General features: G+C 44.0%; 7 protein-coding genes and 1 pseudogene across 12 annotated transcripts; 6 read left to right on the plus strand and 2 right to left on the minus strand.

Annotated features, from left to right (window-relative positions):
- Positions 1-17,749: 17,749 nt before the first annotated feature.
- LOC307051968 (mitotic checkpoint protein BUB3-like) lies at positions 17,750-18,728 on the plus strand (the record flags this gene model as incomplete). Its single annotated transcript, XM_079702626.1, is given in 3 exon segments — positions 17,750-18,550; positions 18,554-18,699; positions 18,701-18,728. Coding segments are annotated over 3 exon segments (975 nt in total).
- Positions 18,729-34,067: 15,339 nt separating this feature from the next.
- Positions 34,068-49,685, plus strand: LOC307051203 (large ribosomal subunit protein uL11-like; annotated as a pseudogene). The gene is made up of 2 exons: positions 34,068-34,076; positions 49,166-49,685. The product of its transcript is annotated as a large ribosomal subunit protein uL11-like (transcript).
- An 8,834-nt stretch (positions 49,686-58,519) lies between these two features.
- On the plus strand, positions 58,520-88,006 carry CSF1R (colony stimulating factor 1 receptor; the record flags this gene model as incomplete). Its single annotated transcript, XM_079702720.1, has 22 exons — positions 58,520-58,568; positions 62,520-62,777; positions 63,212-63,496; positions 65,173-65,309; positions 65,977-66,136; positions 70,810-70,996; positions 73,402-73,517; positions 73,669-73,789; positions 73,885-74,072; positions 75,765-75,880; positions 80,279-80,405; positions 80,521-80,625; positions 81,111-81,221; positions 81,908-82,070; positions 84,114-84,205; positions 84,295-84,392; positions 85,039-85,161; positions 85,241-85,352; positions 85,977-86,076; positions 86,952-87,060; positions 87,150-87,282; positions 87,829-88,006. 21 exons carry the CDS (start codon positions 58,520-58,522, stop codon positions 87,276-87,278), a joined length of 2,886 nt encoding a protein of 961 aa, XP_079558846.1. The 3' UTR covers positions 87,279-87,282; positions 87,829-88,006.
- A 182-nt stretch (positions 88,007-88,188) lies between these two features.
- Positions 88,189-152,023, minus strand: HMGXB3 (HMG-box containing 3; the record flags this gene model as incomplete). 4 transcript variants are annotated; one of them, XM_079702718.1, is made up of 20 exons in its annotated part: positions 88,189-89,510; positions 90,487-90,696; positions 92,290-92,406; positions 93,202-93,335; positions 94,578-94,797; positions 98,406-98,590; positions 99,513-99,644; positions 122,367-122,494; positions 122,995-123,296; positions 127,523-127,672; positions 129,222-129,320; positions 131,524-131,621; positions 131,762-131,934; positions 134,422-134,597; positions 134,694-134,840; positions 139,271-139,402; positions 145,528-145,626; positions 146,776-147,273; positions 150,844-151,018; positions 151,887-152,023. In XM_079702718.1, 20 exons carry the CDS (start codon positions 152,021-152,023, stop codon positions 89,043-89,045), a joined length of 3,780 nt encoding a protein of 1,259 aa, XP_079558844.1. In that variant the 3' UTR covers positions 88,189-89,042. The 4 variants fall into 4 exon arrangements, with proteins under 4 accessions (XP_079558844.1, XP_079558843.1, XP_079558842.1 ...); XM_079702717.1 differs by having other exon boundaries at positions 134,422-134,840; XM_079702716.1 differs by having other exon boundaries at positions 131,759-131,934; positions 134,422-134,840.
- Positions 152,024-158,092: 6,069 nt separating this feature from the next.
- TIGD6 (tigger transposable element derived 6) lies at positions 158,093-159,658 on the plus strand (the record flags this gene model as incomplete). Its single annotated transcript, XM_079701540.1, has 1 exon — positions 158,093-159,658. The coding sequence occupies one exon, from the start codon at positions 158,093-158,095 to the stop codon at positions 159,656-159,658; it is 1,566 nt and encodes a 521-aa protein (XP_079557666.1).
- Positions 159,659-171,346: 11,688 nt separating this feature from the next.
- Positions 171,347-175,033, minus strand: SLC26A2 (solute carrier family 26 member 2; the record flags this gene model as incomplete). Its single annotated transcript, XM_079704079.1, has 2 exons — positions 171,347-172,867; positions 174,362-175,033. 2 exons carry the CDS (start codon positions 175,031-175,033, stop codon positions 171,347-171,349), a joined length of 2,193 nt encoding a protein of 730 aa, XP_079560205.1.
- Positions 175,034-183,676: 8,643 nt separating this feature from the next.
- LOC307051942 (cytochrome c oxidase subunit 7B, mitochondrial-like) lies at positions 183,677-184,098 on the plus strand. Its single transcript, XM_079702596.1, has one exon. It carries the CDS (start codon positions 183,731-183,733, stop codon positions 183,971-183,973), a length of 243 nt encoding a protein of 80 aa, XP_079558722.1. The 5' UTR covers positions 183,677-183,730; the 3' UTR covers positions 183,974-184,098.
- A 22,485-nt stretch (positions 184,099-206,583) lies between these two features.
- Positions 206,584-273,358, plus strand: PDE6A (phosphodiesterase 6A; the record flags this gene model as incomplete). 2 transcript variants are annotated; one of them, XM_079704039.1, is made up of 22 exons in its annotated part: positions 206,584-207,057; positions 214,736-214,888; positions 215,514-215,603; positions 216,148-216,288; positions 227,120-227,194; positions 232,083-232,147; positions 239,281-239,347; positions 243,839-243,886; positions 246,441-246,590; positions 247,164-247,307; positions 249,916-249,981; positions 250,197-250,343; positions 251,227-251,334; positions 253,328-253,437; positions 254,987-255,074; positions 255,259-255,359; positions 255,872-255,979; positions 269,858-269,921; positions 270,206-270,280; positions 270,925-271,008; positions 272,727-272,874; positions 273,279-273,358. In XM_079704039.1, 22 exons carry the CDS (start codon positions 206,584-206,586, stop codon positions 273,356-273,358), a joined length of 2,586 nt encoding a protein of 861 aa, XP_079560165.1. The 2 variants fall into 2 exon arrangements, with proteins under 2 accessions (XP_079560165.1, XP_079560166.1); XM_079704040.1 differs by lacking the exons at positions 214,736-214,888; positions 215,514-215,603.
- Positions 273,359-282,282: the final 8,924 nt, after the last annotated feature.

Genomic DNA, 282,282 nt, shown 5'->3' on the forward strand with positions numbered 1-282,282 from the left:
AGCAGGAAAATCTCGACCCCAGAAGAACGTAACCTGTGTCTGGGTTAAAGGAATTTCATACAATTGGACAGTTTGGGTTTTCCTCACTGAGAGTTTTAACCCTCTTTTGCATGAGCCAAACTAGCAGGGAGTTAGCATTGAAATGCCTTTCTGTGTGTGTGTGTGTGTGTGTGTGTGTGTGTGTGTGTATGAAAGTTTGCCAGAGGAACAAGCATTGGTGGTGATGCTAAAGGCCACATGCTCTATGGAGGTCTTGGACGGAATATATTCTACCTGGAAATTTCCCAGGCACTGAGCTGAGCTTGTCTTTGATTTCTGCTGGGGAGGTAAAATGTTTCGATCATCTACCTGGAAGATTAAACCCCAACATGCCCACAAAGGAAGTCAGGGCTTGGGTATTTCAACCTGTATACTCCTGAATTCCTCTCTCAAATTCAGCTCTGAGTCTCAGACAGCCTCCTCACTTTGGTTTCTTCAAGGGGATCCTGTCATGTCCCCCACCTGCCTCCCCATGAGGTAAGTTTATCCAGGTGGTGCGTGAGACAGAGCCTGGGCTCTCCCAGGCCCCTCTGCAACAGGCACGCCTACCCTCAGCGCTCGGGGAGAAACTCTTAGGAGCCTCTGACCACCGTGGCTACAGTCTCGGAACTGCCAGGACAGATTTCTTGGCAGACAGGCAGCACGCGTGATGTTTAGGCTACAGTGCTTGGCAACCATCTTTAATGGAAACCTTTTCAGTGTTTCCTAAGGGAACCTTCAAATCCAAGCTGGTCATCTTTGAGACTCTCCATTCTCCTTTGTGGCTTCTACAGGGAATTCTTTTTTTTCTTTGTAAGTGAAGGGTATTTATGTATTTTTTTGGCTGCGTCGGGTCTTGGTTGCTGCACGGGCGCTCTTTAGTTGCGGCGAGCAGGGCTACTCTTCCTTGTGGTGCGTGGGCTTTTATGGGCGACTGAGGGAAAGTAATTTTTTAGAGATTTGCAGTCCATAGACTGTTCTCAGCTCTTGGGTTTGAAACCTGGGATATTGACTAAGACTTTGACATAGGGGTTGCTGGTTTTCGTGCTCTCTCTCCCCAAACATCCAATCTCGGGGGACCAGCTAACCCCTCAGAGCAGGCACTAAGGTGGAGAGTCCTTGGCAGGACAAGCGGCCTGTGTGCCCAGGTGCTGCCTACAAAGGAACAAAGTGTGTTTGGAGCCACGATTGGCAAGTCCTGGTGCTTTCCTTCATCTCCCGTGAACGCCCAGGTTTCCCAGGTGCAGCCAGTATTGCAGCATTACGCAACCTCGAGTCTCTGATAAGACTGCTGCTTGGTGTGCGGCCTGAACCATAAAGGCTAGGAAGAAGCGGCAGGCGTTTGGTGAAGGTAGTTGTTCCAGCCTCTTCTGGGATTTTGCTGGCTAAGAAGTCAAGTATCTTGAGCACTACAGCGGAGGAACCCCAGTCAGCCAACTGCAGAGCCCAGCTTCACTAAGTGCTTGTTTTCCTTCGAGGAAGGACTCCTGGCTGTGCTACCGTCAGCTCTCTGCCTTGCACTGTGGTTATCAACTTTCCTGAGATCAAGAGTAGGCAGGTATGTCTGACCTCCACTGGTTTTTCTAAGTTATTTTGCAAAATAAGAATTTGTGGAAGAGATTTAAAATTATGGTTCAAGGGAGGACCCTCAATAAAACCTGTTCTGCCTGGGAGATTTTAAGGTGGATTCTTAATCCCGGCGCCACCAGGGAAGCCCTACACAGCCTTTTTAGGAGGGCAGTTTAACAGTGCCTCACATTTTACTGGACCCGCCCTTAGACCCAACAATCCGGAATGGATCCCTCTCAGATGATGGCACATATGCACAATCATTTAGGTGCTCGAATGTGCAACACACAGTTGTTTACAGTGGAGAAAAATCAAGTAACTAAAGTGTTCATACTGTAGAGGAATGGTGAAAAAAATTATGGTACATTCATCTCATGAATACAATGTAGCAATTTAAAAACTGAGGTAAATCTCTATGTATCAACATGGAAAGACTTCTAAGATGTGTGATTAAGTGATAAACCCGAAGCCCCACAGTGCAATAAATAGCATTTACTACTGTTTTTTTAAACCACACAATATGGCTGACGGGATGGATGAATGGATCCATGGATGAGCATATAGCTGTGTGGACAAAGGTCAGGAAGGGTAGAGCATATACATGATTCGTACCAGTGGCTGTTGCTGGGAAAGGGGCTGTGGTTGGGAGCAGGATTTGTGGGGGGGCCTTCCATCCGGGGGGAGAATAGATCCCTCTGTATGTATGACTACCTTGCAGGAAGCACTGTGGGGCAACAGGACTATAGCATGCTGCTGGGAAGGGCTTCCTGGCACTACTGCTCTCTGCCTGGGTTCTGTACCTGCCAGTGGCCAGCTAGCTGCTCTGCTAATGGCCTTTGCTGTTCATTTCTTTCTAAATGCCCTTTCTTCTTTCTTCCCTGCCTCTGCCTGGCAAAACCCAACCTTCCCCAGGCTTGGCATTTATCCCAGACCAATACATTACCAGTTAGCTTCCCTTCTATAGCATTCAAACCAATAAAACCCCACAAATCTACAATCATAATAAAGAAACATTTATTTCTCTCTCATCTACACCTCGGGCGGCTGATCTTGTTGGACTCAGTAGGGTTCACTCATGCGTCTACATGGCGACTGGGGATTCTGCTCGAGGCTGGGCTTAGCAGAGGTACCTTAGCTGGTGCAGCTCCGCCTCACATGTTTCTCATCCTCGCCTTAGGTCCAACAGGCCAGCTCAGTGATGCTAGAAGCATCTTCTTTTCTCTCTCCAGAGATTTGACCATTTTATCTAACTTGTTGAAGTGATGTACCTAGAGCATTTTATAGTATTGCCTTATTATCCTTTTAGTGGCTGTAAACTAAAAGGGTGATGTTGGTGATGATGTCCCCTCTTTGATTCCTGACATTTGTAACTTGTGTCTTTCTTGTTTTGCTTTGTTTTTCTTGAATATTTTATTGATTTTTTTCCCCAGTGAAACGGATTTTGGCTTTACTGATTTTTCTCTGATATTTTCTGGATTTCATTCATTTCTGCTGTTATCCACTTTTATTCCTTATAATTGCTATGGGTTTAATTTGTTCTTTTCTGGTTTCTTAAGGTAGGACTCAGATTATTGATTATATTTTCATTCAATTAAAAACATTTTCTAATTTCCCTTGGGGTTTCTTCTTTGACTCGTGGGTTGTTTATAAGAGTGTTGTTCAGTTTCCATATGTTTGGATTTCCCAGTTATTGTCCTGTTAATGATTTCAAGTTTAATTCTGTTATGGTACAAGAAATACTTTGTATGATTTAGATGTTTAAACTTTTTATGCTTTTAAATTTTTTAAAGGTTTTTCATATGCATAAGAATATGGTACATCTTGGTGAATGTTCCATGTTTCCTTGGGAAGAATTTGTATTCCCTTATTGTTAAGTAGAATATTCTCTAAATATCAGGTCAAGTTGGTTTGTACTTTTGTTCAGGTGTTTTATATTCTTACTTTCTCTGTACTTGTACCATCTGTTCCAGAGAGAGATGTGTCACCAGAGATTTGTCTATCTCTTCTTTTAGTTCTCAGTTCTGTTTCATGTATTTAGAAGCTCTCTTCTAAGGTGCATATACATTTAGGATAGTTGTATTCTTGGATAATTGACTTCTTTGTCATTATGTAATATGCTTCAGTATCCCTAGAAATATTCCTTGTTTTGATGTCTGCTTTGTGTGATATTAATATAGCGCTCTAGTTGGTTTTTTGTGTTTTTTGATTACTGTTTACATGGAATATATTTTCCATCCTTTTACTTTTATCCTACCTATGTCTTTATATTTAAAGTGGTTTCTTTTTTTTCATTGTTATTGAAGTAAAGTTGATTTACAATGTTGTGTTAGTTTCAGGTGTAAAGCAAAGTGATTCAGGTATGTATATACATATATATATTTATATATGTATATATATAATTTAGATTCCTTTCCATTATAAGTTATTACAAGATATTGAATGCAGTTCCCTGTGCTATAAAGTAGGTCCTTGTTGTTTATATATTTTATATATATTAGTGTGAGCTGTTAATCCCAAACTCCTAATTTATCTCCCCCTTCCTCTTTGGTAACCATAAGTTTGTTTGTTATGTCTGTGAATCTGTTCCTCTTTTGTAAATAAGTTCATTTGTATAATTTTATTTTAGATTTCACATATAAGTGCTATATGATATTGTCTTTCTCTGTGTGACTTACTTCACTTAGTATGATAATCTGTAGGTATGTTGCTGCAAATGGCATTAGTTCATTCTTTTTTGTGGCTGAGTGATAGTCCATTATATGTGTTTATATATGTATATATATATATATATATATATATATCTCACATCTTTGTTTTTTTACATGATATCATTTACACGTGGAATCCAAAAAACAGCACAAATGAACTGATTCACAGAACAGAAATAGTCTCACAGATATAGAGAACAAATTTATGATCACCAAAGCGGGGGAAGGGATAAATTAGGAGTATGAGATTAACAGGTGCACACTACCATATATAAAATAAACAACAAGGATTTACTGTTACAGCACCGGGAACTATTTTCAATATCTTACAATAAACTAATTATAAGAAAAGAATTGAAAAAAAAGAATATATGTGTTTAAACAAATCACTTTGCTGTGTACCTGAAACTAACACAATGCTGTAAATCAATTATACTTTAATGACAAAAAGAAAATTATCACTAGAGTATGGACCATGGGGTCACAGGGAGAGATGGGGCTGAAGAGAGGAAAGGGTCTGGGTCACAGAGGGTCTAAGTGGTGAGACTTGTATATTCTGATCATCTCCTGCTAACAGTGGGATCTGCAGAAGTGGGACACAGGGGGCCTGGGGTTCAATCAGCTCTAATACCAACCAGCAAAACTGCAGCAGGTTCATCACTTCTGTTCTCATCTTCTCAATTACCATATTGGTATGATCAAGCTGACCCATGTCCTAGCAGCAAAGGCAGGAACTAAAGCAACCCAGGGCCCCACAGGGCTAAGATGCTGAGGACAAAGCTTGCTGTTCTGCTCTCTCAAGAATAGTCACCTAAACGTCCCTCCCCGAAAGAAGAGGCTGAGCTCTTCCTTCCAGGCTAGTGTGTTTTTAGAAAGTTAAGTTCTCCAGGTGTTGCACATTTCAGATGGGTCAGGGACATGTTGGATGTTGAGAGGCCCTTAACCTCTTGCAAACAGGCTGGGAGAGTCTTAGGTCAGAGCCTGAAGGAGAAGCCTGTAGGATTGTTCATTGGCATCCAAGAGAGATCAAGCTTGTTCCAATAATACTCTCTGCTCTTCGCTCCAAGCTCTGCCAGAATGAAGGATTGTTGGAAAGTGGGAATCCTGACAGGTTCTGGGAAATAACAGGAGTCTATGCCACATCTTCTTTATCCATTCCTCTGTTGATGGACACTTAGATAGCTTCCATGACTTGGTTGTTGTGAATAGTGCTGCTGTGACCATTGGGGAACATGTATCTTTTTGATTATTAGAAATAAAGACAAAATTAGAGTTTTTGTCATTTCCAGTTGTATGCCCTGGAGTGGGATTGCTGGATCATAAGGTAGCTCTATTTTTAGTTTTTCAGGGAACCTCCATACTCTTCTCCACAGTGGCTGCACCAATTTACATTCTAAAGTGGGTTTCCTGTAGAAAGCAAATATTCAGTTTTGCTTTTGTATCCAGTATGACAGTGTCCTTTAACTGGTGCAGAGCTGACCCTTGAACACTGTGGGTGATCATCCACCTATTGCTTATCATCATCCCTCTATATCCAAGGTTCCTTCTCATCCGTGGGGTCAACCAAGGCAAGGCCCTCAAATCTGACTCCTTGGCAGTCACACTCATAATAAAGCTCTTCCTTCTCTCAAAGGCCAGTCTCATAGTCTTGGCTTTTATGCATACTGTGTAGCGAGCCCTTGCTCAGTAACAATTTTGGACTCCATGAAAGGACTCAGTCTTGTGACAGCCTGCCTGAGGCACTGTAGCCCCTGGCAGAGTGTGGGCCCTCACCACAGACCCTGAGTGGCCGCCTAGATCAAATTCATCTAGAGGGTCAGCTGTCAAGTTCCTGCTTCCCCGCTGTGGCCCTCCAGGCCCCTCAGTGCTCCTTTCACTTTTGAGAGAAGAAACGGCTCCTAAATCAGATGTGTTTGGGGGTGAGTAACCTTGTTAAAATGCACCTGTGCCTATATTGTTGAATAATCTCATCAGGATTTTGGGTTAGAGTCCCACCTTAAGAGAGACACTCTAAAAGCTTGTAACGACTGAGGTAATAAAGGATCAATCAGATTAGAACCGCAATCCCTGGGTTAGAGCCCTATTCCATTTTGTTAGCCTATGTCTGACTGTTTCCTTTGTTAGGATTGGCTAATAGGGGTTGTTTCTTGGATGACTATAGCAAAACTTTCTGGAACCTGGATTAATGGGTGGCGGGGATGGTCCTCTGACCCAGGAGGTAAAAGCCATTGCTTCCTGACTAGAGAGCTTGCCTTACAGAGCTGTCTGGAGTTTTCACCTGTGCCTAATATAATTACCTGGCAGTATTGATAAAAAGTATATATTCTTAAACCAGCCCAGATTACCTTGTTCGGGCGAGAGGGTAAAGGGGTAATGAGGGAGCATGAAGCAGGTAAGTCTCGACCCCAGAAGAACGTAACTGGTGTCTGGGTTAAAGGAATTTCATACAATTGGACAATTTGCATTTTCCTCACTGAGAGTTTTAACCCTCTTTTGCATGAGCCAAACTAGCAGGGAGTTAGCATTGAAATGCTTTTCAGCATGTGTGTGTGTGTGTGTGTGTGTGTGTGTGTGTTTATGAAAGTTTGCCAGAGGAACAAGCATTGGTGGTGATGCTAAAGGCCACATGCTCTATGCAGGTCTTGGACGGAATATATTCTACCTGGAAATTTCCCAGGGGCTGAGCTGAGCTTGTCTTTGATTTCTGCTGGGGAGGTAAAATGTTTCGATCATGTACCTGGAAGATGAAACCCCACCATGCCCACAAAGGAAGTCAGGGCTTGGGTATTTCAACCTGTATACTCCTGAATTCCTCTCTCAAATTCAGCTCTGAGTCTCAGACAGCCTCCTCACTTTGGTTTCTACAAGGGGATCCTGTCATGTCCCCCACCTGCCTCCCCATGAGGTAAGTTTATCCAGGTGGTGCGTGAGACAGAGCCTGGGCTCTCCCAGGCCCCTCTGCAATAAAGGAGAGGGTAAAGGGTAAAGGAGAGTACTGGGGAAAACTCTTAGGAGCGCTGACCACCGTGGCTACAGTCTCGGAACTGCCAGGACAGATTTCTTGGCAGACAGGCAGCACGCATGATGTTTAGGCTACAGTGCTTGGCAAGCATATTTAATGGAAACCTTTTCAGTGTTCCCTAAGGGAAGCTTCAAATCCAAGCTGGTCATGTTTGAGACTCTCCATTCTCCTTTGTGGCTTCTCCAGGGAATTCTTTTTTTTTTCTTTGTAAATGAATGGTTTTTTGTTTGTTTGTTTGTTTTGTTTTGGCTGCGTTGATTCTTGGTTGCTGCAGGCGGGCTCTTCTCTAGTTGCAGCGAGCGGGGCTACTCTTCCTTGTGGTGTGTGGGCTTTTATGGGCGACTGAGGGAAAGTAATTTTTTAGAGATTTGCAGTCCATAGACTGTTCTCAGCTCTTGGGTTTGAAACCTGGGATATTGACTAAGACTTTGACTTAGGGGTTGCTTGTTTTCGTGCTCTCTCTCCCCAAACATCCATTCTCAGGGGGGCAAGCTAACCCCTCAGAGCAGGCACTAAGGTGGAGAGTCCTTGGCAGGACAAGCGGCCCGTGTGCCCAGGTGCTGCCTACAAAGGAACAGAGGGTGCTCGGAGCCACAGATTGGCAAATCCTGGTGCTTTCCTTCATCTCCCGTGATCGCCCAGGTTTTCCAGGTGCAGCCACTATTGCAGCATCACGCAGACCTCGAGTCTCTGATAAGACTGCTGCTTGGTGTGCGGTCCCAACCACAAAGGCTGGGAAGAAGTGGCAGGCGTTTGGTGTAGGTAGTTGTTCCAGCCTCTTCTGGGGTTTTGCTGGCTAAGAAGTAAAGTATCTTGAGCACTACAGCGAAGGAAACCCAGTCACCCAACTGCAGAGCCCAGCTTCACTAAGTGCTTGTTTTTCTTCAAGGAAGGACTCCTGGCTGCCCTGCCATCAGCTCTCTGCCTTGCACTGTGGTTATCAACTTTCCTCAGGTCAAGGGTAGACAGGTACGTCTGACCTCCACTGGTTTTTCTACGTTATTTTGCAAAGTAAGAATTTGTGCAAGAGATGTAATTATGGTTCAAGGGAGGACCCTCAATAAAACCTGTTCTCTCTGGCGGATTTTAAGGCGGATTCTTAACCACGGCGCCACCAGGGAAGCCCTACACAGCCTTTTTAGAGGGTAGTTTACCGGTACCTCCACATTTTACGGGACCCACCCTTGGACCCAGCAATCCGGAATGGATCCTGCTCAGATGATGGCACACATGCACAATCATTAGGTGCTCGGATGTGCACCGCAGCATTGTTTAAAGTGGAGGAAAATCAAGTAACTAAAGTGTTCATACAGTAGAGGAATGGTGAATAAAATTATAGTATATTTATCTCATGAATACAATGTAGCAATTTAAAAACTGAGGTAAATCTCTATTTATCTAACTGTTGAAGTGATGTACCTAGAGCATTTTATAGTATTCCCTTCGTATCCTTTTAGTGGCTGTAAACTAAAAGTGTCATGTTGGGGATGATGTCCCCTCTTTGATTCCCGACATTTTTAACTTGTATGTTTCTTGTTTTCTTTCATTTTTCTTGAATGTTTTATTGATTTTTTTTCAATGAAACGGCTTTGGCTTTACTGATTATTCTCTGACATTTTCTGGATTTCATTCATTTCTGCTGTTATCCTCTTTCCTTCCTTATAGTTGCTATGGGTTTAATTTGTTCTTTTCTGGTTTTTTAAAGGTAGAACTCAGATCATTGATTATTTTTTCATTCAATTAAAAACATTGTCTAATTTCCCTTGGGGTTTCTTCTTTGACTTGTGGGTTGTTTATAAGTGTTGTTCAATTTCCATATATTTGGATTTCCCAGTTATTGTCCTGTTAATGATTTCAAGTTTAATTCTGTTATGAAACAAGAAATACTTTGTACAATTTAGAAGTTTAAACTTCTGCTTTTTAAATTTTTAATGGTTTTTCATATAGATAAGAATATGATACATCTTGGTGAATGTTCCATGTGTCCTTGGAAGAATGTGTATTCTCTTATTGTTAAGAGTATTCTCTAAATATCAATTAGCTCAAGTTGGTTTGTACATTTGTTCAGGTCTTTTATATTCTTACTTTCTCTGTACTTGTACCATCTGTTACTGAGAGAGATGCATCACCAGAGATTTGTCTATCTCTTCTTTCTGTTCTCAGTTTTGTTTCATGTATTTAGAAGCTCTCTTCTAAGGTGCATATACATTTAGGATAGTTGTATTCTTGGATAATTGACTTCTTTGTCATTATATAATATTCTTCAGTATCCCTAGAAATATTCCTTGTTCTGATGTCTGCTTTGTGTGATATTAATATAGCACTCTAGTTGGTTTTTTGTGTTTTTTGATTACTGTTTACATGGAATATATTTTCCATCCTTTTACTTTTATCCTACCTATGTCTTTATATTTAAAGTGGTTTCTTTTTTTTCATTGTTATTGAAGTAAAGTTGATTTACAATGTTGTGTTAGTTTCAGGTGTAAAGCAAAGTGATTCAGGTATATATATACATATATATATTTATATATGTATAGATATAATTTAGATTCCTTTCCATTATAAGTTATTACAAGATATTGAATGCAGTTCCCTGTGCTATAAAGTAGGTCCTTGTTGTTTATATATTTTATATATATTAGTGTGAGCTGTTAATCCCAAACTCCTAATTTATCTCCCCCTTCCTCTTTGGTAACCATAAGTTTGTTTGTTATGTCTGTGAATCTGTTCCTCTTTTGTAAATAAGTTCATTTGTATAACTTTATTTTAGATTTCACATATAAGTGCTATATGATATTGTCTTTCTCTGTGTGACTTACTTCACTTAGTATGATAATCTGTAGGTATGTTGCTGCAAATGGCATTAGTTCATTCTTTTTTGTGGCTGAGTGATAGTCCATTATATGTGTTTATATATGTGTATATATATATATCTCACATCTTTGTTTTTTTACATGATATCATTTACACGTGGAATCCAAAAAACAGCACAAATGAACTGATTCACAGAACAGAAATAGTCTCACAGATATAGAGAACAAATTTATGATCACCAAAGCGGGGGAAGGGATAAATTAGGAGTATGAGATTAACAGGTGCACACTACCATATATAAAATAAACAACAAGGATTTACTGTTACAGCACCGGGAACTATTTTCAATATCTTACAATAAACTAATTATAAGAAAAGAATTGAAAAAAAAGAATATATGTGTTTAAACAAATCACTTTGCTGTGTACCTGAAACTAACACAATGCTGTAAATCAATTATACTTTAATGACAAAAAGAAAATTATCACTAGAGTATGGACCATGGGGTCACAGGGAGAGATGGGGCTGAAGAGAGGAAAGGGTCTGGGTCACAGAGGGTCTAAGTGGTGAGACTTGTATATTCTGATCATCTCCTGCTAACAGTGGGATCTGCAGAAGTGGGACACAGGGGGCCTGGGGTTCAATCAGCTCTAATACCAACCAGCAAAACTGCAGCAGGTTCATCACTTCTGTTCTCATCTTCTCAATTACCATATTGGTATGATCAAGCTGACCCATGTCCTAGCAGCAAAGGCAGGAACTAAAGCAACCCAGGGCCCCACAGGGCTAAGATGCTGAGGACAAAGCTTGCTGTTCTGCTCTCTCAAGAATAGTCACCTAAACGTCCCTCCCCGAAAGAAGAGGCTGAGCTCTTCCTTCCAGGCTAGTGTGTTTTTAGAAAGTTAAGTTCTCCAGGTGTTGCACATTTCAGATGGGTCAGGGACATGTTGGATGTTGAGAGGCCCTTAACCTCTTGCAAACAGGCTGGGAGAGTCTTAGGTCAGAGCCTGAAGGAGAAGCCTGTAGGATTGTTCATTGGCATCCAAGAGAGATCAAGCTTGTTCCAATAATACTCTCTGCTCTTCGCTCCAAGCTCTGCCAGAATGAAGGATTGTTGGAAAGTGGGAATCCTGACAGGTTCTGGGAAATAACAGGAGTCTATGCCACATCTTCTTTATCCATTCCTCTGTTGATGGACACTTAGATAGCTTCCATGACTTGGTTGTTGTGAATAGTGCTGCTGTGACCATTGGGGAACATGTATCTTTTTGATTATTAGAAATAAAGACGAAATTAGAGCTTTCATCCTTTCCAGTTGTATGCCCTGGAGTGGGATTGCTGGATCATAAGGTAGCTCTATTTTTAGTTTTTCAGGGAACCTCCATACTCTTCTCCACAGTGGCTGCACCAATTTACATTCTAAAGTGGGTTTCCTGTAGAAAGCAAATATTCAGTTTTGCTTTTGTATCCAGTATGAAAATCTCCTTTAACTGGTGTAGAGCTGACCCTTGAAAAATGTGGGTGTTCATCCACCTATTGCTTATCGTCATCCCTCTGTATCCAAGGTTCCTCCTCATCCGTGGGGTCAACCAAGGCAAGGCCCTCAAATCTGTCTCCTTGGCAGTCAACCTCATAATAAAGCTCTTCCTTCTCTCCAAGGCCAGTCCCACAGTCTTGGCTTTTATGCACGTTGGGTAGCAAGCCCTTGCTCAGTAACAATTTTGGACTCCATAAAGCGACTCAGTCTTGTGACAGCCTGCCCAAGGCACTGTAGACCCTGGCGGAGACCCTGGTGAGGGCGGAGTGTGGGCCCTCACCACAGACCCTGAGTGGCCGCCTAGACCAAATTCATCTAGAGGGTCAGCTGTCGAGTTCCTGCTTCCCTGCTGTGGCCCTCCAAGCCCCTCAGTGCTCCTTTCACTTTTGAGAGAAGAAACAGCTCATAAATCAGATGTCTTTGGGGGTGAGTAAACTTGTTAAAATGCACCAGTGCCTATACTGTCTAATAATCTCATCAGGATTGTGGGTTAGAGTCCCACCTTAAGAGAGACAACATATAAGCTTGTAGCCACTGAGGCACCAAAGGATCAATCAGGTTAGAATCCCAATCACTGGGTTAGAGCCTCATGCCTTTTTGCTTGCCTGTGTCTGACTGTTTCCTTTGTTAGGATTGGCTAATAGGGGTTGGTTCCTGAATCACTATGGCAAAACTTTCTTGAACCTGGATTAATGGTGTGTGTGTGGGGCGGTCCTCTGACCCAGGAGGCAAAAGCCATTGCTCCCTGACTAGAGAGCTTGCCTTACAGAGCTGTCTGGAGTTTTCACCTGTGCCTAATATAATTACCTGGTGGTATTGATAAACGTGTGTATCTTAAACCAGCCCAGATTACCTTGTTCGGGCGAGAGGGTAAAGGAGAAATGAGGGAGCATGAAGCAGGTAAGTCTCGACCTCAGAAGAACGTAACCCGTGTCTGGGTTAAAGGAATTTCATACAACTGGACATTTTCGGTTTTCCTCATTGAGAGTTTTAACCCTCTTTTGCATGAGCCAAACTAGCAGGGAGTTAGCATTGAAATGCCTTTCAGTGTGTGTGTGTGTCTGTGTGTCTCTGTGTGTGTGTGTGTGTGTGTGTGAAAGTTTGCCGGAGGAACAAACATTGGTGGTGATGCTAAAGGCCACATGCTCTATGGAGGTCTTGGACGGAATATATTCTACCTGGAAATTTCCCAGGTGCTGAGCTGAGCTTGTCTTTGATTTCTGCTGGGGAGGTAAAATGTTTCGATCATCTACCTGGAAGATTAAACCCCAACATGCCCACAAAGGAAGTCAGGGCTTGGGTATTTCAACCTGTATACTCCTGAATTCCTCTCTCAAATTCAGCTCTGAGTCTCAGACAGCCTCCTCACTCTGGTTTCTTCAAGGGGATCCTGTCATGTCCCCCACCTGCCTCCCCATGAGGTAAGTTTATCCAGGTGGTGCGTGAGACAGAGCCTGGGCTCTCCCCGGCCCCTCTGCAACAGGCACGCCTGCCCTCAGCACTCGGGGGAAAACTCTTAGGAGCCTCTGACCACCGTGGCTACAGTCTCGCAACTTCCAGGACAGATTTCTTGGCAGACAGGCAGCATGCGTGACGTTTAGGCTACAGTGCTTGGCAACCATCTTTAATGGAAGCCTTTTCACTGTTCCCTAAGGGAATCTTCAAATCCAAGCTGGTCATCTTTGAGACTCTCCATTCTCCTTTGTGGCTTCTCCAGGGAATTCTTTTATTTTCCTTTTAAGAGAATTTTTTTTGTGGGGGGTGCTGCGTTTGGTCTTGGGTGCTGTGCCCAGGCTCTTCTCTAGTTGCAGCGAGCGGGGCTACTCTTTCTTGTGGTGCGTGGGCTTTTATGGGCAACTGAGGGAAGGCTATTTTCTAGAGATTTGCAGTCCATAGACTTTTCTCAGCTCTTGGGTTTGAAACCTGGGATTTTGACTAAGACTTTTATTTATTTATTTATTTATTTATTTATTTATTTATTTATTTATTATTTATTGACTAAGACTTTGACATAGGGGTTGCTTGTTTTCGTGCTTTCTCTCCCAAAACAGCCATTCTCGGGGTGGCCAGCAACCCCTCGGAACAGGCACTAAGGTGGAGAGTAGTTGGCGGGACCAGCGGCCTGTTTGCCCAGGTGCTGCCTACAAAGGAATAAAGGGTGCTCGGAGCCACAGATTGGGAAAACCTGGTGCTTTCCTTCATCTCCCGTGAATGCCCAGATTTTCCAGGTGCAACCAGTATTGCAGCAGCACGCAGACCTCGAGTCTCTGATAAGACTGCTGCTTGGTGTGCGGCCCCAACCACAAAGAGGAAGAAGCGGCAGACGTTTGGTGAAGGTAGTTGTTTCAGCCTCTTGGGTTTTGCTGGCTAAGAAGTCAAGTATCTTGAGCACTACAGCGGAGGAAACCCAGTCAGCCAACTGCAGAGCCTAGCTTCACTAAGTGCTTGTTTTTCTTCAAGGAAGGACTCCTGGCTGTGCTACCGTCAGCTCTCTGCCTTGCACTGTGGTTATCAACTTTCCTCTGATCAAGAGTAGGCAGGTACGTCTGACCTCCAGTGGTTTTTCTAAGTTATTTTGCAAAATAAGTATTTGTGGAAGAGATGTTAAATTATGGTTGGAGGGAGGACCCTCAATAAAACCTGTTCTCCCTGGTGGATTTTAAGGCGGATTCTTAATCATGGCACCACCAGGGAAGCCCTACACAGCCATTTTAGGAGGGCAGTTTAACAGTGCCGCCATATTTTACTGGACCCACCCTTGGACCCAGCAATCCGGAATGGATCCCTCGCAGATGATGGCACACATGCACAATCATTTAAGTGCTCGGATATGCACCACAGCATTGTTTACAGTTGATAAAAGTCAAGTAATTAAAGTGTCCATTCAGTAGAGGAATGGTGAAAAAAATTATGGTACATTCATGTCCTGAATACAATTTAGCAATTTTAAAAATGCAGTAGATCTCTATGTATTGACATGGAAAGACTTCTAAGATGTGTGGTTAAGTGATAAACCCAAAGCCCCACAGTGCAATAAATAGCATTTGCTACTGTTTTTTAAAAGCACACAATATGGCTGAGTGGATGGATGAATGGATCCATGGATGAGCGTATAGCTGTGTGGACAAAGGTCAGGAAGGGTAGAGCATATACATGATTCGTACCAGTGGCTGTTGCTGGGAATGGGGCTGTGGTTGGGAGCAGGTTTTGTGGGGGGCACTTCCATCCGGGGGGAGAATAGATCCCTCTGTATGTATGCCTATCTTGCAGTAAGCACTGTTGGGCCACAGGACTGTAGCGTGCTGCTGGGAAGGGCTTCCTGGCACTACTGCTCTCTGCCTGGGTTCTGTACCTGCCAGTGGCCAGCTAGCTGCTCCACTAATGGCCTTTGCTGTTCATTTCTTTCTAAATGCCCTTTCTTCTTTCTTCCCTGCCTCTGCCTGGCAAAACCTAGCCCTCCCCAGGCTTGGCATTTATCCCAGATCAATACATTAACAGCTTTCCTTCTATAGCATCAAACCAATAAAACCCCACAAATCTACAATAATAATAAAAAAACATTTATTTCTCTCTCATCTACAACTTGGGCAGCTGATCTTGTTGGACTCAGTAGGGTTCACTCATGCATCTACAGGGCGACTGGGCATTCTGCTCGAGGCTGGGCTTAGCAGAGGTACCTTAGCTGGTGCAGCTCCGCCTCACATGTTTCTCATCTTCGCCTTAGGACCAACAGGCCAGCTCAGTGATGCTAGAAGCATCTTCTTGTGTCTCTCCAGAAATTTGACCATTTTATCTAACTTGTTGAAGTGATGTACCTAGAGCATTTTCTACTATTCCCTTTTTATCCTTTTAGTGTCTATACACTAAAACGGTGATATTGGCGATGATGTCCCCTCTTTGATTCCTGACATTTGTAACTTGTGTCTTTCTTGTTTTGTTTTTCTTGAATATTTTATTCATTATTTTTTTCAGTGAAACGGCTTTTCGCTTTACCGATTATTCTCTGACCTTTTCTGGATTTCATTCATTTCTGCTGTTATCCTTTTTCCTCCTTTATAGTTGCTATGGGTTTAATTTGTTCTTTTCTGGTTTCTTAAGGTAGAACTCAGATCATTGATTATTTTTTCATTAAATTAAAAATATTTTCTAATTTCCCTTGGGATTTGTTCTTTGACTCATGGGTTGTTTATAAGAGTGTTATTCAATTTCCATATGTTTGGATTTCCCAGTTATTGTCCTGTTAATGATTTCAAGTTTAATTCTGTTATGGTAAAAGAAATACTTTGTGTGATTTAGATATCTAAACTTTTTATGCTTTTAAAAGTTTTAATGGTTTTTCATATACATAAGTATATGACATCTTGGTGAATGTTCCATGTGTCCTTGGGAAGAATGTGTATTCTCTTACTGTTAAGTAGAGTATTCCCTAAATATCAATTAGGTCAAGTTGGTTTGTACTTTTGTTCAGGTCTTTTATATTCTTACTTTCTCTGTAATTGTACCATCTGTTCCACAGAGAGATGTATCACGAGAGATTTGTCTATCTGTTCTTTCAGTTCTCAGTTTTGTTTCATGTATTTAGAAGGTCTCTTCTAAGGTGCATATACATTTAGGATAGTTGTATTCTTGGATAATTGAGTTTTTTGCATTATGTAATATTCTTCACTATCCCTAGAAATATTCCTTGCTCTGATGTCTGCTTTGTCTGATATTAATACAGCACTCTAGGTGTTTTTTTGGTTTTTTCTGTTTACTGTTTCCATGGAATATCTTTTTCCATCCTTTTACTTTTATCCTACCTATGTCTTTATATTTAAAGTGGTTTCTTTTTTTTCATTGTTATTGGAGTTTAGTTGATTTACAATGTTGTGTCAGTTTCAGGTGTAAAGCAAAGTGATTCATATATATATATATATATATATATATATATAAAATTTAGATTCCTTTCCATTTTAAGATATTACAACATATTGAATGCAGTTCCCTGTGCTATAAAATAGGTCCTTGTTGTTTATATATTTTATATATAGTAGTGTGTAGCTGTTAATCCCAAACTCCTAATTTATCCCCCCCTTCCTCTTTGGTAAGCATAAGTTTGTTTGTTATGTCTGTGAATCTGTTCCTCTTTTGTAAATAAGTTCATTTGTATAACTTTATTTTAGATTTCACATATAAGTGCTATATGATATTGTCTTTCTCTGTGTGACTTACTTCACTTAGTATGATAATCTGTAGGAATTTTGCTGCAAATGGCATAAGTTCATTCTTTTTTATGGCTGAGTCATATTCCATTATATGTGTTATATATGTGTGTATATATATATATATGCCACATCTTTTTTTTTTACCTGATATCATTTACATGTGGAATCCAAAAAACAGCACAAATGAACAGATTTACAAAACAGAAAGAGTCTCACAGATATAGAGAACAAATTTATGGCCACCAAAGCAGGGGAAGGGATAAATTAGGAGTATGAGATTAACAGATGCACACTACCATATATAAAATAAACAACAAGGACTTACTGTTACAGTACAGGGAACTATATTCAATATCTAACAATAAACTAATTATAAGAAAAGAATTGAATAAAAGAATATATGTGTTTAAACCAATTACTTTGCTGTGTACCTGAAACTAACACAATATTGTAAATCAATTATACTTTAATCAAAACAAGAAAATTATCACTAGAGTATGGACCATGGGGTCACAGGGAGAGATGGGGCTGAAGAGAGGAAAGGGTCTGGGTCACAGGGGGTCTAAATGGTGAGACTTGTATATTCTGATCATCTCCTGCTAACAGTGGGATCTGCAGACGTATACACAGGGGGCCTGGGGTTCAATCAGCTCTAATACCAACCAGCCAGGTTCATCACTTCTGTTCTCATCTTCTCAATTACCATATTGGTATGATCAAGCTGACCCATGTCCTAGCAGCAAAGGCAGGAACTAAAGCAACCCAGGGCCCCACAGGGCTAAGATGCTGAGGACAAAGCTTGCTGTTCTGCTCTCTGAAGAATAGCCACCTAGAGCGGCAGCGAGTAGCGGTGAAGTTGCTTCTGAGGGAGCCTAAGATGACTGGTTCTAATGAGTTCAAGCTGGACCAGCCACCCGAGGATGGCATCTCCTCGGTGAAGTTCAGTCCGAACACCTCCCAGTTCCTGTTGGTCTCCTGCTGGGACACGTCCATGCGCCTTTACGATGTGCCGGCCAATTCCATGCGGCTCAAGTACCAGCACACCGGCGCCATCCTGGACTGCGCTTTCTACCATCCAACACATGCCTGGAGTGGGGGATTAGACCATCAATTGAAAATGCATGATTTGAACACTGATCAAGAAAATCTTTTTGGAACCCATGATGCCCCTATCAGATGTGTTGAATACTGTCCAGAAGTGAATGTGATGGTTACTGGGAGTTGGGATCTGACAGTTAAATTGTGGGATCCCAGAACCCCTTGTAATGCTGGGACATTCTCTCAGCCTGAAAAGGTGTATACCCTCTCAGTGTCCGGAGACCGGCTGATTGTGGGCACCGCAGGCCGCAGAGTGTTGGTGTGGGACTTACGGAACATGGGCTACGTGCAGCAGCACCGGGAGTCCAGCCTCAAGTACCAGACTCGCTGCATACGAGCATTTCTAAACAAGCAGGGTTATGTATTAAGCTCTATTGAAGGCCGAGTGGCAGTTGAGTACTTGGACCCAAGCCCTGAGGTACAGAAGAAGAAGTATGCCTTCAAGTGTCACAGACTAAAAGAAAATAATATTGAGCAAATTTACCCAGTCAATGCCATTTCGTTTCACAGCATCCACAATACCTTTGCCACAGGTGGTTCTGATGGATTTGTAAATATTTGGGATCCATTTAACAAAAAGTGACTGTGCCAGTTCCATCGGTACCCCACCAGCATTGCGTCACTCGCCTTCAGTAACGATGGGACTACACTTGCAATAGCATCATCGTATATGTATGAAATGGATGACATGGAACATCCCAAAGATGGTATCTTCATTCGCCAAGTGACATGCAGAAACAAAACCCAAGTCCACCTAATCATCTCGTGAAAGTGGTTTCTCTATGGAAAGCTTTGTTTTGCTTCCTACAATTACATGCTTATCCCGTAAGGGATGCGTTATAGTCATTGTGGACGTGTTATTTAGTATGTGGATTTCTCTGTTTTCTGTCTTGCAAAAAACTTGTCTGTGTGCCCTTTCATACTGACTATGTGTAGGATGAGGAGTCTTTGTGTCCTTTTGCAGTAGTCTGAAGAATTGTTTTCCCCCCAGCAAGCCCAGTTGCTGTGTATGAGCAGCTTGAGCTCTTTTTGTAAAATAACCTAAACCTGTTAATTCCATGCTGTCTAATAAATCAGAGATTCAGAAAAAAAAAAAAAGAATAGTCACCTAAACATCCCTCCCCGAAAGAAGAGGCTGAGCTATTCCTCCCAGGGTAGTGTGTTTTTAGAAAGTTAAGTTCTCCAGGTGTTGCACATTTCAGATGGGTCAGGGACATGTTGGAAGTTGAAAGGCCCTTAGCCTCTGGCAAACAGGCTGGGAGAGTCTTAGGTCAGAGCCCAAAGGAGAAGGCTGTGAGATTGTTCATTGGCATCCAAGAGAGATCAAGCTTATTCCAATAATTCTCTCTGCTTGTAGCTCCAGGCTCTGCCAGAATGCAGGTCTGTTGGAAAGTGGGAATCCTGACAGGTTCTAGGAAACAAGAGGAGTCTATGCCACATCTTCTTTATCCATTCCTCTGTTGATGGGCACTTAGATAGCTTCCATGAGTTGGTTGTTGTGAGTAGTGCTGCTATGAACATTGGGGAACATGTATCTTTTTGCTTATTAGAAATTAAAGACGAAATTAGAGTTTTCATCTTTTCCAGTTATATGCCCTGTAGAGGGATTGCTGAGTCATATGCTAGCTCTATTTTTAGTTTTTTAGGGAACCTCCATACTGTTCTCCATAGTGGCTGCACCAGTTTACATTCTAAAGTGGGTTTCTTGTACAATGAAAATACTTGGTTTTGCTTTTGTATCCAGTATGACAATCTCCTTTAACTGGTGCAGAGCTGACCCTTGAACACTGTGGGTGTTCATCCACCTATTGCTTATTGTCATCCCTCTGTATCCAAGGTTCCTCCTCATCCGTGGGGTCAACCAAGGCAAGGCCCTCAAATCTGTCTCCTTGGTAGCCAACCTCACAAAAAAGCTCTTCCTTTTCTCAAAATCCAGACCCATAGTCTTGGCTTTTATGCATGTTGGGTAGCAAGCCCTTGCTCAGTAACAATTTTGGACTCCATGAAGGGACTCAGTCTTGTGACAGCCTGCCCGAGGCACTGTAGCCCCTGGCGGAGTGTGGGCCCTCACCACAGACCCTGAGTGGCCACCTAGACCAAATTCATCTAGAGGGTCAGCTGTCGAGTTTCTGCTTCCCCGCTGTGGCCCTCCAGGCCCCTCAGTGCTCCTTTCACTTTTGAGAGAAGAAACAGCTCCTAAATCAGATGTCTTCGGGGGCGAGTAACCTTGTTAAAATATACCTGTGCCTATACTGTTGAATAATCTCATCAGGATTGTGGGTTAGAGTCCCACCTTAAGAGTCACAATATAAAAGGTTGCAGCCACTGAGGTACCAAAGGACCAATCAGGTTAGAATCCCAATCCCTGGGTTAGAGCCCCATGCCTTTTTGTTTGCCTATGTCTGACTGTTTCCTTTGTTAGGATTGGCTAATAGTGGTTGGTTCCTGGATGACTATGGCAAAACATTCTTGAACCTGGATTAATGGGGGGCATGGTGGTCCTCTGACCCAGGAGGTAAAAGCCATTGCTCCCTGACTAGAGAGCTTGCCTTACAGAGCTGTCGAGTGTTTTCACCTGTGCCTAATATAATTACCTGGTGATATTGATAAAGGTGTGTATTTTTTTTTTATAGAAGATGTTGGGGGTAGGAGTTTATTAACTTATTTATTTATTTTTGCTGTGTTGGGTCTTCGTTTCTGTGCCATGGCTTTCTCTAGTTGTGGCAAGCGGGGCCAGTCTTCCTCGTGTTGCGCGGGCCTCTCACTATCGTGGCCTCTCTTGTTGCAGAGCACAGGCTCCATACGCGCAGGCTCAGTAGTTGTGGCTCACGGGCCTAGTTGCTCCACGGCATGTGGAATCCTCCCAGACCAGGGCTCAAACCCGTGTTCCCTGCATTCGCAGGCAGATTCTCAACCACTGCGCCACCAGGGAAGCCCAAGCTGTGTATTCTTAAACCAGCCCAGATTACCTTGTTCGGGCGAGAGGGTAAAGGAGAATGAGGGAGCATGAAGCAGGTAAGTCTCGACCTCAGAAGAACATAACCCGTGTGTGGGTTAAAGAAATTTCATACAATGGGACTATTGGGTTTTCCGCACTGAGAGTTTTAACCCTCTTTTGCATGAGCCATACTAGCAGGCAGTTAACATTGAAATGCCTTTCAGCAGGGGGGGGGGGGTGTGTGTGTGTGTGTGTGTGTGTGTGTGTGTGTGTGTGTGTGTGTGTGTGTGTGTGTGTGTGTGTGTGTGTGTGTGTGTGTGTGTGTGTGTGTGTGTGTGTGTGTGTGTGTGTGTGTGTGTGTGTGTGTGTGTGTGTGTGTGTGTGTGTGAAAGTTTGCTGGAGGAACAAGCATTGGTGGTGATGCTAAAGGCCACATGCTCTATGAAGCTCTTGGGCGGAATGTATTCTACCTGGAAATTTCCCAGGCGCTGAGCTGAGCTTGTCTTTGATTTCTGCTGGGGAGGTAAAATGTTTCGATCATGTACCTGGAAGATGAAACCCCAACATGCCCACAAAGGAAGTCAGGGCTTGGGTATTTCAACCTGTATACTCCTGAATTCCTCTCTCAAATTCAGCTCTGAGTCTCAGACAGCCTCCTCACTTTGGTTTCTTCAAGGTGATCCTGTCATTTCCTCCACCTGCCTCCCCATGAGGTAAGTTTATCCAGGTGGTGCGTGAGACAGAGCCTGGGCTCTCCCAGGCCCTTCTGCAATAGGCACGCCTGCCCTCAGCACTCGGGGAGAAACTCTTAGGAGCCTCTGACCACCGTGGCTACAGTCTTGGAACTGCCAGGACAGATTTCTTGGCAGACAGGCAGCACGCGTGACATTTAGGCTACAGTGCTTGGCAACCATCTTTTTTTTTTTTAAAGTATCAGTTTTATTTTTTCCTCATTGATGCATAACATAGCTTACTGTAACATCAAGTCTTAGGGGAAAAAAAGAAAATCAGAGAGCAAAACCAACCCCAAACAAACATAACACACAACCATGACATAATTTGGCAAAAGTCTAGGCTTAGAAGTTTAAGAAGCTTGGAAAACGAATAAATATTCAACTTTTGTTAGTTCTGTCCTTGGACTTAAAAGATTATTTGGTATGAAAACTTTTTGTTTGTAAGTTGATGGCTGTATTATTTCAGGGTACAGGGAGACTCAAAGAGGAGCCTAGCTCATTGAGAGAGAGGTATTATTGATAAAGGGAGAAGAGCTTGTGTACACTTGGCAAGACTAAGGGGTTTTGTCTGAAATCTGTCTGTGTGTGGTGGCTAATGACACATGCTTATTACCTTCACTCATAAAAGTAGAAGCAGTGCTATTATGGTCTTATCTACTCTGTACAACTCATACATTGTGGACATTAGCAGAATGACAAAGGAGCTCCTGGTTGATGAACCCTCCTACTGAGCCATGATTGCACCAGATCTGCTTGGCAACCATCTTTAATGGAAACCTTTTCAGTGTTCCCTAAGGGAACCTTCAAATCCAAGCTGGTCATGTTTGAGACTCTCCATTCTCCTTTGTGGCTTCTCCAGGGAATTCTTTTTTTTCTTTGTAAATGAATGGGGTTTTTTTTGTTGTTGTTGTGTTTTTTTTTTTTTTTTTTTGGCTGCGTTGATTCTTGGTTGCTGCAGGCGGGCTCTTCTCTAGTTGCAGCGAGCAGGGCTACTCTTCCTTGTGGTGCGTGGGCTTTTATGGGCGACTGAGGGAAAGTAATTTTTTAGAGATTTGCAGTCCATAGACTGTTCTCAGCTCTTGGGTTTGAAACCTGGGATATTGACTAAGACTTTGACTTAGGGGTTGCTTGTTTTCGTGCTCTCTCTCCCCAAACATCCATTCTCAGGGGGGGCAAGCTAACCCCTCAGAGCAGGCACTAAGGTGGAGAGTCCTTGGCAGGACAAGCGGCCCGTGTGCCCAGGTGCTGCCTACAAAGGAACAGAGGGTGCTCGGAGCCACAGATTGGCAAGTCCTGGTGCTTTCCTTCATCTCCCGTGAATGCCCAGATTTTCCAGGTGCAGCCACTATTGCAGCATCACGCAGACCTCGAGTCTCTGATAAGACTGCTGCTTGGTGTGCGGCCCCAACCACAAAGGCTGGGAAGAAGCAGCAGGCGTTTGGTGAAGGTAGTTGTTTCAGCCTCTTCTGGGGTTTTGCTGGCTAAGAAGTAAAGTATCTTGAGCACTACAGCGGAGGAAACCCAGTCAGCCAACTGCAGAGCCCAGCTTCACTAAGTGCTTGTTTTTCTTCAAGGAAGGACTCCTGGCTGTGCTACCAACAGCTCTCTGCCTTGCACTGTGGTTATCAACTTTCCTCAGATCAAGAGTAGGCAGGTACGTTTGACCTCCACTGGCTGTCCTGTTATTTTGCAAAGTAAGAATTTGTGGAAGAGATGTGAAATCATGGTTCAAGGGAGGACCCTCTGTAAACCCTGTTCTCCCTGGCAGATTTTAAGGTGGATTCTTAACCACGGCCCCACCAGGGAAGCCCTACACAGCCTTTTTTGGAGGGCAGTTTAACAGTGCCTCCACATTTTACAGTACCACCCTTGGACCTAGCAATCCGGAATGTATCCCTCTCAGATGATGGTACACATGCACAATCAGTTAGGTGCTCGGATGTGCACCACAGCATTGTTTACAGGGAGAAAAATCAAGTAACTAAAGTGTCCATTCAGTAAAGGAATGGTGAAAAAAAATATGGTACATTTATCTCATGAATACGATGTAGCAGTTTAAAAACTGAGGTAATTCTCTATGTATCGACATGAAAAGACTTCTAAGATGTGTGATTAGGTGATAAACCCGAAGCCTCACAGTGCAATAAATAGAATTTACTACTGTTTTTTAAAACCACAATATGGCTGAGTGGATGGATGAATGGATACATGGATGAGCATATAGCTGTGTGGACAAAGGTCAGGAAGGGTAGAGCATATACATGATTCATGCCAGTGGCTGTTGCTGGGAAAGGGGCTGTGGTTGGGAGCAGGATTTGTGGGGGGGCCTTCCATCCGGGGGGAGAATAGATCCCTCTGTATGTATGACTATCTTGCAGGAAGCACTGTGGGGCAAACAGGACTATAGCGTGCTGCTGAGAAGAGCTTCCTGGCACTACTGCTCTGTGCCTGGGTTCTGTACCTGCCAGTGGCCAGCTAGCTGCTCTGCTAATGGCCTTTGCTGTTCATTTCTTTCTAAATGCCCTTTCTTTTTTCTTCCCTGTTTCTGCCTGGCAAAACCCAACCCTCCCCAGGTTGGCATTTATCCCAGATCAATACATTAACAGTTAGCTTCCCTTCTATAGCATTCAAACAAATAAAACCCAACAAATCTAAAATAATAATAAAGAACATTTATTTCTCTCTCATCTACACCTTGGGAGGCTGACCTTGTTGGACTCCGTAGGGTTCACTCATGCATCTACATGGCGACTGGGGATTCTGCTCCAGGCTGGGCTTAGCAGAGGTACCTTAGCTGGTGCAGCTCCGCCTCACATGTTTCTCATCCTCACCTTAGGACCAACAGGCCAGCTCAGTAATGCTAGAAGCATCTTCTTGTGTCTCTCCAGAGATTTGTCCATTTTATCTAACTTGTTGAAGAAATGTACTTAGAGCATTTTATAGTTTTATTATCCTTTTAGTGCTTGTACACTAAAAGGGTGATGTTGGGGATCATGTCCCCTCCTTGATTCCTGACATGTTTAACTTGTATTTTTTTTGTTCTGTTTTGTTTTTCTTGAATATTTTATTGATTTTTTTTTTCAGTGAAACGGCTTTGGCTTTACTGATTATTCTCTGACATATTCTGGATTTCATTCATTTCTGCTGTTATCCTCTTTCCTTCCTTATAGTTTCTATCGGTTTAATTTGTTCTTTTTCTGATTTCTTAAGGTAGAACTCAGATCATTGATTATTTTTTCATTCAATTAAAAACATTTTCTAATTTCCCTTGGGATTTCTTCTTTGACTCGGGGGTTGTTTATAGGAGTGTTGTACAAATTCCATATATTTGGATTTCCCAGTTATTGTCCTGTTAATGATTTCAAGTTTAATTCTGTTATGGTACAAGAAGTACTTTGTATGATTTAGAAGTTTAAACATTTTTGCTTTTTAATTTTTAATGGTTTTTCATATAGATAAGAATATGGTACATCTTGGTGAATGTTCCATGTGTCCTTGGGAAGAATGTGTATTCTCTTATTGTCAAGAAGAGTATTCTCTAAATATCAATTAGGTCAAGTTGGTTTGTACTTTTGTTCAGGACTTTTATATTCTTACTTTCTGTGTACTCATACCATCTGTTCCAGAGAGGGATATGACACCAGAGATTTGTCTATCTCTTCTTTCAGTTCTCAGTTTTGTTTCACATATTTAGAAGCTCTCTTCTAAGGTGTATATACATTTAGGATAGTTGTATTCTTAATAATTGACTTCTTTGTCATTATGTAATATTCTTCACTATCCCTAGAAATATTCCTTGTTCTGATGTGTGCTTTGTCTGATATTAATACAGCACTCTAGCTGGTATTTTGTGTTTTTTTGATTACTGTTTCCATGCAATATCTTTTTCTATCCTTCTACTTTTATCCTACCTACGTCTTTATATTTAAAGTGAGTTTCTTTGTTTTCATTATTATTGAAGTCTATTTGATTTACAATGTTGTGTTAGTTTCAGGTATAAAGCAAAGTGATTCAGATATATATTTATTTATTTATATATATAATTTAGATTCCTTTTCATTATAAGTTATTACAAGATATTGAATGTAGTTCCCTGTGCTATAAAGTAGGTCCTTGTTGTTTATATATTTTATATATAGTAGTCTGTATCTGTTAATCCCAAACTCCTAATTTATCCCTCCTTCCTCTTTGGTAAGCATAAGTTTGTTTGTTATGTCTGTGAACCTGTTCCTCTTTTGTAAATAATTTCATTTGTATAATTTTAGATTTCACATACAAGTGATATATGATATTGTCTTTCTCTGTGTGACTTACTTCACTTAATATGATAATCTGTAGGTATGTTGCTGCAAATGGCATTAGTTCATTCTTTTTTATGGCTGAGTGATATTCCATTATATGTGTTTATATATGTGTATATATATATGCCACATCTTTTTTTTTACATGATATCACTTACATGTGGAATCCAAAAAATAGCAGAAATGAACGGATTTAGAAAACAGAAAGAGTCTCACAGACATAGAGTACAAATTTATGTTCACCAAAGTGGGGGAAGGGATAAATTAGGAGTATGAGATTAACATTTGCACAATACCATATATTAAATAAACAACAAGGATTTACTGTTACAGCACAGGGAACTATATTCAATATCTTACAATAAACTAATTATAAGAAAAGGATTGAAAGAAAAGAATATATGTGTTTAAACCAATCACTTTGCTGTGTACCTGAAACTAATACAATACTGTAAATCAATTATACTTTAATGAAAACAAGAAAATTCTCACTAGAATATGGACCATTGGATCACAGGGAGAGATGGGGCTGAAGAGAGGAAAGGGTCTGGGTCACAGGGGGTCTAAATGGTGAGACTTGTATATTCTGATCATCTCCTGCTAACAGTGGGATCTGCAGATGTGTACACAGGGGGCCTGGGGTTCAATCAGCTCTAATACCAACCAGCAAACCTGCAGCAGGTTCATCACTTCTGTTCTCATCTTCTCAATTACCATATTGGTATGATCAAGCTGACCCATCTCCTAGCAGCAAAGGCAAGAACTAAAGCAACCCAGGGCCCCACAGGGCTAAGATGCTGAGGACAAAGCTTGCTGTTCTGCTCTCTCAAGAATAGTCACCTAAACGTCCCTCCCCGAAAGAAGAGGCTGAGCTCTTCCTTCCAGGCTAGTGTGTTTTTAGAAAGTTAAGTTCTCCAGGTGTTGCACATTTCAGATGGGTCAGGGACATGTTGGAAGTTGAGATGCCCTTAACCTCTTGCAAACAGGTTGGGAGAGTCTTAGGTCAGAGCCCAAAGGAGAAGGCTGTGAGATTGTTCATTGGCATCCAAGCGAGGTCAAGCTTGTTCCAATAATTCTCTCTGGTCTTCGCTCCAGGCTTTGCCAGAATGCAGGAGTGTTGGAAAGTGGGAATCCTGACAGGTTCTGGGAAACAAGAGGAGTCTATGCCACATCTTCTTTATCCATTCCTCTGTTGATGGACACTTAGATATCTTCCATGACTTGGTTATTGTGAATAGCGCTGCTATGAACATTGGGGCACATGTATCTTTTTGATTTTAGAAATTAAAGACAAAATTAGAGTTCCGTTTTTTCCAGATTTTGCCCTGGAGTGGGATTGCTGGGTCATATGGTAGCTCTATTTTTAGTTTTTTAGGGAACCTCCATACTGTTCTCCATAGTGGCTGCACCAGTTTACATTCTAAAGTGGGTTTCTTGTAGAAAGCAAATATTCGGTTTTGCTTTTGTATCCAGTATAAAAATCTCCTTTAACTGGTGCAGAGCTGACCCTTGAACACTGTGGGTGATCATCCACCTATTACTTATCGTCATCCCTCTGTATCCAAGGTTCCTCTTCATCCGTGGGGTCAACCAAGGCAAGGCCCTCAAATCTGTCTCCTTGGCAGTCAACCTCACAATAAAGCTCTTCCTTTTCTCAAAATCCAGACCCATAGTCTTGGCTTTTATGCACGTTGGGTAGCGAGCCCTTGCTCAGTTACATTTTTGGACTCCATGAAGGGACTCAGTCTTGTGATAGCCTGCCTGAGGCACTGTAGCCCCTGGCGGAGTGTGGGCCCTCACCACAGGCCCTGAGTGGCCACCTAGACCAAATTCATCTAGAGGGTCAGCTGTCGAGTTTCTGCTTCCCCGCTGTGGCCCTCCAGGCCCCTCAGTGCTCCTTTCACTTTTGAGAGAAGAAACAGCTCCTAAATCAGATGTATTTGGGAGTGAGTAACCTTGTTTAAATGCACGTGTGCTTATACTGTTGAATAATCTCATCAGGATTGTGGGTTAGAGTCCCACCTTAAGAGAGACACTCAAACGTTGCAGCCACTGAGGTACCAAAGGGTCAATCAGGTTAGAACCCCAATCCCTGGATTAGAGCCCCAAGCCTTTTTGTTTGCCTATGTCTGACTATTTCCTTTGTTAGGATTGGCTAATAGGGGTTGTTTCTTGGATGACTATAGCAACACTTTCCGGAACCTGGATTAATGGGGGAGGGGCGGTCCTCTGCCCCAGGGGGTAAAGCCATTGCTCCCTGACTAGAGAGCTTGCCTTACAGAGCTGTCTGGAGTTTTCACCTGTGCCTAATATAATTACCTGGTGGTATTGATAAAGGTGTGTATCTTAAACCAGCCCAGATTACCTTGTTCGGGTGAGAGGGTAAAGGACAAATGAGGGAGCATGAAGCAGGTAAGTCTCGACCCCAGAAGAACGTAACCCATGTCTGGGTTAAAGGAATTTCATACGATTGGACATTTTGGGTTTTCCTCACTGAGTGTTTTAACCCTGTTTTCATGAGCCAAACTAGCAGGGAGTTAGCATTGAAATGCTTTTCAGCATGTGTGTGTGTGTGTGTGTGTGTGTGTGTGTGTGTGTGTGAGTGAAAGTTTGCCAGAGGAACAAGCATTGGTGGTGATGCTAAAGGCCACATGCTCTATGGAGGTCTTGGGCAGAATGTATTTTACCTGGAAATTTCCCAGGTGCTAAGCTGAGCTTGTCTTTGATTTCTGCTGGGGAGGTAAAATGTTTCGATCATGTACCTGAAAGATGAAACCCCACCATGCACACAAAGGAAGTCCGGGCTTGGGTATTTCAACCTGTATACTCCTGAATTCCTCTCTCAAATTCAGCTCTGAGTCTCAGACAGCCTCCTCACTCTGGTTTCTTCAAGGGGATCCTGTTATTTCCTCCACCTGCCTCCCCATGAGGTAAGTTTATCCAGGTGGTGCGTGAGACAGAGCCTGGGCTCTCCTAGGCCCCTCTGCAATAAAGGAGAGGGAAAAGGGTAAAGGAGAGTACTGGGGAAAAGTCTTAGGAGCGCTGACCACCGTGGCTACAGTCTCGGAACTGCCAGGACAGATTTCTTGGCAGACAGGCAGCACGCATGATGTTTAGGCTACAGTGCTTGGCAACCATCTTTAATGGAAACCTTTTCAGTGTTCCCTAAGGGAACCTTCAAATCCAAGCTTGTCATCTTTGAGACTCTCCATTCCCCTTTGTGGCTTTTCCAGGGAATTCTTTTTTTTTTCTTTTTAGGTGAATGGTATATATATATATATATTTGGCTGCGTTGGGTCTTGGTTGCTGCACGCGGGCTCTTCTCTAGTTGCTGCGAGCGGGGCTACTATTCCTTGTGGTGTGTGGGCTTTTATGGGCAACTGAGGGAAGGCCATTTTCTAGAGATTTGCAATCCATACACTGTTCTCAGTTCTTGGGTTTGAAACCTGGGATATTGACTAAGACTTTGACTTAGGGGTTGCTGGTTTTCTTGCTTTATCTCCCAAAACATTCATCCTTGGGGGGACCGGCTAACCCCTCAGAACAGGCACAAAGCTGGAAAGTCGCTGGCGGGGCAAGCGGCCCCAGTGCCCGGGTGCTGCCGACAAAGGAACAAAGGGTGCTTGGAGCCACTGATTGACAAGTCCTGGTGCTTTCCTTCATCTCCCATGAACGCCCAGGTTTTCCAGGTGCAGCCAGCATTGCAGCATCACGCAGACCTCGAGTCTCTGATAAGACTGCTGCTTGGTGTGCAGCCCCAACCATAAAGGCTGGGAAGAAGCGGCAGGCATTTGGTGAAGGTAGTTGTTCTAACCTCTTCTGGGGTTTTGCTGGCCAAGAAGTAAACTCTCTTGAGCACTACATAGAAGGAAACTCAGTCAGCAAACTGCAGAGCCCAGCTTCACTAAGTGCTTGTTTTTCTTCGAGGAAGCACTCCTGGCTGTGCTACTGTCAGCTCTCCGCCTTGCACTGTGATTATCAACTTTCCTCAGATCAAGAGTAGGCAGGTACGTCTGACCTCCACTGATTTTTCTAAGTATTTTGCAAAATAAGAATTTGTGGAAGAGATGTAAAATTATGGTTCAAGGGAGGATCCTCAATAAAACCTGTACTCCCTGGCGGATTTTAAGGCGGATTCTTAACCACTGCACCACGGGGGAGCCCAACACAGCCTTTTTAGGAAGGCAGTTTAACAGTGCCTCCACTTTTTATGGACCCACCCTTTGACCCAGCAATCCGGAATGGATCCTGCTCAAATGATGGCACACATGCACAATCATTTAGGTTCTCAGAGGTGCACCGCAGCGTTGTTTACAGTGGAGAAGAATCAAGTAAAGGGTCCATTCAGTAGAGGAATGGTGAAAAAAATTATAGTACATTCATCTCATGAATACCATGTACCCAGTTAAAACCTGAGGTAGATCTCTATATATCGACATGGAAAGACTTCTAAGATGTGTGATTAAGTGATAAACCCGAGGCCCCACAGTGCAATAAGTAGCATTTACTACTGCTTTTTAAAACCACAGAGTATGGCTGAGTGGATGGATGAATGGATCCATGGATGAGCATATAGCTGTGTGGACAAAGGTCAGGAAGGGTAGAGCATATACATGATTTGTACCAGTGTCTGTTGCTGGGAAAGGGGCTGTGGTTGGGAGCAGGGTTTGTGGGGGGGCCTTCCATCCGGGGGGAGAATAGATCCCTCTGTATGTATGACTATCTTGCAGTAAGCACTGTTGGGCAAACAGGACTATAGCGTGCTGCTGGGAAGGGCTTCCTGGCACTACTGCTCTGTGCCTGGGTTCTGTACCTGCCAGTGGCCAGCTAGCTGCTCTGCTAATGGCTTTTGCTGTTCATTTCTTTCTAAATGCCCTTTCTTTTTTCTTCCCTGTCTCTGCCTGGCAAAACCCAACCCTCCCCAGCCTTGGCATTTATCCCAGATCAATACATTACCAGTTAGCTTTCCTTCTATAGCATTCAGACCAATAAAACCCCACAAATCTAAAATAATAATAAAAAACATTTATTTCTCTCTCATCTACACCTTGGGCAGCTGACCTTGTTGGACTCCATAGGGTTCACTCATGCATCTACATGGTGACTGGGGATTCTGCTCGAGGCTGGGCTTAGCAGAGGTACCTTAGCTGGTGCAGCTCCACCTCACATGTTTCTCATCCTCGCCTTGGGACCAATAGGCCAGCTCAGTGATGCTAGAAGCATCTTCTTGTGTCTCTCCAGAGACTTGTCCATTTTATCTAACTTGTTGCAGTGATGTACCTAGAGCATTTTATAGTATTATTATCCTTTTAGTGTCTTACACTAAAACGGTGATGTTGGTGATGATGTCCCCTCTTTGATTCCTGACATTTGTAACTTGTGTCTTTCTTGTTTTGTTTTGTTTTTCTTGAATATTTTATTGATTTTTTTCCCCAGTGAAATGGATTTTGGCTTTACTGATTTTTCTCTGACATTTTCTGGATTTCATTCATTTCTGTATCCTCTTTCCTTTCTTATAGTTGCTATGGGTTTAACTTTCTCTTTCTGGTTTCTTAAGGTAGAACTCAGATCATTGATTATTTTTTCATTGAATTAAAAACATTTCCTAATTTCCCTTGGGATTTCTTCTTTGCCTCATGGATTGTTTATAAGAGTGTTTTTCAATTTCCATATATTTGTATTTCCCAGTTGTTTTCCTGTTACTTATTTCAAGTATAATTATGGAACAAGAAATACTTTTTTTAACATCTTTATTGGAGTATAATTGCTTTACAATTGTGTGTTCGTTTCTGCTTTATAACAGAGTGCATCAGTTATACATATACGTATGTTCCTAAATCAAGAAATACTTTGTAAGACTTAGATGTTTAAACTTTTTTTGCTTTTAAAAATTTTAATGGTTTTTCATATAGATAAGGATATGGTACATCTTGGTGAATGTTCCATTTGTCCTTGGGAAGGATGTATATTCTCTTATTGTTAAGTAGGATATTCTCTATCAATTAGGTCAAGTTGGTTTGTACTTTTATTCAGGTCTTTTATATTCTTACTTTCTCTGTACTTGTATCATCTGGTACTGAGAGAGATGCATCACCAGAGATTTGCCTATCTCTTCTTTCAGTTCTCAGTTTTGTTTCATGTATTTGGAAGCTCTCTTCTAAGGTGCATATACACTTAGGATAGTTGTATTCTTGGATAATTGACTTCTTTGTCATTATGTAGTATTCTTCACTATCCCTAGAAATATTCCTTGTTCTGATGTGTGCTTTGTCTGATATTAATACAGCACTCTAGCTGGTTTTTTGTGTTTTTTTTTATTACTGTTTACGTGGAATATCTTTTTCCATCCTTTTACTTTTATCCTACCTATGTCTTTATATTTAAATTGGATTTCTTTTTTTTTCATTCTTATTGAAATATAGTTGATTTACAATGTTGTGTTAGTTTCAGGTATAAAGCAAAGTGATTCAGATATATATATATATTTATATATATAATTTAGATTCCTTTTCATTATAAGTTATTACAAGATATTGAAGGTAGTTCCCAGTGCTATAAAGTAGGTCCTTGTTGTTTATATATTTTACATATAGTAGTGTGTAGCTGTTAATCCCAAACTCCTAATTTATCACCCCTTCCTCTTTGGTAACCATAAGGTTGTTATATCTCTGAATCTGTTCCTCTTTTGTAAATAAGTTCATTTGTATAATTTTATTTTAGATTTCACATACAAGTGATAGATGATATTGTCGTTCCTTGGGTGACTTATTTCACTTAATATGATAATCTGTAGATCATGTTACTGCAAATGGCATTAGTTCATTCTTTTTTATGGCTGAGTGATATTCCATTATATATATGTGTGTGTGTGTGTGTGTGTGTGTGTGTGTGTGTATGCCACATCTTCTTTATTCATTCCTGTGTCGATGGACACTTAGATAGCTTCCATGACTTGGCTGTTGTGAATAGTGCTGCTATATACACTGGAGTACATGTATCTTTTTGAATTAGAGTTTTCATCTTTTCCAGTTATATGCCCTGGAGTGCGATTGCTGGATCATATGGTAGCTCTATTTTTAGTTTTTCAGGGAGCCTCCATACTGTTCTCCACAGTGGCTGCACCAATTTACATTCTAAAGTGGGTTTCTTGTAGAAAGCAAATATTCGGTTTTGCTTTTGTATGCAGTATGACAGTGTCCTTTAACTGGTGTAGAGCTGACCCTTGAACAATGTGGGTGTTCATCCACCTATTGCTTATCATCATCTCTCTGTATCCAAGGTTCCTCCTCATCCGTGGGGTCAACCAAGGCAAGGCCCTCAAATCTGACTCCTTGGCAGTCAACCTCACAATAAATCTCTTCCTTCTCTCAAAAGCCAGTCCCATAGTATTGGCTTTTATGCACGTTGGGTAGCGAGCCCTTGCTCAGTAAGAATTTTGGACTCCATGAAGGGACTCAGTCTTGTGACAGCCAGCCCAAGGCATGGTAGCCTCTGGTGGAGTGTGGGCCCTCACCACAGACCCTGAGTGGCCACCTAGATCAAATTCATCTAGAGGGTCAGCTGTCGAGTTCCTGCTTCCCCGCTGTGGCCCTCCAGGCCCCTCAGTGCTCCTTTCACTTTTGAGAGAAGAAACAGCTCGAAAATCAGATGTCTTTGGGGGTGAATAACCTTGTTAAAATTCACCTGTGCCTATACTGTTGAATAATCTCATCAGGATTGTGGGTTAGAGTCCCACCTTAAGAGAGACATTCTAAAAGTTTCCAGCCACTGAGGTACCAAAGGATGAATCAGGTTAGAACCCCTATCCCTGACTTAGAGCCCCAAGCCTTTTTGTTTGCCTATGTCTGAATGTTTCCTTGGTTAGGATTAGCTAATAGGGGTTGGTTCCTGAATCACTATGGCAAAACTTTCTTGAACCTGGATTAATGGTGTGTGTGGGGGGCGGTCCTCTGACCCAGGAGGCAAAAGCCATTGCTCCCTGACTAGAGAGCTTGCCTTACAGAGCTGTCTGGAGTTTTCACCTGTGCCTAATATAAGTACCTGGTGGTATTGATAAAGGTGTATATTCTTAAACAAGCCCAGATTACCTTGTTTGGGCGAGAGGGTAAAGGAGAATGAGGGAGCATGAAGCAGGTAAGTCTCGACCCCAGAAGAACGTAACCCGTGTCTGGGTTAAAGGAATTTCATACAGTGGGACATTTTGGGTTTTCCTCACTGAGAGTCTTAACCCTTTTTTCATGAGCCAAACTAGCATAGAGTTAGCATTGAAATGCCTTTCAGTGTGTGTGTGTGTGTGTGTCTGTGTGTGTGTGTATAAAAGTTTGCCAGAGGAACAAGCATTGGTGGTGATGCTAAAGGCCACATGCTCTATGGAGCTCTTGGGCGAAATGTATTCTACCTGGAAATATCCCAGGGGCTGAGCTGAGCTTGTCTTTGATTTCTGCTGGGGAGGTAAAATGTGTCGATCATGTACCTGGAAGATGAAACCCCACCATGCCCACAAAGGAAGTTAGGGCTTGGGTATTTCAACCTGTATACTCCTGAATTCCTCTCTCAAGTTCAGCTCTGAGTCTCAGCCTCCTCACTTCGGTTTCTTCAAGGTGATCCTGTCATTTCCTCCACATTCCTCCCCATGAGGTAAGTTTATCCAGGTGGTGCGTGAGACAGAGCCTGGGCTCTCCCAGGCCCCTCTGCAACAGGCACGCCTGCCCTCAGCACTCGGGGGAAAAGTCTTAGGAGCCTCTGACCACCGGGGCTACAGTCTCGGAACTGCCAGGACAGATTTCTTGGCAGACAGGCAGCACGTCGGAGGTTTAGCCTGCAGTGCTTGGCAAACATTTTTAATGGAAACCTTTTCACTGCTCCTTGTGTGAACCTTCAACTCCAAGCCAGTCATCTTTGAGACTCTCCATTCTTCTTTGTGGCTTCTCCAGGGAATTCCTTTTTTTCTTTTTAAGTGAATGGTTTTTTTTTTCTTGGCTGCATTGTGTCTTTATTGCTGCGCGTGGGCTCTTCTCTAGCTGCGGCGAGCGGGGCTACTCTTCCTTGTGGTGCGTGGGTTTTTTTTCTTTTTGTGTCAAAAATATATTTTCTAATGTAGGATGAAATACTATAAAATATCCACAGACAACTCATGATGAAACAGAGGGCTAACAAAGTTGGCCAAATTGGGACTTCCCTGGTGGTCCAGTGGCAAAGAATTTGCCTTGCAATGGAGGGAGTGCCAGTTCAATCCCTAGTCGGGGAGCTAAGAACCCACATACCTGGTGACGCCGCCGTGTGCAGGCTTTTTATGGGCGAGGGAAGGAAGGCCATTTTGTAGAGATTTGCAGTCCATAGACCGTTCTCTGCTCTTGGGATTGAAACCTGGTATATTGACTAAGACTTTGACTTAGCTCTTGGGTTTGAAACCTGGTATATTGACTAAGACTTTGACTTAGGGGTTCCTTGTTTTCGTGCTCTCTCTCCGCAAACAACCATTCTCGGGGTGGCCAGCTAACTCCTGAGAACAGGCACTAAGATGGAGAGTAGTTGGCGGGGCAAGCGGCCCGTGTGCCCAGGTGCTGCCTACAAAGGAACAGAGGGTGCTCGGAGCCACAGATTGGCAAGTCCTGGTGCTTTCCTTCATCTCCAGTGAACGCCCAGGTTTTCCAGGTGCAGCCAGCATTGCAGCATCACGCAGACCTCGAGTCTCTGATAAGACTGCTGCTTGGTGTGCGGCCCCAACCACAAAGGCTGGGAAGAAGCAGCAGGCGTTTGGTGAAGGTAGTTGTTTCAGCCTCTTCTGGGGTTTTGCTGGCTAAGAAGTAAAGTATCTTGAGCACTACAGCGGAGGAAACCCAGTCAGCCAACTGCCGAGCCCAGCTTCACTAAGTGCTTGTTTTCCTTCGAGGAAGGACTCCTGGCTGTGCTACCGTCAGCTCTCTGCCTTGCACTGTGGTTATCAACTTTCCTGAGATCAAGAGTAGGCAGGTACGTCTGACCTCCACTGGTTTTTCTAAGTTATTTTGCAAAATAAGAATTTGTGGAAGAGATTTAAAATTATGGTTCAAGGGAGGACCCACACTAAAACCTGTACTCCCTGGCGGATTTTAAGGTGGATTCTTAACCACGGCGCCACCAGGGAAGCCCTAAACATCGTTTTAGGAGGGCAGTTAAACAGTGCCTCACATTTTACTGGACCCACCCTTGAACCCAGCAGTCCAGAATGGATCCCACTCAGATGATGGCACACATGCACAATCATGTAGGTGCTCGGATGTGCACTGCAGCGTTGTTTACAGTGGAGAAAAATCAAGTAAAATGTCCATTCAGTAGAGGAATGGTGAAAAAAATTACAGTACATTCATCTTCTGAATACAATGTAGCCATTTAAAACCTGTGGTAGATCTCTATGTATTGACATGGAAAGACTTCTAAGGTGTGTGATTAAGTGATAAACCCGAAGCCCCACAGTGCAATAAATAGCATTTACTATTGTTTTATAAAACCACACAGTATGGCTGAGGGGATGGATGAATGGATCCATGGATGAGCATATAGCTGTGTGGACAAAGGTCAGGAAGGGTAGAGCATATACATGATTCGTACCAGTGTCTGTTGCTGGGAAAGGGGCTGTGGTTGGGAGCAGGGTTTGTGGGGGGGCCTTCCATCCGGGAGGAGAATAGATCCTCTGTATGTATGACTATCTTGCAGGAAGCACTGTGGGGCAAACAGGACTATAGCGTGCTGCTGGGAAGGGCTTCCTGGCACTACTGCTCTCTGCCTGGGTTCTGTACCTGCCAGTGGCCAGCTAGCGGATCCGCTAATGGCGTTTGCTGTTCATTTCTTTCTAAATGCCCTTTCTTTTTTCTTCCCTGCCTCTGCCTGGCAAAATCCAACCCTCCCCAGGCTTGGCATTTATCCCAGATCAGTACGTTACCAGTTAGCTTTCCTTCTATAGCATTCAAACCAATAAAACCCCACAAATCTACAATAATAATAAAAGACATTTATTTTTCTCTCATCTACACCTTGGGCAGCTGTTGTTTTTGGACTCAGTAGGGTTCACTCATGCATCTACAGGGCGACTGGGGATTCTGCTCGAGGCTGGGTTTAGCAGAGGTACCTTAGCTGGTGCAGCTCCGCCTCACATGTTTCTCATCCTCGCCTTAGGACCAACAGGCCAGCTCAGTGATGCTAGAAGCATCTTCTTGTGTCTCCCCAGAAATTTGTCCATTCTACCTAACTTGTTGAAGTGATGTACCTAGAGCATTTTCTAGTATTCCTTTATTATCCTTTTAGTGTCTGTACACTAAAACGGTGATGTTGGTGATGATGTCCACTCTTTGATTCCTGACATTTGTAACTTGTGTCTTTCTTGTTTTGTTTTGTCTTTCTTGAATATTTTATTATTTTTTTTCAATGAAACGGTTTTTGGCTTTACTGATTATTCTCTGATCTTTTCTGGATTTCATTCATTTCTGCTGTTATCCTCTTTCCTCCCTTAGAGTTGCTATGGGTTTAATTTGTTCTTTTCTGGTTTCTTAAGGTAGAAATCAGATCATTGATTATTTTTTCATTCAATTAAAACATTTTCTAATTTCCCTTGAGATTTCTTCTTTGACTCATGGGTTGTTTATAAGAGTGTTGTTCAGTTTCCATATGTTTGGATTTCCCAGTTATTGTCTTGTTAATGATTTCAAGTTTAATTCTGTTATGGTAGAAGAAATACTTTGTATGATTTAGATATTTAAACTTTTTATTCTTTTAATATTTTTAATGATTTTTCATATAGATAAGTATATGACATCTTGGTGAATGTTCCATGTGTCCTTGGGAAGAATGTGTATTCTCTTGTTGTTAAGTAGAGTATTCCCTAAATATCAATTAGGTCAAGTTGGTTGTACTTTTGTTCAGGTCCTTTATATTCTTACTTTCTCTGTACTCGTACCATCTGTTCCAGAGAGAGATGTGTCTACAGAGATTTGTCTATCTGTTCTTTCAGTTCTCAGTTTTGTTTCACGTATTTAGAAGCTCTCTTCTAAGGTGTATATACATTTAGGATAGTTGTATTATTGGATAATTGACTTCTTTTTCATTATGTAATATTCCTCACTATCCCTAGAAATATTCCTTGTTCTGATGTCTGCTTTGTCTGATATTAATACAACACTCTAGCTTTCTTTTTGCTTTTTCTGATGACAGTTTCCTTGGAATATCTTTTTCCACCCTTTTACTTTTATCCTACCTATGTCTTTATATTTAATGTTTTTTTCATTATTATTGAAGTATAGTTGATTTACAATGTTGTGTTAGTTTCAGGTATAAAGCAAAGTGATTCATATATATATATATATATATAATTTAGATTCCTTTCCATTATAAGTTATTACAAGATATTGAATGTAGTTCCCTGTGGTATAAAGTAGGTCCTTCTTGTTTATATATTTTATGTATAGTAGTGTGTAGCTGTTAATCCTAATTTATTCCTAATTTATTCCCCCCCTTCCTCTTTGGTAAGCATAAGTTTGTTTCTTATGTCTGTGAATCTGTTCCTCTTTTGTAAATAAGTTCAGTGGTATAATTTTATTTTAGATTTCACATACAAGTGATATATGATATTTCTCTGTGTGACTTACTTCACTTAGTATGATAATCTGTAGGTATGTTGCTGCAAATGGCATAAGTTCATTCTTTTTTATGGCTGAGTGATATTCCATTATATGTGTTTATATATGTATATATATATATATCACATCTTTTTTTTTACATGATATCATTTACATGTGGAATCCAAAAAAGAGCACAAATGAACTGATTTACAAAACAGAAAGAGTCTCACAGATATAGAGAACAAATATATGGTCACCAAAGCGGGGGAAGGGATAAATTAGGAGTATGAGATTAACAGATGCACACTACCATATATAAAATAAACAACAAGGGTATGACAAAGTGAGAGAGAGGCATGGACATATATACAGTACCAAACATAAGGTAGATAGATAGTGGGAAGCAGCCGCATAGCACAGGGAGATCAGCTCGGTGCTTTGTGACCGCCTGGAGGGGTGGGGTAGGGAGGGTGGGAGGGAGGGAGACGCAAGAGGGAAGGGATGTGGGAACAGATGTATATGTATAACTGATTCACTTTGTTATAAAGCAGAAACTAATAATAATAAGATAAATAAATATACAACAAGGATTTACTGTTACAGCACAGGGAGCTATATTCAACATCTTACAATAAACTAATCATAAGAAAAGAACTGAAAATAAAGAATATATGTGTTTAAACAAATCACTTTGCTGTGTACCTGAAACTAACACAATGCTGTAAATCAATCATACTTTAATGACAAAAAGAAAATTATCACTAGAGTATGGACCATGGGGTCACAGGGAGAGATGGGGCTGAAGAGAGGAAAGGGTCTGAGTCACAGAGGGTCTAAGTGGTGAGACTTGTATATTCTGATCATCTCCTGCTAACAGTGGGATCTGCAGAAGTGGGACACAGGGGGCCTGGGGTTCAATCAGCTCTAATACCAACCAGCAAAACTGCAGCAGCTTCTTTACTTCTGTTCTCATCTTCTCAATTACCATATTGGTATGATCAAGCTGACCCATGTCCTAGCAGCAAAGGCAAGAACTAAAGCAACCCAGGGCCCCACAGGGCTAAGATGCTGAGGACAAAGCTTGCTGTTCTGCTCTCTCAAGAATAGTCACCTAAACGTCCCTCCCTGAAAGAAGAGGCTGAGCTCTTCCTTCCAGGCTAGTGTGTTTTTAGAAAGTTAAGTTCTCCAGGTGTTGCACATTTCAGATGGGTCAGGGACATGTTGGATGTTGAGAGGCGTTTAACCTCTTGCAAACAGGCTGGGAGAGTCTTAGGTCAGAGCCCAAAGGAGAAGGCTGTGAGATTGTTCATTGGCATCCAAGAGAGATCAAGCTTGTTCCAATAATTCTCTCTGCTCTTCACTCCAAACTCTGCCAGAATGCAAGAGTGTTGGAAAGTGGGAATCCTGACAGGTTCTGGAAAACAACAGGAGTCTATGCCACATCTTCTTTATCCATTCCTCTGTTGGTGGACACTTAGATAGCTTCCATGACTTGGTTGTTGTGAATAGTGCTGCTATGAACATCGGGGAATATGTATCTTTTTGATTATTAGAAATAAAGACAAAATTAGAGTTTTCGTCCTTTCCAGTTATATACCCTGGAGTGGGATTGTGGATCATATGGTAGCTCTATTTTTAGTTTTTCAGGGAACCTCCATACTGTTCTCCACAGTGGCTGCACCAGTTTACATTCTAAAGTGAGTTTCTTGTAGAAAGCAAATATTCGGTTTTGCTTTTGTATCCAGTATGACAATCTCCTTTACCTGGTGCAGAGCTGACCCTTGAACACTGTGGGTGATCATCCACCTATTGCTTATCGTCATCCCTCTGTATCCAACGTTCCTCCTCGTCCATGGGGTCAACCAAGGCAGGGCCCTCAAGTCTGTCTCCTTGGCAGTCAACCTCATAATAAAGCTCTTCCTTTTCTCAAAGGCCAGTCTCATAATCTTGGCTTTTATGCACGTTGGGTAGCAAGCCCTTGCTCAGTAACAATTTTGGACTCCATGAAAGGACTCAGTCTTGTGACAGCCTGCCTGAGGCACTGTAGCCCCTGGCGGAGTGTGGGCCCTCACCACAGACCCTGAGTGGCCGCCTAGACCAAATTCATCTAGAGGGTCAGCTGTCCAGTTCCTGCTTCTCTACGGTGGCCCTCCAGGCCCCTCAGTGCTTCTTTCACTTTGTTGGGAAGAAAGAGCTCCTAAATCAGATGTGTTTGGGGGTGAGTAACCTTGTTAAAATGCACCTGTGCCTATATTGTTGAATAATCTCATCAGGATTGTGGATTAGAGTCCCACCTTAAGAGTCACAATATAAAAGCTTGCAGCCACTGAGGTACCAAAGAATGGAACAGGTTAGAATCCCAGTCCCTGGGTTAGAGCCCCAAGCCTTTTTGTTTGCCTATGTCTGACTGTTCCCTTTGTTAGCATTGGCTAATAGGGGTTGGTTCCTAGATGACTATAGGAACACTTTCTTGAACCTGGATTAATGGGGGGGGTCCTCTGCCCCAGTGGGTAAAGCCATTGCTCCCTGACTAGAGAGCTTGCCTTACAGAGCTGTCTGGAGTTTTCACGTGTGCCTAATATATTTACCTGGCAGTATTGATAAAGGTGTGTATTCTTAAACCAGCCCAGATTATTTTGTTGGGGTGAGAGGGTAAAGGAGAAATGAAGGAGCATGAAGCAGGAAAATCTCGACCCCAGAAGAACGTAACCCGTGTCTGGGTTAAAGGAATTTCATACAATTGGACATTTTGGGTTTTCCTTAGTGAGAGTTTTAACCCTCTTTTGCATGAGCCAAACTAGGAGGGAGTTAGCATTGAAATGCCTTTCAGTATGGGTGTGTGTGTGTGTGTGTATGTGTGTGTATGAAAGTTTGCCGGAATAACAAGCATTGGTGGTGATGCTAAAGGCCACATGCTCTATGGAGGTCTTGGACGGAATGTATTCTACCTGGAAATTTCCCAGGCGCTGAGCTGAGCTTGTCTTTGATTTCTGTTGGGGAGGTAAAATGTTTCGATCATGTACCTGGAAGATGAAACTCCAACATGCCCACAAAGGAAGTCAGGGCTTGGGTATTTCAACCTGTATACTCCTGAATTCCTCTCTCCAATTCAACTCTGAGTCTCAGACAGCCTCCTCACTTTGGTTTCTTCAAGGGAATCCTGTCATTTCCTCCACCTGCCTCCCCATGAGGTAAGTTTATCCAGGTGGTGCGTGAGACAGAGCCTGGGCTCTCCCAGGCCCCTCTGCAACAGGCACGCCTGCCCTCAGCACTCGGGGAGAAACTCTTAGGAGCCTCTGACCACCGTGGCTACAGTCTCGCAACTGCCAGGACAGATTTCTTGGCAGACAGGCAGCACGCATGACGTTTAGGGTACAGTGCTTGGCAAGCATATTTAATGGAAACCTTTTCAGTGGTCCCTAAGGGAAACTTCAAATCCAAGCTGGTCATCTTTGAGACTCTCCATTCTTCTTTGTGGCTTCTACAGGGAATTCTTTTTTTTTCTTTGTAAATGAATGGTTTTTTTTTTTTTTTTTTTTTTTTTGGCTGCATTTGGTCTTGGTTGCTGCAGGCGGGCTCTTCTCTAGTTGCAGCGAGTGGGACTACTCTTCCTTGTGGTGCACGGGCTTTTATGGGTGACTTAGGCAAGGCCATTTTCTAGAGATTTGCAGTCCATAGACTGTTCTCAGCTCTTGGGTTTGAAACCTGGGAAATTGACTAAGACTTGGACTTAGGGGTTGCTTGTTTTCGTGCTCTCTCTCCCCAAACATCCATTTTCAGGGGGGCAAGATAACCCCTCAGAACAGGCACTAAGTTGGAGAGTAATTGGCAGGGCAAGTGGCCCGTGTGCCCGAGTGCTGCCTACAAAGGAGCAAAGGGTGCTCGGAGCCACAGATTGGCAAGTCCTGGTGCTTTCCTTCATCTCCCGTGAACGCCCAGGTTTTCCAGGTGCAGCCAGCATTGCAGCATCACGCAGACCTCAAGTCTCTGATAAGACTGCTTCTTCGTGTGCGGCCCCAACCATAAAGGCTGGGAAGAAGCGGCAGGCGTTTGGTGAAGGTAGTTGTTCCAGCCCCTTCTGGGGTTTTGCTGGCCAAGCAGTAAAGTATCTTGCACACTACAGTAGAGGAAACCCAGTCAGCCAACTGCAGAGCCCAGCTTCACTAAGTGCTTGTTTTTCTTTGAGGAAGGACTCCTGGCTGTGCTACTGTCAGCTCTCCACCTTGCACTGTGGTTATCAACTTTCCTCAGATCAAGAGTAAGCAGGTACGTCTGACCTCCACTGTTTTTTTAAGTTATTTTGCAAAGTAAGAATTTGTGGAGAAGATGTAAAATTATGGTTCAGTGGAGGATCCTCAGTAAAACCTCTTTGCCTGTGTCAGAGCCAAATGATTTTTATTTGTTATATCTCTCTCCTCCTTGGGTACCCCCTCCACCCCGCTCTTCCCTGTACTCAATTCAGCCCAGGGGCTGCTCTCCCTCAGGGAAGGCAATATCCATTTAGTTAAGTTTCCACAGGTGTAGAGGACCAGGATCAACCAAGGGGATTTACATGTGCGCCGTACTCCGTTTCTACCTCTGAGTTATATAATTGGGGGAAAAAAACATTTAATGCGCAGCTCGCACCAGAGGGCAGACAGCAGAAGCAAGAAGAATTACAGTTCTGCAGCCTGTGGAACGAAAACCACATTTACAGGAAGACAGACAAAATGAAAATTCAGAGGAGTATGTACCAGATGAAGGAACAAGATAAAATGCCAGAAAAACAACTAAATGAAGTGGAGATAGGCAACCTTCCAGAAAAAGAATTCAGAGTAATGATAGTGAAGATGATCCAGGACCTCAGAAAAAGAATGGAGGCAATGATAGGGAAGAAGCAAGCAATGTTTACAAAGACCTAGAAGAATTAACGAACAAACACCTAGAAGAATTAAAGAACAAGCAGAGATGAACAATACAATAACTGAAATGAAAAGTACACTGGAAGGAATCAATAGCAGAATAACTGAGGCAGAAGAACAGATAAGTGACCTGGAAGACAGAATGGTGAAATTCAGAGCTATGGAACAGATAAAAGAGAGAAGAATGAAAAGAGTTGAAGACAGTCTGAGAGACCTCTGGGAAAACATTAAACACAACAACATTCACATTATAAGGGTCCCAGAAAGAGAAGAGAGAGAAAGGACCCGAGAAAATATTTGAAGAGATTATAGTCCAAAACTTCCCTAATATGGGAAAGAAAATGGCCACCCAAGTCCAGGAAGCACAGAGAGTCCCAGGCAGGATAAACCCAAGGAGAAACATGCTGAGACACATAGTAATCAAACTGACGAAAATTAAAGACAAAGAAAAATTATTGAAAGCAACAAGGGAAAAACGACAAATAACATACAAGGGAACTCCTATAAGGTTAACAGCTGATTTCTCAGCAGAAACTCTGCAAGCCAGAAGGGAGTGGCATGATATATTTCAAGTGATGAAAGGGAAGAACCTACAACCAAGATTGCTCTACCCAGCAAGGATCTCATTCAGATTTGGTGGAGAAATCAAAAGCTTTACAGACAAGCAAAAGCTAAGAGAATTCAGCACCACCAAACCAGCTCTACAACAAATGCTAAAGGAATTTCTCTAAGTGGGAAACACAAGAGAAGAAAAGGACCTACAAAAACAAACCCATAACAATTAAGAAAATGGTAATAGGAACATACATATTAATAATTACCTTAAATGTGAATGGATTAAATGCTCCAACCAAAAGACACAGGCTCACTGAATGGATACAAAACCAAGACCAATATATATGCTGTCTACAAAAGACTCACTTCAGACCTAGGGACATATTCAGACTGAAAGTGAGGGGATGGGAAAAGATATTCCATGCAAATGGAAATCAAAAGAAAGCTGGAATAGCAATACTCATATCAGATAAAATAGACCTTAAAATAAAGAATATTACAAGAGACAGGAAGGATACTACATAATGATCAAGGGATCAATCCAAGAAGAAGATATAACAATTATAGATATATATGCACCCAACTTAGGAGCACCTAAGTACATAAGGCAACTGCTAATAGCTTTAAAAGAGGAAATCGACAGTAACACAATAATAGTGGGGGACTTTAACACCTCACTTACACCAATGGACAGATATCATCCAGATAGAAAATTAATAAGGAAACACAAGTTTAAATGACACAATAGACCAGATAGATTTGATTGATATTTATAGGTCATTCCATCCAAAAACAGCAGATTACACTTTCTTCTCAAGTGCACATGGAGCATTCTCCAGGATAGATGGCATCTTGGGTCACAAATCAAGCCTTGGTAAATTTAAGAAAATTGAAATCATATCAAGTATCTTTTCTGACCACAATGCTATGAGATTAGAAATCAATTACAGGGAGAAAAACATAAGAAACACCGACACATGGAGACTAAACAAGACGTTACTAAATAACCAAGAGATCACTGGAGAAATCAAAGAGGAAATCAAAAAATACCTAGAGACAAATTGCAATGAAAACATGATGATCCAAAACCTATGGGATGAAACAAAAGCTGTTCTAAGAGGGAAGTTTATAGCAATACAATCCTACCTCAAGAAACAAAAATCTCAAATTAACAATCTAACCTTACACCTAAAGGAACTACAGAAAGTACAAACAAAACCAAAGTTAGTAGGAGGAAAGAAATCATAAAGATCAGAGCAGAAATAAATGAAATAGAAAAAAAGAAAACAATAACAAAGATCAATAAAACTAAAAGCTGGTTCTTTGAGAAGATAAACAAAATTGATAGGCCTTTAGCCAGACTCATGAAGAAAAACAGGGAGAGGACTCAAATCAGTAAAATTAGAAATGAAAAAGGAGAAGTTAAAATGGACACTGCAGAAATACCAAGCATCCTAAGAGACTACTACAAGCAACTCTATGCCAATAAAATGGACAACCTGGAACATATGGACAAATTCTTACAAAGGTATAACCTTCCAAGACTGAACCTGGAAGAAACAGAAAATATGAGCAGACCAATCACAAGAAATGAAATGGAAACTGTGATTTAAAATCTTCCAGCAAACAAAAGTCCAGGACCAGATGGCTTCACAGGTGAATTCTATCAAACATTTAGAGAAGAGCTAACACTCATCCTTCTCAAACTTCCAAAAAATTGCAGAGGGAGGAACACTCCCAAACTCATTCTATGAGGCCACCATCACCCTGATACCAAAACCAGACAAAGATACTACAAAAAAAGAAAATTACAGACCAATATTACTGATGAATATAGATGCAAAAATCCTCAACAAAATACTAGCAAACAGAATCCAACAACACATTAAAAGGATCATACACCATGATCAAGTGGGGTTTATCCCAGAGATTCAAGGATTCTTCAATATAAGCAAATCAATCAATGTGATACACCATATTAACAAACTGAAGAATAAAAACCATATGATCATCTCAATAGATGCAGAAAAAGCTTTTGACAAATTCAACACCCATTTATGATAAAAACTCTTCAGAAAGTGGGCATAGAGGGAACCTACCTCTACATAATAAAGGCCATATATGACAAACCCACAGCAAATATCATTCTCAATGGTGAAGAACAAAGTATTTCCTCTAAGATCAGGAACAAGACAAAGATGTCCAGTCTCACCACTATTATTCAGCATAGTTTTGGAAATCCTAGCCACGGCAATCAGAGAAGGAAAAGAAATAAAAGGAATCCAAACTGGAAAAGAAGAAGTAAAACTGTCACTGTTTGCAGATGACATGATACTATACATAGAGAATCCTAATGATGCCACGAGAAAACTACTAGAGGTAATCAGTGAATTTGGTAAAGTTGCAGGATACAAAATTAATGCACAGAAATCTCTTTCATTCCTATACACTAACAACAAAAGATCAGAAAGAGAAATTAAGGAAACAATCCCATTCACTATTGCCACAAAAAGAATAAAATACCTAGAAATAAACCTACCTAAGGAGGTAAAAGAGCTGTACTCAGAAAGCTATAAGACACTGATGAAAGAAATCAAAGAAGACACAAACAGATGGAGAGATATACCATGTTCTTGGATTGGAAGAATCAATATTGTGAAAATGACTGTACTACCTAAAGCAATCTACAGATTCAATGAAATCCCTATGAAATTACCAGAGGCATTTTCTACAGAACTAGAACAAAAAATCTTAAAATTTGTATGCAGACACAAAAGACCCCACATAGCCAATGCAGTCTTTAGGGAAAAATGGGGAGCTGGAGGAATCAGACTTCCTGACTTCAGACTATACTACAAAGCTACAGTAATCAAGAAAATATTGTACTGGCACAAAAACAGAAATATAGATCAATGGAACAGGATAGAAAACCCAGAGATAAACCCACGCACTTATGGTCAACTACTAATCTATGACAAAGGAGGCAAGGAAATACAATGGAGAAAGGACAGTCTTTTCAATAAGTGGTGCTGGGAAAACTAGAGAGCTACAAGTAAAAGAAGGAAATTAGAACACTCCCTAACATCATACACAAAAATAAACTCAAAATGGATTAAAGACCTAAGTGTAAGACTGGACACCATAAAACTCTTAGAGGAAAACATAGAAAGAACACTCTTTGACATAAATCAGAGCAAGATCTTTTTTGATCCACCTCTTAGAGTAATGGAAATAAAAACAAAAATACACAAATGGGACCTAATGAAACTTAAAAGCTTTTGCAAAGCAAAGGAAACTGCAAACAAGACAAAAAGACAGGCCTCAGAATGGGAGAAAATATTTGCAAATGAATCAACGGACAAAGGATTAATCTCCAAAATATACAAACAGCTCATGCAGCTCAATATTAAAAAAACAACCCAATCAAAAAAATGGGCAGAAGCCCTAAAGAGATATTTCTCCAAAGAAGACATACAGATGGCCAAGAAGCACATGAAAAGCTGTTCAATATCACTAATTACTAGAGAAATGCAAATCAAAACTACAATGAGGTATCACTGCACACCAGGTAGAATGGGCATCATCAGAAAATCTACAAACAACAAATGCTGGAGGTGTGGAGAAAAAGGAACCCTCCTGCACTGTTGGTGGGAATGTAAATTGATATAGCCATTATGGAGAACAGTATGGATGTTCCTCAAAAATCTAAAAATAGAATTACCATATGACCCAGCAATCCCACTACTGGGTATATACCCAGAGAAAACCATAATTCAAAAAGACACATGCACCCCAATGTTCATTGCAGCACGATTTACAATAGCCAGGTCATGAAAGCAACCTAAATGCCTATCAACAGATGAATGGATAAAGAAGATGTGGTACATATATACAATGGAGTATTACTCAGCCATAAAAAGGAACGAAATTGGGTCATTTGCAGAGACGTGGATGGATCTAGAGACTGTCATACAGAGTGAAGTAAGTCAGAAAGAGAAAAACAAATATCACATATTAACGCATATATGTGGAACCTAGAAAAATGGTACAGGTGAACTGGTTTGCAGGGCAGAAATAGAGACACAGATGTAGAGAACAAACGTATGGACACCAAGGGGTGAAGGGGGGATGAATTGGGAGATTGGGATTGATGTATACACACTAATATGTGTAAAATAGACAACTAATAAGAACCTGCTGTATAAACAATAAAATTAAAAAATTAAAAAACAAAACAAAACACAGCTCTCTGTATATACCTGAATGCCCTATTCCCTTGTTGGGAGGAGATCTACAAACAGAATTAAGTGACTTTCTCACCAGAAAAAGTAGGCCTTAGAGAACTCCCAGATCAAGTGTAGGCCCTGCAAACTGTGCAGGAGACAAGCCTCAACTAGAAGGTCCTGAACAAATTCTACAAAAGGTAAGAGTGGATGTTTGGGCTGATAGGAGGCAGGAAGTGCCAAGAGGGCTGACCCAATAGTGGTAAAATTCTGCCTAGATGCCAAGGCTCCAAATGTAAAGCAATACCCTTTAAAGAGGCATGTGAAGGAAGATACAAAGTATCTGATAACCACCTTTCTTAAGTGACAATCTGACCTTGTCAGATACAAAAAAACTGGTACTGGAAATTATTGTGTTGTACGGGATTTGAGAGTCACTAACCAAGTTGTAGATATGTACATCTGGTACTATCAAATCCTTACACTTTGCTTACAACTTTATTTGGAGACTTTTGCTGGTTTACAGTTCTGGACTTAAAAGATGCCTTTTACTATACTCTGAAGTCCTAAGTCCCAGGAACTGTTTGCCTTTGAATGGGACAATCCAGAGATAATATATAACAACTGTATTGTTGGATGGTACTCCCACAGGATTTAAGAATGCCTCCACCATCTTCAGGGAAGTCTTATCCATGGACTTAAGTGATGTCCCATTAAATGAGGGAGTCTTACGGTGATATACTAATTACTAATAAAAATAAGGGAGCCTCAGACCAAAATACAATCCTCACTTTAAAGTTGCTGGCAGACCGGGGATATAAAGCCTCCAAGGGAAAAGTGCAAATCTCTCAACCAACTGTAAAATACCTAGAATTTGAGTTACCAGAAAGACGAAGACTTTCGGCTTGGAGGGGACCAAGGTGCAACTTATTCAGTCCTCTCGAATCCAGGTTCATCTGACCCCAGCTGCTCCCACCCTGCCGCCTAAGTGGGACCCCAATGATACCAAAGTTGTATACCCGAGGTGTATCAGTGGGGAAGTTTTTGCCACGTCTGCCCTGGCCCCCAAGATCTGCCCCTGGGTCTATCTGCAAAAAAAGGTTGGTGAGGACATCGCCAAGGCAACTGGTGATTGGAAGGGTCTGAGGAGTACAGTGAAACTGACCATTCAGAACAGACAGACCCAGATTGAGGTGGTACCTTCTGCCTCTGCCCTGATCATCAAAGCCCTAAAGGAACCACCAAGAGACGGAAAAAAGCAGAAAAACATTAAGCACAGTGGAAGCATCACTTTTGATTGTCAACATTGCCTGATAGATGCATCATCAATCTTTAGCTAGAGAACTCTCCGGAACCATTAAAGAGATCCTGGGGACTGCCCAGTCTGTGGGCTGCAATGTTGATGGCTGCCACCATCACGACATCATAGATGACATCAGCAGTGATGTGGTGGAATGCACAGCTAGTTAAGAACTGCAAAGAAAAATAATTTAATAAAGGGATATTTGGTAACCATTTAAAAAAAAGAAATTTACTACTGGACCATTAGATAGGGTGACTGTACCCACCATCAGAAGGGAATGGCGGGGATTCTTAGGAATGGCTAGGTTTTGTCCTATTTGGATTCCTAACTTTGGTCTCATGGCCAATTCCTATGTTAAGTTCTCAAAGGAAATGACAGCCATTAAGCTGGACTGTGGAATGCCATATGGAGTTCCATCCCATACAAATAATCAACAAAGTATATTCTAGCAGATTTGACTGATCAGCCTTTAGAAAATTGGGATATGGAAATGTTCATGGACAGCAGCAGCTTCAGGGACCAGGGACTCTGAAAGGCTGGGCATGCAATAATAACTCATCAGGAAGTCCTAGAAGCAGAAGCCCTCCTCCAGGAATGCCTGCCCACAAGGCAGAGCTCAAAGCCCTCACGAGAGCCCTGCACCTTGGAGCAAAGAAAAAGGTAACCATTTATACCATTTCTATACTTTCCCTGTTATACAGGCACATGGGGCCATATGGAAAGAGAGAGGTGTACTATTTCAGGAAGGAAAGAAATTAAACATGCAGAGGAGATACTGGCCTTATGAGATTCTGTTACAATGCCAGAAGAAGTAGCCAAAGTATATTGCCCAGGCCACTGAAAGACTGATAGTTACATAGCTAAGGAAAGGAATTGGGGGCTTTCCTGGTGGCACAATGGTTAAGAATCCGCCTGCCAAGGCAGGGGACACAGGTTCGAGCCCTGGTCTGGGAAGATCCCACATGCCGCACAGCAACTAAGCCCATGAGCCACGGCTTGTATCTGCACTCTAGAGCCCGCCAGCCACAACTACTGAAGCCCAGGCACCTAGAGCCCATGCTCTGCAATAAGAGAAGCCACTGCAATGAGAAGCCCGCGCACCACAACAAAGAGTAACCCCCGCTCGCCGCAGCTAGAGAAAGCCCACGCGCACCAATGAAGACCTAAGGCAGCCAAAAATAAATAAATTTATTTTTTTAAAAAAAGTAATTTGGCTGATCAGGTCACAAAACAGGTGGCCCGAACCAAAAGCCCAGATTCCAAGGCCCTAGCACTCTTTCTGAGTGTGGACCTATCCCTTTTAAGCCTTGGTATTTGGAAATGGATCTAGAGAGTGCAGACGAATGGGGATTTCATGCTGACCCTTGAGACTTAGATGGTGATCAGTACCAAAAAACCAAAGAAGGCTGGATTGATAGTGAACAGAGACTAGTGCTTATACCTGAGCATTTAATGGAAAGGAACCCATTATGGGAGGGACTCAGCCTATCACTGGTTACAAAAGCCTGTTGATCCACAAATGCAAAGGACTATCTAAAAGGTAATATAAAATTGCCTGATCTGTGCCAGAAACAATCCGTAAGCTGGGCCACACCCAGCAATAAATGGGATGCAAACCCAAGGGACAAAACCAGGAGATGACTGTTAAATACTGTTATGCCAAGAGCCATGGGACATAATATATACTTGCTGGTGTTTGTGGACACTTTCACAGGATGGGTCAAAGCTTTTCCAGGCTGGACAGAGAAGGCTTCCAAGAAAACAGTGGCATTACTAAAAGCATTTTTCCCTCATTTTGGTTGTCTCTTTCAATTCAAAGTGACCACAGAGGAGCTTTCATAGCCAGGGTAACTCAAGAGTGTCTGGGCCCCTCAGAACAGAATGGAAGTTACATGCTTCATGGAGACCTCAGTCTGTGGGAAAGACTGAAAAGATGAATCGTACCTAGAAAAAGACAATCGCCAAAATGTCAAGAAACCAACTTAACTTGGGAAAAGGTCTCACCAGTTGCCCTGCTAGGGCTAAGAGTAGCCCTAGAAGCCCAGTCCAGCTGAACCCTATGAAATGTTATATGGGAGACCCTTCCTTAAGACTAAGTGTTATTAATCTTGAAAATGATCATATTGTAAAATAATTAGATACTATAAACTGTGTACAGTCTCTACGTGTTACTGTATCTGCTATACATAAAACGCTTCTAGGTGATGAATGTTTCCCACAGACATTGCCCTGCTCTGCATAAGCCGGGAGATTGGGTCCTCCTCAAGACTTGGAAAAATCAACACCTTGAGGACAACTGCAACCTAAGTGCAATGGAGCCTGCGAAGTTCTTCTGGTTATACATTCTTATCGTGTATTTTTAAAAAGGCCTCCCACACTCGCATGATGGTTGCCCAAGAATTAAGAGTTCAAGGTGGGACTTGCAAATATTTCAATTTCATTCCTCTTATAAAACTCCACGCTCCTAATCAGCAGAGAATAGCTAGATCAGCTCTCCCCCTATTTCCCTCAAAGCTGAGGAATGTACCAGAAAAAAGGGGGGGAATTGAAACAGCACCAAATTAAACTGGTTTGTGTCCTTAAATAGGTTATTGATCAAACCTATTTAAGGAGCTATTTTGCAGGCAGAGATGGGAACCCACACCTACAGGGTAACCCTGAAACCAATAATAATTAGTCTGTGGAACTCAAAGAATAGAAAGGTTGCCACCAGAGTCCTTTACAAAGTGCTAAGTCCTTCGGAAAATCTGGCTTCCAGCAGCACATGTAGCTTGTATGGACTGATTCAAGACTAGCCAATCACCTTCCAAGCTTGAAATTTCCCCAACCCCTTAAATTTTCCCCAATCCTGGAAAGGAGACAGGTTTGAGAGCCTTGCCTCCTGTCTCCTTACCAGTTGACCATGCAATAAAACGCTTTGTTTCTCAGAAGCCAGTGTCATAGTATTGGCTTCTATTCATGTCTGGCACTGAGCCCTTGCTAGTTACACCTAGGAGTGGAATTGCTGGGTCACATGGTAATTCTGTGTAACTTTTTGAAGAACTATCAAGTTGATTACCACAGCAGCTGCTCCACTTTAAACTCTCACGAGTTGTACAAGGGTTGCAGTTTTTCCACATCCTTTCCAACACTTGTTATTTTCTGACTTCTTAAAAAAATTATGGCCAACCTTGTAGGTAGTTCACACTGTAGTTTTGATTTGCATTTCCCTAATGACTAATGATATTGAGCATCTTTTCATGCTCTTGTTGGTCATTTGTATATCTTCCTTAGAGAAATATCTATTCAACTTTTTTGCTCACTTTTAAATTGAGTTGCCTTTGTTGAATTATAGGAGATAACTCTAGAATATATGGGTATATTCTAGGTACTTAACACTTGTCTATATGGTTTGCAAATATTTTTTGCCATGTTGTCTTTTTATTCTCTTGTTGGTATTCTTTGCACCAAAATGTTTAATTTTGATGAAGTACAATTTATTTTTTTCTTTGGTTGCTTGTGCTTTTGGTGACATAGCTATGAAACCATTTTCAAGTCCAGGTCATGAATATCTACCCCCATGCATTCTTCTAAGAGTTTTATACTTTTAGCCTTTGTATTTAGGTCTTTGATCCATTTTGAGTTGTTTTTTTTTTTTGCTGTATGCGGGGCCTCTCACTGCTGTGGTCTCGGTCTCTCCCGTTGTGGAGCTCAGGCTCTGGACGCGCAGGCTCAGCGGCCATGGCTCACGGGCCCAGCCGCTCCGTGGCATGTGGGATCTTCCCGGACTGGGGCACGAACCCGTGTCCCCTGCATCGGCAGGCGGACTCTCAACCACTGCGCCACCAGGGAAGCCCTTGAGTTAATTTTTGTATATGGTATGAAGTAAGGGTTCGACTTCATTCCTTTGTATGTGGATATCCAGTTCTCTTAACACCATTTGCTGAAAAGACTTCTTGCTGTTGAAAGGTCTTGGCACCCTTGTTGAAAATCAATTGACTGTTGATGTGAAGGTTTATTTCTGAACTCTCAAGTTTATTCTAAGAATAAATCTCTGTATCTATTCTTAGTCCAATAACACACTGTTTTCATTTCTTTAGCTTTGTAGTAAGTTGTGAAATTCAGAAGTGGGACTCCAGCTTTGTTTTTTTTCCAAGATTGATTTGGCTACTTGGAATCTTTTGAAATTCCATGTGAATTTGAGAATCAGCTTCTCCATTTCTGCAATTAAGTCCACTGGGATTTTGAAAGGGACTATATTGAATCTATTGATCACTTTGGGGAGTGTTGTCATCTTAACAACATTAAATCTTCCAATCTATGAATAAAAATCTTCCCATTCATTTAGTCATCTTAATTTCTTTCAGCAGTGTGTTGTGGTTTTCAGTATTTATGTCTTGCATCTCTTTGGTTACACTGGTTCCCAAGTATTTTACTCATTTTGATGCTATTTATTTCAAATAAAATCAGTTTTTAAATTTCTTTTTTGGGTTGTTCACTGCTGGCATATAGAAATACACGTGAGTTCTGTGTGTTGATCTTGTATCCTGTAACTTTGCTGAATACATTTTTTAGCTCTAATAGATTTTTTGAGGGGTTTTGTAGATTCTTTAGGATTTTTCTGTATATAGGATTCTGTCATCTGTGAATAGAGATAGTTTTAATTCTTGCTTTTAATTTGGATGCCTTTTATTTCTTTTTCTTCATGATTGCTCTGACTAGAACCTCCAGTACAATGTTGAATAGAAGTGTTGAGAGCCGCTGTCCTTGCCTTGTTCCTGATCTAAGGTCAGGGAGGGGGGCGGGGCAGGCAGGGACCTTTCAGTCTTTTATCATTGAGTTAGCTGTGAATTTTTTATATATGCCGTTAATCATGTTGAGGATGTTTGTTTTAATTCCTACTCTTTGGGGTGTTTTATCATGAAAGCATGTTAGATTTTGTCAAAGGCTTTTTCTGCATCAATTGAGTTAATCACGTGAGATTCTGTTCTTGTCCTGTTGATGTGGTGTATTAGATTGATTTTCATGTGTTGAACTTCTTTGCATTTCTGGGATAAATACCACTTGGTCATGGTATATGATCATGTTAATATGCTGTAAGGTTTGGTTTGCTAGTATTTTGTTGAGTACGTTTGCATCTATGTTCTTAAGGGATATTGGTCTGTATTTTTCTTGTGATGTCCTTGTCTGTTGTTGGTATCAAGGTAATACTGGCCTCATAGAATGAATTGAGAGGTGTTCCCTCATCTTCTATTTTCTGAATGAGTTTGAGCAGGATTGGGGTTAATTCCTTAAATGTTTGGTACAACTCACCAGAGAAACTATCTGGTCCTGGGCTTTTCTTTCTTGGGAGGTTTCTGATGATTGATTCCATCTCTTTGCAAGTTAGAGGTCTGCTCAGAGTTTCAATTTCATCCTGACTCAGTTTTGGTTGGTATTCATGATTACTAAAGGTTCAAAACACTTTGCTAAAACACAAATGTATTTATAAAATTTATATATCTAAGTAGATGGAAATAATGTCCAGAAATAACAGGGCAAACAGCTTCCTCTGATCTCAGGGATGGAGACAGGTTTTGCTGAGGTGGCCTAGGCCACCCCTCGGGGTCACTGTGACCTCCACACCCCTGGGTAGCCACATCCCTTCTCCACCTCAACACCCACCACCAGGGAGGGGTCCTGCCAGCCCGGATCAGGGACTTTGTGAGAATTGTATGGAAGCTAAGCACCCTATCCTGAGACCAGACAGAAACTTCACCTACATCTTAGAGATTCTCAGCTTTCCTCAAGGCCATGCACGTGCTTTCGAGGGCAGTGGTCTCAGCCATAAGTAAGCAACAGAATCTCCTAGAGAGCCAGTTTCCTGTGCAGGTTCCCACCCCAGGCCTGGGATGGCCCTGGAATCTGCATTTCAACAGGTACCCCTGTGATTCTGAGGTTGGAGTTCCTGGATTGTACTTGGAGGTACCCACCTCTGCAGGCTCCCATGAAGAACTCTGGGCTTATAGGATAAAGCCTAAGCTCCCAGCCACCAAAATCTTTAATTTTGATGAAGTTCAATTTATCTTTTTTTTTCCTTTGGTTGCTTGTGGGTTTGGTGACAAAGCTATGAAACCATTTTCAAGCCCAGGTTATGAATATTTACCCCCGTGCTTTCTTGTAAGAGTTTTATACTTTTAGCCTTTGTATTTAGGTCTTTGATCCATTTTGAGTTAATTTTTGTATATGGTATGAAGTAAGGGTCCGACTTCATTCTTTTATATGTGGATACGCAGTTCTCTTAACACCATTTGTTGAAAAGAATGTTTTTCCCCGTTGAATGATCTTGGCATTCTTGTTGAAAAACAATTGACCATAGATGTGAAGGTTTATTTCTGAACACTCAAGTTTATTCTATTGATCTCTATCTATTCTTAGTCCAATACCACACTGCTTTCATTTCTTTAGCTTTGTAGTAAGTTGTGAATTGGGAGGTAGGGACTCCAGTTTTTTTTTTTTTTTTTTTTCCTAAGATTGATTTGGCTGTTTGGCATCTCTTAAAGCTTTTCCATTTCTGTAATAAAGGCCATTGGGATTTTGATAGGGACTGAATCTGTAGCTCACTTTGGGGAGTATTGTCATCTTTTTTTTTTTTTTTTTTTTGCTGTACACGGGCCTCTCACTGTTGTGGCCCCTCCCGCTGCGGAGCACAGGCTCCGGACGCGCAGGCTCAGCGGCCATGGCTCACGGGCCCAGCCGCTCCGCGGCATGTGGGATCTTCCCGGACTGGGGCACGAACCCGTGTCCCCTGCATCGGCAGGTGGAGTCTCAACCACTGCACCACCAGGGAAGCCTGAGTATTGTCATCTTAACAACATTAAATCTTCCAATCTATGAATCCAAATGTCTTTCCATTTATTTAGTCTTCTTAATTTCTTTCAGCAGCGTGTTGTGGTTTTCAGTGTTTATGTCTTGCATCTCTTTGATTAAATTGGTTCTCAAGTATTTTATCCATTTTGATGCTATCGCAAATAAAATTATTTTTTAAATTTCCTTTTTGGGTTGTTCACTGCTGGCATATAGAAATACACGTGAGTTTTGTGTGTTGATCTTGTATCCTGTAACTTTACTGAATACATTTCTTAGCTCTAATAGATTTTGGGGGTGTTTGTAGATCTTTAGGATTTTTCTGTATATAGGATTATGTCATCTGTGAATACAGATAGTTTTACTTCTTCCTTTTAATTTGGATGCCTTTTATTTCATGATTGCTCTGACTAGAACCTCCAGTACAGTGTTGAATAGAAGTGGTGAGAGCCGGTGTCCTTGCCTTGTTCTTGGTCTAAGGTGGTGAGGGTGGGGAGTGGGGGAGAGGAGCTTTCAGTCTTTTATCATTGAGTTAGCTGTGAATCTTTAATATGTGCCCTTAATCATGTTGAGGATGCTTGTTTTAATTCTTTTGGGTGTTTTATCATGAAAGCATGTTAGGTTTTGTCAAAGGCTTTTTTCTGCATCAGTTGATGTGGTATATTAGATTGATTTTCATGTGTTGAAACATCTTTGCATTTCTGGGATAAATCCCACTTGGTTATGGTGCCTAATCATGTTAATATGATTTGGTTAATAATCTATGCATGATCTAACATAATATGATCACATTAATAATCTATGCTGTAAGGTTTGGTTTGCTAGTATTTTGCTGAGTACGTTTGCATCTATGTTCTTAAGGGATACTGGTCTCTAGTTTTCTTGTGATGTCCTTGTCTGTTGTTGGTATCAAGGTAATGCTGGCCTCATAGAATGAACTGAGAGGTGTTCCGTCATCTTCTATTTTCTGAATGAGTTTGAGCAGGATTGGGGTTAATTCCTTAAATGTTTGGTACAACTCACCAGAGAAACTATCTGGTCCTGGGCTTTTCTTTCTTGGGAGGTTTCTGATGATTGATTCCATCTCTTTGCAAGTTAGAGGTCTGCTCAGAGTTTCAATTTCATCCTGACTCAGTTTTGGTTGGTATTCATGATTACTAAAGGTTCAAAACACTTTGCTAAAACACAAATGTATTTACAATATTTATATATCTAAGTAGATGGAAAGAATGATCATCTTCCTGGATCAGTGTTATATGGGTTTTTTTGTTTGTTTTGTTTTGTTTTTTAGTTTCAAGAAGTAACTTTATAACCATGTGAATCAAAATAAGAAGGAAAATACTAAGAGAATCAACTAAAAGGGGTAAACACAATTGCCTCCAGGAAAGGAGGGGGCAGAGAACCTAATCTTCTTAAGAAATACAGCAGCACAATTAGGCTCTTTGTAAAAAATAAACTTAATTAATCCACAAAAAATGTTCTTCAGCCAGGCCGCCTGGATTCAAATTCCACCTCTACCATTTGGTAGCTATGTGACCTTGCGCAAGTTTACAGTGTTGGATCTCCATGAACCTCAGTTTCCCATCTGCGAAATGGGAATGATAACAGTACCTACTCTATAAAATTTTTGTGGGAACCAAAGGAGACAGTGGAATGTAAAGGGCTTGGCTAGTAAGTGTCCTGTAAATGGAAGCTTCTTGATGCTATTTATTATCAGGCTTGTCCAGACCAACCTAACTTCTCTTTCAGCTTAGCAAGAGCCACCTGGTCACTCTGGAGACCCCCATTTGTGCAATTGACTGCCTGTCTGACACTGGGCATGTTTCTTCTCCCAGGGACCCTCGGAGGTGGCTTCAGAAGGGCCTCAAATTTAGCCAGTCCTGCCCCAGACTCTAACCCCTCCCCCTGGGGGTCATGGCTCTGTTTTTTTTTTGGTTTTTTTTTTTTTCTTTTTAAACAAAGATTTCCAAACTCTGTGGTTGCCTTGCCTAGCTAAAAGGGGAAGAGGGGGATCAGCCCAAGAAGAAGGAGGAAGAGGAAAACAAGACAAACAGCCAGTGCAGTGGAGAGGAACTCATGTCCAGTTGTCCTGGTCCCTGCAGAGCTAGTGTCCAGGAATCTAGCTCCCTGCCCACCCCCAAGCCCTGCATTGGTCTGCCGCCTTCCCCCTGAGGCCATGGGCCCAGGGACTCTGCTGATCCTGTTGGTGGCCACAGCTTGGCACGGTAAGAGCACACCTGGAGCCCTGGGGAATTGTGGGGGGTGAAGGAGATGTGACAGAGAGGGCTCCTGTGGAGGGACTCTCTAAACCCCTGCCCCTCACTGGGTGTCCCCACTTCGTGCTTCCATCTCCCCAGCCCTGGGCTGCAGGTATGTGGGTGTCTGCTTTGGAGAGGCAGTGGGGGGTAAAGAGGGTACGAATGGCGTGGAACCAGCCTGACCAAGGCTGTGGATCCATCCCAGCTCAGGTGTTGACTGTCCATGTGTCCTGAACATGTCCCTGATGCTCTCAGGGCTCTTCAGTGTCCACTAAATAGTCAATAGCAGGTTGTTGGGGGCGGTGATGGAGTAGACTAAATGCTTTTCAAACCTCACCGTGCATCCAAATTCCCCGGGGATCTTGTTACGGTGCAGATTCTGACTCATAGGTCTCAGATGTGACTTGAGATTCTGCATCACTATCAAGTTCCTAGGAGATGCCAATGCCCCTGGTCCAGACCTACACTGAGTAGGGAGGCCCCAGAGAACCCCTGATGGCTCTGCTGGTTCTGCCATCCTGTGAATCACTAGGCAGACTAGGCAGGATCTGACTGGGAGAGGCCTGAGAGGCAATGGTCCTTCCTTGGGTGGCTTGGGCAAGAGGTCAGAAGGAGACATAAGAGGCTAGCCTCTCTGGCCCAGGGCTCAGAAGAGGTAAATTTGGGAGGAGAGAGTACAAGGCAAGACGCTTGTCCGGGGGGAGGACAGCGAGGGTCTCCTGGGCTAGAACTTTCCCAAACACAGGCTGCTGGGGCTCAGGATGGAGAGCTGTGGGGCAGACCCCAACCTAACTCCATCCCTCTGGCAGCAGCAGTGATGCAGGATCTCCGTCTAGGAGGGTGCCTCACTGGAGGTGAGTGGCTGGGTGCTTGGCTTGTATCTACAGCTGGCCCAACAAACACATTAAATTTTATTGCTTATTTGGAAGGAGCTCAGGGAAGGATGGGGACTGTGGGTGGGGTGGGAAGGCAGGCTCAGCTCTGGCCTCCCCACCGTCCTGGGGCTGCAGGACTCTGGGGAGTAGGTGCGTCTGGTCCCTGATGAGGAGACGGCCCACTGAAGGTCTTTTTCTGGCCCAGTCCATCCCGCTGGGCTTGCAAGTCTGTTCTCTTTTGTTGAGATGTAATTTACACACGGTAGAAAGCACAGATTCTTAAATGTACATTCGATGAGATGTGACAAGGGTACACACTTGTGTCCCCACCAACTCAGTTAAGATAGAGACTATTCCTCTCACCCTAAAAAGCTCCATGGGTTTTATTTCACTGCTTTGTCCTGTCCTCCTGCCCAGAACCTGCCTGTGGGGGACTGTTGGAAGGTGGAGGGGCTATCCAGCATCTAGCCTCAAAGGAAAGAAGAGATGGGGACAGCAGGGTGGAAACCTAAGCTTTCAAACCAGTAGACCAGTGGCGGGGTGGGGGGCAGGGGGCTGCTGTGAGAAAGCTGGGGGACAGGATCAGAGCACGCTAGCGACCGGGAGAGGCTCGCCAGGACCCTGGGCTGAGGAGGGAGCTCTGCCCCAGACCTTGGTGTGTGCTGTGTGTGCGTGTTTCGGGGGAGAGGAGAGGAAGTTGGGGCATATCCTGGGAGCTGATGATGGAGAGGGGTCTCCCAGGCAAGTGGGAGGGGGTGGGGAGGTTTGGGGAGATGAGACGGTGGGGTGAAGGGGCAGAAGGGGTCCGGCCCCAGCCCAGGGAAGACGGCCCTGAGCAGGCTTTTTCCTCCTGTCAGCCAAGCCAGCAGTGGGGAGCTGGGGCGGAAATGGAGGGTGTCAGCCCTGGGCTGCGTGAATATTTGAGATGACAGGACGAAACAAGAGAGATGCCTCTCTGACTACATTTCCGGGAGGCCGAGGCCAGAGCTAGAGGCCAGAGCAGGGGAGGGGAAGGGAGAAGGCACCTGTGAGACCAGGCGGGGGGCAGACGCAGAACACAGAATCACAGAGTCTGAGACCAGGGGATGTTACAGGCATAGGCTGTGACCTTGGAAAGTTAAAAACTTCAGCTATCAGAGTGTCAGGACCAGAGGGAAGGTTAGAAGTATAGCAGTTGAAGCCAGTAACCCAGGGCAGGAGAGCTGACTGAGCCAGAGGCTGCGTATCACCTCACTGAATCCTCCTAAGACCTCTCAGCGGTGGGAATTGGGATTCTTCTCATTGGATGGAAGAGTAGCCTGAGGGTCAGAGGTTAAGCAACCTACCCAGTTAGCAGGGGAAAACCAAGTTTTAGACCCAGGTTGGTGTGACCCCCACGATCCAAGCTCTTTCCTATGATACAACCCTGCCTGGGGCCCTGCATGGCTGCAGCAGTAATAAACCAGCACCCAGTCTGTTGGGACTTGCCAACATCCTTCCAGAAATGATGCTTGTCCCCATCCCTGGTGGTCCGCAGCACAGGAGTGCTGGCTACAACCCCCAGGTGTTGGCTTTGGCAGTATTCACTCAATCCTTTATGCTGATCAGAAGCTCAGGCAGAGAGGCTGCGCACCTCTGATGGGTACAAAATGAATACATAAGCCATCCTGATATCATTTGACAGAGAGGATCTTTCCAATTCTGGGGTCTATGGTGAGGGCAGGGGGGCGGGGCAGTGGGATGGAAAGACCTATTTAAGAAGCTTTTGTGCAGGACGACGGAGAGTCCCTGAATTTACCTGGTGCCCTCAGGGCTAGCGTGTCCATGGCCCCATCGCTGGGACGGAAGGTTTAGACTCACTAGGGGTACCTAGTGGGTCAGTGGAAGAGCCAGGTCCCACAGCCTGAGACATGCCAATGCCCAGCAGGTGGTACCCCCTGTCCTGGGAGTGAGGGGGTCTCTCCCCGTGGCCAGGAAGCAGAAGTGAGAGCATCTCTGGGAGAAGGGCTGCAGGCTGAGCGGAAACCGGGGCTGGGCCGGGTGCCAGCAATGTGTTTCCGCCTACACAGGCTGGAGGGCGCCTGGCAGCCCCTCCAAGGCCTTGAATCAGCTCTCACTTCCCTCCGCTGCCCTTATTTTAGGCCCTGGAAAAATGCTGACACTGTAGAGGCGACGGGCCTTCTTCCCGGAGGGCCTGAGATGAGTTTCAAGTTCTCTTTTCTCCTTCAAGAAAATTTTCCTTAAAAGAGATTGTCTCCCTAGTAAATGCAGCAGTGCTGGGATGTCAGGGTGGGCTGCTGGGGGTGGACTAGATAACAAACATAAGGGCTAACCTTACTGAGTATTTATATTTGGTGACAGGTGACGTTCTAAAGGTTTTCCATGCGTTTAAATCTCCTGATATCTATCCCAATAAATGGGTACAATTATGGTCCCCATTTTATAAGTGAGGAAACTGAGACACAGAGCCTCTGAACCATCTCACTGTGCTATAGACCAGACGTCCAGTGATGGGAGTGGGCACAACAGAAGACTTCTGAACCTTTCTAACTCTCCTGGGCTAAGATCCTACACCGCTTTTCTTCTTCCCCATGTAAATTAACTCAGAGAACTTTGCCATGAACATTCCATTCATTTGTTTCCTCCTTTGCTTGTTTGAAGCCCCTTCTTTGAGCTAGGTGCTGGGCTTAGCAGCAGGGATGCAGCCCACTTTGTACATGAGGCTGAAGGAGTCCACTCCTGGGGAGAATGATGCAGTCATTGCCAGTGAGACTGAGGCCAGAAGCTGGGGGAGCCCCCATGGGACAGCGGCTGGGTTGGAGGCTGAGAAATCTCCCACTACCCTTCTCTCAGAGACATCAGTCCATCACAGCAGGTTTGGGCTGGGGGCCTGAGCAAGTGACCAGAGAGGGGCAGGAACTTGTTCAAGGTGATCCTGCAAGTCACAGCTGAACCCCAGAACCAGCATCACCCCTACCAGGGCAGCACCCATCTCAGAGGCAGGGTATGGCCAAGGGGGTGTCACCTCAGGCCTCAATTCTGTTTGCCACCCCCCCATCACCAGGTCAGGGGGTCCCGGTGATAGAGCCCAGTGGCCCTGAGCTGGTCGTGGAGCCAGGCACAACCGTGACCTTGAGATGTGTGAGCAACGGCAGCGTGGAATGGGATGGCCCCATTTCCGCCTACTGGACTCTGGACGCTGACGCCCCCAGCAGCATCCTCACCACGGACAACGCCACCTTCCTAAACACGGGAACCTACCGCTGCACTGAGCGTGGAGACCCCCTGGGGGGCAGCGCCACCATCCACCTCTATGTCAAAGGTGAGGACTGTGAGCCCACTCCCAAGAGGACTAGCCAAGCAGGTCCGACCATGAATGGGCAGGAGGGCTGGGCCTTAATATTAACAATCACAATAAGCCAGCTCCACATTTGCTGAGTACCTGCCACGAACAAGGACCTGTGGCAGTGCTTCTAATTTAATGTTGTCCTCACAACAACCCTGTGAGGTGGTTCTGTGATTCTGCCCACTTTCCAAAGGCTCAGAGGGGTTGAGTCATTTGCCCAAGGTCACACAGCATTAAATAGAGGGGCTGGACCTGGCTTCAGAGCCCCAAGCATCAGCTGAGCTTCCCTGGTATAGTGTGACCTCAGGCAAATGATCAGCATCTCTGAGCTTTCCTGTCACCAATGTCCAGGGACCTCTTGGCTTGGTAGAGGGAAGGCAGTTGTAACCCCGTATCCCCACGTTCCCCAGACCCTGTTCGGCCCTGGAGGGTCCTGGTCGAGGAAGTGACGGTGATGGAGGGTCAGGACGCGCTGCTGCCCTGCCTGCTCACGGACCCAGCACTGGGGGCAGACGTCTCGCTGGTGCGGGTGCGTGGCCGACCTGTCTTGCGCCAAACCAACTACTCCTTCTTGCCCTCGCACGGCTTCATCATCCACAAGGCCAAGTTCATTGAGAGCCAGGACTACGAGTGCAGTGCTCGGGTGGACGGCAGGATGGTGAAGTCCCTCAGCATCCGGCTTAAAGTTCAGAAAGGTGTGTGGGCCGGGAGGGACAGAGAGCTGGCGCCTGGACTGAGGGGAGGTAACGAGGGATGGGGGGGCTTTGTTTCATCTCTTCCTTTCAATCGCGACAGAGTGACCTATGGGGCATCTACTGGGGCAAGACAGTAAGGTGTCGGGCACAGAAAGAGCACACATAAGCCAATAACTCAGTGGGCAAGGTGGTCTCAGATTGTGGGACAGGCTATGAAAATCATTGAACAGGGAGATGGAATAGTGTGTGTGGGAGTGGGGGTGTGGCTCATGGAGAGAGTGACATTTTATTTGAGCTGAAATGTGAATTATGAGAAGGTGGAAACAGCAGGTACATAGTCATGAGCTGGGAACAGGCTTCGAATATTCCAGGAACGGAAGGAGGGCCCGAAGCTCTCCCACACTCTCAGACGTGGATTTCCCACTCAGTGCTGGTCTGGTGCTGGGTGCTGGGCACAGGAAGTGGGGTAATGAGCCAGGCAATGGGGCATTGTGGTGGCGGGTGCATGGGACACCTCTCTCTGGGGGGTAAAAATGCTGGTGAAGTCTCACTCCTATTCCCCCTTGTCTCTTCTGGGCTGGTGGACAGGATTCTGGTTTCCGGAAGGATTGGTATGCATCAGCAGGACCCCAGGCTCAGAACCTGGGCTTGAGACAGGAATCAGATGCCTGTAATGAGGCCAGGGTCAGAGCGGCATGGCTGACCCAAGGCCCTGTGCTCTGAGGCCACAAAACTGTCCAGGAAGTCAAAGGACCCCACCCTGTGGGCAGAGGGAGCCATGAAGGCCCTTTCCCTGCACTTTGCAGAGAGAGCCCTGGGCTCTAGTTCAGCCATGGCCCTCTCAGTGACCACGGGTATGTCCCTTAGTGTCTGGACTTTGAGGAAGTGAATTAGATTATCTTTCAACAACAGCAACAGCTAGAAATATTCATGCAATTCCCACTATGTTTTAGGCACTGGGCTAGCTGTGAGGGATAGCGCCTTCATGGATCTGACATTTACTGGGGAGACAGGCAGGAGAGAATGTCAGTAAATACCAATTGTGATGATCAAGAAATCAAGCTGAAGAAATATGGGGTGGGTGGGGGGATGAGGCTAATTCAGCGAAATTGTGACAGGAGGCCTCTCCAAAGAATGTCTGAGCTAAAGATCTGAAGGATGAGAAGAGGCAACCAGTCAAAGCGTGGGAGAAGGCATTCCTGGAAGGAAGAGCAAGTGTAGAGTCTCTGGGTGGGAAAGACTGTGTGGTGGGAAAGGCAGCTGGGGGAGTGGAGGGTGGCAGGTGTCCACAGGTCGGGACCAGGGCCTGGGGAGGTGGGAGGGACTTCGGCTTTTATTCTGAGAGTGATGATGAGAAGCCACTGAATATTGTCACGAGAGAGAGGCATGATCCAATTTTCATTGCAAAGAGCTCCCTTTGGCTGCTGCGAGGAAGGAGGGAGGCCTCCCAGGTGCCTGAAGGGGTCCAGAGCAGAGAATGAGGGTGAGACTGGGGAGAGGCACTGGTGATGGAGCAAAGGGGACTTTTCAAGGTCTATTTAGGAGATAGGACTTGTCGTGGGGAAAACAGGTGTCAGGGCTGCCTCCCAGGATTTGGGATGGCAGCCTGGCCCATGGCAGGAAGCAGAGTGACAGCTCTGGCCTGGATGTTCATGGGTCCCTTGCCCTGACCTCAGTCATCCCAGGACCCCCGACCTTGACACTGAAGCCTACAGAGCTGGTGCGGATTCAAGGAGAGGCTGCCCAGATCGTATGCTCAGCCAGCGACGTTGATGTCAACTTTGATGTCTTCCTCCAACACGGAGACACCAAGGTCAGTCTCTGGGGAGTCTGTCCATCCTTCTGACATGCCAGGCCCTGCAAGATGCAGCCCCCGGCCCCACCTCAAGCTGGCTCTCTGAGGGCATGGCCCAGGCCCAGAGAGGGGAGTGGACTCACCCAAGATCTCACAGCCAGTCAGTAGCTGATCCAGAAGCAGGACTCGGGCTCGTGCCGCTAAATCTTGTGGGGGTTGGTGGGAGGAGGCAGTACTCCACCCCATTGACCCATGACCTTTGCCCCAGCCTGTAGACAAGAGCCACATGTCAGCTCACTTCTGACTTAGCAAGGGGTTCCTAGGCCACCTCTGAAGCCCAGGAATGTAAGGGTCCTTTCAGAAAAACTCTGGAGAGGGGACGGAAGAGGGGCTTTTCTCAGGAGGAAATGGCATTCGGCTGCTTCTAAGTACACCCTTCCTCCTTGTGCCTACCATGTGCCAGGCTAGCCCCGTGCCATTTGACTGCCTTTCTCACTTACTCTACAACCCTAAGAGCATGGGGCCAGTGTCAGTCCCATTTTGCAGATGAAGAAACTGAGGCTCAGAGTTCAGTCCCTGCCCAAGGAGAGGCAGATAGTAGTCCTTAAGGGCTGAGAATTAGAAACCAGATCTTTCTAATTCCTAAACAACCTCAGTATACCATTTCCATTCCTTCTGGCTGCAGCTCACCATCTCTCAACAATCCGACTTCCATGACAACCGTTATCAAAAAGTCCTGACCCTCGACCTCGATCACGTAGGCTTCCAAGATGCTGGCAACTATACCTGCATAGCCACCAATGCCCGGGGCAGCCACTCCACCTCCATGGTCTTCTGGGTGGTAGGTAAGCATCAGGGTGGTGGGGAAGTGTCAGCGGGCATCCTGGGGTGAGGGGATTGAGAGAGAGGGAGCCGATGGCAGGGGAGGAGGAGACATTGTTAGAACAGCTCGCTAGAATCCGCTTTTTCTGGGCCTGGTTAAGGAGCCACGACACTGACAGCCCTCCCAGGTCCCCCGCCCCCTGCCCCAGAATCCCTCCCTCCCACCTTAGAGGTCCCACAGTGCATGGCTGCATCTCATTCCAGCATCATTAGTTCTGTTTGGGGATTGGTGTCCAGTAGCTCCCTCCTGGGCCTCACTGTTCACTCATTCCTTCCTTCCTTCCTTCATGCCTGGGAAACTCACGTCACAGGGACACATGAACAGACAATGATCACCCAGTGCGGTCACGGGGGAAGCGTGGGGTATCCTGGGAACACCAAGGGAGACCCCCAAGCAAGGCTTGGACAAAGTGGCTTCTAAGCTGGGACCAGAAGAATGGAGGTGGGTTAGCCAGGCAGAGGGGTGGAAAAGGAAGGGGAACAGCACTGCTGGCAGAGGGAACAGCATATGCAAGGCTCAAAGGCAAAGAGAGCAAGAGCATCTGAGACATCCAAAGAAGCTGCCAACAGCAGGGACATGAAGGGGAGGCAGGGGTGGTCTCAGGAAAGCAGTGCCGAAGGTAGTATCTGATGGCAAATTGGGTGGGGAGTTTGCATCGTATCCGGTGGAGGTCGTTAAATGTTTTAAGAGGAGAGGTATGAGATCAGATTGCACAGAGGATCCACTGTGTGGTGGTCAGGAACCTGCACTCCTGGGGCACATTCCAACCTGGCTCCACCAATGACTTAGGCAGGTTACTTAATCTCTGTTTCCCCATCTGCAAAATGGGGCTGCTAACAGTAACTGTCTCATGGGATTGCTGTGAGAATTAAATGAATATATGAATATATATATATTTGAAGTACCTAGAATAGGACCTGGCATACAGTAAATGCTAAATGTGCTTGAGGAGATGTTATGTGAGAAGGCTCAGCCCTATGCCTTGTGGATTGGATGGGAGACTAGAGGCTGGAGACCCACGAGGGCAGTTAATGCAGTGGTCCAGGCTAGAGATTGCGAAGGGTGCTGGACCGCGGCAGGGGCCCAGGAGAGTCTGTCATCCAGAACGATTTCAGAGGGATAATGGACCAGACTTGGTGACTCCTGGGATGAAGGGGTGAAAGATAAAGGAGCCAAGATGACTCCCGGGTCTTTGGACAGAGTGATTGGGTGAGAGGCAGCAATAGCCACTGGGCTGAGAATCCAGAGCCAAGGGGAGTTTCTTCAAGGTGGGGACAGGCTCTGAGTCATTTCAGTCTGGCCACACCTCGTGTGTTAAAAGTTATGGGAGCCTGAGGGGAGGCGGGGAGGCGGGGCATGAGAATCGCTACCCTCACAGCACAAACAACGCATTAGGCTTACAGAAGCACCTAAGCTCTGCAGTGGACCCATCCTACGGCGGGAGCTTTGAGGGCTAAGGCAGGAGAGGAGAACATTGAACTGTCTCCCAGTTTGGGATTCTAATCCTATCTGTTTTCCAGTGCAGACATACAGTAGTCACTCAATAGATGTTTGTTTTCCTTCACACATCTGGCCGGATACTTCTCAATGCTGAGGATACAGCTACAAATGAAAGAGATAGAAAAAACCCTGCCCACTTGGAGTTTGTACTCTTGTTGGGAGAAGACAGCAATAAGCAAAATAAATTATAAAAAAGCAAATCAGTTTGATAGTGTTTTCAGTTTAAAATAGGGTGATCATCAAGGAAGATCTTACTGGGAAGCTGACATTTGAGCAAAGACTTGAAGTGGGTGAAGGACCAAGCCATGTAGAATCTTGGAGAAGAGAGCTTCCGGCAGAGGGCAAGCAATGTTGTTAAGTCAGGTCCATGCTCACCACATGCAAGGAGCAAGTCAGCCTGTGTGGCTGGGCTGGAGCTCGAGAGGAAGAGCAGTACAAGATGAGGTCAGAGGTGAAGGGGAAGATAGGCCAAGGTGAGGACTTGGGCTTTTCCTCTTGAGAGAGATGGGGTGCCATTGGAGGCTCTGAACAAAAGAGTGACATCATCTGACTTGGAGGTAACAAGATGTAACATGGCTTTCTGGTGCTCTGTTGAGGACTGTCTATAGGGAGATGAGGGTAGAAGCAGGGAGACAGTTAGGAGGCTACTGCTAGTCTGAGCTAGAGGTGATGGTGGCTTGATTAGGGTGGTAATGGTGGAGGTGGTGGGAAGTGGCTGGAGTTTGGATGGCTGGATGGCTGGATGGCTGGATGGCTGGATGGCTGGATGGCTAAGGGGAGAAGAGAGAAGAAAACAGCCTTGCCCTAAAAGCTCACAAACTCAGAGAGAGAAGACAGCTATCTAAAGGAGGAACCAGATACATGAAGTAGTGTGGATGTGGGGCCTAATGAATGTGTCATCTCAAAGGGCAGCAGAGGGTACCATGCTAAGTAAAATAAGTCAGAGAAAGACAAATATTGTATGGTATCACTTATATGTGGAATCTAAAAAAATACTACAAACTAATGAATATAACAAAAAAGAAGCAGTCTCACAGATATAGAGAACAAACTAGTGGTTACCAGTGGGGAGAGAGAAGATGGGAGAGGCAACATAGGGGTAGAGGATTAAGAGGCACAAACTACTATGTATAAAATAAATAAGCTACATATGTTGTACAACACAAGGAATATGGCTAATAACTTATAATAACTATAAATGGAGTAAAACTTTTAAAAATTGTGAAGTACTCTGTTGTAGACCTGAAACTTATCAAATATTGTACATCAACTATACCTCAATTAAAAAAAAAAAGCAACAGCTAGAGTCTGTCATACAGAGTGAAGTAAGTCAGAAAGAGAAAGACAAATACCGTATGCTAACACATATATATGGAATTTAAAAAAAAAAAAATGTCATGAAGAACCTAGGGGTAAAACTGGAATAAAGACACAGACCTACTTGAGAACGGACTTGAGGATATGGGGAGGGTGAAGGGTAAGCTGTGACAAAGCGAAAGAGAGGCATGGACATATATACACTACCAAACGTAAGGTAGATAGATAGTGGGAAGCAGCCGCAGAGCACAGGGAGATCAGCTCGGTGCTTTGTGACCGCCTGGAGGGGTGGGATAGGGAGGGTGGGAGGGAGGGAGACGCAATAGGGAAGGGATGTGGGAACAGATGTGTATGTATGACTGATTCACTTTGTTATAAAGCAGAAACTAATAAAAAAAAAAAAAAAAGCAACAGGAATCCAGAGGAAGGAGAGCTCCCTTTAGCCTGGAGTGATGGGTGGAGTCTCCCTAATGGGTACAAGTCTTGGAGAATGAGAAGGATCTAAGTAGAAGAGAGGAAGAATATGGGGTTCCTGGTGCAGGAAATGACTTGAGCACAACATCCAAGGTTGGAATGACTGTGGTGTGTTCAGGGGACATGAGAACATCGAGATGAGTGGAGAATTGTGTGTGTGTGTGTGTGTGTGTGTGTGTGTGTGTGTGTGTGAGTGAGAGAGAGAGAGAGAGAGAGAAGTGGGGACATGGCTAGATGGGCATAGGGAGACTTGAATGAGAAGAGCCTTGAAGGACAAGCTGAATAGTGGAGGTGATGGGGAATCACAGGGAGCTTTTTGAGCAGGAAAAACACAGGGTAGAAGAGTGAATTTTAGATTTCATAGAATTGAGTAAGAAGAGGAGCCCTGAGAGATCATCTAGTCTTTTTGCAAAGCCTTGGGATTTTAAGAGGATATTAGAGTAGCTTCCATGAGAGGCAAAGAGAGGCTGAATGGATGGGAGTTTTTGCATCTCTCCTTTGCCTACAATTCGATCAGAGCAGCTTGATTTTAATTCATGCAACATTTACTTAGAAGAAACCAGCCAAGACTCTTTCAGTTATAGGTACTAGAAATCAGCTCAAACTGGCCTAATGAAAAGAGGACTTATAGCTAAAAACCCCATGGATATGAGCTTCTGGTTTAGTTAGATTTAGGTGTTCAGGTGTGGACAAGAATCTGTTGCTTCCCAACTCTTGGCTCTTTATTTTTCTTGCGGGGCAGCACCAAGTTTGGAAACCCCAGTGGAATGAGAGCTTCTCTTTCCCTCGAGTTCCAACAAAAATCATGGAAATTAGAGTCATGGACTCACATGCCTAGCCCAAAAACCAGTCACTGGTCCCAAGGGGACAGATTACCCTGATTGGCTGGCCTGGATCACGTGCCCACTTTAGAGCTGGATATGGAAGCTGCATTGACTATACTACTACTGAAAAAAGGGGAAATGGGTGAGAGCGTGTGGAAAAAAAAAAAGCAGACTTTTTTTAACTGCTAGAAAAATGTCCATGAAGTTATAGCAACATAGATATATTCAATCTCTTCATTATATAAATAAAGATGTAGAGGTGCCAAGGAGGATAGGAATTTGCCCAAGTTGTCCCAGGAACTCAGTGAAGCAGAGAAGAGTTTGGAGCCCTGGGGGTGGTGGGAAAAGAGATGAGAGAGGGCAAGTCTGGGTTATGGGCGGGGTCTGTGTGCCTGGCACATGGTAGGTGCTCAGGGAGGGTCCAGCTGAAAGGCTGGCTCAATGGGTGGATTACTAAATGAACACACAGACTGGGGTATCTTCCCACTAATGCCAGATCTCTGTGCATTCTGCTTTCCAGACAGTGCCTACTTAAACTTGACCTCTGAGCAGAACCTCCTCCAGGAGGTAACCGTGGGTGAGAAGATCGAACTCAAAGTCAAGGTGGAGGCCTACCCAAGCCTGCAAAGTTTTAACTGGACCTATCGGGGACCCTTCCTTGGCCACCAGCCCAAGCTCAATTTTGTAACCAACAAGGGCACATACAGGTATCACCTATTAGCTCGCATGTGCATAGCCCACAGCCAGATGGAGCACTTCAGCCGGGAGTCAGGACACTTGGGTCCTATCTCAACCTTGCTGCGTGACCTGGAGCGAGTCCTTTCCTGTTTCTAGGTCTCATTTTTCTTGACTATGTAGAACCTCGATATCAGTCATCAGTGTCTGAGATGTAGAGCAAATTAGTGTATCCCTCTGTCCTATATCCTTGGAAAATCCAATGTCCTCTTTAAGAATTCTACCATTTCTTGGGGGCGTGCATTCTGATGGTCACCCAAGGTCTCTCGATCTTATGCCTCCTCTTTTGTGACTAATCCAAATGCAGAAGACAACCCCCCATGATGTCCACTCATAGTCACACTCTTAATAGCGATCGCACGAGGTATCTGCCACATACACAGGTTTGAGGAATAGAGGGAATTAACATCTCTCAGTCACAGATACATCAGAAGTTCTTTAAAAGCCTGTGGTCACCCACCCCTGAGAATTTCTCACCAGCTGTGCCCTTCTCCACAGGCTCCGAGCTCTTCTTATAGAGTGCCGTGTGACTCTGCATTCTCACGTCTCTCCACTCCCAGAATCCTGCTTATCCCACATGCACAACATTTTAGAAATCTCTTTTTCTTGTCTCCTGTGGACTCTGTCCTCAGGGTCTTACTTCCTCATCCAAAGTGACCTAACCAGGTAGTTTTCTAAACAAGAGAGTTTCTTCCCCAAGGAGGAACACTGATACCAAGTGTGAAAATAATAATTTCTTTACCCTGTTCTATTTGAATGAGAGAGTACAGCTCCATCAAGGACAGCAAATATGTGGTGTGCGTGTGATAACTTCTCCTCCCACACTCGTGACAGAGACCCCTAATTCTTTTTTTTTTTTTTTTTTTTTGTGGTACGCGGGCCTCTCATTGCTGCGGCCTCTCCCGTTGCGGAGCGCAGGCTCAGCGGCCATGGCTCACGGGCCCAGCCGCTCCACGGCATGTGGGATCCTCCCGGATCAGGGCATGAACTCGTGTCCTCTGCATCGGCAGGTGGACGCTCAACCACTGCGCCTCCAGGGAAGCCCCCTAATTCATTTTTGAACCCTTTCCTAATTCATTTTTGAACCCATCCTGCCAGACGCAGCCTCAGAATCCTTCTCAACACAGTCTCTAGGCTATATTTCCATTGTAACTGGCTCATGAGAGGAGACCTGTTTGTCATCCCTGGGCTAGACAATCCCTAGACATCTTCCAACTCCCAAATTCTCTGGAGTTCTCTTTCTAGCTCCAGAAGCCCAAACCTCTTTGATTCCTGGATTCTTGTGTTGTCGATCATCAGAATCAACAAGGATGTTCCCTTGTCCTTATCTTCCTCTTCCCAGTTCCCTTCTTGTCCTTTCCGGCCAGGATTTCTAGCTTCCCCTCGTCTAAAGCAGAAGTTCTGAATCTGGAGTCTGCAGACCCCTGCAAGGAGGCTGGTCCATGGATAGGTTTCACGGGTCTGTAAGCAACAGGGACACTGTGGAAAGGAACCAGGGAGATGCCCTCAAACATAGTAATCTGGGGCCATTCAGCACAGGGCAGATAAGCGTGGGCACCAAGCAGCCCACGTGATAGATGTGTTCATAATGGTGATTCTGACTCATGCAAAAAGTTAAATTCTTTCAGTTTAAGAAGGAGATGTTAGTTATCTCAAGAACTGACACACATAGAGGGGTTCTGTACACCCAAGTCCTGGCTGAGTGAGATTGCTCTTTGAATATACCATGGGGTTTAGTAATGGCTGCAGATATTTTCCAATAAAGAGACAAGTGCCTACAATGAGTCAGGCACTCTATCAGGCACTCTGAATACATATCCCTTTAGTCCTTAGGTTGAGTGTGTGGATTAATTACTGTAAGTGTCACCCTTACAGAAAAGGAAGCAAAGGATCAGAGAGGTTAAGTACTTGTCTAAGGTCACACAGCTAGGAAATGGCAACATTAGGACTTGAGCCCTGTTCTCTGGAGCCCATGGCTACGTCCTGCCTCTCTCCCCTCTCAAAGCCCCTCTTGGCAGGGTTGGCGCTTTAGGGATGCAAGCTGACCTGGGTGCTGGCGTCTTCAGCAAGGATTTTTTTAGCCCAGTGATGGTGGTGAAAGTAGGTACATTCATTGGGGCCTGTGATGTGCCTCCCAGTGTTGGCACTTCACAGACATCACATCTACTAAACCTCAGAACAAAAGCACTTTACGGATGAAAGAAGCAATTAAGGGAATCAGGTTGGGGGTTTTTGCATGTCTCAGGGGCACCCAGCCTGGGTACTTGGCTCAGCCAAGGCCTTTGTGCCCCAGACACTTTACCAAAAATAAATCCCTTATAAGGTGGTTGTCTGAGCCCACTGTCCTCACCCCAGACGGCCTGCTCCTCTCATGCAGGTACACCTCCACCCTCACCCTGCTTCGCCTGAAGCCCTTCGAGGCCGGCCACTACTCCTTCCAGGCCAGAAATGCCAGAGGCGAGGAGGCCCTGACCTTTGAACTCACCCTTCTATGTGAGTGCTGGAGTGGGGCTGGGGACATGGGGTTCCTGAGGCTGCCGGGATGGCTGGGCTGGGGGTGAGAAGGCTCAGTGTCGGGTGGTCAAGCCAGGAGACGGGCCTCTGGGGCTGACTCCTCCCTTCTCTGCCCCTCCCTCTACCTCAGACCCTCCAGAGGTAGAGGTCACGTGGACCCTCATCAACGGCTCTAAAACCCTGCTCTGTGAAGCCTCAGGGTACCCCCAGCCCAATGTGACGTGGGTGCAGTGCAGGGGCCACACGAACAGGTAAGCTGGCTCTGGTTGCCTTCCTCACCTGGGCGCAGGGGCTGGGGCAGGGGCCGGGCACCCTGAAACTCTGAGCCACATTCTGTTCTTCCCAGATGTGATACGACCCAAGTGATGGTCCTGGACGACCCAAACCCTGAGGTCCTGAGCCAAAAGCCCTTCCACAAGGTGACCGTCCAGAGCCTGCTGGCCACTGGGACCTTGGAACACAACAGGACGTACGAGTGCAGGGCCTACAACAGCGTGGGGAACAGCTCCCAGGCCTTCGGGCCTGTCTCTGTAGGTGAGCCTTTGACCCGCCTGCTCCCAGACCAAGATGGGAAGGGGGCCCAGGAAACTGCCCCACAGCCCCACCCCTGAACCAAGGGCCAGAGTTCCAGTGCCAAGCAGATCCCAGCCATACTGGGTTCTAGCTCTCTGCGTGTGACTCCAGGGCCCCTCCTGACCAAAGCTCTCCTGAAGTGGCGAGATGGGGGAGTCTAGAACCCGTGGGGCTGGAAGTGGTGGGGAGAAGTGCAGAGGGGACGCAGACGTGAGATCCAGAGAGAAAGCAGCCTGAAGCAGCCACAGCCTTATCTGGCCCCTCTCCTCATATTCCTGCACTTGAACTGGCTCATTAGTTCCTAAGTGTGTATTTGGGACTCACTTCGTGCAGGGAGCAGTGCCTCCCCAGAGCTTAGTCTGGTGATGTAAGCAGGCGACAAACAAACAGTCCCCTCCCCCACTCCCCCAATCCCAGGGCCAGCCTTGACGGCCTTCTCCATCCCTCCCAGATTCCCTTCCTGCCAGAGACGCAGTCCTATCCATTCAGGGCCACTGTCCAGGGTGGGGGTCACTTACGCAGCTGCATCATCCGTCTAGAGGAAGAGGCGTCTTTCTCTGCATTGCCCAAAGGCTGCATGTGGGTTAGTCCTCTGATTCTGAGAGGCCCAAGGCTGCACAGGCCCACAGAACCCTCAGGCCTCTAAAAAGCAGATTCAGCACCCACTGTGTGCCAGGCCCTGCTGAGGCTCTCTGGGTCCAGAGAGGACAGAGTGGGAGCCTCTGCCTGGCTCACAGGGCGCCCGCAGGTGCCCCAGCTGCTGGCCTTGGAGCAAGTGGGGCTGGGGCCCGATTCCACATGCCGCTGCCTTGGCTGCTCTGTCTTGCAGCTGGTGGTCGTATATTACAAATAATAAAGCCAACGTTTTATTGAAGGCTTACACCGTGCCAGGCATCATGCTAAGCCCTTTACAGGCATTATTTCAATGAACTCGCTCACCCCTAGGAGGTTAGTACAGTCTTCCTTCCCCCTTGGGGCATGATGAACCTGAGGCTTAAGGAGAAGTCACAGGGTCACTGTCACCTCCTAAGTGACAGAGGTGAGGCTGGGCCTCACACTCATGTTGCTGATCTGGGCCAGGGGGTGGAAATTATGTCCTTCCAAACACATCAAGGGAACTAGGGCTGTTGATCTGGGAAGAGGAGACCCCGGGTCCATGAACCTGGCTTTCAGACTCCCAGAAGGGCTGTGTGGTCCTAAAGGGCACTCGGGGAAGCTGCAGGGAAACGCTGGGGAGGCAGATTTCAGTCTAACCTCTAGAAGGTCTTTCCATCCGAGCTGGCCAGAGGTGTAGGTGGTAAGCCTCCACACTGAGGGAGTGTGCAAGTCATGGCTGAGCCCCAGGCCAGGCTGCTGCAGAGGCTCCTTGCATGGGCAGTGGGTGGCCTGCGTGACCTGAGGGGCTCCGCTGGCCACAGAGGCTGCGAGTCTGGGCGGGGTTTGGAGCTGGTCATGAGCAGAGCTAGAGAGGTGGTCCTCCCTGCCCCCGGCTGGGGGAGGGTCTACAGGCTTCCCGCTGAGAGGATGCCTTGTTCAGTCAGTAAGAATTTATTGGGCACCTACTGAGTTCCAGGCAACTGGCCTGTTCCAGGGGGGAGCAGGGGGTCTCAGAGGCCCCTTCTGCTGCTCACTCCTCTGCCCCACCCTTTCCAGGAGCCTACACGCAGCCCCTTGATGAGCCCCTCTTCACGCCGGTGCTGGTGGCCTGCATGTCCATCATGGCCTTGCTGCTGCTGCTGCTGCTGCTGCTTTTGTACAAGTACAAGCAGGTGAGCCTGGGCAGGGCGGGGGGCGGCCAGGCACCCAAGTGAGCCAGACCCTGGGGCAGTGCCACCAGGCTGTGTTGATCCACCCTTCAGCCCCTGTGAATACGAATTCGTCTGTCAGCTAGTCACTGAACCACAGCTCTTTAGAGGGTGCCTGCTGTATGCCAGTGTCAGTGGCTGGGGGAGCCAAGACTCGGAGCCTCTGAGGTTTTGCCCTCGTAGAAGTCTCTGTCTAGTGAGGTAGACGGTTGCTAATCAAACAGCCACAGAAGTGAGGGCGTGGATCACAGAGCGAGAGATGCTACGGGGAGAGCCGTGGCCGTTGGGGAGAGCATGAACATGGGAACTTGTCCCAGCTGGGGGCTTCCAGGGACACAGAGAGGGTATCATGGGGCCAGGCATGTGTCTCTGTCAGGTGGCAGGTAAGTTAGTGGAGGGGAAGGCCTGACCATCATCGTCCTCGTCATTATTTAATACGATTATGAATCAAGTCTGCCGGTAATTGCACGTTGACGTTTAGTGCACTGCCTGTCACTCTGAGTGCTCAGTCAGTGATGGCGATTTTAGGGGCATTGTTATGAAGCATGTTACCTACATCCCCTCATTTACTGACCTCAACAACCGTGGCATGTGGGTAGTATCACTACCCCATTTTACAGAGTTGGAAGCTGAGGTTCTGAGAGGTTGTAGACTAGTTGCCCTAGTCTACAGCCGGTCAGTGGCAGAGGCTGGTTTTTTAAAAGCCATTTTGTAAACCCATGGTTGGGTTGGGCCCAACCTCAGACAGCCCTCCAATCCCAAGATGCATGAGCTATCTTGAGTTCCCCAGCCAACTTCCTCCTGGGTCCAGGGTGTGCAGCATCCATTCGGAGCACTGGCTGTGCCCACCACCCTGCTAAGTCCTCTACACGTCGTCACCTCGGTGAATCTTCAGCACAGCCTGGTGCGGGGGCTGCCATTATCAACACCATTTCACAGATGGAGAGACAGAGGCTTCAAGACACCAATTTTCCTAGAGTCCTAGAGCCTGGCAAGGCGGGATTCAGATCCATCCAACTCCGCCCACCTCCAGGGACAGGACTTCACCCACTGTTGTGGCCTCCCGTTCCTTCTCTGAGCAGCTCTGTTGCAAAGTTCTTCCTTATATGGAGCTGAAAACAGCCTCTCCGTCCCCACAGAGCCGCCTCCGCAGCCCTGCAGAGATTCTAGAGAAGGGCCCAGTTCCCTTCCAGCCCTTTCTGCTTTGGGCCGCCCAGCCCCCTTGGCCAGCCGTGGTTTGGGGACACCTTTACGCTCTCTTCACGGAACCATTTTTGGAACATGTACTCCAGTCACCTCTTATCCCATTTAAGAAACTGACCTGGCCCCTGAGCCGACCCAAGGCCAAGAGAAGGAGGGCATCCCAGGGGTCAAGGTGGCCAAGCCCTGCCGCAGGGCTTGTTGTCCAAGTGTCCTCTGCTTTGCTCCACGGGGTTCTGAGTCTTGCCCCTTCACTGGGGACTCAGCCTGGCTTGTCCTCACTACTCGGGCCTGAGGGGAGGGGTGGCCCCGCTTGGGGGAAGGGTTGCTTCTGTCTCAGGGCTGAGTCATCGCCTTTCTGGCCCCCAGAAAGACCACAAGGGGGGCCAAGGGGGAAGAGAAAAGGGCAGGAGTCAGCAGGCTGGAAGGAGGAAGGACATGCGGAAGAAAGGATGTTGGTAATGGGGAGGACCGAAGGAGACGGGGAAGCCACTGGAGAGGCTGGAATTCTGGGGGTTGGAACTGAGCTCTGGGGATGGGGAGGTATATGGGGGATGCACAGGAGGGTCCCCAAGATTTCCAATGGAAACTGTTCAGATCTCCCCCTTCCTGAGATAGAAAACATCCGCCCACCCAAAACAGCAGGCCTGGATGGGGGAGTTGTGGGGACTTTGATGATTCCATGCCTACCTCGGTCACCAAGGGGAAGTGGCCTGGGCCTGTTGTGAGGATTAAGTGAAATGACGCACGTTGAGTGTGGAGCCCAGCGCCCACTCACAGGAAGTGCTCAGGAGGCGCTCACTGATAGCATTATATTCCGAGGCTGCCCATCCTGGCCTCCCCATTAGGGCTCTCCTTCAGAGGAGAGGCCCCTCTGGGTAGAAGCCCCCGGGAGTTACACAGGAGCCCTGTCTAGGGATAGCAGAGGCTGAGCAGAGCTAGTGTCTGCTTCCCAGGAAGAGGGGTGGGGATGCCTGAGGCAGGCGTGGGAGAGCTGCGTCGTCCTCCAGGTATCAGGTCTGGGGTTCAGAGAGAGAGCTGAGGTTCCAGCCAGATAGCCCTGCCCTCCCTTTCCCCAATATCCCATGCCCAGCTCGCGGTGGGCTGGCGAGGGGCTGACTCAGGCCCAGCTGCGGGGGCCAGAGGAAGAAGTGGCAGGGGGGAAGAAACAGCCTTCACCACAGTGGCTCCTGGAGATGGAAGTGGCCAGGCAAGGTCAAGGAATCCCTCCTGGTTCTGTGTCCATCCTTTGTGTTGGGAAGGCACCCACACACAGGGTTTGAATCCTCTGACACTCAGGAAGTCCTCTTCCTGTCCCGTTTCAGACTATCTGCTGAAACTGTAATATGGATGTCCTTAAGTTCACCGCTAGTCTCTCGTCCTGAATCAGAACCTGGAAATTCTTCCTTATGTCTAACTGCAGTCTTTCCCCCCGAACTACCATCTGGAAGTTCTTCCCTATGGCTATCTGGAGTCTTTTCCCTTAACCTGGTGAGACATGTCACCCTCCTCCCCAGCACCCACTTTAGCTCCCCCTGCCCGAGTTGGGTGCCCCATGTAGGAGCCCAGCTGCTAAGCACAGCCCAGCTGGTCCCTGTCCCCCACGACTGACCGGAAAGAGAGTTGGACTGCTGATCCGAGGCCTCAGTGTCCTCCACCGCCCCAGCCCAGCTTCCACTTTCCACCTAAACTCTGTCTGCCATCAGCACTTCTCATGGGCACCCCTGGCATGATGCCCCCATGCAGCTGCCACCCGGGGCAGGAAAGAGAGAGGCAGCCACTCCTCCTCAGCTTAGGCTCTGCCGCCAGCTGGCTGGTTGGAACAGCATGGAGAGCCTGAGAGGAATGCGGGTCCTCCAGATGCTCGCTGTCTTGTACGTGGGGTCTCTCTCTCTGTTGGTCCTTTAGCAATGTAGAGTCGGATGCATCACTCGCCTGCATCGGGCCTCAAAGGGTTCACCTTGCACTTAGAGAACTCACTTGCTGATTGCAGCCCTCAAGTCCTCCTGCCTCCAGAACCGCCCCCGCTCCCCTCCAGCCACACGGCACCTTCCCGTCCCTTAGACTCGCCAAGACCTTTCCCACCCCCAGGCCTCCAAACCTCTGTTCCCTGCACCCGCGAAGTGCTTCCTCTGACGCTCACGTGGCCAGCTCCCTCTCACCTCCTCAGGGGCCCTCCCTGACTTGTCTTCAGTTGTCCCCGGCGCTCTCTGTCCTATTACTTTGCTTTCTTTTCTCCATAGCACTATTCGAAAATTTCCTACATATGTATCTGAGTTGATTGTCTGTCTTAGCAACTAGAATGCAAACTCCAGGGGACAGGGACTCTTGTTTTGTCAAACTCTGAATCAACGATGCCTGAAACAAATAGGTACTCGGTGAAATATTTGGATGGGAATAATATTCAGCCTTAAAAAGGAAGGAAATGCTGACATAGGCAACAACATGGATGAACCTTGAAGACATCATGCTAAGTGAGATAAGCCAGTCACAAAGGGACAGATCCTGCATGATTCCAGTTAAATAAGGTACCCGGAACAGTCAGATGCATGAGATAAGTGGCTGGGGGCTCGGGGGAGGGGGAACAGGGAGTTGCTGTTTAGTGAGTACAGACTTCCAGCTTTTCAAGATGAAAAGAGTTCTGGAGGTTGGTTGCACAACAGTGTGACTGTATATAACACTACTGAACGGTATACTCAAAAATGGTTGGGATGGTAAATTTTGTTCTTATCACAAGTGAAAAAAAAACAAACAAGTAATAATTGGATGGGAGGATGGATGGATGGAAGGATGGATGGATGGATGGATGGAAGGATGGATGGATCTACAGTTCTACCCTCCCTCCTGGCTCAGGAATTACCAAATTATCAGAGCTGTCAAAACCCTCAGAGGTGGTTGTATCCAAATCTTTCAATACACAGGTAGGGAAACTGAGGCTTGGAGAATGGACGGTCCCATGGTAAGGCCAAGCCAGGCAGGGACGGGGCTCTCGGTGCCATGGGCGTGAGATGACACAGCCCCTCTCACCACGTCGCAGGCCACACTGACCTCCTCCCGCTGTGTGGTGGGACTGCCCAGCCCCTGTCCTCCCGGGTCGGGATGATGTCCAAGATCCACCTGCCAGGCCCAGCTGACCCGTGCCTCCTCCCTCTCCCTCTGCAGAAGCCCAAGTACCAGGTGCGCTGGAAGATCATCGAGAGCTACGGGGGCAACAGCTACACCTTCATCGACCCAACCCAGCTGCCCTACAACGAGAAGTGGGAGTTCCCCCGGAACAACCTGCAGTTTGGTGAGCCAGGGTCTCAGCACCCAACACGCCCTCCTGTCACAGGGCCAGCGTGGGTGGCAGGGAGCCTGTGGGCACTTAGGTGCCCCGGGACCTAAGCAGGCTTTGTGTGTGGCAGGTAAAACCCTTGGAGCAGGCGCCTTTGGGAAGGTGGTAGAGGCCACGGCCTTTGGTCTGGGCAAGGAAGATGCTGTTCTGAAGGTGGCTGTGAAGATGCTGAAGAGTGAGTGCAGGAGGCAGGTTTGGGGGGAGCAGGTAGGAGGTGGTATATGCCAGGGGAGGGTCTGTTCTGTTGTCACAAGGGCATCACCCACATTTTCGGCCTGTCAGGGCCTGTGGAACAGAGCCTGGGATCGGGGGTGAGGACTCTCGGCTTCCTTTGTGAGCTCCCGGCTCCCTCAAACTCCTGGGTGTGGAAGGGCTTCTGCCTGAGCCTCGAAGGGGCTGAGGTGCACAGAGCCCATCCTGGCCTATGGCCTGGCCACAGCTTGGCCTCCTGCTACCCCAAATCCGCTCAGTAACAGGCCATCTCTCCTCTCTCTCTCCCCATAACTCCCATCGTGTGTCCTCATTTCTCCTGCCTCTTTCGGCTTCTGATTGCTTTGGGGCTCTGGGTCCCCTCTGCTTTGCTCCCCTGGGCGTCTGTGTGCATGGCTCTCCATGTCCTGCCCTTTCTCTGTCTGTGGGACCTGTGGCCCCATCTCCCAGCCACGGCTCACGCTGACGAGAAGGAGGCCCTCATGTCGGAACTGAAGATCATGAGCCACCTGGGCCAGCACGAGAACATAGTCAACCTTCTGGGAGCCTGTACCCATGGAGGTAAGGGGCCCTGGCAGGCATGGGGACCCATGGTGGTGGGGCCTCTTGGGTGTCTGAGGGTCCCAGGGCTACCTCACTCCATCTTCCCCTTCCCGTCTCCACAAAGTGAAGGTGGGATCCCTGTCTCAGCAACCCTTGAATTCCTAGGCCAGGTGCCTGGACTGGTCAGAAGCTGCTTATGGATGACAGGCAGTTCTGTGAGATCTGATCAGTGGCTCTCAGAGTCACCTGGAAAAGGACAAAAGAGTGCAGATGCCTGGGCCCTGCTCCAGGGAGTCTGATGATATGGGTCTGGAGTGAAGCCCTTCAAATCTACCTTTTACGAAGCCCCCACTCAAAGAGGCTTGGACACTCACCGCAGGGCCCACAGAAGTGCCCCAGGGCCTGTTGGGACTCTCAGTCCGCTCCAATCTCTTCTCCTACAGCAGCTTTGACTTATGTGGAACTGTCATAGATTTCCTTCGAAGAAAAAATGATTCAGCTACAGTTTTTTGGAGGTTCCTCTGCTTTAGACAGTTGGGTCACTGAGGTCACCCAGAAAGCAGAGAGGGCTGCTTATAGACAGGCAGGATTAGAACCCAGGGCTCCTGAGTTCCAGTACAGGTTCTTATTGCCCCTGCCCCATGTTCCTGTCCACATGGGGTGGTGTGTTAGGGGTGCACTGACCCCACTCTTGGCTGCTCTAGGCCCTGTCCTGGTCATCACTGAGTACTGCTGCTATGGTGACCTGCTCAACTTTCTGCGAAGGAAGGCTGAGGCCATGCTGGGACCCAGCCTGAGTCCAGGCCAGGACCCCAAGGCAGGCACTGGCTACAAGAACATCCACTTGGAAAAGAAATACATCCGCAGGTAGTATCCTGGTGAAAGACGGGAAGGAGGCCAGGACTGGGAGGTGGGGCCCCCATGTCTGTCCCCGAAGTCAGCTCAGGGTTGGGTGGCTTGCGTGGCCCTCACCTTCCCGTTTGTGCTGTGGGGAGTAGCCACCCATATTATATGGGCAGCTCAGTTTTCCTCCTACTTATTCCCATCATCCAACAAATATTTGAGCCCCTACTATGTTCTGGGAGTATTGAGGGCAAAGATGGGCCGCTCACAGTCTGGTGGAGATAGGCATTAATGAAATCATTATTTTATCATACGTAAAAGATTAACCAAGATCCATTTGGGGCCTTCGCTAGCGATGGGCAAATCTTGGGGATAATGGCCCTGTTTCTCCCATAGCGTGTGCTGTCGGGGGCTGGGGGGCACCCATTCCACTTTGGAGTAGCCATGGAGAAGTGGGATAGAGTCTTTCAGGCGTTGAATGAGCAGGGGCAAAACAGCATAGCTGTGGCCAGGTCCCTGGTCCACTTGGGCCTCAGTTTCCCCAGCAAGCCATCAGGGGTTGAACCCCTCAGCATCTCTCTGCTCTTGTTCTGTAATGCTGTGATTCCTGGAAGCCACCCTGAGGCAGATGGACAGAGCCACATTGGGGAACCTGAGAGAAAGTGGCCTTTGTGTCACACGTGAGTCAAGGGCAGAGGCGGAGCCTGGCTGGATTCAGCTCTGTTGACTCCTCGTCCAGTGCTCATCTGAGCTACACTGATGTCCTGGGAGCCTTGGACTCGGGGCTTGTGAGGCTTCAGGGCCAGGCTGCTGGGTCAGAACAACAAGGGTATATACACTGGGCTCCTATCCTGCCAATGTCAGCTACCAAGCCGGGGGAGGCAAAAGGGGAAGGAGGCCATTTCACTCCATCCAGTGACCTCGAGTATGGGGGCTGGCGGGATTTTCTCTGATTTTCTGACACCCTTTTGAGAGGGTGGCTCACGCTGGGCCTCAGCGGGCTGGAAACTCAGGCCAGAGCAACTCAAAATGAGAACTGAAGTCAAGTATTAGCTTCCATCTTCAAATCTACAGATGGGGAAAGGATTCCGAGTTGGGTGATTTCAAGGGGAAATGGCATGTGAACCAGTCCTACTAATGGGATCCCAGGCTACATTAATAGAAGTACACTTTCTAGACCAAGGGAGTGGATAGTTTAATGGTCAAACCATAAATAAAGCACTAGGTTGTTTTTCTGGGAACACGAGAGTAAGGACACCGTCAAGGTGCACAGCTGTATCAGAGGGAGCAGGAGGTGAGAGGTCCAGACTCCTATGTGGTTGAAATAATCAGAAGCAGTGGTGGCTATTCAATGTGGAGCTGTGCTTCTCAACCTGAACAGCCACCCGAAGCACAGGCTCATAAGCTTCTGAGAGCTGTTAGGAATGTACAATCTCAGGCTTACCCAAACCTGCTGACTCAGAATCTGCATTTAAATAAGATTCCCCAGGTGATTCATATGCACATGGGTAAGTTTAAGAAGTACTGCTCTAGACCAGTCCTCAACTCTGGCTGCACACAGGAATTGCCTGGATTAATGTGTAAGTGGGAATGACTGGGCTTTACCCCTAGAGTTTCTGAAGTCTTGGGTTTGATGGTCTGAGTATCTGGAACTCCCTGGGTGATTTTAATGTGCAGCCAGAAGGGAGAGCTGTGATGTAGACAAGAGGGCTCAAAGAAGGGGCCCTGGAATATGCTCGAAGCCCTGCTGGGCTGTTCCAGAGAAGAGCGAGATGCTTCTGGAGGGCAGAGCGAGGACCAGGAGGAGGAATAGCCCGGGGGCAGATTAGCATTAGGAACAGCAGAGAACTTTCTAACAGGCAGAGCTGCCCAAAGAGAGAACAGGTTGTAAGCTCCCTCACTGGATGGCCAAGCAGAGGTCACTGATCACTCAAAGGAGGTGTCAGAAAGGAAAGTTCAAGTTGACCCTGAGGTCTCTTCCTTTCTCTGCTGAGTGGCTGGGAGAGGCCTGAGCTGGGCAGTGCAGTGACAGGCACTGACCAGCCCCCGGCCCCCGCTCCTATGCAGGGACAGCGGCTTCTCCAGCCAGGGTGTGGACACCTATGTGGAGATGAGGCCCGTCTCCACTTCTTCATCAAATGATTCATTCTCTGAGCAAGGTGCGGAGGAGGTACCAGGGCTGAGGGAGACGAGAGGGGCTGCTTGGGTTGAGGTGGGGGGGCCGCCCTGACACCTCTCCCCACACCAGACCTGGACAAGGAGGATGGGCGGCTGCTGGAGCTGCGTGACCTGCTCCACTTTTCCAGCCAGGTGGCCCAGGGCATGGCATTCCTCGCTTCCAAGAACGTGAGTCAGAAAACAGGTCCCCATGATGTGGGGGGCAGGGGCGGGGGCAGCCAACCCCCCGTGAGGCTGGATGGGTGAGGACAAGGGGGAGAAAAGGGAGTGTGTGAAGGGGGCCGTCCTCCTTACAACACAGGCCTGGGAGTCTAGAGCCTGAATGCTGGCTCTGCCACTTGCTGTGTGGCTTTGAGCAACTGCTGAACCTCTCTGAGCCTAGGTTTCTACACCTATAGAAACAGGCACAATCATAGAATGGCATGAAGGTAGAATTGGGTTACAATGTGTGCAGATGTTTAGAGAAGGGCCTGGAACGGCAGGGCCCTGAGGGTGGCAGCTCCTGCTCCTGTTAGGAGCCCCAGGGCTCACTGCTCCTGGGCCCGTGCAGACCTAGCTCTGAGGCAGCTCCTGCCACGCAGGGCCAGAGGGCCGGAGTCATGGTGGTTTCTCAACACTGACTGTATGCCCACATTAAATTTTCCCAGACCTGGGTCTTGGTAGAAGGTAGGGACAGGACCCAGGGTACAGGACCAAAACTGATGCCCACTTCCTCGAGGAGGACCCCAAGCCTTCTGGGCCCTGGCTGTTCCTCCTGCACCTTGGGCTCAGGTAGGGGAGGGATCAGGACTAACCCTACAGTGCTCTCCCTCAGTGCATCCACCGGGACGTGGCAGCCAGAAACGTGCTGCTGACCAGTGGCCATGTGGCCAAGATTGGGGACTTTGGTCTGGCTAGGGACATCATGAATGACTCCAACTACATCGTCAAGGGCAACGTGAGTGCTGGGAGGGCTGGGCCAGGCTGGGGAGGGGTGGTGACCCGGGGTGCAAGGTGACTGGGGTCTGCTGTGCCAGGCCCGCCTGCCCGTGAAGTGGATGGCCCCAGAGAGCATCTTCGACTGCGTCTACACAGTTCAGAGCGACGTCTGGTCCTATGGCATCCTCCTCTGGGAGATCTTCTCACTCGGTAAGCCGCTGGCCCAGTGCAGGCTCAGCATGGGGCTGACTGGTGCTTGGTTGCCCACAGTGTCCTACGCCTCGTGGAGCATGCTAGTCCAGGACCCTTGGTGGTCAGGGCAAAGCAAGGGCTGCTAAGAGTGCAGGGATGGGCGAAGCATCTGAAAACCAAGCGTTGCAGCTCCGGAGTGGGCAGGGCAGACCCTCTCCCTCGACAGGCACTCCCTCCAGGCTGTTTCCTCACCTGTCTGCTTGTGCAGTTGCTGTTTCCTAGAATGCTGTTTGCCCTCACTCTCTGAAACATGCACGTCCTTGAAGATACAGCTCCCATTTCTGGAGCACTAGGCACAGGAAGTTGGGCTAAGCCCTTCAATGTACTCCTCTACCAACCTCTTATCCCAAAGCCTGTGCTGGAATTTTGTGGATGTGATGAAGCCTGGGGGAAGACTTTCAACGTCCTAGAAGCCTAAGCCTTTTGCAGTGCCCGGCATATAGTAAACACTTGTTAAGGGGAGCTGCTGTTCTATTACTGCAGTCCAGCTGGGACCCTTCACACCCAGCCCTACCAAGATGTGTGGGGGAAGGTGACGGTGAGCACTGAATATGGTCTTTTCCATAATCTTGTCCTTTGCAGGGCTGAACCCCTACCCTGGCATCCTGGTGAACAGCAAGTTCTATAAACTGGTGAAGGACGGATACCAAATGGCCCAGCCTGCGTTTGCCCCAACGAACATGTAAGTGAAGAACCCCAGGGAGGAAAAATACCCCAGGATTTGTTGGAAGTGGATGGGAAGGTGTGTGGCCTTTCTTGTCCACAACGTTCCAGGGTCAGGCTTCCACTTGCCCACAGTGGACTAAGACAGACCCCTTTTATCAAGTTCAGGGTTTCCACTGGTTTCCCAGGTAGCACGGGGGACATTCTCAAAGAGGGCTCTCAACTGCGGCTAGCCCTAAGACGGATGATGAATGTTTAACTCAGACTCTGTTGCTATGACCTCAAGAAGGCTCTCTCTTTTCTTCCCTGTCCTGGAGCTCTGTGGCGGCGGCCAGCCTCTCACTCAGCATAGCCAGCCAGCCGCTGCAGCCTCTTAGCCGCCTCACGCCAGCCGGCCCACCCCAGGCTCCTCACTGGCTCCCTGCCCTCACCACAGCCTTCCCCCACACTCGCTGGCCCATCTCACCCACCGCATCTTTCTCCAGCCACTGTCTCTCCACGGCTGCTCCCTATGCCACCCAGGCGCTTACCGCCAAGGTGGATGCACCCAGCCAGCTAGCTCCTCTGCCACTTTAGTCCTACCATCGACTGGCCTCTTAAACCTACCTGCAGGCAGCAAGAGTGCCCCTTCTTCATCCTGGGAGCTTGGGCAAAATAGCATCTCTGAGCTTTTTTTCTCCTCAGTTACCACGCCCGTTTTGACAAAAAGCCCTTTTCCCCGGGGTTACTGGAAACATTAGATAACGCACACCAGGGACTTCGCACTGGCCTTGTGCAAAGCTCACCTCTGACTTGGTTGTGGGACCTCTGCAGGGCAGAACCCTGTAGTGTGTGTGCATGAGTGCACAGACATGATAAGTCCCAGGCCCACAAGTAGCTTCTGTCCTGCCTCAGATACAGCATCATGCAGGCCTGCTGGGCCCTGGAGCCGACCCGCAGACCCACCTTCCAGCAAATCTGCTCCCTCCTTCAGGAGCAGGTTCAAGTGGATAGAAGAGAGCAGGTGAGTGGTGCCAGGCTCAGGGTGGGTGGCTGGTTAAAGCTGGGCCTGACTCATCAGTTCTGACCATCCCCTGACATCCCCCCACCCAGGACTACAGCAACCTGCCAAGCAGCAGCAGCGAGCCGGAGGAGGAGAGCTCCAGCGAGCACCTGGGCTGCTGTGAGCAGGGGGACATTGCCCAGCCCCTGCTGCAACCCAACAACTACCAGTTCTGCTGAGGAGGTGATCACAGGGATGTACTCTCTCTCCCCTCCTCCAAGCTCTCAACTCCTCCATGGATGGGGCACCATGGGGAGAACACAGACTGTGCCCTTGGTCATTTCCCTCAACAGCCTGGCCCAGCTCTGAAACTCGGGAATGTGGGATCTACAGGAGGTTGGAGAGAACCCCACTCCCAGGGCCTGGGCCATCACTGCCAGTCAGGGGCTGGGGCTCCGCCCCGCCCCCGCCAGTTCTCAATGCTGTGGCCTCGTGTGCTATGCCGACTGGGAGAATACCCAGCTCACTCTTAGCCGGTTCCCACTTCCTCCCCTCCTTCCCTCCTGTTTCAATGGAAATGGACTGGTTTGGGGACTCAAGTCCCCAGGAGCTGCCCAAACCTTGAGGAAAAAACAAGGCTCCCTGGCCCTTGGCAGAATGGAAGAACACCTGCTGAGTGGATCCAGGAGAGCAGGCCGGTGCTCAGGGCTGCACTTGGAGCAGGGTGGCTCCTCTGGAAGAACCTAATTGTCCCTCTCTGCCTTCTCTCCACGGCCCCACCCACCCTAGGTCTGGTATTGCTGCAATGAGCCAGGTGGCAGCTAAAGGTTGAGGTGCTCTGTCCGGCCCCCCCGCCCGCCATTCTGAGCTGGAAGGCAGGGGCCCCGTGTGGCTGGCCACACCAAGCAAGCAGCACACACTCCAGGTTGACTCATCATAACTAACAAACAGTCACGCTGTGGAATTGTCTCTGTCAGCATTAAACTAACAGCATTAACACAGCTGGCCTCTGGTCTTTGTGCCATGCAGACGCCCGGGGACCTCCTTCCATCCTCCCGCAGTGAGTGACCAACCCCAGCACCTCTGGGGCCCAACCACACTGAGCTGCATACAATGAGGCTGGAATTGACTCCTGTTGCACCCAAACCATATAATTTAATAAACTTTATTCTGGTCGGGGAAGAGGGAGGGGAAAAAAGCCACCTATTCCACTCCTCTCAATAAATTAAATAACACGGCCAATTCCCGTGCCCTAAGCAAACTCTGGGCACTTGAGCCAGTCCTGCTGTTTCCTTACCGCCCAGTCTGCTTACCCTTCACAGAAGGGAGTTTTTCCTACTGCCCCCAGGTTATGTCATGCTCACGGGCCACATCCCCTCTGTGATGAGGGTCCAGAGAGGAGGCAGGCTGCAGCAGCAGTGACCAGGAAGGGGATCCTCTTCCTCAAAGCTTGGGGCAGGGAGGCTAGGCCTGGAAGAGAGTTGTGGCTCACGCTTTCTCAGCTGCCCCCAGATGTGGGTGCAGGAAGAATAGGAGGGGAATGCATTCCTCCTCTGGGAGAATCAAGAGCCCAAAGGGGCCCCTGGAGCTCATGAAGCCCCCAAGGCCCCGAGTCAAAGGCAATAGGCCACAGGGGCTGGAAACGGTGTCCCTGGGTGGGAAGGGAAACCTCAGCAGCCTTGGCCCACCCAGGACCTCCACCCCGACCCACAGGCGCCCCTGGGAAGCCAGCAGCTACTTGCCTTCTCTCAGCCTCCCTGCCCCTTTATTGAACATATGGTGCCACCCAAGTGCTCTTTTGGGGCTAGTAAAGAGTGTCCTGGTGCCTCTCCCGACCCCCAGAAGGTTGAGAACCAAGGACCCTGGGCTCCACCGTGCTCAGGAAATGGAAGCTCTTTGGTCAGTCCCAGCATCAGAGGCTGGTCCCCTGGATGGATCTGCCTCGGGCAAGGGCTTTACTATGGCTTGAGAGAGATGGTGCGGTCCCTGCACAAGAGCCCGGCTTACTCTGCAGCTGTGGCCACCTCCTCTTCCTCAGCGTCCTCCTCCGTCTCCGTCTTGATCTGAGCAACCCCGAGGCGGTAGAGGGTGTCTCGGATGACCACCTCGCCAGGCTGGCAGCTCTGCACAATGTCATGGATCTGCCGGTTGACAATCTCGCGACTGGTAAGGAAGTCCATGAGGCGGTTGTAGAGGTAATAGTGGGTGGCATTGTCAAAGGCAATGGGCCGCTGGCGGACGCTGTTTGGTTTGCTGTCTGCAAAGGAGGACAGGATGGCTGCGTAGGGCGCCAACTCAGGACACAGGGCCAAGGAGTGGTGCCCAGCACTGGGGTCGCCAGGACTGGGCTGTGTGCCTGCATGGACGATGCGCCGTGTGGCAGTCTTGGTGACCGGGTGCTGGACAGAGTGCTCAGTCTCCGTCATGTCCACCGTATAATGCTGGTCCAAGAGTTCTGGGCAGGACACGCTCTACAAGGGAGATAAGCCACTGTGACGTGAGGGAAGATTAAGGTCCAAGCTGTATGATGGGTGAGAGTGAAGGCTGTGGGTGAGCCAGCTCTGTTTAAATCCTACCGTCACCACGTAACACGTTTACTGGGGCAAGTCCCCCTTTCCTCCTCCCCTGTGCCTCCGTTTCCTCATGTGAGAATGGGGACAGTAACAGTGGCCACCTCCCAGAGCAGATGCGGGATTACCTGAGCTATTATTTATATCTGCCTAACCAATTCAGACTGGGGCTGCGGGGGAACAGGAAGGAAGTGGTTCCCACGGAGGCTCAGATGCCCTTCTGCAGTGCCTCACACCAACCTTACAAACCCAGTGAGCCCCACAGACTAAGGAAAAGGCAAGTGATGACAATGATGGCCCCTTCCTATTACCAGTCCTAATGTCTCTTCTAGCCAAGGGCATGTGCCCGTGCTAAGAACCACAGCCTGATACAGTGCACCAAGACAAAGAGACCAGGGCTCTGCCATTAATCTGCTGTGTGACACTCAACAGGTCCATTTTCACCTCGGGGCCTTACTTTCCCCTTTTAATTAGAGGAAAGGGGTTGATACAGTTAGCATTTTCTAAGCCACTGTGCCTCTAGATCACAACACAAGGAATGCCATGCAGCATATTCAGTCAAAGCCAAAACAGGGCTGGTCTGAGCCTTTTGTATGTCAGCATGCACAGTGTCCTCAAAGGTGGCAATTTTCTAGGCTTAACTGCAAGGTGACCCCTTTGACCCCAAGATACCTGGGGTCACCCCTGGCACCCTAAGTGACATGCTGTGGCCTCACACACACACATAGGGGTTGGTCAGTAAAAATTTGTGGAGTAAATGCTGGTTCCAGAGCACTGAGACAAAACACTGGTGGAGAAAAAAGGTGGTGGATGGTTCGCAGAAGGTCTTCCCAACGAACCAGGGGGATGTGTCCCAGTTCCTCAGAAGGGAACTCACCACAGGCGGCTCCGTGGGGCTAGAGAAACAGCCCTGATTCCTCCCCCACATCTGGCTGGTCAGCTCTGGGTAGCAGAGGTCAGCACACAGGGCCACTGGTGTGGCCATGTCGACCACATACACAGGAGGCCAGTGGCGGGAGGAGACGAGCAGATCCACGTGGTCGAGGGCACTCTCGCCCCGCACGAGATACTTGGAGCCGCACACCACCTGGTGGGGAGATGGAGTACAGCACAGGGTGAAGAAGCCAATCTGCAGACAGACCGAGTCAGGTCCACTCGCTTCCTCCCGGGAAGATGGACAATCAGGTTTTATGACTGAGGTCACGCCATCCTGCCAGAGCCCATGACATTCTGCTTCCCTCCTACTTCTGTCCCTAAATGAAGTCACCAGCTCACTGCAGCCTGGGAGAAGAGCTGGGAGCATCCGAGCCTCAAATGAGGCTGAGATCCCCCCATCCCCACCCACCAAGGCATCACCTCCAAACCCCACCCTCCACATCACCCCACCAAACACCATCTAGTCCAGTGGTTCCCAGGCTGCATGGCACCAGCAGCTAAGAGGAAGTTCCTGGGTCCCACTCCAAATCTACAGAATTAGCCACTGAAGGTGGAGTCTAAGCATCTGTATTTTTTTTTTTTTTGTGGTACGCGGGCCTCTCACTGTTGTGGCCTCTCCCGTTGCGGAGCACAGGCTCTGGACGCGCAGGCTCAGCGGCCATGTAAGCATCTGTATTTTGAGCAGACCCTGATGGTGCTGTCCAGATGAGAACCCCAGATGAAGGTAGAGCCTTCATCAGATCCCCCAAATACCACTCCACTGCTGGGCAGCTGTGTGTCCACTGGAGAATTCTGCCTCTACCTCCCTACCTTCACACCTACCAGTCCTGGCTATCGCCTCCAGGTAATACCACTGGCCCACCACAGCCCCGAGATCTATAGCTCTCACATCCCTGTGCTGTCAAGTGCTTCTCCTGAGATGAACCCCAGTCACATGAACACAAGGCTCTGAGCAGGCTCTGACCTGCCAGGGGCTGTTAAAGGAGTTGATGACCTGACTCTCTTCCGACAGCTAGTCGCCCTGCCCACTCAGTAAAAGGGAGGCTCTGCAAAGCCATCTTCCCCATTTAGCACTGTTCAGGGGGTTTTCTACCCTGGCATCTTCTTGGATTGGGACGACTGTGTCACACAGGGCACAACCTTCCCAGTGCTATCCTGGCGCCTACCCTGTGCATGCTCTCTACGGGCCTAAGGAGTGATCTTCTTAGAACCCAAATCAGACCGTTTCCCATTCAAACCATCCAACGGGCCCCTCTCATCACTCTCAGAAGAAAACCCAAACTGTTACTCTTGCCTACAAAGCTCTACATGAACTGGCTTCTGGGGACCCCTCCCCGCTCAGGACATAGTGGTCACATCCCTTCCCAAGCTTACATGGGGCTCTCAGCCTCCTCTGGCTGCCCCACAGACAGCAGGTCCCTCTCCGCTACTTTGTATCTCTGGTCCTTGTCTAGTTCCTGCAGAGCTGGTGCCACAAGCCAAGGTGACTTTATTTCTCAATATGAGGTCACCGAGGGAGGAATGACATCTTCGTTGCTCACCTTTGTACCCTCAACAGCTGACGCAGGGGCCAGCACACAGTAGGGTGCCTAATACTCACTGGTGATGACCCATAAGGGGCTATTCCATAGCTGCCCAGTGACCTAAGTGCCAGCTCCAGGATGAGCTGGATCAATCAGATCCTCTGTGTGGGCAAACTGACATGAACAAATTCACCCTGAGTTCCTCCTCGTTATCCTCTTACCTGATGGGGGCACATCTTGTAGATTTTACCCCCTGTGAGATGAGGTGGGGGCTGTCGAGCTCTGGCTCCATTCTGAACAGATTCGTAGAGGGCCAACAAGGAGAAGCAGAGCTGGTCCTAGAGCACAAGGACCAGGTTAAACACAGCAGTGAATGCTGAGCGACCAGGCTTGGTACACAGCACCAAATGCTCACTTCAAATGCTCACTCAAAGCAAATGAATAAACTGTTAAGGCCAGATTGGGCCTTGGAGCCTCACCAGCCCAATGTCCTTTAGGTACATATGGGGATGCTGAGGCCCTGTAAGGACCAGGTCACAGACAGAGCCAGCCAGAATGATCAAGCTGCCAGACTCTGAGGCCTGGGTTCTCTCTATTTTTTTTTACAGGGCTGGGAAAGTGTCAAAGAGGAGCCAACATTTGAGTCTGAACTTGAAGCATTAGATTTTCAAGAGCACATTAGTATGAAGGGAAGTACATAATGTATGGATTAAATACACACATCCCTCCACCTCCTTCTCTATGGATGCCGTGGTGCTTGTTTTCTAAGAGCCTGGATAGGTGATAACTAGACACTGCAAACTTCATGAGGTTGGTATTTTGGTTATTTCCACTTTGCAAATGAGGCTCAGATGTGTAAGGCAGCTTATCCAAGGCCACACACAGTTAGCAGGAGAGCCTGGATTCCTGAACCTGCGTCTGGACCCACTACCTCAACAGAGGAACTGCCTGGATGGGAAGGCCTTGCGTGCATGTAACAATCTGGCTGCTGGCTATCTCCCAGGCCTCTCTGCCCACCAGCACCCTGTGTCCAACGCAAGTGCCCAGTCGTGGGTATTCATATCCCTGCCCAGAAAAATGGCCCACCAGTCTGCTCCCAAAGTCCCTACCCCCAGCACTGCCCTGAGACTCACCCTGGAGTCTTCTGCCCCGAAGGGGATGCCACACTGTCTCAGCAGGCAGTGCAGCTCCTCCTTGCTGTAGGAGCCGATCTCCTCAAGCTTGCAGGCGCCCTCCTGGAGCAGCCGTACCAAGGCACCGCCATTGCCTGCAAGAGACGTCGTGTTAATGGGAGGGTGCTACTGCCAGCCACCTGAGGTCCTGCGGAGTCCCTCATGCACGAGGATGGGAACAAGGGGGCCTGGTCCACAGTCGAGCAGGCTGTGCCCCGAGCACTGCCCTGGGGGCTGGGAGAGGTGGACTCAAGGCAGGTTTTAAGCTTCTACAGATATCCGAAGTCTCTGAGAGCCAGCTTTCTGCCTTCGAACATCTAGGGGAGATATCCTGCAGAGCGCCCATGCAAAGAACCCTGAAATGGGTCAGCTTTTAACCTTTTAAGTTTTTCCAGAACCATGATCTCAGATTCTTAACACAACTGCAGCAACATGAGGAACAGTAATAGCTCTCATTTTAAAAATGCTCTTTATACACTAGGTTCCTGAACCTTATCAACAGAACTGTGCAGGGGCCTTACTTATAAAATCAATTTAGCAGGTCATATCCAGGATTTTAAAAATGAAATAGAATAGAAAATCAAGTATGTTGCACTTGGTAAGGGAAAGTACTGTTTTATGAAAGTTGTTTTAGTTACAGATATACACAGACGTGTTACTTATATGACCAGCACGCTGAGTCACGATGTAGAACCTATTGCTTACTCTGAGTTGCAGTTAAAAAAAAGCAGGCCGTCACTCTAACTGTATTAGCTCACTTAATCTTCACAACAACCTAGGTGGTGGGTAGCAATGTCATGCCCTCTTTGTAAATGAAGCAACAGAGGCTCGGGGCAATGAAGGGATTTGGTGGAGGTCACATGGTCACTGAGGGGCATAGCTGGGAATCAAACCCAAGTTGTCAGAAACCGATGCCCTCAAAAGAGCTAGCCCAGGGCTTCTCAACGTGTAAGCACAGAGCATCTAAAAAACCATCTGAAAGACCTGTTTAGAAGGCAGACTCCCTGCCTCCCCCTACATCTCTCAGTGAGAATCTTTGGGGTTGGAGCCCTATCATCAGCATTTTTCAGAGGGTTCCCACTATTCAGTGTAGTGCATCCCAGAAGGCTGACAGTGGGCTATGTGGGTCAGTCCTATACAATGTGGCTGGTAGCTCTTCAAAACTCTGCACATGACTTTAATCTCCAGGGGATTTTGTCACAGGTTGTCATTATCTTTCCAGAAAGAGCCCTCCAGGTGGGTCTGGCACCTTCTCAACCACACATGCTGTCTTGCCACGGACAATGTTCCAGACGCGATGGGACCCTTCCCTGACCCCAGCTGCCAGGTGGCCTTACCAGGTACTGGCTGCACATCCAGGTTTTTGTCTTTCTCAGTGTTGACGACCACAGCTCCTCTCATGAGTGGTGGGAAGAAGGGGGCTATAACAGAGGCATCAAACTTGGTGATAGGGATGCTGGCGGGAAAGGCCACCTGCTCAATCACTTCTGTCTCCATCGTGGCCCAAAAGTCCTCCACATTTACCTCACTAGAGGCCAAGAAGTCAGGCCAGGTGAACTAAAAGGTCAGGACAAAAAAGGTCAAACTGTAGGAGCCACAGAACAGCAGCAATACAACAGCCTACCTTCTCCATACAGGCTGAGCAGGGGGAAGGAGTCAGACAGCCACACACTGCCGGGACACCCCCGAATCTAACATCTTAGTGCCAAACTGTTCCTTGGCCTCATTCCTTTCTCCCACACCATAGCACTCCCCAAGACCTAAGTCCCTTCTGCGTCTATGCCTTTATTCATGTCCTCTTCCCTGCCTCGCCAGGAGAGGGCAGCTACCACTGCCTGTCATGTGCCAGACACTGACTAATTAACTACTACTATACAAGCCTGAGGGTGCCTGAGGTGAGAGCACTGGAGCGAGGGGAAGTCTGAACGAGAATGTGAACAAAGATCTAGTTCCAAAGCCCAAGCCCTTAATCCCTATGCCTGGCTGGCAGGAATCATCAGAATAAAACTTAGTGGCACTCCACCCACTTGCAAGGCCCTGTTGATCCCTCACCTCCTCCCGAAGGTCCTCCCAGACCATGCCAGCACACGGCTATCTCCTCTACGTGCAGCATGTACTTACCTACTGTAGACATCTAGCACTGTGCTACTCAACTTTTCTTCTTGTAAGCCCTCTTATGCAGCCCTCAAAGTGAGACCCTGATCCTATTACCTCATCAGAACCATTTGCGTTACTCAGCAATGCTGATATCCGGGCTGCACCTCAATCTGCATGAACTAAACCCCTAAGGCTGCATTTTTAAAAGATTCCCTAGGTGAGTGGTTCTCGAAGCGTGGACCAGTGGCATGAGCACCACCTGGGAACTTGTTAGAAATGCAAATGCTCAGCCCACTCCAGATCCACTGAATCAGAAACCCTGGGGGTGAGGCCCAGCAAGCCTCTCACACTAAAGTTTGCAAATCATTGCCCAATGTAATATTTATGCCCACAAAGTCTAAGAACTATTGCTCCACATAGAGATGTCTCTTATCAGTCCAGAGGGTCCTCCTCTACCAGTCCCTGAGGGGAGGGGCCAACCCTACAATCTCCTCGTGGACGTTTGTTTTGTTCAATACCTTTCTATTTCACTGACTTTAGAACACCCCCAGCCTGCTCTCCTCGAACGCACTACCCAACTCTGCACTCCACACACAAAAGGGAGAAAACAAAGTCCTGGTCTCTAGAAAGAAACACCCAGAAACAAAGAAGAGAAGAGACACGCATACAGAAAGTGAAGGGAATGCTACTCCATTCTGTGAGGAGCGAGCCTTGATCGGAACAAGGCGGGTGCCAGGCAGGACTAGGATATGTGAGTTTTTGCAGGGAGGCGGGCTTCTGTCTATTCTAGAGAGCAAAAAGCCAAAAAGCCTGTGACCAGATGTGTTTAAAAAACCAGAGCCCAGGGGCTTCCCTTGTGGTGCAGTGGTTGAGAGTCTGCCTGCCGATGCAGGAGACATGGGTTCGTGCCCCGGTCCGGGAAGATCCCACATGCCGTGGAGCGGCTGGGCCCGTGAGCCATGGCCGCTGAGCCTGCGCGTCCAGAGCCTGTGCTCCGCAGGGGGAGAGGCCACAACAGTGAGAGGCCCGCGTACCGCAAAAAAAAAAAAAAAACAACAAAAAAAACCACCAGAGCTCAGGGTCCCAGGAGGTACTGGTGAGCATGGTGCTGCTTATGAGTTCAGATTCTGGAGTCAGGGAGCCAGACCAAGGTCAAATCCCAGCTCCACCCCTTCCTGACTGGATGAGCTTGGGCAAGCCCCCTTCATCTACAAAAATATCACAGGTTTGAGAAGTCAGCCAGAAAGTAATGCACTGAGTACAGAGTAAGAACTTGGTATATGTAATAAAATGCTCAATAAATCATAGCTGCACTACTATTAATATTTCCATTAGACAAGCAGATTTGAATGAGTCTAGAAACAGCCTCTTTGTGAGATAACACACAAAAGCAAATTTTTTTTACAGTTCATTTTACCTACAGGGAACACTTAGAAGGCTCCAGTAGCATTATGCTTGTTTTCATATATCTCATTATACACCACCACCCTCATAATGGAACTATTTGATCAGCGTATGTACTTATTTTTTTAATTGGGAAGAGAAAGAGGAATATGCATTAAATCCCTAATATACTCAGCTGGCCGTGTCAAAATACACCAGAACTTTTCTCCAGAGGTCCTGTACCACTCCCGGTGGCAAACAAGTGAGCTGCAGGTCCAGTGCTTAAGAGTCACTGTGGTAGAGTTCAGACATGGAAAAGCTTGCACCCACCGTGACTGCTAGCATGCTCACGGGGCACTCCACACCTATGCAGGCAGACCAGACCTCTCAGCATGATGATGGGAAAGAGTTCACCTATGGAATTTTTGAAAAATTCCCTGTACCAGGTTAAATAATTTCCCCTATTAGTCTTAGTTTGTGAAGAGTTTTATCATAATGGGCGCTGAATTAAAAAAAAAAAGTCTTTTTTAGACATCCAGTGAAATAATCATATGGGTTTTCTCCTTTAAACTGTCAAGTACTGAATTACATTAGTATATTTTCTAATGTTGAAACAATCTTACCTTCCTGGGATAAGCTTAGTCATGATTTTATTTTACTCACTGTTAGATTTGTTCTGCAATTATCTTATTCAGAACTCTGACATCTATATTCATGAGTACTATCAGCCCAAATTTTCATCTTGTATTAAATGTTTGGTTTTGCTTTCAGTTATATGGCCTTACACAATGACTTATATCCGCTTTTGCTATTCTTCTACGACTGGAATCTTATTTCTTGGATATTTGTTAGAATTAATGTATAAAGCCATCTGAGTTTGGTGTTATCTTTGTGTGAACATTTTTTAGTTAAGAACCTAAGTCAGATCAGTCCACTCTTCCTCAAAACCCTTCACTGGCTCTCCATCTCACTCAGTGGAAGTCCTTACAATGGCCCGGGCCACCCACAGCCTCTTGAACCTCACACATCCGACCACTCTATACCCTGCTCACAGAGAGCCAGCCACATCGGCCACCTTTCTGTTCCTCAACCATGCCCAGCAAACCCTCTTCAGATCCCATTCTTGCTGCTCCCTCTGCCTGGAATGTTCCTCCCACTGAAAACTACATGGGCTTCAGAAGGCTCTACTCAAATGCCCTTGTGTCAGACAGGACTTCCCCGACTACCCTCTATAAAGCAGGAGCCCCTTCTTCCCACAATACTGGTCTCTTCCTTACCCTGCCTTACTGTCATTATGTTACTTTAAATTAATGTATTACATATAATATATATTAATAGTATTTTAATATAATATACACAATTATTAATGTTTGTCTCCTGTCTCCCCAAATCAGAAAGTGAGCTCCATGAGCTCAAAAACTCCGTGGGTTTAACTGCCATTTCCCAAATGCCTAAAAAGTGCACCTATAGTTCATGTTTAATAAATCTGTTGAATAAGTAACAAGTGCCTCCATTTCCACCTGGTCTGCCTTAGATGAAAACCTGGGAAGTGGCAAGAAAAAGCTACTCACCTCACCCAGGAGAGAACTAGAGCCATCTGCTCCTGGACACACCATGTAGGAAGGTGGCTGCCAAAGTGGGCAGACATTTCTAAAGGTCACCTGTGGTGACCACGAGGCACTTACCTCCACACTCTTTAGTGCCAGCACGTTTTCTTCACTCCTCTGGGCAACTTCCACTTTGGGGGCCACACCACAGATGCCACAGATCATGTCATTGTAGTCTCGGACAGTGAGGCACTCAAAAGCCCAATACCCACTGCACAGCAGCTCCTGCAGCTGGCTCAGCTCCTCTGCGGTAAGAGTCTTCTCTAGAAGGAGAGCAAGAGCTCTGAGAAGTTCACAGAAGAAGACCTGGAGGCCACAGGGGATGAGCAATGGCCAGCAAGAACAGCAATTCTGCAAGACTGCTTCTCTCCTAAGAACACCCAAGAGTACTAACCACCAAAAGGTCAAGAACCCTAGCCATTAGGTGTTCGGGTAGCAACTCAAAGGGCAATTCCAATGAGAGTTATAGCTGCCCTGTACTCAGCACCCACTAGGACCTAGATGCTATGCTGACAGCTTTGAATACATTCTCTCATTTAACTCTCACATCTTTATGAGCCAAGAGTATTGTTATCCTCACTGAATAACTGGAAAAACTGAGGCACAGAGAATAAAGTACTCAAAACCACACTGCCACTAAGTGGTAGAGTGCAGACTCAGACACAAGCCTGTCCGACCCTAGAACCTTTCCGCTACTCCATCTGACCTCAGAGCAGGGAAGGGGCACGGGGCCTGGATTCTGTAGGAAGGGATGGGAAAAGCATAAACAGAAAGAAATGAGGAAAGCAAAGGGGAAAATAACTTCTAATAATAAGGAGGGTGGTGCCCACCTTCATGTCTCAGCATGAGCCTTGGAAATGGGAGCAGACCTCCAGAAGCTGTGTATTCAGAATGAGTCTGCTTAGTATGTAGTAACGCCAAGTCTACCTATGACCAAAGGATGAGCTTCTATGAAATCTGTTTAATACTGTGTTGAAGGTCTCTGGATACATGGAAAGACTCATGCTTTCCAAAGTTTGGCATTTGTAAAATTCAAGAGGAGGAGTGTGTTAGGAAGTCAAGAATGTCTTCTTTTCAAAATATCAGACTCTCCTCCGAGGTAATTATGTTAACGAAAGCCCATCACTGAAAATCCCCAGGGAGCTTAGAACTAACCTTGGGGAAACGGAGGAAGCCAACCTTTACCTGTCTGATCCTGCACTGACTTCAGAAGAGTGCTGATGGATACTCTGGGGTCCTCTCCCAGCTTGATCTGGTTTCGGATTGCAAAAAGCAAGTCCAGGCTCACTAGCAGCTTGTTTCCCACATTAAAGAGACCTGCAGGTTAAAAAATGGCAACAGAGACATTCACTGTTAACAACATCCACAACAGCAAAAAACAGGAGACTAACTAAATGCCCACCAATGGGGGAATATTAAAAAATAAATTGTGGTACATTCATAAAATACAAAACTAGAGGTCACCTGCTAGTTGGTAACCTACAAGCAGCTGTGAAGGAAACTGTTTAATTGGATCCCATTGTACCCAGAGCAGCCTTTTCAGCATGCAGGGGCTGCTCAGAAACCTTGCCTAGAAGATGGCAGAAGAGAAGGACATGAGCTCATCTCTTCTTACGAAAACACCAAAATCACAACTGCTGGAACAACCATCAACAAAAAAACCCACTGGAACCTACCCCAAAAAAGATATCCTACATCCAAAGAAAATGTAGAACCCACAACAAGATGGTAGGAGGGGAGCAATGACAATAAAATTAAATCCCACACCTGCCAAATGGGCGACCCACAAACTGGAAAATAATTATATCATAGAGGTTCTCCCACAGGAGTGAAAGTTCTGAGCCTCACGTTAGGCTCCCCAGCCTGGGGGTCTGGCAATGAGAGGAGGAGCTCCCAGAGCACCTGGCTTTGAAGGCCAGAGGGGACTGATTGCAGGAATTCAACAGGACAGAGGGAAACAAACTCTAATCTCAGAGGGTGCACACAAGGTCTTGTGCGCACCACGACCCAGGAGAAAAAGCGGTGACCTCATAAGACCCTGAGCCAGACCTACCTGCTGGTATTAGAGGGTCTCCTGTGGAGGCAAGGTCGGCTGTGGCTCACTGCGGGGACAGACACTGGTGGCAGTAATTCTGGGGAGTACTAATTGGCATGAACCCTCCTGGAGGCTGCCATTTTCTCACCAAAACCTGGCCCCACCCAAAAACCTGCAGGATACAGGGCTGGGATGCCTCAGGACAAACCACCAACAGATCAGGAACACAGCCCCACCCATCAGCAGGCAGACTGCCTAAAATCTTCCTGAGCACACAGCTGCCTGCTAAACACACCCCTTGACACAGCCCTGCCCACCAGAGGGACAAGACCCAGCTAAACCAACCAATGTGCAGGAACCAGTCCCTCCTACCAGGAAGCCTGAAAACTGGCCTCATCCACCAGGAGGCAACAGCAAAAGCAAGAAGAACTACAACCCTGCAGCCTGTGGAATGGAAACCACACTCACAGAAAGTTAGACAAAAATGAGACAGCAGAGGAATATGTCCCAGATGAAGGAACAAGATATAACCCCAGAACAACTAAGTGAAGTGGAGATAGGAAATCTACCCAAAAAAGAATTCAGAGTAATGATAGTAAAGTTGATCCAAGATCTCAGAAAAAGAATGGAGGCACAGGTGGAGAAGATAAAAGAAATGTTTAACAAAGACCTAGAAGAACTAAAGAACAAACAAACAGAGATGAACAATATAATAACTGAAATAAAAAATACACTAGAAGGAATCTATAGGAGAATAAGCGAGGCAGAAGAATGGATAAGTGAGCTGGAAGACAGAATGGTGGAAATCACTGCTGCGGAACAGAATAAACAATAAAAAGAAATGAGGACAGTCTAAGAAACCTCTGGGACAACACTAAATGCACCAACATTTGCATTATAGTGGTCGCAGAAGGAGAAGAGAGAGAGAAAGAACCTGAGAAAATATCTGAAGAGATATAGCTGAAAACGTCCCTAACATGAGAAAGGAAACAGTCACCCAAGTCCAGGAAGCAGAGAGTGCCATACAGGATAAACCCAAGGAGGAACATGCCGAGACGCATAGTAACCAAACTGACAAAAATTAAAGGCAAAGAGAAAATATTTAAAGCAACAAATAAAATACAAGGGAATTGTCATAAGATTATTACCTGATTTTTCAGCAGAAACTCTGCAGGCCATGAGGGAATGGCACGATATATTTAAAGCGATGGAAGGGAAAAAACAACCAAGAATACTCTACCCAGCAAGGCTCTCATTCAGATTTGAGGGAGAAATCAAAAGCTTTACAGACAAGCAAAAGCTAAGAAAATTCAGTACTAACAGACCAGCTTTGTAACAAATGTTAAAGAACCTTCTCTAGGTGGAAAAGAAAAGACCACAACTAGAAACAAGAAAATTACAGGAGCCGGAGGAAGATGGCGGAAGAGTAAGACGCGGAGATCACCTTCCTCCCCACAGATACATCAGAAATTCATCTACACGTGGAACAACTCCAACAGAACACCTACTGAACGCTGACAGAAGACCTCAGACCCCCCAAAAGGCAAGAAACTCCCCACATACCTGGGTAGGTCAAAAGAAAAAAAGAATAAACAGAGACAATAGGATATGGACGGGACCTGCACCAGTGGGAGGGAGCCGTGAAGGAGGGAAGGTTTCTACACACTACAAGCCCCTTCGAGGGCGGAGACTGCAGGTGGCGGAGGGGGAAAGCTTCGGAGTAGCGGAGGAGAGCACAGCAACAGGGGTGTGGAGGGCAAAGCAGAGAGATTTTGGCACAGAGGATTGGTGCCCTCAGGCACACACCAGCCCGAGAGACTTGTCTGCTCGGCCGCCAGGGCGGGCGGGGCTGGGAGCTGAGGCTCGGGTATCGGCTTTCAGTCGGAGCGCAGGGAGAGGTCTGGGGCTGGCGGCAGGAAGAGACCCTGAAGGGGTTAGTGCTAGCCCGGAGGGAGTCCGGGGAAAGGGTCTGGAGCTACCGGAGAGGCAAGAGACTTTTTTCCCTTTTGTTGCCTGGTGCGCGAGGAGAGGGCATTCCCCTCCCTCCCCTCTGCCTGAGTGAGCCAGAGCCCCCGAATCAGCGGCTCCTTTAAACCCGTCCTGTCTGAGCGAAGAACGGACGCCCTCCGGCGACCTACGCGCAGAGGCGGGGCCAGGTCCAAGGCTGAGACCCGGGAGCTGTGAGAGCAGAGACAGGGAAATCTCTCTGTGCAGCCTCCGAGGCAGCGGATTAAAGCTCCACGGTCCATTTGATGTGCCCTGCGTCTGTGGAGTGCATGAATGGACAGCGAATCATCCCAAATTGAGGAAGTGGACCTTGAGGACAAGATTTAAGACTTCCCCCCCCCCTTTTTTTTTTTTTCCTCTTTTTACAACGAATTATCTCAAATTAAGGAGGTGGACTTAGCAAGATTTCAGACTTTTCGCCCTTTTCCTCTTTTTACAACGAATTATCCCAAATCGAGGAGGTGGACTTGGAGAGCAAGATTTTTGATTTTTCCCCCTGCTCTCTTTTTGTGAATGTGTATGTGTAATCTTCTGTGTAAGATTCTCTCTGTATAGCTTTGCTTCCACCATATGTCCCAGGGTTCTTTCGGTCCGTGTTTTTTTTCAATAATTACTTTTTAATTTTAATAACGCTACTATATTTCATACTTTATTCTATTTTATTTTACCTGCTCTTTCTTTTTTTCCTCCCTTCCCTTCCTCCCTCCCTCCCTCCGCTCCTCCTTTCCTTCTTTCTTTTTCTTTCCTCCATCCCTCCCTCCCTCCCACCCTTCTTCTTTCCACTTTCTTTTTCTTTCCTTCCTCCCTCCCTCCCTCCCTCCTGTCTTTCTTTCTTTCCTTCCTCCCTCCCTCCCTCTCTTCTTCCATTCACTCTTCCTTTTGCTTTCATTCCTCCCTCCCTCCCTCCTTTCTTTCCTTTCTTTCCATCCTTCCTCCCTCCCTCCTTTCTTTCTTTCTTCCTTCCTTCCTTACTTCCCTTCTTCCTTTCTTTCAATCTCTCTTTCTTTCTTCTACTAATTATTTCTTTCTACTTTTTCTCACTGTTATTCTGAGCCGGGTGGATGAAAGGCTCTTGGTGCTGCAGCCAGGAGTCAGTGCTGTGCCTCTGAAGTGGGAGAGCCAACTTCAGGACACGGGTCCACAAGAGACTTCCCAGCTCCACATAATATCAAGCAGCGAAAATCTCCCAGGGATCTCCATCTCAACACCAGCACCCAGCTTCAGCCAACGACCAGCAAGCTACAGTGCTGGTCACCCTATGCCAAGCAACTAGCAAGGCAGGAACACAACCCCACCCATTAGCAGAGAGGATACCTAAAAACATAATAAGGCCACAGGCACCCCAAAACACACCACCAGACGTGGACCTGTCCACCAGAAAGACAAGATCGAGCTTCAACCACCAGAACACAGGCATTAGTCCCCCCCACCAGGAAGCCTACACAACCTACTGAAACAACCTTAGCCACGGGGGACAGACAACAAAAACAACGGGAACTACGAATCTGCAGCCTGCAAAAAGGAGACCCCAAACACAGTAACATAAGCAAAATGAGAAAGCAGAAAAACACACAGCAGGTGAAGGAGCAAGATAAAAACCTACCAGACCTAACAAATGAAGAGGTAATAGGCAGTCTACCTGAAAAAGAATTCAGAATAATGATAGTAAAGCTGATCCAAGATTCTATTTCCCAGATCCAAAATCTTGGAAATAGAATAGACAATATGCAAGAAACAGTTAACAAGGACCTAGAAGAACTAAAGATGAATCAAGCATCGATTAAAAACACAATAAATGAAATGAAAAATACTCTAGATGGGATCAATAGCAGAATAACTGAGGCAGAAGAGCGGATAAGTGAGGTGGAAGATAAAATAGTGGAAATAACTGATGCAGAGAAAAATAAAGAAAAAAGAATGAAAAGAACAGAGGACAGTCTCAGAGACCTCTGGGACAACATTAAACGCACCAACATTCGAATTATAGGGGTTCCAGAAGAAGAAGAGAAAAAGAAAGGGACTGAGAAAATATTTGAAGAGATTATAGTTGAAAACTTCCCTAATATGGGAAAGGAAATAGTTAATCAAGTCCAGGAGGCACAGAGAGTCCCATACAGAATAAATCCAAGAAGAAATACGCCAAGACACATATTAATCAAACTGTCAAAAATTAAACACAAAGAAATCATATTAAAAGCAGCAAGGGAAAAACAACAAATAACACACAAGGGAATCCCCATCAGGTTAACAGCTGATCTCTCAGCAGAAACTCTACAAGCCAGAAGGGAGTGGCAGGACATAATTAAAGTGATGAAGGAGAGAAACCTGCAACCAAGATTACTCTACCCAGCAAGGATCTCATTCAGATTTGATGGAGAAATTAAAACCTTTACAGACAAGCAAAAGCTGAGAGAGTTCAGCACCACCAAACCAGCTTTACAACAAATGCTAAAGGAACTTCTCTAGGCAAGAAACACAACAGAAGGACTATACCTACAATAACGAACCCAAAGCCATTAAGGAAATGGGAATAGGAACATACATATCAATAATTACCTTAAATGTAAATGGACTAAATGCTCCCACCAAAAGACACAGAGTGGCTGAATGGATACAAAAACAAGACCCATATATATGCTGTCTACAAGAGACCCACTTCAGACCTAGAGACACATACAGATTGAAAGTAAGGGGATGGAAAAAGATATTCCATGCAAATGGAAATCAAAAGAAAGCTGGAGTAGCAATTCTTATATCAGACAAAATAGTCTTTAAAATAAAGACTATTAGAAGAGACAAAGAAGGACACTACATAACGATAAAGGGATCGATCCAAGAAGAAGATATAACAATTGTAAATATTTATGCACCCAACATAGGAGCACCTCAATACATAAGGCAAATACTAACAGCCATAAAAGGGGAAATCGACAGTAACACAATCATAGTAGGGGACTTTAACACCCCACTTTCACCAATGGACAGATCATCCAAAATGAAAATAAATAAGGAAACACAAGCTTTAAATGATACTTTAAACAAGATGGACTTAATTGATATTTATAGGACATTCCACCCAAAAACAACAGAATACACATTTTTCTCAAGTGCTCATGGAACATTCTCCAGGATAGATCATATCTTGGGTCACAAATCAAGCCTTGGTAAATTTAAGAAAATTGAAATTGTATCAAGTATCTTTTCTGACCACAATGCTATGAGACTAGACATCAATTACAGGAAAAGATCTGTAAAAAATACAAACACATGGAGGCTAAACAATACACTACTCAATAATGAAGTGATCACTGAAGAAATCAAAGAGGAAATTAAGAAATACTTAGAAACAAATGACAATGGAGACACGACGACCCAAAACCTATGGGACGCAGCAAAAGCAGTTCTAAGGGGGAAGTTTATAGCAATACAATCCCACCTTAAGAAACAGGAAACATTTCGAGTAAACAACCTGACCCTGCACCTAAAGCAATTAGAGAAAGAAGAACAAAAAACCCCCAAAGTTAGCAGAAGGAAAGAAATCATAAAGATCAGATCAGAAATAAATGAAAAAGAAATGAAGGAAACGATAGCAAAGATCAACCAAACTAAAAGCTGGTTCTTTGAGAAGATAAACAAAATTGACAAACCATTAGCCAGACTCATCAAGAAAAGAAGGGAGAAGACTCAAATCAGTAGAATTAGAAATGAAAAAGGAGAAGTAACAACTGACACTGCAGAAATACAAAAGATCATGAGAGATTACTATAAGCAACTCTATGCCAATAAAATGGACAACCTGGAAGAAATGGACAAATTCTTAGAAATGCACAACCTACCAAGACTGACTCAGGAAGAAATAGAAAATATGAATAGACCAATCACAAGCACTGAAATTGAAACTGTGATTAAAAATCTTCCATCAAACAAAAGCCCAGGACCAGATGGCTTCACAGGCGAATTCTATCAAACATTTAGAGAAGAGCTAACACCCATCCTTCTCAAACTCTTCCAAACAATATCAGAGGAAGGAACACTCCCAAACTCATTCTACGAGGCCACCATCACCTTGATACCAAAACCAGGCAAGGATGTCACAAAGAAAGAAAACTACAGGCCAATATCACTGATGAACATAGATGCAAAAATCCTCAACAAAATACTAGCAAACAGAATCCAACAGCACATTAAAAGGATCATACACCATGATCAAGTGGGGTTTATTCCAGGAATGCAAGGATTCTTCAATATACGCAAATCAATCAATGTGATACACCATATTAACAAGTTGAAGGAGAAAAACCATATGATCATCTCAACAGATGCAGAGAAAGCTTTCGACAAAATTCAACACCCATTTATGATAAAAACCATGCAGAAAGTAGGCATAGAGGGAACTTTCCTCAACATAATAAAGGCCATATATGACAAACCCACAGCCAACATTGTCCTCAATGGTGAAAAACTGAAACCATTTCCACTAAGATCAGGAACAAGACAAGGCTGCCCACTCTCACCACTCTTATTCAACCTAGTTTTGGAAGTTTTATCCACAGCAATCAGAGAAGAAAAGGAAATAAAAGGAATCCAAATTGGAAAAGAAGAAGTAAAGCTGTCACTGTTTGCAGATGACATGATACTATACATAGAGAATCCTAAAGATGCTACCGAAAAACTACTAGAGCTAATCAATGAATTTGGTAAAGTAGCAGGATACAAAATTAATGCACAGAAATCTCTGGCATTCCTGTACACTAATGATGAAAAATCTGAAAATGAAATCAAGAAAACACTCCCATTTACCATTGCAACAAAAAGAATAAAATATCTAGGAATAAACCTACCTAAGGAGACAAAAGACCTGTATGCAGAAAATTATAAGACACTGATGAAAGAAATTAAAGATGATATAAATAGATGGAGAGATATACCATGCTCCTGGATTGGAAGAATCAATATTGTGAAAATGACTCTACTACCCAAAGCAATCTACAGATTCAATGCAATCCCTATCAAACTACCACTGGCATTTTTCACAGAACTAGAACAAAAAATTTCAAAATTTGTTTGGAAAAACAAAAGACCCCGAATAGCCAAAGCAATCTTGAGAACGAAAAACGGAGCTGGAGGAATCAGGCTCCCTGACTTCAGACTATACTACAAAGCTACAGTAATTAAGACAGTGTGGTACTGGCATAAAAACAGAAAGATAGATCAGTGGATCAGGATAGAAAGCCCAGAGATAAACCCACGCACATATGGCCAACTTATCTTTGATAAAGGAGGCAGGAATGTACAGTGGAGAAAGGACAGCCTCTTCAATAAGTGGTGCTGGGAAAACTGGACAGGGACATGTAAAAGTATGAGATTAGATCATTCCCTAACACCATACACAAAAATAAGCTCAAAATGGATTAAAGACCTAAATGTAAGGCCAGAAACTATCAAACTCTTAGAGGAAAACATAGGTAGAACACTCTATGACATAAATCACAGCAAGATCCTTTTGGACCCACCTCCTAGAGAAATGGAAATAAAAACAAAGATAAACAAATGGGACCTAATGAAACTTCAAAGCTTTTGCACAGCAAAGGAAACCATAAACAAGACCAAAAGACAACCCACAGAATGGGAGAAAATATTTGCAAATGAAGCAACTGACAAAGGATTAATCTCCAAAATTTATAAACAGCTCATGCAGCTCAATAGCAAAAAAACAAACAACCCAATCCAAAAATGGGCAGAAGACTTAAATAGGCATTTCTCCAAAGAAGATATACAGACTGCCAACAAACACATGAAAGAATGCTCAACATCATTAATCATTAGAGAAATGCAAATCAAAACTACAATGAGATATCATCTCACACCAGTCAGAATGGCCATCATCAAGAAATCTAGAAACAATAAATGCTGGAGAGGGTGTGGAGAAAAGGGAACACTCTTGCACTGCTGGTGGGAATGTGAATTGGTACAGCCACTATGGAGAACAGTATGGAGGTTCCTTAAAAAACTAAAAATAGAACTACCATATGACCCAGCAATCCCACTACTAGGCATATACCCTGAGAAAACCATAATTCAAAAAGAGACATGTACCAAAATGTTCATTGCAGCTCTATTCACAATAGCCCGGAGCTGGAAACAACCTAAGTGTCCATCATCGGATGAATGGATAAAGAAGATGTGGCACATATATACAATGGAATATTACTCAGCCATAAAAAGAAACGAAACTGAGCTATTTGTAATGAGGTGGATAGACCTAGAGTCTGTCATACAGAGTGAAGTAAGTCAGAAAGAGAAAGACAAATACCGTATGCTAACACATATATATGGAATTTAAAAAAAAAAAAAAAATGTCATGAAGAACCTAGGGGTAAAACGGGAATAAAGACACAGACCTACTTGAGAATGGACTTGAGGATATGGGGAAGGGGAAGGGTAAGCTGTGACAAAGGGAAAGAGAGGCATGGACACATATACACTACCAAACGTAAGGTAGATAGATAGTGGGAAGCAGCCGCAGAGCACAGGGAGATCAGCTCGGTGCTTTGTGACCGCCTGGAGGGGTGGGATGGGGAGGGTGGGAGGGAGGGAGATGCATGAGGGAGGGGATGTGGGAACAGATGTATATGTATGACTGATTCACTTTGTTATAAAGCAGAAACTAATAAAAAAAAAAAAAAAAAAAAGAAAATTACAAATGGGAAAGCTCTCTGGTAAGGGTAAACATACAGTAAAGGTGGGAAATAATCCACACACAAATATGATATCAAAACAAGCAATCATGAGAAGTGTACAAATGCAGGATATTGGAAATGCATTTGAAATTAAAAGACCAGGAAGTTAAAACAATCTTGTTTATATATAGACTGCTATATCAAAACCACATGGTATCAGCAAACCAAAAGTATACAGCAGATACACACACAAAAAAGAAAAAGGAATCCAAACATAACACTAAAGTTAGTCATCAAATCACAAGAAGAGAACAAAAGAGGAAGGGAAGAAAAAAGACCTACAAAAACAAATCTAAGACAATTAACAAAATGGCAATAAGAACACAGATATTAACAATTACCTTAAAAGTAAATGGATTAGGGCTTCCCTGGTGGCGCAGTGGTTGAGAATCTGCCTGCTAGTGCAGGGGACATGGGTTCGAGCCCTGGTCTGGGAGGATCCCACATGCCGCGGAGCAACTAGGCCCGTGAGCCACAACTACTGAGCCTGCGCGTCTGGAGCCTGTGCTCCGCAATAGGAAAGGCCGCGACAGTGAGAGGCCCGCGCACCGCGATGAAGAGTGGCCCCCGCTTGCCACAACTAGAGAAAGCCCTCGCACAGAAACGAAGACTCAACACAGCAAAAATAAATTAATTAATTAATAAACTCCTACCCCCAACATCTTCTAAAAAAAAAAAAAAAAAAAACCCAACTTCTTAAAAAAAAAAAAAAAAGTAAATGGATTAAATGCTCCAACCAACAGACACAGGCTCACTGAATGGATACAAAAACAAGACCCATATATATGCTGTCTACAATAGACACACTTCAGTTCTAGGGACACATAACAGACTGAAAGTGAGGGGATGGAAAAAGGTATTCTATGAAAATGGAAATCAAAAGAAAGCTGGAGTACCAATACTCATATCAGACAAAACAGACTTTAAAATAAAGACTATTACAAGAGACAAAGATGGACACTACATAAGGATCAAGGGATCAATCCAAAAAGAAGATATAAGAATTGTAAATATATATGCACCCAACATAGAAGCACCTCAATATATAAGGCGAATGCTAACAGCTGTAAAAGGAGAAATCGATGTAACACAATGTAATAGTGGGGACTTTAACACCCCACTTACATCAATGGACAGATCATCCAGATGGAAAATCAATAAGGAAACACAGGCCTTAAATGACACATTAGACCAGATGGACTTAATTGATATTCATAGAGCACTCCATCCAAAAGTAGCAAAATACACATTCTTTTCAAGTACACATGGAACATTCTCCAGGATGGATCACATGCTGGGTGACAAAGCAAGCCTCAGTAAATTTAAGAAAACTGAAATCATATCAAGCATCTTTTCCAACCACAATGCTATGATTAGAAATCGATCGCAAGAAAAAAAACTAAAAAAACACAAACGTATGGAGGCTAAACAATATGCTACTAAACAACCAATGGATCACTGAAGTAATCAAAGAGGAAATCAAAAAATACCTAGAGACAAACGCAAATGAAAGCACGATGATCCAAAACCTATGGGACGCAGAAAAAACAGTTCTAAGAGGGAAGTTTATAGCAATACAATCTTACCTCAGGAAACAAGAAAAATCTCAAATAAACAAGCTAACCTTACATACCTAAAGCAACTAGAGAAAGAAAAACAATCAAAACCCAAAGTTAGTAGAAGGAAGGAAATCATAAAGATTAGAGCAGAAATAAATGAAATAGAGACAAAGAAAACAACAGAAAAGAACAATGAAACTAAAAACTTGCTCTTTGAGAAGATAAACAAAACTGATAAACCTTTAGCCAGATGCATCAAGAAAAAAAGGGAGAGGACTCAAGACAATAAAATTAGAAATGAAAAAGGAGAAGTTACAACTCACACCAAGAAACACAAAGGATCATAAGAGACTACTACAAGCAACTATATTCCAATAAAATGGATAACTTAGAAGAAATGGACAAAGACTTAGAAAGGTACAATCTCCCAAGACTAAACCAGGAAGAAATAGAAAATATGAACAGACCACTCGCAAGTACTGACATTGAAACTATGATTTAAAAACTCCCAACAAAGTCCAGGACCAAATGGCTTCACAGGCAAATTCTATCAAACATTTAGAGATGAGTTAACACCTATCCTTCTGAAACTATTCCAAAACATTGCAGAGGAAGGAACACTCCCAAACTCATTCTGAGGCCACCATCACCCTGATACCAAAACCAAAGATACCACAGAACAAAAAAACAAAAAGCAAACAAAAAAAACCACAGGCCAATATCACTGATGAACACAGATGCATAAATCCTCAACAAAATACTGGGTTGGCCTAAAAGTTCCTTCAGTTTTTAAGAAAAAATAAAAGACACAGTTTTCACTTTCACCAAGAACTTTCTTGAACAATATATTCAGCCTTTCATTCCACTACCTTCTGCCATTTTTCAGGCAACTTCATAATTCCATCCTTCCAAAACTTTTTACCTTTTTGAGCAAAGAACTGTTCCAGGTACCTTTTACAGTCTTCCAGGAAATTGAAATTTTTTCCATTAAGAGAATTTTGTAAAGACCTAAATCAATGGAAATCCGAAGGTGCAATGTCTGGTGAATACAGTGGATGAATGAGAACTTCCCAGCCAAGCTCTAACATTTTTTGCCTGGTCATCAAACATGTGGTCATGCATTATCCTGATGGAAGATTATGCGTTTTCTGTTGACTAATTCTGGACACTTTTTGTCGATGATGCTTTCAGTTGGTCTAACTGGAGCAGTACTTGTTTGAATTAATCGTTTGGTTTTCAGGAAGGAGCTAATAGAGGGCTCCCTTTCAATCCCACCATACACACGTCACCTTCTTTGGATGAAGACTGGCTTTTGGTGGTATTGGTGGTGGTTGCCCCACGATCTCTTTCGTTCCACATTATCGTACAGTATCCAGTTTTCATTGCCTGTCACAATTTGTTTTAAAAACTGGAACGTTTTTACTGTTTAAATAGAGAACTGCATGTGGAAATACGGTCAAGAAGGTGTTTTTTGCTTAGCTTATGTGGAACCCAAACATCAAAGTGATTAACATAACCAAGCTGGTACAAATGATTTTCAATGCTTGATTTGGATATTTTGAGTATGTTGGCTATCTCCCACATGGTATAACGTTGATTGTTCGCAATTAATGTCTCAATTTGATCTCTATCAACTTCAACTGTCTACCCGACCATGGAGCATCGTCCAGCGAGACATCTCTAGCACAAAACTTCGCAAACCACTTCTGACACATTTGATCAGTCACAGCACCTTCTTCATACACTGCACAAATTTTTTGTGTTTCAGTTGCGTTTTTACCTTTCTTGAAATAATAAAGCATAATACGCCAAAAATGTTGTTTTTCTTCCATCTTCAATATTAAAATGTCTACGCAAAAATTCAACAATCCTGATAAGTTTTTGTTTAAATGAACGCTAATATGACAGCTGTTGCGATACAATCTAACGAAATTGTTTTGAATGAAGTTAAAGACAACTAAGGGCTACTAGAGCCATCTTACGGAAAAACACAAATGAGCATTTTGGCCAACCCAATACTAGCAAACTGACTTCAACAAAAGGATCATACACCATGATTAAGGGGGATTTATTTATCCCTGGGATGCAAGGATTTTTCAATATCCGCAAATCAATCAGTGTGATACACAACATTAACTAAAGAATAAAAACCATATGATCATCTCAATAGATGCAAAAAAAAAAAAGCTTTTGACAAAATTCAACATCTATTTATGATAAAAACTCTCCAGAAAGTGGGCCTAGAGGGAACATACCTCAACATAATAAAGGCCATATATGACAAACCTACAGCTAACATACTCAACAGTGAAAAACTGAAAACATTTCCTCTAAGATCAGGAACAAAACAAGGAGGTCCACTCTTGTCACTTTTAGTCAACAAAGTTTTGGAAGTTCTAGCCATGGCAATCAGAGAAGAGAAAGAAATAAAAGCAATCCAAATTGGAAATGAAGTAAAACTGTCATTGTTTGGAGATGACATGATATTATATATAGAAAATCCTAAAGATGCTACCAGGAAACTACTAGAGCTCATCGATGAATTCAGTCAAGTTTCAGGATACAAAATTAATACACAGAAATCTCTTGTATTCCTATATACTAACAACAAAAGATCAGAAAGAGAAATTAAAGAAACAATCCCATTTACCATCACATCAAAAAGAACAAAATGTCTAGGAATAAACCTACTTAAGGAGGCAAAGGACCTTTACTCTGAAAACTATAAGACACTGTCAAAAGAAATCGAAGGTGACACAAAAGATAGAAAGATATACCATGTTCTTGGATGGGAAGAATCAATACTGTCAAAATAACTATATTACCCAAGGCAATCTACAGATTCAATATGCAATCCTTATCAAATTACCAGCAGCATTTTTTACAGAACCAGAACAAAAGATTTTTAAATTTGTATGGAGACACAAAATACTCCGAACAGAGAGTTAATCACAAGGGAACCCCCATAAGGCTATCAGCTGATTTCTCTACAGAAACATTGCAGGCCAGAAGGGAATGGCAAAATATATTCAGTCTTGAAAGGGAAAAATTTGCAACCTAGAATACTCTACCCAGCAAGATTATCATTTAGAATAGGAGGAGAAATAAAGAATTTCTCAGACAAGCAAAAACTAAAAGAATACAGCGATACTAAACCTACCCTAAAAGAAATACTGAAAGGTCTTCTCTAAATAAAAAAGCAAGAAGATATAGGAAAAAGGAAATCACAGTTGGAAAGTAAATCACTTAAATAAGCCAATATACAGATAAAAAAGAAATAATATCTATTTGTGAAAGTGACAATAAACACAAGGAACAGTGAAAGGATAAGCATAAAGATGTAAAAGGGACATCAAAATCATAAAATCTGGGGGACAAGAGTAAAAAAATTTAGATTCTTTTTTTTAAGAATGTGTTTGACCCTATATGTCTACAGCAAGTGGATATAAGGGGTTAACGTACTTGAAAAAGAGGGTAACCACGAATCAAAAACATACAATAGATTCACAAAAAAACCAAAAAGAACACAAGCATAAAATAAAAGGAAATCATCAAATGACAAAAAAGTAAAACAAAAAGAAAGGAACAAAAAAGAAAAATAGAGCCAGGAGGAAAACAAGGTTTAAAATGGCAATAAATACATATTTATCAATAATTACCTTAAATGTCAATGAATTAACTGTTCCAATCAAAAGACAGAGTGGCAGACTGGACTGAAAAACAAGAGCCTACAATATGCTACCTATGAGACCCACTTTAGGGCACAGGACACACATAGATTGAAAGTGAGGAGATGGAAAAAGATATTTCATGCAAATGGAAATGACAAGAAAGCAGGGGTCGCAATACTCATTATCACACAAAATAGACTTTAAAACAAAGGCCATAAAGAAGATAAAGAAGGACATTATATAACGATAAAGGGATCAATACAAGAGGATATTACACTCATTAACATATATGCACCCTATATAGGAGCACCTAAATACATAGAATATTAATAGACATAAAGGGAGAAATTGATAGGACTACGATAATAGTAGGAGCCTTTTAACACCCCACTCATAGTAATGGACAGATCTTCTAGACAGAAAATCAGTAAGGCAACAGATTCAAAATGATACAACAGAACAGTTAGACTTGATTATTTCAGGACATTACATCCAAAAAACCCAGAATACACATTCTTTTCAAGTGTACATGGAACATTCTCTAGGACTGACCACATACTAGGGCACAAAACTAATGAACAAATTTAAGAGTATAGAAATTATTGCAAGCATCTTCTCTGACCACAACGGCATGAAAGTAGAAATTAGCCACAGGAAAAGAAATGAGAAAAAAACGATTACATGAAGACTAAACTACATGTTACTAAAAAACCAATGGGTCAATGAGGAAATCAAAAAGGAACTTTAGGGCTTCCCTGGTGGCGCAGCGGTTGAGAGTCCGCCTGCCAATGCAGAGGACACGGGTTCGTACCCTGATCCAGGAAGATCCCACATGCTGCGGAGCGGCTGGGCCCGTGAGCCATGGCCACTGAGCCTGCGCGTCCGGAGCCTGTGCCCCGCAACGGGAGAGGCCACAACAGTGAGAGGCCCGCGTACCGCAAAAAAAAAAAAAAAAAAAAAGGAACTTTAAAAATGCCTTGAGGCAAATGACAATGAAAACACAACCATACAAAATCTATGGGATGCAGCAAAAGCAGTTCTTAGAGGGAAGCTCACAGCTATACAAGCCTTCCTCAAAAAACAAGAAAAATCTCAAACAACCTAATCTACCACCTAAAAGACTTAGAAAAATAAGAACAAACAAAACCTAGTCAGCAGAAGGAAGGAAATAATAGAGATGAGAGAAGAAATAAAATAGAGATTAAAAAAAACAAATAAAACCAAGAGCTGGTTCTTTGAAAGGGTAATAAACAAAATGGACAAACCTCTGGCCATTCTCACCAAGATGAAAAGAGAACCCAAATAAACAAAATAAGAAACGGAAAAGGAGAAATCTCAACTGATACCGCAGAAATACAAAAAAACCACAAAAGAATACTATGAACAATCATATGCCGACAAATTCAACAACCAAGAAGAAATGGACAACTTTCTAGAAACATAGAGTCCACCAAAATTGAATCAAGAACAGATAATTTGAACAGATCAATCACTAGAACTGAAACAGAATATGTAATTTAAAAAACTATCTACAAACAAAAGTCCAGGGCCAGATGGCTTCACAGGCAAATTCTACCATACATACAAAGAAAAACTTTTACTGATCAAACTCTTCCAAAAGACTGAAGAGGAGGGAACACTCCCAAAGATATTCTATGAAGCCACCATCACCCTGATACCAAAACCAGACAAAGATACCACCAAAAAAGAAAACTACAGGCCAATATCTTTGATGAACATAGATGCAAAAATTCTTAACAAAACACTAGCAAACCAAATACAACGCATAAAAAAGATCATACACCACAACCAAGTGGAATTCATCCCAAGTTACAAGGATGAACCAACATGTACAAAATCAATGTGCTATATACCACGTTAGCAAAAGAAAAGACAAAAACCACATGATCATCTCAATAGACACAGAAAAAGCATTTGACTAAATTCAACATCCATTCATGACAAAAACTCTTACCAAGATGGGTATAGAGGGAACATATCTCAACATAATAAAAGCTATTTATGACAAGCCTTCCCCCTAAAATCTGGAATAAGACAAGGATGTCCACTCTCACCACTTCTATTCAACATAGTACTGGAAGTCCTAGCTACAGCAATCAGACAAGAAAAAGAAATAAAAGGTAAACAAACTGGAAGGGAAGAGGTAAAACTGTCACTATATGCACATGACATGATGCTATACATAGAAAACGCTGAAGACTCCACACAGAAACTAATAGAACTGATAAATGAATTTAGCAAGGCAGCAGGATACAAGATTAACGTACAGAAAGAGACTGCATTTCTTTACAACAACAATGAAATAGCAGAAAGGGAATGTGAAAAAAACAATACCTTTTAAAATCACACCCCCAAAAAACCCAAAAAACAAAAAACAAAACTTAGGAATAAACCTGACCAAGGAAGTGAATGACTTATATGCGGAGAATTAAAAAAACATTAGTAAAGGAAACTGAAGATGATTCAAAGAAATGGAAAGATATCCCATGCTCTTGGACTGGAAGAATTAATATTGTTAAAATGGCAACTACCCAAAGCAATCTACAGATTTAATGCAATCTCTATCAAATTACCCAGGACATTTTTCACAGAATTATAACAAATAATCCTAAAATTTATATGGAATCACAAAAGACACAGAATTGCTAAAACAATCCTGAGGAAAAGGAACAAATTAGGAGGCATAACCCTTCCAGACTTCAGACAACACTTCAAAGCTACAGTAATCAAAACAGTGTGGTACTGGCACAAAAACAAACAGATCAACAGAACAGAATAGAGCCCAGAAATAAACCCACAACCCTATGGCCAATTAATCTTCAACAAAGGAAGCAAGAATATACAATGGGAAAAAGAAAGTCTCTTCATCAAGTGGTGCTGGGAAAGTTGGACAGCTGCCTGTAAATCAATGAAGTTAGAACACACCCTCACACCATGCACAAAAATAAACTCAAAATGGCTTAAAGACTTAAATATAAGACAAGACCCCATAAAATTCCTAGAAGAGATTGTAGACAAAACATTCTGATAGAAACTGTAGCAAAAAAAAAAAAAAAAAAAGTACCAATGTTTTCTTAGGTCTCCCAAGGCAACAGAAGATAAACAAAATAAAAACAAAAACAAACAAATGGGAGTCTGCCTGCCGATGCAGGGGACATGGGTTCGTGCCCCGGTCCGGGAGGATCCCACATGCCGTGGAGCGGCTGGGCCCGTGAGCCATGGCCACTGAGCCTGCGCATCCGGAGCCTGTGCTCCGCAATGGGAGAGGCCACAACAGTGAGAGGCCCGCGTACCGCAAAAAATAAATAAATAAATAAACAAACAAATGGGACCTAATCAAACTTACAAGCTTTTGCACAGCAAAGGAAACCATAAACAAAATGAAAAGACAACTTATGGAATGGGAAAAAATATTTGCGAACAATGTGACCAACAAGAGCTTAATTTCCAAAATATACAAACAGTTCATACAACTCAACAACAACAACAAAAAAACCAAACAGCCAAATCAAAAAGTGGCTAGAAGACCTAAAAAGACATTTATCCAAAGAAGACATATAGATGGTCAATAGGCACAGGAAACGATGTTCAACATCACTAATTATTAGAGAAATGCAAATCAAAACTACAATGAGGTACCACCAACTCACACCAGTCAGAATGGCCATCATTAAAAAGTCTATACACAATAAATGCTGGAGAGGGTGTGGAGAAAAGGGAACCCTCCTTCACTGTTGGTGGGAATGCAAGTTAGTGCAGCCACTATGGAAAACTAAAAAGATATTACCATGTGATCCCACTCCTGGGCATATATCCAGAAAAAGACGTAGTTCAAAAGGATACATGTGGGCTTCCCTGGTGGCGCAGTGGTTCAGAGTCCACCTGCCGATGCAGGGGACACAGGTTTGTGCCCCAGTCCGGGAAGATCCCACATGCTGCGGAGCGGCTAGGCCCGTGAGCCATGGCCGCTGAGCCTACGCGTCCAGAGCCTGTGCTCCGCAACGGGAGAGGCCACAACAGTGAGAGGCCCGCATAACGCAAAAAAAAAAAAAAAAAAAAAAAAAAGGATACATGTACCCCCATGTTCACTGTAGCACTACTCACAATAGCCAAGACATGGGAACAACCTAAATATCCATCGACAGATGAATGGATAAAGAAGATGTGGTGCATATATACAATGGAATACTACTCAGCCATAAAAAAAATAATGGCACATGCAGCAACATGAATGCAACTAAAGATTACCATACCAAGTGAAGTAAGTCCAAAAGAGAAAGACAAATACTGTACGATATCACTTATATGTGGAATCTAAAATAGGGCACAAATGAACCTATCTATGAAACAGAAACAGACTCAGACATAGAGAACAGATTTGTGTTGCCAAGGTGGAAGAGAGGTGGGGGAGGGATGGACTGGGAGTTTGGGGTTAGTACATATTACATATAGACTGGATTAGCAACAAGGTACTACTGTATAGCACAGGGAACTATATTCAATATCCTGGGATAAACCATAATGGAAAAGAATATTTAAAAAGGATGTATATATGTGTACAACTGAGTCACTCTGCTGTACAGCAGAAATTAACACAACATTGTAAATCAACTATACTTCAATAAAAAATAAATTTAAAAAAAAGAAGTGATATTTGTTTTTACCTATCAAATTGACAAAATTTTAAAAATTATAATACTAATCTACAAAAAGTTCCTAAAGTTAATAAATGAGTTTTGCAAGGTCACCGAATAAAATCAATAGACAAAACCCAATTGTATTTCTATACTAGCACTGAACAGTTAGAAATTGAACCATGTCATTTAGTATAATCTAACAAAATATGTACAGGAACTATATGCTGAAAACAACAAAACACTGATGAGAAAAACAAAAGAAAACGTAATAAAATGGAGAGACAGACCATGTTCGTGGATTGGAAGACGCAGTATCTTTAAGCATGTCAAACTTCCCCAAACCGATCTACAGATTTAACACAATCTCAATTAAAATTCTAGCAGGATTCTGTAGACACTAACAAGCTGATTCTAAAATTTATAGGGGAATGCAAGAAACTAAACAGTTAAAACAATTCAGGAAAAACAAGGTTGGAGAATTCACACTACCTGACTATAAGACTTACTACAAAGCTGCAGTAATCAAGACAACGTGCGGTATTTGCTAAAGGATAGACAGCATAAACCAGTAGAACAGGATGCAGAAATAGACCCACACATACATGATCAATTGATTTCCAATAAAGGAGCAAAGGCAATTCAAAGGAGAAAGGACTACTTTTCAACAAATGGTGGAAGAAATGGATGTCCAAATGGAAAAAAAACCCTTCAATCTGGGCCTCATACTTTATTTATTTATTTATTTATTTATTTATTTATTTATTTAGCAATATGCGGGCCTCTCGCTGTTGTGGCCTCTCCCGTTGGGGAGCACAGGCTCCGGACGCGCAAGCTCAGCGGCCATGGCTCACGGGCCCAGCCGCTCCGCGGCATCTGGGATCTTCCCGGACCAGGGCACGAACCCGTGTCCCCTGCATCTGTAGGCGGACTCTCAACCACTGCGCCACCAGGGAAGCCCTGGGCCTCATACTTTATATAAAAATCAATTAAAAATGGATTATAGACTTAAGTATAAACCATAAATTATAAAACTTTTAGCAGAAAACATGGGAAAAATACTTATGATCTCCACCTAGGTAAAGACATCTTTGCAATAACATCAAAAACAATCTCTAAAAGAAAAAATTGATGAATTGGTCTTTAATTAAGAACTTTTGCTCTGTGGAAGATTGTGTTAAGAGAATGAGAATACAAGCCACAGACCATAATAAAGTATAAAGTATCAGCAAATCACTTATCTGACAAAGGACGTGTATCCAGACTATATAAAGAACATTTAAAACTCAACAGCAAGAAAACAACCCAGTTCAATGGGCCAAAGATGGAACAGGTACTTCACCAAAGAAATACAGATGGCAAATAAACCCATGAAAAGATGCTCAACATCATCAGTCATTGAGGAAACAGAAATTGAAACCACAATGAGTTACTACTACACACACCTATTAGAATGGCTAAAACGCACACAAAAAACTAGACACTACCAAGTGCTGACAAATGAAGCAAACTAGAACTCTCACCCATTGTTAGAGGGAATGCAAAATGGCAGCAACATTTAGGTAAATGGTTTGGTGATTTCTTATAAAATTAACTACACACTTACCACATGGCACAGCAATCTAACTCCTAGGGTACTTACCCAAAAGAAATGAAAAGTTTTGTTTACACAAAAGCCTATACATGAACAGATGTAGAGAACAAACATATGGATACCAAGGGGGAATGGGGGGGCGGGGTGTGGAATGAGTTGGGAGATTGGTATTGCCATATATACACTATTGATACTATGTATAAAAGAGATAACTAATGAGAACCTACTGTATAGCACAGGGAACTCTACTCAGTGCTCTGTGGTGACCTAAATGGGAAGGAAATCCAAAAAAGAGGGGATATATGTATACGTATAGCTGATTCACTTTGCTGTATAGCAGAAACTAACACAACATTGTAAAGCAACTGTACTCCAATTAAAAAAAAAAAGCCTATACATGAATGTTTACAGCAACTCTATTCATAACTGCCAAAAACTGGTAAAATCCCAAACATCCTTCAAGGAGTGAACAGATAAATCAAGTGTGGTGCTCCACACAATGGAAAGCTACTCAACAATAAAAAGGAACAATCTACTGATACAAAAAACAATATGGATGAATTTCAAAGGCATTACACTTAGTGAAAGAAGCCAAACTCAAAATGGTGCTATGGATTTATATGATGTTCTGGAAAGATAGAACTATACGGAATGAAGAAAATATCAAATGGTTGCTAGAGGTTAGGGGTGAGGGGTGGTTTTGATTACAATAGGACAGAAAAAGAATGTTTTGAGGTGATGGAACTGTTCTATATACTGATTGTGATGGCAGTTACACAACTCAGTGCATTTGTCAGAACTCACAGAACTGCACAACAGCAAAGCAAATTTTACTGCATGTAAATTTAAAGTTAAAATTTTAAAAAAATATATAAACCCTAGGTATTACAGGCTGAGACAGACTGCAGGGAAATGGCATTCTCATTAACTGCTGACAAGAGCATAAAGTAGTACAAACTCAATCTGGCAAAACAAGACATTAAAAGCATGAATTCAAAATAAGGCACCATAAGGTTCTGAAAACAAGGAGAATAATAAATACTCTTTAGTCTTCAGCACTCCATTCTACATCTAAAACCCAAGATTCAAATTTTCAGAGTGGTTGGTACATGGTCAGTGTTCAATGAATGATGCTGATGAATGAATGGAAGGAAAGGGTGAATATGCAGCAATTCCACTTTTGGGCATTTGCCCAAAGGAAATAATTAAGGCTGTACAAAAGACTTAATTATTAAGAGGACTATAAAACGCAACATCACACACTCCTTAAAAATGGTCATGTATTTCTCCACTTGCTGGCATAGGAAGATGTCCATGATACATCGCTGTATTTAAAAAGAACACACCAAAACAACATCCAGCACAGCCCCACTTTTGTTCAAAGAAAAACTATAGATCTATAAATCATATATCTTCTTTTATTCTGCAGGGATGAATAACACATCTGAAAGACTACAGAGCACAATATTAAGTGTTCATCTCATGGCAGTAGGATTACTAGTGATTTTTAGTTTCTTTTTCCTTGTCAGCATTTTCTGTTTTTTCCACAACGAAGATCTGTTATTTTAAAATTAACTTTGTTTAAAGAGCACTGATAAGAGAGTCCTAACAGTTCTGAGATAAATGGAATCTTCTGGGGCTGAGATATCCAGGAGGAAAAACGCCCTCTTCCTCAGAAGCCCTATCTGAGAAAAGATCCAGTCTCAAAGGACTAGAGGTCTGACTCACAGAGGCTGTTCTCAAACATGCCCTCTGAGGGAAAAAAGGCTGGCACCCACCTGTATAGATGTCCATGAAGCTGTGCAGGGCCAAACAATGGGGATTCAGACACATCTTCACCTGGGCAGTCACCACCTGCAGCCAGCTGGCTGTCAGCAGCCAGCACTCCTGGGGCCCGGCCAGGGAGCTAGTACCAAGAACATCAACAAAAAACAGTAGGGAAATCAACTTAATGCAGTTCCTGGGCTCAATGATCAATGGCAAAAATCCTCAAGACTTTAAACATAGTAGGCAAATGAAGGTGTTGGACCTTGCGTTCCAAGGATTTTCTAGGTGGGTGTTCCCACTTCCCTGGAATCTGGCCTATAGAATCACCCCTAAAGTTAATATAATTCTGAACTTATTACCCAATTTAACCAATCCCAATGAATTCCCAAATCCAAGCATTATGCCAGGCAGTCCAGAAGTAAACTAAATCCTAAGTTGGTGATAGTAACATTTCAATAGAAATGATGGATAATCACTATTATTATTTTATTTCTGACAATTGGAAAAGTAAAGGAAACCTAAGAAAAGCTGAGAAGAACATCTTCAAAGGTTATAGCCTTAAAGGTATTTGAAGAGAGGCAATACAGGCCATGTAAGATGGGGCAGCTAGGGAAGGGTAAATCTGAAAGAGGTGCTTACTTTTGTCCCCCTTTGAACAATGGGCTGCTACAGAGAAGGCACTGCGTGGATGGAGACTCATAATAATTCGACCAAGAAGTTTGCTCGATGGTGACTGTCTCCTCACTCACGTTGGACAGGACGAGTCGAGAGCTATTGAGTTCATGAATCAAGGCGAAGACCTCAGCCAGCTCTGACTCATTCTCAGGAATCTGCAGGATTTTGCGCAGCAGCTGCAGCGTTGACTGGCGCTGGATCTCCCTCTGGGCTGCGCTCAGGGGCTCTGTGGCGCTCAGCACATCCGAGAGTGGTGAGCTCGCCTCCTGAAGAGTGGATTGATCAGTATGCGCCCAGGGCACAAAGAGCCAGCGTGAGGCCAAAACCATGAGTGGCAGAGGGATGGGCCCACGACTGAGAGGTGGGAAGCCTAGGTTCCTAACCAGCTCAGCTAATAACTCACTGTGTGACTCACGGCAGGTGCTTTCTCTCTCTAGCGCTGTTTCTCTACCAGTAGAATGAGAGGATTATACACACCTCTTGGTAATGGTTTTAAGAGTCAGCTCCCATTCACCGGGTATTGGGTTTGGAGGATAACAGTCCAGGGGTTCAATTCTGGTTAAGCCACTGAACAGCTGTATACATGGGTGACCCACAGCAATTTACTTAATCTTTCTGAGCCTCAATTTCCTCACCTACGAAATGAAGGATCAAAATACTAATAATCTCCTAGAGCTGTTGTACAGTAAATGAGATAGTATTGCAACAAAAATTCTATGAATGGTAATTCTGATTTATAAACAAGTACCTGTCCAGCTTAAAGCATTTATCTTTAATAGTGTGTGGCTTCTTGGTACAAGGGAACTTTATAACACCAGTCAGAGGCTTCCAGGAAACAAGGTTCTGAAACACTCACTGAAACAGGTCCTTCTGAGGCAGGTCCCTTTTCAATGGAGGTCCCTCCCTGATCCCTTGTGCAAATGCAGTGTGAAACCAAGCCCTCCTTCTTGCTCCCAGAGTCCACTTCTTTACTGCAGATTTCATTTTCTCACAGTTGGTAAACCAGTCCCTTGCCCTGCTTATTTACTGATTCCCAATACCACCATGAGGGCACACAAAAGATGCTAATTCATATTTGCTGGACACATTATTTTGTTTTATAGAAGTTAACTGCTTAGTAACAACTTATTACTCAGTATAACTATGACAACTCGTCTCACTATCTGTAAGTCTGGTTACCTATCTTTCCCCCCAGCTAGACTGTAAGCTCCTAGAGGGAAGTGGCCATGTCTTATTCATCTTTGTAGCCCCAAAAGCCTGACCAATAATAGACATTCAATACATGCTTGCTGAAAGAAAGAATGAATGAATGGCTGTAGAAGAGCTGAGTGACACTAGAATGAGTTGCCCCAGGAGGCTGTGTGTTCCCAGTCATGACGATGTTGAATCATGGGCTGGAAGATAGGTTGGAAAGCATACTATCCTTTGGCTCTGAGCCACAGATGAAAGATGGAAAGCAATGAAGATCATTCCAGCCCAGAGATGTTGTGGTCTTAATTACAGCCACTGGCAGCAAACTGCACAGGAAATGTACGGTCACCAGGGGACTCCAAAGAGAAGGTACACAAAGGACCTTGGGTTTCTGACCAGTGTTTTATTTTGTGGAAAACAATAATTATATTTTGCTTCTCCGAAATTTAGAGAATTAGAAGGTGAGGGAATGTCTGAAGATGAGGGTCATGGTGGTAAGCGGCTACCAGTTAGCCCAAGATAGAAGAATATAATAAGAGTGGGATTTGAAACCAATTGGCAAAAGGTGCCTAGATAACTCCTGTCTAACCTGGAAAGTTAAGTCACCTCATCATTCCAGATCTAGAGACCAACATCCATTTTCACACTGCAAGTCACATCAACAGCTACAATGAAACAGGAAAAAGGAATGTTCAGAGCCATCTACCTATGGAATTCCATTCCATTCCATAATCATGGACTGACACATTATATATGCAAGCTCCAGCATTAGAAGTATGGGGGCTGGGAACTCCCTGGGCGGTCCAGTGGTTAGAGCTCCTCACTCTCACAGCTGAGGGCTCGGGTTCAATCCCTGGTTTGGGAACTAAGATCCCACAAACCACGCGGCCAGTGGGGGAAATAAAAAGAAGTAGTATGGGGGCAATAGACACACCTGTCCTACAAGTAATCACGGTCTCACAGGGAGCTAACAGGGAGTCAAGACAGGGTGTGGTCAATATTTTCTATTTCTCTATGCTTCCTTAGAATCTTTATATCCACATTTCTACAGAGTTCTAATTAGGGTACCCATACCATCTAAATTTTTTTCACTTATTAGATCATAAACCATTTCCATTTTGCAGACTAATCTTTATATTTATCTTTTTATGCATCTTAATATTTAGTTATAAAGATATGTTATAATTTATTTTATTTCAATGGTAGACACAGGTTATTTCTAATTTTATCTCTTGTAATTACAGAATGTATGATGTTCTAGATGGGCTTTAGTTCAGATATTTTGTTTAATTCTGTCTAGAAATATGTATTCTCATATTTGTCAAAAACATGTGTTCTGAATTTGATTCTCAACACCTATCAAGAACCATGAAAATGTGTGTTGTGTGTGTGCACCAACAGTTTTACTCTGGGAAATTGACTTAAGGAAATAGTTCAAACAAACAAAAGATGTCTGAGTAATACAATGTTATAATGTTTCTTCATACTTTATTTAAATTCTGGGAATGGTAGCATAACTTTATTTTTTGTAACTAATGCTTTACTTTTTTTTTCTTTTTGCATTTCTATAACCAAATAATTGACATGGAGTTCATTTGGGGTATAAGTTGTGGATCTAAATCAGTTTTCTTTAAATTGCACTACAATCATCTCTATTTATCAAATAACATTCACTTTCTTGAAGGAAAAAAAAAAGACAGGGTGTGGTCAATGCTTTTAACGTGAAGCGGTGCACATTAAACACATGGAGAAACCAAAAGGAAAGCTCACTGCCAGCAGAGGGCACCGTGTGGAACAACAGAATATGATGGAAGGTATGGAACCATTTTACATGCAATTTCAAGGGTTTACAGACTCCTTTAAGCTCAATTCTGAGTCTTCTCTAGGGCTCATGGCCCTGAGACTAAAATGCCCAGATCTAATCCACCTTGCCTGCCTTGTTTTACTGATGGGGAAACAAAAATTCAGGAGAGGGAAAGCGAGCAGCTTAGGGTCACTCCCAGGCAGGTATCTCAATTCCTAGTCTCAGTGTTTTTTTCTTTTAGTTCCACTTCCCTTTCTCACAAAGATAATAACCTCAGAACACCACCTCCACAGACCTGAAGATCAGGGGGGTGATATTCCTCTGCCAGAAAGCCCCTCCCCTCTGTATGCATAGAAAAGTTAGCTTGAGGCAGTCCCCGCCCCCACTTAGTCCTGTCCACTCCCAAACCCCCTGACCTCCTGACATAACCTTCTGGGTCTCTCCCTGACTCAAGGACATTCAGTGTGACCCCACTGCCTAAAAAACAAACTGCCAGGTCTTAGCATTAAAGATCGTCCATGATATGGCCCCAATATGCCTTTCAAGACTTGTTTTCCATAATCCTCCCCACACACTCTCTCCTCTAACCCAATGGAACAAACACCAGACTCCCTACCTCTTCACTTCTGCTCATACTAGTCCTTGAGTATATGGCGTGCCTTCCCCTTCCACCCACATCCTGCACATCCTGTGAGGTGCAGCTTAGATCTGGAGTAACCGGGCTCCATCTTGGATCCTGACCTGTTGTTCCGCGTGCCATCTTCTTTCCCTGCAAAGCGGATGAATGAGATCTCTCTTCTTACCCTCACCCTAGTCATTCTATTCCCCGCCTTAGGTACTACATCTTTCTGTTCACTTAAAAAAAATTCACATGTGGAAATTCAGAGGCCCTCTGAAACTGCCTATTTTCCCTGGTTCTAATAAACCAACAAACAACCAAAAAAAAACAAGCCCTAAGAAGCCAAGTGGAATGTGTTTTACTATCCAAATAGTTTGGTCCAACTTCAGGGAGGAGGCCTGCCAACACTGCTAGAAGTAAAGCTTTGTGGTTGGCCAAATACTCTGCAAGAAACCTGAGAAGCAGGAATCTCATCTACAAAGTCCTGGGGCTGGCACTCTGTATTTACCAAAATTCTATTTACAGGCCCTTCACCAGCCTCAGAGCTAAAAGGATGTAACCCTTCCACCCCTCTCTTCTTCAGAATCCTCTTTAAGGCCTGTGTTGGCTTCCCCGCGGCACCCCCGTGAATGAACTCTTGGTCCACTGAGCTAGAAGGTTCTCAGAGATCAAGGTATCTGGTCAGCCCCCTCAGCTTGGCAAAGAGGACAAGGAAGCCCAGAAAGAAGGCACTTGCCCAGGTTCAGAACCTGTAACTTGGTTCCAGTTCAGGTGCTAACTACTATTGTGTACTAAGAAATCCTTTTATTTCTCCTAAAGCAGGTCTGCTAACAGAGCCCAATCCAAGGCTGCGGGGTGTGTTTGGGGAAGGAACTCACGAGAACCTTGGTGGTTTTCTCAGTCCGGTCTTTGGCAAGGTTAAAACCACAGCTGGGACAAATCCGCGGTTTATGCCGATTGGTGTAGACATAGCTACAAGAGGGATTCTTGCACTTTCCCCGACCTCTTGATGTAGCCAGGCCCAAATCCTAAAAAAGTAAGACTGAAGTTCAATTCTACAAGTCAACTTACACCTGGGCAGAGCCAAGAATCAGGATGACCTGCTATGGGTAAAACAGAGAGGGCAATCACAAAACCAGATTTAGGCTAACTCTCCAAGAGCCTTGAAGCAAGATACTTTTTCGGCAGCTATCCCCTTTCAGTCTTAATACAGCCTAAATAATTTTGGCAAGTCCTTCCTTATCTGTGAAACAAGTGAGTTGAATCTCAAAGGTCATAAATTCAAATGCCTTCAGGGTCCAGGCAATCAGCAGAGTGAAACAGGCCTGTTCTAACAGAGTGCCAGAGACTGTGGTGAACCGAAGATTTCAAGCTCCAATAAAGATAAATTGTGACTTCTCGACTATTTAAGCTCAAACCTCTGGCATCTAGACTCCTACAACAAGCTGCAGTCTAATCAGCCGAAGAGAAGGTCCCAGGCAGTTCCCACCAGATGGTATCCCTAGTGGCCTCTCATAGCCAAATGGAAGAGGTAGTGAAGGGATGGATGGCATGGAGAAGGTAGTAATTAGGTCTTTAGAAAAAGAAGCCTGAGCAGCTCTCTAGGATAAGAGAGACACTCTCTCCAAGGATCAGGCCAGATGAGGCCCTGACCCACCATACCATGCGCTGTCTTGTTCCTACTGAATCCTAGCACAGGGCATGGCACAGAGCAGGCGCTCAATAAAGTTTCTGAATTTTTAAAAATCTAGCTGCTTTCTCAAGATCTGTGTATCTTACTCATCCAGGGAAACTGCCAAATGATACCTGGCTGATTGGTACCTTAAGGATCAACAAAATTAGAGAATGTTGAGCAAGAGAAGCCCTAACATGCTTTCTAAACCAACAGAGTATTTTACAGATAGTGAAAACTGAGGACCAGAGAAGCAAAGAGCCTTGCTCAAGGTTAGATGCCATGCTAGCAGCAGAGCCAGAACCACTTTTGGACTAGGTCTTTCGACACCCAGTGTTTATTCCACTGCTCTAGGCTGCTTACCCTGCAAAAGGACGACCCCAGAGTCACACATTCATTTATTGGGATGTTAACATGTGTTATGTTAAAAATAAAAGTGGGGGAGGGAAAACCTTGGTGAGAAACACCAGGCTAAACAAAAGTTGCTTCACTAAAGCACTTCTCAAACCCTTTCAGATACTAGTACTGAATGTGACTCTGTTTTAGGGAGGAAAAAAATACATTTCTCAAACTTATATGTAGACCACACTTTTGAGGCTAAAAGGTCCAAAGACTGCTGAATGTTGAAGTTAGACTGGATTCTCATCTCCAGCTACTCTCAAAAGAAATATCCTGGTCTCAGCTGGCCTATACTTCATGGATCTCACCTGGGAAAAACAGCAAACCTAGATGATTCACCCAGTAGCTATCATCTGTACCACTGACAGGATCTTCAGAATCTATGATCTCGCCCTCACCCTACTCTCACTCCCAAGTACCACTCCCCACCCACCTCAGACTCCTACTCCCCCTCAACCACACAATCAAACCACCTCTATGTCAACCCATCACCTGTCTGCACTTACCAGTGTGACGGTGCAGCTATACTTATATGGAGGAAACATATCAGGCTTGACCTCTACAACTTTCACCTGAGATGTCCTGTTGGCTGGGCCATTTGGTAGCTGTAGATCAAAACAAATTATTTTAGTGCCTCTGAACCTCAGTCAAACTCCTGAGGTCCTGTGTCCTGAAACAGCTTGAGGAAACAGTTGCCCAGGCATTTGTAGAGCTATGCTCCAAACAAGCCCTCTGGAATGCTAGTCAGCAGTCACCAGCCCACCAAAGGTTGAGTGTCACTTTCAACTCCAGGGGTTCCCACACTCTTTTGCACAGCTTCTAACACTGCTTATCAGAAACACTATGAGTCAGATTTACAACTACTATCAAGTGAGAAAAGCATGTAATAGCTCTATACACAAATATGTGGTTGAATTATGCTGACATAAAGAAGTCTGGGGAATTCCCTGGTGGTCCAGTGGTTAGGATGCCATGCTTCCACTGCTGGGGGTCTGGGTTCAATCCCTGGCCAGGGAACTAAGATCCCACAACCTGCATGGCACGGCCAAAAAAAAAAAAAACACAAGAAGTTTGAAAGATTATTCACTAAAATGTCACAGGCTGAGGGGAAGATCATGGTTGCTTTCCATTTTACCACTATCTAGAAAAATTTTCAAATGTTCTATATGGAATGTAAAAAAGAAAAGATGAAGAAAGCATTCTAAATTTAAAATAATTATTCTGTAATAATGAATTTAAGTTAATTTTCAGAACATAAGATTTCATGTAACTTAACTGGTTTAAGACTAGTAAAAGGCTTTATGGCTTTTTAACAAATACCCAATTTGCCAATTAAAAGGAAACTACACAGAAGACTGGGAATTTACACACATGAAGGGAATCTAAGGGCTGGAAATCTAGGAAGCAGCTGAAGCAGACTCGATTACCATCCTTCTATTCCCCAAGATCACACATGCACCCAGGGGTGACACCACATTTGGGTGAAAACAGATCAACCTTCAAAGTAGAAGCTGGCTGATAGCCTTGTTGGGGCAAATTTAGAACTATCAAACCAAAGCAGTTACCTGACAGAGAGCACACGGCAAGGGAGATGGCAGACTGATATTCCTATTCCAATTTGGTCCATGTCAGGGTTTTCAATTTCAAACTGAGGGATTGTGAAATTAACTTAATGGGCTGAAACCAGCATTTTGGAAAAAGAAATGGAAAAATGACTGCATAAAATAAGGGCATAGCTTAATTAAACTTTTAATGTGTATATATATGTATATATTTACTGGGCTGTGATGCAGAAATGTGTTTGTTACTGACGGTCATGCTCACAAAAGTGCTGATTTAGGGATCTTTGATCACATTCAAGTCATATACGGCAAAACAACTAAAAAAAAATCTAATAATAAATATACTTGAACACATGCAATTTTGACACCTGAGAAATCTTTAATAGCTCTATCATTAAATGGAATGAATTGTACTGGTTACAAACCAGTACATGGAGAAAGAGCCATGCTTTTAGGTTTAAAAAATTACATTTAAAAGATAAACACAGACAAATGCAGGAAAGAACCTGGCTGAATGAGCGCACACCGGACCATCAATAACAGTTATTTCTGGGTGGCAGGATCAGAAGAGACTTATTTTCTTTCTGCCTTACCTGAATTTTCTTTATTTTCTATAACAACCATGCATTCATTTTTTCTAAAAAGACATGACAACTAAATGCAGCATCTAATCCTAGATCGTATCCTGTACTAACGTAGAAAATGCTATAAAGGACACAACTGGGTAAAACCAACGAAACTGGAATACAAATGATAAAGTATCAATGTTTCAGTAACGGAGTATCTCTAGTCTTAGGAAATACACACTGAAGCATTAAAGAGTAAAAGGCCATGTTACTTACCTTTAAATTATGTGTATTTTAAACATACACACACACACACACACACACACAATGGGGAAGACAAATGAGCACAAATGATAATGCAAAATGGGCTAATATGTTAACAATAGGTAACTAGGTAAAGAGTACATGGGTGCTCTTTGTACTACTTTTACTCTTGCAACTTTTCTTGTTTTAAATTATTTCTAAATAAAAATTTTAAAGCATGCATTCATTTTTATAACCAGAAAAAGAAACTAATTAAAAACCAGATAACTCATTCATGCTAACCCTCCTCCCACAGTTCTACCAGTGTTAAGAATAGGCTTTTTGCCTATGGCTTTGAGACACTCAATGGAAGCCCTGTTCTCGGAGCAGCCAGCGGCCCCCCACAGATGGCTCCCCCTCTGGGGAAAGGGTCTTACCTTCACCTCACCAGTGCTAGATGGCTGTTGGATGGGCTGGCCCAGCTGCTTCAGCGTGCTTGGCTTCAGGCCACAAGTCCTCACAGAGGGAGTCTTATCTGAGACAACCAGGAGCCAGACTGGTGACTTAAGTGCATTCAGAGTCTCCCTAAGTCTCTCATCTCCATGCTCAACCCCCACTCCTGTCCCCTTCCCTTTAGACAGTCCCTCCTCCCAAGTCTGTCCCAGACCTTACCACTCAGGGGAAAGGGCTGCCTGGCCCTGGGCAGTCCCATGCTGCTGCCTCGACCCACGTTAGCTGGGGCTGGAAGAATTGCTCTCATGGGTCTTGCTGCAGCCAGTAACGAGGGCTTGCCCCGTGCTCTGCCTTTAAGCTCTGGGGCTCTGGACACAGGAATAAGCAGGTCAACTCTGAAAAAAAACAAGAAGGGAGCTCTCCTAGAAATTCCAGACCAGGGGGAAGAAAACCAAAGTGCAATCTTCAGATAGCACTTTATTAGAATAGTGTCCTGGTTAAACTGTCAGGCTTTAGACATTAATTAAACCATTAAATAGCTGTGTAACCCTGGGCAAGAAATCTTACTCTTCTGTTTACCTCATTTGTAATATGCAATTACATGTACTTCATGGGGTCATTATGAAAATAAAAAAGTGCAAAACAGTGCCTACAGTGAGGGATATCAATAGCTATTGTAGTTATAACATCTAATCTGCCTCTAATCAGCCCAAGTATTTAAAGTGTATCAGTCTCCCACAAGAGGGCAGCTTAGAGACCCTGGAGAACAAGGTTCATGTTTTCTTCATCTTTGTAGCTCCAGTGTTGAGCATAAAGCCTGCCCATTGAAGGCCTCAATACAAGTTTGCTAAAGTGCTTCACCTACCCAAAAGTGCACAGCTTCATTCTCTAAGGACACGGAACCATCTCAAAGTATATTGTTAAATTTTAAAAGATGTCAAAGTATGTATGTTATGCTACCATTTGTGTAAAGAAAGGTGGGGGGAAAAATATATATTAACACACACACAGCTGACCCTGAACAGCACGTATTAGGGGCACTGACCCCCACTGAGTCAAAAGTCCACTGATAACTTCACAGCCCTCCATATCCAGGGTTCCACATCTGGCAGATTCAACCAACTGCACACCATGTAGTACTGTAGTACATACATACTGAAAAAAATCCACGTGTAAGTGAACCCACGCAGTTCAAGTCCATGTCTATTCAAGAGTCAACTATGTACGTGTATATATATATATATATGTGTGTGTGTGTGTGTACACACATGTATTTTTTCCCTACCTTTCTTTACACAAATGGTAGCGTGACATACATACTTCGACATCTTGACTTTTAAAATTTAACGATATTAATTATAAACACACATACACTCCTATTTGTTTGCATATACTCAAAATTATCTCCAAAAACACAGAAAGTTGGGAATATTGTCTCTGGGAAATGGGAATGGAGCACTCAAGGATGGGACAGAAAGGAGATTTTTTTCAGTATATATTCCTTACACCTTTTCAGTCTGAACTATGTGAATATATTTTCTACTCAACAATAAAAGTTTTTTAATCGTAATAATATAAACCAGAATTTCTAAACCTTGGCACTACTAACATTTTGGGCCAAATAATTCTCTGTTGCAAGAGGCTGTCCTGTGCATTGTAGGATGTTTAGCAGCATCCTTGGCCTCTACCCACTTGATGACAGTAGCACTCCCTCCCCAATGGTATCAACCAAAAATGTCTCCAAACATTGCCACAATGTCCCCTGGGGCACTGCTCCCCTTTGAGAACCAATGATACAAACAAAAAAGAGCCTTCCATTTTAAGACCACAGCTGCCTCTGTAAAGGAGCTGCATACATGGAGAATTCAGTCAAGCCTCTAAGGTGAGAAAGCCTTTAAGGAAGGGAGGAAAAACAGCCCACACTTATGGACCTCTCCTATCTGCAAGGCACTGGGCTGCAAGCTTTACACACAATCTTTTTCAGGCTGTATGGTCAGCCATTGAGGATACGATTCTTTTTTATAACACCCAACTCAAGATTTTTCAGAGGGGAAAATGGGTACGAAGTGACTATGCCCACGGTCAAACAGAAGCCCTGGACAGAGTCACAACCAGAATTTAGTTCTCTGACCACCAGGACAGGAATCTTTATTATATAAAGATGCCCTAATAAGGCTTCTCTTTTCAAATGCAGCATCCAGAATTGGATACTAGGTTTGTAACATTGCCCACAGCCTGTACCAACAAGACTCTGTAATAACTGCTTTAGGGAGACTGACAAGAGATGTATAAGGAACGGGACAGCAGTAAATAGACAGCAGAGTGTAGGAGGAAAGGCGAATCAATGTCTCTAGGCCTCAGCTTCTGTATCTCTAAAATATAAACCATGAATTGGGCTCTGCTATCTCTCTCAGGAATGCTGTAAGGACATGGGACAAAATAAACACAGGGCACTTCGCAAGCTGCTGTTCTAAACACAATGCTGTAATATATAAACACATTGGGGAACTTCCCTGGTGGTCCAGCGGTTAAGAATCCGTCTTGCGATGCAGGGGACACCGGTTCGATCCCTGGTCAGGGAACTAAGATTCCCACATGCCGCGGGGCAACTAAGCTCACGCACCACAACTACAGAGCCCACGTGCTCTGGAGCCTGTGCAGCGCAACTAGAGAGCTCGCATGCTGCAACTACTGAGCCTGCACGCTCTGGAGCTCACACGCCACAACTAGAAAGAAGCCAGCGCACAGCAACGAAGAGCCCACACGCCGCAACAAAAGATCCCAATGTGCCGCAACTAAGATCTGACGCAGCCAAAAAATAATAAATAAATAAATATATAAATTTTTTTTAAATAGGGGAAAAAATAAACACATTGGGTTACCCTGTAGGCTTTTTAGGAGCAGGGAGTGAATTGGAGGTGCTGGTCCCCTCAGCTGGTGGTGGCACGTCTAGTCCAGGACTGTCATTCTCAGTTGTCCCCAGAGAGACCTCACGCTGCACACCACTCTTGACCACTGGCTTCTTAATGACTGCCGTACCACGATTCCCAGGAGTTTCCTTGACCAAAACATGGGCATCTGAGATGATCACTTCCTCCCACTCATTCTCCTCACCCACGTCTCTTTGAGGAGCTATACTTAGGAGCTGGCTTACAGCTTCAGAGTTCTCCAGAGTCAGTTTGGAAGAGTTTTCCTTAGCAGAATTTTGCTCGGAGGTGAGAGGCTGCTGATTTCTTTTAACCACAGAGCCTTTGGAGGAGACTCCAGAAGTCAATTCCACTTTGACTTTGGCTGGCTTTTCCTAGAAAAAAAAGAAAACCTTTCATGCATATAGCATTTTACAGTTGACGACACATTTACAAATATTCTCTCATTTGATCCTTGTAACAATAATGTATGAGCAACATATAAGAAGCTGAGGCTGAGAAAGGAAGAGGGTGACTTCAGGTCCCAAGTATAAAACTGGCCTGAATCTAAGTCTTCTGATTCCAGTTCCCTTTCACCACTGTATTCAATGTCCGAGTTAGGATAAGCCTATTCTAATAAATTTCTTAACGACGTTTCTTCAGGTTTCAGCGAACAAATGCGGACATTTTTTTACCTCGACCTTTGATTGTTGAAGGCCTTCTTTATGTCTACAAAGAGGCTGACATACTGCCATATTGGGCCTAGAAGTATTAAGTTGTTTATCTTGGTGGTCCCTTTATGAGACTCACTTAATCACAATGTGGTCACAATCTCGCACAGGCTGAATGCTTCCAACTCCACTGGGGAAAACTCTTATCTTTTTCCCAGATTCTTTCAGGTTGAGTCCTAAAAGTCAGCGTAAGGCTGATTTACACATACACCACAAACTTGTCACTGGGTCAAATCAGATCACACACATTAATTACATGCTAGAAAAGGCTCACTCACTAAAAATACCAGCTGCTGCTATCTCAGACAGACCCGAGGTTTACATACATATATGTACACACGAACACTTAAAAAAAATTAACAGTGGACTTCCCTGGTGGTGCAGTGGTTAGGAATCTGCCTGCCAATGCAGGGGACACGGGTTCAATCCCTGGTCTGGGAAGATCCCACATGCCACGGAGCAACTAAGCCCGAGGGCCACAACTACTAAGCTTGCACGTTAGAGCCCACGGGCTCTAGGGCCCCCATGCCACAACTACTGAGCCCACATGCTGCAACTACTGAAGCCCACGTGCCTAGAGCCCGTACTCCACAACAAAAGAGGCCACCGCAGTAAGAAGCCCGCGCACTGCAACGAAGAGTAGCCCCCGCTCGCCGCAACTAGAGAAAGACCGCACGCAGCAACGAAGACCCAACACGGCCAAAAAAAAAAAATTTAACAGTGGTCATCTCTGTGGTAGGTCTCAAAGGTTTTTTCCTTCCACGTGAATAGTGAAAGGCGCTATAAACTAGGAGACAAAACACAAAAGCTGCACTCTGTCTAGGCTCTGCTTCAACCTAATTGCTTATGTCACCTAAGGCAAGCTTCATCTGATTCCTCATTTCCCATTATGGAGTAAGAGAGCTCTGTGTTTGTCAAGAGCAGCAAGATAGCCTTTTGGGTGGCCCAGCTCTTCATGGTGGAGGGGCAGGACCCCCCTGCACTTTACAGGAAATTTAGCATCTGTGCCCAATGCCATTAAATTTCAGTATTATCTCCCAGTCACTGACTACCAAAAACCACTTACAATTCAAAAGTCCCTCTGGGCAACACGGTGCCTCTGGTTAAGAATCAATATAGACAACCTTAAGAAATCTCCAGTAAAGCATTCTCAGATTCTAACACACAATTACAAACCATGAGGACAAGAAAAATTCCAAGTAAACTGTACTGAGCTTACTGACTGCTAAAGAAGGAAGAGTCAGCAGAAAACCAGGAGACAAGATAAACTAAACCCCTGAGATGAGATCTTTAAGCAGAACACTGCCCACTAAATAGGCTATAGACAAAAATTCTTTGCAGGAAGACTGGATAATTTAAGCAATCAGAGCAAAAAACTCTAGCTGGTGATCTCACATTTCCTTAACTCAGCCTACCCTTTTTAGATGTCACTTTCTTTCAAGATGGAAGGCAAATACTACCAGTTCCTCAATCAGAGACCTCAATTACTGCTATCAGAGAGCCCACAGTAATGAGGCCTTGAGCGATATACCATACCTTGAGCCTTATATACCATCTTTTGTTCCATCCAACTCACTGGGAACTGTGCCACATGTTTCTTGGGCTAATTTTAGCCAGTATGAACTCCAGAACAATATAAGAAAAGGTGAGTCATTTCCTGACTGGCATGGATACATTTGGAGCTTTTAGAAACTATTTATAATTGCTCTTTCAAAAATCAGAACTCAGGAAATCTTAAGATTCTGCAGGTAAACAGCACAGCAATGCCTGAGAAGTGTGGTTTACTGGAAGAGGAGACAGCATAATTAGCAATGTGAATGTAACAAGTCACTTCTCCTGAATCTCTTTTTCCTTAGCTGGAAATTTGGGAGTTGAGCTAGCTGATAACCAACGTCTCCTTTATCTCTAAAATTTTTAGTGCACTGATGCTACATTGTTACCCTTTTTCTTCTCACACTCAGGTATTCTGTTCCTATGAGATTTAGAAATCACAGTATCTGCTCTTTACATGGTAATTCTTGCAAAAACCTTTGGGAAAAATATTCTGACTTAGCAAGTAAAGACGGGACAAGTAGCTAAGAAAAAATTGTTTTCATGTCATGAGTTTGATCTCAAAAAGAGAACGGCTCAAAAGTTACTCAATCAAAGGCGGAAAAAAAGACAAAATGAAAAAGGAAAGAAAACCAAAGTAAAAACAGAATCTGAAGCAGACTAGGCACAGGATCGGTTACACTCTTTCGTGCAAAAGCACAGGAAATAGGGTCATTTGACAGACCTGCTGTGCAAAAGTGAAGAAGGACCAAGGAGGAGTCCAACTACTATCCAATTCAATCTTCCTACTGCAGCTAGGAAAGTACATTTTGGGAGAATAATTAGGGTGGGAATAAATGAAATGGCTTCACAGTGCACACTAAAAACTCCACAAGGCCCTAGGTACTTCCTGCCCCTTGAAATGTTAATTGTCTCTACTGTTGCTGTTAATATTAATTATATTGCTGCCAACAATGGGACCAGTGAAGCCCTACTGAGGATTGAATATTCAATACACTAGGAATGTGCCATCCACTTCGCATGGATCATTTCATCTGACCCCTCCAATAACCCTAATGAGGTAGGCACTATTGTTTACTTCCATTTACAAAGGAAAGGAAGCCTAAATCAAGAACAGAGACATAGGGCTTCCCTGGTGGGGCAGTGGTTGGGAGTCTGCCTGCTGATGCAGGGGACACGGGTTCGAGCCCTGGCCTGGGAGGGTCCCATATGCCGCGGAGCGACTGGGCCTGTGAGCCACAACTACTGAGCCTGCGTGTCCGGAGGCTGTGCTCCACAACGAGAGAGGCTGCAATAGTGAGAGGCCCCCGCACAGCGATGAAGAGTGGCCCCCGCTCACTGCAACTAGAGAAAGCCCTCGCACAGAAACTAAGACCCAACACAGCCATAAATAAATAAATAAATAAATAAATTAAAAAAAAAAAAAAAAAGAACAGAGACATAAAATGACTTGCCCAGGATTACAAAGCTAAATACTTGGGAAGGAGGGGTTTGAACTGAGGAAGCTGACTCCAGAATTGTATTCTTAATTATTAACCTATTCTGCCTCCGAAATTGGTGCTATCCTGAACTCCAACACTCAGCCAGAGGGCAAAAGTCACCATCCCAGTAATTTTCTGAGAGTTGTTCTGTGGAAACTGCCCAAAGGAACTTAAGTATGCTGCTATTTAAGTTTTCTCTACAGAAATGAGTTTGGACCATGAGTCAAACACATGACGAACACAATCCTAACCTAAGCTATTTTCACAAGAACAACGCCTTCTTTCCTCTTCTATCTACCCAAATTCTACTGATCTTTCCAAACCATCTCCTCTATAAAACCACCTCTGACTATTCTAGTCCTTTTGTCCCTAAATAATTTATATCAAAAACGTGGCAAGTATGTATGATTCATGTAGTCAGTGCCAAGCATACAACAGGTAACAAACATGTGCTGAACTGAAAGTCACAAGGGCTCAGCTCTAACGCTCATTTATTTACTGAGCATCATTTATTTGGAGACAGAGGTATACATCTGGAACGTTAAGCTATGGCAGACGTGAGTATCGGGTTAAAGACCTCCACTTTTTAATAGGAGCTATATGAAACTAAAAGGACTCTGAGCTAGGGAATGAGATGTGTGCTGTGCATGTGAATAGTTAAGCAGTCAGTGTGGAGGGCGGATTATTAAAAATGTAACCCTAACAAGAAATGAATGATTTAACATGGTGTAGTCATTCATGGAAAACTATGAAGCAATTAAAGATATTGTTTTTGAAGAATATTTAATGGCATGATATGGTAAAGGAAAAAAGGCAAGATACAGAACTTGTATATCCATAGAAAAAGACTGGAAGAAAATATACTGAAATCTTAACAATAGCTTTTCTTTGGATGGTATGAGATTACAGATAACGTTATTCTTTCTTTTTAAAAAGAAAGAAACTGACTTATTTGTGTCGTCAGAAAATTAAATGAATATTAATTTAAGTCATCTGTTCTTAAAGGGAATAATAAGCCTACTTTGTGGGGTTTCCAAAGCAGTGATGGCCAATGAACTTTACCTTTGGGATCCACTTCCCTCCTAGGAAGTTACCACAGGTAGGGCACTTAGGTGGTTTGTGCCTGGTGACATATGTGAAAGAGCAGCCTGGGCTGGTGCATGTCCCATGGCCCCGTCGGGTGTACGTAGTAGTCTGTATTTAAAAACAAAATAAAAAAGAGCAAGTCAGAATCAACACCACAGTCTAATCTCTGTCAGATCCTGATGACCATTATAACCACAACAATGCCAGGAGGATACCAGCTTGCAGAAGGTTAGCCAATTCATGGTATCTTAAAAGGTCAGAGTTGGAAAGGTCCTAAGATACAACTAACTAGTTCAGTTTTTAGAAATGGAGAAGGTGAATTCAAATGAAGAAAGACAGCTGCCCAAGGTTACAGAGTTAGGTAGTTCAGTTTTTAGAAATGGAGAAGGTGAATTCAAATGAAGAAAGACAGCTGCCCAAGGTTACAGAGTTAGGTACCAGAAGTATAAAGGTAAGAAGAGTTGCCATTAATTAGGCAAAGTACCACACAGTGCTAAACACTCTACCAATATCTCATTTAATGTTCTCAGCAATGCTATGAAGTATTATTACTACTGAGGTTCATAGTAGTTAAATGCTTTGCCTCAAATCATGTAGTGACTCAAGGACAGAGCTAGACCTAGAAGACAGATCTTATTGATTCCTGGTCAAGATTCCTTCCATGCATCCTGCTGCACCCTCTTGCTCTCAATACTTCAAAGAATTTGCTTCTTCATTCTTGTTAGTTAAAAATCAGAGAACCTACGATCTAGGGTTCAAAGAAATAAAAACAGTCCAGTCGCTAAAAAAATGAGAGGGAACTTCAGTTGAAACCAGGTCCTCTGACACTCCACAGAATTTGATCATCTGCATACAAATATACTCAGCCACTGGCTTGCACCATCTCCGATGATTTCCCTTTGAACAGAATGTATTACATTTCAGCTACAAATAGAAATTAGCCACACTCCATTTCTTGATTAATGCTGGAAAGAAAACACTTCCCTGTCAGATTTGTTCTGTCACTTATGGTTTACTCAGCTACTAATCCCAGCCTCCCTAGCCTGGCCAGAAAGCAAAAACTTCCCTTGGGAAACACCAAGCTGCCTCTAGGCTACCTCTGGCCAGAACACCTAAGGAAAAGGTGATTATGACAGTGATAGCAGGTCAAAGATGTGTGTGAAGTTGTGTGGCACCAAGGAAAAGAGACCAGGGTTTGGGTTCCAATTTTGTTACTGACATACTGAATGAGCTGGGGGTAAGTCATCTTAGCTCTTGGGCCCTTGGTTTCCTCTTCTGTAAAATCACCTGCCCTTTCTGCTTAATGGATATATCTTGAGAAGCAAAAAGTTTGTGAGACTATTATTAATGGGTAAAACATTATATCTTATCTTTTCTCAGACCGTGGCCCCACATGGAATATTCATTCTGAATACACCCTCAGAGCAAAGTTAGTGCTATAAATAAATTACCATGAATTTGGAAATACTCCTGAACAGCAACTTATAGAAATGACTTTAGGAAATAATGCTAGTGTTCAAGGCTGATGCTGCCTTCTTAAGTACTTCTAGAAGAGCTTGGCTGACACTTATTAAACCATGAAAGAATATAAATTTCTGGAACAGGAAAGGCTCAGGAAAAATAATTAGTTTACTACAACTTTCTTATCGAAGAAAGTATTGTTTATCCACAGCAGGGGTTTTAGAGGATAGACAGATTGTGACAAGTTAAAGGTATGTACTATTAATCCTAAAAGAAACCAATACAATAACCAAGACAAAGTTAATAGCTCATAGGCCAACAAAGGAGATAGAATGGATTCATAAAATATACTTAATTATTTCAAAAGAAAGTACAACAAAACAGATAGGACCAAAACAACAACAATAACAACAAATGGTAAGAGGACTGATTTAAACCAAACCATATTAATAATCACATTAAATACCTACGGCCTAAATACTATCATTAAAAGGCAGAGATCATCAGATAGGTCTTGCTCTTAGAGCCAAACTATATGCTGCCTACCAAAAAAGGTACAGTAGAAATACAAATGTACAAACAGGTAAAAGGATGGAAAAAAGATATACCTTGTTAATAACAATAATCAAAAGAAAGGTTGATATCAGAACTAAGTAGATTTCATAGGCAAGAATACTGCCAGAGATAAAGGTCATTTCATAATGAAGAAGCATTCAGTTTATCCAGAAGACGTAACAATCCTAAACGTTTGCGTACTTAGTAACAGTCAAAATACATGACACAAAAACTAATAGAACTGCAAAAAGAAACAGATAAATCTACAATGACAGATGGATGCTTTTTCTCAATAATTGACAGAAACAGTAGACAGAAAATCAGTAAGGATACAAAATCAATAAATCAATCAACTCAACCTAATCTGAAATGCATAGAACACTCTACCCAACAGCAGGAATACATATTCTTTTCAAGTGCACATAGAACATTTATCAAGACAATCCATATTCTGAGCCATAAAATAAACTGCAATCAATTTAAAAGGATTCAGGCCTTATAAACTACGAAGTTCTAACCACAATGGAATCAAATCAGAAACTGATAAAGACAGACACCTGGAAAATCCCAAATATCTGGAAAATAATTAAGTAACTCATGGGTCAAAGAAGTAAGTTAGAAAGTACTTTGAACTGAATGAAAATGAAAATGCACCATATCCAAATTTGTGGGATGGGCTTCCCTAGTGGCACAGTGGTTAAGAATCCGCCTGGGCTTCCCTGGTGGCACAGTGGTTGGGAGTCTGCCTGCCGATGCAGGGGACGCGGGTTCGTGCCCCGGTCCGGGAGGATCCCACGTGCTGTGGAGCGGCTGGGCCCGTGAGCCGTGGCCGTTGGGCCTGCGCATCCGGAGCCTGTGCTCCGCAATGGGAGAGGCCACAACAGTGAGAGGCCCACATACCGCAAAAAAAAAAAAAGAATCCGCCTGCCAATGCAGGGGACACGGGTTCAAGCCCTGGTCCGGGAAGATCCCACATGCTGCCGAGCAACTAAGCCCATGAGCCACAACTGCTCAGCCTGCGCTCTAGAGTCATGAGCCACAACTACTGAGCCTGGGTGCCACAACTACTGAAATCCGCACACCTAGAGCCTGTGCTCCACAACAAGGGAAGCCACTGCAATGAGAAGTCTGCACACCACAGCGAAGAGTAGCCCCTGCTCCCTGCAACTAGAGAAAGCCCCACGCAGCAGCGAAGGCCCAACACAACCAAAAATAAATAAATAAAATAAATCTATTAAAAAAAAATTTTGTGGGATGCCACTAAAGCAGTGCTTAGAGGGAAATTAAGCACTAAGCAGCTATATTACAAGAGAAGCTCTCAAATCAATGACTTCAGCTTCTACCTTAAAAAACTAGAAAAGACCAAATTAAACCCAAAGTAAGCAGAAGAATGATAGAAATGAGTGAAACAGAGAGCAGAAAAACAAGAGAAAATCAATGAAACCAAAACCTTGTTCTCTGAGAGCAATAAAATCAGTAACCTCTAGCCAAGCTTATCAGGAAAAAAGAAAGAAGACCCAAATTACCAGTATCAGTAATGGAGAAGTAAAATCACTACAAATTCTATAGCTATTAAAAGGATAAAAATTCCACAAAACTTTAAACATAGAATTACCACATGATCCAGCAATTCTACTCTTGAGGTATATACCCAAAAGAACTGAAAGCAGGGACTCAGACATTTGTACACCAAAGCTCACAGTAGCACTGTTCACAGTAGTCAAAAGGTAGAAACAAACCAAATGTCCATCAATGTTTATGAATAGATTAAAAAAATATATAGTATACACACGCAACGGAATATTATTCAGCCATAGAAAGGAATGAAATTCTGATACATGCTACAAGATAGATGAACTTGAAAACATTATGCTAAGTGAAAAAGTCAGACCAAAAAGGAAATATTTGCATGATTCCACTTATTTGAGGTACCTAGAACACACAAATATTAAGACAGAAAGTAAAATAGCGATTACCAGGGCTTGGGGTGGAAACAGGTGGGGTGGGGAATGGGGAGTAACTGTTTAATAGATACAGAGTTTCTGTTTGGGAAGATGAAAAAGTTCTGAAAATGGATAATGGTAATGATTGCACAACATTGTAAATATATCTAACAGTGCTTGAATTGTACACTTAAAATTGATTAAAATGGTAAACGTCATGCTATGTATATTTTACCACAGCTTTGTAAAAAAAGAATAAGGGAATCTTTGAACAATTTTATGTCAATAAATTTGACAATTCAGATGAAATGGACAAATTCCCTGAAAGACAAACTATCAAAGCTCACTCAAAAATAGATAATCTGAATAGTCCTATATATATTTTAAAAATCGGACTTGCCATTATAAACTATCCCACAAAGAAATCTCCAGGCCCGATGAGTTCACTGGTAATTCTAACCAAACATTTAAGGAAGAAATAATGCCAGTACTACACAAAACTCTTCCAAAAAAAATTGGAAAAGCAGAAAATATTTCACAACTCATTCCATGAGGTAAGCATTACCTTGATACTAAAACAAGACAAACACTGTACAAGAAAATTGGAGACCAATAATATCCCTCGTAACTATAGATACAGAAATTCTGAACAAAATGTTATCAAATCAAATCCAATAATATATTAAAAGGATAATACAGCATTGCCAAGTGGAGTTTATCCCAGGAACACAGAGTTGATTTAACATTTGAAAAATCATATTAATCACATTAACAAACTAAAAGAGGAAAAAAAAAAACAGATGAAAAATTTTGACAAAATCCAGCATCTCAAAAGACACACAAAAAATTTTGAAAAATCCAACATCCATTCCTGATAAAAGCTCCCAGCAAAAATAACTTCCTAAACATAAGGGTATCTTTGAAAAAGCCAATATTAAACCTAATGATGAAAGACTGAATACTTTCCCCCTAAGACGACGCATAAAACACAGATATCAGCTCTCACCACTTCTATTCAACACTGTACTGGAGAGGTCCTCGACAAAACCATAAGAAAAAGAAATAAGGAATCCATATCAGAAAAGAAGAAATGAAACTCTATTAGCAGACAACACTGCCATCTATGTAAAAAATGCAATAGAATCTACGAAAAGGCTAGCAGAATACATGAGTTTAGCAAAGTTGCAGCACACAAGTTTAATAAGCAATTGTATTACTATATACTAGCAGTGAACTACTAGAAATTGAAAATAGTTTTAAAATACCATTTACAGGGACATCCCTGGTGGTCCAGTGGTTAAGAATCCCCCTTACAATGCAGGGAACGTGGGTTCGATCCCTGGTCGGGGAACTAAGATCCCACATGCTGTGGGGCAACTAAGCCCAGGTGCTCTAGAGCCCCACTGGCCACAACTAGAGACTCCGCGTACTAGAGAGAAGCCCGCGTGCTGCAATGAAAGATCCTGCATGCCGCAACTAAGACCCAATGCAGCCAAATAGATAAATATTTTTTTAAAAATAAAATACCATTTACAATATCATAAAGAAACATGAGATATTTAGGAATAAATCTCAGCCCACATGCTGCAGTGTGTGATGGAAAAAACATTTGAGAATCAAAAGACGCAGGGTCCTCGTTCTGCCTTGTTTTGCAGCCCAGTGGCCTTGAATCATAGAGAGAACAAGTCCTTTCTCTTCTCTGGACCTTTTTCCTAACCTGCACAATAACAGGATTGAATTAGATCCGTGATCCCTCATTTTTTCTAAAACACGTATGCTTCAGAAATTTTTTTTTTCTTTTTGCGGTACGCGGGCCCCTCACCGCTGTGGCCTCTCCCGTTGCAGAGCACAGGCTCCAGACACGCAGGCTCAGCGGCCATGGCTCACGGGCCCAGCCGCTCCATGGCATGTGGGATCTTCCCGGACCAGGGCATGAACCCGTGTCCCCTGCATCAGCAGGCGGACTCTCAACCACTGCGCCACCAGGGAAGCCCTACTTCAGAAATTTGGATAAAAGCCATGGAACCTATCCCAGGAAAATACTCTCTCAAGGAGAAAAGTTTGTACGTAACTTGAGGAGTTCATGGATCCTGTAGAGGTCCATTCACAGACCTTCCCCAACTCCCTCACCCCCAGTTAAGAATACCTGAACCAGAAAAGCCTCTGAGATCTTTGCCAGTCCCAATGTCCTAAGTTTGTTAAGACTTTTAGAAAACTACCTGGAAGAGAATTCTTATGGAGCCTTAATCTCCTTGAACTCCCCCACACACTGACCAGTTTGATGGAGGTGGGGTTCTCCACAACCGAGTAGGTGGGAAGAGGCAACATGATGAATTGTGCAGCTGGCGCAGAGGAGCTAATCTCACTGGAATCCTGTAGGTACATGGAGAGAAGAAAGTTTTATTGAGATGGAGTGAAGAACACCCAGGACCATCCACAACACTGAAGACCAATCAAGTCCAATAACCATAGATAATGTGCTTATCCAATGGGCACATCAAAAAAATGAATGAATCTACAATTATCTCAAAATAAAAGTTTAATTAAGAACAAACAGAGACAGAGAAAACCAGTACCACAAGGAATGTGCTATCCTCATTTTACAGCTAAGAAAACTGAGGTTCTTAAGAGACTCAGAACTCCTAAGATCACATAAGCAGTTAGTGAAAGAACCCAATTCTTCTGACCCTGTCAAATGTTCTTAGCGACCTATTAATCTGCCTTAACCAGTGGCATGCTTCATCATCATAAACAGCACTGCGGCAACAAGTAATAAAACGGATTTACGCCTGGCACAGAATCCTCTGCAGGGCTATCTGCTCTCATCCGTCTAGGCCACAGGGGCCGCCGCATGCTGGTCCTCTTAGCCTAAACAGAACAACTACCTCTTTGAGGATGCCATCACACCCGGGGTAATAGCATGTTGGCAGCTCCCCCAGTCTCCACTTCCAGGGGACCAGGCTGTGGAATCACTGAAATCACTGTTCTTTCTCCTCAACTGGGAATGACAGAAAAGCCACTGAGGAGATACCTCCCTCTTCTTTCTCAGCTATTAGTCCCATCAACCTGGCCCTGAAGAGAACTTCCTTCTTCCTACTTACTCTGTGCCCAGCAAGACTATTTAAAAAAATTCTCCTGAACAGTTCAAGGTGCCATTGTGTTTGCTGAAACAATCTTAAGGGAACATAAAATTCTAACTAATACTAATAGCCAAACAGATCCTGGCTCTGACTCATGGACAGCCCAAATATCATCCCCATCCCTCCTGTTAACGTACCTTATCTCATGTGAAGAAAACGTTGGCTATACTGGGCAAGAGGAGTTGGTGAGAGTGCCTAAGAAACTGAAGCCTGGGGACTTGGACCAAGCCTGGGGACAAAAAGGTTCAAGAGGACTGCAGTCCAACTAGAAGTGCCACACCAGTATTCTTACTTACCACTATTTCAGAATCACACTGCATGGTGCTAGCTGCCTTTTTAACAATCCCAGGTAAAGCAAATCATCAGAACCAAAGTCACTTACCCTCATGACTGTTACCACTGACATGCTCTCCCCAAGCTGGGGGTGGGGCACAGCCAGGCTTCCAGTGGGGAGGTCTGGTGAGCCGTTCACTAAGGTCTCTTCAATTACCAGGCTTGTCTGGTAAGGCTGGCGGCTCTCCCCTACCTCCAGGGAAGCCTCATTTAGGAGCACATCCGGGCCGAGGATCTCTGAGGTGGTGATCTCCTGTACAGCACCTGGCTGGGCAAGGGCTCCCACATCCTCAGCTAAGGCCTCCACAGCCAGACATTGTTCTGCCATGCCTGCATGGCTGGGCACTGTCTCCAGGGCAGTGTTGGACATAAGGGATGGTCCTCTAGGGGACATTTGGTTCTGGGCCACACACAGCTCTAGCTGAGAGCAGCTCTGCTCCTCCTGCAGGCTGCTCTTGGGGATGATGATATAATCTGAGCGAGGGAGGATCTTGCGGAAACCTGGGATGTCCGGAACCACAGCGGTCAATGCAGAGAGTTTAGAGTTCTGAGGATGAAGAAGCCAGGTCGGGGAGACAAGCAGAGATAAATGGAGTAAGACCACATAAATATATACTTATAAGTCTTTTTTTTCTTCGTTTTTTTCTGCAAAGGAACCAGAAACACTCCATTCTCTTGACCTAAGACTTAGACAGGGTCAGCCTCTGCCAATAGCAATGTCATCTTCATCTGAATCACACTTTAGCCAATGTAACTTATTCACTCAATCACATAGGAGACAGATAACGTGGATTAGATTCCAGAAAGGGCACTGATCTTGGCACCTTAAACTGTGAACTGAAATCCCAGGTCTGGCATAGTCTTAAACAAAGCCTTTCCCTTTTTTTTGGCCTTGCTGACCCATCTGTAAAATAAGGGAGCTGAATCTGGCTAGCTATGAGTTCCTTTCCAGCTTTGATACTTTAGGATTCCAAAGTAGCTGAAGATTTAGATACCAGAATGTATAATGCTCAGTGAAACCTTTAAAAGCATCAAATACAAACCAACAGGCCATGTTGGATCTCAGGGCAGCAAGCAAGGATTCTGACATCACTGGCTTCTCCCAGACTTGCAAAGAAGAGAATGAACAGATCACAAAGCTATCGATCAATAAGAAGGCTTCATGAGAGAATGTGTATAGGGAAGTGGTTATCTGATAAGGACCTAAATATATTGGGAGGTGATGGGGAGGGAGAAGAATAAAAATATTAACAATGACCTAGGATCTTAAGGTTCAGAAAATAATTTCCTGACTTTTAAGGCAATACTACTAAGTTAGGTACTATTATTATTCCCATTTCACAAATGAGGGAACTGAAGCTCAAGGAGGGTAAACTTTCCCAAAACACATAATTAGTAAGTAGTAAAGCTGGGACTCCAGGCCAGGTCTTCTAAGGAGCAAGGAGACCAGGTACTAGAAGCACAGCCCTGCATGGCTAACTAGCACCAAGAAAAAGGTGCTTTTATTTTTTTCAATTTAAACTGAAAGTTACCCAATGAGGAAGACAGAAAAGTTCAAAATGAACAGACAAGTGAGAACTGAAATTAAACAGACCAAAAAATAATTTCAGAAGCATCATTTAAAAGGAACTAAGTCAATTACAAAAGGATCCTTAAATAAATCAAAAGCAAGAAGTCAATGAGACTACTTAGGGTACAAAGAAAGCACTCAGAGATGAAAGTTAAAAGAAGCACTGAGATGAAACATGAAAGCAGACTGTCCAAATCCTTTATGGAGCCTTTACTGGAGAGATAATGAAGAAATGATATTCTCAAGTCACGCTTTGAAGCAGACAGGTCAAGAGAACAAGACATGATGGCAAATACATAGGTTGGTCTGGACTTAATCAACAAATCCAAGCACAAGAAACCAGGGCAGCATGAATGACAGTCATCTTACAGACTGTAAGGAATGACACTGGAACCACGGGCCCAGCCACTTGGCAGGAGACCTGAAGGGCTGCCAAGGAGACAGCCTGCCCCAAGGTCTCTGATGGGCTCCCAAAGTATGCAGGCAGGAGGGTCCCACCTGTACACCAGGTAATCAGGGAGAGGTCAAACAGCATATAAAGCCTGTCTTGGTACATTCCAGATGCTCATTAAATGCCACCTTTTCTTATTATATGGTCACTGGACATTTAATCTACTCAAGAGTGTTATTTACTCACCAAGTCAGTATGTTCCAAGAACTCAGCTAGGTGTTTTACGTTGTCCATTTTAAACACTGTGAATAGATACTATTATCCCCATTTTACAAATGAGGAAAGCAGGACTCAAAGGTTAAGTGATTCTTCCAAGGTTACAGCTAGTTAATATTAGAGCTAGTCTATTAATGATCTTGGCGGTAGTGGTAGAGATGATGGTAGATATAAATTTACATATGGATAAGGAAAAATCATTGTAGATGATCTGCTTAAAATTTTTTTTTAAAAAGCCTTAATAAGGACCTATATTAGTGTCTGGTTTTAAAAACCATATCACTCCAGGATTAGGTAAAATTTTCTTATATCATGGGCAAAAAGTTTGTGACCTTATAATGGAGAAACCAAAGAGAATATGTGTACCTTTCCTAGACTCCGCCTCCCCCTCTCCTCAGGAATTGTTTCCCAGACTCACAGTTTACAAACAAATCATCTAGAGGAGAAGTACAGAGTGGCATCTCCAAGACTGTAGGTAACACAAAGCTCTTCCAAGAAGGGAAATGCCAAGCCAACAAGGACAAAATAATCTAAATGACAATCAGTGGCAGATGGGCTCCACTAAGGGAAATACAACCCGTTCTGCTATAACATAGTTGATGCATTCCTGAAGAACCTTTGCTCTACATTATAAAAAAAGAAGTTAGAGACAATTGTTTCAATTGAAAAAAAAAAGGAGTTAAGGTTAAAAGGTTTCAGCTTGCAATAACAAGGTAACTTTAACAAGGTAACTTTTCCCTGCAGGAATTTCAGTTTAAAAAAAAAAAACAGCAGGGCTTCACTGGTGGTACAGTGGTTAAGAATCCACCTGCCAATGCAGGGGACACGGGTTCGAGCCCTAGTCCGGGAAGATCCCACATGCCGCAGAGCAACTAAGCCTGGGTGCCACAACTACTGAGCCTGCGCTCTAGAGCCCACGTGCCACAACTACCGAAGCCCACGTGACTAGAGCCCGTGCTCCGCAAGGAAGAGTAGCCCCCGCTCGCCGCAAATAGAGAAAGCCTGCACGCAGCAACGAAGACCCAATGCAGCCATAAATAAATAAAATAAATAAATAAATGTTTAAAAAAACAACAGTGTTAACAGTTGTCAGTCCATTTTATTCCTGTGAACTAGAAATAACAAAATGGCTGACAGACACAAACCTAAGTGCTTCCTTGCTTATTCTTTAATCCAAGCACTCAAAGGCTCAATGTCCTCCATCAACTTCACCTTTAGCCTTCCACTTTTCCTTCTAGCACAGTTCAATACCACCAGTCACCAGTGGTAACAAAAGAATGTGGCCTTAAATAAAGCAGCTGTGTCTACCTCTAAACTTGCAAGCCTAATTGCTGATTACGTTATAACTGACAGCACAACACAAATTATACTTACACTCAGTTGATAACATGAAAATTCATGGTGTAGGAAAAATGCCTGTAGAAGCTACTCTATAAAAGAAAAATAACACTAAATACCCACAAGGACAAGTAGCTCCAAGTTTTGCTAAAATTCAGAAAAGGAACCTAAGGCTCACTGAAGGTCATGTACTGCTGCAAGCAAAGAGTAAAGAGAGTGCAGGGCGTGACCGAAATGGAAACACACAGGGAATTCCCTGGTGGTCCAGTGTTTATGACTCGGCACACTGCCATGGCCCAGGTTCAATAGCTGGTATCTGGTGAGGGAACTGAGATCCCCCAACCCACGCAGCGCAGCCCAAAAAAAAAAAAAAAAAAAGCAGCAGCCAATATCAGACTCAAGAAAGGTGAAAATGACTCAACTCAAAGTTTTCCTAAGAAGAGAGAAGGAAACAGGAGAACAGGGGATTGGACTCCCCAAAGCCTCACCACTAAGGCAATGGAGGCATTAGCTGAAGAAGAGAAAAAAAAAAAATTACTTACAGGATCCAAACCTTCTTTCTCTAGTTTGGCTTTCTCCAAGTAGTAACTCCTCTCGGCCACACTGAGAAGCCTCCAACTCTCACTAATCTTCTTATTGATCTCAGATTGAGGGAGGTGGGGGAGCTCCTGCTGCACTTTCAGGTAGATGTCGTAATAGTACAGAAGGTAAGCAGACCTGAGGAAGCAAGGACTTCTTAAGGTTTTCCCTCACTCAACCAGTAAATACTACCATGTTTGAGTAGTGAAAAGCTAAATACAAAACGCAGCTTTTCATTTCAAAAGCATTTCTCTAAATAGAGACTGAAGCAAAGAAACATTTAAATAACACCCCCAGAGGGTGAACAGGGGGAGGTTTCTCCCTCCAGAAACATGGAAGCAAAGGCTTGTCTGGTCTACTTTTCCATGACCACTTTTTCTGCAGGGCTTAAATCCCAACATGGGCAAAGATAGATAAAGGTGTCCCATCATTCCACTTTCAGGAAAAGGTTAATTAGAGGACTAATTACCACTCACACCCTACTCTTCTACACAGCCTTTGGTCATCTCACTGGTCAACAGCACCTCGCCAAGGCTGAGAGAGGGAAGCAAGTAGAACTATCAAAGTGAGCCAGTGCTGGAAGCCTCAGCAAGAAATTTGGAGTGTTCACAGTTAAGAGGGAGATTACAGCTGCAATTTGGATATTCTTTATAGATATCATTGGCGCTATTTGTAATTCCAAATTTTTACTGATGTCTTAATTAAATATTTAAATAACAATGGCATTAATAATAAATACAGTGGTTCTCTTGTAGCGAGCTTCCACCATTTGTATGTATATTTCCTGCTAAAGCCTAGAAACACGACCAAGATTTGGACAGGAATGGCAACTGCTGGCATCAATCGGCCACTTCCCACTCTCAATCACCCTCTCCCCCCAATCCCACTGCCCATCAAATGACATGGCACTCTCAGTGAAACTGGACACAGGCTAAAGTCTTCTTCAACACAGCTCTCCAAGCAGCTTCTGTTTATAAATGCCAGCTATCAAAATGTATTGGCTAACCTGGGTTTCTTGGCCTTTTCTCCATGTATTTTATACTTTTTCTTCTTCTTGGGTGGCCCAGGGGAGGTGTAACAGTAGGCTTCCTCAATTTCCTCCATCACGACAGTTACCTCAGTACCATCATATGATGCATCCATGGCTAGAGGAAAGTCAAACATAAACAGGGTTCAAGAACCTACCCTAAAGGGGACAGCAGCCTCCTGATCCAATGATCCTTATCTCTGCCAGGGCCTTAAGACTCAGTGATTTGCCAAACTCATCAGATGGATCCTAAGAAGCACCTGGGGAACCTACTAAACATTCAGATTCCAGGGTTCCACCTCAGCCCTTCTGAATCAGAATCACTAAAGGGTGTGGCGATCCGTGTGTTTAACACGTGCGCCAGCCAGGTGAGTCCTCTAACTAGGCAAACCTGGGATCACTAGCTTAGAGAGCCCTTTCACTTATATTCACTCAGGGGATACTCAGTAATCCTTCAACTCAAAGATTAGCCCCACATTACAAGAATTCCATATGGTAACAGGGAAATACTTGGCCAGGAGTCAGTTCTGGACACTCCCTCATGGCATCACCTTAAGCAAAACGCTTCACTGATTCACTCATTCATTCAAACGTGTTAAGTGCCAATATGCAGCAAGTTTCTTTACATTCTGCCAGTTTGTATGACTTTGGGAAGGTCCTTTAGCTGCTTTAGGTTCAATTCTCTCACACATTAAAAAGAGATGTCTCACCCACCTTACCACAGACTTATAGTGATAAGGCTTAAGGACGTAACTCCATTTGAGAATAGTGCTATACAAAAAGGGTTCATTATTAAAGATGAATCATCTCTGCCTGAGATGCTTAACGACCTGCCCAAGGCCACCACACCCAGGGACTTGAAAGGCAGATTTTTTAGTTCAAAAATCCAACTGTGAGCCTTCTTCCATTATACTACACTGCTCCCATCTCCACCCACAACGCTCTAAACCAGCACTGTTCAAAAAACTTTTTGTGATGATAGAAATGTTCTTCATCTGCGCTCCTCCAATATGGTAGCTACTTATGGCTATTGAGCACCTGAAATATGGCTTGTGTGATTGAAGAACTCAATTGATTTCATTTTATTTAATTGTAATTAGTTTAAATAACCACACATGGTTAGCAACTATGGTCTTGAACAGCTCAGGTCTAAACAGTAATCTGACAGACCGACATTAACTCTCTAGCACTGGCCTAAGAAACAGAAAATCCACTAATAGCTTTTCCTAGGGAAAGGAAGGCATTAAAAAAATTCAAAGACTAGTTCAAGAAGAGTTAGTTTATTTGTAGCCACATTCTAAGTTGGAATTTTACCCACAGACTCAATCCTTGGGTTCAAGAAGAGTTAGTTTATTTGTGGCCACACGCTAAGCTGGAGTTTTACCCACAGACTCAATCCTTGGATGGAGAAAGGCTCCCAAAAACCACTTGAATTTTATGAGAGAGAAATAATATAGTTGCTCTGGGAAATCTGTCAGAAGATAATTTAGGATTCTGGGAAGAAGGAGCTGTGTAAGTAAATACAGAACTGATAAGTGTATTACAAGGCCCACTCACATCTCATTTAGAACTCACTCCACAAATGATGAGCTATCTGATAAGGTATAATGAGAAAAAGAACACTGTGTGTTGAGTCAGGAGACCAGGATCCAAGTCTAAATTCTAACCATGCCATCTCAGATAAGTCTATTCCCCTCCCTAAATTTCAGTTGTTCCTCAAGTGAGACTGAAGAGGCTGAAATCAGTGGCTCCTAACTTTTTGAGAGGCAAGAATCCCCTTGAGAATGTTGTAAAGCGGGAAAAACCCTCTCCCAGAAAATGCAGACAGGTGTTTCACCTATAATTTCAAAGATATACCTGAGGCTAAGAACACATTATTCCTAAGGTTCTTTCTAGTTCTGTACCATCTCTAAATTATTTCCCTTCCCATTGAAAAACAAAACAAAAACAACAACAAAAGAACCCCACTGCATTCTGTTATAGTGCAACTCTGGAGAACATAACCCACAACTTGGCTTGGTAAGAAATAGGCGAGTGCCTTCATTGGGTAAGGGATGCTAGGGTTCAAATCAAGGCTATGTGGGGATGTGCTTTTTTTGCCTTTCATAATTGACTTCTCAGCCCCTGAGTCTTGCAGAGAAAAGCAATAACTGCGGGAGAGCTTCTGTAAAGAATGACATACAGGGTTTTAGCACCCAGAGCAAAACAAGTTAGAAAACAAAGTCATTACAATCATATTGGGGTAGGGGCAAGAAGAGACTACCCTGAGTTTTGGCTTGTTTGAGTAACCCGGTTTAAGCCTGGGTCCAAGAATATTTTCAGATCCTAGGCCTCAGTACAGCAATGCAAAAAAAAAAAAAAAAAAGCACGATAATATAAAGGTTAAAACCAAGGGCTCTGGAGGGCAGAAGATCAGGGTACTAAATTTAAGTTACGCATTTTAACAGCACGCACACAGAGCTCTATGACCTTGAGCAATCTACTTACTCTAAGCCTCAGTTTTCTCATCTGTAAAAGAGAAGTAAGGCAGTACTTGAAATTTGTGACACGCTTTCACTGTCCTATCAGATCCTCCTCGGAACCTCATCAAATGGCTTCTGACAGCTCAGCAGTGGGCCATGGTCGGCCTACGGGCCTTAGATGTCCCAAAGGTACCTAATGCGGGAGGTGGAAACTAAGGCTCACTACTCCTACTTCGTAGAAGAGGCAAGAGGGCTCAGAGAGCCGCAGCTCCCAGCTCGTGGGCGCCCAGCCGGTGCGGTGCGGCGCGGCGCTCGAAGGCGGGACTTACCCGGAGAAGCGTGCAAGCCGCGCGGCTCACATTCCCAGAGGCGCCCGGCCAGGGGGCTCGACGGGGGGGCTGGCCAGCGCACTCGCGCTCCCCGCTGTCGGAGAGAGGCGGCTCCAGTCGTGGCAGTGGCAACAAGGAAGTGGAGACGAGGGCTCGCGCGCGCATCCCGGGGGCTAGAGGAGCCCCGGCCCCGCGGCCCCGCCCGGCGACACACGGCACGGAGTCGCGACAGCCCCTCTCTCTCCCCTTCCTCGGAGTCGTGATACGGGGTTGTAGAAGGCGGGTGTGGGAGCACAGGTTCTCTCCGCAGGCTCTTCACCGACGCCTGCCGAGAGCCCCGGGGCTTGACCCCCGGGGAGCCCGAGGAAGACAGCAGGGACACGGGCGTCGCCGCGGCACCGGTTCAGCAGCACCAGCACCAGCAGCACACCTCGGATAGCTAGGAAAACCCGTCCCGGCTGCCCTCGCGGCGCGCCGGAAGCGGCCGGCGGCGCGTGACTGCTTGCGACCCCCCCCCCCCCTGCGCAGGCGCAACAGTCCAGCCCGGGCTGAGGGGCGGGCCCCTAGAAACTGCTTAGAGGCTTAGAAAGGGGCCGCTAAGGCGGACGGACTACTTCCTGCTAGAGGTTCCGGGAGGAGGAGGAAGCTGCGGCCGCCCAAGGTGGACGCCCTCAGCCCCAGGGCATTGCCGTAGGGCGTTCAGGTAAATGGGGCGGGGCTGTGGCGAGCGTGAGGGGTCGAGGCCCCGCCTCGCCTGTCAAAGCCACGTCTGGCCAGGGGAGCCCGAGCACCACCCTCCCAGCACGGCGTTCAAGGCCTGACCCCAGTCCTCATCACTCTGTCCCGGCTTGTTCAGGACAGGGTTCTTAGTGCCGCATGAAGCCGTCCTCCTCACCCCAGTGATCTGCCCTCAATCCGTCTCTCCCACCGTCCCACACACAGTAATGGTAGTTAGTGATTCAAACGGAGCTGAATGACCATGTGGAGAGGCTCTGGAATCAGATAAGGATTGTATTGTCCCTTCCCGCTGATGTCACACATGGTGCCACATTCGTACAAGTCCCCTCACCCTCACTACCTTGCAAGTGCATTTCCAATCTGCCTACTTTTCTCCATGTACCACCGTCACCAGTCTTCTCCTAGTCACCGTCATCTCCTGCCTGGACTGGGGCAATTTCTTCCCATCTCCTCTCTTTTCCCTCTACAATCTATTCTCCACAACACGCAAATTGATCTTTTTGCACTGTAAGCCTGATTAGGTCACTCTCTGCTTAAGACCCTCCAGTGTCCTCTTGTTTACTTAGAATAAAATTCAAACTCATCTCGACCTACAAGACTTTGGTTTGGCTCTTAATTCATTCTCTTTCCACATCTCTTCTCAGTACTGGTTGTTCCCAGAACAAGCTATATAGCACTCTGTAGTGTGTAGAATGCTAGCTTTGTGCTGAGCCTCCTTGGGATTGAATCCCAGTCCTACCACATGTAAGCGATATTAAGCATGGAAAGTAACAAATTATGATTACAAAGGACCAATAATTGGTTCTCATTTCAGTAAATGGCATCACCATCCACTCAATTGCTCAGTGCTCAAGCCAGAAATCTGGGAATTATCCTTGACTCCTCTTGCACCTCACATCCAGTCCATCAGCAAGATCCGCAAAAACATAGTCCCAAACTGACTACTTCTTACCATCTTCACTATTACTCTATCCAAGCCACCATTATCTCACATCTGGACTCCGGCAACAGCCTCCTAACTAGTCTCTTTCTTTTTCTCTGACACCCTTCCATTCCATTCTTCACACAGCAATCATCTTTCTCCTTGCTTAAAATCCTTCAGGAGCTTCTTGTTGCACTCAAATTAACGTATCCCAACTATATATGGCCTACTAGGCTAGCCTGCATTTACCTTTAGATTTAGGGCCACCTCTTAGGAAAATGGACTTTACCTATTAGGTTCTCCACCTTGCAACCAAAAGACTCTTTCTAAAGGACAAATCTGATCATGTCGTTCCAAAAACAAAAAACAAAACTCCAAAGGCATCTTATTGTCCCAAGATCTTTGTTCTCTTCTCCAAAGACTTTTTTTTTCCTGATCATGTCTTTTTATTTTCTATAGTACTTCATTGCCTTTACACATATTTCCTTCTATCTCATGAATTCCTATTTGTTTATACTTTAAGTCCCAACATCAATATTTTTTCCTCTTTTAAGTACACTGCCCATCTGTGTCCCACCCAGTTGATCATCCCACTTCTGTCTTCTCGTCCACAGTACTCTGTAACCTCTGTTATAGCACTCCATACTCTAGTTTTGTCTTCCCTGGTAAGCTCCTCAATGGTAGGCACTATGCTGCATTCATCTCTGTATGGCTGGCATCAAGCACAGTGCTTAGCACACAGAGGATGCCATGAATGGATAGACAGGTGGGTGGGGGTAGTGACAAAAGTCAGTCCTTAAAAAGGGGCAGTCACAGCCTGAAGCACAGCAGCTTCTCTTGTTCTTTGAGGACTCTCATGATAAAAGGTTTAAGCAGGCAGTTACCAAAACTGCTACTGTTGGATCACGTTTATTTCCTTCATAGCACATTATCACACTCTGTAATTAACTAATTTATCTGTTCACTTATTATCTCCCTACATCACATTGTATTATTTATTTCATAAGGGCAGGGACCTTGACTATGTTGTCCTTCACTGTGTCCTTACCACTTGGCACCTGTAAATATTTATTAAATGAATGTGTGGCTATGAGAAACATCTTCTGGCAGTGAAAAATCCTTCCAAGCCAAGCAGCGATAGAGCTATGAAGATCTCACTGTGGTGGAATTTCAAGCAGGACTATGGACTTGCAGAAAAAGCACTGATCTGAGTCAAGAAATCTGAGCTGTATGAACCTGGGTAGGCCCCTTCCCTGGGCCTCCGTTTCTGTATCTTTAAAATGAGCCAGATAATAATTCCTTGAATTTATACAATGCATTGCTATTTGAAAAGCTCTTTTACCATCTGTTAATTTGCAAAGCTCTTTTACCATCTGTTCAATATAGTCTCACAATAGACAGACCAGACATTGTTATTATTTTTACAAAGGCTCAGAAAGTTTAAATAAATCTAGACTATATCTCTTTTATTTCAAACATTCTGAGTCTGTATAAATAACCTCTACAAAAAGTCAGTAGCATGATCCTATCTTCTCTTGACTTTGGCCTTATATTATCATTTTTCTAATACAATTTTTTAAAATCTGAACCCATCTTTTAGGGGAATCCATTATCTTTGGTTCCTGATAGGCACTCCATTTTGTCTTCTCAGTTTTCCTTACTTGTGGCAAAACAAGCCAAGAGGAGGAACAGACACAGCCCTGGTAGTTGTGGTCCAGCCCTCATTCTACAGATATGGCAAACAAGGGGAACAAGAAACGTCGGCAGTTCTCCCTAGAGGAGAAAATGAAAGTTGTGGAAGCTGTGGACTCAGGCAAGAGGAAAGGCGATGTGGCAAAAGAATTCGGTATCACTCCTTCTACTTTGTCTACATTCTTAAAGGATCGTGCCAAATTTGAAGAAAAGGTGCGGGAGGCATCTGTGGGACCCCAGAGGAAAAGGATGAGGAATGCTCTTTATGACGACATTGACAAGGCTGTTTTTGCTTGGTTTCAAGAAATCCATGCCAAAAACATTCTCGTGACTGGTTCTGTCATTCGGAAAAAAGCACTAAACTTGGCCAACATGCTTGGCTATGACAATTTTCAAGCAAGTGTGGGCTGGCTGAACAGATTTCGGGATCGCCATGGAATTGCTTTGAAAGCAGTCTGTAGAGAGGATAGTGACAGATTAATGAATGGCCTAGGAATAGATAAGGTTAATGAGTGGCATGCAGGGGAAATTATAAAACTAATTGCTGACTACAGCCCAGATGATATCTTTAATGCTGATGAGACAGGAGTGTTTTTCCAGTTGCTTCCCCAGCACACACTTGCTGCTAAAGGGGACCATTGTAGAGGGGGCAAGAAAGCAAGGCAGCGGTTGACAGCACTCTTTTGTTGCAATGCTTCAGGAACTGAAAAAATGAGACCATTGATTGTTGGTAGGTCAGCCAACCCATGCTGCCTCAAGAATGTCCATTCCCTCCCTTGTGACTACCGAGCCAACCAGCAGGCATGGATGACACAGGATCTGTTTAATGAGTGGCTGATGCAAGTGGACGCCAGAATGAAGCAGGCAGAACGCCGGATCCTCCTGCTGATTGACAACTGCTCCGCACACAACATGCTTCCACGCTTGGAAAGGATTCAGGTGGGGTATCTGCCCTCAAAGTGTACTGCCGTCTTGCAGCCACTGAATCTTGGCATAATTCATACCACAAAAGTGCTGTACAGGAGCCACCTGCTAAAACAGATCCTCCTCAAGCTGAACAGCAGTGAAGATCAAGAAAAAGTGGACATCAAGCAGGCCATTGACATGATTGCTGTGGCATGGTGGTCAGTCAAGGAGTCCACAGTGGTGAAATGCTGGCAGAAGGCAGGCATCCTCCCTGTGGAATTGATAGATTCTGACGTAGAAGCAGCAGCCAGTGAACCAGATATTGCCATTGAAAAGTTGTGGCACTCAGTGGCTATTGCCACCTGTGTCCCAAATGAAATAAATTTCCAGGACTTTGTCACTGCAGATGATGACCTCATCATCTCTCAGGAGCTGCTGGACACAGAGGTCATCCAGGACACGGTGGCTGGTGAAAGTACTGATGAAGCTGGAAGTGAAGATGAGGGGGAGGCATCTCTACCACAGCAGCCAAAAGTCACCATCACAGAGGCCATCTCAAGTGCACAGAAACTTAGACGGTTCCTTTCCACTTGTGTAGGTGTTCCTGATGCCATTTTTGGACAGCTAAATGGCATAGATGAATATTTAATGAGAAGAGTGACACAAACTCTTGTTGATTCCAAAATTACACAGTTCCTCTAAACAAAATAATGTAGAAATTAACTGCCTCTTTTAATTTAGAAGATGTAGTTTACAAGAATATTTATTTAGCTAGGATATTGAACTTAAATTTTAAGCAATATTTTTGTGACAACATTCCAGTTTTCTGAAATAATCAGGAAACTTTCTTGAATGGAATTTGGGGCCCAAGACTTTTCATTTCTAACAAGTTCCCAGGTGATGCCAATGCTGATGTGGTCCAAGGTCCATGCTTAAGAACCACTGGTCCATCTGGATTCTAGCACTTCTCTCTTTAGCTGTCCATCTGAATACTCCCAATCACTAACTGTCAAAAAAAAAAAAAGTATCAGCTGTTCTTACTCCAGAACTGTTAACTCCTTCCTGCTGATTTGGTAACTCCAGAACCTTCTTAGCTATTCTCTTGAACGCCCCACCAAGTATTCAGTAGAGGTGCATCTGTCTGTGCCAAAAGACTTAACAAAAGCCATCTAGCCTATCAAAGCATCTTTTTTTTTTTTAATTAATTAATTTATTTATTTATTTTTGGCTGTGGTGGGTCTTCATTTCTGTGCGAGGGCTTTCTCTAGTTGTGGCAAGTGGGGGCCACTCTTCATCGCAGTGCGCGGGCCTCTCTTGTTGCAGAGCACAGGCTCCAGACGCACAAGCTCAGTAATTGTGGCTCACGGGCCTAGCTGCTCCGCGGCATGTGGGATCTTCCCAGACCACGGCTCGAACCCGTGTCCCCCCATTGGCAGGCAGATTCTCAACCACTGCGCCACCGGGGAAGCCCCTCAAAGCATCTTTTAATACTTCAGGATTATTATTAGTATGATGCTGGGGTACAGGGAAATAAAGTGCCTGAAAGAGGAGACATGATACAATCTGGAAGATGTGGTAAAATATCAGAGAATGCTGTTAATCACAATCATGGGACAGAACGTACATCCCAGTGTACCTCTCAAATCCAGACAAGGTGAGAGGAACATTTGTGAGAGAGATGACATGTGTGAGAGTGTTTGGATTATTTGGATAATCCACAGTGGTCCTCTCCACACCTGTGGATAATCCAGCCTCATGTCATTAATGTTAGGGCACACTATGTTTCCCTTCACTAAAATCACTTCATAAATCACCCTTATTCCTTTGTGTTTGTTCTTCAGAGAAGTCTGCTAGAGCAGAGTTGATTTAAGTTATTTAAAGCTGTATAAATTTATCATCAAATTTATCTTAAAGTTTTTCTCCTATAAAAAAGGCATTCTTGGACTTCCCTAGTGGCGCAGTGGTTAAGAATCTGCCTGCCAATGCAGAGGACACAGGTTCGAGCCCTGGTCCAGGAAGATCCCACATGCCATGGAGCAACTAAGCCCGTGAGCCACAACTACTGAGCCCATGTGCCACAACTACTGAAGCCTGTGCGCCTAGAGCCTGTGCTCCGCAACAAGAGAAGCCACTGTAATGAGAAGCCTGCGCACCACAACAAAGAGTAGCCCCGGCTCACCATAACTAGAGAATGCCCCCATGGGCAGCAATGAAGACCCAACGCAGCCAAAAATAAAAATAAATTTAATTAATTAATTAATTAATTTTAAAAGGCATTCTTAATATCCTTTAAAACCCTAGTATCTATTTTCTAATGAGTCAGATAAGTGTCAGTTTCATTTTTAGAATGTACACACAAAACCTGTTAGCGTTGTAGTGTAGTTCCCTGCCCCAGGTTAATTTTGTGGCTATTTCAGAAACCCATAGCAATTCAGTTTTTCTTCTTTCTGTAGTTACTTAATTGAAACATGTATAAAGCAGATTAATCATAGAAAGTACTGCTTCCACGTTGAACAAAACAAAAAACACAAAAAAACAGACGTTTGAATAGATGTGTATTTAAAGCTTATTTGGGATATTTTTCCTTTTAACGAACTAGTATAACTTGAATTAAAAGTACTATACGTATTTTAAATTATAACACATAGGAAAGGAAAACAGTGTCTTCTGGCTAAGTCCCGTGGTTCTGTCTCATTATCAGCACCTTAACTGCTCTCATCATCTGTGTCAGGATTACTGACGAAATTTCTAATTTCTTCCCTCATCTTTCTCCTGAAGTCCATTTTGCGCATAATGTTAGATCTCTTTCCCCTGCCCAAGTGTCTGTGGTGGCTCCCAAATGCCTACAGAAATAAAAGACTATTCATCGGAGTTTTAGCACCCTCTGGAGTTGACTGCTTGGTTGCTCAGTACAATTTAGTGTGTGTGTGGCCCCACCACTGGCCATTGTCTTCACTCCATACCCATGTCTGCTAGTGTGCCTTTGCCTGAATGCCTCACCCTGTTCTCTACCAAGCTGGGCCTTACACATTCTTCAAGAACTAATTGGAGTCCTCTTTCTTCCAGCCTTTCTTGAAGACTCCAGCACCTGCTCCACCCTTTTCTCCCTCAACTCCTCAGCACTTTTGTCTCTAAACCATTCAGTTAAGCACTTAAATGTTTTGCCAATGTTCTGTGGCTCTTTAGACTGTAAGCTCCACGAGAGCAGGGACCACTCAGCCTTTGTAACCTTAAAGGTGCCTAGCACTGTGCTGGGAACATCATAGGCACGTCAATAAACATTTGTGTATAAATTGACACACACGTAATGTCAAAGCCACCTTATTTTTAAAGTTGCATGAAGCATTAATTCTACTAGAAAATGACTTGGAGATAAGGTAGGGCTGTCCTCTATTTAAAAGGATTTGCAGAATTTTTCCATGAATATCATTGCTCAAATATTATTCCAGTCCAGGTTATAATCTATTCTTTGATAATGAAGAATTCTGATATATGGAGTTAAACCTGTTTCCTTCCACAGAAAGTCACTGCAGGATTCTCCATTTCTACAAGACAAGACTTTAGTGTGAAAGGCTTTGTCTAAGTGCTTTGCATATAGTAATATTCAGTAAGTATGTACTTAAACTTGGTATTTTTTTTAAAAAAAGAAATCTCACATTCCTGACTCATTTAACATATCTTATGAATTATATCCAAGTAGATGGAAATCACATCCAAAAGAGAGCTTTTGCAGTCTGGTTTATATCAGGTGAAAGTTTGCTTCTCTTGGACATAAGGGGTTTTTTGACACTTTTTTTTTTTAAACTAAAAAAGGTTGATATTATCCTTTCTTGGTCTGCTGTCTTTATCAGGCCCTCTGTGGCTTCTCCCTGACTCTCTGTTCCCTCCAGCCCCACTTGAGGATATAGTTTTGTCCCATTTGACCAGTCCACTCTGTAAGCCAACCTCCTGGGACTAAGGACCTACCTCAATTGTGCTGTCATGAGGATAAAAAGGTATACCTGGCACAGACTAAGTGTTCTACAAATGCTGTCTGTTGTCATTACTATCCATCCTATTTGGAACCTTACCATCTAGAGGCAGGGACCTGCCTTACCACTGGAATATCTTGGAGTTCATTGTTGCAGAACCACACAGCCTGTTCCTAAGGGCTCTTTCATTAAAAAGGAAGGAAGCGGGCTTCCCTGGTGGCGCAGTGGTTGAGAGTCCGCCTGCCGATGCAGGGGACACGGGTTCGTGCCCTGGTCCGGGAAGATCCCATATGCCGTGGAGCGGCTGGGCCCGTGAGCCATGGCCGCTGAGCCTGCGCGTCCGGAGCCTGTGCTCCGCAGTGGGAGAGGCCACAACAGTGAGAGGCCCGCGTACCGCAAAAAAAAAAAAAAAAAGGAAGGAAGCTAAGCCTTATTGATTGCCTATTTATGTCAAGCACTATTTCACTTATCATTTAATCTTTCCAGCAAATCATAATACCAAAGGATAGATAGGTCTCTAAATTTGCAGACCTATTAACTGTTCTGCTACTGGGGCCATAGTTGTCTTTGAAGTGGGATGTGGTAGAGCATATTCCTGCCACCAGAGGGCAGAGGTGAGCTACATAAGGGAGACAATTCAGCCAACTGAAGAAACTAGGAGCAGCCACTTGTAATTTCTCTTAGTAGAGACTGAGAAAGTAGTCGAGGAAAGAGAGAAGAGACATGGGATGCGGGACTTGTTCAAACAACTGACTTAGAAATAACTGTACCTCAGACTACCCAATTCACCCCATTATACACACCTATCCCTTCACCTACTGATAACCACAGGCCATGTAATTGACCCTGGGCAGATAATTGATGTGCCCTACAAATGAGCCAGTGTTAGAGAAATAGCCACCCATCAAACATATCCATGCCTTCAATAATCACTGAAATATTGGACCTTATAAAATACCCACTGCTGGCCAGAGAGGCTCTAAGGATGAATTAAGTTCATGACCCTACCCTCAAGCAGTCCAGTAAGCAGAGGAGATAGATGAGAGGGAAAAAATAATAATACAGAGTGGTAAATGCCATTTTAGAGAATCGTCAGAGAATTTACAGGAGTAGAGATAGAGCCCAAAGGAGCCCCTGCATGAGAGAAGAGGAATTCAATAGGAAATGTTGCCAAGAGCAAGGGACACTTAATATGAAGTATCTGGAAGGAGGAGTAGGGAGTTAGGTATATGGGGTGGGGAAGCAATTCCTGGCTGAAGGAACAGCATATATAAAGGTCTGGGGTATTAAAAATGGCCCATTTGGGAACAGTTAAGGTCAGAGGTAGGCATGTCAAGCAAAGGATGTGTGGTAGGACAAGTGACTGGAGATGTAAACAAGATCATAGTTTTTAAGGTCTTGTTGGCTAAAGCATTCATTTTGAACTTACCCTGAAAACATTGGAGAACGACTTACAAGTAGCAAACGTCAAATTATTTTTTAGAAATTGATTGATAACTAGTGTGGAGGCTGAGCTGTAGAGATACAGGTAAACTAGTTAGGCTATGGCATCATCCTGAACAGAAATGATACACATTGAGGGCACGAAAGAGATGTTGGATTTGAAAGACTCTTGCCAGGTAGATGGATTTGGTGTGTGAGTTGAAGAGGAATATTCTAGAATTTCCCAGGATTCTGGCTTGAGTAGCTAGCTCATGCCATAATCAAGATAGATAAAACAGGAGGAGTTTGGGGGTATGTTGCTTATGAAATGCCCCTGGGCATCCAGGTTGAACTGTCCAGTAACAGCTGTGGAGATTTATATATAGGCAGACAATGCTGGTTGGTGTTCTAGAAAGGTCAGGCTGGAAATCATGTTTGGCTGCCGTTAGCATGCATATAATAAGGTAGTTGAAGCCATAAATGTGGATGTAGTCATCTGGGGAGAGCTTACAATGCAAGGTGTTTATGATATGGGGTCCATGAACCAGACTTTTTAATAATCACGTGTATGTATATACATGCACATGTGAATATTTCTCCAAGAAAAGCCATACTTTCATCAGTCGCAACTGGATCTGAAAATTAAAACCTTAAGCAGTAGTGCTATATGAGAGACAAGGCCAAGGACATAAGCATTGAAAGGACAGATGGGATAGCACAATCCTCCAAGTTGGTTGGAGGAGATGCTAGAGAATGAGTGTGTGAGGCGCTTCAGGGGCTCTGGATCCCAGATGCTGCATGCAGACAGAATGGGTGCACCCTCCTTCACTCTGTGGGTAAGGATGAGGTTAGAGGCAGAATGATCAGGGTTACAGAAGTACTGCAAAAGGAAGACTGAAAACTATCCTTAAGCCTATACTCACACTCCCACTTCTACAGAGTTGAGAAGCAGAAGAGGGAGGAAGGACATTCGAGAGAGGCTCTCGGCAGGTGTGGGGCGGGGAGGGGGTGCGGGGGTGCGGGGGTGCGGGCGGGGGTGGTGCTGATTAGTCCTTACAAAGCCGTGTGCTCCAGTTAGGAGCTGCACGCCCACTTCTCTCACTTAGCTGGTATAAGGTGTTAGCCTCAATGTACTGATGGGGAAAATTGTGGCTCAAAATTCAGTGTTAGGACAGTAGTAAAACATAAGCCAGATTTGGGTTTTCTGATTTCAACACAGTATGGAATAGGAGTCATGCAACATAAGAACTTGAAGGGTCTTCGAGCAATCTAGTTCTCTTCCCACTTTCACCGATGGAAAAATTAAGTCCCCAAAGGGTTAACTGACTCACTCAGGACCCCAAAGCAAAAAGGAAAGAACTGGGTTTCTTTATGCTTTAAGACTTTCTGTAAGGACAGATACTTTTGTCTGATGGGGAAAATGAATGACTGAATCACCCTCCAAATGTAAAGAGATGGTATTGTAAAGCTCGCTGGTGACCTGAATGTGTTTCTTAGTTAGAAACCCTCCCCCCTTGCACTTGAATAATTTATACACAGTAGTATTTTATTAGCATAACAATTTATTAGCAGACAAATGAAATGACGCCTCTAGATCAAAACACATATAGGATCTTATATAATAAACATCACAAATAGATCCCAGATGAAAAGGATCTGCTATTAACCAATTCCCTCTCTCCTGCAATAGGCTGTAATCCATCAATAACTCATCCTCATCCCATAGAGGGTTAAGCAAGATTTATGTGGAATAGCATCAAGGCACTTGCTTTAATTTAAAAAGATATACATGGTATGAAACATATTCCCAAAAGTCATTAGCCTTGAATAAATTGGAAAAAAAAGGCAGTATACTTTTTTAGTGAATAAACAAGACTGAGATTTTAAGTTCATTCACCTCTCACCCTGATATTGTCTTGATTTGTATACAAAATTGCAGAGGAGACCAAAAATGGTAGCGTTTTATACAGACTGGTTTGTTCACACTAATTTTTGAGAAATCATAGCAGCATCAGAACTCAAACAGTAACTTCCCAACTGATTTGAATTGAAAAGGCAAGAGCAGTTTCATTCCAAGTAACTTATTATTTTAGGGATGGGGAATGGGCTGTGGGAAAAGAACCTCCCTAAAAGAAGTTTCTTAAAACTGCAGTTAAAAATCCTTTCTGGCTAAGGCTGCTTGTCTGTTTGCCAAGTAAAAACCTTCAGTTAGAAATTCTGTCACTGGTATTTTTAATAAATTATAATTATTTGGCCAATTTTGGATCCATAATTCAAATCCAAGAAAGGTTATACAATGTTCCAGCGTAGATTTACAAACATGGTAGCTCCAATAAAAGCATTTAGTGGCCTTCATTATTCCAGTTTTCATAATTCAATATCTCCTTCCTATTTTATATCACTAGGAGAAAAATAAAATACACGCCAAAAAATCCACTATTTGGTATAACTGTATTTAACATGTTTACTTTAAAATTTCAGGTGCAAAACCCTTTTTTAAAAAATAGTCCTTGTCAGGATAAAAATAACCTTATAAAAATAAATTTCCCCCACTCCTACATCTAAATTCTCCATTTCTAAAGTTACTAACATTAAAAAAAAAACCCTAAAATTGTATACTTACAGTATTTCAATAGTATTTTACTTTAATAATAGGCTATGATAACAAACTAGCTGGTATATTATTTTGGCCTATTGCATTATAATTTTCATTCTTGCTATTAGCACTCAAATGAATGATTCCACTCATGATTACCTAAAATCCTTCCACCAAAAAAAAAAAAAAAAAAAAAGCCAAATTAGTTCAGAGCCTAAAAGCCTTCTAGATCCAATTTCTTCCTTTTTTGCAGTTCTTAAAGCCCAGTTTCAAATAAGGCATCACTAGAACAGATAAAACCGTAGAAGAAAAAGAAGAGAAACATTAAAGAACAGAAAAATTAAGCAAAGTCTAAATCCTATTGATTGGATTCTTACCTTGTCACTGTGCAATCATTCCTTGAATAGACCAGGGGCATCCTTGTTTGCCTCAGCTGCCTGCCTCCTGCTCAGACCTCAGTCCAGGCTCAGCTTAGTCCCTCCATAAAGCACCTCCAAGTGTCGCCATGTGTTACTAAAAGAGTTAGCATATAGCCCACCTACTGGATTTAGTACTGTAGTGCCAGCACCTGGCCCAGGGCCCTAGACTCCTGCATAGGTCCTCAGGAAGTATTTGAGGTATTGTCTACATTGAAGTTATGGCTCATCTATAGCAACATAGAGAGGAAAACAATTCATTAAGAACATTAATAAGGATCACAAAGCTTGAATTTATCATTATAACTTCTAGGCTCAATTTAAGTTCCCAAGAAATTCACTGTAACACTTTTCTTACTTTTATATTAAGATCCAGGCTAACACCCAGACTGTGTGATCTTAAATGACAAATTACTGAGAATACCCATGCAGAGAATCACTGTTCTTGTTAAAATGTGGTCATTAGCATTAGAATAGCCTAATGAACTCATCTGACACCCTGACACAGTTCAAAGATCACCATTTACCATGCTGTAAATTTACCAACAAATTTTGGCTTCAGTCTACTAACGTTTAAAAGCTAAGTCAGACTAGCCAAATTGTGTTTTCCTTTGATCCTTCTTAAAAAAAAAAAAAAAAAAGTCAACTAGGCATCTGTCAATTTTACTACCATCAGAGGCTACAGTCACTCAGTCTAGCGCTCTGGAGTAAGTCAACCCGGGCTTTGGCCCCAACCTTGGCTACCAGCTCTTTCAGCTTTGGTGAATCTGGCCCTCCTCTTCTGGAAGCAGAATCCAGTTCTGAGCTTGCTTTCAAACTAAGGTGTGGCTCTTAATCCTGGTCTTCCTACTGTTGTGCGTGGCTAACCAGGGATTGGATCCTATTCAACTGAGTCCCTCTCTTTTATCCCTTGTTTGGTCAGAGACAGTGTTTGCAATGGTCTATTCCCTTCATCTCTCTCTTGAATGTTACCCTTAGTCTCTCAGTGCACTGGCCCACTCCACCCCTCTGGTTGTTTTAACCATCAAGAGTGTACACATATTTCAATTAAACGACCATTTTAAGATATTCAGAATTTTGTACATTTATCAATAAGCAATGAAAATATGCTTCATTTAGACTCTAAAGTTTAGAGTAAGCATGATATCTTCGTATCAGTAAAGTGTGTAAAATATCACCTAATGAATTAAAGTCCAAACCCTTGAGTAAGAAAGCAAACAAAAAATATTAGTTTTATTGGTGAATTAGATTTTGGTTTCAGGTTTGATTCCTTTAAATACCAGCAATCAAAAAATCTGAACATGTAAGTATAGGCAGACTTCAAACCAAGCAGAGAAGGTAAGATTTAAATTCTAGTGATACCTTAAATATTTTTACAAATGGCTTTCAAAAGCAGAATCTCGGGGCTTCCCTGGTGGCGCAGTGGTTGACAGTCCGCCTGCCAATGCAGGGGACACGGGTTCGTGCTCCGGCCTGGGAAGATCCCATGTGCCGCAAAGCAGCTGGGCCCGTGAGCCATGGCCGCTGGGCCTGCGTGTCCGGAGCCTGTGCTCCGCAACGGGAGAGGCCACAACAGTGAGAGGCCTGCATACCACAAAAAAAAAAGCAGAATCTCTTGTTTGTTTGGGTAGGTGGGAGAAGAACAAACCAGAACACAATTCAAGAATCTGCTAACTGCATAAAGTTCCAGAATTGCTTATATCCACATTATGGACAGAAAAGGCAGGTAAAAGACAAACCCTGTTACTCTGTTCTTTTAAGAGATTTTCCAAATTCTATGGGTTTTTTTTGTTTGTTTTGTTTTGCTGTGGTAGGGTTTGCTAAATTATAGAGTCGTCTTGAACATGTACTCATTACTCTGTCACATGGCATTGGATATCTACAATGATCTCGATTCAAACCTGGCTTGGGGAGGTACAAGAGGGGTTGAAAACAAATGACAACCAAGACACTCTGATTTTACTATTACTATTCATAAGACTGGAGAGAAACAGCAAATACTGGCTACAAACAATAAGCAAAAGACACGAATACAAACAACAGTTAACATTTCTGAAATTCTAGACTTAAGTTCTAAAAAGATGTTAAAACTCAGGACACTATTACATTTAATCATGATGTCAATCCCCTCAAAGACAGAAATCTAGCTCCTAAGAAAGCTGCTTTGTTTTAATAACAGAAAGGCATTTTTCATGTAAACTGATGGGCAGAGCTCTACCAAAAGAAAAGCAACACTTGGAGTTTATGGAGCCAGCAAGAAAGATGGTTCAAAGTCTTCCACTCCAATAGATGCCCTACACATAGGCTTTGCTTCTTATAAATATTTAAACTGTTTAGAATGTAGGAGTGGGTTAAAAATGGTTTTTCACTTTTGCAATTTTTATCTTGTTTGTTTAAAATGGTGTGCTAAGTGTTTCAAGTTCACATCAACTAGTCTCCTAGTCCTAACTTTGGAAAACCTGTTTTTTTTCCCTCACCCTTAAAAGTACAGATACAGAACTATAAGCTTTCAATGTCAGACATACTTGCTTTTCAAAAGGAAGTACTTCTGGGCCAAAACCTGTGACCAGCTATCATAAATAATACACCCACAGAACTTAGGTTGTATAAGTGTGATGCTTCTAAACTCTCTTACATAATAGTTTGAGGTGGCCTAAAGAGTTAAACGCTGTCACTGTCATCCATATTTATTGTACATCAATAGGGTACATGGCAGTAAGCATTAGCTTTGTTTCACTAAAACATCTACAATTATTGATGTTCTTTTGGAAGCACTCTTATCACTTCTATGCATTCTTTTCCATTGGTTATAATAAATTTTTCTTGCAGAGTAAAGATGAATAGCAGCTTCTCAAATATGAGAAAGACTGTCAATTCCCAGCTGACCCTTGCTAAAATACAATGGGAAAGAAAAAAAAATTCACTGCTAAATAAACAAAGTCTTAAGGGAAGCTGTCAATCATTCCTTTTTGTAATTTGTCCTGAACAGTTTGCCTCAAGCTCATTTAAAAGGCTACATAAAATTGCTGAGTTAGCATTTTGCCTTTTCTCTGGCAATCTCGTCACTCACTGGTAATCAGACATAGCAGTTTAGGACAGATTCCATGGGAAACACACTAAATGACTGAAAGTTAAAACAGAGCTTAATGGTAGAGAAATACTCAGAAACAGGGACAGATAGGGATCACAGAAGAGACAGAGGGGATTCTCATTATGTTGGCTGATTATGAAGAGCTCTTTTCTTACCTACTTACCCTAAACAAAAAGGCTGACTAAAAACATCAAATGTATCACCAAGAGCGTTCTGTATAATATGGGGCTGGCTGGTAGGATTTCACAAACCTGCTCAGCCATCAGACTCCTGATAAGACTGTGCCCGAGAGAAATGGTGCTTTCTTATTAAAAGCCAGAGATCTGACTGCCATCTGGGGGGCAAAGCCAGGGAATAGAGAATTACAAGTGAGAACAAGCTTGTCTAGTTACTACCCTGTACCCCAGAAGCCTCTTGACCTGCGGTTAGGAGAGCACACACAACATTCTCTCCCTACTTCCTTTCTACTCCCTCTCCAAAGAGCCATGCCAAACAGCCTCCAGCACTTCTCATGTAAATGCCAACTTTAGCCCTTTACCTCCTGGAGAAGGAACGGTCCAGATGCAGATCTCCTAAAACAGGATGGTAATTAAGTTTTGGGGCTACTTTACAGTTCAATTCAATAGATATTTATTTAATTCCAAGAATATCTCATATTTGCAAGAAAGCTTCAAAGCACAATATTTTCTTCTTTTTGATTCTGCCTAACTAAAAGCTCTGCTGCATCTGTGTATCTACAAAGTCCATCAGTTTCAAAGGAAGAATTCTGTCGAGCCAAAAGGTTAAAATTTCTAGTGTGCAACAATTTCCAGTTCCATAGTATAAAATGTTAAAAAACTTGAAATTTTAACCTCTGGGGCTAGACAGTATTCTTCCTTCTATTTACTTTCTCAGTCAGTCACTGGAAAAACTCAGACCATTGGGAACATATATATCTTTCTGATTTTGAGAGTCTTCTGCAAAAGCCATTGCTTCATATATACTATAAAAGAGAAGGTTTTCTTCTTCCTTTTTGCAGTACTCTCCCCGGGCCAGCGAATCCCTCACAGAGGGATTGCACTGAGCCAGCAGAACCTGGATGCCAATGGCTTCATAATCTCTGCGAACTTCTTTCAGTGTGTGGATCCCTGCTGTATCTAAAAATTGCATTGCACTACAGTCAACCACTATGGTATGGAACTCTAAGGGATCATGGGAAAGTTGCACTGAAACTTCATCCCGGATTCCACTGAGAGTTGCTGTTTCCTTTTTGATCTTTTTCTTTGCTGCCTTCTTCTGAGCTGCCTTTACTAAGACTGGGTTGACAGTTTTTTTGTATAAGGAAGATTTAAAATATTCTTTGTTTATGTAGTAGAGAGGGGCTACAAAGCGGAAAATCTTGATGCCTGACTTAGCCTGAAGGTTCTTGTAGGCAGACATGGATTCAAAGATTTCAGACTCTTCCACCACACCAAGCAATGAAGTCTTTGGCTTCTGAGTGCGAAGGATGACACAAAACATAGAAAAACAAACCCCAACAAGCAGGCCTATTTCAGTACTTATCAGTGCAGAGGACAGCATAGTAACAAGCCAGATAACTGTGTCCATTCTGCTAATCCTCCACATCTCGGGCAGATCCTTAAATTTACGTAAGGCTCCCCGGAGATTTACAATAGTGATCACACCAAGGACACTTTTCTGAAGGGAATAGAATAAAGGAGCTATTACCAAGAGGACCAACAAAAGAACCAGAGCTGTCACCACACCAGAAATCTGACTTTGACAGCCTGTGGATTCTTTAACCAATGTCTTTGCAAGAGCTGCACTAGTAGCAAAGCAGCGGAAGAAGGAAGGAATGATATTGCAAAAGCCGATGGCATACATTTCCTGATTAGCTTTGACTGTGTAGCCATGTTTCTTGGCAAACATCTCAGAAAGTGATACAGTAATAGCGAACCCAATGATAGAAATAGCTATTGCATCTACAGCCACATTAGGAATTAAGTTCCAGTTCGGTGCTTTGGGTGGCAGAAACCCAGTGGGAATATGTCCAGCAATACTGGTATTGTATTTCTCATTTAGTTTTCCAAAATGAGAGGCTAATGTGGCTGCCACAACAACAAAGAGTTCAGTAGGAATAGGTGCCTTAAGTTTGGACTTGAAGCGCTCATTGAGTTCTTTGGTTGGCAAAAGAACCAAAAGGCACAAAAGGCTGGTGATGAGATCACAGATATTGGTCTTATGGATGTTTCTGAAGATATGTATCCAAGTAGTGATGAGTGATCCCACGCCACTACTCCGAGGAAGGCTGAGTCCAAGGAGATACTTGGCCTGAGATGTAAGAACTGTGAAGGAGGCACCAGTGACAAATCCACTCAGCAAGGCATCTGAGAGGTAAACTGAAACAAAGCCCACTTGAAAGAAGCCCATCGCTACCTGGAAGGAAGGATATACAAGTGTTAAATATAAATGGAAAAGAGCTTCTAAATCCTGTATTCCCCTGGTATTTCTTTGTATGGAGACATACCATCAGAGCACCACAGAATGTCAGAGCTAGAAAAAAAACATAATCATTTATCAATCCTCTCATTTTACAAAGAGAGGGCTCATTTTACTGACACTCAGAGGGCTAAGCAACTTGCCCAAGGTCACAGTGTTACTGACTAGCCCAGACAAGAGCTTAGGATTCCTACCTTCTTGCACAATGTTTCTTAAACTTGAATAAGGTTCAGATCGCTTTGAAAAAGAAAATATTTCTCAAGGATCCATGAGAAATCATAAAAACACAAGTTGGAAAAATTCTAATTTAAAAAACATGTATTTTTCTTTAAATTACGTATCATTACCGTAAAAGTAAAGTTTTAACTGATAAAACAAAAAACTAGATTCACATCAAAATAGAATCACACTTTAAAAATTATTATAGAATTCTTTAATCTAACTTCAAACTGAGAAACTCTTTTCATCCAATGCATATGTGCTTATACCATACTGCCTCCCATGTTAATTCTATATCCTCAAAGATATAACATTTTCTTTCTTTCTTTTTCCTCTTCCCAATAATTCCTCAAAATTCTACTGCACCCTTCCTCATTCTTGGTGAGGCATACTAACAAAAAAGCACAAATGAACTCTGAGGAGCACAACTCTTCTGCACACCAGCCCCTTCTCCCTCTCCTTCTATCCAAGCACCGAATAAAGTGAGCTACTCTTCCCCCTCCTATATTGGTTCCACATGTCTGTAACAGAGAAGAGGTTTAATGTTGGCACTGACTCCTGAATGCCAAAAGGCAGAGACATGATGAAAATGGCAGATTAGTGGATTCTATGGGAGACCCAAAAGAATTTCATTTCTAATCCTTCTGCTGGCTGATAGCATGAAATAGTGGTCCCCAACTTCTTCCCTTCCCGGCAGTCCAAGAAAACTACTATCTTTAGTGAGAGTCGCTCATTAGAGCAGCAATTCTAAAACAAGGGGTGAAGTCATCTGTAGTTTGAAAAACTCTTGCACTCTTCCTCTCCCAACCCCCATTCTGTTGCCCTCTTCCCTGTTAGTGCTGACTCCGCCAATAACCAACCACAAATAACTTCAAGTAAATCTGATAGTTCTCGACATACAAAATTAAGAAGTTGTACTAGGTGGTCTGAGGTCCCTTTCTGGTCTGAATTTTTACAATCAAATAATTAAATTCTGGCTGACTGAAATTCATTGGTTAAGAGGCTGCCTAGGGTTGAGAAACTAGAAGCAGCCGTATCTTACCTGTGGAGTCAAACCGGGGTTTAAATTTTGGCTCTACCTCTTGCATATCCTGAGCATTCAATAAACGACAGCTTTAATTATTACGATTGCTCAGTTCCCTTAGAGATCTGAGATTTCATGCATAGTGATTTCTTTTGCCAGAAACAACCACTTATTCCACTGTTTCTTACCTGATAAACTCCAGCCATAAAGGTTACAGTGCTGCCAACTATAATTGCATAGCAACTTTTGTCACATATCTTGCCTGATGTCTGGCTTAATAATGTGCTCTCATTTGAAACCGCTCCTAAAGAAGGAGCAACATAGGCAGTGTCATAGCCAGCTTTGTATAGTTCTCGGTCAACTACTTCACCAATCATAAGGCACAGTACTCCAAAAATGCCCACAGAAATGTGACGGGAGGTACCCAATAGGAAATAAATGAAGCTGGCAAAAAAAGATGTGTACAGACCATAGACAGGTTCTTGGCCAGCCAGGAGAGAATAAGCAATGGATTGGGGCACCAATAAGATGCCCACAATCAAGCCAGACATCACATCTCCTAAAATGTTTTTCTTCAGATTATATTTTGGGAGCCACTGCAAAACAGGAAGGAAGCCGAAAATGGTATTTCTGGCTTTGGCTGAACTGCACTGGCAACTCTTCTCTAGTTTTTTGATGACAAGTTGCTTGAAGTTAGTATCTGGTTTCTCTTGAGGCTCCAAATGGATCCTAGGATAAGGTCTGCATTGATCATTGGTCTCAAATTGCTGGAAGTCATTACGTGATTCCTCTTCATGCTCCAGATGGATCCTAGATGGAGGACTGTATTGGTCATCTTGCTCTTTATTTTTCAAAGACATTTCTGGAGATAGATGTTTCAGCCTCCTACCCCAGAGAAAATACAAGGGTTAACTGATTAAGTAATTCTCAGTACTCACACATTTTACCAGTCCTACTTGTCATTCATGAGAGTTAAGAGGAGTTCACTTGGGGGTAGTATCTTATATTCACTTTCCTTAGTTGAGCCTCATTTGTCTTGATCCAGGAAAAAAGAATCAGACCAAGTTAAAGCAAATAATTCACTGAGTACAGGACTTCCCAAAAGTATAAACTATCAAGGATTCTTCTCCATCTCTGCCTGGCTCACCCTGAAATTTTTTTTCTCCAGAAACGGTATTGGGGTAGCCTGTCTCCTCCATTCTATATGCTACTAACAGTCTTATTTTCAGATTTTTCACTCCCACGAATACTGCAAAAGAGGACCTGGTCTCAAACCTTGACACCTACCTTACCTGCAAAAGTCCCTGAAACAAGGAAGATGGTTTCTTTGTTTTTGTTTTTGTTTTTTCAGGGGGTGGGTCCTTTTTAAGATAACCTACTAGTTGTTGAAAATAAACAGAAAGAAAATGTGAGTGACAGAGTAAAGATATGTTTTGAGAAAAAAAAAAAAAAACAGCACAGAATGCATTTGTGTCTTTGAACAACATGCTCTGGTTTGGTAGGAAAGAAAAGAGAGAAGCTGATAAGAGACTGTTGAAGGAAACAAACATCAACAGCATGCAGCAGGCTGATGGGGCAAGTGTCTGATCTCTGAAAGGTTTTGTTCTATTCTACTTTGTTCGAGTATAGAGTCATGTCTGCCCTATGGGCAGGATCTATATTCATGCAAAGAAAGATTCGCTTTACTATCCTAAGTATACACTCTAAAACATAAACTGAATGGAGGAATAATGTTGCCCAACACTTCAACTAGGAGGAGATCCAGGTGATCCTGCATCTCCGGGTCCTAAACTATAAAACTACTGCCATAAGACCTACCGCTAAGAACTACAGGAAAACAAAGAAGGTAAAAATAAGCAAAAAGAGAGGAGGGACAACAAAAAATAAGTCTTGTAATAAGAGTAAAAGAGAAGGAAAAAGAAACAGACCTTCAGAGAAACAGAGTGTAAACTGCCAAACACTTCACAAATCAGTGGCTTTGCGCTGGCTGTTTGCTTAGCTTAGAATGGCCATCCAACTCTCTATCAAGACCCCAATCATTTTTAAAACCCAGTTAAAATGCTATCTCTTCTGCAAAGCACTGACCCCAGCCCAAATGAATCTGTGTCCCATAGCACTTCACGCCTCCGTTACAGTACTAACCATACTTTTGTATTAGTTAAGGAAGAGTCTCTCCAGGTCCTGGAGGAAAGGACATCTTGTTCATCATTGTAATCATCAACAATGTACGGTAACTCTGAGATAGCAGGCTTACAAAATGTTTGAATGAAGGAAAAAATAAATGAATAAACAAATTTATGACTGTGGCCAATAAGAGATTAAATATATTAGACAAAGGACTCGGGTAGTTTCCTGCCTCAGAACTGACAGAAAGATAGGCCCTTTTGAGGTTCTATAAGCCTAATATTGCCAAGATGCCATAATCCAGGACCCACGACCCACTCAAGAACACAATATTTGTAAAAGTAACCCACATTAATTTTGTTTAGGATAAAAGGGCTATAGCTGGTCATCCCACTGAACAAGAGTAACAAACAGTACTTACATTGATGGTCTTGTTAAATAGATAAGGAAGAAAAGAACAGATTTAGATGACCACTTACCCTGGGCAAGTCAATCAGATTGGTGAATACACACAGCAGCTCTTCATTCCTCAATGCAACTGGTCTATAACTCTCTTCTCACTTCCTACTTTCAGGCCAAGCTAGTTTGAGTGCATTCCTTATGTCCTTCTATTTTGGAATAGTTCTTAGTGAGTTCTGGGCCAAAAGGCTTTTCCAAACCTAAAAGAGGCATAAGAAAAAACTAACAAACTTCAAATCTTGCCCTATATGGCAGCTAGCTGGAAAATTAATACTAGAAAGTACAACAGGATGATGGAAACTGTAAGAAAGAACTGAAATGTAATACTAAAAGTGAAAAATGTGGTAACAGAGATAAAGAATGCCTCTGACAGGACCATCAAACCTGACAGAGCCAAAGAGAGAATCGATGAAATTGAAGATAGGTCGATAAAAATTACCCAAACTAAAACAGAAAAACAGAATTAAAAAAAATGAAAAATAATAATTTAAGAGAACATCCAAGAGCTGTGGGATGTATTCAACAATCTAACTTATGCATAATTAGAATCCCAAAAAGAGAAGACAGAGAATGGGTGGAAGGAATATTTGGAGACATAATAGCCAAGAATTTTCCAAAATTAATGACAGATACCAAACTATAGATCCAAGAATCTCTGAGAATACCAAGAAGGACAAATACAAAATCAAACCAAACAACACAGCACCACACACCTACACATATCATATTCAAACTGCTGAAAACAAAAGACAAAGATAAAATTCTAAAGACAGCCAAAGGGGAAAAAAAAAAACAACAACACACTACATACACAGGAACAAAGATATGAATTACAGCAGACTTCTTATTGGAAACCATACAAGCCAGAAGATGGAGTGATACCTTTATCACACAAATATAACTGTCAACCCAGAATTCTATCCCCAGAGAAAATATTTTTTGAAGGATGAAGAAGAAATAAAAACTTTCTCAGACCAACACTAAGAGAATTTATTGACAGCAGACCAGCACTACTACACACACACACACACACACACACACACACACCCCAGACAAAAACTCAGGTCTACACAGTACACAACAAATAAAGTCTAAGAAATGGGACAAATGAAAGCAATATATATATTTTTTTTTTTGCGGTACGCGGGCCTCTCACTGTTGTGGCCTCTCCCGTTGTGGAGCACAGGCTCCGGACGCGCAGGCTCAGCGGCCATGGCTCACAGGCCCAGCCACTCCGCGGCATGTGGGATCTTCCTGGACCGGGGCATGAATCCGTGTCCCCTGCATCGGCAGGCAGACTCTCAACCACTGCACCACCAGGGAAGCCCAACAATTTTTATTTTTAACTAAAAAAAAAAATATCTAATTGTTCTAAAAAAAAAAAAACTGTCTAAAGCAAAAATAGAAATGCATTTTTACAGCACATGCAAAATAAAATGCACAAAACAAGAGCACAAATAATGGTAGGGGGAATTAAGAATTGTAAGGTCTTATACTATATATGAAGTAATATAATACTATTTGAAGGTAGGCTCTGATTAAAGATGTACATTGTAAACTCAAGGGTAACCAATAAATTTTTTAAAGATATAAATAATAAGCTAATTGTGGAGACAAAATAGAATAATAAAAAATTCTCAATTAACTCAAAAGAAGAATGAGACCCAAAACAGATAGAACACATTGAAAATAGCTAACAAGATGGTAGAATGTAATCCAAACATATAAAAAAAAATCACATTAAATGTGAATAGTCGGGGCTTCCCTGGTGGCGCAGTGGTTGGGAATCTGCCTGCCAATGCAGGGGACATGGGTTCGATCCCTGGTCCGGGAAGATCCCACGTGCCACGGAGCAACTAAGCCCGTGCACCGCACCTACCGAGCCTGCGCTCTAGAGCCCGTGAGCCACAACTACTGAAGCCCACGTGCTGCAACTACTGAAGCCTGCATGCCTAGAGCCCGTGTTCCACAACAAGAGAAGCCACCGCAATGAGAAGCCCGTGCACTGCAACGAAGAGTAGCCCCCGCTCACCGCAACTAGAGAAAGCCCGCGCGCAGCAACAAAAACCCAACGCAGCCAAAAATAAAATAAATAAATATTTTTTAAATGTGAATAGTCTAAACATGACAATTAAACAGATTGCCAGATAAGATTTTAAAAATAAGACCCAACTATATGCTGTCTATAAGAAACCCACTTTAAATATAAAGATGTAGATAGATCATAATAAAGTGAAATGTCTTGACCAATTTAGTAATTCATTTAGCTTGTGTAAGTGACTGAGCCAGATAATAAAATCCAGATTTTAAGACTCCAAGAATAGCTTTTTGAGCATGTTACTATTCCTATCACCTACCTAATTAGCTTTCTCTAACTTCAGGTACTTCTAAACACTTTGAAATTCAGTTATCCTACACATCCCAGTTTCACCTACCTACTAACAAAAATGACCTGGCACTGACATCTACAAACTTGTACCCAACTCTCCTTTCTCTATACTCATGGCCATAGTCCTTTTCCATCTCTAGCTCTCAAAAAATTAGGTATTCACTCACAAACAGTCCTAGAAGTGGAAATGATTTAGCCATCAGTCTGAATCCAAAAACCACCTGTAGTCTTTTACTGATTCTAGTCACCCCCTAAAATTCTCCTCAAAACTACTTTTTTTTCCCTTTTTTCAAGCCTATTTTAAAACCCCAAACAATATAAAACTACATTAAAAATTATCTTAAACTAAATTGTAGGTATGACCTCCATACAAATTAAGCTCCTTGAGAGCAAGCTCCATTCTGTTTCATCTTTGTACCCCTGAAGTGTCCAAGTATATGCTTTCGAAAATAGGAATGAAAATATTTGCTAAATAAATAACTGAAATACAGAAAAAGTAGAATGCAAAGCAATATTTATTTTCAGGTGGAAATATCTACTCTGGAACAAATTTTTCAAGTATCCCTTTTTGCACAAAAATCTTCTCATTCCCCCAAGCCTGTTACTGCTTTCAATTACAGTATTCACCAATTGCTTCATGAAGAATGACATTACAGTGTTTATCCTTGAAATATAGTCTATAGCCAGATTCCCATTTTCAGAAAGTTGGCATACATACTACATATTCCATGAAATTCAGTAAAATAGGATTCTCCTGTATCATCTAGGGTAGTTTCTCCCTTTATCAACATTGATAATTGGGAGTGAAGAAGAGAAAGGTTCAAGAAGAAAACACTTGAACCTTCCACATTACCTTGCAGGAACTGGAGGAAAAAACCAACAAAACATTTGAAAAATACATTTACATATTCATATATTAAAGTATAATGGCAGTTCAGGCAACACAAAAAGGAAAAACATTTCTGTACTTTCTTCTTTAATTAGGCACATTCAGTGTGACTACTTAGAAAGCTGTCTTATCCTGGTGACTAAACAGCAGCACTGGCACTGTTTCCCGTGTGAATTACTGAGAGTCTAAGAGAACTGAACTAAAAGAGAGGGATATCCCTTCTATGTAAGCCTGACAGCGGTCAGCCAACTTCTTTTTGAAATTTTGCAGATATAAGAGAAACAATGTCTACTTTTGGTAAGTAATTACAGCATATAATTTTAACCAATAGTGCATATGAAACAGTTTTGCAATTTGTGAAATTGAAACGCCTGTTTGGAAGGCAACAGTGTTCAGAGCCTGGTAAAGTCTGCCTCTGAAACATAACGGTTCCATATTCATGCTCTGCTCTGTGTATGTATGCCACAACTCACTGCTAAATAAAACTGAAGCTGCCAACTACTGGGATCAGAGCATCTAAGCAGGGAAGAAATCTGCAAGAGACAGAGCAGTTTAGAAAGGCTTCCAGGGAACAACATATCTCACCTGGGATCTGAAGTCTGGGTCGGAGATGAAAGAATGAGGGAAGGACTTGGAAAATGGAGGAGGGAAAAGAAAACACAAATAGCAATAGTTCTGGGGTTGGAGGGAAAGAATGAGAAATAGTATGATACGTTTAGAGCACCAGATGCATATGGGAGATCAATAAGAGAGAAAGTGGCAAAGGTACCTAGGGGAGATTCTGGAAGGCTTTTATGCCAGGTTAAGAAAAGTAGACTTTCACCTGCAGACAGTGCATAGGCGCTGAAGGTTTTCAAGAAAATCACTTACTGTATCACTCATTTGACAATAATTATCTTATTACATCTTCTGGTCTGTTACGTTATTCAATTCTTTTTCAAGCAAGCAAGTAATATTTTCCTTTTTTGCCCTTTATGAATAAAAATTAGTTTAAGATTTTTTTATTTTTATAAATTTATTTATTTACTTTTATTTATTTATTTTAGGCTGCATTGTGTCTTCGTTGCTGCGCGCGGGCTTTCTCTAGTTGCGGCGAGCGGGGGCTACTCTTTGTTGAGGTGTGCGGGCTTCTCTCATTGCAGTGACTTCTCTTGCTGTGGAGCACAGGCTCTAGGTGCGCAGGCTTCAGTAGTTGTGGCTCATGGGCTCTAAAGCGCAAGCTCAGTAGTTGTGGTGCACGGGCTTAGTTGCTCTGCGGCATGTGGGATCTTCCCGGAACAGGGATCGAACCCGTATCCCCTGCATTGGCAGGTGGATTCTTAACCACTGTGCCACCAGGGAAGTCCCTAAGATTATTTTAGAAAAAAAACCTAAACCATAAACAGGTAAAACCAAGACAGAGTCTCCATTTACACTGTCCCATCTGATCCTCCAACTCACTGTTGTCAGACAAGTTCAGGGAAGATAACAGCATTGTAAGGTCCGGGAAGCTAAGGATGAGCAAAGACTTCTGTATCCATCACCATCCCACTTGCAGGTGCCTGCAACCAGGACGGCTGGAGCCCAGGCCACTGTTCCTTTGCCCTAGACTAGGAAGTTAATACTGTGAGAGGACTGCCCCCTACCAGAGGTGAAAATTCAGACCCATCTTTGATCTGTGAAGTGCCAACAAGCCTTCCAAGGATGGATTGGTTAACCTTCTATGTGAGCTCCTAGAGACTGGGTACTGGCCTGCTTATTACTGTAAGCTAACCACTGTGCTAGACACAATGCATCAGAACCTAGACTACAAATCTAGGAGTCAACATTTCTTTTCCTTATCCCCCCCGAACTCCCACATACAGTCCATCAGTAAGTCCTGTCTTCTCTACCTTGAGTAATATATCCATCCTCTCCCCACTGACCAAAGTATCTGGAATCCAATCACTTCTCACTACCCTCCACCATCAGATCTCACGTGGGCTACTCCAGTAGCTTATAATATCTGAACCCTGCCCACCTCTCCACCCTCATTTCCTACTGGCCTTCTTGCTGTTCTTGGAACATGGCAAGTTGATTCCCTTCTTAGGTTCTTTGCACTTGCTCAAGTTCTCTGCCTGGAACAATCACACCCTCAGATCTCTGCAGGCCTTTTCTCATCCTTCATGCCTCAGCTTATATATCCTCTCCATAGAATGGCCTTCCTTGACCATCCCAAATAAAATAATACTGCCCCTCCATCATTCCCTAAACCCTCATCTGGCTTTATTTTCTTCACAGCACTTTCATAGAGACTTTTGAAATTATATTATGTATTTAAACTTTTTAAAAACTATTATTTATAGTCTTTCTCATATCTACTTTATCCCCAGTACCAAGAACAATGCTTAGCACATAGTAGGAGATCAGTAAATTCTTATGATAATGAGTAAGAAACCCAGTTTCTACCCACAATCAGTGGGTTAAGACAGATTTATAAGCAGATAAACTATAACGTTCTAAGTGCCATAACAGAGGTTTGGCATACTCTGAGAGAGCAGAGAATAGGCTGTAGGCCAATGTGTGGAAGTTGCAAAGTAAGAAAAGAAAGGAAACTCAGGCAAGTGAAGGGTCCCAGGAAAACCCAAGACCCAGGAAGAAGTCACCTAGATTGCCAGATTCCTGGGGTGAAATTACATGAGGTAAGACTGGAGTGAGGGACTTCCCTGGTGGCGCAGTAGTTAAGAATCCACCTGCCAATGCAGGGGACAGGGGTTCAATCCCTGGTCTGGGAAGATCCCACTTGCTGTGGAGCAACTAAACCTGTGCGCCACAACTACTGAGCCTGCACCCTAGAGCCCGTGTGCCGCAACTACTGAGCCCGCAGGCTGCAACTACTGAAGCCTGCGTGCCTAGAGCCCATGCTCTGCAGCAAGAGAAGCCACCGCAATGAGAAGCCCGCTCACCACAACGAAGAGTAGCCCCCGCTCGCCGCAACTAAAGAGAGCCTGCACGCAGCAATGAAGACCCAACGCAGCCAAAAATAAAATTTTAAAAAAGATCGAGTGAAAGGTCAGTTTCTTATGTAATCCTTGTCAGCCTGGACTTCATCCTGTAAACTATGGCTGACAAAGGCATAAATTCCGAGACAAGGCAGGAATGGAGGTTTGACATTTCAGTGGTGCAATGAGACACGAGATGGTGCTTAAAGGAGATGGACACGTCTAACATGAATTCTGAGGTGGACCACACAAAAGGATAGTGCACGAGAATATGGAGGAGGAAATGGAAAGATAAGAGGCAACAAAAAAGTTTGACTTACATTTCATAGGTTTGAGATCTCTATTAGATATCCAAATGAGAATGTCCAGTAAGCAATTAGAAATGGGGGTGTCAAGCATAGGAGAGAAGCCAAAATTGAAATAATAAATGGGGAGGGGAAGAGTATATAGGTCATCAGCACATAAATAGTATCTCGTTTTTCTCTGAATTCCCATTGTTTAAATGCTCAATGTCAGATGAATGTATGCTTTATCTTCCCAACTAGATTAAAAATTATTCAAGGAGATATTTTATGCTTCTTGTGAACTCTCACAACACCCTGCATAGAACTGGGCACCCAGGAGGCACTTAATAAGTCTTCTGTTGTTTTTCTCAGGGCGCTTTGCAAGGGTACTAGAGGTGAAATTGCAAGAAGTCAGCAACTGCAGTTGCCGCCGTTTTGTCTTCAGCTTCACGATGTTTCCCTTGGCCAAAAACGCACTAAGTCGTCTCAGAGTTCGAAGAATTCCGCAAACAATGGCAAGGCAGAGCCACCAGAAGCGGGCATCTGATTTCCATGACAAATATGGTAATGCTGTATTAGCAAGTGGAGCCACTTTCTGTGTTGCTGTATGGGCATATACAGCAACACAAATTGGAATAGAATGGAACCTGTCCCCTGTTGGCAGAGTCACCCCAAAGGAATGGAGAGAACAGTGATCATCCCAGCTGGTTTAATACTGAATTGTTTCAAAATCAACTCATAATTGATGCCAAGTAAAAGCATTATGTACCCATTAAAATATGGCGTGATTGAAGAAATAAAGTACATTTGAAAACCTCAAAAAAAAAAAAAGTCTTCTGTTGATGGATAGAGTGGTTTTTATTTTTAAAAGTTATTTTAACAAAAAAAATTTGAAAGATAATTAATACATTGCGCTGGGAATGTAAAATGGTACAAACACTGTAGAAAACAGTTTGGTAGTTCCTCAAGCAGTTAAACGGAATTACTATATGACCCAGCAATTACACTCTTAGGTATATCCCCAAAAGAACTGAAAACAGGGATCAAACAAATACTTGTACACAAACATTCATAACAGTATTATTCACAATAGTCAAAAGGTGGAAACAGGGCTTCCCTGGTGGCGCAGTGGTTGAGAGTCCGTCCGCCTGCCGACGCAGGGGACACGAGTTCGTGCCCCGGTCCGGGAAGATCCCACATGCTGCGGAGCGGCTGGGCCCGTGAGCCATGGCCGCTGAGCCTGTGCGTCCGGAGCCTGTGCTCCGCAAGGGGAGAGGCCACAACAGTGAGAGGCCCGCGTAACAAAAAAAAAAAAAAAAAAAAAAAGGTGGAAACAACCCAAGTATCCATCAACAGATGAATGGAAAAAAAATTATGGTCTAAGCCACACAATGAAATATTATTTAGCCATTTGAAAGAAATGAAGTTCAGGGATTTCCCTGATGGTCCAGTGGTTAAGACTCCGTGCTCCCAATGCAGGGGGCCCGGGTTCAATCCCTGGTCAAGGAATTAGATCCCACATGCCGCAACTAAAAAAGATCCCGCATGCCACAACTAAAGACCCAACGCAGCCAAATAAATAAATAAATATTTAAAAAGAAATAAATAAAAGAAATGAAGTTCTGATACTCTTCATCTACAACACAGATGAGTGAAAGAAGCCAGACACAAAAGGACAAATATTATATAATTCCACTTATATTAAATATCTAGAATAGGCAAATTATTTTTATAGAGACAGAAAATAGATTAGAGGTTACCAGGGACTGGGAGGAATGGAGAGTTATTGCTTAATGGTTACAGAGTTGCTGTTTCAAGTTTTGGGAATAGATAGTAGTGATGGTTACACAACATTGAGAATGTACTTAATGCTACTGAACTGTACCTTTAAAATGGTTAAAATGGCCAATGTTATGTTATATATATTTTAACATACACAAAGCCAGGAGAGAAAGCATAGTATTGCAAGGTTCTTACACTATACATGAAATGGTATAATATCACTTGAAGGCAAACTGTGATAGTTAAAGATGTCTACTATATTGGGACTTCCCTGGTGGCACAGTGTTTAAGAATCTGCCTGCCAATGCAGGGGACACGGGTTTGAGCCCTGGTCAGGGAAGATCCCACATGTCACGGAGCAACTAAGCCCATGTGCCACAACTACGGAGCCTGTGAGCTACAACTACTGAGTCTGCATGCCACAACTACTGAAGCCCATGTGCCTAGAGCCTGTGTTCCACAACAAGAGAAGCCACCACAATGAGAAGCCCGCGCACCGCAACGAAGAGTAGCCCCTGCTCGCTGCAACTAGAGAAAGAGAAAGCCTGCACGCAGCAATGAATATCCAACGCAGCCACAAATAAATAAATAAATAAAAATTTAAAAAGATGCATACTATAAATTCTAATGCAATCTCATTAATAATGAAGAGTTATGGCTAATAAACAATGGAGATAAAATGGAATTACAGAAAATACTAAATAATCCAAAAGAAGACAGAGAAGGGGATATAAACAGCTACTATATAAAATAACCTCGATCTAAGGTTTGCGGAAAACTTGAGAAGTTTTTTTTTTTTTTTGGCTGCACTGGGTCTTTGTTGCTGCGCGCAGGCTTTCCCTAGTTGCAGCGAGCAGGGGCTGCTCTCCATTGCGGTGCGCAGGCTTCTCATTGCGGTGGTTTCTCTTGCTGCGGAGCACGGGCTCTAGGTGCGCGGGTTTCAGTAGTTGTGGCAGGCGGGCTCAGTAGATGTGGTGCAAGGGCTTAGCTGCTCTGAGGCACGTGGGATCTTCCCGTGTCCCCTGCATCAGCAGGCGGACTCTCAACCACTGCGCCACCAGGGAAGTCCCGAGAAGTCTTAGCATTAACCTAATATTAATGTGAACAAGTCATCTACCAAAAAAATCTCTTCTCCTAAGTGGAAAATTCCAGTTAAACTAGGCTGGAATAGGTGTGGACTATATAGTTCAGAAATAATTTTCCAGTACTCACACAGCTTATAAGCAGTAGAACCATGACGAGAATCAAGACCTGTCTGATTCAAACCTACTCTCTGTCTCTGGATTGCTTATTTGAAACTTTTCAAAGATTCAGAAGAGTTGAAAGAATGATACATGGAACACCTTATTCACAATTTACCCATTTAACAATATACCAATTGTTAATGTTTTGCTACATCTGCACTACTTCTGCACTCTTCATACACTCAGGTTGGTCTGTTTGGGTTTTTTTTTTTTTCCCCTCAACTATTTGAAAGTTGCAGACATACTTCAGCCTTAAACACTGAATTGAACCAATATTTTTAACCACCATCCCATGTTGCCTCTTCTTCAAAAGAAGCATTTGTTAACAACAAGGCGTCAAACCATTTGGATACACTCTTCAAAAATCTGCAATGGCTCTCCACCTCCTACTGAAATATAGTCAAATAACTTTAGTATAGTCTTCTCTCTGTGAATAAGCCTGCAACTGCCTTTCTCTTGCTTCTTTTCATGCACCAGTGTTCCAATCACCAGTCCATGAAAATACTAATAAGCATCCTTTGCCCTTTGGGGCCCTTGCTCATGTCGTTCCTTCAGTCGGGGATGTCTTTCCCTTCTATCTCCATCTATCTTGGTCCTTTTTCTAATCTTTTAAGTCCCACCTCAAATGACGTAGGAGAAGGGGGCTGAAACTTCTTAGGCTATGCTTCCCCAACACATGACATATAGCTATTTAGCACTCAAGTTTACATGTGTCTCAAACGAGAGTATCACTTTAGGGCAGACACCAAGTCATCCTCGTGTCTACATAACCCAGAACCTAACACAATGCCTCCCACTTGCTATGTATGGTTACAGATCTATGTTTATTGAAATGAACAAACAGGTGAAGTTTCAAGTTAATATAATGAAGTCAAAAAAAAATATTCCTTGTTTTCCATTTATCACAAATGATTAACAATGCCCATTTATTTCTGTGATGCAAAAAGAAGAACTACCACAAGGCTTATATCAGTAGTATAAGCACTACGATATACCTTTTCTTGTATAAAGCCCAACATAAGACAAAATAATAAAATACCCAAGAGGAACATAGCTTAATGTAAACCATGGTAAAATAATTAAATAGTTCCTTGCATAGTAATTCACTGCTTTCAAAAAGATTTCATCTAGGGCTTCCCTGGTGGCGCAGTGGTTGAGAGTCCGCCTGCCGATGCAGGGGACACAGGTTCGTGCCCCGGTCTGGGAGGATCCCACATGCCGCAGAGCGGCTGGGCCTGTGAGCCATGGCCACTGAGCCTGTGCTCCGGAGCCTGTGCTCCGCAAGGGGAGAGGCCACAACAGTGAGAGGCCCGCCTACCGCAAAAAAAAAAGATTTCATCTAAATAAAAAAACCAAAAACAGAAAGAAAAAAATTTTTAATAAAATTTTAAAAAAGATTTCATCTACATCTCCCACTTGCCTCCTCAGTAAATCTGAGAATCAGAGTATGAATTCCTATTCTCCAGTATGAAAAACATCAAAGTTTAGTCACTTGCTCAACTGGTAGGACCAGATTCTCAGTCCTCATCTTCCAATTTCCAAGCTTAGATCTCTTCTAAAATACCACATGAGGGCTTCCCTGGTGGCGCAGTGGTTGAGAATCTGCCTGCTAATGCAGGCAACACGGGTTCAAGCCCTGGTCTGGGAGGATCCCACATGCCGTGGAGCAACTAGGCCCGTGAGCCACAACTACTGAGCCTGAGCATCTGGAGCCTGTGCTCTGCAACAAGAGAGGCCGCGATAGTGAGAGGCTCACGCACAGCGATGAAGAGTGGCCCCCGCTTACCACAACTAGAGAAAGCCCTCGTACAGAAACGAAGACCCAACACAGCAAAAATAAATAAATTAATAAACTCCTACCCCAACATCTAATAAATAAATAAATAAATAAATAAATATACTTGCTAAATGAATGAATATCATTAAAAAATAATAATAAAATAAAATACCACATGACCCCCAAATTTATTTCCTTGCTAAGAGCTCTTAGGAGCTAGTTCAAAGCAATAATTTTATGGCCAGTGCTCACCTCATTTCTGAGCCTATTATTAATTTTAATAATTAATACAGTTCACAGTTGTATCCCCAGTACCTTGAAATATGTAGAGCACCTAATAAGTGCTTAACAAATATTTGTTGAGTGAATGGACGAATAATAATTTAAGAGCTATGTGGTAAAGGGCTTACCTGGTGGCGCAGTGGTTAAGAATCTGCCTGCCAATGCAGGGGACACAGGTTCGATCCCTGGTCTGGGAAGATCCCACATGCTGTGGAGAAACTAAGACCGTGTGCCACAACTACTGAGCCTGCGCTCTAGAGCCTGCGAGCCACAACTACTGAGCCCGCATGCTACAACTACTGAAGCCCACGCGCCTAGAGCCCGTGCTCCACAACAAGAGAAGCCACTGCAATGAGAAGTCCAGCACCACAGCAAAGAGTAGCCCCCACTCATTGCAACTAGAGAAAAGCCCGCACACAGCAACGAAGACCCAAGGTGAGGGAGGGAGGGAGGGAGGGAGGGAGAGAAAGAAAGAAAGAATCCGCCTGCCAATGCAGGGGACATGGGTTTGAGCCCTGGTCAGGAAAGATCCCACATGCCACAGAGCAGCTAAGCCCGTGCGCCACAGCTACTGAACCTGCGCTCTAGAGCCCACGAGCCACAACTACTGAAGCCTGTGCGCCTAGAGCCCGTGCTCCACAACGAGAGAAGCCACCACAGTGAAAAGCCAGCGCACCGCAATGAAGAGTAGCCCCTGCTCACTGCAACTAGAGAACACCCGCGCGCAGCAATGAAGACGCAACGCAGCCAAAAAAATAAACAAAAGACAAAAAAAGAATAAATAAAATAAATAAATTTTAAAAATATATAATACAAAAAATCTTTTTTAAAAAAAGAGCTATGTGGTGAAGAAAAAGCAGTTACTCCTCCCCCTCCACCCCCATACACCATAACCAAGTTTGTGTCAAGAAATTAGTCTGGGGTTTCCCTGGTGGTGCAGTGGTTAAGAATCTGCCTGCCAATGCAAGGGACACGGGTTCAAGCCCTGACCTGGGAAGATCCCACATGCCGCAGAGCAACTAAGCCTGTGCGCTACAACTACTGAGCCTGTGCTCTAGAGCCCGCGAGCCACAACTACTGAGCCCACGTGCCACAACAACTGAAGCCCACGTGCCTAGAGCCCATGCTCCGCAACAAGAGAAGCCACCGCAATGAGAAGCCTGTGCACCGCAACAAAGAGTAGCCCCCGCTCGCCTCAACTAGAGAAAGCCTGCGCACAGCACCAAAGACCCAACACAGCCAAAAATAAATAAATAAATAAATTTATAAAAACAAACAAACAAAAAAAAACATACTAAAAAAAAAAGAAAAAGAAATTAGTCTGGCAATCATCTACCTGGGGGTTTATACTCATAAAAAGTAATATCAATGCACAAAATGACCCCTAGTGAATCTAATCTAGTCACCAAATCCCTGAATAGGTAGTCTCTAGATCTTCCTCCAGGAGGCAGCAAATTATAGTACAATACAATGATATCAAACATGAAGATCTGTTAAAATGCAGATTCTCAGACAAATCCAGGGATGAGATCCAAGACTGCTCCCTGGGTGATTCTGAGTCAGTGGGCTGAGGGCCTATTTGGAGAATCACTAGGTATGCTCTGGAGTCAGACAGATCTCTATTCAGATCCCAGCTACACTGTTCAACAGCTGTATAGCACTGACTGAAAAATTTCATTTTACTCAGCATTAATTTCTCACCTGTAAAATGGGGATAACATTACTCAACTTGCAGTGTTGTTCTAAAACTAACCCAAGTAAAGTACCTAGCACAGCGCCTGGCACATAGCATTTGCTCAGTAAATGACAGCTACTAGTCTCCGTCCCTTGAGATTACTGAAGAAAAAAAAAAGGGGGGGCTTATTCCTTGCCAACAGCTTTGGCACTCCATTTCTTCTTGACTCAACTTTCAAAGACAAGAACTTCTGCTTAACCCAACACTGGATATCGCATTAGTTCCAGATTTCACATAAAAAGCCTTAGGGACAAGGAGGAAAAAGGTACTAGAATGACTGCCAGAAAGGAGTTTTAAGTCCTGAATGCGTCTAACTCACCGTGGTCCCCAATCTGTGCAAGGAAGGGCCCAGCCTAATAGTCTATGAGTTTGGTAAAGCTGGGTACAAGTCCTAGTTCTGCAAATGACTTGCTGTGTAATTTTCGGCAACGCTCTGTCCCTCTGTGTCCTTTCAGTGTCTCCATCTATCCAGTGAAAGAATTTCAACTTAGGTCTATGAGTCTCGAAAAACTACAGGTCCTGATTTGTACTTAACCAGGTGTGTAGTTTTAAAAACCAAGGTAATCAAGTCCTCTCTCCTGCCCAAGCCTCAGTTCTCCTATCAGTCTAAGGTTGTGGTGGCGGCTCTTATCTCCTTGGTCCTGCTCCCAGATATCTGGGTTCGAGAAGGCGCTACGAGGACTCTGGCGGAAGAGCCGCACCGTTATCAGCGGGGTGTGGGGCACCCGGCGCGAAGTGTGGGGTGGAGGGTGGGCAGCCCTCTGCCGTCGGAGTTGGGTCGGGATCAGCCGGGTTGGGGGAGTGGGGCTTTGACGCTGGCCCTGCCTCCGCCCCTGCCGACAGAGGAAATAACTCCTACGCACACCCACCTCGCACGGCCCAGCCACGACCGCCCGCGGCTACCGTTGGTGCGCGCTTCCTCCCACCACACCTGGGTCACAGGCGAGGACGCCCCCAAGAGGGGCCCGCTGACCACGGGAAGGCCGGCACCGCTATCTCCCCCGCGTCTCGAGTCCCTCCCCTCTCCTCACCTCTCGAGTCTGGGCCGCCCTGTGCGACCAGGATCCAAGGCGCGTCCTCTGCCGCGGTGGGGCTGAGGGGATCGGGTGGCGCGGGCAGAGGCAGCCCACTCCCGGGCCCGCCTCCCTTTAACCCGCCAGCCCCCTTGCCCGCCCATCGCCCGGCCCCTGGAGGAGGCGGGGCCCAGGGGAGCTGCGAGAAGGAACCGGCGGGGAGGTTCTGTAGGCGACTCTAACAGCGAAAGTTCAGCATGCACAGTCACGTGGCACCGCGGAAGAAAGACGCGGCTGTCAGCCAATGACGCGGCCAGGACAGGCAAGGGTGCTGCCCCCTGGCCGCTTTCCTCCTTGCGATTGGCTGCCCTGTACAGAAGGAGCCACGCGTCCCTGATTCTTAATGGAGATTCCTCCTGCGCTTTGCATGGCGATGAATCTTCTCCGAAGTGGGCAGATTCCTGGTTCTCCGCCTTAACCCCGAGGGTATTGCGAGGAATCAGTATCAAGGGAATCGCGGAAATGCTCTAACGAGAGCTGTAAACTGCTCTTTGTTTGCGCGGGGTATCATCTTCATCTTGGGACCCGCGTTCCCACCCACCCTCCTTCATTGATAGAGAAATGGAGGCCATGAATGGGAAAAAGGTCTGCTAGAAAGTTAGAGGGGCTCTTGCCCCAGTGTAACTTACTTTCCACCAAAGTTCCCAATAGCCAGAGGCTCTTTTTAAGATGTAAAAGAAAATATAAAAATAAATATGAAATGTAATTCCAATCCTCGTTTAAAATCCTCAGTGGCTTTCCTTGACATTTACAGATAATATCAAATTTCTCCCTATGCCCCCGAAGCCCTGAATGCTCTGGGCCCCAGCCCCTTAGGCCTCACACACCTCACGTGTCATCTCTCCCTCCCTCAGCCCTCTCCCACCCATCCTGGCCTCCTTTGCTTGCCAAGCTTGTTCTCTTTCCGGACCTGAACACTTGTTCCAGTACCTGGTTTCTACTTGTCTCTCGGGTCTCAGGCTAAACCCCCAACCGCCCTTTCCTCAGCGACTTCCCTGCTAGTCACTTCCTAGCAGGTAGTCTTGATTTAATTATCTGCCACGAACTGGGCACTATCCGATATAGAGTAATATGTTAATTTGTTCATTCTTCCTCTTGTACTGCCTGCGGAGGCCCACAGATGACGATAGGATAGATGGGAGTGGAAGAGGACCAATGAAGGAAGCAACATGGTTAACTTCTTTTTCTTCCCTTGCCCATGAACTTCTTCGTAGTCGTTTAAGGAACTCCCTTTCTTAACCTGAGATGAGCCTCAGATTCTGTCACCCACCAGATTCAGAACTTCCAAAGTCACAAGCCATATCAGAATCAGAACACCTGGGTTCTAATCCTGGTGCTGTCCCTTACCACTGGGGACAAATCACTTAATTGATGTTCTCATCTTTCCAAGGGTAATTAATGGTCCCACACTCAGAGTCCTGGAGGGGATCAAGTAAAACAATGGGTGTTAAAATACTTTGTCAACTCCCTATAAGCTGCAAAACAAGCAGAATGACAACAGTTGACAGTTTCTGGATATTTATTTCTGGATGCACAAAACTTCACATTTATTATCTTAGTTAAGCCTCACAGAAGATTTTGAGGAGGTGCTATATTGTGAATCTCCCTTTATAGGTGAGGAAATGAGACTCAGAGATGTTAGGTGACTTGTCCAAGTTAATAAATGACAATAGAATGATTTTAACCCAGTTACATCTGCCTGCAAAGCCCACTGTTAACCTCTACACTCCCTGTGTTAGTCAAATGTAAGAATCGATCCCCATCCTTGCATGTAACAGACACCACTAAAGACTGGCTTAATTTAATAATGGCTATCATTTTCTCTCTCTTATTCCATACATTCTAATCTACTTTACAGATGAGGAAACTGCATCTTGGAATATTGTTACTTAACGAGGCCACTCAGCCGACAAGTAGTGGATTTTGCGGTGCGACAGAGACAGGTTTTCTTACTCGTAGGTGTCAGTTATTGGTGCCTCTCTCCCTCCCAATTCAGCATCCCAGGCTGCTATTTAATGTTGTGGTACCCCCACCTTCCCACATACATATCCCCAGGGACCTCATAGAGCTAGATTTTGGTCTGCCACTCCTACCTTACCTTCATCATGCTCCGGTTCTCTGCAGCAGGAACCTAAGGTGTGAAACAGATAGCCAAATCCCTGCTAATGGAGAGCTGGCTAAATAACAATCTGCTTTTCCTCAATAACAGTACGTCAGCAGCCAGCCAGCCAGAACCCAGATCTCTTCACCCCTCCCAACTAAGCCTGGGCATTTTCCCTCCTGTTGGTCTCAGGGTTCACAGAGGTGACTGGCAGCTGGAGGGTTACATATGGTAGCCATTACTCTGTCCCAAACTGCTTTCCAAAGAGTAACTAATGATGTGTTAACTAGGGATGTTATGGGCCAGCAAAGAAGTCATCTCAGGTTAGAGACCACTTCAGGATTCACTTCCTGAGCCCTTTCTGGCTACCCACTCTTCCCAGGAAGGTCACCTCCTCTGAGGCCCCATTATTGAGTGGACTGTTCCGATTTGCTATTTGGGATTCATTCCTGCTGCTATAGCTATTTTTTAAGTTAACTTGATTTTTGGGACTTCCCTGGCGGTCCAGTGGTTAAGACTCCATGCTACCAAAGAAGGGGGTGCAGGTTCGATCCCTGGTCAGGGAACTAAGATCCCATACCCACATGCCATGTAGTGTGGCCGAAAAAAAAAAAAAAAAAAAAAACTTGATTTTTCTTAGAAATAGGTAACATGTGCAAGTAAACAAATTCAAAATATCAAAGAGTTTACAATTAAAAGTAAACCTCCCTCCCATACTATCCATTCTTACCCAAGCATCCCTTTCTGGAGGCAAACACAGCACCAGTTTCCTGTGTTGCCTTCCAGGTTAGTCTGTACCAGCAGTTCTCAACTCTGGCTGCACATCAGAATCTCTTGGGGAAGTTTTAAAAGATAAAGATATTTTGGTCTCATCCCCAGATATTATGACTGAATAGGTATAGAGTGGGCTCAGGCATTGATATTTTTAAAAAGCCCTCCAGAAGATTCTAATGCACACCTAGGGCTGACAAACCAGTGATCTATGCATGTACAAGTCTCCCCCAATCAATCAATCTTTTTCTCTCTCTCTCATATATATGCTTTTTTTAAAAAATAAAATGGGCATTCAATATATCCTATTTTATACTCTTAAAAATTAATAATATTAAACCTTGAAAATTGTTCCATCTGAGTGCATAAAGAGCTTCTTTATGGCTATCTACTGCTAAGTAACAAATCACTCCAAAACTTAGTGGCTTAAAACAACAATAATCATTTTGTTATTTCTCATGTTATAATAATCATTTTGTTATTAGAAATTTGGTAAGAGTTTTAATGGGTGGTTCTGGCTTGGGTCTCTCATAGATCTATAGTCAGATAGTGGCTAGAGTGGGGACAGGGGATGGGGCTGAAGCAGTTCATGGCCATCTGGACATCTCTCTTCATGTAGTCTCAGGGCCTCTCCCTGTGTCTCTCTCTGTGGGCTAGTTTGGCCTCCCTCACCCATGGCAGTTTCAGGGCAGTCTATACTTAAAAGACCTCCTAAGGTTTCAAGAGTTCCAGCAAGCTATAGCCTTTCAGGATCTAGCCTCAAAAGTCACATACTTTCAAGTCTCAATGGGAGACGTGTCAAAGTCACATTGTAAGAAGGACTTGTGGGGTGGGAAATATCGCTGTGGCTATCTTTGGCCATAGCAGCTGCATGGTATCCCACTCTTTGGGGGAACCATCATGTATTTAAGCATTGACGGACATTTATGTTGTTTCCATTCTTTTTAATATTACAAATAGTGCTTTGGGACTTCCCTGGTGGCGCAGTTGTTAAGAATCCACCTGCCAATGCAGGGGACATGGGTTCGAGCCCTGGTCCGGGAAGATCCCACATGCCACGGAGCAACTAAGCCCATTTGCCACAACTACTGAGCCTGCGCTCTAGAGCCCACGAGCCACGACTACTGAGCTCATGTACCACAGCTACTGAAGTCCACACGCCTAGAGCCCGTGCTCCACAACAAGAGAAGCCACCGCAATGAGAAGCCCGCACACCACAACAAAGAGTAACCCCCGCTCACCGCAACTATAGAAAGCCCGTGCGCAGCAACAAAGACCCAACACAGACAAAAATAAAAATTAATTAATTTAAAAAAAACAAATAGTGCTTTGAACAATTGTAGGTATTTTTTCTCTATCCCCTCTCCCTCAATTCCTAAAGGGGGCTTGGCCCTTCGTTTTTTGGGTTTTTTTAATCTATTTACTTATTTATTTTTGGCTGCATTGGGTCTTCGTTGCTGTGCAAGGGCTTTCTCTAGTTGCGGCGAGCGGGGGCTACTCTTTGTTGCGGTGCACAGGCTTCTCATTGCGGTGGCTTCTCCTGCTGTGGAGCACGGGCTCTAGGAGCGCGGGCTTCAGTAGTTGTGGCTTGTGGGCTCTAGAGCGCAGGCTCAGTAGTTGTGGCAAATGGGCTTAGTGGCTCTGCGGCATGTGGGATCTTCCCGGACCAGGGCTTGAACCCGTGACCCCTGCATTGGCAGATGGATTCTTAACCACTGCACCACCAAGGAAGTCCTTGGCTTGGCCCTTCTTGATCACTTGCCTCTCAGGGCTGCTCTGTGGCAGGGCAGGAAGTAACTATTCTCAGACTCAAGAAGAGATCCTTTCTTCCTTTTGGCCTTTGAGGGAAATTAGACTGAATTGTCCCAGAGAGGGAAAGAATGGAGGGCCAGGAGTCAGGAGGAAAGGAGATTTTTGAACGCTTCCCCCATGAGGGCTAGGCTTTGCAGAATCTTTGGGTGGCAAGGACCTGGGCCCCTTCCTGCCCTGGAGATGTGGGAGGGTTTGCCACATGGGTGACTGTTGGTGGCTCTGGGAGCCTGGAGCCACAGCAAGAACCTTGGAACCCTGGCAACGAGCAGGACTGTTTCAGGGGCCTCACCAGCTTGGACGAGGGGCACATTTGTGGTAGTAGGATGGATCAAATAAAGGTTACAGGGCTTTTCTCCGGCTGGACTGAGTTAGACCAACAGGTCTTCACGTGACCCTGGGGCGGGGCAGTGGTCACAGTAATTATTGGGATCGGATATCCTGCCAGCACTGTGGGATGGGGGCTTGGAACATACAAAATTTGATTTGGAGAAAGAAAAGAAATGTGACTCTTACATCTGGAGTGAAGCAGTACAAGTCAACCTTGCTATAATATTTAGGTACAGAAAGTGATCTGTTAGTTGACGTTTCATGGCGATCACAAGCCCTGGCACCCCAGATTTGTTCTTTCAGGATTATGAGCTAGATGCTGTGGGAAATGGCCATTCAAAATGTAACATGACCTTTGTGCTAAAATATTGACTTCTCAATATTTCTTTACTTAAACTCATATCTTTTGGATAGCCAGGACATCATCTTAAAAGATTAGTAGTTGAAGTTGTTCTTTCTGGCCATGTTTTTTATTAAGAAGATAAGAAAATAAGCAAGTGTACAAAGATTTAACAAATGTTCATTAAGAATATCAGAAAAAAAAATAGAAGCAGCCTAAATAACTGACAGAAATATATTAAATAAATTATGGTTACAGCCACCCAATGGAAGTCTATGAGGCCATTAAAAATCATGTGGTAGGGGCTTCCCTGGTGGCGCAGTTGTTGGGAGTCCGCCTGCCGATGTAGGGGACGTGGGGACGTGGGTTCGTGACCCGGTCCGGGAGGATCCCACGTGCCGCGGAGCGGCTGGGCCCATGAGCCATGGCCGCTGAGCCTGCGCGTCCAGAGCCTGTGCTCCGCAATGGGAGAGGCCACAGCAGTGAGAGACCCGCGTAACACACACACACAAAAAAAATCATGTGGTAATGGAATATTTAATAGCACAGAAAGATATTTACATATATTGTTAAACAAACAAAATATATATTGCACAACCACAGTTTTGCTTTAAAAATTATATTTATATGATTGGGAAAGAAGGATATATATCAAAATGTTTCTCTGGATGGTAACTGTTATGTGCTTTCTGTTTACCTGTATTTTCTCAATTTTCTACAACACAATGATATATTACTTTATAAAAAGAAAAATAATAAAAATAGGAAAATAATTATATTTGCATTACTTCTGCTTTCTACCGAATATCACTGCTTCATACTAAGCTTACATTATCATTATTAATGACTACATTTGTTGAGAACTGGCCACGAACCAAGTTCTGTACATATACTGCCTCTAAGCCTCACAACAGTTCTATAAAATAAGTATCACTGGGCTTCCCTGGTGGCGCAGTGGTTGGGAGTCCGCCTGCCGATGCAGGGGACACGGGTTCACGCCCCAGTCCAGGAAGATTCCACGTGCCGTGGAGCGGCTGGGCCCGTGAGCCATGGCTGCTGAGCCTGCGCGTCCGGAGCCTGTGCTCCACAACGGTGAGAGGCCCGTGTACCGCAAAAAAAAAAAAAAAAAAGTATCATTATTACCCACAATTTGAGACCAGAGATTAAGAAATTAGCCCAATGTAAAAGTCTGAATTACAGGAAGAGGATTCAAATTCAGTTCACTCTGTGCTAAAGCCCAAGGATACCCTCCTGCCTGGTGCCTTTCTCCTTACTACTGCGGTTACAAAGTATGTATTTAGGACTTAACTATACCTGACTTTTCAGGATTCCCCAAGCTCCTAACTGTTTTTTTGTTTTTTTGTTTTTTTTTTTGCGGTACGCGGGCCTCTCACTGTTGTGGCCTCTCCCGTTGCGGAGCACAGGCTCCGGACGCGCAGGCTCAGCAGCCATGGCTCACGGGCCCAGCCGCTCCGCGGCACGTGGGATCTTCCTGGACCGGGGCACGAACCCGTGTCCCCTGCATCGGCAGGCAGACTCTCAACCACTGTGCCACCAGGGAAGCCCTCCTAACTGTTTTTGAATCACAGATTGCTTTCAGAATCCAGGCTTTAGAAGAATGATGTAAAGGTTAAAATGCACGTAAGGAAAAACTTTTACATGGCTCATCCATCACCCAGCTGAGATCATCAAAGTAAAACAAAGAGAACTTCACAGACTAGCCATGCTCCACAGACAGACTCAACAGGAAACCCAGTAGCTGAATAAAATCACAAAGTCAACAGGTGGTCAGACACTTAGGAACTGACATCAACTCTAGGTCAGGGTAAGAACAAATGAAATATGGGACAGAGCCAAGGTTAAGTATAAAATGAGAGTGGAGGCTGTCCCACCAGTTCTAAGGCCTAGCTGGTGGGGCCAGAGAAACTCTTCCCTTCTGTGGCTTCACAGAGGACGTGGGGTTTGGCAAGCCAGAGGTGAAAGTCCTCTAATCAGGAAATAGAGACTAAATCAACATGTAACGCCAGTGAAATGTACTGAAGGGGGACACTCAATGCCCAGTGACATGCAAATTACCCAGGCTTGCAGCACTGTTTCTCAGGCCTCCTCTCCCAGTCAATGTGTCTTCCACACCTTCTTTTTTTTTCTTCTTTAATATCTTTATTGGAGTATAATTGCTTTACAATGTTGTGTTAGTTTCTGCTTTATAACAGAGTGAATCAGCTATACATATACATATATCCCCATATCTCCTCCCTCTTGTGTCTCCCTCCCACCCTCCCTATCCTACCCCTCTAGGTGGACACAAAGCACCGAGCTGATCTCCCTGTGCTATGCAGCTTATTCCCACTAGCTATCTATTTTGCATTTGGTAGTATATATATGTCCATGCCACTCTCTCACTTCGTCCCAGCTTACCCTTCCCTCACCCTATGTTCTCAAGTCCATTCTCTACATCTGCGTCTTTATTCCTGTCCTGCCCCTAGGTTCTTCAGAACCTTTTTTTTTTTTTACATTCCATATATATGTGTTTGCATATGGTCTTTATTTTTCTCTTTCTGACTTATTTCACTCTGTATCACAGACTCTAGGTCCATCCACCTCACTACAAATAACTCAATTTTGTTTCTTTTTATGGCTGAGTAATATTCCATTGTATATATGTGCTACATCTTCTTTATCCATTCATCTGTCTATGGACACTTAGGTTGCTTCCATGTCCTGGCTACTGTAAATAGAGCTGCAATGAACATTGTGGTACATGTCTCTTTTTGAATTATGGTTTTCTCAGGGTATATGCCCAGTAGTGGGATTGCTGGGTCATACAGTAGTTCTATTTTTAGTTTTTTAAGGAACCTCCACACTGTTCTCCATAGTGACTGTATTAATTTACATTCCCACCAACAGTGCAAGAGGGTTCCCTTTTCTCCACACCCTCTCCAGCATTTATTGTTTGTAGATTTTTTGATGATGGCCATTCTGACCAGTGTGAGGTGATACCTCGTTGTGGTTTTGATTGGCATTTCTCTAATGATTAGTATATAATGGAGAAAAGACAGCCTCTTCAATAATCGGTGCTGGGAAAACTGGACAGCTACATGTAAAAGAATGAAATTAGAACACTTCTTAACACCATACACAAAAATAAACTCAAAATGTATTAAAGACCTAAATGTAAGGCCAGACACTATGAAACTCTTAGAGGAAAACATAGGAAGAACACTCTGTGACATAAATCACGCAAGATCCTTTTTGATCCACCTCCTAGAGAAATGGAAATAAAAACAATAATAAACAAATGGGACCTAATGAAACTTAAAAGCTTTTGCACAGCAAAGGAAACCGTAAACAAGACGAAAAGACAAAGACAACCCCAGAATGGGAGAAAATATTTGCAAACGAAGCAACTGACAAAGGATTAATCTCCAAAATATACAAGCAGCTCATGCAGCTCAATATCAAAAAAAGAAACAACCCAGTCCAGAAATGGGCAGAAGACCTAAATAGACATTTCTCCAAAGAAGACGTACAAATTGCCAACAAACACATGAAAGGATGCTCAACATCACACCTTCTTCTTGCTTCTATGCCCACATCCTTCCCTCCAGTCTCTCAGTCCCCATCCTAGGCCAGTTCCTCATTCCTCTGGGAAAATTGCAAATCAACTATACTCCAGTAAAGATTATTAAAAAAAAAATTGTAACAGCTTCCTTACTGATTGACTAGATTCATCTTCCTATTTAAATGCTGATGTTTGAATCCTCTTTGCCTTGTCCTGGGCTTACCTACCTTCTACGACAGGGACTTTGCTATCTTTAAGGTAATCCAGTTAATCTTAGATAGTTATGATAACTAATAATGATTGAATGACTACTATTAAATTGAACAGTATGAAACTGCTGTCCCTGTAGGAGAAAAACAGTCAAAGAGGGGCAATTTCATATGGTTCCACTTAACATGCACTGGGTGCATAGCTGTGCACTGTACAATATATTATCTCATTTAGTCTCCACAACTGCCATGTAAAAGAATTCTAATTTTACAGCTAAGCAAAGTGAGGTCCAGGGAAACTGAATAATTTACACACCACCTCTTAAGCACTACGGGTATTGCCTCTTTTTTTTTTTTTTTCTTTTGGCCTCGCTCTGAGGTGATCTTAGTTCCCCACCCAGGGATCAAACGCAGAGCCCTGGCAGTGATTGCGCCAAGTCCTAACCACTGGACCACCAGGGAATTCCCGGGTGTTGCATTCTTATAATAACTTCTGTCTCAACCTGCTGGCTTGTCTGGCTCTCTGGACCCTCCCTGAACAATCTGGCCCACTCCACCCATGACAGCCTTTCAAAGCTTCCTCCTAATTGAACATACTCGGTTCTCTCACCATTGATATTAACAGGAGTGATGAACAGTTGGGGGCCTGTGGAGACCTCTTCACCCAGCACTGGGATTTGTGGTGGCCACTGATAGGCTAACCAGCCCATTCCCATTCAAGCAGGTCCTGAATTTCCAAAAAGGTGCCTTACAAAACACCTTTCCACAAATACCTCTCCTTCACCCAGCTGATTCCTTGCTGTGTCCTATTTCTTTCCTTTATTCCCCCTCTTTACCTCCAAACTCAGAGTCTTAAAATCACCTGTGGACCTAGCAGTTCCACTCGTGGGTATATACTCAAAAGAATTGAAAACACATGTCCACACAAAGACTTGTACACAAATGCTCATAACAGCCCCAAAGTGAAAACAACCTAAATGCCCATCAACTAATAAATGGGAAACAAAATGTGGTATAATCTATAAAATGGAACATTATTCAGCCATAAAAAAGAATGAAGTTCTGATACATGCTGCAATATGGATGAACCTTGAAAACATTATGCTAAGTGAATGTAGTCAGACACAAAAGGTCACATATTGTATAATTCTATTCATATGAAATGTCCAGAAAAGGCAAATCCATAGAGAGAGAAAGTAGAGTAGTGGCCACCAGGGGATGAGAAAACAGATTAGTGGTGGCACAACATAACGAATACACCAAAACCCACTGAATTATACACTTTAAAAAGATGAATTTCCCAGGCAGTCCACTGGCTAGGACTCCATGCTTCCACTGCAGAGGGCATGGGTTCTCTCCCTGGTTGGGGAACTAAGAGCCCACATGCGGTGTGGCGCAGCCAAAAAAAAAGATGAATTTTTATGTAATGTGAATTATAGCTCAATTTAAAAAATATTTTAAAATCACCTATAATTTGAGTCACCTAACTTTTCAAAGCTTTCCAGTTTTCTTATCTGTGAAATGTGGAGCTTAGAGTAGAGATGATGCTAAATAAATAGTTCCAGCTATTCTTCCGGGAGGATCTTTTGGCAAGGCTTGTGGTCAGGAACAGAGAAGTCAGCCATTCCCTGTCAGCCCTGCCTCACTCTCAGCCCATCTGGAGTCATGCAACCAGGAGTGTTAGAGATATGTTATTCAACCCTCTTGTTTTGTTCTTAGGAAAATCAACAAAGCCTTGAGAGAGGACAGGACTTTTTTCAAGGTCATAGAATGAGTCAGTGGCATTGTTGGGTCTACAATCCTATTTTCTTTTTTCTAGTAGAACATGTTCTGTAGGTCTGGACTACAGAAAGCACTCTCTCCTACCCATACTGGTAGCCCCTGCTTCCAATGAAAGAAGCTTCAAATTTCTTTCACTGACATCTGAAATCAGGCCCATTGAACAGGCATGTTAGGAGGTGACCTGCTACAAATACCAGCTTATCTGTACCTACCCAATAATTAGGACTGAAGTTTTTTAGCAGGTTTGACTGTCTCATTCTGGCATATTGAAAAATGAGGTAAAAGTAGATTTCCTGCAAAACAGTTGCTTATATTCCCAGCCAGAACTAAGCCTGGTGGGCATATTATGGGAAAGGACCTGGGCTGGGCTCTTTTGGAGGTTTTTTAAAAGGGGTAAAGCTTTACCCCTATCCTCAAAGGGGTTGAGTTTGGTGAGAGTACAAATATGTAGAAATAACACAGCCTAGAATGTAGAAACTCCCACTGAAATGGAAGCAAACCAATAGTTTGGGGTTCTAAGTAAGAAAAGTCTAACTGGAGCATCAAAGAATCCATGGAGGGAATGGCATTTGGACTGGGTAGTAAGGGACAGGTTGAGGTCACAGAAAGAATGAAGGGCAAAAGCCAGAGGGAATGAAAAACACTAGGGTGGAGCTTAGAGTATGTGTAGAGAAACTGTGCAAAACAAAGTAAGAAGGAATATTGGGGCCAAATTTTGGAGTGCTCTTAATGCCAGGATTAAGAAAGATGGCTCAATTTTTGAGGGGTGGGGTAGCGGTAAGAACAGCTTCATGCACTGTGATACAGCCTTGGAGAGCAAAATTTGAATTATTTGTCCAAACACTTAGACAGCTGCAAGCTCTTTGGGCCTGGGATTTCACTTCTAGATGTTTTCACTAAGAAATATGAGTGCTCATTACAGCATTATTTACAATACTAGAAAATTAGAAACAACATAAATATCTAACTGTGGAGCAGTGGTTCTCAACAGGAGTGATTTGACCCCCAGGGGACATTTAGAAACATCTGGAGACATTTTTGATTGCCATGACTTGAGGGGAGGTGGTACTGGCATCTAGTGGGTAGAGGCTGGGGTGCTATACTACAATGTACAGGACAGCTTCCCACAACAAAGAATTACTGAGACCAAAATGTCACTATGGGGACTTCCCTGGTGGCGCAGTGGTTAAGAATCCACCTGCCAATGCAGGGGACAGGGGTTCGAGCCCTGGTCCAGGACGATCCCACATGCCACGGAGCAACTAAGCCCTTGGGCCACAACTGCTGACCCGTGTGCCACAACTACTGAAGCCCACGTGCCTAGAGCCGGTGCTCCGCAACAAGAGAAGTCACCACAATGAGAAGCCCGTGCACCGCAATGAAGAGTAGCCCCCGCTCATCGCAACTAGAGAAAGCCTGCGAGCAGCAACGAAGACCCAATGCAGCCAAAAATAAATAAATAAAAAATTTATTTTAAAAAATTGTCACTATGCCAAGGTTGAGAATATATATATATATATATATATATTCTCCAGGAAAATATTTTAAAATATACATAAAATATTGGTAATGGTAATATCTGGGATTATGTTTGATTTCAATTTTTTCCTTTGTGACTTCCTGTATTTTCTAAATTTTAATCAAGAATATACAGCACTTTGTACTAGCCAGGGGTCTCCAGACAATTGGCTCATGTGGCTATAGAGGTTGAGAAGTCCCACAGTCTTCTGTCTGCAAGCTGGAGAGCCAGGAAGGCCGATAATATAATTCAGTCTGAGTCCAAGCGCTGAAAGTTTAAGTCCTGGTCTGAGTTCAAGAACCAGGAGTGCCATGTCCAAGGGCAGGAGAAGATGGATGTCCCAGCTCAAGCACAGGGCCAACTCACCCTTCCCCGATCTTTTTGTTCTATTCAGTCTCTTGTTGGGTTGGAGGATGCCCACCTACGGTGGTGGTGAGTGTGAAATTCATTACCTTGTCTACTGGCTGAAATGCTAATCTCTTCTGGAAACACCCTCAATGACAAACCCAGAAGTAATGTTTTACCAGCTATCTGGGCATCCCTTAGCCCGGTTGACACATAAAATGAACCATCACAAACATAATTTAAAAAACATTACTAAGCACCAAGAATTATGCCAGGCGTGTATAACTGATTCACTTTGTTATAAAGCAGAAACGAACACACCATTGTAAAGCAATTATACTCTAATAAAGATGTAAAAAAAAAAAAAAAAAAAAAAGAATTATGCCAGGCAGCCTTGCAAAGCCTCAGGAATCATCCCTGAGAGGTGCCTGCCCTCACTGGATCTCACAGTATAGACGAGAAGACACATAATAAACAAGGAAACAAAAAACAAGCAAAATACCTTTCAATAGTAATAAGGGAAATAAATGGATGACATGACAGGCAGGAATTGGGGAGGGGGTGGTTGAGATAAGACAACTACGGGTGACTAGCACGAGCTGAGACCACCGTGACGCTGAGGAGCTGGCGAGCTGGGGAAGTGCATTCCAGACAGAGGGCTCACGTTAGTTATGGAGGGTGTGTTTGGAAAAGTTGCTGCCGTGGTCCGCCAGGCCAAGGGGTCACCTGCGTACACAGTGCTGAATGGGAACAGTATATTTATTACACTCTACAATAAAGGAAGTAATCTACTTTCCACTGAAGTTCATTCACACAGTTCAAAGTGCCAGCCACAGTCTACGATCCTGCATTCCACAGTGTTTACAACACAGACATGCCAGGCTTTCACATATATATCCATAGTAACTAAAGTGTATTTCATCCAGGAAGAAAGTGCTTTTCTCTTCCTGCCCTAGTGGGTTCGGAGAGACACTCCAATGAGGATTCTGGTATTTTGAGATTCACTGGAGCTGATAACATCCATACTATTGTGTGCATTTCTGACTGACAACCCAAGAAAGTACAGATTGTAGCCAGAAAAAAGCACCTTAAAATGCCAAAAGAAAGATCAGGGGGTTGAAGGAAAATAGTTTAGAAAGTTAAGCCTCTATGGAAAGGAGAGAAATGAAAATGTTAACTAAAGGTTACCTCTGAGTGGCAGGATTATGGGTGACTTTAACGGACTTCTTTGTGTATTTTCTACAGTAAATATGTATTTTGTAGTAGAAGAAAAAACTATGAAAGGTGTTGTTTTTATTTTATTTTTAAATTATTTTTTATTTTTTCAAGGGAACTTTATTTATTTATTTACTTACTTATTTAGTTAGTTAGTTAGTTAGTTAGTTGTGGCTGTGTTGGGTCTTCATTGCTGCGCGGGCTTTCTCTAGTTGCAGTGAGCGGGGGCTACTCTTCATTGCGGTGTGCGGGCTTCTCATTGCGGTGGCTTCTCTTGTTGCGGAGCACGGGCTCTAGGCACACGGGCTTCAGAAGCTGTGGCATGAGGGCTCAGTAGTTGTGGCTCACGGGCTTAGCTGCTCCGTGGCATGTGGGATCTTCCCAGGCCAGAGCTCGAACCCGTGACTCCTGCATTGGCAGGCAGAATCTTAACCACTGCCCCACCAGGGAAGCCCGAAAGTATTTGAATCTCAAAATACCAGAATCCTCATTGGAGTGTCTCTCCGAACCCACTAGGGCAGGAAGAGAAAAGCACTTTCTTCCTGGATGAAATACACTTTAGTTACTATGGATATATATGTGAAAGCCTGGCATGTCTGTGTTGTAAACACTGTGGAATGCAGGATCGTAGACTGTGGCTGGCACTTTGAACTGTGTAAATGAACTTCAGTGGAAGCCCGAAAGGTGTTTTTATAAAGGTCCTTCAAATTCTGAAATCAGAGAATTGTTGAAATCTAAAACTGGGAGAGGCTATGATGTGGAGATTGCGAAATCAGGGCCCATAATGTACACAAGGGAAGCAGGCTGAGTGGTGAGCATTCAGGGTGAAGCCCTGTACTGGGGAGGCCCTGGGGAAGGGGCTGCAGAAGAGTGGGGCCAGAGGACGGGAGGTGGGTGGGTAGTCCCTCTCAGCTCTAGCCATTCCTGCCACGGAGGAACTGGACACAGAGTTGACTCTCCAAGAGAAGCCAAACGGATCTCTTGAACAGTAAATGTAGGCTTCCATGTCGAATGTTGAAGAAGAATACCATACGGGGCAGAGAAAGCATGTCTATAACAGTCTGATGTCTTGTGCTGCCAGTTTGCAGCCTCTGTTTCAGTGCTTTCTTTTAGTTGAGCCCACCTCCTGCCCTGTGCAGAAACCTCTTCTGTTAGAAGACCAAGGTGAAAAGAAAGCTCTCACCTTCTCCCATCTGGTGCCCAGAAGCATCTGGAACACCCTGATCCTCATAATCCTTGTTCTGAGGAAATATTAATGATTTAATCTCCCAAGCTCACTCTCTCTCCTCTGCAGCCACACCAGTGAGATTCACAGACAAGACCCAGAGAAGTCTGGGTTGGAGCAGAACGCATCCTGACTCAGTATTGTCACAAAAAAAGAGGCCAGCCTCAGCCCCCTCCACAGAAATAGGCAGTAGAATTCCCAGCCATGGGCGAGGTGACGGCAGAGAAGGTGGAGAAGTTCCTGGACTCCAATGTCGGCTTTGCCAAAAAGTATTACAACCTCCGCTATCGGGCCAAGGTCATCTCGGACCTCCTGGGGCCCGGGGAGGCAGCCGTGGACTTCAGCAACTACCACTCGCTGAGCAGCGTGGAGGAGAGTGAAATCATCTTCGACCTCCTGCGGGACTTTCAGGAGAATTTGCAGGCCGAGAAATGCATCTTCAACGTCATGAAGAAGCTGTGTTTCCTCCTGCAGGCAGACCGCATGAGCCTGTTCATGTACAGGGCCCGAAACGGCATTGCGGAGCTGGCCACCCGGCTCTTCAACGTCCACAAGGATGCTGTCCTCGAGGAGTGCCTGGTGGTGCCCGACTCGGAGATCGTGTTCCCCCTGGACATGGGAGTGGTGGGCCACGTCGCACTCTCTAAAAAGATCGTGAATGTCCCCAACACAGAGCAGGTAACCTCTTCCCCATGAGAGGGAGGGCAGGGAGGCATTATTCCATGGGGTTCTAGGGTGCAAGGGGGATGAGGAGCTGCTAGCCACCAAGACCGGGCTGGTGACAACTTGGCACTTTTCTTTCTTTTTTTACTTGTTTACTGATGACTTTCTATTTTGAAAAAACTAATCAAATGTAGAAGAGTTCAAAAATAGTACCAAGAACTGTATATCTTTCATCCAAATTCACCAACTGTTCACAACTTACCACATTTGCTTTATGTCTCCATTTTTTCCGACCCATTCGGGAGTCAACATATCCTTTTAACCACAGGTACTTTGCTGTGCATTTCCAGAACAAGGACATTTCTTACATATCCAAAGCACAATGATCAAATTCAGGAAATGTGACACTGATACAATACTATTATCTAATAAACAGTCCATATTCAGTTTTTGCCAATCATCTCAATGATACCCACATAGCACTGTCTCTTTAGTCTCCTCCAATCTGAAACAGTTTCTTGATCTATCTTTGTTTTCCATGACGCTTACGTTTTTGAAGGGTGCGGGCTGACTATTCTGTAGAAATGTGCCTCCATTTGGGCTTGTCTGAAGTGTCTTCATGTTTAGATTCAGGCTATGCATTTCTGGCAGGTATATCATAGAGGGGATGTTGTGTTTTTCTTCATGCTTTGCATCGAGGGACATAGGATGGCAGTCTGTCTCATCACGGAAATGTCAAATTGACCACTTGGTTAAGCACTTGGCTCTGTCTTCTAAGAGTCCAGTGTTCCGTGGGATTCTCCTGGCAGCTCTGACAAAGACTTCTTTGATCACCTAGAGCAAATCACTTAATGCAGTTCTCCCCGTAGCCCTCTGCCAGGGTCAATTCCTACTCATCCTTCAGATCTCAGCTTAAAGTTCACTTCCTCAGGGAGACCCTCCCAGGTCCCTTTGTTAGCTTCCTTCCTAAAATCATCTATCACAATAAGCCCTGGAGGCCAGGGACCATGCCTGTCTTATTCTTCACTTTATCCCAGGAGCCAGCAAATGTCTGGGACAAAGCACATGCTCAGTAAACACTTGGCAAAAAGACTCACAATCAAGTAATTATGCAATAATCCCTTTAACACCTGGGCCTTTGTGGGAAATGGTTTTCTTTGAAGCACACTGGGCTGGATCTCCCGTGGGGTTCATCTCTCCTTGGCCCTCCAGGGTTACGGGTAGTGGTTCTACACCCAGGGGGCTTCCCTGAGGACTCATCCAACTGGATTGGAGTCTGTTTTCCCTTCGATTCTCTCTAGACTTTAACTGTAGCCAACATGGGTTGTCACAGTCTTATAACTGATTATCCCTGTTTTACAGATGATGAAACTGAAATCCAGAAAAGTTAAGTCACTTTTTCTCCAAGTCACAGAGATAGAAAGTGGCAGAGCAGGGATTTGAATTCAGGCACTCTGGCTGGTGCCCACACCCTTCACTGCTCTGCTGTTCTATACCTCCTCCTTATCTAAAATACGAGAGCATTAAAGGAAGTGCAGTTTACAACAGGTCATTTCAAATTGCATGGCAGAAAGTTAAGATGTTAAGCTTTGAGGTCAGATCTGGGTGTGTATCAAGACTCAGTCACTTTCTAAGAACATGGCCTTGGCACATTGTTTAGCCTGTTTGGGCTCACTTCCTAATTTATAAAATGGAGGGAGATACCTAGTTTCTCTAAGTGCTGTTGTAGGATCAAATGAGGGAATTATTTCTCATCTAGCAAAGTTCTTGGCACATAGGAATGGCTTTTACTGGCAGCTCATCTTCCTTGTTAATATAATTACTATTTTGTTGTTGCTGTTAAGGGTCTATTTATTCTAAGGGATGAATGCTGTACCAGGTCTGCGTGGGATTTGGAGAAGAATCCAGTCCTGCCCTTCTGGAGCTTTCAGTTTAGATTCTATTTGTGGGGAAAACAGAGAACAGAGGTGCCGAAAGCTTCTATGGACCCTGGTGTTGAGGGACTGAGGATTTAGGAAGGTTCTCTAATTCTAAAATATCCCTAAGAGTTTGCTGAGCCCTGCGCTAAGGAACAGCTTGCTGTTTCCTGTTCAGCCCTGAAGTTCACTCTGGATGTGATGGCTGTGCTTCCCCAGAAGATTTCTGGACATGCAGCCTCCTTGGTGGGTGCCCTCAGGCTTGGAATGAAGTCAGTCCAGGTCAGCAAGCCTGTGTCCTCCACATGTGCATGTGTTCTTCCTTGAGATATCGTACTTTATTTGGGCCTTTGGATAGAAACTGGGAGTTGGATGGAGAACGGGCAGGAACATGGTGTAGACTGGGGTCTGGGTCATCCCTGAACCACCAACAAGTGATACTCTTAGCCTTTAGCTCCACCCCCGCCCCCCAAAACCTGGGACATGCTTATAATCACTGAATTTTAAAAATGTGAAACCATGAACGGAGTTTCCCAGGGTTGGAATGTGGTTCCCATGCCCTAGCACATTCCTACTTATCCTTGGGATCTCCTCAGGGAGACTTGTCATTAGGGCTGCCAGATAAAATATAATATGCCCAGTTAAATTTGAATTTTAGATAAGCAAAGAGTACTATTTCAGTATGTGTTTTGTGCCGTCTCAAACTGCCAATAATCAATGTTGTGGTTGGACCAGGCCTTGTGGTTCTTATGATGAATGCAAGATACCCTTCAGCACTAACCATCAGGAAACTTTGAAAAAATAAAGGTTTATTACTTACAAGACCTGGAAATTATATAGCACACCTGGGGCCACACAGGGAGGTCTCAGGTAGAGAGGGAGAGTGGGGTCCAGCCTAGGGTTTTTATGGGGGTCGAGGATAGGGGCATAGGCTTCCACAGGCTCACTTTTTATTAGTTAATTTAAAACATAAGAGCAGAAATTTAAATCATGGTAAGAGAAATTAGAAAACAAAAAGTGGCCCCAAATGATCAGTTATCGAGATCAACCAAGATCTTCAAAATAAAGGAGCCTCAGTGGGAGGAGGTGGCCTGGCTCTTTATCTCGTGTGTGGCTGACAGCGTGTTTATTTGAGATAGCCAAATAGCCATATTTGAGGTGGATGTCTCAGCAATCAAAGCCTAAGTCATGCACTTAAATTACAAAAGTGGAAACAAACAAAAACAAAAAACTACAAAAAGTGTCAAGCTCACACTACCGTACACCTCTCCAATATTTACGATATACTAAAAAATTACTTACCTGAAATTCAAATTGAATTAGTCATCCTGTGTTTATCTGCTAAATCTGGCAACCCTACTTGCCCTTCAGTATTTGTTTGTGTATTTATTCTTTACCCTTTCTCCTTAGGAAAGCCCACAAGGCCTGTTTGTTGCTGTGCGTCTTATTTACCACTGGTCCCCAGACCTAGTCCAGTGCCTGGGACAGAGTGGGTACTCATTACAGTTTATTGAGTGAATGAATAAATGATGGCCCTGTCCCAGTGGGCTGTGATATTGTGATTTATAAAAAGAAATATTTATTTGGTTTTTGTCCTGGTTCCTGGCACAGAACTGATCCTTGTAATTTCCTGAGTGATAGAACCACCTGGCACTGAGCTCCTAAATCCTCTGGAATTTCCTAGGTGGTCAGTGGTCTTTTGTTCCAATGTGGGGACTCTTGGTGGGCTCCTGGATGGGGGCCAGTCATGAGAAAGATCAAGGCATGATTAGACACTTGAAACTTTCAGCCCATCCTCCATTCTCTTAAGAGGGGAGAAGGGCTGGAAATGGAGTTAATAATCTATCATGCCTTTGTGATGAAACTGCCATAAAAATCCATAAAAGTACAGGGTTCACAGAGCTTCAGGATTGGTGAATACATGCATGTGCTGGGAGGGTGGCGCATACCCCAACTCCAGGGGGAGAGAAGCTCCTGCACGCAGGACCCTTCTGGATCTCACCTTATGTATCTCTTCATCGGACTGTTCACCTGTACCCTTATTATACAATAAACCTGTAAATGTAAATACTTCCCTGAGATCTATGAGCTGTTCTAGCAAGTTATCAAACCCAAGGAGGAACCTCAATTTATAGTCAGTCAGGCAGAAGTACAGATGGCAACCTGTGACTTGTATTTGGTATCTGAAGTGGGGGCAGTCTTCTGGGACTGAACCCTCTCACTGGTAGGTTCTGATTCTCCAGGTAAACAGTGTCAGAACTGAACTGAATTGTTGGATACCCAACTAGTGTCAGAGAATTGGCTAGGGTGGAAAAAAACACCTACGCATCTAGTTTGAGAAGTGTTGTGAGTGTGACAGTAGTGTGAGAGTAAAGGAGAACAATGAGCTTTTTCTAGACACTGACAAATCCCACTTCTGAAGACTGAACCTGAAAACACTGCCATTTCCAGAGAATCTTACATCTGTTGTCTTGCTCTCCTTCCCTCACTATGGCACCTGAAACCCAGCATGCCAGGCCGGAAAGAAACCTCGAGGAGGACCTACCTGGTCCAAACACTCCAACTTTAGCAAAAGGAAAACTGAAGCTCAGAGAGGTTTCGGCTACTGCCAGTTTACTGACTGGCTCATGAAGCCACTCAGACAACAAGTCCCTCCCTCCTGGGGCCCCAGGACATCACCCATCTGGTGGGGGCCTCCTTCACACTATGGTTTGAATTGTGAGTGCATGTTTTACATGATGTCCCCACTGTACAGTGATAACCCATTGATAACTCACCTTTCTTACTGATCTTGGCATATCTAATGCCTCTCACAGAGCCAGTGCTCAGCAAATATAAGTGAATGAATGAAGCAATGAATCAATCACTGTATCAATGAATAAATTAATTAATGAATGCAGTGGCTGTGCCATTTACCAGCATGGAGATAATTGTCTATAAAACACGGAAGGAGAGAATTCTGTGTGACAGGGCAGATGTGAGAGTTAATGAATTGTCTGGCTCTGGGCCAAGTACATCATTATTATCCAATAAATAGATGTCATCATGGGATGCAACAGAGCTTGGCACTGCGAATGTTTGAAAAGAGGAACTGGGGTTTCCAGGAATGAGAAGCAGTCTTGCATTACATTGGAATAAAATCTAAGCTCTTTACAGTGGCCTCCAAGGCCCTGTCAGATAAGGCCTCTGCCCAGCTCTCTGACTTCCCTAACCTCCCATCTCCCTCACTACACTGGTCTTCTTCCTGTTTTGCAGATCAGCCAACTCACTGCCCTCTCCTGGCCTTTGCATTCTCTGTGCTCTCTGCCTGGAATGCATTTCACCTGCCTGGCTCCTCTGAGCCTTCAGCTCTCCGCTTACCTCTTGGAGAAGCGTCCCTACCCACCATGACTGACCAAAGCAGCTTCAATCTGCCACCACTTCCATCACTGTCTATAGCATCATCCAGTTTCTCTCCTTCAAAGCAGCTGTTTACTTGCTTTTTGTCTGCCCACCCCATTTGAATGGAAGCTTCACTAGGGAAAGACATCCACCCTTCTTGTTCACTGCCTAACCTGAGGGTCTAGAACAGTGCCTAGCCTACAATAGAAGGCACTCTGTTAATGCTAACTGAATGAATGAACAACTTTGGGCTTTCCTTAGCTTGACTTCTGATTCCTGGGCTTTAAAATAAACAGTTTGAGCTAAATTGTTTCTAAGGCCCCTCCGTCTCTGATACGCTGAGGTTCTATGACACGGTTGTTTAGAACACTGTATATGCTGAAAATATAAGGATGACGATGGCAATGTAAACACCAGCCAATTGGCAGCTGTACTATCTGTGAGAAAGTTCCAGGGCCGAGAACTCATTGGGAGAGAAGGTACTAGTGGATTTAGTAATCTCTGCCTCAGATGAGGGTAAGGCCCAAGTACTGTTTTCCTTGATGGAAGTGAATATTTCAAGACTGAACTGACTTCATGAAATGAATCTGAGCATGCCCCACTCAGGCCTGTGTTTAGGGATTCATCAATGTCCTTAGAGAGAGACGTGGAAAAGCTCTGTGGCTAATGCCTCTTTAGAGATTTTGCTTAATCCTTGAACACTAATTCAAGTAGGGCACTACAGGCTTCTCTTAATTCCTTTACCCTTCACCCGGTTTGAGACAGCTTCCTTGACAATAGTGTCTGTTTCTTTAATCCCACTCCAGCTGGAAGAAATTAACAGATGCAGAGCAGCACACTCTGAACTTCTACATTGTGGAAAAAAAATACCACACACCCGGTTCTAGCAAAGCTCTGTGAACCTGGCTCTATGAAATACATTTCCCTTCTCAGAACAGCATGAACTGTACATGTCTGGGCTGGCTTGTGTCCAAGCAATGCTGACCGTTGGGAAACTTCACAGTGCTACCAGGAAACAGAAAGGTGGATTCTTTGGGGTTTAAGACAATTCGGGTTCTGTCTCCCCTTTTTCTGACCACCCGGACTGCAACGCCCTGTACTGGCCTCCATGTTTGCCTTCAGGGTGAGGTGTGGGGGGTGTGTGCTCCTCTGTACTTCCACTGCTTTGAGCCAACACTTATGTCCTGCGTTACTATTACTGATTTATCTGTGTGCTGGCCTGAATCTTAGTCTTCTCTGTATCCCTAGCGCTTAGCCTAAGGCCTGACACAAAGTGGGACTTCCATTAAGATTTGTGAAATGGGGGACTTCCCGGGTGGTGCAGTGGTTAAGAATCCGCCAGCCAATGCAGGGGACACAAGTTTGAGCCCTGGTCCAGGAAGATTCCACATGCCGCAGAGCAACTAAGCCCGTGTGCCACAACTACTGAACCTGCCCTCTAGAGCCCGCGAGCCACAACTACTGAGCCCACGTGTTACAACTACTGAGCCTGCGGGCCACAACTACTGAAGCCCGCGCACCTAGAGCCCGTGCTCCGCAACAAGACAAGTCACCGCAATGAGAAGCCCACACACCGCAACAAAGAGTAGCCCCCGCTCACAACTAGAGAAAGCCCGCGTGCAGCAACAAAGACCCAACGCAGCCAAAAAAAAAAAAAAAAAAAAAAAGATTTGTGAAATGGGGATATCCATTGGACTGGCTGTGTGGTGCTAGAACTGGATTGGGAAAAAAGCTGAAAGTAACAAACTATTTGGTTCAATGACCTAGACCCAGGTCTGCCCTTATCCAGCCTTCCCTGAAAGGCAGCAGAGCTGAGGGCAGGTTCTGGAATCACACACACAAACAAGTAGTAAGTAATGTTAACTTTCTTGAGTTTCAGTCTCCCCTGCTGTAAGATGGTTTACTAATGGTCCCATCTCACAGGCTATTGGGAGGAATAAAGTGAGCTGATGCAGGCAAAGCGCCACACACAATACCTACTAGCGACTGTGATTATTATACTCACTAAGGTCTTTTCCGCACTCAAGTTTCTATTTTGGGCTAAACTGCCATCACCTCAAGAGAGCCTTCTCGAAAACTTCCTCCACAGATAAAGTCAACCCTCCACCCCCATCCTTGGGCCCCTACAGTGCTGTGCTCACTTTGTCTCCACAGCCCTTAGTGGGTCGTATTTCAGACTTTCTTCTACTGGATTTTGGAGGCTTCCAGGGCAGAAATCATCTCTAATTGCCTTCCCCCACTGAAGCGGAGTAGATGGAAATGTCTTCATTCTTTTGTCAACAAGAGAATGGGGAGCCCCCTTACCCTACCTCTACCGTGGGCACCTGGGGCTCTGTGCTATTTTACTGTCTTTGCTCTTCACCTGCCCACTCAGGCTTGTCTCTGTCTTCCTTCAGGATGAGCATTTCTGTGACTTTGTGGACACCCTTACAGAGTATCAGACTAAGAATATCTTGGCTTCTCCCATAATGAATGGGAAGGACGTGGTGGCCATAATCATGGCTGTGAATAAAGTGGATGGGCCCCACTTCACCAAGGGAGATGAAGAGGTAAGAATGCTTTAGAAATTGCTGGGGTGGCCATGCTAGCACATTCTCCCAGCTCACAAATCCTCTGACCCTTGCTATTTGGCCTGGCCTCTGTTTCCCCATCTGTAACACAAAGAAGTTAGTAGTCTGATGCTCTGTGAGGAAGGCAGGGCAGGATAATCATTAAGATGTTGGACTTTGGAGCCAAGAACGTAGGGAAAATTGTTCTGGTTCTGCTATTATCTGTTTGACTTGGGCATGTTGCATAATTTCTCTGAACCTCAGTTTTCTTATTTGTAAAATGGAGATGATTTTTTAGTATCTCTTATATAGAGTATCTATAGTATCTCTTGAGGTAGTTGTGATGACCAAGTAAGATAACATACATAAGTGACTTATCACAGGGCCTGCGAACTCAATAAATAGTAGCAATTTTTCATGAATACACCCCTATTAACATAGACATTCTGTGAGTTTTTCCCTCTTATAATGCATCATTTTATGAGTCAGCCTTCCATGATCCATCTGCTCAAACTGTCTCAGATGAAGCTTTGAAAATGTTCAGACTTATTTGCTGATGGTGGAAGTGGCCAGAGGAGGAATTTCTCCTTCTCATCTGTTTCCCCTCATGCTGTTTGATTTTCAGATTCTTCTCAAGTACCTCAATTTTGCAAATATAATCATGAAGGTGTTCCACCTGAGTTACCTGCACAACTGTGAGACTCGGCGCGGCCAGGTAAAGGGCTTGGCTCATTGGAATGGACTGGATGTGTCCTCTTACTGAAGCATTGATATGCTCAACTGGAAAGGCAGTGATAATAAAAGTGCCTGGGAACCATCATACTGTCTCTGCTCAGCACCTCTGGGGTTCATGAGGTAGTAGATGTTTGTAAAGCTGTATCCCAGACTGATTGCATGGACACGCTTTCAAGTCAGGCAGCTTGGATTTGAATCCCTGCTAAGACATTTACTAGCCCTAAGAGCAAATCACTTAACCTCTCCGAGCTTCAGTCTCCCCATTTGAAAGATGGGGAAACTTATGGGATAATGTATGTAGGGCACTTGTGCTCAGCCAATGTTTGTTATTATCATTCTTATTAACAACCTAGGAGATAAAAGAAATGGGAAGAGTTGGACCCAGTAGAAGCTGCCCAGTTATTCACCTCTCTGAACCTCAGTTTCTCCATCTATAAAATGGGGACAATTATTGTATCTCTTGGTTATTGTGAGCTGCTGCTCTGTGCCTCAGAAACACTGACTATGTTTTTGTATTTTTTCAGATACTACTGTGGTCTGGGAGCAAAGTCTTTGAAGAACTTACGGACATTGAGAGGCAGTTCCACAAAGCCCTGTACACAGTCCGAGCCTTCCTCAACTGTGACAGATACTCCGTGGGGCTCTTGGACATGACCAAGCAGAAGGTGAGAAGACCTCAGGAGCAGACATTTCCAAGAACAGGTTAAATATATAGAACAGGTTAAATAGCAGACATTTCCAAGAACAGGTTATATATTTAACAGGTTAAATATAACAGGTTAAATATATACATTTCCAAGAACAGGTTAAATATATACCAGGTGGAGCCCAGACTTCTGTCACAAATTCAGTGCTCAGGGAAGAGTCTGGGAGGATGTGGATGGTTGTGAAAAGATTTTCATAGGTCTTTTACACTGAGAAGAGGACTACCAACCTTTAAAGAGGAAAAGTCATTCTAGGGCACAGGGGAATAAAAATAACCTGTATCTTCCCTAGTCTGTTGGAAAAAAAATGAGTATGTGAGAAGAAGGCGTGATGAGGTGGTGAAGGTAGGTGATAAAGAAGTTTCCATGCAGGATGAAAGTCCAGAAAGAAGAAAGTTGCCAACTTCAGGAATTCTCAGAAAATGCACTCAAAGGTGGGCAGAAACATTTCCTATGGTGTATGGAGCCCAAGGCTCATCCAGGCAATTGAAGTGGATGCATATGCTTAGATCTGGTCTCTCAGAATGCTCTGGGGTCACATTGGCTAAGGTGGCAGAGACTCAACTGGCCCCCAGTCATGTTCTTCAGCTAGCTTTTCCCAAACCAACTCTCCCACTGCTCTTTCTCTACCTGTCCCTGCCTCCTGGAGCTAATCATTTTCTGCCTTGGAACAGAGTTCCAGAGTTATCTAGATATGTGATTTCCTCTCCCAAAGTCCCAAGATCCCTGTCAGTTTCATTTTGCGTGTTTTATCATGCTGCGTGTGGTACACAGCCCAGTGGAGACCCTCTAAATATTTGGTCGAATGAATAAATGAATTGCAGAATCCGGGGTTGGAAAAGAACTTAGGTCTAGTCCAGAGGCTCCCAAATGTGACAGTAAATTAGAATCTTCTGAAGAACTGTTTAAAAATTGCTGGGCTAATCATCAAAAAGTCTACAAACAATAAATACTGGAGAGGGTGTGAAGAAAAGGGAACCCTCATACACCACCGGTGGGAATGTAAATTGGTACAGCCACTATGGAGAAGAGTACGGAGGTTCCACAGAAAACTAAAAATAAAATTACCATATGATCCAGCAATCCCACTCCTGGGCATATATCTGGACAAAACTATAATTCAAAACGATACATGCACCCCTATGTTCATAGCAGCACTATTCACAATAACCAAGACATGGAAGCAACCTAAATGTCCATAGACAGAAGAATGTATAAAGAAGATGTGGTACATATATACAATGGAATATTACTAAGCCACAAAAAAGAATGAAATAATGCCATTTGCAGCAACATGGATGGACCTAGAGATTATTATGTTAAGTGAAGTAAGTCAGACAAAGACAAATATCATATGATATCACTTATATGTGGAATCTAAAGAAAAAAATGACACAAATGAACTTATTTATGAAACAGAAACAGACTCACAGACTTCAAAAACAAACTTATGGGGCTTCCCTGGTGGTGCAGTGGTTGAGAATCTGCCTGCCAATGCAGGGGACATGGGTTCGAGCCCTGGTCTGGGAAGATCCCACGTGCCGTGGAGCAACTGGGCCCGTGAGCCACAATTACTGAGCCTGCACGTCTGGAACCTGTGCTCCACAGCAAGAGAGGCCGCGATAGTGAGAGGCCCGCGCACCGCGATGAAGAGTGGCCCCCGCTTGCCACAACTAGAGAAAGCCCTTGCACAGAAACGAAGACCCAACACAGCCATAAATAAATAAATTTTAAAAAAAAAAGAAAACTTATGGTTACCAAAGGGGAAATGTGGAGAGGAGGGATAAATTAGGAGTTTGGGATTAACATATACACACTAGTGTGTGTATGCAGGGGACACGGGTTCGTGCCCCGGTCCGGGAAGATCCCACGTGCCGCGGAGCGGCTGGGCCCGTGAGCCATGGCTACTGAGCCTGCGCCTCCGGAGCCTGTGCTCCACAACGGGAGAGGCCACAACAGTGAGAGGCTCGCGTACCGCAAAAAAAGAAAAGAAAAGAAAAGCCCACAGCCACATATTTTCACGGATGAATTCCACCAAATATTCAAAGAAAAATTAATGCCAATCCTTCACAAACTCTTACAAAAATAAAAGAGGATGGAACATTTCCCTACTCATTCTATGAGGCCAGTATTACCCTGATACCAAAGATATCACAAGAAAAAACCCTACAGACTAAAAACCCTACAGAATACAGATGCAAAAAATCTTCAACAAAATACTAGCAAAATAAAACCCTGGTCACATATAAAAACCATGGTCAGGGCTTCCCTGGTGGCGCAGTGGTTGCGAGTCCGCCTGCCGATGCAGGGGACATGGGTTCATGCCCCGGTCTGAGAAGATCCCACATGCCGCAGAGCGGCTGGGCCCATGAGCCATGGCCACTGAGCCTGCGCGTCTGGAGCCTGCGCTCTGCAACGGGAGAGGCCACAACAGTGAGAGGCCCGCGTACAGCAAAAAAAAAAAAAAAAAAAAAAAACCATGGTCAATTGATTTTCACCAAGGGTGCCAACACCATTCAAAGGGGAAAGAATAGTACTTTTAACAAATGGTGCTGGAACAACTGGATATCCACATGCTAAAGAATGAATTTGGGGTCCTACTTCACATCATATACAAAAATTAATTCGAAATGGAGCATAACCCTTTACATAGATGTAAATCTTTGTGGCCTTGGATTAGGCAACAGTTTCTTGGATATGACATCAAAAGCACTAGTAACCAGAGGAAAACCAGATAAATTGGACTCCATCAAAATTTAAAACATTTGTGCTTGAAAGGACACTAATGAAGAAAGTGAAAAGACAATCCATAGAAAAGGAGAAAATATTTGCAAATCGTATGTCTGATAAGGGTCTAGTATGTAGAATATAAAAAGAACTCTTAAAATTAGGAGTATGGACAGACTTAGAGAATGAACTTATGGTTACCAAGGGGGAAGGGTGGGGAGAAGGGATAGTTAGGGAGTTTGAGATAGACGTGTACACACTGCTGTCTTTAAAATGGATAACCAGGTGGGTCTCTGCCGGGGACATGCGGAAAGTGAGGGGCCTGCGGGCCTGGGTGCACCAGGCTGCTGTGAGGCCCACAGGGGAGGCCACGCCCGGCCCCAGGCCCCCACACGGGAGGCAGCCCCTCTGCAGGCCTCGGCTGGTGGAGTCGGGGGGGACGGAGTGGCATGAATGCCAATGTCTTTGCTGGGACCACGAAAGACCCCAGTGCCTTGGTGCTGAAGATGGGCATGGACGCAAGGGGCATCACCTCCATCAGGAGAGGTGTCGAGGCCAAGGCTGTTTTGCCCAAGAAGCAGAAGCTGAAGCTGAGGCATAAGAGGTGGCTGTAGAGGGATGCAATTTCAATCCCTGGTCTGGGAACTAATCCCATATGCAGCGGGGCAACTAAGCCTACGCGCTGCAAATACTGAGCCTGCGTGCTTGGCGCCACAACCAGAGAGAAGCCTGTGCACCACAACGAAGAGCCCATGCGCCGCAAGGAAGAGCCAGCGCAGCCAAAATAAAATTTTAAAAAAGAAATAAAATAAAATAAAATAAAATGGATAACCAACAAGGACCTACTGTATAGCACAGGGAACTCTGCTCAACGTTATGTGGCAGCCTGGCTGAGTCACTCTGCTGTGCACCTGAAACTATCACAACATTCTTAATCGGCTATACTCTAATATAAAAGAAAAAGTTTAAAAAAAATTAGGAGTATGGGATTAACAGATACGAATTACTATACGTAAAATAGATAAGCAACAAGGATTTACTGTATAGCACAGGGAACTATACTCAATATCTTGTGATAACCTATAATGGAAAAAAATATATATATAACAATCACTTCGCTGCACACCTGAAACTAACACAAAATTGTAAATCCACTATACTTCAATTTTTTTTTAAGTGTGATGTTTTGCTCATGAAGAAAAAAAACCTCCTACAACTCAACAATAAAAAGATAACCCAATTTAAAAAAATAAAGTAAAATGAAATAAATAAACATTGCTGGGTTACACTATAGTCTGCCTTTTTTTACATAATGTTCTGTGAACATAATTTTTATCAGTACATGTAGATTTTTTTAAGTCAACATACATACACATAACACACACAGAAAAGAGCACTAATTACAGGAGAATACTTCGATGAATTACCACAGAATGAACATCCCACTTAACTACCACCAAGATCAAGAAATAGAACATAACTGGCCCCTCAGAAGCCCCTTTCTTACCCCTTTCCAGTAACTCCCACCCCTTCCTCCCTAAAGATAACCACTATCTGACCTTTAAAACCATGTTAGTTTTGCCTATTTTTGAAGTTCATATAAATGGAATCATATAGATACATACTCTTTTGCATCTGGATTCTTTTGATCAACATTTGGGTTGTAAGATTCATTCTTATTGCTCCTCATAGCATTAGTTCATTAACTTTCATTCTTGTGGAATATTCCATTATATGAATAATCTGCAAAGTATTTATTTATTCTACTGTTGATGGACATTTGCATTTTCATGTTTGGGCTTTTATGAATATTGCTATTATGAACACTCTAGTACATAGTTTTTGGTACACAGTTGTACCCATTTCCCATTTCAGTTAGGAATTTACCTGGGAGTAGAAATTCTGGGTAGTAGCTTTTTTTTTTTTTTTTAATATTTATTTATTCATGGCCACGTCGGGTCTTAGTTGCAGCATGCAGGATCTTTCCTTGTGGTGCACGGGCTTCTCTCTAGTTGTGGTGCATGGGCTCCAGAGCACGTGGGCTCAGTAGTTTGCGACACACAGGCTCTCTAGTTGAGGTGTGTGGTCTCAGTAGTTGTGGCACATGGGTTTAGTTGCCCCGTGGCATGTGGGATCTCAGTTCCCTGACCAGGGATCGAACCTGCGTCCCCTGCATTGGAAGGCAGGTTGTCAACCACTGGACCACCAGGGAAGTCCCTAGCTTTTTTTCAATTGAAGTACAGTTGATGTACAATATTATATAAGTTACTGGTGTACAATATAGTGATTCACAATTGTTAAAGGTTAAGAATTACCTTTAATATTACTTCTCTGGGTAATAGTTTTTTTTTTGTTGTTGTTGTTTTATTTATTTTTGGCTGTGTTGGATCTTCATTTCTGTGCAAGGGCTTTCTCTAGTTGCAGCGAGCAGGGGCCACTCTTCATCGCGGTGCGCGGGCCTCTCACTGTCGTGGCCTCTCTTGTTGTGGAGCACAAGCTCCAGACGCGCAGGCTCAGTAGTTGTGGCTCACGGGCCTAGTTGTTCCGCGGCATGTGGGATCCTCCCAGACCAGGGCTCGAACCCATGTCCCCTGCATTAGCAGGCAGATACCCAACCACTGCGCCACCAGGGAAGCCCGTGGGTAATAGTTTTAATAGATATTGCCAATCTGATTTTCAAAATTATTGTACCATTTTACCCTCCCACCAGCAATGTAGGGGGTGTCCTCACAAATACTTGGTATTGCCATCTTACTAATTTAGCCATTTTGGTGGGTGTGTAGTGTTATCTCTTTGGGTATTAATATGTGTCACCTAATGACCAGGAAGTTTTATGTTTATTGACCATTTGGATATCTTTTGTGAAGTGCCTGTTCAAGTCTTTTCCCCATTTTTTTAAATTCTATTGTATGTTTTTATCTTACTTATTTGCCAGAGTTCTTAACAAATTCTGGATATGGGTCCTCTGTTGAATGCAACATTGCAAATATCTTCTCCCATACTGTGCTCTCATTATCTTATGTTTTTATAAATGTAAGTTTTAAATTATAATGTAGCCCAATTTATCAATCTTTTCCTTTATGGTTATTGGTTTATATGCCCTATTTAAGAAATCTTTCCTGGCCCCAAGGTCATAAAGATATTCACCTATGTTAACTTCTAAAAGCCTTATTGTTTGAACTTTCACATACAGCTCTACAATCTACCTGATGTTTCTAAAATGTATAGCATGAAGTAGTGTCAATATTAATTTTTCCCATATAGATATCCTATTGACCAGTACTTGAAAAGACCACCCTTCTCCCCCACCGTTCTACTGAAAAGACCATCTTTCTCTATCATACCTCTATCATCAATCAAGTGTCCATATATTGGGTCTGTTTCTGGACTCTCTATTTTGTTCCCTTGGTATATTTATCTATTCTTCTGCAATACCATACTGTCTTAATTATAGTACCTCTCTAAAATATCTTGATATGCAGTGGTAAAAGACCTCTAAGTTTGTCATTATATACTAGAGTTTTTCATCATGTTTTACATCTCTTACACTCCTTTCTGTATTTCCTGCCCTTTTATATTTTTGTTTTTTAGTTTGAATATTTCTTCTGATCTATCCATGAATCTTCAGTTGTGTCTAATTGGCTGTTAAAACTATCTATTGAGTTCTTAATTTCAGGTATTTTTCAATTTTAGAATTTCCATTTCATCTTTCTTGAGGTTTCCAGTGCTCTTCTAAAATTCTCTATTCTGTATTTGATTTCTTGGACAAAATCAGTTATTTTAGAGTCTGGGTCTGAGAGCTATAATATCTGTAGATATATTCTATGGCTGTCTTCCTATAGTCTGTTTCATCTCTTGATTTTCAGTTAATCCTTATCTTGTACATGACTATTTATTTTTGTTTGAACATTAGAGACATGTATAAACATTTTAGAGATGATTTGATACTCTGGGCAATATTATATTCCTCCAAAGAGGATTTATGGTACTTCTGGCTAGCGGTTGAGATAAAGGCAGAGCATCTGAATCCAATCAGGGATTGAGCTGATTTGAAGCTGGTCTTCAGTTTTTGCAAGGGATGTTCTGTTTCTGATTCACTTTTACTACTAGGGTATAAACCTTTAAGAAGGGCCAGCTGAAACCTGGGTTGATTTCAAGGGTCCCTCCTCCTTGGCAGGCCCTGAATTCCAATTTTATCCTACTAGCCCAGTAAATCTGCGCAGCTTCCCAGCTGCTCCACAGCATCTTTGGTATCAGCAAGGGGATCAAGAGGAAAAGCTGAATCAGACATTAGGCTCACATCTCTGGGCTTTCCTTCTCTGGGGCATCTTGGCCCATCAAGTCCTTGCTGCCTTGCTAGCTCTATGATTCCTTCAAACAAATGTTTATATACACATATGCACACATACACATATACAGTCCAGATTTCATAATAATTCTCAGTTGGAGGACTGGTCTGAAACAAACTGGCCACTATTAATAGGAGTAGAAATCCTCTTTCTTTGTTCTTTAGTCCACATAGATTTACCTCATTCTTCTAAATAGTATGGATATATCATAATTAATTTATCCTTTCCCCTATTTTTGGGCATTTAAATCATTTCTAAATAGTCTTACAATTAAAGACAATGCTATAATGAACAACCTTGGAGTTAAATTCCTGCACACTTGACAGAGACTATCTATAGGACAAAGCTGTGGAAGTACATTACTAGGAAAAAATTTTTATTTTGCCTTCCCAAAATTTTCCCTCTAAAGGCTTAATCATTTTATACTCTCACTCGCACTGCATGAGAATTCCATTTCTCCAAACTCCTGCCAATTCTGTATATCATAAATCTTTTTATTTTTCCTACTTAAATGGGCAAAAAATGTTACTGGTTTTTTCTAATTGTTTTTTCACTGATTACCAAGTGAGGGTAAATACATTTATATATTTACTTGTGAGTTAACTTAACTTTTTTTCTTCCATATATTGCCCAGATTTTTCTGGGCAATATATGCCCATTTTTCCACCTTTAAAATTGAATTCTTTGTCTATTTCTTATTAAAATATAGGAGTGCTTTATCCATGACATAGACTATATCTCTGTCACATAGGCTGCAACCATATTTTCCCTTTCTATGGATTATATTTTAACTTTGTTTATGGCATCTTTCATCATACAGAAGATTTAAATTTTCTTTTATGGCTTCTGCGTTTCGAATTTTGTTTAAGAAAGACTTCCACAACCTTAATATTATAGTCTGAAATAATCTGATGTGTTTTGATTAATATATTTTCATCTTTCACTCATCTTTTGAAATTATCGATGTTATGGTATAAGGTAGGGATAAATTTTGTGCCCCCCTCATAATTCCCCATTTAAAGAACAGTCTACCCTATCTCCACTGTTTTGAAATGCCACCATTTTGATATGCCATTTTACCATATAACAGGTTTCCATATACTCATGGGTTTATTATTCTGATTTTTGGCTTTAAAATAGCTCCCTAAGTGATTCTGGTGCAGTTGGGCCATATACTGATTTTAGGGAACCTCTGGTTCTAGTGCAACTGTCCATTTGATTTTTATAAATTCTTGAATCAAGTATTTTGCCAAATATGGCTAAATCCAGCAATAAGCACTTTGATACTCCTTCAGGAAGTAGCAAATGAATTCATACGAATGAATGGTTCTTTTTTTTAATCAAAAGAATTTCTGAGTAGTTGAATTCAAAAGAAATTTGGAGGTGCAAACTGAGCACCATTTTAAGGCATTCAGTTTGCACCTTAAAGGATCTGAACACAGCTCTGAGCTGCAGTGTTCTGCCCTCTGTTTCTTTTGAACTCCCCCTCAAAAGGGAAAGTCACATTTAAGCAAGAATATCCTGACTTAGTCATCCCCAATAGATGGAACAATCTAGCAATGAGAAGTGGGCTGGGCTGCCTATAATCACTCTAAGAACCTATGCTCCTCCATCTCCCCCCACACCACCCTACCCCAGGTAGCTAAGCTCTTACCTGAAGTATTGACATTATGAAAAAAGTCAATAAAGGTCAGTGAATTGTACACTTAAACTGGGTGAATCATATGGTATATGAATTATATCTCAAAAAAGCTGTTTAGAAATAAAAGAGAGAGAGATTGAGACAGAGGAAGGCAAGCGTAAACATGCCCCACATTCCACCCAACCCTTTGTTGACAACATCTGCTTCTCCTTGGGACAATCTTCAGAATCACTCAGAGTTTGACCCTGACAGTGTCAGCCCCATGTCCTTCTTCTGGTCTCCTCTAACATTTGTGCTCTCCTTTTATTACTGTTTTGGTTCTTACCCCATCTACCTTACTAAAGTTACTTGAGGGCTTAATTCTCTCCTCCATGACATAGCAGATTCCTCCAGGGCATAAACTGTGCCTTGTCCATCTCTATCTAACAGCAAGCATGTTGTGGAGCTTAGATAAGTCCCCAGTTCACATTTTCACCCAGAATTGAATTGCTTCCTGTTGTTGGTAGTCAAGAGAAGAGCCCAGCTGGGCAGAAGGGTGAGGATGTGAAATCTGAATTTCATGTGGAGTCCCTTCTGCTTGCCCTCTGGATGATATTAGAACAAACCACCATGACAAACATGTTCAAACAAGAGAGAGAGGTCAAGAAGCATCCTGCCCACAATAACCCAGAGCTAGTGGATCACGGTCCCTAAATACCAGCAGATAAATGAACAGAGAGGCACTGGAGGACAGAGGCCTCCTTCACCAGGCCCAGATTTGGCCCAACACAAGCTGTGCAGCTGCGTGTGCGGTAGAAAAACCAGCGGAGAAGTAGCAAGGGAGTGCCTGCATGGCTCCCCAGTTTCTTCTCCTGGGGCTGTGTGACCATGCAGAGCCTTTGTCAACCCTTTTCTCTCCTCTCTCTGCCCCTGTCTTTGCCAGGTGTCTTACAGGTGTCATCCTTTCCTGTTGGAGCCCAGATATGGGTCTATCCATCCATATTTGGCACCATTGTTTGTCCTTTCTTTCTTATCTGGAAAAAAATTTTTTTCCCTATTACAAAAGCCATAAATTTTATTAGGGAATAATTGCTAAATAAAATATAATCTCATTCCAATCCCCCAGAGAAAACCAGTTGTTAATGCTTTGTTGTGAATTCTTTGACAGCATTTTCTATATAAACACTGGGGTCACATGATTTATCTATTTTTGTCACCTCACATTTTTTACTCATCAGTGTATCATGGACATCTTTTTAAATCAATATCTACACAATTGTAACATCATTGTTACTAGATATACCATAATTGATTTAATAAGTCCTCTCCTATTGGACACTTAGGTTTTTCTGATTTTTCACTGCTATAAATGATACTGCAAGAAACATTGTTCCAGCTAAACGTTTGCTCACATGTTTAGCATGTATTAATACTTAAGGTAAATTTCTTAGCCATAGAGTCCCCATTTACCTTCTCATGTCCCACAGCACAGGGAGTATGAGGGTGCTCCAACCTAACTCCCATTTCTTGGTTATTGATTAGATAGATCCAGTTCTTTTTTTTTTTTTTTTTTTTTTTTTTTGGCTGCGTTAGGTCTTTGTTGCTGCGGGCAGGCTTTCTCTAGCTGCAGCGAGTGGAGGCTACTCTTTGCTGCGGTGCATGGGCTTCTCATCGCAGTGGCTTCTCTTGTTGTGGAGCACGGGCTCTAGGCGCATGGGCTTCAGTAGTGTGGCTCGCGGGCTCTAGAGCGCAGGCTCAGTAGTTGTGGTGCAGGGGCTTAGTTGCTCCGTGGCATGTGGGATCTTCCCAGACCAGGGATCGAACCCGTGTCCCCTGCATTGGCAGGCGGATGCTTAACCACTGCACCACCAGGGAAGTCCCTAGACAGATCCAGTTCTGATGATATTGATATATCTCAAAGCACAGACATGACTGACATTCTCCAACTCTAGTGAATCTTCCAACCTTTGGTTTCACTGAGCTCTGCGCATCTTCCAGATTTCAGTGATAGATGACTCATACAGGTAGCCTTCTCTTCTTAATCTTTTTCTGACCTACTTTCAAGACACATAATTATTGTTTTTCTCATTCCTAGGAATTTTTTGACGTGTGGCCAGTCCTGATGGGTGAGGCTCCACCCTACTCTGGTCCCAGGACTCCAGATGGAAGGGTAGGTCTCTCTCTAGCCTGTCCAATATGATCAAATGTTTAATGAAATGCAAACGAGTAAGGCACTGTAGGTCCTGCTGAAGTTTCTTTACCACTTTGGTATTTATCTTCTCTGGGTTGGGTTGTCTCCCTTGAAATTATGATAATTCCTCACAATTGCTCAAGCCCTGTAATTTGCAAGTTATTTTAATATCTCACTGGAGTTTCACAATAACCTGGTGGGACTGACAAAGGAAGAATAAATATTCTCATTCCATAGATGAGGAAAGAACTCCAGAAGGATCAAGCAACCTGCTCAAGGATTCACCCAGCAGGAAAACTGTAGACAATTAAAGCTGCAAATAATCTTAAAATCTAATCTAAAATGTACAAATTGATAGCCAGAAGGTCAATTCCAGCCAATAGATAAATATGTTTGGCTACATAAGATTTTTTTAGTTTTTCTTTGTTTTTACTTTAAAACAGTTTTGAATTGGCAGCTTAGCACTTAAAAATCAAGATATTTCTGATAAACATCTAGATTCTCAGTTTCTTTTCAAAAGGTGGCAGATCAGTCAAAACTGGACCCACAGTCCTGCAGGGTAAATTTCATTGGAGTTGAGTAGCGGCCGCCTCCTTGCAATGTGTGGCCTGAACTCTCTAGTCTGCACGGTCCCCCGGACTACCTCTTGTACACCCCTGGCCTCCTCCTCTCATTTATATTTCTATCAGGTCTCTCTTGGCACTTCAGTTTGTGACCTCTGGTTTCCTACTATTGCTACATTTTAAAGATGAGGCATGAACACTTTAGAGAAGCTGAAATGAAATGTGTGGGGATGTAAAGATGCAGCAGGGTAAACAGACCTGGCACTCGAATGGCCTATAGAACCTGTAGAATGACAGAATGACTTTAGCTGAGGCCACATAGAATAGGTAAGCAGCAGAGTCGTGTCCTGAATTGAGTTTTAGTCCAGGATTCTTCCCACAAAACCTTCCAGCCTGTCTGAAATGGTATGTCAATTTCTGCTAGGAGGCCTGATTCCCCCCAGCCAACACTAACCCTACCCAAAATAAAGATAAAGGACAGCGTGTGTCTGTGTGTGTGTGTGAGACAGACTTTTTTTAATCTTAATTCAAACTCTAGGGATTTAGAATTAACACACTGGCCTGTGAGCTTCATATACACACCAGAAAAGATTTCAGCCTTGGAATCTAAACTGTCTGTTCTGCTTTACCCAAAATGACCTTTATAACCTGACGCTGTCCAGTTTCAAACTACTCTTTTGCCCACACAATTTCATGATTTCATTTGGGAAGACTGAGTCTTCAAGGCTTACATCATGTGCTGCTGTCAGAAAACTATTTGGGGACATTTTTCCTTTTGAAGTACAGTTTTTGTGTTGGCAGAGTTGAGATGTTACTACTGAGCTTTTCATCTAATTCACATATGAGCTGGACTTGTTCCTAAAATTTAGAATTCTAGGAACTATATAGAATAGAGATCACCATAGCTTTCAGACACCACCAACTTCAATTAATTTCAGTTTCCCGGGCTGCTTTAATATTCAGCTCTCTGAGCTGAGCCCTGAGGTCAGAGGTCATCTCCAATTCCAGGACAGCCAGAGAAATATCAGGCTCTATCTAACTTATCCTTTTGCCTTCTAACATCACTCTCACACTTTATCTGCCACATTCACATTAGAAATACAATCTTCATCTGGATTTTGACCAATTAGCTCCCCAAATCTTGGTTCTGAAGTTCCCCCAAAGCAACTACACCTCACTTCATCTCCTCTGAAAAATAAAGCGTTGTGTGTGTTTTTTAATTATGAAAAAGGCTAAGTAGACTTCATGGGGAAAAAAAAAATAACACTTCTTTTAAAACTGGTATATTTCCATGCATGATGATTTGGCTCTGGCTGTATGTGGCTTTTTCAAAGACCCTGTGTTACAGCATCAGCTGCTTAGGTGCGAGGTGACAAAGGCACTCATTGATGGCTTGGTTTTGACTTTCCAAAGGCTGGTGAATTCCTACATGAATATGGCCTTGAAAGCAACTTGGCTGAGCTACAGGGTGTGGAAAAAGTTCTATTTACCTAAAGCACACTGAACTTTTTGTTGCTTTCTGTGAAAGCAAAATTGATTCTCCTGTGGGTTTAAAAGAAAAAAAGTCCATTTTTCACCTTTCTAAAAGAATCTCATGGAGACCCCTGGGTAGGGCAGTTTACCAGGCCCAGGGAGCCAGCAGCTTCCCTGGGAGAGCAGTGAACAGCCCAGGCCCAAGGACAGATGGCCCTGAAGCAAGAAGGCCCTCTCCCCCTCCCAGAAGGAAACAGCTCTACCAAAGTCCCAGCAGATAATGTGGCCACCTTTGATTTCTAGAACCTCCCATAGGATATGACCTCACTGTTTTAAAATGTTCTTACCGCAATGTATTTATATTTATTGAAAAAGTAATACATGAGCACAGAGAACAGCTCACACCATACAAAAGAGCACAGCACAGAAATCCAGCCTGCCCTGAGGCAGCCACTGTGCCACTGTGAGTGGTCTACCTTTCCCAAATGTCCATGGACATTCCTGGGTGTGTGTATGTACATGTGTGTATATGTATACATATATATGTATATATATGTATATATATATATATATACACACACACACACACACACACACATTCCACCACCACCACCCTTGACAAGTGTGATGATTCTATTTTGTGCCTTACTTTTCCCACTTGAGTATATTTGGCATCTTTCCCTATCAGCACAGATACAGCTAGTCGCTCTGGAGACACGCGAAGTATCCACTACATGCAGGCACTCAGTTTGCTTAACCATCTCCAAGTGATAGATATCAGCTATCTCCAGACTTTTTAAAGCAGTCTGGTTGAGAGCCCTAGATGGGGAAAATAATGCTGTTACCTACATTTGGGAATATATCTATAGGATTTATTAGCATATGTAGAATTACTGGGTCAAAGAATATGTGCATTTTAATCTATGAGAGACTATCTATCTATGCTAACTCTCCAACCATAGTCTTAGAATCATAGCTGGAAGGGGCTTTAGGGATTCCCTAATTCCGTTTTTTAAATTCCCGGATTATCTTTAGAACCCAAGGCTCCCACAGTGGCTGCCTGGGCCAGGGGTGAATGGGGGCAGAGGAGGACAGGACAGGGAGTGAGGGAAAACCAGGAGAGATGCAGGATCTCCATGTACCCAACTCCGCTTCCATTAGGGCGGCATTACTTTCCTCTGCTTTAGAGGATTAGGGCCCATGCTTCGTTAGGGGAAAGGGTTCTGTTACTTGACACCAACGACAAACAAACACCACCGATTTTACAGCTGGGGAAACTGAGGCCCAGAAAGGACACATAGTGGAACCAAGACCAGAGCCTGAGTCTTTGCACTCTAGATCTATTCCTAACTCCATTTCATTGTGCTGTGGGGTTCACCCGGTCTTCCCCTGGATGCTTCCTACTGCAGGGAGCTCATACCTACCCTGGAGCAGCCGATGCCATGGGAGCCGCTCTAGAAGGGTTCAATCACTGTAGCTGCTTCCAATGCTGGGCGTTGAGGAGCACAGCCTCTCTCTCCCTCGTGAGCCTGAAGAAGGTCACGATTGCCCGTCAACTAGACACCCTTGACTAGATGAGGAATTTCCTTTTGTGGAGGTTCTGAGTCAGGAGGCCTTGATGGGGCCCAGGTATCAACATTTAAATCTCTAGGGCAATATTTCTCAAAATAACCTGTAGTAGAGGAAAATTTTTTTTTTTAATTTCCAATTTATCTTGGACTGATACTTTTCAAGATATGATAAAAGTCTATTATGTAAAAAATAAAAATTTTAAAAGACATACAAAACTTGTCTTTTTTAAATTATCAGTTTCAACAGACCTAACCTAACTCAGTCAAATTGCTGTAAAAGTTTCTAAACACTGACTGTCAATTTCTGTTTTTATCTCATCATGGAATAGTAACAAATAGTTTGCAGACTGGTACCAGTCCAGGGACCACACTTTGAGTAGCCCCCATTCTAGGTGAGAGTGCTACAGAGAGGAAAACACTATTTTAAGCTCTTAACCTTAAGTGACAGTAGAAAGAGCTCTGAGCACAGGAGTCAGGGGCCAAGGTTCTGGTCCTGGCTTACTGTCTTACTATAAGTGAATCCTTTCCTCTCTCTGGGTCTCAGTTTTCCTATTTGTAAAATGATTATTACTAACCTGCCCATCACGTTCCAATAAGGTAATGGATTTTTCCCTGGAGAGCTAGGGAAAAGGAACCACCTGCCAGTATCCAACCCCATGTTAGGAAGTCATGTAATTGAACAGGTCTAATTTAAGAGAAAAGGGGTTTTAATGGTGTAAGGAGGTGGGAGGGATGGAAGAGGTGGAATGTGAGTGGGGAAGCATGAGGCATGATTGGGAAGGCAAGTCTGGAAGAGCTGATGCAGCAAAGAGCAGCTGAGCTGAGGTGTGAAGGAGAAAGGGTGCCGTGACCATGGAGCTGACCCCACATGGAAGATGGCTGGGTTGATGATGATGCTAAATGGGACAGAAGCCTCCTTCCACCTCCCTCTCTCACTAGACTCCACCAGCAGTCTTTCTCTCTTTGTCCTTGTACTGAACCCCCAGATTCCCTTGGAACACTTCCTATGTCTCTTCCCAGCCCCAGATCCCAGCCCCTGCCTGGCCACTGTGGGCTGGTTCCAAGGAGGAGCACACTGAACCCTGAGAGTCAGCTGAGGACAGTGAGCTCCAGAGGCAGTGGAACACACCCTTAGAAGGTCAGGCTGGTGCTTCTGGAAAACCACGGGGCACAGGGTAAAAAACAAAGCCTTTCTCAAGGACACACTCCTGCTGAAGTAGTCTCAGACTCTGAAGAACTTTCTCTATCTCTTTTGCCTAGGAAATCAACTTTTACAAGGTCATTGACTACATCCTGCATGGCAAAGAAGACATCAAAGTCATCCCGTAAGTCTCTTCTCAAAACATGTAGAATTGTAGGCACATTATCCGTGTCCACAAGATACTCATTCCAAGATCGACACTAACCAAACCCAAGAAGGTCACACACTCTGTTCGAGGCAGGGAGAGCAGTAAGGAGGCAGTGTGGAAGGGTGGAAAGACCATGCAGTTTGGAAAATGAGGCTGGATTCTGACTCAGCTGCTGTGAGTTCAAGTCCCAAGTCCAGTGTCAATAAGTGGCCTGGGGACTTCCCTGGTGGTGCAGTGGTTAAGAATCCACCTGCCAGTACAGGGGACATGGGTTTGAGCCCTGGTCTGGGAAGATCCCACATGCCACGGAGCAACTAAGCCTGTGCGCCACAACTACTGAGCCTGCGCCCTAGCCCACGAGTCACAACTATTGAGCCCACGTGCCACAACTACTGAAGCCTGCATGCCTAGAGCCCGTGCTCCACAGCAAGAGAAGCCACCATAATGAGAAGCCCGCACACCGCAATGAAGAGTAGCCCCTGCTCATAGCAACTACAGAAAGCCTGAGCACAGCAACAAAGACCCAATGCAGCCATAAATAAATAAATAAAATAAATAAATAAATAAATAAATAAGTGGCCGGTTTGGGCCTCTCTGTAGAGTGAGGCCACGGTGTCTGATCAGGGCTTTTCAATGATTTTTCTATGGAGGCATATCTGGGGCCTAATGCAGAAGGTGAGGCAAAGGCAGGAAGTTGGCAAAGAAAGTGACTCAGCCCCCAAGGAAAGCTTATTCTCTCTCTCTTTTTTTTAAATCTTTTTTTATTTATTTAGGCTGCCGCAGGTCTTAGCTGTGCCACGCAGGATCTTTAGTTGCAGCATTCGAACTCTTAGTTGAGGCATGCATGCGGAATCTAGTTCCCTGACCAGGGATTGAACCCGGGGCCCCTGCATTGGGAGCGCATAGTCTTACCCACTGGACCACCAGGGAAGTCCCAGAAAGTTTATTCTCTAATGTCTTCTTATATGACCTAGGAGGATAATGAAAAGGCAAGAACTCCCAGAGGGTGAGGCCTCCAACCTACCTGCAGGTGGTGGAGGCTCAAAGGCCATTTAACGATTTCAACAGTCAAGAACGTTTTTAGTATCAGCTTGTACTTTTTGATGAGTAGAGCGCTCTCCAAAACGTAGCTCTCTTGTTACCTATGTGAATCCTCTGTGGGTACCAAGAGCCACCCCACAGTTCTGTCTGAGGCTCGGCTCTCTTTCCCAACTGAACTGCAGACTCCGTGAGGCTGTGATCAGCCTCTGTGGGAGAGCCTCACCTTTGGTCTCTTTTCTGGTCCAAATGAAGGGATTTATAGCAGGTCACCTTAATCCTTAGATAGTGGTTGTGAGAGGTCACAACTGTTGCCAAACAATTTTGATAATCCTGTCACTCAGTTCTCTGGTTTATCTTTTACTGGTTGGGGATGAGAGACTGCTTCAGGTTCCTGAGTTTCTGGGTTCTCTCTGTTCAGTCTTGTTTGCATGAAGACTGAGTCTTTCCTAAACTCGTCTCTTTCTTTTTCTTATTTTTCCTTGTCAACTGCATACACTGCCACCATTCTGTTTTCTAACCACTTCTCTAGAGGTGCCAGTTTATCAAACTCATTGTCTGTATTCTGAGTTATCACAGATCACAGTTCTCCCCAATGTCTCACCACTCCTCACCAAGTATCACACCCTTCTAGACTCTGATAACATCCACCTTGCTGCCTTCTACAGTGTGACTGTATCTGCACTGAATTTAATATAAATTCTTAGAAGTAACTTAAAGAGATTATACTATGATGCAGCACGGAAACAAAAAGTGCCTTTGAATGGCACAAAAAGCCAGGAAAAAGGTATGAAATATGATAAAAAAATCTATACCTAAATGCTAAAAGAGCTCTGTTGATATTCATAAAGTAATAATTATAAGTTCAAAAAGCACTGCATTACAGATTAATTGGCAGAATATTATCTTTCTCAGTTGCATATAAGAAACGGTTCTTGGGAATTCCCTGGCCATCCAGTGGTTACGACTCCATGCTTTCACTGTAGGGGACATGGGTTCCATCCCTGGTAGGGGAGCTAAGATCCCGCAGGCCACAGAGCACGGCCAAAAAAAAAAAAAGCAAGAAAAAAAGAAAAAAACAACCAGTTCTTGTAAGAACTGATGAGCTGTGAGATATGCGTAAAGAAATACCATATATCTTATTTACAAGAGAGCTATCTAAAAGATAAGAATGCAGAGAGAATGAAAGTAAAAGAATGAACAAAAGATATGCCTTGCAAATGATAATCAAAAGAAAACTGATGTAACTATGTGACTATCAGATAAAAATAGGTCTCAAGGTGCATTAGTAGAGGGACTTCCCTGGTGGCACAGTGGTTAGGAATCCTCCTGGTAGTACAGGGAACACAGGTTCGATCCCTGGTCCAGGAAGATCCCATATGCCGCAGAGCAACTAAGCCCGTGCGCCACAACTACTGAGCCTCTGCTCTAGAGCCTGCGAGCCACCACTACTGAGCCCACGTGCCTAGAACCCGTGCTCCACAACAAGAGAAGCCACCGCAATGAGAAGCCCGCACACTGCAAGGAAGAGTAGCCCCCGCTGACCGCAACTAGAGAAAGCCCGCGTGCAGCAACAAAGACCCAGTGCAGCCAAAAATAAATAAATAAATTTTAAAAATAAATAAATAAATAAGATTTTTGTTATTAGCGAAAATAACATATTTATAAACCACTAGCATATTTTCACTGTGACCAGAGGACACCTCTGTATGATTTCAATCGTTTGAAATGTATTGAGGTTTGTTTTATGGCCCATTATATCACCAGTTATTGTAAATGCACAGGTATTCTTGAAAACACTGAGTGTCCTGTAGTTTGGGGGTGAGGTGCCATGTTCTATATATATCCATTAGATTAAGTTTGTTAATTATCTTATTCCAATATTCTCTATTCTGTTTGTTTTAGTCTACTCTATCAATGAGCAAACATGAATTTATCTATATATTCTTATATTTCTGTCAGTTTTTGCTTTTTTTTGAGGCCTTGTTATTAAGCATATACACATTTGTAAATTCTTCCTGGAATTGAATTGACCTCTTTATCATTAAGAAGTGACTATATCTCTACTAATGCACTTTTTAAAAAGACTAATTTTATTTATTTATTTATTTTTGGCTGCACTGGGTCTTCGTTGCTTCACGCGGGCTTTCTCTAGTTATGGTGAGCAGGGGCTACTCTTCCTTGCACTGTGTGGGCTTCTCATTGCGGTGGCTTCTTTTGTTGTGGAGCACGGGCTCTAGGCACACGGGCTTCCGTAGTTGTGGCCCGTGGGCTCAGTAGTTGTGGCCCATGGGCTCTAGAGCACAGGTTCAGTAGTTGTGGCACACAGGCTTAGTTGCTCCGCGGCATGTGGGATCTTCCCTGACCAGGGCTTGAACCCATGTCTCCTGCATTGGCAGGTGGATTCTTAACCACTGTACCACCAGGGAAGGCCCCAGAAAAATCTTCTTATGCTTGGAAACTAGAAACTATTTTTCTGAAAAAAATAAAAAGGAATACACTTCCATATAATCCATGGGTAAAAGAAGAAATCAATGGAAATTATGACATATTCTGAAAGAATGAAAATATTACATATCAAAACCAATGTGATGCAGTGAAATCATGCTTAAGGTGAAATTTACAGTCTTAAATATTCATATGAGAAAAGAATACAATATAAAGTAATAAACTCTGTACCCACTTGTATCAGTCGGGGTCCCAGCAGATAATAGGCATCACATTCAAATTAGGGTAATTCAAGGAGGCTTTACTTATAAAGGGATGAATTATAGAGGTGTGAGTGGAATGAAGGAAACTGAAAGAGAATATGCTAGTACTGAGGTTGTTGTGAGCATTCCTGGGCCCAAAGGAAATTTCTAGAACCTGGAAGGAGAAAGTGTCATGTAGAGCAGGGCATCTTGAGAGAAGTGTTGCCTTTCAGTCAAGAGACGCAGCAAAAAACAAAACAAAACAAAACAAACAAACAAACAAACAAAGAGACGCAGCAAACCCAGAGCAACCCTGCCAGGGGGAACCCAGGGAAATAAATAGCCTGACCTAACTGTTCTACCTGCCTCTAGTTTTGGCCAGGTCTCCTCATTGGGTTAAATTCAATCAGAAGCTGGAAGGCCAGGCACCCTATTGATGGAGTCCACACAGATTGGCCTCCTGGGACAGGAAGGAGCAGGTTGGAGAGCGGATCTGGAGGGGCAGACAGAAGCTATCCATCACATCATCTCAAGAAACTAACAGCAAACAAGCAGATAAATAAACCCTCCCCAAAAGAATAAAGATAAGCCCAGAAATTAATGAAATATTAACAGAATAATGAACAAATGCCAAAAGCTGGTTTCTTGGACAGATTAACAAAATTGATGAATTCTGGCAAGACCGAGCAAGAAAAATAGAAAATCAAATGAGCTGTATCAGGAAGGAAAAGGGGGATAACCACAATGACACAGAAATTAACAAGATAGTAAGAGGATATTATGCCAAAAATATTTTAAATCTAGATGAAAGAGGCAAATTCCTGCAAAAATAAAACCTACTAAATATAAATCACAAAGAAATAGAACACCACAATAGTCTTATAACAATAAAATACATTAAAACTTTCCCACAAAGACATTCCAGGCCCAGATGCCTTCAGGGGTGAGTTCTACTAAATATTTAAGGAAGAAATAATGCAATTCTCATACAAATTATCCAAGAGACTAGAAAAAGAAGTGGCTAGCATAAACTTGACGCCAAAACTCAACAAAGACTGTATGAAAAAAGAAAATTCAGACCAAGCTCACTTGTGAACATAGATACAAATATGCTAAATAAAATTTTAGCAAATAATAACTAAAAAGGATTATACATCATGACCCAATTGGGTATATTCCAGGAATGCAGGGCTAACATTAGAAAAATGAATAAATACAATCTGCCACGTTAAGAGAAACATGACATAATTATCTCCATAGAGGAGAACTTTCTTAATCTTCTAAAAGTAATTTTTCTTTTAAGGTCTGAAAATACTAAGTATTGACAGAGACGTGGAGTAAAGGAAGCTCTAATATACTGCTGATGGGAGTAAAAATTGGCATGATCACTTTAGAAAACAGTTTGGTCTTACCTAGTAAAGTTGAAGACATTCACATCTTATGACTCAGTATTTCTACTCCTAGAACTAGCACATGGAATTGAATGCATATGTACACCAGAGTGTTGGAAGCAGCAATGCGCATATTAGCCTTGCACTGAGGGAAATGTCCATCAACAGTTGAATGCATAAATTATATGCAACCTAACCAGGGAAAACGGTTGAAGTCAATCAAACAAATGAATTACAGCAACATGAAAAAGAAGTCCAATGAAATAATGTATGCACATTGATTCTACCTAAAACAGGTGAAACAGGCTACAGGAAAACAGGCCACAGAAAAACAAGAATCATAACATTGGGACAATGGTTACCTTTGGGGTTTGGGAGAAGGTTGCGAGTGGCAGGGGGTCAGGTCAGGGATTTCCAAGGTACCAACAAGGTTGTTCTTTCTTGTTTTTTTTTTTATAAATGTATTTATTTATTTATTTGTTTTTGGCTGCACTGGATCTTTGTTGCTGCACATGGGCTTTTCTCTAGTTGCGGCGAGCAGGGGCTACTCTTCCTTGCTGTGCGTGGGCTTCTCATTGCGGTGGCTTCTCTTGTTGTGGAGCACGGGCTCTAGGTGCGCAGGCTTCAGTAGTTGCAGCACACGGACTCAGTAGTTGTGGCACACGGGCTTAGTCGTGGCTCGCAAGCCCTAGAGCGCAGGCTCGGTAGTTGTGGCGCATGGGCTTCGTTGCTCCGCGGCATGTGGGATCTTCCCAGACCAGGGCTCGAACCTGTGTCCCCTGCATTGGCAGGCGGATTCTTTTTTTTTTTTTTTTTTTTTTTGTGGTACGCGGGCCTCTCACTGTTGTGGCCTCTCCTGTTGCGGAGCACAGGCTCCAGACGTGCAGGCTCAGCAGCCGTGGCTCACAGGCCCAGCCGCTCCGCGGCATGTGGGATCTTCCCGGACCGGGGCACGAACCCGTGTCCACTGCGTTGGCAGGTGGACTCTCAACCACTGCACCACCAGGGAAGCCCGGCAGGCGGATTCTTAACTGCCGCGCCACCAGGGAAGTTCCAGGTATAGTTTCATAGGTGTTCACTTTCAAACAACTGATGAAGTTTTTAATGCATTTTTCCATGTGTGTATATATTTTTTGCAATAAACAAGTAAAAATAATACCCAAAATTGTGATATTGCTGTGTGGGATAAATAAGTATGTAAAGCACCTAGCTTAGTGCTTGGTATGTGGTAGGAGCTCATCCTAGATGGGTTTCCCTCACTCTACATGATATTAAGCTAACTCTCTGTATGTAAGTACTAAATGGAGGGAAATGACAGCAACTGTTTTTGCTCAGCAGCCGATAACAATCTGTTGGATGAATTTTGTCTGTTTTCTTTGGGAGTCAAACTCAGTGTGAAATTAATAAAACTGATTTATCACTTTTTTCTCAGTGTCTACATTTGGACATTAAGATGCTTAGCCAAGATTTGGGGCTTGGTCTGGTATAGTAAGTGGGTGCTTGGAGCCACCAGAGAGAAGAGGGAGGGTAAGATCCAGTTTCAAGTTTTTAGTCCAACTGTCCCTACATCAGAAGTTACCACTGGGGGATTCCCTGGTGGTGCCGTGGTTGCGAATCCGCCTGCCAATGCAGGGGACATGGGTTCGAGCCCTGGTCTGAGAAGATCCCACATGCCATGGAGCAGCTGGACCCATGCACCACAACTACTGAGCCTGCACTCTGGAGCCCATGAGCCACAACTACTGAAGCCCACATGCCACAGCTACTGAAGCCTGCACGCCTAGAGCCTGTGCTCTGCAGCAGGAGAAGCCATCCCACCGAGAGGCCCTCACACCGCAGCGGGGAGTGGCCCCCGCTCGCCACAACTGGAGAAAGCCCGTGCACAGTGACAAAGACCCAATGCAGCCAATAACTGAATGAATGAATGAATGAATAAATAAATAAATCTATTTTTTAAAAAAGAAGTTACCACTGTCTTTGGCCTTTACAGGAATCCACCTCCGGACCATTGGGCTTTAGTGAGCGGTCTTCCCACTTATGTTGCCCAAAATGGCCTGGTAAGTAATACAACTTTGAAGGGGGAGAGTTTTGAGTCAGGTGGAAAGGTGAAGGGATTTCAGATCAAGAGAGTGGGAAAAACGATGGGAAGTGTGTATCTCTAAAAGCCTGGTTCTCCCGTTTCTCAATTCACTTGACGGTGGTCCAAGGGGATGCGCAGAGAATTGACATTTGAAGAAATATGAAATACACAGAGAAAGAATCCTCAGATGGAAAGGTGCATAGTCTCAGTGACAACTAAAGATACTTATGCAAATGTCAGGGATAAAGTCACAAGTAGCTGGTCCACCAGGCTCACCACAGAACAAGTCCCACCCTCTCATCCCAGAGACTTAGTTGCCACTCCCAACACCCCCCCACCATCCCTGCCACATTTCCAGCCACACAGCAGAGCTCAAATGCTCTATCTCCCCCCATGCCCTACCTGCTTGGGTTGCAGGGTAGAGTGAAAGTATCCCCTACCTTAGAGAGAAGGGTCATAGCTGCACATCACCCCAATATTTGAGCCTGCTTATCTCTGTATCCTTCCCTAGGCACACACATTACACAGTGCTGTTCATGTATCAGGGTGTTTATTTATTGGGCATTTTCTATGTGCCAGGCGCTGTGGTTGGCTCTGGGGATACAATGATAGATGAATCAAATAGTTTCTGTTCTGAAGCTCATCATCAAATGGGAGATATCTTTATGAACAGATACTTAGACTATAATGTGATAAGGCCAGATAGAGATGTACATGGTATATTCTAGGAACACAAAGTAGGAAGCATCTAAACCAGTTTTACTTGCCAGAGTGTTTTGGTCTGAGTTTTAAAATAAATAGGGGTTAGGGGCTTCCCTGGTGGCGCAGTGGTTAAGAATCTGCCTGCCAATGCAAGGGACACGGGTTCGATCCCTGATCTGGGAAGATCCCACATGCCGTGGAGCAACTAAGCCCACGTGCGCTCCACAGCTGCTGAAGCCCATGCGCCTAGAGCCCGTTCTCCGAAACAAGAGAAGACACTGCAGTGAGAAGCCCGCATACTGCAACAGAGTAGTTTCCGCTCACTGAAGCTGGGGCGTGCCCATGCGCAGCAATGAAGACCCAACACAGCCAAAAATAATAAATTTAAAAAAAATTTTTAAATAAATAAATAAATAGGGGTTAGGCAGGTGGGGCAGGAAAGGGGACTGCAGGTGGAGGAAACAACATGGACAAACAACTAGGGCTTGGAGGTTTGAAGCGACACAGAGTGTGCAGTTCCATGTTGCTGGAGTATTAGATTTGAGACAGGAAGATGGCAAGAGATGAGGCTTGAGAGGGAGGGAGGGGCCAGATCACAGTAGCCTTGGACGCCAGGTCAAGAGGGTGGAACTTTAATCTACAGGCGATGGGTTTTTAAGTAAGACGTTGGCACAATGAATTTTCATTTTAGAAAGAAAACTCTGAACGCTCCCTAGAAAATAGATCTGAAGGGACTAAGACTGGAAGCAGAGCGAAAAGTGTGTCCTTACAAACAAGAGATGAAGAACACCTCAACAAAGGCAAAGGCAGTAAAGAACACTAACTGTCTTCATTGCTAACAGCCATGGAGTGCTTATGATGAGCCAGGCAGTGAATACATTTGCTCATTTAATACTCATGACTCAGACAGAGATGAGGTGGAGAGAGGGAGATCAGGGCTCAGATCTAACACTGAAAGGGCTTTGTGATTGGTTGTGAGCAGAGAGGGAGGGAGAGAAGGACCAAAGCCAATTTCAGGCTTCTAGACTGGACAGATAATGCTGCCACCAGGTTTGGATGTAAGATGCTGAGATCAGTTTCAGACAAGGTACAACAGAGACTTTTTTTCAGAAGTAAGTGTCCAGCAAGTAGCTAAAGAGATGACTCTGATGCTGTGGAGTGAGAGGACGGATGGAGGTAGAGATTTGTGTCAACAAAAGGTAGAGATCTGTACTGACTACACTACAGACAATATGATAGTATATCTGGTTCTTGACCACTTTGCTCCTAGGAGCAGATGGTACTTGAAACCATGAGTGTGGATGAAGTCACCAGGGAGAGTGAGGGAGACTCGGGTAGAATACTGGAGGATGCCAGCATTCAAAGATTGGGTGGAGGAAGAAGAGTGTGTGAAGGAGAATCAGAAGAAGGGTTGAGAGGTGTCTGGAGGCCCAGGAGAGGGTAGTGTCATGGAAACCAAAGAAGTAGAAAGTTTCAACAAAGAGAGAGAATAACAAATGCAGCAAAAGTGATCCAGTGAGATAAGAACCAAAAACTCCCATTGGGCTTGGCAGTTAGGAGGTCATTGATGGCCCTGATGAGAGCAGGCTTGGTGGCAAGGTGGAGGCAGAAACCAGCGGGTGGTCTGCTGAGGTGTGGATGGGTAATGAGAAGGTAGAAAATGCAAGAGAAGGAGGAGAAAACCTGATGGTCACTACAAAGACCACATTGGGCCAAGGGAGGATTTTGTTTTCAAGGTTGGGAGAGAATCAAGCATGCCCATGGACTGAGGCTAAAGAGCCCTCAGAGAGGTTAGAAATCAGGAGAGAACAATAGCAACTGATGAAATTGGCCCAAGGAGAGGCCAAAGGCGTGGTACAGTGGGTGGGCAGTCTTGAACAGGAGCAGGGACAGATCATCCTCTCAGACAACAGAATGGTCTGATCTACTGGGATAGGCAGGGTCAAAGCAAGCTCACATGGTACCTTTTTGAGAACTAGAAAAAGGTGTCCCTTCTTGATGGATGAAAAGAGAAAGGCTAGGGCCATTGTTCTGAAAGTCAAGAACAGGCTGGATTTCAACTCCCAGTCACCCCCTCAGCCAGATGCCTTTGTGCAGTGCACATGCTACACAGCTGTATACAGTGGCCCCATAGGCAGGACTCTGGAGGGATCAGATAAGTGTTATCTGCATGATAGGGTAAACTGGTCCCATTTTCAGGAGAGGAATCTTGCAATATAAATACAACCAGAGCTACAGCACCTTTTACTTCTTCATCTGCTGTGAAGTTTACAGCACAAGGAAAAACTCCTTCCTGACAAAACAAATATAATTGATTCAAAGATGGTTAGAGTAGCATTATTTACATTAATTAAAAAAAACTGGACATAACCAAATACTCAACAAAAGGGGGCAATAAAATGGGACACCTTACTATAAAACTACAGTCATCAAAACAGTATGGTACTGGCACAAAGAACAGGAGAGAAAGCCCAGAAATATGCCCACACATACATCATCATACATCATTGTTGTATGATCAATTAATCTACAACAAAGGAGGCAAGAATATACAATGGAGAAAAAGTCTCTTCAATAAGTGGTGCTGGGAAAACTGGAAAGCTACATCTAAAAGAATGAAATTAGAACATTCTCTAATACCATATACAGAAATAAACTCAAAATGGATTAAAGACCTAAATGTAAGATCAGACACTATAAAACTCCTAGAGGAAAACATAGGCAGAACAGTCTCTGACATAAATCACAGCAATATCTTTTTGGATCCACCCCCTAGAGAAATGAAAATAAAAACAAAAATAAACAAATGGGACCTCATTAAACTTAAAAGCTTTTGCGCAGCTAAGATAACCATAAACAAAACGAGAAGACAACATACAGAATGGGAGAAAATATTTGCAAGCGAAGCAACCAACAAGGGATTAATCTCCAAATCTTACAAACAGCTCATGCAGCTCTATATCAAAAAAAAAAAAGACAACCCAATCAAATAAATAGGCAGAAGATCTAAATAGACATTTCTCCAAAGAAGACATACAGATTGCCAAAAAGCACATGAAAAGATGCTCAATATCACTAATTATTAGAGAAATATAAATCAAAACTACAATGAGGTATCACCTCACACTGGTCAGAATAGCCATCATCAAAAAAAAAAAAAAGATACAAATGAACTTATATACAAAACAGAAACAGACTCACAGACTTAGAAAACAAACCTATGGTTACCAAAGGGGAAAGGTGCGGGGGGTAGGGATAAATTAGGGGGTTGGGATTAATATAGACACACTACAATATATAAGATAGATAATCAACAAGGACCTACTGTATAGCACAGGGAACTCTACTCAATACTCTGTAATAACCTATATGGAAAAAGAATCTGAAGAAGAATAGGTATATGGATATGTATAACAAAAAAAGAAATAAAAGATGAATGAGATATGAAAAAAGCTAACATTAAAAAGAAGAAAATGAGACACTATACAGCTATTAATAACAACAACTTGTAGCCTTAACTTTCTCAAAGCTTGGAAATGACTCTGAAGTGAAGCAAATGGTAAGAAGCCATGTTTATAAGGCAGTTTTCCTGTTCGGTAGCCTCAGTTAATAATTCGAAACCATCTTAAGCAGGTCTACCTGATGAAAAGAATGTGAATGCCTTGGATAAGGACGTGATATTTCTGAAAATAGCATGCCCATTGCCCTCAATGGGTACTCTATCAAGTCTAATCATAACTCCATTATTCCTCTTTATGGCTTTCAGATTTGCAACATCATGAATGCACCTGCAGAGGACTTTTTTGCATTCCAGGTAAGTTATTTTTTATTTACTCTCTCAGTCATATGATATTTTTCCCCCCAAAGAAGATTCAAATACATTAGAATCCATCTACTTTATTGGGAAGCAGTCTCAACAAAGTCAAAATGTGAGTGCAAAAAAGTCATGTGCCCATGGAAGTGGGGAGAGAGTTAATTTGGTAAATCCAAGGTCCCATTTGGTTTTAAGGTTTACACCCTTTGCTTTCTGGCCTCAGGACCTTTGCTTATGCTGTTCTCTCCCTTACTACCATCTCTTGTCCAAATCCCCTCTGCCCTTCAATGATAACCCCAAATGCTATGAAACTTCTATGAAGTTTTATTCTGCTTCCCCTGGCTGAATATCATTTCTGTCTCCTTAGGATTATCATGGAATGTTGTTTAGTATTCCATTTGATTTTGTTTCTTTGTATTTTTAAAAAATGTTTGCGGAGGGCACGCCCTGGGCCAGGCATGGGCACGATGCTACACCAGCTACAGAAGTGGACCAGACAGGCATGGTCTTTGTCTTCAGGAAGCTCATGATCATATGGGGAAAGAAGCATGTGGAGTGCTGGTCAGGACAAGAGCAGAGGGACAGAGGAGGGACTCTCCCAGGGGGGCTTGACTTCATCTGGGAAGAGTCAAGGAACATGTCCCTGAGAAATTATGTTTGGGCAGTAAAGAAAGGAGAGAGGATTGCAGGAAAGAGAGGGCTTGTTGGAAGGAACCAGAGTAGACCAATGAGACTGAGGGGAGAGTGGCAGGACGAAACTCTAGAGAGGTAGACACAGGCCAGGTCACACAGGGCTTGGAAGGCCATGCCAAGGAGTTTGGCTTTCTTACTCTATTTCCCTTACATCATCTTTCATGATCCTTCCTTGTCTTTTAGGTTAATTCCTCTTGGCAAAATATAGACTTCCTTTGGTCAAAGATCAGAGCTTATCTTTCTTAACATGTGCAGCTCTGGGTGCCCTGTCAATATTTCTTGAGTTTAGCATGCTAGGTTTATGAAAACCAAATCATGAGCGGTAAGGAAATAATTAAGAAGGAAATAAAAATGACTCATAGCAAAATTAGTGGGTTTTTTTTAACTCCTTAAATGACATTATGAAAGACCTTAGAGAGAATATCCTTCCAAGGTTAAAACCGTATGTCTTGTGTTGTGATGTTGACCACATCAGTGTGACAAGGCAAATTGTTGCTGAGAGTTGCTAACCTGATTATAACCACAACAGAACTTGATCTTTACCCAAGTCATCTGATTAACTGTAGTTTACCCACTTTAATAAATAAAATCTAATCTTGTTTTTAGATTCCAGTCTTCTGTCTCCAACTCATCCTCCACAAAGTAGCCTGAGTGATTTTTAAAAGAAAAACATAAGATGCATCAAGTAACTTCGCTCCTTAAAAATGTTTAATACTAAAAAAAAAAAATGTTTAATACTTTCCCATTTCACTTTTATTCACTTCCAATAAAATCTGCTTCTTTATCATGGCCTTCAGAGAGGCCATGATAGAAAAGGTTAGGGAGAGAGCTGGGAACTTGAACTCAAGTTTTCTGACTGACAGCCCTATGCTCTTTGGACTGTATGCCACATCCCTCTGAAGTCACTCTCCTACCAGGTGCTGAGTTCAAGAGCTACTTAAATAATAATAATTATCATCTCACCACCTTTAAAATTTTGGAACTTTTGAGCTAGAAGACTCTCCAACTCCAGGAAGCCTTCCTTGACTTCCTTCCCTCCTCTGGCTCCCACAGTACCTTGCAGAACTTCCCACATGCAGTGTGATTGCCTGTTTACCTTCCAGATGTGAGCAACCTGAGGACAACACCTCTGCCTTATTTTCTTGGTTCTCCCATCTTCTAGCTCAGGTTCTTGTACATTGTAAAATACTTGATAATACTTGAATCAGTGGAAAAAAGGCTAGAAATTGTCTAGTTATCCCCATTTTATAAATGATGAAAGTGAGGCTCAGAGAGATGGGAAATGACTCACAAATGGTACCTTATGATTGATCAAGATATTTCACCTCTATTTTCTCATTTGTTCCATGAGGTACATACTCTTACTACCAGCCCCATCTATAAATGAGAAAATTGAGGCTCACGGAGATAAAACGACATGCCAAAAGGAACACAGAAAGGCAGGTCGGGAGGCAAAAGGTACAGGCTATATCCAGTTGATTAGTTCAAAGTTACAAGCATCACCCACATGGCCCCTTTTAAGCCAGTCCCCTGCAGTTAGCTCCTGTATCTGAAAGGGAAACACTACCTCCCTGGACTGTTTGTTTGCATCATTAGATCCCAAATACACAACTCGCTGCCTGGCACATGATGGCCCTGACATTTGGGGATGAAAACAGTATAGCTATCTGGCTTATGGCGCTCTCACCAGATGGGCAACCTGCTCATGGCGTTTGGCGACTAAAATCATGCAAAACCCAACAAGGTCTAACCTCTTGCCACCCCCTCAGCCAATCAGGGTCCTAATGCAGCATGAAGTCCATTACAGATGCCTCTGCAGCCTGGTACCTGAAGCAAACTTACTCTGGCTCTTCTCTTGCAGAAAGAGCCTCTGGATGAGTCAGGATGGATGATTAAAAATGTCCTTTCTATGCCAATTGTGAACAAGAAGGAAGAAATTGTCGGGGTGGCCACGTTTTACAATCGCAAAGATGGGAAACCCTTTGATGAAATGGATGAGACCCTCATGGAGGTACGGTTTTTGAGAAGGCCTCTAGACGTGGTATTCAGAGTCGGCTCACCAACAAACTTGGCTTCCAGAGCCACGTGGTGGGGCCCTTGTGTGCTGCTGCCCCAGCTCAGGAGGGATGGGAGCTCACCTCGTAGACACTTTCCTGACTCAACATTTATTCTCTTTGCTCTCTCTTCTGTACTGCAGCAGTTGTCAGAGAAATCTATATTCCCTTTTTTAAAAGATTAATAAACTTTACCTTTTAGAGAAGCTTTAGGTTCACAGTGAAATTGAGCAGAAAGTACAGAGAGTTCACTTATATCCCATGTCCCCACATACGCACAACACTTTCCCTTTTTGTGAAATTATTAGACATCAGGATGGTGCTTCATGTGTGTTAGAGCTTTAGTCAAAGTGCATTCCCATCCATTATTTCATCTTATCCTAACAACATCTCTTTGAGGAGGGCAGGACACAGCGAATCAAACCCATTTTGTAGCTGAGAAAATGGAGGTTTAGAGAGTCTTGCCCTAAGTTACAGAGGCAGGATCAAACCTGGATGTTCTGCCTCTGATTCTTCCTCTTTCCTTTCAGTCTTTGACTCAATTCCTGGGCTGGTCTGTCTTAAATCCTGACACTTATGAGTCAATGAACAAACTTGAAAACAGGAAGGATATTTTCCAAGACATGGTGAAATATCATGTGAAGTGTGACAATGAAGAAATCCAGAAAATCTTGGTGAGTAGTGTTTTTTTCCTGTTTCTACTCTAGAAATGGCTGCTCTGGGGACAGCTGTCCCTTGCAGGGTTATCTCAGTCTTAGAACCAGACCTTGGCTTAACAGCTCTAGAAACTCCATTTTTCTCTGTGCTCAGGGCTAACATGGTACTAGAGATGGAGTCACCAACCACAGTCCCTACTCTGAGAGGAAGCTCTATCTGAGAGACCAATGGACATGGTCAGTTGCTCAGAGCCTCCCTCCATGAGGTCAGCTCACTTAGAAGACTCAATCTTTCTGAGCAAAGAAATAGTTCAGAGGGGGTTAGATGTTTGTAGGAAGCCCTCACATAGTTTCATCACTGTACAGTATATAAGGTAATTTCACACTTATGATGCTTACAATAGCCCAGTAAGGTGGGCAGAGAAAGGATTTTTTTTTTTTTGGCCGTACCACATGACATGTGGGATTGTAGTTCCCTGACCAGGGATCGAACCCACACCCCCTGCATTGGAAGCTCGGAGTCTTAACCACTGGACCGCCAGGGAAGTCCCAGGGTAAGAATTTTTACCCCCATTGTAGAGATGAAGAAATTGAGCCCCAGAAGGGGGAAGTAATTTGTCCCCAAATCACCCAGCTTGTTAAATAGGTCTCATTTAGCATTCAGGATAATGAGCAAATTATCACTGTGCTGAAAGGGCTGCCTTGGGGAGGTAGTGAGCACCCCATCATGAGAGGTATCTAAGCATAGGCTGGGTGATCATATATCAGGGAAGCTATAGAGGAAAATCCCACCTGGGTGGGAAATTGGATGACAGACTTTCAAAGATATGTAAGAATCAGTGATCCACCATCCCTGGGATTTTGGTCTCAAAAAGATCAAGATTTTAGAAGTAAACAGAATTAGCCAAAGGGCATTGGATATGATGCCCAGCTGAGTTCCCAAGACTTTGGTTTATACACTGCACAAGTTGAAACAACATAAACCAATGTTTTCAGAGGGCATTTCTTAAGCTGGGAAGATACAACAAATTTGATCATTTTGATCCCAATAACTGATAAATCCAAAGGAGAAAACATCCAGTATGGATGAACGACCCATGGTTTGCTTGTCTCAGTCCATAATTTTAAGCCAAATGATGGATATGTAGACCCTATGGAGGCATAGCTTCAGTGAACCAGTTAAAAGTTAATAGACTATACTCTAGATCAAGAAATCTGAAACCAGTTATTGGGTCCAGCTTCCCCCCTCCTGTAGCACATGGGGAAATAGGCCCAGAGAGGGAAGGAACTTGTCTCAAGTCACTCAGTAAGTGAGAGGAAGAGCCAGGACCATGAGCAAGGACTCCAGACCCCCAGTCAGCGATAATAACAATATCAACAACAGCATTACTTAATTTTAGCACTATGTGCTAAGCACTGCTCTCGGTGATTTACATGCGTTATTTAATTTAGTTGCATATATGTTTTTGGAAATGACTTTGCATAAGGGAATTCCCTGGCGGTCCAGTGGTTAGGACTCTGCGCTTCCATTGTAAGGGGCATCAGTTCGATCCCTGGTCTGGGAGCTAAGAACCCACGTTTAAAAAAAAAAAAAGTCATTTTCACAATGTTGATTCTTCCAATTCAAGAACATGGTATATCTCTCCATCTATTTGTATCATCTTTAATTTCTTTCATCAGTGTCTTATAGTTTTCTGCATACAGGTCTTTTGTCTCCTTAGGTAGGTTTATTCCTAGATATTTTATTCTTTTTGGTGCAATGGTAAATGGGAGTGTTTTCGTGGCACATATATACAATGGAATATTACTCAGCCATAAAAAGAAACGAAATTGAGCTATTTGTAATGAGGTGGCTGGACCTAGAGTCTGTCATACAGAGTGAAGTAAGTCAGAAAGAGAAAGACAAATACCGTATGCTAACACATATATATGGAATTTAAGAAAAAAAATGTCATGAAGAACCTAGGGGTAAAACAGGCATAAAGACACAGACCTACTAGAGAATGGACTTGAAGATATGGGGAGGGGGAAGGGTAAGCTGTGACAAAGCGAGAGAGTGGCATGGACATATATACACTACCAAATGTAAAATAGATAGCTAGTGGGAAGCAGCCGCATAGCACAGGGAGATCAGCTCGGTGCTTTGTGACCACCTAGAGGGGTGGGATAGGGAGGGTGGGAGGGAGGGAGACGCAAGAGGGAAGAGATATGGGAACATATGTAGATGTATAACTGATTCACTTTGTTATAAGGCAGAAACTAACACACCATTGTAAAGCAATTATACTCCAATAAAGATGTAAAAAAAAAAAAAAAAGACTTCACATAATCTAATTTTAACTTGCCAGTTAAGTACTTTTATTATCCCCATTTTACAGATGAGGAAATGGGAGATCCAAGCCAGTAACTGGCAGAGCTCGAGCATGCACGAACGGCTCCATGGCTCCAAAGCACATGACCTTGAATTTACTTGTCAATAAATGTTGAATGACAGCCTCTCTGAGTTGGTAGCTCTGTTGCAAGAACTTTAGTGGAAGAAGATAAAAGGAAATGAAAAAGTAGAGATATATTTAGACCTTAGATGTAGTAAACTAATTCTTTTCTCTGCTATTTTGGGCCCCGGCAGAAAACCAGAGAAGTGTATGGGAAGGAGCCGTGGGAATGCGAGGAAGAAGAACTGGCTGAGATCCTGGTGAGCTGGGCAGCAGCACTGGCCCTGACCTGTTACAAGCGCAGGGTGTGCCCCAAGCATGGGCGGGGAGTGTCTCTGCCAAGCATGACCCTTGCCACTCTGCTCTGATCCTTCCAGCGGACTCGGGATAGGGACAGGGCTTGGGTGGGGGGGATAGGAGAGGGACCCAGGAACTCTTCGTGTGTCCCAGCCACTTGACTCCATGTTTCACACAGCAAGAACAGCTGCCAGATGCAGAGAAATATGAAATTAATAAATTCCACTTCAGCGACCTGCCCCTGACGGAACTGGAGCTGGTGAAATGTGGAATACAGATGTACTATGAGCTCAGGGTGGTGGATAAATTTCACATTCCTCAGGAGGTGAGGCTGAAACAAATGTTTGATTTCCCTTTTTCTTTGCCCTGTTTCTTTTTTGCTTGCCTTAAAAAAAAAAACTGTAAACTGCCTTAAAAAGAGTGTACCCTCAGCTTTTAGGATTTAAAGCATTAATCACATCGCACAGATGCGTCATTTATCAGAAAAGAGACACATGGTTCCTCTGAACTGTCGTGTTTCTCAAGGTGGGTATTGAGGCATTGAGTTCTGAAGACTATGGATAAATGGGATGCCAAAAACGGTCCTACAGTCAAACAGAGTGGGAAAAGTGGGTTAAATCCATTTAAACAGGACTTTTCCCCCTGCAGGATTCCTTAGGTGTGCTGTGCATCTAGGGGGACGGGGATGGATCAAAAGGTGGAGGTGGGGGGTATATCGCGTGCAGAATTTCCCAGACTTCTTTGATTAAAGCAGCGGTTCTAAATGTGTTGCCCCAAAGCACATCAGCATCACCTGAAAACGGATCAACACGGGCGCATGGGCGCGCGCGCCCCACCATCCCACCCCACCCCACACACACACACTCCTAGCTGTAAGGAATCAGAAACTGTTTTCACAAGGCCTCCCCACAGCCCGGAGCGATTCAGACGTGCACTCAAGTCTGAGAACCAGTGATTTAAAGACCCCTTTGATTTTTCTCCCGTAGAGCTCCTTTAAGCTCCTCCCAGGGCCTTGTTTCATAACCACGTCCATTGTCATAGTACCTAGCAGTCTGCAAAGTGCTCTCACAGCCTATTGCATCTATTGCTAGTTCCCACACGTGGTCCAGGGTCGGGGCTGGAGCATCTGGGGTTCAGCAGGCAGCATCCCCCTGGCCACCCAGCCTTGTCGCAATGCTGCTGCCTCACTGATGTGCATGTGTTCGCAGGCCCTGGTGCGGTTCATATATTCCCTGAGTAAGGGCTACCGCAGGATCACCTACCACAACTGGCGGCACGGCTTCAACGTGGGGCAGACCATGTTCTCCTTGCTGGTGGTACGGCGGTGGCGGCATCTGGGCAGCGTGGTGGGTGGGACCGCGGGTGGCTGCGAGCTCCCGCCACACTGGGACGACCTCGTGCAGCTCCCCTAGCAGCAGCGGCATCATTCTTCTACTTACTGCTTTTTAAAAACAATGCGAAAAGAGTACATGCTTAGCATAAATGAATTCCAAGAAGAGAGAAGTATATAAAATAAAAAGTAAAAGAAAGCTACATTCTTCTCCCACCCCCAAGCCAGTATTTGGAGAAAACCATGACACAACTCCTTCAAGATTTTCTTCTAAGAAGCATTGAGACATATTTGTTCACACACACATACACAAAGTTTATTTTGTTCATAACCAATTAAATATTATTATTCTGTAACATGCTTTTTTCATTTGAAAATATATAAATATATTGATCACATTCTTTAAATATATTTTTATTGTGGTAAAATATACATAACCTAAAATTTACCATTTTAACCATTTTTAGGTGCACAATTCAGTGGCATTAAGTATGTTCACAATATTGTGCAACCATCACCACTCTCCATCTCTCGAAATTTCCCAACTTCCCAAATAGACACCCTGTCCCCATTAAACAATTTTTTTTTTAAATTAATTTATTTTATTTTTGGGTCTTCGTTGCTGTGCACAGGCTTTCTCTAGTTGCAGCGAGCAGGGGCTACTCTTTGTTGCGGTGGCTTCTCTTGTTGTGGAGCACAGGCTCTAGGCACTCAGGCTTCAGTAGTTGTGGCTCGCGGGCTCAGTAGTTGTGGCGCACGGGCTTAGTTGCTCCGCGGCATGTGGGATCTTCCCGGACCAGGGCTCGAACCCATGTCGCCTGTATTGGCAGGCGGACTCTTAACCACTGCGCCACCAGGGAAGCCCTAAACAACAGTATTAATTCAGCTCCCCATTTCCCCTGTCCCCAGCCCCTGGCAACCACCATTCTACTTTTTCAGTCTCTACGAATTTGATTATAGGTATCTCACATAAGTAGAATCATACAGTATTTGTCCTTTTGTGTCTGACTTATTCCACTGAATGTTTTTAAGGCTTATCCATGATCTAATTTTATGGCTTCAGAGTATTCTGCATTGTTTAAGTAGACCATAATTTCTTTACCCAGCTCCCCTATTGTTGGACATGGGGGTTGTTTTCGATCTTTCACTGTTACACACAGTGCTACTGTGTCCTTGGATGGACATACCTATGTGTATGTGTCAGTCTTTTTGTCTCAGAGGGTTTGCAGTTTCTAGATTTCATTTAAAAGTGTTTTCCCATCCAGGTTATGACACACATCTCTGCCCTTGCCCAGCCTCCTCATCCTCATTCCTTTCCCTTGTGGCCGGAATGGTCAGGGCAGAGTAAGCTCTAGGGCCAGGAGGCAGGAATTTTGGCTAGGCTGTCATTGAGGGTGAAAAACACACCCCTTAGACTTGATTTATTTCTTAGAGTCACAGAGTTAGCGTCACCTTCCCAGGGCTCTTTCCACCCTTGACTCCAACACCCTGCACAAACAAGGAGTTAAGTACTTGCAAGATGCTCAGGGAAAAATTCTTCTGGGCTGTGCTTGAATCGGTAGACCAGGTTTGGAAGGTTCGCTTTACCAGTCTGGTCATGTTCAAAAACACTCTAAGTCCTAAAACTCGAGGGCTGTCAGTTTCTCAACAATCATCCAGTCTGATGCCCTCCACCTTGAGTGTGCACAATGAGATACTGAGGCCCAGAGGGAGATGCAACCAGCTAAGGTCACTCAGGAGTAAGGTGACGCACCAGCCCCATTTACCTGGGACTGTCCCAGTTCTAGCACAGAAAGTCCCACATCCCAGAAAACCCCTGAGTCCCGGCAAACATCTGGTCACCCTGTGGCGCCAGGGGTCGAGCCAAGATCAGACCTATGTTTCCAAGCTCCAGGTCCTCCCGCTCACACCTGAGCTCTCAGCCCTGCTTCTGACCCCCACAAGAAAGGAGTGAGTGCTATCTCTGACTGCTCTTCCAGACTGGAAAGCTGAAGCAATATTTCACAGACCTGGAGGCCCTGGCCATGGTCACCGCCGCCTTCTGCCATGACATTGACCACAGAGGCACCAACAATCTCTACCAAATGAAGTGAGTCAGTGCTTACTGGTCCTCCTCTCTACCTCCTGCCTCCAGGATTGATTACCTAGATCTGAATGGGTCTCAGATAGACTTGCTTGCCAAGGAGAAGTCCGCAGTCCACAGCTTCCCACTTCCTCCTGCCCTTTGGATCTGGGTAAACTCCTGTGATAGACAGAACAGTGACCCTCCCAATGCCTGGAGCCTGGGAATATGTTGCCTTACATTAAAAAAAAAAAACACTTCATGCATGTGACTAAGTTAAGGATGTTGAAATATAGGGATTATCTTGGGTTATCCCAAGTGGGCCCCACATAGTCAGAAGGGTCCTTATAAGAGGGAGGTGGTGGGGATGTCAGAGAGGACAGAAGATGCTACACTGTTGGCTTGGAAGATGGAGGATGGGCCACAAGCCAAGGAATGTAGGGGGCCTCTAGAAGCTAGAAAAGGCAAGGAAACAGATTTTCCACTACAGCCTCCAGAAGGGAAGCAGCTCTGCAGACCCATTTTAGACTTTGAACTCCAGAGCTGTAAGATAAAAAAATTTTATTGTTTTAAGCCATTCAGTTTGTGGTAATGTGTCAGAGCAACAACAGGAAACTAATATATTAAACTTCTTCACTCTTCTCCTTCCCTTCCTACCTGTTGAATTAATTCAAGCCAAGATGTTAGCAAAAGAACTGTTCATTTATTCACCTTGGGTTTACAATGCTCCTAACACCATTGTGGTAGGCCCTAGGCTAGGTAAAGGAGGTACCAGGGTGAGCAAACCAGACACAGTCCCTGTCCTCACAGAGCTTATATTCTAGATAGTCTCTGAAGCAGAGTCCTTGAACCATGTTCTGGGGGACCCTCATGACCACCTTGTGGGCTGGGCAGAGCAGGGACGAGTGTGATACCCATATTATAAATGAGGAAACTGAGGCTCTTCCCAGGGCCCACAGCCTGTAAGTCATTAACAAGTCCTAGAACATGCTTCTCTGAGTCTTCTCAGTTCTTGCCTGCTGCTCCAAGGTTAGAGATTGTGTTTACATTTTACCTCATGGGAAGCTAAGTACTGATCTCAGTGCTTGGCGCATAAAAAGGGCTCAACAAATATTTATTGAATAAAGACATGAATAAATATATTGCTTGTGGGAGTTCAGTGGCTTCTCCTAAGGATCAGGTATGGAGGATCTGGGGCTTTGTGATGTTCAAAGTATGGCCCAGTGCCAATGTCCATGGATTGGCACTGGGCCAATAAGTTTCTAAAATTGCATGTGGCACTGTGTTTGTGTCTTTTTCTGGGGATAAGGGTCCACACTTCTAGGGAGTGCACGACCTCAAAGAGGCCCAGAGTCAAATGTGGAGAAAACTAAAGCCTGAGGGTCAGGACACCCTATATCTAGTCCTATTTCCCACTGTCCTACTGTGTGGCAAATTCCTTCTTATTCCTGAACTTCAACCTCTCTGCCTGCAGAATTAGGAGGTGACAGGAATGGATGATGTTTTTAGCCTTCACCTCAGCCATTTCATACTGATCCTCATTCTCTCTGTGTCTCTCTCCTTCTCTCCCATTCAGATCCCAGAACCCACTGGCCAAGCTCCATGGGTCCTCCATCCTGGAAAGACACCATTTGGAGTTTGGCAAAACATTGCTGAGAGATGAGGTAGGATGAGGGCCCTCAGCACTGGCTTTGGGGCCTGAGAAGGAGCCCCCATCTCACAAGAAGCCTGAGTGTGGCCAGGCATTGGCCTGGGCTGCCTCTCCCATCACCTGGGGCGGCCATCAGTAGTTGAGCAACTTTACTGCCAGCATCACTTCTTATATCTCTCCTATGGTTTTCTCTTTAGAGCTTGAATATCTTTCAAAACCTCAATCGCAGGCAGCATGAGCATGCAATCCACATGATGGACATCGCGATCATTGCTACAGACCTCGCCTTGTATTTCAAGTTGGTGTTTCTTCTTCATTTTAAGAATAACAATGATTAGGGAATTCCCTGGCAATCCAGTTGTTAAGACTGCCATGGGCCCGGGTTCCATCCCTGGTCGGGGAACTAAGATCCCGCAAGCCACCCAGCGTGGCCAAAAAAAAGAATAGCAATGATTATAATGATAATGAACGCCACAGTTCTAATTGATTTAGTATATGCTCTGTGCCAGGCACCATACTTTTGCTATGGACACATCGACTCTCGCTACAGCTCTATGAGTTAGATATTTTTACCCCCATTGTACAGATGGGGAAACTGAGATCCAGGGGAAGATTAGCTAAGATCAGATAACAAATCCATGGTAGAGTCTGAGTTAGAACTTAGGTCTTCACTCCCAGGCGTTGGTTCTTTTCACCTTTTTTTTAATTACGTTGTTTTAGTTAGCCTCTGTCTGAAACAGCCAACATTAGAAGGCCAGGGGTTGCCTTATTCTAAGATGTGCTCCTTTAACAAACTGGTGTGTTTTGTAGGAAGAGGACAATGTTCCAAAAGATCGTGGATCAGTCTAAGACATATGAGACTCAACATGAGTGGACGCAGTACATGATGCTGGATCAGACACGGAAGGAAATCGTTATGTGAGTTGAGACAGGGCTCAAACCCTGATCCCCTTAAGCCCGGGGTCATAAGGAAAAATTCTGCACTGACAGGCCTTGCTGCCTTCAAGAGAGCCCTGGGACACTTTCCATTATGGAGGCCTCTGACATATGAAGCAAAGAAGTTATGCCAAAACAGCACTGCAGAAATTATATGTTTAATCTTTACTCTAACACAAAAATACAAGACAGTATACTATCGTTTTACTTCTTAGTATACAAAAAGTACACTATTTGAAGTATTTCTATCCTAAAATGCAGAATTTTTGTGGTAAAGTGTTGTAACTTTAAAGTTTTTGATAAAACATAGAGCATTATACCAATTATGGTTTGAGTGATAGCTAAATGTCACTCAAAATCTGTAGGCTTAATTTCTTAAGTGTTCTTTTATACATGGCAATGGCCTGCAAAACAGCTGTGCAATTCACAAATTAGTTCCATGATTTGTGTGATATTTAGTGCTTTGCTGGCAGAGGTCTGGTAATGGGATGCAACTTTAAGTTTTCTGGTGAATGTCTTCTTTTAGTTTCTCTCAGTGTGCTTCCATGAGTCACTTCAATTGAAGATGGGGTGAGAAGTGTAAATCTGAGGCTTTTTTTTGAATATGTGGCCCAAGCCAAGGGGTCCCTGGCTCCCCTGTGACAGGTCCTGGGTGTTGATGTCAAAGGAAACAAGTCCTGACCCAGTACCCAAAGAGGTGTTGTTAGTTTATCCCCAGATGCTTCTGTGGAGATGAGGTTTAATTAAGTCACAAATGTTAACAAGTCCCTGCAACAGAGAAGGGGCAGCTGCTGGGACAGGCTCAGGGAAGACTAGGCAAGTGGCCAGTCTTTCCCTCAGCTTTGAAGTTGTCCAAGCAGGGCTCCCCAAAGGCCCTCCTATCCTGGGGAGCAGGGTGACCTGCACCACTGAACAAGGAGGCACGCACTGGCTACAGCTGCTCCCGGGCAGACCAGGAGCTGCCCTGCGGGACATTTCAAAATGGTGTTGCAGAAGAACTGAATGACTAGAAAGAACACCAAGTTCTTGGACAGGGGGTCTTATTATTAGAAAAGCTGTCTATTCCCCCTATTTAGTTATTCATTTAAAGTGATTCCAAGGAAAATATCGATTTTATTTTTGGAAGAATTAGGAAGCCAATTCCAAAATCCTTATGAGAAATAAGTATGCAAAAAGAGCCAGAAAATTCTGAAAGAGAAAGGAAATAATAGGGACCAGCAGAATTGAAGGCAGTTCCATCCTAGGCATGAGAAGGACAGGTCAATGAACAGACTCAAAAGATAATGCCTATGCTAAAAGTGGATTTTCTGCCAGTGGAGAACGGGATAATTTCATAAATGGTGTTGGGACAATGAGGTGGTCTGATTGTTTTTTTTTCCAAGACCAGCAAGCAATTCTCCAGTTCTCAGTGAGCACTGACTGGTTGTCCTACAAATTTCACTCAATTCTCACACTATCAACCCAGAGATAGTGTCAGACCCCACTTACTAAGGGCTCAGCCCCACGAGACTGGCTTCCTTTCAGACACCAATGGCAACTTCACGTTGCCTGTGCTTCTGATTGACTAGCTATAAATTGGATGTTCCCATGACCACCTCCTTGGGTTCGATTAATTTGTTAGAGTGGGTCACAGAACTCAGAGAAATGTTTACTTACATTACCAGTTTATTATAAAGGTTATTATAAAGAATACAGAAGAACAGCCAAACAGGTACATAGGGTAAGGCCAGAAGGGTCCTGAATGCAGGGGCTTCCATCCCCATGGAACTGGGGTATATTCACCAACCCTGAAGCTTATTAAATCTCATAGTTCAAGAGTTTTTATAAAACCTAATCTGCAGCTCCTCCCAACCCTTTCCAAGAGGCCAGCAGGTGGGGGTGAAAGTTCCATCCCTCTATTCACTTAGTCTTTCTGGTGACCAGACCTACCTGAACCCACCTAGGGACCCTTACCCTAAGTCGCCCTATATCACCTTATTAGCATAAATCCAAAGGGGGCTTCTTGGGAAGGATAAGACACTCCTATCACTCAGGAAATTTCAAGAGTTTTAGGAGCTCTGTGTGCGGAACCAGGGACAAAAACCAAATATATTTCATATTCTACCACAGAGGTAAATCCCTATTTCACTCCTATAGCAAATAAATTCCAGATGAATCAGGGATTTTAAAATAATGAGAAAACAAACTAAAAATATGGAGAGAGGAAAAAAGCATGGGAGAATTAAAAAGAGTAAGTTTTTCTAAGTGTGACATAAAATTCAAGACATGAATAGATCGATAAATTTGACTACATAAAAATTAGAGATTTCTGCACAACACACAAAAGAACACATAGCTAAAGTCAGAATGCAAATGATACACTGGGGGAAAATATGTGCAACACTTCTGACAGAAAAAGAGCTAATTTCCTTAGTAGTGTTAATACAATTCAAGAAAAAGCCTAATCACACAGAAAAAAGAGCAAATGGCATGAATAGATATATCCCAGAAAAGGAATTACAGTGGGACGTAAACATATGAATAGATGATGACCTTACCCATAGTGAGAGAAATGCAAAATAAAAGTACCTCGAGATATAATTGTTCATCCCTCTTACTGGCAAAGATTAAATGTTTGCTAACACATGGTGTTGGGCAGTGAGGGGCAACAGGCAATCCTATTCACTGTGGTGGGAATGTAAATAGGTGCAGTTTTTATTGTTTTGTGTGTGTGTGTGTGTGTGTATGTTTTAAAGTTTGCTTATCTTTGATCTTAGTTCCCCGAACAGGGATTGAACCCAGGCCATGGCAATGAGAGCGCTGAGTCCTAACCACTGGACCACCAGGGAACTCCCCAGTAGGGACAGTTTTACGGAGGGCAATGCCTATCAAAATTGTAACCGGCCATACTCTTTGACCCAGCCATCCCACATCTAGGATTTACCCTCCAGATTTTCTCCCACATGTGCTTCAAGGAGTATGCACAAAGTTATTCATTGCAGCATTATTCGTAATCACAAAAAATATTGAAAAAACCTTAAATAACCATCATGGGGCACCAGGTTAAATACATTATGGTATTTTCGCACAACGCAATGTCATGCAGACTTTACAAAAAAATGATATTAAGGGTTTCAAAAAATTTTGAAAAGCCAGAGGCAGGACTTCTTCAATCATTGTAAAAGCCAAAGTAGTCTTAAGCGGAAGTCTTCACTGAGCACACGTACCCCTCCCAAAGCCTTCCAAGACAAATATAGGCTTGGATGGCCTCAAGGGAATCAGTGTTCTCTCTCTTCACATTATCTTCTGGAGAAAGCACAGTAGGTGAGGCATGGTCAGTTCCTCACTCTTCTCCCATGTTACAAAATAAAGGCAAACTCAACCTTTTTGAAGTCTATGGTGCAAAGACCTCTGGGGCATCATACAGAGGGACAATAAATACTGGTGTCCTCAAAGCTTCCTTTAATCGTGGCATTATAAACCCAAGGGAGGGCTTCTGATAGATAAATTTGGAAGAATTTAAAGAATGGAATGACATTGCGACAAAAATTCCATTCCCAGGTTTTCTAATTATTGCATCTAATCAGTCTTGCAATAAGAAGTATTCATTCATTAACTGATTTTTTTTTCTTTTTGGCCGCACCACGCGACTTGCGGGATCTTATCCCCAACCGGGGATTGAACCCGTGCCCTCAGCAGTGAAAGCACAGAGTCGTAACCACTGAACCGCCAGGGAATTCCCAATTTGTTAACTGATTTTAAAAAAATAGTCCCATCCTATCTCATCAATAGATGAATTTCCAAAAATATTTGAGTGTTTAGTAATTTATAAAAATAGGTAATATATTTTATTGTATTGGTTAAGCGTGTAATAATAACTCAATCCAAAATAAAAGTTTTCAACACTTGGAGACCTATGGTCAAAGACAGCATTGTTTAGTTATATAATTTCAACAAATGGACATATTTGGTTGCAAATAAGTATGAAAGGGTAATCAATACATTTCATATATATATATTTTTGAATGTCTGTGGTATGTGTACAGTTATACACATATATACATACACACACACAAAAAAAATATTAGGATAAAAATCTGTGGGGGAAGTCAACTGGAAATACAAGTTTATGAAGTAAAGGAAGAATGCAAAATTCCAGACTTTTTTTTTAAATTGAAGTATAGCTGATGTACAATATTAATATGTTACAGGTGTACAATATGGTGGTTCACAATTTTTAAAGGTTATACTCCATTTATAGTTATTATAAAATATTGGCTATACTCCCTGTATTGTACAATATATCCTGTAGCTTATTTTTTACATAGTAGTTTGTACCTTTAATTCCCTACCTTTATATTGCCTCTCCCCACTTCCCTCTCCCTACTGGTAACCACTATATCTCCAGCTTGTTCTTTTTTTTTTTTTTTTTTTTTTTTTTTTTTGCGGTATGCGGGCCTCTCGCTGTTGTGGCCTCTCCCGTTGCGGAGCACAGGCTCCGGACGCGCAGGCTCAGCGGCCATGGCTCACAGGCCCAGCCGCTCCGCGGCATGTGGGATCCTCCCAGACCGGGGCACGAACCCGCGTCCCCTGCATCGGCAGGCAGACCCTCAACCACTGCGCCACCAGGGAAGCCCTCCAGCTTGTTCTTCATATCTGTGAGTCTGCTTCTTTTTTTATCACATTCACTAGTTTGTTGTTTTTTTTAGATTCCACATTTAAGTGACATCATACAATATTTGCCTTTCTCTGACTGATTTCACTTAGCATAATACTGTCCAAGTCCATCTATGTTGCTGCACATGGCAAAATTTCTTCATTTTATGGCTGAGTAATATTCCCTTGTATTGTACATACCACATCTTCTTTATCCATTCATCTGTCGACAGACACTTAGGTTGCTTCAATACCTTGGCAATTGTAAATAATGCTGCTATGAACATTGGGGTGCATGTATCTTTTCGAATTAGTGTTTTTGTTTTTTTTGAATATATACCCAGGAGTGGAATTGCTGGGTCATAAGGTAGTTCTATTTTTAGTTTTTTGAGAAACATTCATACTGTTTTCCACAGTGGCTGCACCAATTTACATTCCCAGCAACAGTGTACGAGAGTTCCCTTTTCTCCACACCCTCACCAACGTTCATTATTTGTGTTTTGTTTTGTTTTTTTATGATAGCCATTCTGACAGGTGTGAGGTGATATCTCATTGTGGTTTTGACTTGCAGTTCCCTGATGATTAGCGATGTTGAGCATCTTTCCATGTGCCTATTGGCCATCTGCATTTCCTCCTTGGAAAAATGTCTATTCAGTTCTTCTGCCCATTTTTTAATCAGGATATTTTGTTTTGTTTTGTTTAGGTTGCTTATTTTTTTGATGTTGAATTGTATGAGTTGTTTTACATTTTTGGATATTAACCCCTTATTGGTCATATCAGTTGCAAATACTTTCTCCCATTCTACAGGTTGTCTTTTTGGTTTGTCAACGGTTTCCTTTGCTGTGAAAAAGCTTTTAAGTTTAATTAGGTATCATTTGTTTATTTATATATTTTTAATATATATATTATTTATTTTATTTATTTATTTTTGGCTGCATTGGGTCTTCGCTGCTGTGCACGGGCCCCCTCCAGCTGTGGAGAGTGGGGGCCACTCCTCACCACAATGCCTGGGCCTCTCACTGTGGTGGCCTCTCCCGTTGCGGAGCATGGGCTCCAGAGCGCAGGCTCAGTAGCTGTGGCACATGGGCTCAGCAACTGTGGTTCACGGGCTCCAGAGCGCACGCTCAGCAGCTGTGGCGCTCAGGCCCAGCTGCTGCTGGCATGTGGGATCCTCCTGGACCAGGGCTCAAACCCATGTCCCCCGAATTGGCAGGCGGATTCCCAACCACTGCGCCACAAGGGAAGCCCCATTTGTTTATTTTTTGCTTTTATTTCCTTTGCTTTAGAAGACCAATCCAAATATATATATATATTGCTACAATTTATGTCAGAGTGTTCTGCTTATACTTTCCTCTAGGAGTTTTATCGTTTCTGATCCTATATTTCAGTCTTTAAAATTCCAGACTCTTAAAGAAAAGCTTGTCTCTTTGTTTTTAAATGGGTGACGTGCTGATGGTTGATATGAAAATGCTATGCTATTTAGATTCCTTTATACTTAAAGAATGATGTAATCATTTTAATAGCAAGATGTCAACTTAAAAATGTACAAGAAGGTAAACATTTTTCAGAATTCTTCAGCTAGGCACTCAGTGAAAAATGTTGAAGATCTATAAAGCAGGTTTCTCAATCTTAACACTATTGACATTTGCGGACAACAACTCTTTGTTATAGGGGCTATTCTGTGCATTTTAAGATTTCACTTACTAGATGAAATCCCTGGTTTCTGCTCACTAGAAGCCAGTAGCAGCCCCTGGTTTCTGCTCAGTAGAAGCCAGTAGCAGCCCCTCCTCCCCAGTTGTGATGAGCAAAAATATCTCCAGACATTGCCAAATACCCCCAGGGGCAAAAACTGCACCTGGTTGAAAACCACTGCTGTAAAGCAGTCTTGGAGTTGGTCGATCGATTAGGAGATTAGACACATAATTAGAGCTGCTTCATACCTGGGTACATTGTACCTGTTACACACTTGTGGCTTCGGCACCATAGAGTCTGGGTTCAAGTCTCAGCTCTCTCACTTTTTGTTGTTTGACCTTGAGTAGTTTACTTCACCTCTCTGTGCCTCAGTTTCCTCATCTGCTGAAAGAGGGTACTGGTAGTACCTACCTTATGGATTATCACAGGGGCTGAGCTGAGACACGTGGAATGCTGTGCAGCGTTGCTCACGGGGGGTACGGTGTTAGGCTCTTCCTGTGGTATAAAGAGATATACGTATTTGGTCTTTATCCCCATTTCCCAACACAGAGCTCTAAAACCCTTGACAGCAGTAAGAGTCATAGGCTTGGCAGGAGTGTCTTTTGTTCTAATGAAGCAGCTCTTGGTGGGACCCCAGAGGGCTTCATGGTAGGGGCTGATCACCAGAAAGATAAAGCCTTCATTAGAAGCTTGGAACTCTCAGCCCCAGCCCAACCTCTGGGGAGGGGAAAGGACTGGAGACTAAATTAGTTACCAACGGCCAGTGATTTAATAAATCATGCTTATGTGGTAAAAGTGCCATTAAAAACCTCTAAACAACAGAGTTCTTAGAGCTACTAGGTCAGTGAACACATCTACGTGCTGGGAGGGTGACATGTCTGAAAAGGGCATGGAAGCTCTTGTAGGCACCCCCGACCCCATACCTTCTCCTATGCATCTCTTCCACTTGGCTATTCCTGAGTTATATCCTGTATAATAAGAGTTTTCCGAAGTTTTATGAGCTGTCCTAGCAAATTTTTGAATCTGGGGGCTGTGGGAACCCCCTGACTCTGCAGTCAAGTCAGAAGTGTAGGTAACCTGGGAACCTGATACTTGCAGCTGACTTCTGAGGCAAGGGTAGCTTTGTGGGACTAAGCCCTCAAACCTACTGTCAGAAGTGTCTGACGCTAGTGTCAGAAGTGAATTGTATTGGGACTTCCCTGGTGGTCCAGTGGCTAAGACTCCATGCTCCCAATGCAGGAGCCTCAAGTTTGATCCCTGGTCAGAGAACTAGATCCCACATGCCGCAACTAAGAGTTCACATGCCGCAGCTAAAAGATCCCACATGCTGCAACTAAGACCCAGAGCAGCCAAATAAATAAATTAAAAAAAAAAAAAAAAGAAGTGAATTGTATTGAATTGAATTGAATCGAATCAGAGGACACCGAGTTGGTGACAGAATTGGTTGTTGTGAGGAAAAAACCCAACACCCCCCTCCTGTGCTCTGATTATCTTGGAGTACTCACCTCAACCCTTGAGGCATCTTAAGCCGATTGACTTTTGTGAGTCTCCTGCATTGCTATCTCTTGGGTCACCCCACTTTAGTGTGTTTACTGTAGGACCAAGATGTTACAGTACCTCCACAATCGGGGTGTGACTTTCACTCGTCATTAAACCCTTTACGTCTCCACCTAACTGCAGGTCTCACACTGGATAGTCTGACCAAACCATGCACTGGAAGGTTTCTGTGCATGGATTAGAGATCCTCTAGTGGTAGAATGTGAGGCCTGACACCTGCCACGAGCTCAGATGGCGATTACAATTTGAAATGGTTGGGAAAAAAAAAAAATCAAAAGAATAATATTTCCTAACAAATAAAAATGATAAGAAGTCAAATTTCAGTACCCATAAATAAAATGGTATTCTTGTATGGAGGGCCACACTATGACTTTTGTGGGTCATAGGCACCTTTGCCTTCATGGCTTCTTCCTCCATTTAAATAAGTAAATAAAAATCATATTTCATGACTGTGTTGGTATAAAGACAAATATAATCCAGGCTGAAGTCATTCATTATTCATAAATTTACTATATTCTTTTTTTAAAAGAAATTAAGACTTAAATATTTTCATGGGCCCCTAAAAGTATCCTGAACCCTAGGCACTGCCTAAGAGATAAGTGACCCTGTCTTTTTTTTCTACTGAGCAGCCCGTCCTCCCCTCCCCCATCCATCCTTCCATCCATTCATCGATCTAGTAATGAACATTAAGAATTTAGAAACAGTTGCTTGCCCTCTGACGTGGCCCACACTCTGTCTGTGGACTGTTTCTCCCAGGGCCACTCTCACCTTTTGAGATGGACTGCATTCCATCTACGGAATGTGTACCTCTCTAAATAAATCCACTTCTTATCTATCACTTTGTTTCCCACTGAATTCCTTCTGCCACGAGACATAAAGAGCCTGAGCTTCAGCAAGTCCTGACACCAGGAACTAAGGCTCCCACCCAGGCGAAGGATGGAATGAGGATGTGGACCCTCCTGACTTCAACTAAAGCTTGGTCTCTGTCTACCTTCGCCCCGATTCTATGCTGAATTCTCCTCTGCTTAAGCCTTCTCATGTACCCTTAGTTTACGCATGCACCCTTAGTTTCAAACTTCCCCAATTTTGCAGTTGGGGGAGACACTACTTTGGGAAAAGATCCCTGGTGTTCTCCTTACTTGCTGCAAGTCATAAATCCTTCCTTCTCCCCCACATCCCCCCTCCAAAAAAAGAATTTAGAAACATTGTTTGCACTTGAATCCAAAAGGCAACCATTGTGCTAAATACATACTTCTAATATACATCCGCAAATAATGAAATAGTGGCCAAGATTCTCAAAATCCTAAACCACTCTCCTCAAGCAGCTGTAGTCAAGCAGCAATTAAGGGCCACTTTAAACCCAATGAGCTCATCACGGCTCCAACCTCAGCTGCTATCTGACATTAGGCACTTACTGTGTTCAAGAGAGTGGAGCTTTGGGAAGGGTTGGACGGAAAGTATAAAAACCACGAAGACACGGAAAACACTGCAAACCAAAACTCATAAATCCCCAACAATGTGGGGCTAATGGATTAAGAATTGTTTCAGTGGTAAACGCCTCCAGGGTGGCACTCCTGAATCCTCAATCCTCAGAATCTATCTGGGGCCTGGCATGCAGTAAGCGCTCAGCAAAGTGTGCTTGGTGAGTTCACAACCTCCAACCCCTCTCAAACCCTGGGCCATGCAGCTCAGGCCTCACCGGTCACCTATCCAGTCACCTTTCCGGTGACTGGATGCCAGGTGCCAACTGACCTTGTCTTGACTTATCTATGGCTGTTTTCACATCGTGATGATGAAACTGAGTAGCTGCTATTGAGCCTACATGCTCTGTAAAACCTAAACTATTTACTATCTGGCCCTTTACAGAAAAAGTCTGCCAGCTCCTGCTTTAGTGTTTTACAAATGAAAAGAGTGAGGCCCAGAGAGACAAAGTGACTTACCTAGTGTCACACGGGCATTCCTGGAACATCAAGGACTGGAATCCAAGTCAACCCACCCCTCTCCCGGACACCCACCGATTTCTCAGGCTCCCTTCAAACTTTCCCCGCAGGCTACAGCCTCCAGGCCAGGTGTAATTCCAAGAAGAATCTGAATGCCTCTCAAGGGCGGCTGGGATGCTTTCAGGGGTCAGCCAAGGGTCAGGGAGAAGCGCCACTGAGCATCCCAGCTGAGCAGAAGTAACATTTGCTTTGGGCCAGGTGAGCGGGAGCCCATCCTGGTGATTGTGATGAAGGTGATAACGATGAAGATGAGGACCATGGGGCACTTATAAAATCATCTTATGTGATGGTCACAGTAACCCCTAGGACAGACAAATTGCATTGAACCCTGTGAAGTTGCTGACTTACGACAGTTTTTGACCCACAAAATCAGAATTTCATATGATCCAACCTAATATGCTTATCTCGTTTCACCAAAGAACAGAGAAAGACTCAAAGACATTAAGTCACTTGCTCTAGATATGGCAAGTAAGGACAAGAGTGAGAATCGAATTGCTCTAATTCCAAAGCCTTGTACAGAGTTTTATACTGTTCTCCCATTCAACTCCACCCCTCCTTTCCTCTCGATGACTCTCACCTACCTTGGGGATAAGGTTCAAATTTCTCAGCAAGTCTTCATGACTTACCCTTGCTCTCTTCTGCATAATAACCCTGTTGTCCTTTACTCTCTTTCATCCTAAAATCTTCCTCTTCCTCGCTTTGCATGTCTAATCTATCCCCAAACCCTGTTGAGTTTACTTTTTTTTTTCTTCTTTGTTTTTTTTTTGCAGTACTTGGGCCTCTCGCTGTTGTGGCCTCTCCCGTTGTGGAGCACAGGCTCCGGACGCGCAGGCCCAGCGGCCATGGCTCACGGGCCCAGCCACTGCGGCACGTGGGATCTTCCCGGACTGGGGCACGAACCCATGTCCCCTGCATCGGCAGGCGGACTCTCAACCACTGCGCCACCAGGGAAGCCCGAGTTTACTTCTTAAATGCCTTGTCTATCTGGACACTTCCTTTTATTGCCACATACATCTCTTGTCTGGATTCTGAAATGGCTTCCAAACTGGGCTCCCGGCTGGCATTCCTTCTATGTTCCTTAAGTGACTATGAGCTCCCTGCAGTCCCCTCTGGATCCCTAATGTGTAGCATAGCATCTTGGCCTCGGAACACCTAAGGCAGTGGTGCTGAAGTGAATGTAATGCCTTGTCTTTAGGGCACGAGGCTTTGGATTGGCTTTTCTGGTGTCCAGGTGTGTCCTCCACGCCCCCTTCCCCACCACATCCCAGGAACGTACCAAATCTCTATCTCTAAAACACTTAGTTGTTTCCCTAATTGCTGGGAGTGATTTTCACATGATATCTCCAGCCAAGGAAAGTAAACCTCCAATGCTCTCCTGAAGCCACACCTGTGGGCTTAAAATGTAGACACTGACGGGTAGCAGGGAACCAGTGACTCCTGGATTCACAGCCAAACATTCATTTGCTTGATGGTAAACATAGCGTCTACAACACAACATGAAGCATCAGGCATGTGTTCCTAAGTTATTACAAAGTATAAAGGTGTTTCTAAGAGATGTATGCATTCCTGAAAACTTACTTAAAGATTTCTATGAGTTTTTGAGGGTTTACTTAATCAAAGATAGTTAAGGGCTTCCCTGGTGGTGCAGTGGTTGGGAGTCCGCCTGCCGATGCAGGGGACATGGGTTCATGCCCCGGTCCGGGAAGATCCCACACGCCGCAGAGCGGCTGGGCCCGTGAGCCATGGCCGCTGAGCCTGCGCGTCTGGAGCCTGTGCTCCGCAACGGGAGAGGCCACAACAGTGAGAGGCCTGCGTACCGCAAAAAAAAAAAAAAAAGATAGTTAAACCTGTTAATATTTCATAACTCCTCAGGCCGTCCAGACCAGCTTATGTAACCTATGCCAGATACAGCTGGTAAATTGTAAAATCATCCAAGCCACTAGTTAGGTTCAGAGCCCCAACCTTCTCCAACTATTCCCTCCCCAGCCCATGCCCATCATCTCACCAAGTCGGGTTGACTCTACCACGTGAGGTTGACCCCATGCTCTTCCAGCCCGCAGGTATTGCTGCAGGTCAGGTCCTCCTGCCATCCTGCCCACATTGCTGCAGCGTCTTCCTTCCTTCCTTCCTTCTTCCCTCCCTCTCCTGTCTGCTCCATCCTACAGGTGCTGCCAAGCAGCTCTGATGAGGTCATGACCCGGCCCTCAACCTTCAAAAGCTCTTTCTGCTTATTGGATACACCTACACTCCCCAGCATGTAATTAAGGCCCATAGTACATGGCCCGGCATTCCCATCCCAGATGCTCATGCCACTACACCCCGACTCTGAAACACATTCTCAAATTCCTCCCTCTTTCTCCAATTCTTTTCCCATGTCCCCTCCCTTCTGTCTTATATTATACCTACCTATGTAATAATACCTGTCTTACCTTCCTATTATTGTGAAACTCCTTTAAGAATTTATCTTTTAGAGACTTCCCTGGTGGCGCAGTGGTTGGGAGTCCACCTGCCAATGCAGGGGACATAGGTTCGAGCCCTGGTCCGGGAAGATCCCACATGCCATGGAGCAACTAAGCCCGTGTGCCACAAATACTGAGCCTGTGCTCTAGAGCCCACGAGCCACAACTACTGAGGCCATGTGCCATAACTACTGAAGCCCGTGTGCCTAGAGCCTGTGCTCTGAAACAAGTGAAGCGACCGCAATGAGAAGCCCATGCACTGCGACGGAGAGTAGCCCCTGCTCACCGCAACTAGAGAAAGCCCGCACACAGCAACAAAGACCCAACACAGCCATAAATAAATAAATAAATAATGAAATAAATTTATTTTTAAAAAAAGAACCCACCTGCCAATGCAGGGGACACAGTTTCGAGCCCTGGTCTGGGAAGATCCCACAGGCCACGGAGCGACTAAGCCTGTGTGCCCCAACTACTGAACCTGTGCTCTAGAGCCCACAAACCACAACTACCGAGCCTGCGTGCCACAGCTACTGAAGACTGTGTGCCTAGAGCCCATGCTCTGCAACAAGAGAAGCCACCGCAATGAGAAGCCCGCACACCACAACAAAGAGTAGCTCCCGCTCGCCACAACCAGAGAAAGCCTGCACGCAGCAACGAAGACCCAATGCAGCCAAAAAAAAAAAAGAAGAAATCAAAATCAAAATATTAAAAAAAAAAGTGCTTACCTTTTAACCCTTTCTTTCTTTCCTCAATCCCTTCCTCTACTTCTTAACGTAAGGCTTCCTCACAATGACCAGGGTCGCCCTTCTCCCTGCATCATGCATTACTCAATGGGGCAAAAAGCGGTTCTTGGGAGAGGAGCAAAAAACCTTAGATATTACAATGGTCTGTGGCCCTCCAAACAGATATACAGTATGTCTGTGTTATTAAAATTTCATGGTACAACGATTATAGGAAAAATGTCTAATAAAAAATCTCTTTGACAGTGGAGCAGGGAGGATGATGAGAAAAAGGTTGAGAAACATTGTTCTATATTAGACAGGAGAGAAGGAACTCCAAGGATGTGATGAGATTTAAATGAAACTGATGTCTATAAAATGCCTAGAACAGTGTGTGGCACATAATAGAAACCCAATATATGTTCCTGATCATCGCCAGTGTTTATTGTGCACATACTATATCCAGGCACCATACTAAGATTTTTCACACATTATCTCATTTAATCTTGCACCCACTCCATGAGGGAAGTACCAATGTTATTACAGATGGGAAACTGAGGCATAGAGAAGTTGGTTTAATTGCTCAATGTCAAACCCCTGGTAACTGACAGAGGCAGGATTTAAACCTCTATTTGATTTCAAAGCCTGACCTTCAGATGCAATGGGGAAGTGACCCCTCTTCTCACCATGGGATGAGGTCACCTACCAGTAGGGGCAGAGAAAGGAGAGATAGATGGAATTAACCAGATATACAGCCATGACTGGTTCCCGACTGATGGATGGTGTGCTTGTGTGCAGGGCCATGATGATGACCGCCTGTGACCTCTCAGCCATCACCAAGCCTTGGGAGGTGCAGAGCAAGGTATGCACTCCTCCTGACCGGAGAGAAGAGCATCCCAGTACTGGTGACAGCAGCTAATGTGGCTTGGATTCTCCAGCTCCTGAGGCAGCCCACCTTTGCTCCATCCTCCTCTGCCAAGACATGGCAATCACCTGAGGACCTCTCCCATGATGACATAAAGTGGGGTGGCAGGGCAGGAGTGGGGTTTATGTCTTTGCTGAGCTGGAAACCCACGTGGGATGGGAGCATGGGTAGGAGGATTGGGGCTGGGGCTTGACTCCATGACGGGTGTCTGCCTGTTGCAGGTGGCTCTACTGGTTGCTGCCGAATTCTGGGAACAAGGTGACCTGGAGCGCACGGTGCTGCAACAGAATCCCATTGTGAGTAGAGAAGGGACTTCAGCCTGATACTGGGCATGTGATCTCATCCTGGTGGAGAGCAGTGACCTTGCCGTGATGGAGAGATGTGCCTCCTCACCCTTGACACAGGGATGTGACCTTACCACAGAGATGACCTTTCCTTAATGCAGTGGTTCTCAAAGTATGGTCCCTGGAGACCACCATCAACCTCGTTACTTGGGAACATATTACAGATGCAAATCCACAGACCCACCCTGGACCTACCTGAACAGAAACTCTGGGGGTGGGCCAGCAATGTGCTCTCTCCTAAAGTTTGAGGACCCTGCTTTAAGCTGTGTGTCCTTAGCACACTCAGCTAAGTAGTGATTGACAAGTGAACACCAAAACTTAGATTTCCCTTTCAGTTCCGACAGTCTAGGAGTCCACCTCCCCTGGCTCTGTTCTAACAGCACAGACCATGCAAGGGGATGACCTGGTCAAGCTGAGAACCTATGGACATTGAAAATAAACTTGGCTGAAACTGTCAGCGGGCTCCCCACCAGACACAGGGAGACCAGTTAGAGGGTTTTTGTTTTGCAAGAATCTTTCGTTAGTAGGGTGGGTCCCCTTGTTGCATCAGGCCAGGAGGAGCCCAGTGCAGTTAACTCTTTCTCCCCCCCTGACAGCCCATGATGGACAGAAACAAGGCGGCCGAACTCCCCAAGCTTCAGGTCGGCTTCATTGACTTCGTTTGCACCTTTGTCTACAAGGTAAGTCCTTTGCTTTCAAAGGCCCAACAAGATGTCTTTGATGAGCCTGGGATTCCCAAAGGACGTCAGGAATTAAAAAACCCTGGCAAGTGACGAGTGATACTTTACAAAGCACTTCTCACCTCCAATGGCATTTGATCCTCAGGACAGCCCCATAGGAGCTTGTGTGACTGCATACCCAGGCCAGAGCCCGGAACTTCGTATATCCTAGTTGCTCAATGAATAGTTGCGGGACAAATGACACATCGTGTTTTCTGGCAGAGAAATGGGGAGCATAGCAGATACATGCCTTCCTAACTGCCCCAGCTTGTGGGAATATGACAGGTCACAGTTACTCAATTGTCAAAAGATAATCTAGAACTTTGTAGTCTCTCTCTTGAGAAACCCACCACGCCCCAATCCATGTTATCTGTGCCACCCCCCTCTCATTTGTTATTTTTATTTTGGCCATGTTACATGAGGAGACAGAGGTCAGAGAGGAGAAATCACAGGGCCAGGTCACTGGAGTCAGCTACACACAGCATCAGAGCCGGGATGCCTGACCCCTAGTCTAGGGCTCTTTCTGCTGCATAAGCTGCAGCCCTTCTGCTCCCAGAGGGCGCACAAGTGCATCTCTGATATCACGCAGACTACCTGGGGTCCTCTGAGCAACAGGGCAGCATAGCTGACACTCTTCATGATCATCAGTAATATATAAAACAACAAAGACTGGGCTAAGTGCTTTACGTGCATTATTACAGCAACCCTCTGGGGTACTGTCCTGGTTTCATGGTGTCCTGCCCAAGGTCACACAGCTGGTGGCAGAATCTAGATCTGAACCCAGGCAGCTTTGAGCACAGCTGGCTCTGGCTGAACTCCACGGTAGACCCTGGATTTGCCATTCTTACCTTGTGCAAATCTCCACCAATCTGCATCTCCATTTCTTCACCTAAAAATCTAGGAGTAACGAGTCTCAGTTTCCCACCTCGCAGGAGTTTCTGAGGATCAAAGGAGATAAAGCACTTCATAAACTGTCATGTGCTGTGCTCAAAGGCATTACTTTTATTCTTAGAGCTAAGAGACCTTAAGAATCCTCTTCCTATCCCGATTTCACTCGGCAAATATTGACTGTCTTTGTGCCCCAGACCCTGTACTAGGCCAGGGCCACCCCCAATGAATGAGCAGAGATATCCCTGCCCTCTCCAGCTCACAGCTCCGGGGGCAGACTGGCAAAGGGAGTCATTACAGTGAAGTGAGATGTAGGAAGAGAAGGTTTGGGGAGCTGCTAATAGAGGATCTGACTTACCTTGGAGATCAGAAGAGGCTTTCCTGAGGAAGTGATGTCTAAGTGGAGGCCTCAAGGGAAAAGAAGAGCTAAGTTAGAGTGTTCCAGCAAAGGGAAGAGCAGGCATGAAGACCACAGAAACTGACAGATTTGCAATGTCCGGAGGCTTCAAGTTGGTGAAGGGGAAGAGCACTGGGTCTGGAGAGCTTGACAGCCTTGGGAAGCAGCTTGCGCTCCATCCTGAAAACCAGGGGGTGCCAAAGGAGGGTTTCAAGTGGGAGAGGCATGGCACCTTGTGGCCAGAAGCCCTGCAGTGTCGTCACACACACCGCTGGGGACGGAAGCTGCAACGCGCCCGGGCAGCTCATTCCAGTGCAGACACGACCCACTGTGCTTCACCTGGAACCCGGACCCCAGGGCTCGACTCCTGCGCCAGAGGCTCTCTCTCTTCCAGGAATTCTCCCGGTTCCACGAGGAGATCACTCCCATGCTGGATGGGATCACCAACAACCGCAAGGAGTGGAAAGTGCTCGCTGACGAGTATGAAGCCAAGATGAAGATGCAGGAGGAGGAGAAGCAGAAAGGGCAGGCAGCCAACCAAGGTTTGTGGCAGGGGGAGGACGGAGAGCCCCTACCGCACACACACCGAGCTCTCACGGCGTGCCTGGCGGGGCCGCAAAGCCTCACACACGTGGACCTGTTCAGGCCTCCCCACGACCTAGCTGTCCCCATTCTACGTATGAGAGCACTGAGGCCCGCAGAGGTGAAGTGTCATGGCCAAGTCACACTGTGAGCAGTAGCAAAGCCTGGTTGCCAAGACTGAGGCTCCCAGCAAGGATTCCCTGACTGCCCTCAACCAGTGTAGGACAGATTCCAATAATAAAGTGGTAGACATAGGGCCCCTGAAAGCCCTTGAGTTTGCAACTCTTGGTCCAAACCAGCTCAAAGGGAAAGCCGGCCGCAGCCTCCTCTCATCTGGTGTGTTCTCTTTCTTGTCTGATTGCAGCAGCCGCAGGAAATCAGCCTGGGGGAAAACCAGGCTCAGCTGGAGGCACGCCTGCATCCAAGTCCTGCTGTGTCCAGTAGCGCAAGCGGGGATCCACGCCCAGACGGGCCCCACCCTTCACTGGAGGAGGGTACCCAAGCCAGTGGGAAACCATGAACCTGCTTGAGAAGTCAGAGTTATAGGGTTTGAAAACTGAAGAAGAATTTAGTTTACATCTTCCCTAGTGGCTTTCAAGGCTCTTATCAGCTGTGAGCACTTTTTATTGAGCTACAACCAACATTTTGCCTTTCATAGACTCAGTTAAACATTAGCACCAGACTCACCTGCTTACCTAGAATCATTTTTGTTCTTACACTTTCATTTTATAGTACACAAATTTGCAATCATCCTCAGAAATAGAGAACTGCACAATGAATCCCCACCTACCCATCACCCAGATTCTAATATCGAGTTTTGCCACATTTGCTTCGTCTGTCCTTTTACATTTTTTTCATTTTTTCTTAGCTGAAATATTTAAAAGCAAATTCCAGACATATCATTTACTCCTCCATTATACATCTTTAAAGACATATGGGCGTTTTCTAACATAACGACATCCTTATCACACGCAACACACGAACCCCTAATATCCAGCTGTAGCAGATGCTGTAATGAGCTGCACAGACCCTTTACTGAATGTTGCAGTTGTTCAGTCAGGGATGAAAATGAGTCCAACACATGAGATGTATGCGTTAAAGCACAGTGGTAGAGGGCTGTTGCTCGCTCAGGCAAAACAGCCAAGCCCTCAGTCCACTATGGCGTATTTATTTAAGCTTTATCTTACATCTATTATACTTTTTGTAATTAAAAGCACATTTTAAGAGCTAGATGTACTTTACTTATAACTTTATCTAATACAAAGAGTTCTATTTAGCGCAGGCTGTGCCTTCCTTGAACATCTAATCAATGCACCTCCTTATTTCCTTATGTTCCCGATTATACCGAGGACATGCGTGGGTCAGTGCCCAGAACAATCAGTACTGCTTGCAGTCCTGAAACATTCGCACGCACCCAGCTTGCTAGGTGAACCGATTCTTGGGTCACGTCTCTTCCCATGTCCTCAGTTACCCTTCTACAACTGAAGACTTGTGTTCCCAGCAGTGATGAGTGCTGTCAGCAGACAGCCCTCGGTGTCAGCCCCTTCGGGGATTACCTCATCCGCAGGGAGACAGTTGCCCAAGGGTGGTGGCCTGCACCCAGTGACTGATCCATGCCAGGTGTTAAGGCCTGGCCATCTTGGCCCAACACAGGACAACTCCGCAGCAATAGCACACACATGCAAGACGGAAAGTCTTGGAAGATGCCACTCTTCACTGCTCTCACTGGGAGTAAGTGAGCAAAGGAAAATGTTTCAAGTTCACCCAAATATGGCACACAATTCAAGTTTTCCATATCCTCCGACCAGAAACCATTTCATACTCATCAGTTGGTGACTGTCTTTGTCTGAAACCAAAATGTCAAAATATCTCTTTGAGCACATATATTTAGTGTGCTTGTGTGAAAAAGCGGATATACCAAAACAAGGGAATGGAACAATGTAATGTGAGGCAAGTCTGAATGGTTTATCATGATCCACAAAAAGTGCTATGAAGAAAGGACTAGTGAGTGAGGGGCACACCTGAACTGGGGTCTTCTCTGAGAGATGACACGGCAACTAGAATCCTTTTCCCAGTTAGTAGCTGGCAAGACCCTCAACGAGCACGTAGGACCAATAAAGAAAGACACACCTGGGCAGGGCTGTGGGTGGTATTTTCTTTTTAATCTCCATAGTGTATTTGTTAAGTTTATTTATAAGCAGATCACTTCACTATTTACAGTACATGAGCATAGAGATTCTACAGTTTTTGTGATGTAAACAATAACTCCACAGTGGGAGTTTGAGAAAAGAAGCCAGTTCTGAAGTATTTACAGACGTTAAAATAGAACTTTATACTCACGGAATAATAATACATAGAGCAATTTGGTTAAATTATCTATGAAACTATAGAATCTGACAATGTACAAATACAGGAAAACATTTTCTCATTTAGAAGATAAGACAGATAAACCACACCAGAAATAAAATGGGGACGATGACAACCACAATAATTAAAAGCAAAGAAGTTTTCTTCCTTGCCCTCACGGATAATGTATTTATATAAATAAGGACACAACCCAACAAAATGGAAAAAATATATAAAAAATCCTCTACCAATTAAAAAAAATAGCAAAACTAAAAACTTGATTCTCAATCATCAGCAGTGTCCTTTAAAAAATTAAATTTTAGCTTTCTATTATAAATAACAAAGCAGATGTGTCCCTCTGTGTAGGTGAAATTCTTGCACCTTTCTCAAGAAATGCATCAATGTAATTCCACACACACACAAACACAGGCGTGCACACATGCATACACACACACACACACACACACACACAACCTTGCGCTCATGCACCCCAGGCTGTAGTTACCTTGTTGAGCTTCCTAATAAATAATGCCCCCTACAGTAGTACCCCTGGGGATGCCCAAACCTCACAAGGTTAGCCATTCCCTGGTTTGACCCTGTCACAGAGCCAGGGAAAGCCCTGGCTTCCTATTGCTCAGAATTCTCTAGGCTGCATGGTCACACTAAGAGAAAAGGATTTGAGTCCAATATTTGGAAATGCTGGAAGGGACCATAGGGACCACCTTGCCCAGTCGATTAAGGCTAGCTACAGACACTGTTTCTTTAGAAACCTGGGGTTGGGAAGAGGAATCTTGTGTTGGTTTCGACATTAGCAGCTGCCTCTGGAAGAAGCAGATGCTCCAAACCAATGCTAATACCATGGCACAAGTAGGTGAAGGGGGTGGGTGTGAATTTCTGGAGCAGACTGCACTGAGCCAGACTTCTGGATGGTCACCTTCCCCAGAAACCATTTGGAAATCCAAGTGGTCCACTTCCCTGGTCCACTGACCACTCTGACCACACACCCCTTGAGATTTCCAACCTCTTTCCATTGGAATCAGAACATTCCTCCAGAAACAAAGTTGGGAGTAGTTTATGACTTTTTATTCCTAACACAAAAACATTTGACAAGATTTTGAAATACAAAACCAAACAAACAAAAAAATCTATTTGGCTATTCGGTGGACCATACCAAAGGCCATTGGCCAGGCCCCCCACAGAATCCTCACACTCAACCTCTTTGCTTGTCCCGAGGGTCCAGTGGGGGGCACAGAGCAGAGGTTCACTTAACAAGGTCAGCAGCTGCGCTGCCAGTATTGCAGTTACAGTAAACCCCTCCTGGGCACCTGGGCACAGGGTCCACTCCTGTCTCTGCTGCCAACAGGATAGCTAGTGTGTTACTTCTCAGTCTGCGTGGCTGCTTCTGGGGCTTCTGACTGGTGTTACACTGTGCTCTAAACACACAGACAGTTTGCTCATGACCTTGCATTTCATTCCCAAAGTTGGTGTTGGACAGCAAGGTAGCCAAAAGGATTTATTTGCCTTCCATCTAGGTAGCTGGTAGATACAGTCTTTGGCCACTAGATGGCGGCTAGACGTTGATAAGGCAAAGTGCTGAGGTGGAAGATGACCAGTCCCTTCAAAAGTCACCCATGAGCAAGGCTGGCAAAGTGAAAAAGGAGGCTTGGAGGATCCTTTGACAAAACGTACAGCAGAGAGGGGGTTCTGGCTATAAAACATGTCTTTGAGATCCTGTTGCACAGCCCAGGGAATGACCACCTACAAAACCCTATTTTCCGAGCCCCCAGTTCGGGCAGTTGGATTTCTGTGCTGCTTCTGAATGTGCAAGGCATTCTGATGAAATGGAGTACCTAAAACTCTGTCCCCCGATCTTGCAGCCTCAGTCACCGCTGCTATAATGAAACAAAAAACAAAAGTTGCCCTAAACATATGCAGTGTGATCCATGCCTCCTGTTGCCCCGTATGTTTTACAATCATTTGAAAGAAATGTGTGAAAAGTGCCTAAGTTAAGCTGTTTTGAAAAAACAAGTGTATTGCTAGTATTGTCTGCGAGCAAGAGAGAAACAGCCAAGTGGTCACAACATTCGGACTGAAAGCTGTTCGGCGGGGACAATGACGAGGCTCCTGTGAGACTCGACATCGCCACCTAGCCAAGCTGGGGTTTACTTCTCACCACCCCACCAGAAACTATGGCTTAGATCTGTCCTGAGGAGCTGGCCTCCTCAGATAAGGTAACTCGGCCAGGACCATGTGGGTCTGAATCCACCGCGGGTTGGTGACCTTGCAGAGAACTCTCACCTTGAATGTGAGCTGGGCAGTCAGAGAATGGAATTGGTTTCGTGGGTTAGTGATGGATTCCCGATGCTCCAGGATGGGAATCTGAGTCTATCAGAGGTGAAAGGGACTTACTTTAGTGCCCATTCCATCCAATATTCCCATTTGTAAATGAGGAAACAGTGGCCCAAGACCACATAGCAAGCAAGAAACTCTGGGTTTCTCACTTTGAGATGGCTTATAGATAAATGACTTGCTCTGCAAACCCATTTCAATCAGCTGTGTTGATTTCTTTCTTTCTTTCTTTCTTTTTTTTTTTTTTTTTACAGAAATAGGTACCAAGATCGAAAAGCACCACTCCATTTTTAGGGCCTCCAACAAAGAGGCCAGCAAAGGGCTGGCCCTAGAATGGGCTCTCCTGTGGCTGATGTCTAGAAAGGCATCTCTGCTCTCTCCTCCCTCACCAGCCCCTTTCCTGATCCCGTGTTCCAGTCCCCAGGAGAATGCCTCACGCAGCCCAAGGAGATCCATATTCGCCAGTGTAGAAACACGGAGCCAGGCTAAGCGCTGTGGTTTTCTCAAAGTGCTTTTATTGGTTCCATGCAAAGTTAGCCTCTGCCTACTTTCCTGGACATTCTACAGCCGGCTCCCAGGGGCCCTCCACTTCAAGTCTGTTTTGGGCCAAGGGCTTCGCTATGCATGAGGGTTTCCCAGCTCCCGAGCTCTCCCTCCATTTACCCCGTACCCCTGGACTCGGCAGACAGCCCTGGAGCCCATCTATGTGTGCAAATGTCTCAGGGACTTGGGGACCAGCTTAAACATATTGCACGTAAGCACAAACCAGTTTCCTTCTGCCCCAATGGGAAGGATCCCTTTTCTTTGGCCATTGAAACCATTAGGTTCACTTTATTTGCTACTGTACATTCAATTTCTTGCCTTGGTCATATCTGAAGACAACTGCTAAATCTCAAATGGTAAGAAAATACTGCAGCTTTGACGTCAGTGAGTCAAATCAACAAATCCTTTGGGGTTGATTCTGCTTCACAGCTGGGATGTCCCACCTCTCAAGCTGCAGGCTCAGCTGTCATTTCAACTGAACCTAAGGCCTGGGATAGGGTTCCAAGCCATCCTTGCAGAAGGGCTGCACTGTCATGCCTTCCCTGCCCCCTCAGTACGTACATTGCATACATCTAGAAAAAATTGCTCTCCAAACATCAACAAGCACAGGCTTTAGGCGAGAAAGATTTCTTATTGCATGTCTTCCCACATTAGGACCTGGGTACCGAGTCTTCGCAGCTTAGAGCATTCCTCCCTTCCTCTTCCCGCCCTGGAACCCCTGAAGCCCTGCCTCTCTGCTGGGCCCATTTGACACGCAAGGCTGTGAGAACTCACAGCAGATGCAGACACTTGACTGGTGCTTTGGGTCTCAAAGCAGTGTTCTGGTTGGGGGGCAAGGTATGATGGGGGGAAGGGGGTCACCGCCGTAGCTGCACTCCATCCACTCATATTCTTTACCTCTTTGATGCATTTTCCTTCAGTAACCAGAGCCCCCAGGAGTGAGGATTCTGATTCAGCCTGTACCGACTGAGGAAGGAGATGGAAGAATTCCACTTAGCGTTTAGATCGGACGTATTTGGAAAACACCAGCACGGCACAGAGATGGACAGTACAACCTGCCTTGCATGGGTGGCTACCAACACAGTCTACTGTAAGCTTTTATGGCAATCACATGTAAACATGATCAAGAGCAAATACTAGGACAGAGCTACAATGAGATGGTTGCCAATGGCAGCTGCTCCCTCTGGGTTACTCCTTAATTTGGTAGGAAAGAGACCAAGGTTGACTAGTTGTCCTGGAGAGACCTTGGAGTCTCCTTGGTAAATAATACAGAGCACCGAATGAGTCCTCTGGATGGAGGTTGTCTGCAGGGTTGGTCAATTTTAGAACTTGCAGCCTTTTATGTACGGGATGGAGAGAAGAAACTTCTTGATGCCTTTGGCAGGCACCCTCTCCCATCAGCGGGCCCCAGCCCCGACCTTAGGCATATCACGTCCCAGTACTACACTCAAGAGCCAATGTCTAACTACCTTCAAGTGCCTTGTATTAATCTGAAGTGAAAGGGCAGCTTCAGCTGACCCAGAAGAGGGGACAGACTTGTCCTTCACTAAAAATCTGCATTTCTTTACCCTAAGGTACCATCTTCTCATGGTAGAATCTCTAGGCTAGTGCAATCAAGGAAGAAGCAAATAGGAGGGGCTTAGAGATCATCTAGACCGACTCCTTCTGGCACACCAAGGCTCAGGGAGAGGAAGGGACTCTGTGACTTATCAAAGTCACAGAGATAGTTTTTGGCAGAGCCAGGACTCAACCCAGTTCTCCAGACTCTGAATGTAGAGTTCCTTCCTACTTTTTCCACAGGATGAAATCTCAGTTTACTCCTTGGTGCAAATCAGGACTTAGGGGAGGCATCGGGTGGATTTAAATTCTATTCCATTCCATTCTATTCCGTAACCATTTATTGTGTGCCTACTGTATGCTAGGCAGTGAACAGCTATAAAAGGAATTTAGAATGTGCAGGTCCGTGCTGTGGAAAGTCCCCTTTTGGTCCATCCTCATAAACCCTGTCTTCCCCAAACATGTTCCTGCCCAGTATTCCACTTGGCCCCCACCCCCAAGCGGGAGAGTGTCGGAGTAGTATTCGGAGTCCTGTGCCAAGGAAGGGCTTTAGGGGAATTTTCTCTCATAGATCAGGGGTGGGCCAGCATGAAACCCACCCACCATATAGTTCTGTATAACAGAAACCATTCAAAGATTAGACCAGAAGGTTAAACAGGTTAAACTTTTATCAGTTAGTAATGGCTGCTCGGAACACTGTGTTGAGGATTCTAATAGCATGACCAAGCTCAGAGAACATGAGTACTGTGGTTGATTAGTTATGTCTGCTACTGGCCGAGGACATGGGAGTAGTGGCCCATATGCCACTATGTATTTGCTAGATACCACCTTAGGAGAAGCTAAGACTATCAGACCTGGCAAGGACCTTAGAGATCAGCTTGTCTAATTCTTCCCCTCAGCTCATTACACAGAAACGACAATTGGGGCCCAGAGAGGTGAAGTGACTTGATACACAGGAACTCAAATTCCCTGTTCCTCTAACACCTGTCTCCTCCAACCTTCTCTGTGGGCTTGGAGTATGCTCACCTCTCAGGAGAGGTTCATCGGCCCAGTTAACCTACTGAGGTATTTTATAATCTTAAAAACAAACAGGGCTTCCCTGGTGGCGCAGTGGTTGAGGGTTCGCCTGCCGATTCAGGGGACACAGGTTCGTGTCCCGGTCCGGGAAGATCCCACATGCCACGGAGCAGCTGGGCCCGTGAGCCATGGCCACTGAGCCTGCGCGTCCGGAGCCTGTGCTCCGCAATGGGAGAGGCCACAACAGTGAGAGGCCCGTGTACCGCAAAAACAAACAAACAAACAAACAAACCAAAACCCCATAACTACCAATTCCCAAAGAACTAGGCCCGGCGTTAATAATAGATTAAATCACCTCGTTTAGTTAAATGAGTCAAGTTCAAACTTTTTTTAAGCAGCAGGAACTTTTTTCTTTTTAACACAAAAATTTCCCAAGGAACCCTGATGTGTAAAAGAGACCAAGTTGGAGCCACTCTGTCTGAAGCAGAAGCAATGCACTCTTACCCTGCCTGGCCATGCTCTCCCTCACAAACGGCCCCCAAGGCACCTGCAGAACATCCAAGCTGGACATGGCTCTGACATCACTCAAGAACACACATTTTAAAGTAAAGCCCAATGAACGTTTTCTAAGTCGGAGAGGAGCTTGGAGATTGTCTTGTCCATCCCCATCCCTCATGTCACCCTCCTGCTCCCCCTGCCCCATGCCACCAAAACAACTTTATAGGTGAAGAAAAGGGAAGTCAAGCTGAAGGAGGACGGGCTGGTGACTGGCCCAAAAAGGATGAATGACCGCTCCCAGGTTGCCTCTCTGTGTCACCCCAGATGCGTCACTGAAGCTGTGATGGCTTGTCCACAGGTGTAAGCAAACCACAGGACCCCTTGGATCAAGACTGGTGCCAGAGCCTAAACTTGCCCCATGCTGGTGAGGCAGCCATTGACTTACCCCCACAAAATGAGGCTGGAAGCGTCTAGCCTGTTGTCCTTTTTAGCTGAACCCACCTCTACCAGTCCTTGCAACTTTGCCTCTTTACCCTAGGATAGGCCCGGGCTGGGCCGTTCCTCTGTAGTCTCACTGGTCGTGGGACCCTGGGCAAGTCACTTCGCCTCTTGGGGCACTGCCTGGAAAACAGGAATAACACAGCTCACCGCACCTTCCTTCCAAGGTCCGCAAGGATCTGAGCACTCATGGCCAGGCACAAATCCTAAGCGTGTGCTGGACACCAGATGAGGGCTCTGATTGTAAATGGACCCAAACTTGCTCAATGAGAGACAAAGCAGCGCTCAGAAGAGGCCCAGAAACCTCTCTCCATTCCTCCTAGCTGTGGCTGCATGCCACACCTCCCCGGTGACCAGGCTTCCGGCCACCCAGCACCTCTGGGGCGTTCTGGCAAAGGGAGCAGTGCAGCTCAGTGGCAAACACCTCACGACAGTGCATAGTTAAAAAATCAAGGAAGCAATACAATAATCCCAGGCACAGTACATCTGAGCCATAAATACATTAAGGATATACTTTTTTTTTCTTCAATTAAAAATGAGTTTATAATCCTGATTCTATT

This window comes from Hyperoodon ampullatus (assembly GCF_949752795.1).
Source record: "Hyperoodon ampullatus genome assembly, chromosome: 4".
NCBI lineage: Eukaryota > Metazoa > Chordata > Mammalia > Artiodactyla > Ziphiidae > Hyperoodon > Hyperoodon ampullatus.

Coding starts and splice junctions, on each gene's coding strand:
- LOC307051942 (XM_079702596.1), top strand. CDS start 183,731: ATGTTTCCCTTGGCCAAAAACGCACTAAGTCGTCTCAGAGTTCGAAGA.